The 277,196-nt window shown below is 43.3% G+C and overlaps 5 protein-coding genes across 5 annotated transcripts; 4 read left to right on the top strand and 1 right to left on the bottom strand.

Annotated features, from left to right (window-relative positions):
* The first annotated feature begins 30,854 nt into the window (after window positions 1-30,854).
* Window positions 30,855-74,298, top strand: SNW1 (SNW domain containing 1). Its single transcript, XM_079767831.1, has 14 exons — window positions 30,855-30,911; window positions 38,001-38,154; window positions 42,695-42,856; window positions 58,237-58,332; window positions 58,425-58,531; window positions 59,464-59,568; window positions 60,347-60,416; window positions 61,804-61,869; window positions 62,771-62,887; window positions 64,212-64,353; window positions 69,386-69,482; window positions 71,259-71,376; window positions 73,394-73,557; window positions 73,642-74,298. Exons 1-14 carry the CDS (start codon window positions 30,898-30,900, stop codon window positions 73,838-73,840), a joined length of 1,611 nt encoding a protein of 536 aa, XP_079623957.1. The 5' UTR covers window positions 30,855-30,897; the 3' UTR covers window positions 73,841-74,298.
* A 32-nt stretch (window positions 74,299-74,330) lies between these two features.
* On the bottom strand, window positions 74,331-83,194 carry SLIRP (SRA stem-loop interacting RNA binding protein). Its single transcript, XM_079767833.1, has 4 exons — window positions 83,070-83,194; window positions 77,704-77,762; window positions 75,304-75,411; window positions 74,331-74,468 (listed from the first exon to the last, which is right to left on the bottom strand). Exons 1-4 carry the CDS (start codon window positions 83,164-83,166, stop codon window positions 74,397-74,399), a joined length of 336 nt encoding a protein of 111 aa, XP_079623959.1. The 5' UTR covers window positions 83,167-83,194; the 3' UTR covers window positions 74,331-74,396.
* On the top strand, window positions 83,190-108,872 carry ALKBH1 (alkB homolog 1, histone H2A dioxygenase). The gene is made up of 6 exons (XM_079767832.1): window positions 83,190-83,456; window positions 85,640-85,748; window positions 89,949-90,111; window positions 98,206-98,296; window positions 99,737-99,930; window positions 104,563-108,872. The coding sequence occupies exons 1-6, from the start codon at window positions 83,274-83,276 to the stop codon at window positions 104,990-104,992; spliced, it is 1,170 nt and encodes a 389-aa protein (XP_079623958.1). The 5' UTR covers window positions 83,190-83,273; the 3' UTR covers window positions 104,993-108,872.
* A 35,366-nt stretch (window positions 108,873-144,238) lies between these two features.
* Window positions 144,239-241,438, top strand: SPTLC2 (serine palmitoyltransferase long chain base subunit 2). Its single transcript, XM_079768330.1, has 12 exons — window positions 144,239-144,508; window positions 168,805-168,999; window positions 181,813-181,967; window positions 183,569-183,717; window positions 185,824-185,948; window positions 193,179-193,272; window positions 195,981-196,086; window positions 197,002-197,221; window positions 199,643-199,769; window positions 234,187-234,322; window positions 236,613-236,742; window positions 241,055-241,438. Exons 1-12 carry the CDS (start codon window positions 144,380-144,382, stop codon window positions 241,172-241,174), a joined length of 1,686 nt encoding a protein of 561 aa, XP_079624456.1. The 5' UTR covers window positions 144,239-144,379; the 3' UTR covers window positions 241,175-241,438.
* Window positions 241,439-259,399: 17,961 nt separating this feature from the next.
* On the top strand, window positions 259,400-276,974 carry ISM2 (isthmin 2). The gene is made up of 6 exons (XM_079768706.1): window positions 259,400-259,543; window positions 269,462-269,686; window positions 271,368-271,701; window positions 273,356-273,496; window positions 273,755-273,838; window positions 275,309-276,974. The coding sequence occupies exons 1-6, from the start codon at window positions 259,409-259,411 to the stop codon at window positions 275,824-275,826; spliced, it is 1,437 nt and encodes a 478-aa protein (XP_079624832.1). The 5' UTR covers window positions 259,400-259,408; the 3' UTR covers window positions 275,827-276,974.
* Window positions 276,975-277,196: the final 222 nt, after the last annotated feature.

The following is a 277,196-nucleotide window of genomic DNA, read 5'->3' as shown; positions in this document are numbered from 1 at the left end:
TGGCTCAGTGGATAGAGTGTTGGCCTATAGACTGAAGGGTCCCAGTTCAATTCCGGTCAAGGGCATATGCCCGGGTTACAGGCTCAATCCCCAGTGAGGGGCCTGCAGAAGGCAGCCGATCAATGATCCTCTCTCATCATTCATGTTTCTATCTCTCTCTCCCTCTCCCTTCCTCTCTGAAATATATATATATATTTTACAGGTCAGTGATGGGCATGTGCCTACTGGGTATGTGCCTGCAATATATATATATATATATTTCAGAGAGGAAGGGAGAGGGAGAGAGAGATAGAAACATGAATGATATACATATATATAAACATATATATACGGCAGTAGACACATATAAAAAATAAATAAATAAAAGCATCAAAGGAAACAGCAAGTGCAGCTGGAGGGCAGCCAGGGTCCTGGATGCCAGAGGGAAGCCGGTGCCGGCAGCCGGGGGAAGGAAGGCCTACTCTTGCACAAATTTCATGCATCAGGCCTCTAGTTTATTATAAAACTATAAAAATCAACACAAATGGTATTAGAATAGGAATAGACAGAGTGGGGGGGGGAGGGCGGGGAATGAAACAGCCTAGAGCAGTGATGGCGAACCTATGACACGCATGTCAGCACTGACACGCGTAGCCATTTCTGATGACCCGCGGCCGCTGAGGCGGCCACATGCCGAGGCTGAAACATTTGCTGCTCCTGAGGATGAAACATTTGCGAAATAATGTTTTTTCCTCAAAGTGACACACTACCCGAGTTATGCTCAGTTTTTTGGCGAAGTTTGACACACCAAGCTCAAAAGGTTGCCCATCACTGGCCTAGAGAGTCCAGAAACAGGTCCACTGCCAGGGCCAGGACTTTCCCAAACAGGGTTGTGAGCTCAGTCCCCAATGGGGGCATGCAGGAGGCAGCCAATCAATGAGTCTCTCTCATCATTGATGTTTCTATCTCTCTCTCTCCCTCCCTTCCTCTCTGAAATCAATAAAAATATACTTTTTTAAAAATATATTTAATTGATTTTTTACAGAGAGGAAGGGAGAGGGATAGAAAGTTAGAAACATCGATGAGAGAGAAACATCGATGAGCTGCCTTCTGCACACCCCCCACTGGGGATGTGCCCGCAACCAAGGTACATGCCCTTGACCGGAATTGAACCTGGGACCTTTCAGTCCGCAGGCCGACGCTCTACCCACTGAGCCAAACCAGTTTCGGCAATAGAAATATACTTTTAAAAAAAATAAGAGTAGTCAGGCAAGGCCTCTTTGAGGCTTCTTAACCTGCTGAATGAGGAAGTCAGCCATGGGTAAGATGAGGAAGCATGTTCCAAGCCAAGGAAACAGTAAGTGCAACAGCCCAGAGGTAGGAAAGAGCTTGGCATGTTTGAGAAACATGTTTTAAATTGAGATGGGATATGACCAGAGAAGCTAAATAGAAAATGTACTGGCCGAAACCGGTTTGGCTCAGTGGATAGAGCGTCGGTCTGCGGACTGAAGGGTCCCCGGTTCGATTCCGGTCAAGGGCATGTACATTGGTTGCGGGCACATCCCCGGTGGGGGGTGTGCAGGAGGCAGCTGGTCGCTGTATCTCTCTCATCAATGTTTCTAGCTCTCTATCCCTCTCCCTTTCTCTCTGTGAAAAATCAATAAAATATATTTAAAAAAAAAAAAAGAAAATGTACTGAGCAACCAAATCCATAAAGGGAAGCGACTAACTTACTTCAGAACCTGCCAGAGTCCCAGTTGTGTTACTGGGGCAACAAGGCCTGGGGTTGGTAAACTGAGGTTTTCATGCAGGATGCTGTATATTTTGTACCAAAAGTGGCCCATCTGGGAGAAAGCATCACATAGTAGCCAACCAGAGGAAAAGGAGAAACCAAAGTGCAAGGTTCTTTCTTAAGGCAAGGAGAAAAAGCTCCTGCAGAGGAAATAATAAAGGAACTGTATTCTATGTGGGAGACAAGCCTGAGGCCTGTGGTAAGGGAAGCAGGGAAGCCGAATTTGGTTCCAGCAGGGTCTCAAAGGTGAGAAAAACCCTGCAGAGGTTGCATCCATAGAAGTAGCAGCAGAAGGAAGTATGAACTGGAGACCAGGAAGCTTGTGTTAGCACCTGCTCAGGTCAGAGAATGTCCCAGCAGGACAAAGGCAGTCAACCCCAGACTTCAGGCTGAAGGTCAGAGTTCTGCTATCCCACAGGGCCATTTTCAGCTTTATTGAGCTATTATTGACATACCCTTAAGTTTTCTTAACTGCCATAAGGGAGAGGGGAAAAAATCCTTGTGAAATAGCAGCTGATATCCTATCTAATAAAACAGTAATATGCAAATTGACCGCACCTTCGCTACACCTATAAGCCACGCCCACCAGCCACGCCCACCAGCCAACCAGGAGCAAATATACACGTTAAACTAGCAAAGATGGCCGGGGAAAGGGCAGCACCCATGCCAGTGAGATCCAAGCCATGATGGTGGACTGGGGCAGGCGGTTAGCTCCGGCTGCCCAGGTCCGCCATCACCTATCGCGGACCCGGGCAGGCGGCTGCAGGGGTTAAGGCCCGCAGCCGGCTGCCCGGGTCGCCATCACCGATCGGGACGAGGACCCGGGCAGGCGGCTGCAGGGCCTTAACCCCTGCAGCCGCCTGCCTGGGTCCGCCATCACCAATCGGGGACGAGGACCCGGGTTAAGGCCCTGCAGGGGTTAAGGCCCTGCAGCTGCCTGCCCGGGTCGCCATCACCGGGGACGCGGACCGGGCAGGCGGCTGCAGGGCCTTAACCCCTGCAGCCTCCTGCCCGGTCCGCCATCACCGATCGCGGACGCGGACCCGGGTTAAGGCCCTGCAGGGGGTTAACCCCTGCAGCCGCCTGCCCGGGTCCACCATCACCAATCGCGGACGCGGACCCGGGTTAAGGCCCTGCAGGGGGTTAACCCCTGCAGCCGCCTGCCCGGGTCCGCCATCACCAATCGCGGACGCGGACCCGGGTTAAGGCCCTGCAGGGGTTAAGGCCCTGCAGCCGCCTGCCCGGGTCGCCATCACCGATGGGGGACGCGGACCCGGGCAGGCGGCTGCAGGGCCTTAACCCCTGCAGCCGCCTGCCCGGGTCCGCCATCACCGATCGCGGACCTGGGCAGGCGCCATCACCGATCACGGACCTGGGCAGGCGGCGTGGGTTAAGGCCCGCTGCTGGCTGCCCAGGTCCACGATCATAGATCACGGAGCTGGGCAGGCGGCGTGGGTTAACGCCCGCAGCCGGCTGCCCAGGTCCACGATCTCAGATCACGGACCAAGACAGCTGCCTGCCCAGGTCCATCACTGATCTCAGAGCTGGGCAGGCAGCGTGGGTTAAGGCCTGCAGCCGCCTGCCCAGGTCCACGATCAGGGATCACGGACCAGGGCAGGCGGCGTGGGTTAACGCCCGCAGCCGGCTGCCCAGGTCCACGATCTCAGATCACGGACCAGGACAGCTGCCTGCCCAGGTCCATCACTGATCTCAGAGCTGGGCAGGCTGCGTGGGTTAAGGCCCGCTGCCGGCTGCCCAGGTCCACGATCACCGATCATGGACCAGGGCAGGCGGTGTGGGTTAAGGCCTGCAGCCGCCTGCCCAGGTCCGCCATCACCGATCATGGACCAGGGCTGGCGGTGTGGGTTAAGGCCTGCAGCCACCTGCCCAGGTCCACGATCAGGGATCACGGACCAGGGCAGGCAGCGTGGGTTAACGCCCGCAGCCGGCTGCCCAGGTCCGCCATCACCGATCACGGACCAGGACAGCTGCCTGCCCAGGTCCATCACTGATCTCAGAGCTGGGCGGGCAGTGTGGGTTAACGCCCGCAGCCGGCTGCCCAGGTCCACCATCACCGATCATGGACCAGGGCAGGCGGCGTGGGTTAAGGCCTGCAGCCGCCTGCCCAGGTCCACGATCAGGGATCACGGACCAGGGAAGGCGGCGTGGGTTAGCGCCCGTAGCTGCCTGCCCAGGTCCACCATCACCGATCTCGGACGAGGGCAGGCAGCGTGGGTTAGCGCCCACAGCCGCCTGACCAGGTCCTGGATAAGGGCTTCGAGTCAGCCATCGCCAGTGGCAGCTGACTCAAAGCCCCTATCAGGGATCATGGACCAGGTTAGGCAGCGTGGGTTAAAGCCCACAGCCGGCTGCCCAGGTCCGTGATCATCGATCTCAGAGCAGGGCAGGCGGCGTGGGTTAATGCCTGCAGCAGGCTGCCCAGGTCCACGATCATGGATCACGGACCATGGCAGGCGGCATGGGTTAGCACCCGCAGACGCCTGCCCAGGTCCCGGATCACGGATCCAGGTGGCGTGGGTTAGCACCCACAGCCGCCTGACCAAGTCCCCGATAGGGACTTGGAGTCTAGCATAAGGAAAAGAATAGTCAGCAAAAGCAGGAGACAAGGTTTCATAAGTTCTCCCCCAGGTCACCACTGTTCTCTTATACATTTTAATTATCCCAGACTTTGCCTGATGGGATTTGATTTGAATTATGCCTGATAGAGATTACATGACATGAATTGTAGGCTCATTCTTTCTTTTTGTGGTTGCCTGACTGAGAAAGGCCTTGGAATGAGAGAAGGCACTTTTATTTTCCTTTTTCATTCTTTAGAGGCTGAGGAATTACAGTTATATGAAGAACTTAGTGAGAGAATCAAAGTCTCATGCTGTATTATTCTGTAAGTTTTATCATGTGGACTATCAAAAACTTGGTGGGATCCTTTTCAAGAGGTGTTACAAAAATTATGTTGAAATTAACATTCAAGAGTAAAAGGAGAGAAGTGAGTGGTGGGTAAAGGAAAGAACTTTGTCCTAGAAACCAAATAGAAGCCACATAAACCTTCAGATTCTTACTCATTGTGCTTTGGAGGTATCCTATCTAATAAAAGAGTAATATACAGATTGATCATCACTGCAACACACAATATAGCTGTCCCCATGTGGTCAAAGATCCTGCCCCCATGTGGACACAGATGGCCACCACAAGATGGCCAGCAGGAGAGGGCAGTTGGGAGGCACCCAGCCTGCAAGGGAGGGCAGTTGAGAAGGACTAGGCCTGCAAGGGAGGGCAGTTGGAAGTGATCAACCCTGCAGGAGAGGGCAGTTAGGGGTGACCAGGCCGGCAGAGGAGGGAAGTTGGGGGCAAACAGGCTGGCAGCAGAGTGGTTAGGGGCAATCAGGAAGGCAGGCAGGCAAGCAGTTGGGAGCCAGCAGTCCTGGATTGTGAGAGGGATGTTCGACTGCCCGTTTAGGCCCGATCCCATCGGGCCTAAACGGGCAGTCGGACATCCCTTGAGGGGTCCCATATTGGAGAGGGTACAGGCTGGGCTGAGGGACAACCCCCCTCCGTGCACGAATTTCGTGCACCGGGCCTCTAGTATCTCAATAAGGAATAAAAAGCATATAAATTCATAACCAGAATTCTAAATCAATATATCTATTCTACATACATTTATATGCAAATAAATGCATATGCATGCTATCATTTATCAAGTACTTATTACTTAAATGCTTTAAATATATTTTCTTATATAATCCTCATGAGGTATGACATAGATACCTTTATTATCCCCATTTTATAATTGAGCAAACTGAGGCACAGAGAGTTAAGTAACTTGTCCAAGATCACTCCATAAGGGCAGAGCTGGTATTCTACCCCATGATTCTGACATGGGCATTCTGGACTGGGCAGCCCACTCCGATCATAGATGTATTTAGAGAGGGAATCATTTGAGGCAAGTATCTGGGACCAAAGTAAACTATGCCCTGAGGTCTTTGAGCAATTTCAACAGGAAATCGGCAAGCTGGCTCAGCAGTTATCTTTTATTATCAACCATCTATTGGCCACACCTCTCAAATTAAGAGGTGTAATGGACTGGGAGTTGGGCGAGCTGGGTTCCAATCCTGCCTATGCTACTAAATCCCTCCCTGGACTTCACGATCCTCTTTTGCAAAGTAAAGAGCCTTTGTGGACAGAACTCAAAGGGCCCTTCCAACTCTCATATTCCATGATTCTTTTAGTCTGTAAGCAGTGTCCTACCTCAGATGGACTGACATGGAGTAATCCCCTCTGCTGAATATTCTCTCTATCCTCCCCGAGTGCTCTGCCCTACGCCCCAGGATGCTGACTGGCACTGCTTGCTTCCCCGAGGCTGTCTATGACCAGGAGACAGGGAAGGCGAAGGAGAGAAAAGTCTAGATGTTTGTTCACACAGAGAGAGACACACATATACACACAGACACACACACACACTCCTGCATAATCTGCCCTTCCTATCTTCATTGCAACAGTAGCTGGGTTCCTCTCCTGCCACAGCTCCTATCGGGGTACCTCTGCCCTAGTCACAGTTCTTTTTTCTTTTTATATATTTTATTAATTTTTGACAGAGAGAAAGGGAGAAGGATAGAGAGTTAGAAACATCGACGAGAGAGAAACATCAATCAGCTGCCTCCTGCACACTCCCTACTGGGTATCTGCCTGCAACCAAGGTATATGCCCTTGACCAGAATTGAACCTGGGACCCTTGAGTCCGCAGGCCAATGCTCTATCCACTGAGCCAAACAGATTAGGGCTAGCCCCAGTTCTTGCTGGGCTCAGGAACACACATGGTGCCCCTTTAGGCCTAGGATGGCAATGGCTTCCTGTTAGTGCCCAGCTGCTTCCCCACCCCCTTGTTGTTCCCTTAAATGCCCAAACCTCTTCCACACACTCCATTCATTCAACACTGCATTGAAACCCTACCTATTTCCTGTAGGACCCTGACTGCCATAGCCCCCTAATGGTGAGGTGGCTTTCCTTCCTGTAATTGCTACCATGATATTGAAAATCTCTCCTCCTGTCATGAAACAACATGGGAATCCCAGACCTCCAGCAGAGAACCTAGAAATAGGTACTTTCTGGGTGAGGGAGCAGGATTCCCCAAACCTCCCATAGTGGTAGGAGCATCAACACCAATGTTCTATTGATCAAAGTCTATACAAGCTCTCAAGCTCTCTTGAGAGAGACCACATGGAGTCAGAGAGCCTTGGGTTTTGATCCTGGCTCCAATTCACTGGGTTTAAATCCTAGGTCAGCTACTTACTGGCTGGGAGACCTTTTTGTGCCTTAGATTCCTCATCTGTAAAATGAAGATAATAGTATGTGCCGCTCAGGCTTGCTGCAAGGATTAAGACAACCTAAGTGAGGGCTAGTACATACTAGCCTGGCACATAGTAAATAGATGCTCAGTAAATGTTCATCCCCTCCCTCTTTATTAGACAACTAGGAGGAAGAAAGGGGAAGCCATGAAAACAATTAGGTAAGGTAAATTTTCTCCAGAAATACCATACCACCTCCTTCAGTTTTCCAATGAAAGAGCCAAGGGCTGGAATGGCAATGGACCAAAGCAGAGAAAAAGAAAAAAGAACAACTCATTGGAGTTTTGTTTTGTTTTTTTGTCAAAAAAAAAAAAATGCTCAAACCCAACTGCAGCAAGCAATTAGGGAACAATAGCTAAATACTTTCTATAATTAGAGTGAGAAACCATCCCAAGTGATCAAAGTGCCTTTGTCTGCACTGACCCTTTACACCCAACGGTTCTGGCTCATGTGAGATGGAGAGAGGGGATCTTTGTGTCTTTTTTAGTTTTCTTGATAAATTAAATATCACACCACCCTTCTATTACCAGGAAAGGAGGGCAGAGGAGGCATCAAGCACCCTCTCATCAGAAAAGAAAAGCAATTGGAAGTGTGACTCATGTTAGCAGCTAATTTGATCCTGAAAAAAAAAAGGAAAGGGTCTTATGGTTTCCCCTGAGAGCTACTGACAGACACCCGGGTCCTACTCTGCTTATAGGGCAGGTGTGGGAGAGGGGAAGCATTTCTGTAACAAGAGGCAGCACGCAGTCTTTGTCATCCACCTATCATACCTCTTTTGCTAAAATCTGAAGAGCAAATCCTCATCTTTAACCATGGATATGCTAGCCAAAAGCAAAGGAGAAACGATTCCCACAAACATTAGTGCTAGAGAATTGCTCTCTTGGTCTTCCCAGAAGGACCAAGCTAGCTTCCTGGCCTTGAATCCACTGTGTCTGCCCCGGCACTATTCTTCCAGGGCCCCAGGTTCCAATTTTTTTTAAAATATATTTTATTGATTTTTTACAGAGAGGAAGAAAGAGGGATAGAGAGTTAGAAACATCGATCATCTGCCTCCTGCACACCCCCTACTGGGGATGTGCCTGCAACCAAGGTACATGCCCTTGACCGGAATCGAACCTGGGACCCTTGAGTCCGCAGGCCGACGCTCTATCCACTGAGCCAAACCGGTTTCGGCCCCAGGTTCCAATTTTGGGTCATCCTTTTCATTCTTCTCAGTCCCTCATTGCTAATTAACTCAGCCTATTACACTTGGGTCTATATACCCTTCCCATCTTTCCCTTTCTCCCCATTCCTATCACCACAAACACTGTCAAGCTCCCCAGACATTTGTGCCTAGACTTTTCCACAGACTTCCATCCAGCCCCCTTCCTCCAGAACACACCCCCTCAAATACATCCCACAAAGAGCCACCTAAAACATCACATCCACAATGCCGTTCTCTATATGGTGAGTTTGGTACAAGTGCCCTTGGTGGAACACTGGATACTTTTAGGTGGTGAGGTACACACAGTTAGTGTCCTGCCCCAGTCCCCATTAGCAGGCCAGTACCCCCACCACTCAACGTGAGTGGTGGCTACTGACAGCTCACAGCTGCCCTATTCTCCGGAAAATTGACTGTCTCATCAAGAAATGTCTGGATAGCCATAACCAGTTGGCTCAGTGGATAGAGCATCGGCCTGTGGACTCAAGGGTCCCAGGTTCGATTCCGGTCAAGGGCATGTACCTTGGTTGCGGGCACATCCCCAGTAGGGGGTGTGCCAGAGGCAGCTGATTGATGTTTCTCTCTCGTCGATGTTTCTAACTCTCTCTCCTTCTCCCTTCCTCTCTGTAAAAAATCAATAAAATATATTTTTTTAAAAAAGAAAAGAAATAAATGTCTGGATAGTCACACTCTCCCCCATTCCCACATTATGCTTTCAGGAATATATTCTGTTTCTTGAACACGTGGATGTTACAAACTGTTTCTTTGGGAGAAAACCAGGTCACTCTTGGAAAATTGAGAACACCTGCAATTCAGTTCCATGAGAGGACATGGAGACCTAGTTGTGTCTGTGACTAGAAGAAATAGTTATTGGATGTCTACTATGTTCCAAGTACTGAGCCACTATTGAGCACCAGGCCTTGTTTTGAGGATACTAATACTAGTATAAATAAGAAGATACTCCTGCTCTGCTAAGAAATCCATAGTCTGGTGGTAGACACAGATAATTTTTTTAAGTTTATAATTAATTTTAAAGTGTTATCCTATATAATAAAAGGGTAATATGCAAATTGACCCTAATGGCGGAACGACCGGTCACTATGATGTGCACTGACCACCAGGAGATGACACTTAACGCAGGAGCTGCCCGCTGGTGGTCAGCGCGCTCTCACAGTGGGAGCTCCACTCAGCCGGAAGCTGGGTGCATGGTTGGCAAGCTCAGTGGAATGGCGGGAGCCTCTCCCACCTCCTCCGCAGCACTAAGGATGTCTGATTGCTGCTTAGGCCCGCTCCCTGTGGGCCTAAGTTGGACATCCCCTGAGGGGTCCTGGGTTGCCAGAGGGATGTCTGACTGCCAGCTTAGGCCAGATCCCCCAGGAAGCAGGCCTAAGCTGGCAGGTGGACATCCCCTGAGGGGTCCCGGACTGTGAGAGGACACAGGCCAGGCTAAGCCCCCCGCCCCCAAGTGTGCAAATTTTTGTGAACTGAGCCTCTAGTATAGATATGTGTGTACAGTAATACTGGTGGCGGGGGGGGGGGGGGGGGGTGGAGAATCTCCATAATGAAGTTCATGTTCCAGCAGCTGGGTTCAATGTGGTCTCTCCCACTCACTAGCTGATAGACCCCAGGCAAGTCACTGATGGTATCTGCTGGCAAAGATAGAGAGAGAAAGAGAGAGAAAGAGAGAGAGAGAGAGAGAGAGAGAGAGAGAACAATTGAAATGCCCTTTAGAAGTCTGGAAGGATATCTACACTAATAAAAGAGTGATATGCAAATTAACCATCACTCCGCTACACCCACAGCCAATCAGGGCGCTATGCAAATTACGCCAGCAAAGATGGCAGCCCCCACGCGCTGCCCCGCCCCCATCGCGCGAGTCCCTCCGCCCGCGCCTCCTGCCGGCCCAATTGGTCTCCCCGCGGGACTCACAAGTCCCGCCGCCCGCGCCTCCCGCCGCTCCCATTGGCGGGTGGCCAGAGCCAAGGCCTGGGTCCCCAGTGCTGGAGGAAAACTTGTGCCTGTGGAAAATTGGTGCTGGCAGCCAGGTGAAGGAAGGTCTATTGCACGAATCTTTGTGCAACGGGCCTCTAGTACATCAACATAATGGGCATTGTCTCTGGGTAATAAGATTGCAGGTGGTTTTATTTTGTTCTATTTGCTTTTCTATTTTTTAAAAATTTTCTGCCCTTCCTATTTAAAAAAAAAATGGTTTTTTTTGAAACCAGAAAAAGAGACTCCCTAAATTTTCTTATCTTAATGTGGTGTAATTCTCAGAACTATGCTCCAAGTTCCACTCTTCTGAGGCATATCCCTTCCTCCCCATGCTTTGTCTCTGTATATCTATCTGGCAGTGTACTTCAAAGGGTAGTTGATAGGACCACCTTCTTCAAAATCACTTGGAAGTCTTATTAAAATACAAATTCTGATCCCAAATTCAGACAGTCGGGGTGGGGAGGAGGGGGGAAGAAATCTGTATTTTGACAAGTTCCCTAAATGATTCTTTTCTGTACCATAAGCCTGAGAACCACTGTTAAGGTGAATGGAGCATTCTATTTACATTAATTCTCTAGGTAACTAGGACTTATCTACTTGTATACCCTTTTTTTTTTTTTAATTTTTACACATCTTTGTAAAGTAAGTTTACCGAACAGTGTGTTTTCTTGGTGACTGGAGGTCATGTCCATGATATGGAGTGGGCATTCCTATTGAGTTATATGGAACTATTAGGGGGCCAATGAACGAAATTCGTGCACTGGGAGTGTCTCCTCAGCCCAGCCTGCCCCCTCTCACATACTGGGAGCCCTCAGGGGATGTCCTACTGATGGCTTAGGCCTGCTCCCCATAAGGAGTGGGCCTAAGCCACAATCTGGCCTCCCTTTGTGAGAGACAACCAGGCTGACCAGGGAAAGGCACCAGCCCCATCACCCAGCTGCTGGAGCACTGCAGCCACCAAGGTGTTTTCATCAACATGGACTCCAGTCCCTCCACCAAAAAAAAAATGACAACTTTCTTTAGGCATTTTCAAGATGTGTCTTTCATAGAATATAACATTTCTTTCTTCTTTTTTTTTTTTTTTATCCTCACCTGAGTATATGTTTCCATTGACTTTTAGAGAATGTGAAAGAGAAAGGGAAAGACAGAGAGAAACATCAAAGTGAGAGGAATACTTACATTGGTTGCCTCCTGCATGAGCCCTGACCTGGGCCCCAGCCAGGGAGGAGCCTGCAACTTAGGTACATGCCCTTGATCAGAATCTAACCTGGACTCTGCGGTTGGCAAACCTAGGCATTATCTACTGAGCCAAACCATGTAGGGCAGGTTATGACATTTCTTAGCCCTCCAGCAGCGGACCTTCATTTTTTTTCCCCAGGAGTGTGGTGGAAAAGCCCTAGATCACCTTTTTGGATTCTTATACCTAAGTTACTAAGAATATTACCAGTGGCATACAGGGAGCTTAGCCAATGAGCGGTCAGAAAAGGTATTTCCTCTGTAGTTCACACCTATCTCCTGTGATCTCCGGCTCCGCCCCTGCCAAGGCCTAAAGCCTCCAGCCCTTGGCAGGGGAACCCCAGCTGGCTTGATCGCCAGGCTCTGCCCCTGGCCAAGGCCTCAAGCCTCTGTTTGAAGCTAGGGCCCTGGGCAGGGACCCCCAGCTGGTGCAATCGCCCGGCTCCACCCACAGGCTTGGGCTCTGGACTGGGACCCCCAGCTGTCTCTGATCGCCCGCAGGGGACCCCAGCTTGCTCTTATCACCTGGCTCCGCCACAGCGGCCAAGGCTGCAAGCCTCTGGCCGAGGCTTGGGCCCTGGGCAGGGACCCCCAGCTGGCTCCAATCGCCCGCAGGGGACCCCAGCTGGCTCTATCACCCGGCTCCATCTAAGGCCAAGGACGCAAGCCTCTGGCTGAGGCTTGGGCCCTGGTCAGGGACCCCAGCTGGCTCCAATCACTGCAGGGGATCCCAGCTGGTTCCAATGGCCCAGCTCCGCCCCCAGCCAATGCCACAAGCCTCTGTTTGAGGCTCGGGCCCTGGGCAGGGACCCCCAGCTGGCTCTGATCGCCTGCAGGGGACCCCAGCTGGCTCTGATCTTCCCCTCTGATCTTTGGCTCCAATCGCCCAGTTCCAACCATGGCCGCTCTCTGAGGCCGCAGCCATCTTGGTTGGGTGTATTTGCATATTCGCTTTCTGATTGGCTGGTGGGCGTGGTTGGTGGGCGTGGGTTGTGAGTGTAGCATAGTGATGATTTGCATATTACTGTTTTATTAGATAGGATGTCCTCTAAAAGGATCCTGGACTATGACACTTTTATAGTTTATCTTTTACTTTTATTCACCATCCAGTGTCTGTTATTCGTTTTATTTTATTTTATTTTATTTTATTTCATTTTAATCTTTTTTTCACTGTTCCCCCTGCCCCTGCCTCTTAGAGCGTCTTGCACTCTCTCCCTCTGTGCTCCTCTGCTCCTCTTTCCCCCCCACCACCACTCCACCCAGGTCAGAGAGCACACCCTCCCACACCCTCTGCCACTCAAGGCCCACTACTGTTATTCCTTTTATAAACCATCATTTATTTACTACATCTTAACACACAGGTTGTCCCACTAAAAGAAAATGGGGATATTTAGAAAAATGAGTCATTCCAGCCCTGGCCAGTTTGGCTCAGTGAATAGAGCATTGGCCTGTGGACTCAAGGGTCCTGGGTTCAATTCCAGTCAAGGGCATGTACCTTGGTTGCAGGCACATCCCCAGTGAAGGGTGGACAGGAGGCAGCTGATTGATGTTTCTCTCTCATCGATGTTTCTAACTCTCTCTCCCTCTCCCTTCCTCTCTGTGGAAAATCAATAAAATAAAATAAAATAAAAAAAGAAATGAGTCATTCCAGATCTGAAGATAGAAATGAATATGATGATCCTAGAATATCTTGTTATAAAGGAAGGCATGGACGTTATCAAAGACTATTGGGGTTGAGTCAAAAGGACTCAGAAGTCTACATGTAGAGCCTTTTAGCAAGTGGGACCATTTGTTCATCAATCAGCTAAAAACATCAATGAATTAAAGCACATCAAGTATGTTTAAATCCATGAGTTTATAATTATACTCTGGAAAAAAATTAAGTCACTTCTGAAGAATGCTAGGAAATGACCTAATTATTTTAAAAACTATAATCATTAAAGAGAAAAAATCAGGCATTCATCTCTCTTCGTTGTCTGTCCCAAATAGTAATCAAATAGTTGATGAAGGGAAACTCTCTTTTACAGAAATATTCCAGCTAATAAATGGAAAGGAATGATAGGATATCACCAATTTGTAATTCCTAATAATTTATGAGTGTAGCAATGATCATAAATGCTGCTAACCTCATAAGAAAGACCACTTTGCCCTGGCTGGTTTGGCTCAGTGGATGGAGCGTCGGCCTGCGGACTGGAGGGTCCCAGATTCGATTCTGGTCAAGGGCATGTATCTTGGTTGCGGGCACATCCCCAGTAGGAGGTGTGCAGGAGGCAGCTGGTCGATGTTTCTCTCTCATTGATGTTTCTAACTCTCTATCCTTCTCCCTTCCTCTCTGTAAAAAAGCAATAAAATATATATTTTTTTTAAAAAAAAGAAAGGCCACCAGACTTTGAATCTTTCATAGAAATACCACCATCTCTGAAGTTTCTTTATCCTTCCCATAGCCCACCTCAAAAACAAAGCAAAACAAAACTCTGAATCTGATCAAGTCTCTAGATCTAATGGAGAAAATTACAAGAAATGAAAGAGAAGAAACAACATCACAAAGATAAAATCAAGGCTATGAAAAACTGTACAAGGCAGATGACCTACTTTCTTTAATAAATTATTGCATGAAAAAAAAATAGAAGGAACCTATAAGTAAAGATATATAAGAGACATATCAACCAATCACAATAGATAAAACTTATTTGGATCTCACTTCAAATAAGCCAACTATATTTATGCAAAAAGCAAAACCAAGAACACATAAAACATAAAAATGTTGAGAGAGGAAAATGCCAACACTGATTGGATATGTAATGATATTGTGATATTAAGGAATTATTTTTTAATTTAGGTGTGATAATAGCACTGTGGTTTTTTAAAAGGAGTATTTATTTTTTTAGAGACACATGCAATATGAAATATGATGTTTGAGATTTGTTTCAAAATAATCCGATGGAGAGAATAGGAGAGGGTAAGATGGACAACATTGGCTCAGAGTTGAAAATTGTTAATACTGGTGATGAATTCATTCAGGTTTGTTTTTCTATTCTCTCTACTTTAGAATATGTTTGAAATTTTCATAAATAAAGTATTCTGCAAATTCATGGTTAAAACTTGAAGAATTCAGAAAAGTAAAAGAAGAAAATGTAAATTATCCATAAACCCACCCTGCAGAGATCATCACTATCATTTTACACTACATCTGTCTAGCCTTTTAAATACGTAATAGAAGTCCTGCTGTGGATATTGTTTTGTATCTGCTTTTTTCACTTAAATCATATATTTTTTTCCTTGTCATTAAAAATTCTAAAATATTATTCTAATAGTTGCATTAGTATTTTAGTTCCTAAGATTTATTTAATCAAAACTATTTTTCTTACTAAAAATTTTGCTACTATAAACATCCTTGAAAATATTTTGGGGTACTATTCATTTTTTAAAAGTAGAGTTAGTCATTAAAATAATATGTTTTCAGAATATAAACATTTTATTATATACTGCCAAACTGCTATAAAGGTTATATTCATTTATGTTCCTACTAGTAGTGAGGTAGAATTCCCCTTTTCCCAAAACCTTACTCTTACTCTTTTGGAAGCATTTAATTTTCCCTACTTAATAAAAAATATTAAGCTAAAAAAAATAATTGATAAGTGTGGTGGAATCACAGACCTACTAGTATATCTGAATCCTGTTAGCTGTGTGACAGGATTGTGAGAGTTACTTAACATCTCTGGGTCTGGAAAAAGAACAATATTGGGAGGTCACTACCATTGAATAAGATAATAAATATAATGATATATTATCTGTACATTGCTTAGCACAGTGCATGGCTTAGTAAATATTAGCCACAACCATCATCATTATCATTATTATTACATATTGCCTTCCTATAAAATGAAATTTATAGTTTTGGGGACAGCTGTTTTCCTTTTCATGAAGAGGCCTTTTTACTTGCTTCTGCATTTGAGTCTGTATTTAAGGTGGCGTAAAGATGCTTTTGGTTGCAAGTAACAGAAATTCCAAGTCAAATTGACAGAGCTGCAGCACTCAGAGATAAAAGGAACTCAAAAGACATGGTCTGACTCTGTTCTCAGTGATTCCCTGGGCTCTGTCCTTCTCTGACTTCTGTTTTCAAACTCATACTGATGTCCCCATAATAAGGCAACTTTCAACAGCAACTAAATCTACATTCTTCTTCCTTCACTTCCAGGTGAAAAAGAAAGAGTCCCTACCCACTATCCTTCAATTAGATCCTGACATGTATACTGATTCAGAAAACTATTTATTTACAATTTTTTTTTTGGGGGGGGGGGGGACTTGATAAGCTGATTTTCAAAGTAAAGGGCCAAGACAAAACACATTATTGAATAAAGACAAGGTAGGAGTTGCTGTAAGAGGAACAGAATGAAGAGGCCCCAAACAGATCTACACATATGGACACTTGCTACACAACAGAGGTGGCCTGCAAATCAGTAAGAAAAGAACAAACCTACATAGAAAGGAAGGGGACAGACAATTATCAGTGGGAAGGGGGTCTGAGGGGTGTGGGAAGAGATTGGACAAAAATCCTACACCTATGGATGAAGACAGTGGCGGGGGCTAAGGGCATGGGGTGGGGTGGGGAATCAGGTGGAGGGGAGCTGTGTGGGGGAGGGGGGCGGGGGGAAGAGGAACACCTGTGATAATCTGAACAATAAAGATTTATTTTTATATATATATATATATATATATATATATATATATATATATATATATATATATATATATATTCCTACTAAACACTCGGCATTACAAAACCATCTCATTTTAGTCTGGTATCTCCAAATGGCAAATGGATAGTTTCAAACTTTTGTTTATAAGTCTGGGTGTTTTTTTTTTATTGATTTCAAATAAATAATGGTGTAAGTAGGTTAGAGGATAGGCCCCAAAATCTAATTAATAAAGAATTTGGAAAATTAAAATTAAAAAAAAGAAAAGAACAACTTGTTCATGAATGGTGCTGATAAAATCAAGCATCTATGTAGGAAAATGTTTTCATGTGTCTCTTGGCCTTCCTTCTGTCTTCTTTTGAAAAGATTCTATTTAGGTCCATTGCCCATTTTTTTATTGGATCATTTATCTTCCTTTTATTAAGTTGTATAAGCTGCCTGTAGATGTTGGAGATTAAACCTTTATCTGTGATGCCATTTGCAAATATGTTCTCCCATGCAGTGGGCCTTCTTGTTGTTTTGTTGATAGTTTCTTTTGCTGTAAAAAAGCTTTTTATTTTGATGTAGTCCCATTTGTTTATTTTCTCTTTAGCTTCCATTGCCCTAGGGGCAGTATCAGTGAAGAAGTTCTTTTGGCATATGTCTGAGATTTTGCTGCCTTTGGATTCCTCTAGTATTTTTATGGATTCCCGTCTTATGTTTAAGTCCTGTATCCATTTTGAGTTTATTTTTGTGTATGGCGTAAGTTGGTGATCTAGCTTCATTTTTTTGCATGTATCTGACCAATTTTCCCAACACCATTTATTGAAGAGACTGTCTTTATTCCATTGTATGTTCATGCCTCCTTTGTCAAATATTAATTGAGCATAGTGGTTTGGGTCAATATCTGGATTCTCTATTCTGTTCCATTGATCTATATGTCTGTTCTTGTGCCAGTACCAGGCTGTTTTGAGAATAGTGGCTTTGTAATACAGCTTGAAATCTGGTATTGAGATCCCTCCTACTTTATTCTTCTTTCTCAGGATTGCTGTGGCTATTCGGGGTCTTTTTTTATTCCAGATGAATTTTTGGAGAGTTCTTTCAAGGTCTGTGAATTATGCCGTTGGTATTTTAATGGGGAGTGCATTGAATCTATAGATTGCTTTGGGTAGTATGGACATTTTAATGATGTTGATTCTACCAATCCATGAACATGGTATGTTCTTCCATCTGTTTACGTCTTCCTCTATCTCTTTTTTCAGTGTCCTGTAGTTTTCAGTGTATAGGTCTTTTACCTCCTTAGTTAAGTTTATTCCTAGGTATCTTAATTTTTTTGGTGCGATGGTAAATGGGATTGCCTTTTTAGTCTCTCTGTCTGTAAGTTCACTATTGGTGTATAGAGAGGCCATAGATTTCTTGGCGTTACTTTTGTATCCTGCTACATTGCTGAATTCATTTATTAAGTCTATGAGTTTTTTGACAGAGTCTTTCAGATTTTTTATGTACAATATCATGTCATCTGCAAATAAAGACAGCTTTACTTGTTCTTTTCCAATTTGGATGCCTTTTATTTCTTCTTCTTGTCTAATTGCAATGGCTAATATTTCCAGTACTATGTCAAACAGGAGTGGTGAGAGTGGGCATCCCTGTCTTGTTCCTGTTCTTAGGGGAAATGGTTTTAGTTTTTGTCCATTGAGTATGATGTTTGCTGTGGGTTTATCATATATAGCTTTTATTATGTTGAGGTATGAGCCTTCTATTCCCACCTTGTTGAGAGTTTTTATCAAGAAAGGGTGTTGGATTTTGTCAAATGCTTTTTCTGCATCAATTGATATGACTGTGATTTTTATCTCTCAATTTGTTTATGTGATGTATCACGTTTATTGATTTGCGGATATTGTACCATCCTTGCATTCCTGGGATAAATCCTACTTGGTCATGGTGTATGATCTTTCTGATGTACTGCTGGAGCCGATTTGCTAGAATTTTGTTGAGGATTTTGGCATCTATGTTCATGAGGGATATTGGTCTATAATTCTCTTTCATTGTGTTGTCTTTATCTGGTTTTGGTATTAGGGTGATGCTGGCTTCATAGAAGGAGCTTGGAAGTGTTCCTTCCACTTGAATTTTTTGGAATAGTCTGCGGAGGATAGGTTTTAGTTCTTCCTTGAATGTTTGGTAAAACTCTCCTGTGAAGCCATCAGGCCCCGGGCTTTTGTTTGCCGGAAGCTTTTTGATGACTGCTTCAATTTCTTCCATAGTTATTGGCCTATTGAGCTGTTTAGATTCTTCTTCATTGGTTTTTGGAAGGTTATATTTTTCTAGGAATATGTCCATTTCCTCCAGGTTGTCCAGTTTGTTGGAATAGAGTTGTTCGTAGTATTTTGTAACAATCCTTTGCATCTCAGAGGGGTCTGTTGTTATTTCACCTCTTTCATTTTCTGATTTTGTTTATTTGGGTCCTCTCTCTTTGCTTCTTGGTGAGCCTGGCTAGAGGTCCATCAATCTTGTTTATCTTTTCATGCACGGCGGGGGGTTGTCCCTCAGCCCAGCCTGTACCCTCTCCAATCTGGGACTCCTGGAGGGATGTCCGACTGCCCGTTTAGGCCCGATCCTGGTGGGATCGGGCCTAAACGGGCAGTCGGACATCCCTCTCACAATCCAGGACTGCTGGCTCCCAACTGCTTGCCTGCCTGCCTTCATGATTGCCCCTAACTGCTTCTGCCTGCCAGCCTGATCACCCCCTAACCACTCCGCTGCCAGCCTGGTTGATGCTTAACTGCTCCCCTGCCAGCCTGTTTGCCCCCAACTTCCCTCCTCTGCCAGCCTGGTCACCCCTAACTGCCCTCTCCTGTAGGGTTGATCACCTCCAACTGCCCTCCTCTGCCGGCCTGGTCACCCCTAACTGCCCTCTCCTGCAGGGTTGATCACCTCCAACTGCCCTCCCTTGCAAGCCTGGTCCCTCTCAACTGCCCTCCCTTGCAGGCCGGGTGCCTCCCAGCAGCCCTCCCCTGCTGGTCATCTTGTGGTGCCATCTTGTGTCCACATGGGGGCAGGATCTTTGACCACATGGGGGCAGCTATATGGTGTGTTGCAGTGATGGTCAATCTGCATAGTACTCTTTTATTAGATAAGATAGAGGCCTGGTGCATGGGTGGGGGCCAGCTGGTTTGCCCTGAAGGGCGTCCCGGATCAGGTAGGGGTTCCCTTGGGGCATGGGGCGGCCTGAGCGAGGGGCCTCTGGTGGTTTGCAGGCCGGCCACGCCCCCTGGCAACCCAAGCAGAGGCCCTGGTATCTGGGATTTATTTTCCTTCTACAATTGAAACTTTGTAGCCTGGAGCGGAGCCAAGCCTGCTGCTCCCTCCAGGGCGGGGCGGCAGCCATTTCTGTGGCAGTTAATTCACCTTCTACAATTGAAACTTTGTAGCCTTAAGCGGGTGAGCCCAGCCAGGGTGTGCAGAAAGCTTTGCTTCCCCTGTTGCCGCCAGCAACCCTGGGCTGCTCTCTCAAGCTCCATTCTGCCGCCATTTGTTTAATTTGTTTACCTTCTATAATTGAAACTTTGTAGCTTGAGTGGAGTCTTAGGCCTGCAACAGCTATGGAAAGCTTGGCTTGCTCTGTTACCTGGGAAACCTTGCTCTCTGTGGCTGTAGCCATCTTGGATTGGGGTTAATTTGCATACTCGCCCTGATTGGCTGGTGGGCGTGGCTTGGCTGGTGGGCATGGCTTATGTAGCGGAGTAATGGTTAATTTGCATATTACCATTTTATTAGAGAGGATATTTCCTTTCTTTTTTTAATGTCATGCCTTTTCATCTCTATATATTTTTGAATATGTTTTTTATTAGTTTCAAAGAGAGAAAGGAAGAGAGAGAGATAGCAACATCAATGATGAGACTCATTGATCGGTTGCCTACTGCATGCCCCCCAACTGGGGATCCAGCTTGAAATTCCCAGCCTGTGACCTGACAGGGAATCAAACCATGACCTCCTGGAACATAGGACTACACTCAACCACTGAGCCACACCAGCTGGGCTATTTCTTTTTTTCTTTTCTTTTTTAAAAAATATATATATTTATTGATTTCAGAGAGGAAGGGAGGGGGAGAAAGATATAGAATCATCAATGATAAGAGAGAATCATTGATTGGCTGCCTCCTGCATGCCCCACACTGGGGATGGAGCCCACAACCTGAGCATGTGCCCTGACCGGGATTCAAACTGTGACCTCCTGGTTCATAGGTCGATGCTCAACCACTGAACCATGCTGACCGCCCTGGGCTATTTCTTTTTAATTATTGACAGTATTACAGATGTCCCCCATCTCCCCCACTTTATCCCTTTCGCCCAGCCCCTACCCCACCCCAGGCCTTTACCACACTATTGTCTGTCTGCATGGGTTATGTATACAAGTATTTAAGTTCTTTGGTTTACCTTTTCTCAACACCCCCCTACCTCAAGATTTGTCAGTCTGAGAGAAACAGAACACTTCTGAAGGCCAGGTTCAACCCACAAACCCCAGCTCTACCAATCCCCTGGTCTTTAGGACTCAGGATTTACAGTACTTAATTCTTGAGTCCCCCTAAATTAGCACAGGATCTAGTATAGAAAAAGCACTTGATACAATTTTGATACATTTTTGAAGAATAACAGCTGATATTTATTTGGTACTCATTGTGAACCAAGCACTTTACATTTATTATCTCATATCATCTTCACAGCCTTATGAAATAGGTAGACTTGCTGAAGGTTACAGAGCTAAGAAGCCAGGAAGGCAGATCTGTCTGACTTCAAACTCAGGTCTGACTTCAGATTCCATAGAAAGATAGAATTTCCCACTTGGGAGCCAGTAGGGAATAGTGATTAAGATCATATTGTTGGAGAGTGGGAATTTTTGAGCACTACTGAGGCCGTGGACTATGCCCCAGATAGAGTTGTCAGTGCTGACATCAGGCCAAGCCTTGAGATATGGTCTCATGGCCCCTTCCCAGCACGTAGGCCTTCTTTCATAGAACACTGTCAGCTTTCTGAAGAACAGGATGACCCTGTGAATAACATGGTCGTCATTGGCATGATCCTGACGTTGCTTGGGAAAAACTGTTTTGTCTTGGATTACTTGTTCTGCAAGAACAGGATGTGGTTAATGTGCTTAAAAGCGGTCTTACACAAAGGGTCGCTGCTGCTCTCTGGTCTCCTTGCGTGGAGAATGGCAGAGCAGTCACCGGGTCGCCCGGCCGCCCGGCTATTAAAGGCTCTCTAAATTTTAATTTGGTCTGGGCTCCAGTGGTCATTTACTCATCTTCGCTCCACAACAATATTCCTTAGATTTAAGTTCCAGATTAGTCATTTTCTATTTGTCATCTTGGGAAATTCCATATCTCTAAACCTCCACATGTCAATCTGTAAAATGGGGTTAAAAAGGCTGCTGTAAGGGTGAAATGAGATAAATAGGCACAGAGGAGCTCGTCAACAAACAGTAACTATGCTTATTCTTTTTTTTTTTTTTTAATGCTTATTCTTATTGTCCCAATATTTTCCCCCTTAGGTGCCAGAAACCTATCATTGTCCCACTAATAGAGAGATGTGGACAGGAAATCCGGAAGGCTGGTCAACCTTAATTGCTCTGAAAGGACAGAGCTGATCACCCATTGTTTAGTTGAGACTTTGGTAGCTAAAGCAGCCTCCACCTGTTAGTCTTATGTAAATTCTTGCTGATTGGCTATTATTGGAATTTCCTGCCTAAAGGATATGAGTATATCTCATAACCTTAATAAAAGGGATAGCAAAGCCAGAGGGGGAGGAAGGGTAGTCCTCCCCCTAGAGGTGGACTCCCGCCTGGCCCCCAATATTCCCAAATTAATACTTTTCTAGTCTCTTGCATTTGTGTGCGGTCTTCTCCAGAACCCGAACCCTGAACCTGAACCCTGAACCACGCGGGACGTGAAAGGGGTTCCCACTCTTACGGTTATTAAATCATAGCCATCTACACCCACTGTAGCTCCTTGCTCCACAAATGGGTATATTTTGGTGGACTATCTTGTTACTAGAGAAAAGACACTTCAGGTATCAGATGGCTGCCTTCGGAGCCTGCAGTACATTCGATAAGAATGAAAATGATCAAAACAAACAACAGTGCTCAGGGCAAGGGGCAAATTGTTCCCCTGCCAGGCTGCTTCATAGGAAAAGGGATTGTTACCTTAGGTCTAAAACCTAATCCCCGCTGGAGCCTTGTGATTCAAATCCCCTTAAGGTTAGAGCCAAACTGGCTAGGGCAATATGAAAGATTTTATTTTTTTTAATATATTTTATTGACTTTTTACAGAGATTAATGATAGAGAGTTAGAAACATTGATTAGCTGCCTCTTGCACACCCCCTACTGGGGATGTGCCCACAACCAAGGTACATGCCCTTGACCGGAATCGAACCCGGGACCCTTCAGTCCACAGGCTGATGCTCTATTCACTGAGCCAAACCGGTTTCGGCAGATTTTAATAAGTCAAACCTAAACAGTACTCCTGAGACATAAAATTGTAAAGATATCAGCTTTCTAAGTTAGTTTATGATCAAGTCAATGACAATATTTTTACAGACTTTTAAAAAATAACTCAAAATAATTCTAAAGCTCATTTGGAAAAAAATTAATGAAGGGATACTAGATTATATTTTATTCACTTATTCAATATATTTTGCATCTTACTTGACTTTACCTTTTATATCTTTATTAAGATATATTTCACAGTCCATAAACTTCAACTTTTTAAAGTGGTTTTTAGTATATTCTCAGAGTTGTGCCATGATCAGCACCATATAATTTTCCAACACTCTTAAAAGAAACCCTGTACCCACCTAGCAGTCATTTATCTTTTCCATCCCTCACCCACACCTAACCTAGTCTCAGGCAACTATTAATCTACTTCTTGTCTCTATGGATTTGTCTATTCTGGAAATTTTATATAAATGGAATTATGCAATAGCTGGTCTTTTTTAAAACTTAATTTTTTATTGTTTAAGGCAGTGATGGGCAACCTTTTGAGCTTGGTGTGTCAAACTTGGCCAAAAAACTGAGCATAACTCGGATAGTGTGTCACTTTGAGGAAAAACCAGTAATCCTATCTAATAAAAAAGGAATATACTAATTGACCCTCACACCATCGCAAAGATGGCAGCGCCCACAGCCAATAAGGAGGGAATATGCTAATTGACTGTCACACCCTCAAAGATGGCAGTGCCCACAGCCACAAGATGGTGGCGCCCAGTCCCGGTGGCTGCACTGGGGTGGCAGGCGCTGGCCGAGGCGTAGGCAAGACTTGGATGTCAGCTGCTCAGCCGCCCAGGGACACCCAAGGCTCAGGGAACCAGGGCAGGCCAAGGCTTGCACTGCCGGCAGTGGCAGCAGCAGAGGTGTGATGGGGGCGTCACCTTCCCCTGATCACCGGGTTGCCTCCTGCCCCTGAGAGCTCCCGGACTGTGAGAGGGGGCAGGCTGGGCTGAAGGACCCCCCTCCAGTGCATGAATTTTCATGCATCGGGCCTCTAGTCTTATATAATAAAACGATAATATACAAATGGACCTTCAGGCCCTCACAAGATGGCTGCCTCAGATCAGGTCAGCAGGGGGGATAGTGAGGAACGACCAAACGACTGAACAAGCAGGCTGCGTGGGGAGACCAGGCTGGCAGGGGGGCCGTGAGGGGCGACCAGGCCAGTGGCGGGGGGGCAGTTAGGGGCAACCAGGCAGGCAGGCAGGTGAGCGATTAGGAGCCAACGGTCCAGGATTGTGAGAGGGATGTCCGACTGCTGGTTTAGGCCCGATCTTCAGAGATTATTTTGAAGATTGTAAATAGGTGAAGATACATGTCTAAACCAGGGGTTGGCAAACAGCCTATATAATAAAAGGGTAATATGCAAATTGACCCTCACACCCTCTCAAGATCCGAGGGGTCCCGGATTGGAGAGGGTACAGGCTGGGCTGGGGGGATTCCCCCCGCTCCCCCTGCATGAATTTCATGCACCGGGCCTCTAGTAGAAACAGACATGTTGCTTTCACTTTTTTTTTTTTTAAAGATTGTAAAGGCAAATGAAAGACTTCTAATAAGGAGGAACAGTGAGGTGGATCAGTACCATTTTTCACCAGAGAATAAATTTAAATAAAGCAGCAACCCTGGCTAGTGTAGCTTAATTGATGGAGCATCGTCTATGTTCCAAAAGGTAGCTGGTTCGATTCCCTATCAGGGCACATGCCCAGGTTGTGGGGCTCAATCCCCAAAAGGGAGCTTGCAGGAGGCAGCCAATCGATTGTTTCTTTCTCACATTGATGTTTCTCTCTCTCTTTCTCTAAGATAAATAAAAGCATAATAAATAAATGGGTAATAAATAAATAAAGCAGCAATAACTAAAGCATAATGGCATCAGAGCATAAAATACTGACATTACAATAAATAAAGACATATAATCATACAGGAGAAAAGAATGTTAGTTGGGCCAAAACCGGTTTGGCTCAGTGGATAGAGCGTCAGCCTGTGGACTGAAGGGTCCCAGGTTCGATTCCGGTCAAGGGCATGTACCTTGGTTGTGGGCACATCCCCAGTAGGGGATGTGCAGGAGGCAGCTGATCGATGTTTCTCTCTATCTCTCTCCCTTCCTCTCTCTAAAAAAAATCAATAAAATATATATTTTTAAAATGATACACTGCTGAACAACTAATAAATAAAAAAAGAAACCAAAAGGGAAATTAAAAATATATATATATTAAAAAAATAAAATAAAAAAGAATGTTAGTTGGAAGGTACCCTAGAAATAAAATTGAGTATAATTGCCTTACTTTGCTACAAAATCTGAAGTTCAAGAAGCTTAATAAATGTTGTTAAGGCCAATTAAATTAAGGCCAGAAAATAATTACTTTTTGAATGTTTACTCTATACTGGCTTGTTCTAATCACTTTACATGATTAACTCATTTAATTATCCCAACAACTTTGTGGGACTAGATTATACTTACTTTACCCTTTTTTTTTTTTTTTTTTTTGGCCAGTGAGAAAACTAAGGGAAAAGTTAAGTGACTTGCTCAGGATGCACACTTAGTAGATTAGGGTGCTGGGAAGGGAAGCCAGGAACACTGGCTCTGGAATGTGTGTGTAAAATTACTCCACCCTACTACTACGGTTATAGGCAGTTAGACAGACATAGGCAGAGCAAGGACCATGGGCCAGGTACAGAAACTTACCAGGGCAGAAAGCCCCAGATGCCTAACAAGGGGCAAAACTGGCAAAATAAGCACCTCATCCCAAGGGTAACTTTCCTCCCATTAGCATGTCGCTGGTCATGCAATGTAGACCTCCTGACCTTTTTCTCCCTAAAGATAACATCTAGGCCTCAGTTATATTTCAGCTCCAAACCACAAAAAAAAAGCAGCAAAACCAGACAAGTAACCCATGGCTGCCTTAGGACCAGCTGCATTGACTAATGACCGCCTGCCCTGATGCCAACCAGTCAGTGGAGATCATGACCCTGAAAGAGCACACCCGGAAAGCTGATGAATATTCTATTGAGACCCTCCCCTGACACTCCCCCTCCCCTAAGATTCCCACGCAAAAGAGAGAGATAAATACCCTCAACACAAAGGACCTCAGTCTCCCCCAGGGGAGCATGCATGCGCCCTTTCCTTTTCCCCTTCTTCCCACTAAAGAAGCTCACAAGACTTGCAACCAGGAGAGCAGTGGTCAGTGGCAGCTTGTCCTGGGTTAAACCCCTGAACCTGTCTCCAAAGCCCCTTTTCTCTGACTTCTCAGTGAGCCAAAGCAGCTCCTCCTAGTCTCTCCTGTTGCTTCTTCTATGCCCTTCCTTGTTTCACTGGCCTAAGTGTGTTTTTGCTGCAGCCAATAAATCCTTGCTTGCTTTGTTGCTTTTTGTCTCTTGATTGAAATATTTCCTTCGAGAAGAACAGAGGTCTTGTGCCTCCCAATAACACTACTACTAAAATTCACTTGTGGGTTCAGAGCCACAACTAGTTAGGATTCAAGTTATACCCCAGGCGCTTTGAGGGCAAATTCCACCCTCTTTCTGGATTACTAAAAGTAGAATCAGTAGATTGCTACTTGCAACATGGAGCAGCACCAATTCCGGCCTACACTGGGCTCTCTATTTATGAGCAAGCAGCTGCTAACTGTGGTAATGAGGGATGAATGCTGTAAGGAAGACTCCACCCCCACAAACATGAATAAAGTACTTAGCCTTGGGGTAAAATATCATCTTACTTTTGCAGTAGATTTGCTTTCTTACTTATGTTTTGCTAAGATTGCTATTAAAGTCAGTTGCTATTCTCTATATGCCCCAAGGACAGTGAGGGACCAGGGCTGGTAGAAATGCTTCACATGGATGTGCCTCTGTGAAAAATGAGAGTGGATTTTAAAAGCTCTTCTCCAGCGAGGGAGCAAGAAATTGAGAACCTACTTGAAAAAATAATGACAGATAACTTCCCTTACCTGGTGAAAGAAACAGACAAACGTGTCCAGGAAGCACAGAGAAACACAAACAAGAGGAACACAAAGAGGCCTACATCAAGACACATCATAATTAAAATGCCAAAAGTTAAAGACAAAGAGGGAATCTTAAAACTGCAAGAGAAAGTCAGTTAGTTACCTATAAGGGAGCACCCATATGACTGTCAGCTTATTTCTCAACAGAAAATTTGCAGGCGAGAAGGGAGTGGCAAGAAATATTCAAAGTGATGAAAAACAAGGACCTACAACAAAGATTATTCTGTCCAGAAAAGCTATCAATTTGAATTGAAGATCAGATAAAGAGCTTCACAGACAAAAAAAAGGTAAATGAATTCATCACCACCAAACCAGTATTACATGAAATGTTTAAGGGTGTTCTTGAAGAAGAAGAAGAAGCAGGAGGAGGAGGAGGAGGAGGAGGAGGAGGAGGAGGAGAAGGAGGAGGAGGAGGAGGAGGAGGAGGAGGAGGAGGAGGAGGAGGAGGAGATCAAGAAGAGGAACAATAAAATGGCAATAAATACATATTTATAAACAATTGAATCTAAAAATCAAAATAGACGAACAAGCAAAACAGAAACAGACTCATGGATAAGAGAACATTTTGACAGTTGCCAGATTTTGGGGGGTGGGGGGAGTGGGTAAAAAAAGTGAAGGGGTTTAGAAGCACAAATGAGTAATAGCCCATGGACACAGACAATAGACAGGTGAAGGCCTGGGACGGGGGTAGGGGGAGATGGGTAGAGGGGAGCAAAGTGGGGGAAATAGGAGACATCTGTAATACTCTCAACAATAAAATTAATTTAAAAAATAATAAAAGCTCTGCATATAAGCATAACCATGGACACAAACAGTAGGCGGATGAGGGCATGTGCTGGGAAAGTGGGAATGACTGGGGAGAGATCAATGGGGGGAAAAGGAGACATATGTAATACTTTAAACAATAAAGAATCAAAAATAAATAAAAGCCCGTTTTCACCTTTTTCTTTCAATCCTACATTCCAGGTCTTGGTCTGTATCTGACTGATTTCTCATGTTAATTATTTTAACCTTGTCCTCAGTGGCCTTTTTTGTCTCTCATCACCATAGAAACCCATCTGTCTTAAGAATCATCTTTCATGCCAGTTTCTTAGACCCAGTTAAGTCCTCCTTCAGCTTCAAAATACCTGCTGAATTAAATCTAAGCTCCTTAATCTTGGCTTCTGGGATCTTATCTAATTTGCTCCTCTTTTATTCTCTTTTTAGAAATAATAAGCTCCTGGAGCAGAATTAAGGCAGATCACTGTCAACCATAATATTAACTGTGATAACTAGTATATTTACATAGTATTTTAGAGTTGATTGTCATAATCACGCTATGATATATATATCAAGCAGTTAACAGGATAAGCATTTAGTTTGATAAAATTGAAGCCAAAGAAGTTAAGTGTCTAGTCCCTGATAGCAAAGCTTATTATGAAGCTACTAGAGGCCTGATGCATGAAATTCGTACACAGGGCAGGGCAGGGGCGGGAATCCCTTAGCCCGGCCTGCACCCTCTCAATCCAGGACCCTTCAGACATCCTTCTGTCAATCCTCACTGCTAGCCTGACTGCCTGCCTGATTCCCCAAACTGCTCGCCTGCCTGCCTGATCACCCCTAACTGCCTCTGCTTCGGCCCCCACCACTGTGGCTTCATCCGGAATGACGTCTGGAAGGTTGTTCGGCTGCCAGGTCTAATTAGCATATTATACTTTTATTATTATAGATAGCTTGAATATGTATCTTCAGACTCCCAGATCATGCTTGTTACCCTACACAATGTGATCAACAATTCTGCACTTACCAAAAAAAAAAAAAAAAAGTATATTTTTCCTTTGGTTTATATCCTGTGGCAGGCAGGATTCTAAGATTTCTCCCAAGATCTCTTCCCTCCCCTCCCCACCACCTCCCGTTTATATGTCCTGCACAATTCCTGGGGATGTGAACATGATGGAATATCAGTCCCAAAACTGTGTTTATGTTACAGTAGTCTCCCCTTATCCACGGTTTTACATACACAATTATGCCATTAAATACCAAGATTTTCAGAAGAGATACACATAACATCAAAGTTAAGTAAAATCTGTGTAATCCTGAATCTGCAGTTTGGGAAATATTGGTATGAAAATATGATGCATTTTCTCAAAAAAAAAAAAAAGTGTGTGTGAATTTTTTAGCTCTGTCCACTGAAAAGCCTTACAAACAATAATCAATTCGGTAACATGATGAGTATTTGCAGCATCCAGATTGTTTCCTCTAAATATCACTTTCCCACTTAAAGGAGAACTCTTTGGAGGAGTGACTGATTGCAGGTCTGGGGCAGAAAAAAGTACTAGATGAGCCTAGAACAATCTTGTCACACCAGAAATGGAATCATCCCGGTGGGTATAGAGGAGGTGCTTCTTCTGCTCAGACTAGTGTTTGGTTTGGGAAAATTCAAAGAGCGATACACTTAGAGTGTATGCACCTTTCTATGTGTGCTATACTGCAATTAAAAGTTTGTTTCTATTTCTTATCATAGAAAATTTCAAAAGTATGCAAAAATAGAACACTACAGTTAACATCCATGTCCCCATTATCCAGCTTCAACAGGGATCAAAATTCAAGGCTATTCTCATTTCATCTATACTTCACCCACTTTCCTCTTTCCAATATTTTTGAAGCAGATGCCATTTATCCTATAACTTCATCAAAGATTATGTTTGACCCATAATCTATGTAAAACACTACCTAAAACACATACATTCATACATAAAAACATACATAAATAATACATGAGAGTCAATGGATTGTCATTGGCATCAATTCAACGCCAGCAGGAATCCCTAACTTGGGGTGCAGTGAAAAGGGAAATTATTCAGTGCAAGACAACTCAATTGTGATACAGCACCCCTATGCAACGAGCACAGCTGTGAGGCAGCCCTGGTGTTAGGCCCCTCTCACATTAGACACATCCTTTCTGTTCCTTGTAGGTCTGCTTTGCCCTTTCTCTACTCCCAAGGTGAGCTAGCTTATATGGACAGAAGTCCCTGGATCTGGGCCCTGATTGGTCTGTCCTCATGCAAATGAGTACTCCAAATTCTTGAAGTTTGATTGGTCTGAAAGTCACTGTCCTGATTGGTCAGAATAGAGCCACTCTGGTTGGTCAGAACTGTGCAGCTCTGATTGGATGGGAGAAGCCTCAGATCTATTGGTTGAAATAGAATTCCAGAAACTCCTTTATAAGGGCTATCTCAGGGTCAAAAAACATCTCCCTGAAGTGTACTTTTGTGAGAGCCCCCATGTAGAAATCGAGGCTAAAGTGGTTTCTTTATTTGTTTTTAAATTTGAGCCCAGTTAACCACTGGGAGCCCTTTTTAGTTGGGGTCTTCTTTCTCAGGTTCACAGTTCTAAAGATAACTTAATAAGGATTATACAATACCTCCTCAGGAGAATGGGGCGGGGGGGGGGGGGGGGGTCTTGTGGTAAGGGATAAAATTTAAAGAAAAATTTGAGTGTAAATATTTTCAGAGTGTCCAAGAACTCTCCATTTGTTAGTCTTATGATTTCTACTGTTTTAAAACCCTTCATCCTAGCCAGTTTGTGTGAGTGGTTTCTCTCAGTGGATAGAGCATCAGCCTGCTGACTGAAAGGTCCCTGGTTCAATTCCGGGTTGCAGGCCCTATCCCCAGGAGAGGGTGTGCAGGAGGCAGCTGGTCAATGATTCTCACTCATCGTTGATATTTCTATCTTTCTCTTCTTATCCCTGCCTCTCTGAAATCAATAAAAAAATATATTTAAAAAATAAAAATAAAGCCCTTCATTCTTTAATATTGCTGTCTCAGGAAGGCACTTATATTTGGGACCCCTATAAGAGAAATGAGTAGGGAATAGAATAAAAGTTTGAAAGGACGCCTCTTAGGTAAGCTCTGTCATTTTACAGTAGATGAGTGAAGCATGTGCTTTTACATGAATCGCTTATCCCGTAACAGCTTGGTCTGGATAGAATAGAACCGAATGGTGTTCTTATTTCAAGAACTACAAATCCCATAACACCTTGCGGCTACTGCGCCTGCGTATTACGCGCTCCTTCCTTTTCCTAACTTGTCTTGGGGAAAGACCCGCCCCGCGGTGCTGTCGCGGGCGCTGAAAGCAAGCGGAAGAAGATGGCGCTCACCAGGTAGGTTCACAATTCCGGTCCTCAGTCAATACGGAAGGGTCTGGAAGTACCACTTTTTTCGTTTTTCTGTCCACACTCTCCTAGCGGTGACTGGGCCCAGGGCACAGAACGACGTGGGCCGAGACCTCGGCCTGGCCCTCCGGCCGGCCACCGGGGCGACTAGGCCTCGCCGAAGCTGGGGTCTTTCCTGAGTGGCTTCCCGGGTTGTTTGCCCCCTCGCTAGGGCCGAAAGCAGCGGCGTGATGGATAGTTCTCTGGCCTCAGCTGCCGAGGAGTCGCACTTGTTTTTCGCTTAAGCATTGGGGGGCGGGTGTGGAGAGCTCTCCCTGGAGTGCGCGGCTCGGTGGGCGCGATAGGGGTGCGGAGGGCAGCGGCTTATTTGTTTAGACGGAGTGAAGCGGGCAGGAGGCGACTTGCTGGACGGCCGATTGTCAGCTGAGGTCTCAACGGTCTGTCCCGAAACAAGGATTCCTGAACAGAAAAGGGAAACAAAAGTGGTCGGCATGGGCACTGAGTAGAAAACGTAGCCACCGTAGTGGCCGCTGTCTTACCAATTCGCGCCGCTGCTCCGCACTTTAACTTTGGACCTCAGAGTTTCTTGCGTAGATAGAACCACTTCAGATTTTTGCTGCCCCTGGTTGCCTTGGTAACCGCATGTAAAGTGGCCCCTGCCTTTAAGACAAAGATGGCTTAAGTGGGAGATCCCGAGGAGTTACGTAACTCCTGCTAGTCCGCGACCTTGCTGCCGCCCCATCTAAGTAGAAAAACTTTCCGCGCGAACGTAGTAGGGAAAGTTGAGTGTCAAAGAGATGTTGGAAAGAAATCCCTTTAGGACATCCACTTGAGCTCCTTAAACACACTTCATTCTCCTCACATACATATTTCCTGGCTGATGACAGTTATGAATCCTAAAAATGTTTGAATCGGAAAATTCTTTTAAGAATTAATTTTTGGTGCCTTGCTCCATCTTAGGGCTTATGTGTATGCTGAAGGAAATAGGACAGTCTTTGGTAGCAGGAAAAGATGGTGAACAAGGCGTACAGATATGAAACAAACGAACCCAGAATGCTTATTTGTGTAGTATTAACCTTAAATGCAGAGAGAATTCGATGGAATGAGCTGAATGGACCGGAGAGTTTTCCTTTAGTAGTAAATGTTGTGGGCATCTAACATTTGATTGAGTGCCCTCTAGGTGGAAGGCACTGTAACAAAGATTAGTGGAATAGTGGAGTTATGAGGAAAGGCTTTGTAGTTTTGTGGAAAAGGTGAAATTTGGAAAGGACATGCAGGGGGGAAAAAAACACAGATGAAGTGGGTATTGTGTGCTTAAAATTGCAATGGAGTGCGGTCTTTATTTAGCTTGTCTTAGGGATTACATAGGTTTCTGATTTTGTAGAGTTCGTTCTAACTGATTTGATTTTTAGAGGTGGTCTCAAGTTTCCAGACGAAATGTTATTATTTTCAGAATCTACCAGGGATTAATAGCAGGAATTTACATACTGATGTGTTACAGTTTTGTTGTCACCAGTGATTGTTAAAATCATTTGGGTTTAATTGTCTGAATGCAGATATGTTTAAGATCATGTATATAATTACATGTAATATGCTTTTTTTAGTGAAGGGGAAGGGGTACAAAGGTGTCTCAACAGTGGCACTATCGACATTTGGACTGGATAAGTCATTCTTTTATGGAGTTGTCCTTTTATGTGAGACTAGAGGCCCAGTGCACAAAATTCGTGCATGGGGGGGGCAGTCCCCTCAGCCCGGCCTGTGCCCTCTCGCAGTCCGGGAGGCCTCGGGGGATGTCCGACTCAGGGCTTCTGGCTGAGTGGCTCTCCCCCTATGGGAGCACACTGACCACCAGGGGTTAGCTCCAGCTTTGAACGTCTGCACCCTGGTGGTCAGTGCGCGTCATAGCAACCGGTCGTTCTGCCATTCGGTCAGTTTGCATATTAGCCTTCTATTATATAGGAGGACTAGAGGCCTGATGCACGAATTCGTACATGGGTGGGGTCCCTCTGGGTGGCCTGTAGGGATCGGGCTGAAACCTGCAGTCCAACGCTGCCTGCAGCTCCTACCTGCCACTCCTGCTCATTCCAGCCCCACTGTGCCTGCGGCAGGCTCACGCCCAATCAGTCCCAATCTGGAGAGGCTTGTGCTGCTGCAGCAGTGCTTGCCAGCCATAGTCTTGCGTCTGGCACCCTCCTAAGGAGAGTGGCCTGCAGGATCGTGCTGATACCAGCTCTCAGACATCCCCGAGGGTTCCTGGGTTGCGAGAGGGCACAGGCCAGGCTGAGAGACCCCATCGGTGCATGATCGGGCTGGGGAGGGATCACGGGAGGGCTCCAGGGCGTGTCCGGCCCATCTCGCTCAGTCCTGATCAGCCGGACCCCAGCAGCAAGCTAACCTACTGGTTGGAGCATCTGCCCCCTGGTGGTCAGTGCACATCATAGCAACTGGTCGACTGGTCAACTGTCTGCCCGCTGGTAATCAGTGAACGTCATAGTGAGCGGTTGAGCAGCCTTAGCATATTATTAACATACTAGAGGCCCGGTGCACGAAATTCGTGCACGGAGGAGGGTTGTCCCTCAGCCCAGCCTGTACCCTCTCCAATATGGGACCCCTCGAGGGATGTCCGACTGCCCGTTTAGGCCCGATCCCGGTGGGCAGTCGGATCCCTAAACGGGCAGTCGGACATCCCTCTCACAATCCAGGACTGCTGGCTCCCAACTGCTTGCCTGCCTGCCTTCCTGATTGCCCCTAACCGTTTCTGCCTGCCAGCCTGATCACCCCCTAACCACTCTGCTACCAGCCTGTTTGGACCCAACTTACCTCCTCTGCCGGCCTAGTCACCCCTAACTGCCCTCTCCTGCAGGGTTGATCATCTCCAACTGCCCTCCCTTGCAGGCTTGGTCCCTCTCAACTGCCCTCCCTTGCAGGCCGGGTGCCTCCCAACTGCCCTCTCCTGGTGGCCATCTTGTGGTGGCCATCTTGTGTCCACATGGGGGCAGGATCTTTGACCACATGGGGGCAGCTATATTGTGTGTTGCAGTGATGATCAATCTGCATAGTACTCTTTTATTAGATAGGATAGAGGCCTGGTACAGGGGTGGGGGCCAGCTGGTTTGCCCTGAAGGGTGTCCCTGATCAGGGTGGGGTTCCCTTGGGGTGTGGGGCGGCCTGAGCGAGGGGCCTGTGGTGGTTTGCAGGCCGGCCACGCCCCCTGGCAACCCAAGCGGGGGCCCTGGTATCTGGAATTTATTTTCCTTCTACAATTGAAACTTTGCAGCCTGGAGCGGAGCCAAGCCTGGGGCTCCCTCCGAGGCCGGCAGCCATTGTGTTGGGGTTATAATTGAAACTTTGTTGCCTTAAGCGGGTGGGCCCGGCCAGGGTGTGCGGAAAGCTTTGCTTCTTCCCCTGTTGCCGGTGGCAACCCTGGCCTGCTCTCTCAAGCTCCATTCTGCTGCCATTTGTTTGAATTTGTTTACCTTCTATAATTGAAACTTCGTAGCTTGAGTGGAGGCTTAGGCCTGGCCAAGGGCAGGCGGAAAACTTGGCTTCCTCTGTTACCTGGGAAACCTTGCTCTCTGTGGCTGTAGCCATCTTGGTTTGGGTTAATTTGCATACTCGCTCTGATTGGATGGTGGGTGTAGCTTGTGGGTGTGTCGGAGGTATGGTCAATTTGCATATTTGTCTATTATTAGATAGGATTACGCTTTGGTTGGTTGTTCGGTTCTGCCGTTGGGTCTATTTACATATTACCCTTTTATTATATAGGATAGGACTAGAGGCCCGGTGCATGATATTTGTGAACTTGGGGGTGGGGGAGTTCCCCAGACTGGCCTGTGCCCTCTCACAGTACAGGAGCCCTGCGATCTATCTCACCAAAGAGGTAGGCCCCGCCCACTCATCCAGGGCTCCTCGATGGATTGCCCCAAAAAGGTAGGCAGAGCCGGGGGTCCTGCCTCCACGCCGTGTGGAGCCACAGCACCCGGACCCACCTCTGCACTGCGCATGCAGCGTCAAGTCCCCGCCCACCCGCGTGTGCCCGCTGTGCATGCAGCTCTTGGTGATGGATTGTTATGGCATGAGGGCATCACGGTGTGAGGATGTGACAACCACATAGGCTTTTATTAGTATAGATGTTAAAGCAGCATCTTTGGTCTCTATCCACTAAATGCCAGTGCCACCCCTATCCTCTCTTCACCCTAACTTCAAATCCTGACAAAATTGCCAAATATCTACAATATAGATATTTTGCTCCCAGCTAAGAATCACTGAAACTTTCTGCTTGCATATACATCACTCTGTGTACCACCTCATTTCCCCCTTCTCCTCCCCACACCAGCAGTGTGCTTCTTTGTGAGAATGCCATCCTTTATTGGGAACAGCAAAGTTAAGACCCTCTGAAAGGCTAGAATATGTTCTGACCTTAACCTTCTGATAGGCTAGAATTTGTTTTGACCTTAATCCAGGCCAGTTTACCTGTACACTGGATTGTCCAAACTGTGCTTTGGCAGGCTGCCTGCTTTTTGATCATTTTAGTAACCAATTCTTCTAACAGAAGGCTTCTTTGTAACTGTCTTTGTATCCCTCCTATGTATTAAACATATATGATTTACTGCAAATAAATAATGGTAGAAGCCCAAAACTTTGGACTCATTCATTTATTCTGTTATTTGTTGAAAATATACCATGTGCCAGGCACTGTTACAAGTGAAGGTTTTATAGTATTGAATCAGTCAGGCAAATTTGTCCTCACAGAGTTTACATTCTGGAAGAAACAGACTCTATATGAGTAAATAAATTAATAAGTAATACGTATTAGGAATAAAATAAGGTCTGAGGTGGAGTGCTGTTTTGGACAAGGTGGTCATAAAATAGCTCTAGGGAAGAGTAATTTAGCAGAGACATGAATGCCAAGGTGCTAGCACTAAAAGATCTGGGGAAGCGTTCTCTATAAAAGCACTATAATGTTCTTAGTAAGTAAATAGACTGTTTATGGCAGAGGGAATAGCAAATGCAAATCCCTGAGATGGTTTAAGAAAGACACGAAGGCTCTACTGACATAAAGATGGTTAGTGTGAAGGATAGAGTGAGTTTCTTTCTCCTACAAACATTTAAGTAGCCCCTGCTGTGAGCTAGACAATGCCAGGGGAGTTAGGGATGAAAGAAGCCTAAGGCTCGATTCCTGTCCTCAAGTTGCTTACAGTCTAGTTAGAGGAAAAAAAAAAAAGGTAAATGGAGAGATGATTGTAATACAGTCAGGTAGATGTTATAGTAGTGGTACACAGAGTGTCTTGAGGGAGTACGGATAGGGGGCAACTAATTCCAACCGGGAGAATCAGAGCAGCTCCTCATATCCAAATATTTATGGAACACAGGTTGAATGATATTTAGACACTGCCAAGTTCATGAATTTTCTCATTTAATATTTATAATAACACTGTGATGTACCATTACAGATGAGAAAACTGAGGTTCAGTGGGGTAAGTAGTTTATCCAGGTTAGTAAGTGGCATAGATGGGATTTGAACTCTGATCTCTTAGCCATCACATCCCCACTGGATTAGATTCCTCTGATGTATGCTCAGAGTTCATAGCACTCTGAACTTTTCCTTCATCGTGTAATATAATTTGTAAGTATGGATTTGTATGATTATTGGATTGTTTCTCTTACCTGTAAGACTGTAAGCTGTATATCTCAGTTTATAGTCTCATTGCCTCCCTACCACAGTGCCTGGACTCAAGTGATCAATAAATATTTTTTAATAAATAAGCTCTACTGCTTCTGCAAATATGCTCACTATCCAAGAATTACAAAAACCTTAACTTTTCTTTTTCTTTTTAAAAAAATATATTTTATTGATTTTTTACAGAGAGGAAGGGAGAGGGAGAGAAAGTTAGAAACATTGATGAGAGAGAAACATCGATCAGCTGCCTCCTGCACACCCCCTACTGGGTATGTGCCCGCAACCAAGGTACATGCCCTTGACCGGGATCGAACCTGGGACCCTTGAGTCTGCAGGCCGACGTTCTATCCACTGAGCCAAACCAGTTAGGGCAAGACCTTAACTTTTCCATTAAACATATTCTTTATCTATTGCAGTCCTTTTGTGGTACTTTGGAATATCCTATAATAACATCATACTTAAAAGTTATTAGGAATGGGTTAGTACAGCGATTTGCAACCCATGTGCTGCACAAATTTTTAAAACATCCAATACCTGGCTAGTCAGGGGCACTGGCCTCTTTTTCCCTTAGATTATCAAATAAAAAAATGACAACTGTCAACCCAAAACAGCAATCCAGTGTGAATGAATCAAAATTATACCTTCTTTTTTGTCAGATCAGCAAAACATATATGTGTGTGGGTTTTTTTGGTGTGCTGCAGAAGTTTAGTAATTAGTTTATGTATGCCACAACATGAAAAAGGTTGATAATTACTGATTTTATAGAAGGCTGTTTTGAATAAAGAATGACAAATTACATCTGGCTTTAAATCTTTGACCTCTGAAGTTTTAAATTGCGTTCTAAACTAGATACCTGTGGGAAAGTGCACTTAAATATGCAACTTGTGTTTCTTCCTTTTATCAATCTCTTACATTCAGTTCTAATCTTTGTTCTTTTATAACTATAAAAGAACTATAGTTAAAAGTAAAAAGCATAAGAGTAAAATAGTTAAAAATAAGAAGTGTAAGAATAACAAAGACACTAAGAAAACCATGTATTAGAGAGTTGGCCTCTGGGTAGTTGAGGATGTTTACTTGCTTGTTTCCAGAAAAGAAGTGTGGAAACATAAAATCTCAGTAGTTTGTCTAGTATGTGAAATATCTGTTAATTTTTATTTCTGGGTGCCATTTGCCTGCATTTTAGTCAAATACTAGTACTCTAGGTGTCTGAGTACTTATTTCTTTCCATGTATAATGAAATGACTGATACTGGATACTGCCATAGATTATGAAAAGTTTGCTATTTTGCTCAAAGGAAAAAGTCTTTTAGGAAAATACTCCCTGGTGGCCAAATTGCAATAATCAAATTAATTGTAAGCGTTTTTAAAAATTCTGACTTTTATTATCTTTGCTTATAGCTTTTTACCTGCACCTACTCAGCTATCTCAGGACCAGCTTGAGGCTGAAGAAAAGGCAAGATCCCAGAGATCACGGCAGACCTCACTAGTCTCCTCCCGAAGAGAACCTCCCCCATACGGGTACCGGAAAGGCTGGATACCTCGATTATTAGAGGTAAATATGGACCTTTAGTTTGGATATATTAAATTGTGCTGAAATTTATTATAGTACATTTGTTAAATAAATTTAAACCCTAGAATCTCCACATGTGAATGTCAGTATGATAGAAAATTCTGGTTGTGAGCTCTGAAGGCATATACTTCCCTCAGAAGATGAATCTTTTTCTTGTTTATTATCATCACTGCTTTGTGATAACTGGATAATTATACTAGTTTATATCTCTTCTACGTCAAACTATTAAATATGTACAAAAGAAACTAATATACCTTTTATAAATCTAGGGATTATAACTTATGGAAAATAATGGGAAAGTGAGAGGGGGGGAAATGAAACAATGATTTCATGTTTTGGTACTTTTCCTTCCATCCTCCTCCCTATATGCACAATACAACATTACTCTGCAGAGACAACCTTCCTTCAAGGCAAACACCAGCAGCATTTCTAGTTCTGATTTCTTTCCCATCTATATATATAAAAGCCTAAGTGACCAGCAGACCATTCAACCGGTAGCTGTGATGTGCACTGACCACCAGGGGGCAGATGCTCAATGCACAGTCATGGAAACATGGAATAGACTAATGAATGTCAGAGGGAAGGGGGAAGGGGGGAGGGTGGGAAGAGATTAACCAAAGATCTTATATGCGTACTAGAGGCCTGGTGCCTGGGGTCCCTTGGCCTGGCCTGCAAGGACCGGGCCGAAACTGGCAGTCTGACACCCACCCCCCAGGGGTCCTGGATTGCAAGAGGGCGCAGGCCAGGCCGAGGGACCCCACCGGTGCACGAATCCATGCACCGGGCCTCTGGTTGTGTGTAGTGGAAAGAGCACTGACAAGGAGTTTAAAAAAACAAACTAGTTTTGCATCATAATGTGCTTCTTTGTAATTGTATGACCCTGGGCAAATCCTAACCTCTATTGTTCTCTTTTCTTGTCTTCATTTTGAGAATTATATGTCTAATATTCATATTAGATAAATTTTTAAGAGGTGTAATAGATAGAATTTGATGGTTGATTTTGGAGGCAAGAAGGGGGGAGGAAAGACTCTAATCATCTTTTTAAATCTTTAGCTCTTGCCCAAAGAACAAACTTCTTTGGCAGCACCTGTCCTTCTGATTACTCAGGTTCCTGTAAATCAGTTCAATACATACTCCTTTCCTTAAGTCCAGGGCACACTTTCCCATATTTGACTCTTTCTGATCTAGGAAGAAAAGCAAACATTTGAGGTTTAATTTGTTTTGCCTCCCAAGACCTCTTCTGTACCATCAAGCCTTTTTCTTCTTCCAAAATTCATTCTGACTCCTGCAAATTTTCCTTCTGCATACATGTCCCAAAGAATATACCTGCGCGATTAAAAATCTTTAAATGCCTACATCATTTATTTTTGCACTGAGTTATTTTATCCCTTTGTTTTATTCTGTCATCGGTTATGATCTTTACTGTACAAGTGTGAAGGACTTTTCTTATATGCCTTCAAATTGTGATCATAGTGAATGAACTAAGTAGTCATTGGATTGAAATGTGTTGCTTAGCACCCTGCAAGAAGCCATCTGTATTCTCAGCCTGACCCATGTTTGTCATTCCTACCTACAGAACTCTTTAGAGAGTCTAGAAGATGAACACCCAACTAGATCACGTCTTCTAACATATTCCCTGTATGGGGTTTTTTTCTCAGCTATCCTCTGGTCTTTGTTAATTCCAGGATGTGAAGGCCAATCTTACAACAATTATTAAAGGATTTTTGATGTTGCTTTTGTTTTTGCTGATAGTGTAATTTGTGAGAAGCAAAAAATAAAAAGATCATCAAGGAGGCTTTTCTGGGATAAAATGGTAGTGATTGGCATATCTTATAGAGGACTTGAGGTCTCTTTTGAGGAATTGTAGATATTCTTCATTTGGCCTCAAAGATTACAGGCGGCAGGCATCATTTTACATGCAACAAAAATCTCATCCTTGTTTCTATTTCAGCATTATGACATTCAGGTACTATTAGATTTTTAAAATATTAACTTGATTATCAAAGATTTCATATATCCTGACAGAACAGAACAGTTTATTTGAAAATCATACCAAAATAGCCAGCTAATCTGGAAATACCATGAATGCTTCTTAAGGGGGAGTGAATGTTCTGTAGAAGATAGCATTTTGTTCTAGTTTTCAAAGTAAAAGCTGTGATTTTTCTGGCAAGCTTAATGACCACATAATGCCACATCCACAGTTCTGAAGTGCTTATACAGTTGAAGAACTCCAACAAATATGAGCATCTGACAGATTGATGGTCTGGGTACAAGTAGTACCTTTTTGGGTACTGCTTTAACCATTTCTGCATAATTTATAACAAAATGTCTCCCTTAGCTTTATTGTTTGCTTTAAAAAGTGTCAAGTCTTTATCAATTAAGCATATTGTACCTAGGAAATCATATATTCATGATCTAATGGAATATTTCTTGAAGGGGGATGTCTTATAAAAGTGATTATTTTCATAAATTATGTTTCATCAAACGCCCTCTAAATGATTTATTTTAGTATTTTTAAATCATTTTTAATAGTACTAATTTCCTCTTTTTTAAGCTAAAAGGAAGGTATATCAATTTAATAGGAAATACAAAGATTTTTTTTTTGAGTCAAAAAGATCTGGGTTCAGATCTTGCATATGCTAGCCATGAGACCTTGGGAAAATCCCTTAACTTTACTAAACTTGAATTTTACCCATATGAAAATATGAGGTATTTAAAAATTACAAGAATTAAATGAGATGATGTATGTGTGAATTATATTTTGTAAATTATAATAAGGTACTAAGCAAATATTACTAATTTTAATAAAATTACATTAATGTTCATATGTTTATTTGATGATCTACCTTTTTTTGTAATACTAAACTTCATTGACAGACTTTACTTTGCTTGTTCTACTTTTGATATCTAAGTTCTCCTAAATAATTGTATATAATCCCCATTAGAAATAAGTTACACTCATTTTTGTTTTTTTCCTGTTCTATTTATTTCCTTTGCTTTTTCAAGGAATATGGAATACTAGTATCATATTATTAAAATCAGTTCTAAGAAAAAGATCTTTACATTTCTGCCCTAACTATAGCTTGACCTATTCCTCACTAAGAAAATTATTTATGCTAAAACTAAAAATCTTTTTCTTAGCTTAAACATTTTGCTTAATTTTTTCCGCCTCATGTATAAAAGCCAGATTCCTTGCCATGGTCTGGAAACCCTTCCATGATCTGGTGTTTGTCTATCCATGCAGCCTTATCACCTGTGTGTCTGCCCCTCTGTCCTCAATAAGCTACAGCTCCACTGGACTCTTGTTTCCAAAACATGCTAAGCTTATTCTTGCAGCAGGGCCTTCACACTTGCTATTTGATTTTTCTAGAGGATGCTTCCCTCAGAGCTTCCCATGACTAATTTCTCATCTTTCAGGCTTTAAGTTCACGTTACCTCTTCACAAAGGCAGTCCCAGCCACACTATCGAAAGTAGCCCCTCTTTCCAGTCCCTTTAATACTTTCAAGGCATTTATCACAAGCCACAGGTTATGCTTTTTATATATTTGCTCAGTAGAATGAATATACACTCCACAAGATTAGAGAACCCTACTAGGTGTACCGGTTAATAATGCGGATTTTTTTCAATAGATGAAGTTAGTTACACATAATGTTGATATATATGTGATTTGATATGTATGCTCTTTTGTTGTATTGACAACAAGCTTCAAAACTTCATATGTCGAATTTTCTGAAGGTGTTAACATCATAGATATTTTTACGCTTAAAAATGTCAAATTTCATGTCAAAAAAGAGCATTTGTGGGAAGTTTTAATTCATTATTTTGAAGAAAAGTGCTGCTGAAAGTTATCGTTTACTTTGGGAAGCTTATGGTGAACATGCTCCATCTCAAGATACTTGTGAATGCTGGTTTAAACACTTTAAAAGTGATGATTTCGATGTGAAAGACAAAGAACATCCAGGTCAATTTGAACCACGCTTTGATCATAAAACGACCAGAATGGGCAAAAGACATGGCAAAGTAATTTTGCTTCATGATAACGCACCATCACACACTTCGAAACCAGTTAAAGACACGTTAAAAGATCTTGCCTGGGAAGTATTAACCCACCTGCCGTATTCACCAGACCTTGCTCCTTCAGATTACCACTTGTTCCAATGGATGGCACATGTACTTTCTGAGCAGCACTTCAAAACATACGAAGAAGTGGAAAATTTGGTCTCTGAATGGTTTGCCTCAAAACAAGAAAAGTTCTATTGGGACGGTACCCACAGATTACCTGAAAGATGGGGGAAATGTGTAGCTACCAATGGACGTTACTTTGAATAAAGCACTTTTGATGTTTCTTTTTGAAATTACCGTGTTTTCTTTTATCACAAAATTCACATTATTAACCGGTACACCTAGTATTTATTGCCATAACTAGCTTCTTGCATAAAAGCTTAGTAATTATTTATTGAGTGAATATATCTTGAATCTCAAGTTACTATTAATTAAAAAAAAATTTTTTTTAATATATAGGATTTTGGAGATGGAGGTGCTTTTCCAGAGATCCATGTGGCCCAGTATCCACTGGATATGGGACGAAAGAAAAAAATGTCAAATGCACTGGCCATTCAGGTGGATGCTGAAGGAAAAATTAAATACGATGCAATTGCTCGACAAGGACAGTCAAAAGACAAGGTAATCTTCTCAATGATTTTTTTCCAATGATAATTATTTTGTGAAGAATTTTTTTTCTTTACTTTTTTCCATCACTGTTTATCCCCTGGGAAGAATTTCTTTAACTATGTTGATATAATAAATTTCTGTCCGTTTAGTTTATGTTAGAAGTAGCAGTGGCCTGCCGAAACCAGTTTGGCTCAGTGGATGGAGCTTCGGCCTGCGGACTGAAAGGTCCCAGGTTCGATTCCGGTCAAGGGCATGTACCTTGGTTGCGGGTACATCCCAAGTGGGGGGTGTGCAGGAGGCAGCTGATCGATGTTTCTCTCTCATTGATGTTTCTGTCTCTCTGTCCCTCTCCCTTCCTCTCTGTAAAAAAACAATAAAATATATAAAAAAAAAAAGAAGAAGTAGCAGTGGCCTGGCCGGCTTGTCTCAGTGGTTGAGCATCGACCTATGAACCAGGAGGTCACGGTTCGATTCCTAGTCAGGGCACATACCCAGGTTGCAGCTCTATCTCCATTGTGAGGCCTGCAGGAGGCAACCGATCAGTGATTTCATCATTGACATTTCTCTCTTTCCTTCTCCCTTACTTTCTGAAATCAACAAGAATATATATATTTTAAAAAGTAGTAGTAAAATTTACTTAGCTATGACTTCATAACCATATGAACATTACATTATGACTTCATAACAGCAATGACTTTTTCCTTGGAAATTTCCCAAATTGACGATAGCTTATATATGCTTAGGATTTTTACTTACTTTACATTATTAAAACAATTATTTTATAGTACTAACATTTTTTAAATGCTAGCAAATTTTTAAGACTATAAATCCATATTTAACTCTGAGTATAGTATATTCTAATCCTCCCCCATGTACTTACAGATGCTTAATTATTTTAATAATTCATTTGAATATAATGAATTACACAAACTTCTTTTTTCCTTGATTAAGTATAAATCTGATACTTGCTATCCAGATTAAGGATGGTCCTGCTTATAAAGTCATCCAAAGTGCCAAAACCGGTTTGGCTCAGTGGATAGAGCATCGGTCTTCGGACTGAAGGGTCCCAGGTTCGATTCCGGTCAAGGGCATGTACATTGGTTGCGGGCACATCCCCGGTGGGGGGTGTGCAGGAGGCAGCTGGTTGATGTTTCTCTTTCATCGATGTTTCTAGCTCTCTATCCCTCTCGCTTCCTCTCTGTAAAAAATCAATAAAATATATTTAAAAAAATAAAAAATAAAGTCATCCAAAGACCAAAAATAAAATGTGCTTAAAATAATCTCATCACAGAGTAGCTACACTTGGACCCAGTAAACTGTTTTTTACAGGACCTAGTTTTTTTCCCCTTGTAAATAAATACTCCAAATAGAGGTAAAAGATCTCTTTAGAATTAAAGATGTTGGGGGAAATACTTAAGAGCTTTCTGGATCTGCTTGCTCTCTTTCCCAATTTTATTTTACCCTCTAAAATAGCACTAACGATAACCCATCCTTTGTTCCTAGTCATGGCTGATGAGTTTTTGAGAAAACAATTTTGAAGTCCTGACAGGTGTGGCTCAGTTGATAGAGTGTTGTTCCATGCACCAAGGGGTCACTGGTTCAATTCCCTATCAGGGCATATACCCAGGTTGTAGGTCAGGATACGTGCGAGAGACAACCGATCAATGTTTCTCTCTCCTCTCCCTCTCCCTCCCTCTCTATCTACAATCAAATAAAAAGAAAATAATTATGTAGTCATGCAATTTATCTTAGGTTTAAACTGGGCTTCCTTGGTGTTTCTCCAAGCCTTTTTTTTGAGAGAGAGTACATTTATAAGGAAGGGCTTAGGATAGAAGAAGCAACAGGAGATACCTAGGTGGGGCTGATTTTTCTCTCTAGAAATGTTATAGGAAAGAAGTGAGTCCAGGTGGGGCTGCTTTGGCTTACTAGAAAGTCAGAGAAAAGGAGGCCTTGGAGACAGGTTCACAGGGTCTGCTGCTGCTGCCTATTGCTCCCTGGTTGTAAGTCTCATGGGATTCCTTAGAGTTTAGGAGATGCATGCTTGAGAAGGAAAAAATGTACTGCCGGCCTTCTCCCAGGAGGGAGAGCACAACCTGTGTTCCTCTAAGCTTTAACTCCTATGGCTGTCTATCCACTCTCAGCTTAACAAGGTGACTCCCTATCTGTCCTATCTATTTATATAAAAAGCCGGTGTTCATAATGACCAGAATGACCGGTCGCTATGACGCCCACTGCGGCCAGCAAACTGGCCCGATCAGGGGGTGGGGCCGGCAGCCAACCTCCTGTGGCCCCTCCCCCTGCCCAGCCCCACCCCTGTTCAGACTCTCCCACCCTGATCAATGGCAGGGCAGCCGGCCAACTCCCTGTGGCCCTTCCCGCTGGCCGGCCCCACCCCCGATGGGCCCCCACCATCCAGATTGGCCCACAGCCCCTCCCCCTGGCCAGCTCCGTCCCTGATCACCCCTCCTCCCCCAATACGGGGCGAGGCTGGCTGGCCAACCTCCTGCAGCACCGCCTCCCGCCCGGCCCCACCCCAGATTGGTCCCCCACCCCGATCAGGGGCAGGGCTGGCTGGCCAACCACCCATGGCCCCTCCCCCAGGCTGCTGGCCCCTGATCAGCCTCCCCACCCCATTCTGGGGCAGGGCCCACTGGCCAATCGCCTTAGCCCCTCCCCCCAGCTGGCCTGGCCAACCTCCTGCCATCTCCTCCTCTCAACGGGCCTGGCCCCGATCTGCCCCAATTGGGGCCAGGCTGGCCGGACCCCACCCATACAAGAATTCATGCATTGGGCCTCTAGTATATATATACTAGTATCTATATATATAAAAGCCTAACCAACCGAATTACTGGTTGACCGGTTGCTATGATGCTCAATGACCACCAGGGGGCAGGAGCACCGCTCAGCTGACCGCCGGGCACCAGACGCCGGGCTCATGGCTGGTGAGTGCTGCTGCAGTGGTGCGAGTCTCTCCCACCTCCACGGCAGCGTTACCGAGCAGCGGCAGGTGCAGCAGGGCCGGGATGAGCAGGAGCGGCATGGGTCCCGCCCATTCCAGGCTCAGGCTCAGGCTCCTCCCCAGCCACCTGCTGCTTTGTCCACTACTACATCCCTCAGGGGATGTCAGACTGCCAGTTTCGGCCTGATCCCCACAGGCCAGGCCTGGATTGCAAGAGGGCACAGGCCAGGCTGAGGGAACCCACCAGTGCACAAATGCGTGCACCGGGCCTCTAGTCCTACCTAATAAAAGAGTAATATGCAAATTGACCCTAACTCCGCTACACCCACAAGCCATGCCCACAAGCCAGTCAGGAGCAAATATGCAAATAAACCCCAACCAAGATGGCTGCCGCCACAGAGAGCAGGAGGGAGGCTTGGGTTTCCCCAGCAATAGAGGAAGCCAAGCTTTCCACACACCCTGGCGGGCCCAGGCCTCCACTCAAGAATACAAAGTTTTAATTATAGAAGATAAATCCCAAGAAAAATGGCGGCAGCCACGAAGCTGGAGAGAGCAGGCTAGGGTTGCCCCCGGCGACCGAGGAAGCCAAGCTTTCAACCTGCCCTGGCTGGCCCAGGCCTCCGCTTAAGGTTACAAAGTTCCAATTATAGAAGGTAAACAAATCCAAACAGAAATGGCGGCAGCCACAGAACGAGCAGAAGGCTTGGCTTTGCTCCAGGCTACAAAGTTTCAATTGTAGAAGATAAATATATCCCAGATACCAGGGCCTCCGCTTGGGTCACCAGGGGGCGTGGCCGGCCTGCAAACCAGCACAGGCCCTCTCCCAGGCTGCCCCACGCCCCAAGGGAATCCCCACCCTGATCCAGGACACCCTTCAGGGCAAACCAGCTGGCCCCCACCCATGCACCAGGCCTCTATCCTATCTAATAAAAGAGTAATATACAGATTGACCATCACTCCAACACACAAGATCAAGATAGCTGCCCCCATGTGGTCAAAGATCCTGCCCCCATGTGGACACAAGATGGCCACCACAAGATGGCCAGCAGGGGAGGGCATTTGGGAGGGACCAGGCCTGCAAGGGAGGGCAGTTGTGGGCAATCAAGCCTGCAGGGGAGGGCAGTTAGGGGTGACCAGGTCGGCAGAGGAGGGAAGTTGGGGGCAAACAGGCTGGCAGGGGATCAGTTAGACATCAATCAGGCTGGCAGGGCAGTGGTTAGGGGGTGATCAGGCTGGCAGGCAAAAGTGGTTAGGGGCAATCAGGAAGGCAGGCAGGCGAGCAGTTGGGAGCCAGCAGTCCTGGATTGTGAGAGGGATCCCAGATTGGAGAGGGTGGAGGCTGGGCTGAGGGACATCCCCCCTCCCCCGTGCATGAATTTTGTGCACCAGGCCTCTAGTATATATATATAAAAGCCTAAGCTACCGTTTGACTGGTAGCTATGATGCGCACTGACCACCAGGGGCAGACACTCAATGCACAGCATGGAAACATGGAACAGACTAATGAATCTCAGAGGGAAAGGGGTAGGGGGAAGGGCGGGAAGAGATTACCAAAGACGCATACGAGAGGCCCGGTGCCTCAGCCGGGCCTGAGGGGATCAGGACATGCACCGGTGGGGTCCCTCGGCCTGACCTGTGGGGCTCGGGCCAAAACTGGCCTGGTAGATGGATTTGTGCACAGATTTGCGCACTGGTGTGGTCCCTTGGCCTGGCCTGCAGGGACCGGGCCGAAACCAGCAGTCCGACATCCCCCGAGGGTTCCCAGATTGTGAGGGCACAGGCCAGGCTGAGGGACCCGCCCGGTGCACAAATCCATGCACTGTGCCTCTAGTTTGCATATAAAGAATATAAGAAAATTGTCAGCTTTCTTTATCTTGCACTTGTCTTTTTGTCTTGACTTTTCATCTCTATAAGAAATCTATTCTATGTAAACTTAATCTTGCCACATGTATTTTAATATGCTTGTTTTTCTCATCTTTTGAAAGAAAATTTTTTCTCTGATTATCCTTAAGGCTCCTTCTAGGTACCACCAAATTTCCACCTAATTTTCTTCACTTTTCTTAAAGCTTCTTGCAAGAGCTGTTTTCTGCTCTCACTACTTCACCTCCCTTTCATTTCTTATTTCAGTGCAATATGGCTTCACTTCACCCAGTCTGCTCAGATAGCTCTTCAGTGAAGGTCTCTACAACTTTTTTCTCACAGCACATTCTCTTTGACTAATCTAATTTAGTACCTTGGCTAAAATGTCAGTCATGTGCTGATGACTATCAAATCTGTGTCTCCAGCCCAGCTTTCTCTCCTGGACTCTAGGTCCTTATAAGGGCAGATTTATCTAGATTTCCCCAAGTACTGCCCAATCAAATCTAAAACTAAAGGCATAATTTTTCACTTTATCTACCTTTCTTGTTCTCTAACTCAGTGAGAGTTAGACTATGCTAAAAGCCTGGGAGTCTTGCCTCCCCCGCCCCCCCTTATTTTATTGATTTTTAAAAATACACTAATATATTCTTAAGGTAAAAGATACCAGTACTACATAAATATATACATACAGTCCTGCCTACTTCTCCCACTTTACTTCCCAGAGGTACTACTGTTACTATAATGATACGTATCTTTCCAGACCTTTGTTATGGATTTAGGTATATATGTATATGTATTCCCACTTTACATACATACATATATACACACACAAAAATACAAACATATATATCTTTTTTTTACATGAATAAGATTTTAATACCCATAACTTCCATACACTTGCTTTTTTTACTTAATATATTTTGAAGATGTTTGTTAGTACATATAGGTAGATCTACTTCATTTTTTTTAAAAAGATCTGAAAAATTCCATGGTGTACTCATTCCCTAATTTTTTTTAAAGCATTGGTGGTTTTTAGTTTTACAAACTATTCAAGATCCATAAACAAAACATCTTTTAGCACATGAGTATTTGTATAAAATAAATTGAACTTAGTCTGGCCGCTGTGGCTCAGTGTTTGAATGTCAACCCATGAACCAGGAGATCACGGTTCAATTCCTGGTCAGGGCACATGCCTATGTTGAGGGCTCGATCTCCAGTGGGGGGTATGCAGTAGGCAGCCGATCAGTGATTCTTATCATTGATGTTTCTATCTCTCTCTCCCTCTCACTAAATCAATAAAAACATATTTTTTAAATTTAAAATAAAAAATAAATTAGACTTATTGGGTCAAAGGATATTCAAATAACAAGTGTGATACATATGCCAATATGTTCTCTAAAGAGCTTTTGCTTAACAAGCATTCCATTTTTGTATGTTTTCCTCAGACCTTCCATCTGTTTAGTCACTGTGATCTATCTTATTTTCTTAACACTTCTCAAAGTGCATTCCTTTCTCTGCTACTTAACCCAGGCCCCTGTCATTTCTTGCTAGAATTACTGCAGCAGAATCAGAACCCATCTCCTTGGCATTTGTCTTGCCTGCCTGAAAAAACAAGTTCATCCATGTTTATCTGTTTATCTTTCTCTTCTTGAAATCTTTCCATGGCCGTTAGGGTAAGAACAAGCCAAGCGCCTTATGGCATATTTGACCCCTTGTTTACCTTTCTAGCCTAGCCTCAGCTTTCATGACCAGAATACTGAAATCTAAAAATAAAAAGTCCAGTGTTTAGCCATTCTATTTGTTTTCAATACAAAATAATCACCATTGTAGGTGGTGGCTAGAGAAGAAATAACTCTTGGGCATTCCCTGTAAATGCCACAAGGAACTACTTGCAGTTCTCCTAATATGGTACATTCTCTCTTACCTTGGGAACTTCCCATGGGTAAAGCCCTATGCTGAGAAAAGACCTCCCCCTAATCTTTGTCTAAATCCTATTGCTTCAAATTGCAACTCGTTCCTCACCTTCCAGGATACCCACCCTCATCTTCCCTGGCTAGATTGGGTATCCTTCCTCCCTATTCCCTGTTTACTCTATTGTAGCAGTCATAACCCTTTGTTGTAATTATCTATTCACTAATGATCTATTTCATTGACTACAGCCTCTTAGAGATCAGAGATTATATCTTTATGTTTTTCTCTTAAGCATCTAACTTAGTGCCTGGCAACTTGACACAATGCCATTCACTAGTGTGTGGTTAGAGGAATGATAGCAGTTTTCACTGACTAACAGAAAGCTACTTCTGAAGCCAGTAAAGAAGCATAGTCCACTTGTGCAAAGGAAACTAGGTCCCTGTGCATGCAGGACATGTACTAGAATTTACCCTGTGCCGTGGAGGCCTTCATTTGGCTCCAGCTGCCTTTGTTCTGGTGCATCTTTCCTTCTGTGGAATAATCCCTATCTAATCTAATAATAGACAAATATGCAAATTGACCGCACCTCCGCTATGCCCAAACCACGCCCACCAGCCAAGCCACGCCCACCAACCAATCAGGATGGATATGCAAATTATCCCAACAAAGATGGTGGCTAATTTGCATATCGCGACAGCCTAGAAAGAAGCCAAGAGCTGCAGAAGGGAGCAAAGCTGCAGAGAAGCAAGCAAGCCGGGGGGAGGAGAAGGGAGGAGCGGAGGCGGGGCTGGGGGAGAAGGAAGTTGAGCAGGCGGGGCCGGGGTAGAAGGAAGTTGAGCAGGCGGGGCTGGGGGAGAAGGGGCGGGGCCAGGGGAGAAGGGAGGAGCGGAGGTGGGGCCAGGGGAGAAGGGAGGAGCAGAGGCGGGGCCAGGGGAGAAGGAAGGAGTGGAGGCGGGGCCGGGGGAGAAGGAAGGAGAGTGGAGCGGGCTGGCGGAGAAGGCGGGGCGGGGGAGAAGGGAGGAGCGGAGGCGGGGCCGGGGAAGAAGGAAGGAGAGCGGGCTGGCGGAGAAGGCGGGGCGGGGGAGAAGGGAGGAGCGGAGGCGGGGCCGGGGGAGAAGGGAAAAGCAGGCGGGCTGGCCGAGAAGGCGGGCCGGGGGAGAAGGGAGGAGCGGAGGCAGGGTCAGGGAAGAAGGAAGGAGAGTGGGCTGGCGGAGAAGTTAGAAAAGCAGGGGGGCTGGCGGAGATCGCGGGGCGGGGGACAAGGAAGGAGAGCAGGCAGGGTGGGGTAGAGTGCAGCAGGAAACCCTATTGCAGGATTTTTCCTGCAACGGGAACGCTAGTTTATTGATAATGTGCTGCCCCTCTTCTCTCGTCTGTTAGGATAAAGCAGCCTTTTAAGACAATAATTTGGCATTGGCAGGATGTATAATTTTGAATGAAATAGAGTTTTAGCCCATTTTGCATTATATTTCAAGTTTGGCAACCACAAATTTTATCCGATTTCCAGAGAATGTCTGGAAGTTTTTTTGTTTTCTTTCTAATAACCATGTATATTGGTGATAATCTTGTATTGAAAGTAAAGTAGAAATGTTAAAACTGAACTGTTTTAGATTTCAGTCTCTCAAGTATTGTTCCTTTATACAGTAAAAGCCTTACTTGTTTGTCCATAACACAGGCACCAGAAATGAACCCCAAACTAGTAGTGTACAACTCAGGTTCATAATAATCCTGACCCTAAGAGAGAATCTATGCATGTGTAGGGGAAGAGGGTAGGAATTTCTATCTTTGTTTTAATTTTGCTGTAAACTTTAAACTGCTCTAAGAACATAAAGTCTTAAAAACAATGACAAAAAAAGCACAATAAAGATGGTTTAAAAAAATGAATAGATCATTCAAGGAATTGAGAAGAAAGATACTGAATAGATCGACTACCTGGATGGACTGTTCTAACATTGTTTCTGGTGTATGTATTTCCTTGCTGTACTTTATACTCTGGAGTATACATTTAAATTTCTTATACAAATTTAATCAATATGTACTTTAATTTTTTTAAATAGATGAGTTAACATGGAGTTTTTAAATGCATTTATTAATTCAGCATTAACTGAGCACCCAGTATGCATTGGCATTTGGAGGGGGGGACAATTCTTGATTTTTTGGGACTGTCTTGAGCATTGTATACATTTAATATAACTGGCACTACCTGTTAAATGCCAGTAGTGCCCACCCCATTGATTTAACCAGAAATACCTCTTATATTTACAAAGGCTGAGGAGGGGAGTTGGAGGTGGCAGCAATACCCTGTTTTAAAACTGGTTTTCCTACTTTAGAAGAAGAAATTGGCTACTAAATGTACAAAATGGGTTGTTGTTTTTTTAAATCTTATCAAAGAGACTGATATGCAGAATCCTTGACATAGGATGAAAATAGTTTATTGGATTATTGAATTTGCAATATTTACAAAGATTTCTGATTTATAGCAAAGGGATAGTCTTCAGAAACCAGGGAATTCTCACTGATATATTAATAGTGAAAGAGCAAGAATGGAAAATAGTAGCCCTAGGTGTAAGAGATGAAGAACAAGGAAGGATTCCAAAGGGATACTATTCTAGGGCAAGACTAAGGCCATTGATCTCTCTACATGTAAAGTAAATATTGTGTACAAGATTTATTCGTAATACAAAATTGGTAAGGAAAAGATCTCTTGAAGTAAATTTTGATAGAACTACCAAGATTTTTTCAATTGTGCCTTGAGTGATAAGTCTTAAAAGAAAAAGCCTTGGTGTTTACATTTTTCCTCCTGAAATAGTTCCATAGGAAATGTTACATGGTACTACCTAAAAGAATGCCTTCAACCTCTCCTGCCCCCCCAAATCCAACAACTTTAAATAACCCCAAGATAATTTTTTATGTTATTTATTACCTTGTTCATGTGATTTCACAAACTAGCTAAGCCTAAAGATAGTGTTTTCTTTCTACCCTGAAATGGCGAATATGTTGATATGCTTGTTCTTTTATCAATCCAGTTCTTTGCCAGTTTTCAGTAATAAAAAAAAAAATCTGTTTCATAGATGAGTTATTGCTTTATCTTTTCATAAATATCATTTGTCCTCCTGATATCTTCAAGAATATATTCTATTTTTTAGATATTCCTCCCCAGCTCCTTTGCCTCCTGGAATATACTGAATTTCTTCAGCACATTTGGTTCTCTGGCAATAAAAATTGGGGGTTTTATAGTTAATTACCATGGAGAAATCTTGCTCTTCAGATGTCCTTCACTTAGCTTTGTGAGATTCTAGAATCTTATTGATGCTCATTTAAAGGGTTATTAACTTTGGAATACCCAAGTAAGAAGCAGCAAATGACTCTTGTATGCTAAATTAGTATTGAAACTTTATGTTGAGCATATATGACTACCAGGGAGCCATTTACTTAGAATCTCTTCCTGTAATGATTGCTGTGTAAAAGTAATTAACTCTTCATAGTCTTGGTATTATTTTCTAGAGTATTGTTATATAATTTTAGATTCTTGTCATGTAGATTTTTCCATCCTGAAAAAAGAAAAAAAAAATGAGACTTTTGTAGTCAGTTATCAGCTACATGATCTTAATGCACTGAGTCTCATTCTTCCCACTAGAGTGAGCTTTAGGATCACTTCCAAATGACCTCTGAGAAGATGGTGACACTAGTAGCTCACATATCAATAGTACATGTTTTGTGGTCAGTCATCTGCAGTTTCTTACCTGTTGTTTAATTCCTGAGAAAAACAAACTAGAGATGTCCGTCAATCGCCATGACATAGTTTTTTTTTTGGGAAATCAACAGCTTATAGAGAATGTTCTGCAGGGCCTAAAATATACTCACCTCTAGCATCAAATTAATCATTTCTAAAATTCATATATTCATTCATTTGTACAACAAATATTGACTGAATACCTCCTGTGGACCAAATATTGTTAGAGGCACTGGAGATACTTCATGAATAAGAGATTCCTCATCTCTAATCTATACATATAAAAGCCTAAGTGACCATCCAACTGTTTGACCTTCTGACCAGTAGCTATGATGTGCACTGACCACCAGGGGGCAGATACTCAATGCAGGAGCTGCTGAGCTTTGGTGACTTGGCAGCTGTGGTTCCTGGGTGATGCACCCAGAACCAGAGAGGAAGGAGCCTGATTCCGGAGTGCGTCACCCGAGAACTGCCCCCTCGCAATCGGAGACCCCTTGGGGGATGTTGGAGAGCCAGTTTTGGCCCGATGAACCCCGGGCCTCTAGTCTGTATATATAAAAGCCTAAGTGACCATTTGACCAGTAGCTATGGCGCACAATGACCACCAGGGGGCAGACACTCCAACCAGTACCTATGACGTGCACTGACCACCAGGGGGCAGACGCTCAACGCAGGAGCTGCCGAGCTGCAGTGACTTGGCAGCTGCGGTTCTCGGTGATGCACCCAGAAGAACCAGAAAGGAGGGAGCCTGATTCTGGGGTGTGTCACCCAAGAACCTCCCTCTCACAACCTGGGACCCCACAGGAGATGTTGGAGAGCCGGTTTCGGCTGATCCCCGCAAGCCAGGCCAAGGGACCCCACCTGTGAAGAAATCCATGCACCGGGTCTCTAGTGTAGGTATAATTATTGTGCATACCTCATAGGGTTGATATGGAAGTTAAATTAGTTAATATATATAAAGCAAAGGAACAGAGGCACAAAGTAATTGCTTAATAAATGGTAGCTTTTATTGTTATTATTACTTTAACCTTTTGCACTCGGATGTCGAGTGTGACTCAACACGGTTAGCATTAGAATAAAGGAATCGAGAAAAAAGCAAGCGAGTGCAAAGGGTTAATAGAGAATACAGATAAACAAGTAAAATAGATAAATAATTTTATACTTTGAGCAGTGCTTTGAAGACAGTAAACAGTGCTGTGACATTGAATGATTGGGTGAGGAGTGGTTGCTGTTTTAGTGAGTATAGCCAGGGGATGCCTCACCAGTGCATGCATGACCTGTGAACTGAGACTTAGAGATTGAGCACTCACTTGAAGAACTGGGAACAACACTTTAGAAAGGCTCAAAATTGGGGGAAAGTATATTCTGTTCAAAAAACAGAAGAGCCCATGTGAGTGAAGCATAATGAATTGAGGGCGTAAGAGATACAGGGGGAGGTTGAAGCTGTAGGCAAAGCCCAGTCAGGTCATATAGGCCATAAAGTATTTTTTTGCTCTGTTGTTTGTAGTAAGAAATTAAGACTACCATGCATTTTTTAAAGCAATTTTAAGGAATCCTACGTAATAATAGAGTAATATGCAAATTGACCGTACCTTCACTACACCCACCAGCCACGCCCACCAGCAAACCGTCGCAGGGACGCTGGGGTGCAGCCGAGCCCAAGGCCGGGAAAGCCTCCGCCGGAGGCTTTCCCGGCCTTGGGCACCAGCGGGGAGCCTGCATGGATCGCAGGCAACCACTGGGGGTCGGCTCCTGTGATCCATAGCAGGGACGCTGGGTGCGGCCGAGCGCAAGGCCGGGAAAGCCTTGGGCAGAGGCTTTCCAGGCCTTGGGCACCAGCGGGGAGCCTGCACAGATCGCAGGCAACCACTGGGGGTCGGCTCCTAAGATCTGTAGCAGGGAGGCTGGGGTGCAGCCAAGCCCAAGGCCGCCGCCTGGGGCCAAGCCCCAACCCTGAAAGAAGGCAGAAGGCGGTGGCCACAGCCAAGGCCTGGGTCCCCGGTGCCGGGAGAAAACTGGTGCAGGCAGCCAGGTGAATGAAGGTCTATTGCACGAATCTTCGTGCAAACGGGCTGCTAGTGTTGTAATAGAATACAATTATTGATACAAGACTTTACCTTCTTATGTAGTAAACAGTTTTTTTTCTGCAGAAAATTTTTGAAGATCTCAAGTACCCAGAAATCTGGTTTTCTTTCATATTCATAAGTTGTCCTTTTTATGTATGTCAAAGAATTCCTGGCTTATGCAGCAAAATGTACAATGCTGATTATTTGTTAAATTTCCAGTACCACCTCTTTTTTTCTACAAAATTTGCCATGTAAGTTTTTTTTTTAACATATTTTTTATTGATTGCAGAGAGGAAGGAAGAGGGAGAGAGAAATAGAAACATCAATGATGAGAGAGAATCACTGATTGGCTGCCTCCTACATGCTCCCTACTGGGGTCTGAGCCATAACCTAGGCATGTGCCCTTGACTGGAATCGAATCCAGGAACCTTTAATCCACATGTCGATGCACTGTCCACTGAGCAAAACCAGCTAGGGCCATGTAAGTTTTTATGAAAGTACTAGAGGCCCGGTGCACAAAATTTGTGCACGGGGGAGGAGGGGTGTCCCTCAGCCCAGCCTGCACCCTCTCCAATCTGGGACCCCTCGAGGGATGTCCAACTGCCCTCTCACAATCCAGGACTGCTGGCTCCCAACTGCTCGCCTGCCTGCCTTCCTGATTGCCCCTAACCACTTTTGCCTGCCAGCCTGATCACCCCCTAACCACTGCCCTGCCAGCCTGATTGATGTCTAACTGCTCCCCTGCCAGCCTGTTTGCCCCCAACTTCCCTCCTCTGCCGGCCTGGTCACCCCTAACTGCTCTCCCCTGCAGGGTTGATCGCCTCCAACTGCCCTCCCTTGCAGGCCTGGTGCCTCCCAACTGCCCTCTCCTGCTGGCCATCTTGTGGTGGCCATCTTGTGTCCACATAGGGGCAGGATCTTTGACCTCATGGGGGCAGCCATATTGTGCGTTGGAGTGATGGTCAATCTGCATATCACTCTTTTATTAGATAGGATAGAGACCTGGTGCACAGGTAGAGGCCAGCTGGTTTGCCCTGAAGGGTGTCTGGGATCAGGGTGGGGGTTCCCTTGGGGTGTAGGGTGGCCTGAGTGAGGGGCCTGTGGTGGTTTGCAGGCCAGCCACGCCCCCTGGCGACCCAAGCAGAGGCCCTGGTATCTGGAATTTATTTACCTTCTACAATTGAAACTTTGTAGCCTGGAGCGGAGCCAAGCCTCCTGCTTGCTCCGTGTCCGGCAGCCATTTCTCTTGGGACTTACGTATCTTCTATAATTGAAACTTTGTAGCTTAAGCGGAGGCCTGGGCTGGCCAGGGTGTGCAGAAAGCTTTGCTTCTTCCATTGCCAGGGGCAACCCTAGCCTCCTGCTCTTTCCAGCTCCGTGGCTGCCGCCATTTCTGTTTGGATTTGTTTACCTTCTATAATTGAAACTTTGTAGCTTGAGTGGAGGCTTAGGCCGGCAAGGGCAGGCGGAAAGCTTGGCTTCCTCCATTGCCTGGGAAACCCAAGCCTCCCTCCTGCTCTCTGTGGCTGTAGCCATCTTGGTTGGGTTTATTTGCATACTCGCTCTGATTGGCTGGTGGGCATAGCAGAGTGATGGTTAATTTGCATATTACTCTTTTATTAGGTAGGATTAGAGAAGTATAGATGGGAATGAAAGTAAGTAATATTCTCTTTTTTGTCAGGGGCCTACCACATTAGTGTCAGCCTGATAGAAACCATGTTGAGCCTAGTAGAAGTCAGATAGCAGTCCTGAATTTGGATAATGAGTGTAAAATATGTTGTATAGATAGAATGTATTTTGTTTATTTTTTCATGGAAGAACGTGTTCTGGGATTTATTTTTTTTCATATATATGTGTGTGTGTGTGTGTGTGTGTGTGTGTGTGTGTGTATACATATATATATATGTATATATATATATATATATATATCGATTTCAGAGAGGAAGGGAGAGGGAGAGAGATATAGAAACATCAGTGATGAGAGAGAATCATTGATTGGCTGCCTCCTGCACACCCCTACTGGGGATTGAGCCCAAAACCCGGGCATATGCCCTTGACTGGAATCCAACCCTGGACCCTTCAGTCCGAAGGCTGACACTCTATCCACTGAGCCAAACCAGCTTGGGCATGTTCTGGGATTTTTGAAAGTGGCACATGTTCCTTTTCTTAGTCTATGAATAGAGTTAATGCCAAAAAAAACACAAATATTCTGTGTAGGGTGAGGTCAATGAAATTTTCAGGCCCAATGAATTTGGAAGTTATTTGGTAACCTGACTTAAATTCCGATGAGCTTGTAATCCAAGATAATGGTGCTATGGGAAATTTATATCATCATTAATTTCAAGTCCTAGTGAGCCTCAAAAGTAGGGATCACTGATGCATAAGATTTTGTTGGCACAATGTATTTGGACACTGACTTGATTAGAAGATCTCAAATAATTTAAATGCATGAGGTCAAAGGAAAATTATTAACTTAATAGCCAGGGTAGCAATTTGTGAATATATTAAGCTTTTTTGGTTTTAAAATCTCAAAGACAGAATCTTTGTCCTAATTTATAAGTTTGCTGAGAGGACATGTTGACTTCTGAAATGATTTAATGCAGTTGCTTCTTTTTTTTTTTCTTTTTTTTTAAGGTTTTTCATTGATTTTCAGAGAGAGAGGAGGAAAAGGGAGAGACAGAGAAACATCATGTGAGAGCGAGGCATTGATTAGCTGCCTCCTGTACGCCCCCTACCTGGAATCGAACTGGCAACCTTTCAGTGCATAGGATGACACCCAATCAATTGAGCCACACCGGCCTGCACAGATTGCTTCTTTTCATTCCTTGATTTTCTAAAGTTTGCTTATGCTTAAACATTTTAGGTCATTTATAGCAAGTACACTGACCTGGTTCCTAAGGAGGTCATGAATGCAGATGACCCAGACCTGCAAAGACCTGATGAAGAAGCTATTAAAGAGGTAACTGGGAATTGCTATATAGAATTAATAATGATGTAAAAAGTCATCGAAAATAACTTCCAAACCATTCAATGCCATGTTTCATATTTCAGATAACAGAAAAGACAAGGGTGGCCTTAGAAAAATCTGTATCACAGAAGGTTGCTGCGGCCATGCCAGTTCGAGCGGCTGATAAACTGGCTCCCGCTCAATATATCCGGTAGGAATCATGCCTGGAAGTCTTAGTTTCATGTCAGACTTGATTGGGGTGGAGGATCCTAGTATTCTTTCACAGTTCTACTTAGTCACAATTGTAAATGCAATTTTTAAATAATGACTTAAAGCCTATTGTGCAGACAATTGAAAGCAGAAAAAAACATTTTTAAGGTACCACTTTTAAGATATTAGTTCAAAATATTTTTTTGTTTCTAGAAATTAACAATTACAGTATATGATCCAAACCATAATTATTATTTACAATTTTTCTATTTATATACAATAGGCATTATATATTTATATATTTATGTAATATAAATATTAACATCTTGTAATGTATAATATAATACTTATATAGTAGTATGATAATATATTGCATAATGGTGATAATACTGTATTAATATCCCTTATATAATAATAGACATCTTTATAATACTTCTAAATTTTGAGGTGTTTCACTCAACTAAATTTTTGTGTGGAGGGATAATTCTCAAATAGATATTAAGAGAAAATTAAGAGCTGGTAGGGCTGCTACCATTATTCTTTATTTTACAACCTATAATCAGTCAAAAGCTCTTGACTGTAGTTGCTTGCCTGCAGAGAATGTTATGGGTCGTTTTTTCCTCAAATGCAGACTTACAAAATAGGTACTATTTTCTAGACCTCTTATCTCTGAAATTGAACATTGTGACTTCCATGGTGGAAAATGGACAGAGATGCAAACTAATATGACTTCAGTTTACATTTTGCTTGTAACTCATAATTGCTGTTAGTTCTCTTATCTCTGTTGCTATGTTCTCTAAATATTTTGTAATTTTCAGTTAATACTTTGTGAAAGGAATTGACAACGCAGTTTATCTTAGGATTGTAATAGAAGAAAAATACCTATTGAAAATTTGAACTAGTTACACCTTTAGTTCCATCTGTATTCTTCAGATACACACCATCTCAGCAAGGAGTGGCTTTCAACTCTGGAGCAAAACAGAGGGTTATTCGTATGGTGGAAATGCAGAAAGATCCAATGGAACCTCCAAGGTTCAAGTAAGTAGGTGGCTTCATGAGAATGAACCATTATTCTTTAAAAAGATGTCCCAGGAGAAACGTCCCAAATGTCCATTAACAGGTGAATGGGTAACAAATTGTGGCACATCTATACATTGAATGAGCAATTTTATTGAGCAATAAAAAGGAATAAAATTTTAATAATATGCAATAACATGGATCCATCTCAAAATAATTATGCTGAGTGAAAGAAGCCAGACAAAAACAATTACATACTGTATGACTCTATTTATATAAAACCCTAGAAAATGCAAACCTGTAATGACAGGAAATAGATCAGTGATTGCCTGTGGGGAAGAAGGGGAGGGCGGCAGAGGAGATGTGAACAAGCGGGCACACACAAACTTTGGAGGTGATGGGTATGTTAGCTATTTTTATTGTGATGATGGTTTCACAAATATATACTTGTGTCAAAACTTAATCAAATTGAACCCTTTAAATATGTATTTATAATTAATTGTATGTCAGTTGTACTTAAATAAAGCTGATTTTTAAATAGGAAAAAAGTATATTATTCCATGAAATGATAATATTGTGGAGATGAGTTGGGTAGTGATGATGACAAGTTGGCCATGTTTTAATAATTGATGAAGCTGAGTGACTGTTAAATGAAAAGACGGACATTCATTGTACACTCTGTTTTTGTATGTGTTTGAAGCTTTACATAATAAAAAATAAGGGGGGAGACTTGAGACTTAACTAACTAAAAGGGAAAAAAATGTATCACTATACAGTTGTGCTTTGCTTTATGCTTCAGGATTAATAAGAAAATTCCCCGAGGACCACCTTCTCCTCCTGCACCTGTCATGCATTCTCCTAGCCGAAAGGTAATCTTTGCCATTTGTAAAATATTATTTTGGACTCATGGTTATTAATTTTATAAATAACTTCCCATAGAATAAAGTCTAAATGCCTTTAAACTTATGCATTGTTTTCTTTTTTAATTTGTTTTTCAAGAACAAATAGGGGCCGAGACCGGTTTGGCTCAGTGGATAGAGCGTCGGCCTGCGGACTGAGGGGTCCCGGGTTCGATTCCGGTTGGGGGGGTGTGCCTTGGTCGCGGGCACATCCCCAGTTGGTGGTGTGCAGGAGGCAGCTGATCGATGTGTCTCTCTCATTGATGTTTCTAGCTCTCTGTCCCTCTCCCTTTCTCTCTGTGAAAGGTCAATAAAATATATTAAAAAAAGAAAAAGAACAAATAAGGATCCACTTAAGATTATAATGTGTAGTTGCAGAGTGCTTATGAAAATGTATGTAAAATGTTAGCTATTAGTTTTATTATTAACTTAGCCCCTGTTTTGAATGGATGAGCAGGGTCTGCTATTTGACATGAGGATGTTATCATAGTTATAGGAAGTGACTATCTGGAATTGTTAGGTCTCTGATGGATAATGTGAGTGGCTTTTAAAAATGTTTTATTACCCAACTAAAGAACAAGTATTCATCTGAAAGAAATTCTATCACTTTAAATATGGAAAAGTACTAACCACTATTTATAACTGTCAAAAGTAATTTATAGGTTATTTTCCATTTTTTATGTTAAAGTTATTACTAGACTTCATTGCCAGGGTCTTTCTCCAGCATCTAGAAGGGTTCATGAATCTGGAGAAGGGCTGCATGTAAATTAATAAAGAGACTAGAAATATAATGTAAATTTGTAATCCATGGGGGAACCAGAGGAAGCTTAGCTGTAGTAGCTAAGTTCTCTCTACCTCCAGACCCAGGGCTCTTTTTATTCCCACATTGTGCACTATAGCAAAGTAGATATACATATCAAAGGTAAGTTTGGTATACAGTAGGTATTGTCAGGTTGGAGGAAATGCCTTTGGCTGTTCAGCTGTTTGGCCAGCAGGAGGCAATAACATGTAGATTGAAATGCCCTCAGTTGTCTGATAACAGGCAATAATATATGCGATCTTCAGGTTTGGGGAAATGCTTTCGGCCATTCCAGCAGGTAATAACATGTAGTCAGCCTACTGAATATAGAAGCCCATCAACCTTTTGAGGACTTCTTGCATTTATTATGACATGCTGGAATTAGCCTCCAGCTAATGATGTAGGAACATAGTATATAGTGCTACCAAACAATGGAATTTTAGTCTTTGACTAAATTCATCCATATATTTGTCTGCCTTTGAAGAAAGAGTACACTTGGGTTTTTAGCTAGACCATGAATTTAAAAATGTCTCTTCTTCCACTGTTTTCTCAACTCAGATGACTGTGAAAGAACAACAAGAGTGGAAGATTCCTCCTTGTATTTCAAACTGGAAAAATGCAAAGGTAATTATGTTGTTATACAATCAGTCTTTTAGTATTACAACCTACTGGAAAACACCCAGGGAAGGAGTACTTTAATTTTTAAACTATTAGTTTATGTTCATAACATTGCATGTGTAAGCCATTTAAATCCTACATATCTATTAATTGCCAACGCTTCCAGAAGTCATGAAGAATCTATAAAATGATGTGGAATAAACTTCCTAATCATTATTTCCTTTATTCTCCCAAATCATATTTCATGTTTCTATTTTGGATGGGTGAAAGCCACTTTAACTTATGGATTACATATAAATTATTCCCTAAAGGGAGTTATGGGCTCATCCTCTATTTATTAAAACAAGGTTCCAAGAATCTACCAAGGCATTAAAACAGTACAGCAGATTATACTACCTATAGATACTATTATTTTATGGATTGTTCTACCTTCTTGTGACTGTTAAATTTACTTAGGAACAAGTATTTAGCTATTTGATAGTGATTTCCTCTTAATATAATTCATAATTATTTACATGAGAATCTTATTTTCCCAGAACATGAGCTCTGAAATTACACTGTGTGAATTTAAATCCTAGCTCATCCACTTATTTTACTATATGTCCTTAGGGACATTACACAACCAACCTTTCTATTTTAATATCTTTATCTGTGAAATGATAACAGTAATGTTATCAGCTTTATAGAGTTACTGTGAATGTTAAATGAGATCATAACATGTAAAGTGTTTAAAGAATCCTCCACACAAAGCACTCAGTGTTAGCTGCTGCTGTTGCATAATTATGAAGAAAGATGTAAGGAAAAGAACTTCAACTAAGTGGTTGTCGGAATGGACATATTTAAATCTAATTTTAAAGAATCTATTGTCTCTCCTTTGTGACTGTTTTCTCTGTCTGCTTAAAACTAGGGTTATACAATTCCATTAGACAAACGTCTGGCTGCTGATGGAAGAGGACTGCAGACAGTTCACATCAATGAAAATTTTGCTAAATTGGCTGAAGCCCTTTACATTGCTGATCGAAAGGTTGGTCATTATAATTTAACTAGAGGCCCGATGCATGAAGATTCGTGCAAGAATGGGCCTTCCTTCCCCTGGCTGCTGGCACCACCTTCGCTCTGGCCAGAGCCGCCTTTCTGCTCTGGCCTGAAGCCGCCTTTCCACCTTCCACGCTGCCCAGAGGCCCGGAGCGGCTGGCGTGGTGCAGAACGATGACACAAGCATCCCGCCCCGCCCCTGGCTGCTCAGCGCCTGCATATGCAAATTAACCCTCCATTTTTGTTGGGTTAATTTGCATACTCACTCCTGATTGGTATAGTGCTACCACAGGTGGGCGTTGGCGAAGGTATGATCAATTAGCATGTTACTCTTTTATTAGTGTAGATTATATAATGCTCTTGATAATTTGTAAATACATCCTTGGTTACCTAAGATACTGTTATTTTAGCTACTGTACTGAGTACCTAGAGAGACTCACCTGTGGTGTGAGAGCCAGAGATGGCAGGTGGCTATTTGCAGCTCTGTATCTGGTCTTAGCCTTTACAGACTCATACACAAACCTCACTACTGGAGTTTCCTCAAAATTTCAGAATAATGGTTTACTAGGCTGATCCCATTTTGTGCAGATTGCCAGCTGCTGTTATTAGGTTTCATACTTTTTCTCTATTTTAGATATAGATGTTTCCCAAAAAGTCAGTAGCAGGAAAGGGCAAGTAAACATTTTGATGAGTTGAATGGTATAGAATATGGCATTCATAGTATTGGCTGTCTTAATATTATGGTACTAATATGTGACTTTGAAATTCACATACATCATGGCACATGTTTAGAACATAGAAAAGTATGTCTTTTTTTATATTGGAATTAAAGATTAAATTTTAACTTTGTAATGTGAAAAAAAGAAAAGAAAAGTATGTCTTTTGTATTACAATGAACACCCCTATAAAAATTATTTCTTATAGGTTATCTTGAGGTGACTTGATTGATTTTGAGATCATAATCAGTTCCTGTATGTTATTGATATTAAAAATGACTTTTCTGGAATTTTCTCTGACTTTTTAGTTTGTTTCTAAGAAAGCATTCGTGTAATACGGACTTTCAAATTTTTGGGGGGCGTGGAGGGAGTGTCTCTCTGTAGCTTTAACTACTAAAACATTTCCCAGAGTGAAAAAATCCAAGTTTATGGTGTCTTCCAGTAAAGCTATCTTTTAGTGGACAAGAATCTTTGTTTTAATTAACAATAACAAATCTGAATTCTGTATAGCTGCTTTCTCAAGCCAGGTGTTAGTTAGATGATAGCTATAATCTATCCCCTGATAATGTCTTATTTAACATCCAACTTCACTAACAGGCTCGAGAAGCTGTTGAAATGCGTGCTCAAGTAGAGAGAAAGATGGCTCAAAAAGAAAAAGAGAAACATGAAGAGAAACTGAGAGAAATGGCCCAGAAAGCTAGGGAGAGAAGAGCTGGGATCAAAACCCATGTGGAAAAAGGTATGACATTCTCATTACCAACTTGAATTTACTTTGTAAGATATAGATCTCATCTAGAAAATCCCTATTGATTTTTACTGCATACAAAATTAGTATCCTAATATGTAAAAACCCAGGGTCCATAACTACCAACCGTAGGCTCGACTGAACACTGGAAGTCAGTCCTGCAGTCAGTGCTGGGTTGCCATGGTGACCCAGCACTGACTGCCACTGGTGTGGGCACAGCGACCCAGTACTGACTGGTGAGGGGGCTTCGGATCAGGCCCGGAGAGAGAGACAGGGTCTGATCCACAGGCTCCGTGGTAGCTGTTGATCAGCCGTTGCCTCTCTCTTTCTCTCTGGGCTTCGCCACCAGCCGCGCCTCTGTTTCTGTCCTGGCCTCCGTGGGGGCTGCTGATCAGCCCCGCCTTTCTGATCAGGCCCGTATATAGGCCTGGAGACGCTGACTAACATAGAAACCGACCAACAGAACCAAATCTGGGTGAACTGTGAAAAGCCAGTGGCTGCCTAGGAGGCAGAGCTTTTGACGCTGACTGGCATAAAAACCGACCAATCAGAACCAAATCAGGGTGAACTGTGAGGAGCCAATGGCTGCCTAGGAGGTGGAGCTTTTGACGCAGACTGGCATAGAAACCGACCAATCAAATCCAAATTGGCCGGCAGAGGAGGGCAGTTGGGGGCGAGATCAGGCAGGCAGAGGCAGTTGGGGGTGAGATCAGGTCGGCAGGGGAGGGCATTTGGGGGCAACCAAGCCAGCAGGGGAGGGTAGTTGGGGGCGAGATCAGGCTGACAGGGGAGGACAGTTGGGGGCAACCAGGCCGACAGGGGAGGGTAGTTGGGGGTGAGATCTGGCCGGCAGGGGAGGGCAGTTAGGGGTGATCAGGCAGGCAGAGGCAGATGGAGACGAGATCAGGCTGGTAGGGGAGGGCAGTTAGGGGCGATCAGGCAGGCAGGCAGAGGCAGTTAGGGGCGATCAGGCAGGCAGGCAGGCTGAGCGGTTAGGAGCCAGCCGTCCCAGATTGCGAGAGGAATGTCCGATTGGAGAGGGTACAGTCTGGGCTGAGGACCGCCCCACCCCCCACCCCCACCCCTTGCACGAATTTCATGCACCGGGCCACTAGTATACGTATAAAAAAATATAGCTATTTCAGAAATTGTGTGGCAACTGCCCTCCCTTGCCGGCTTGAAGTTTTTTACGTTCTGAGCCATGTACTTTTAAAACCTGCTTATTAAATATAGGCTTGATTTTTCTCTTGTTCTATTTTTCTTGAAACTTCCAAAGAGAAATGAAGTCTCAAGTGAATAATTAGCTCCTCCATATGGTAAAATAACCCAGTTTTTCTATCTCGTAGGTTAATATACCTATAATCATTAAATCTGTCCATGTTTTTTCTCTTGCTTTGTTTAGTGTTCTGCACTGGTATGTTGATTCAGCTAGAGTGAGGAGAATAATATTAACTCAAGAAAACTGTGAGGATGCTTTTTGTTTCATTAAGAAATCCTTGACTAGTACAATTTTATTCATTCAGTTCTTACTGATGATCTACTACATGCATGCTTGCGGGGCGGGGCGTAGGTATAACAGTGAACATTCTAGGGAATGTAGACAGACCCCAAAAAAATCCTGTAATGTGTTAGAAGGTAATAATCACTATGGGAAAAAGTAAAACAGGGAAGGGGGATAAAAGTGCCAGGAGAGCCCTAGCTGGCTTGGCTCAGTGGGTAGAGCGTCAGCCTGCGGACTGAAGGGTGGCAGATTCGATTCCGGTCAAGGACATGTGCGTGGGTTGTGGGCTCAATCCCCAGTAGGGGGCATGCAAGAGGCAGCCAATCAATGATTCTCTCTCCTCATTGATGTTTCTATCTCTCTCTCCCTCTCCCTTCCTCTCTGAAATCAATAAAAATTTATGTATTTTTTTAAAAAGTGCCAGTGGAGGGTAGTCACAATAGGCCTCACTTCTGAGATGTTAACATTAACCCAAAACTTAAAGGATGTAAGGAAGTGAGCCATGTGGATTTCTGGGAGAAGAGCATCCCAGATAGAAGGAACAGCAAGTGCAAAGGCCCTGAGTTGGGAATATGCCTGGTGTGTTCAAGTAAAGCAGGGAGGCCAGTATGGCTGGATTGGAGTAAGAAAGAGTAGTAGGATATGAGGTGTCAGAGTAATTAGGTCAAATAGAAAGAGTAGTGTTCAAATTATTTTAGCCACTGTTAGGACATGGCTTTTACTTCAAGTAAAAAGGGGAGCAGTTGAAGGGTTTTGAGCAGAGTGACATGATCTGACATATTAGAAGGCTGTTGAATGGGCAGGGAAACGATTGCAGTGTTATTGCAGTAATCCAGATGAGATGATGAGAGGTAGTGAAAACATGGTCAGATATTTGATATATTTTGGAAGTAGAACTGACAAAATATGCTTATGGATTAGGTAGAAATATGAGAGAAAAGGAGGAATCAAAGATGACTTCAAAACTTTTGACTTGAGCAATTGGGAACAATTGAGTTGCTATTTACTTATTGGGAAGACTTCAGGATAAAGAGGTTTGGGAGAGAAAGATTAGGAGTTTAGATATGGACATGTTAAATTTAAAATGTAGGTGTTGAGCAGGCAATTGGTTACAGAAGTCTGGAGTTCAACTCTAAGGAAGTAACCAGGGTTTTAAGTAATGATCCACTTCCTTGAACCAGATATGAATGACTTAATGAGGCAAGGTATAAATACCTGCCTGTTGTACACCTAACCCAGTGATGGGCAACCTTTTGAGCTTGGTGTGTCAAACTTCGCCAAAAAACTGAGCATAACTTGGGTAGTGTGTCACTTTGAGGAAAAAACTAACTCCAAGACTCTAGTCCCAAATGTTTCATCCTCAGGAGCAGCAAATGTTTCATCCTCGGCATGCGGCCGCGTGTCATCAGAAATGGCTACGCGTGTCAGTGCTGACACGCGTGTCATAGGTTCACCATCACTGACACTGAAAGCAATTAGAAGTAAAAACTTCTTGTATCTGAGTTCTCTAAACTGATAAGAAAAAAACACACAGCAGAACTGTTCTTGAGAAGTGAATTAAAATTTTGAAAAGGCTGTTGCCGGATATGAATAAAAACAAACATTTATTGAGTGCTTATTATGGCAGGCACCACTCTGAGCACTTTGCATGGATTGCCTAATATAATACTACAGCAACCAGATGCAGTGGTATTATTATTGCCACTATTTTTATGGAGAAGGAGACTAAGGCTCAGAGTTGTTAAGTAACCCGCACAAGGTTACATTGCCAATCTGTTACAGAAACAGACTTTGAATCTTGACAGGCTGTTTCCAAAGCTCATGCTCTTAACTACATTATACCTTTAGACTGGAGATGATAGAGAAAATGAAGATAGACATAAAAACAGTAGATATAGATCAAGATGCAACCAGCCCCTATGGATCACAAGAAAAGGGTTTTTTATTCAAAGGCAACTGGTCTTTGAATATGTAAGGGTAAACTTGATACTGTTGTAATTAACTAGTTAATAATAGGAAAGAAGAAAAATAAAAGACCAGATATTATAGACATGGCATTTGGGCAGCTTCACCAGAAAGCTAAAACTTTATACGCTCCAGGGGGCCAACAAAGGAGTGATAGAAGCATGCCCATTAAAATTGGGGTGACATGCCGGAACCGGTTTGGCTCATTGGATAGAGCATCGGCCTGCGGACTCAAGGGTCCCAGGTTCGATTCCGGTCAAGGGCATGTACCTTGGTTGCGGGCACATCCCCAGTAGGGAGTGTGCAGGAGGCAACTGATCGATGTTTCTCTCTCATCGATGTTTCTAACTCTCTATCCCTCTCCCTTCCTCTCTGTAAAAAAATCAATAAAATATATTTTTTAAAAATTGGGGTGACATAGGAAACTTGTTTACTGTCTATCACACCTAAGAACAAAGGTCATTGGCCAAAATGAGCATGGCCACGGCAAGGGCGTGAAATTTGGGATATTTAATCCCCTGAACAAAGGAGTTCACTCTTTTGTTTTCAGGACCCTTGGGACTCTCTTCTTGCGTTCTCCTGCTTTTACCCACATGGCCCAGGGCCATGTGGACCCCCACACACATTGAACTAATGGACTGCAACTAGCCTGATACTGTACTGGACCTGTCTTCAACATAGAAAGGAAATTCTGGACAGTGGCTTTGTTTCTAGCTTTACTGAAACCCCAAGCTACTCTTCTATGACTAGACAAAGGGAAATGTGACTTTAGAAATAATGCAAATAAAAATCACTTATTCTCAGAAAATTCTTTTTCTCAAAATATCATAAGGACTCCATCCCCCGCAGTACATAGTGGGGGAAAGAACCCTCCACTTTGATAACAAATGTATACATAATTCTTTTTCCTGATATTTTATTACAAAAATTTTAAAACACATAGAAAAATGGAAAGAATTGTAAAACAAATACTCTTATCTCTACCACCTAGATTCTGTATTAAAATTTCTTTTTTAATAGCCGAAACTGATTTGGCTCAGTGGATAGAGCATCAGCCTTCGGACTGAAAGGTTTCTGGTTCGATTCCGGTCAAGGGCATGTACCTTGGTTGCGGGCACATCCCCAGTAGGGGGTGTGCAGGAGGCAGCTGATGGATGTTTCTAACTCTCTATCTCTCTCCCTTCCTCTCTGTAAAAAATCAATAAAATATATTTAAAAATACAAAATAAATAATTAACATAGCTAAATTTGCTTTCTCACATATATATCCATCTCTTTATCTTTCAGTCCACCTTAATACTTTGATGCATTTTAAAATAAGTCAAAAGCATCAGAACACTTACCCCTAAATACTTAAGCTACATGCGTGATTCTGGAATTCACATTCCCAAAATTAAACCAATACTATTGGATTTAAATTAATTGGCAGTAAAGTTGAAAGGGCTGAATGTGACTACAGTGAAGTTCATGGAATTGTCTAAGGTTAAAGGTTATATTATCTTGTTTAAAATATTAATGGGTAATATAGTGATGAAGTAATTTTCAACTCTGTCCACACAGAGGATGGGGAGGCACGTGAGAGGGATGAAATTCGGCATGACAGGCGGAAAGAGAGGCAGCATGACCGGAATCTTTCCAGGGCAGCGCCTGATAAGAGGTAGGTGCTATTTGAGATAAATATGAATTATGAAGATTGGCCTTTGTGAACCTTTTAGAGAGGTGGTTTAGTCCACTAATACCAATTTTGCTTCTCTTAGTTTGATGACTTAATAAATCAGCACTTATTTTCTTGCACTTAACTACTTACCTTGTCTTAGCAGAATTGACTATCCGTGGAAGTAATCTTTTCTTCCATCGCCTTGTAGAGTCAGCTAGAATTGAGAATGATGGGAATATAGAAAAGGAAATGCAGATCATGTTTGTGAAAAGAAGGTAATGGATAGGACTGTTCTGGTCTGTTCTTTTCCAATTTCAAATGGTGAGACAAATTTATTACGTGCCTGTTCCTTTAGATAGGAAATACACTGCAATACCTTTATTGAGGCCCTTTTACATGCAGAGCACTCTATGAAGTACAGTGGGGGAGAAAAGCAGGTTTTGTAAGAAGTGAAAATCGGCCGCTTCTCGTGAGCAGTTTCACTTAAAATTCAGAAAGGCAGAGCTATTATATAAAATTATGGATAAAAATTTTTTTTAATAAAATGAATTGGGAAAATTGACAAAGCACTTTGTTTAAAATTAAAATATAGTTGACATACAAAGCACTCTTAATAAGTACAGACTTGTATAGAACAAACTTGAAATAAAGTAGGGATTGGTGAAGTTTGTGGTTCACCAAAGGCTTAGAACTGAAAGTGCTGAAAAGTTGAAATGCTGTCATATGGAGGTAAAATTCTGAATGAGAGTTAAATGCAAATATAAAACATCTTATTTCCAAATGAGCAGTTTCAAGGCTCTCATCATCCTATGAGCTGATACAATCCATTTTTTCCATTCATATCTTAAACATGAAAAAGAAGATTCCTGCTGGTGGTGGTGTTTGTTGTTTAATGGCATATTTCATCTCTCTGGATATGTGAAGTCATGGAGAAGCAGAAAATCTGAATTTAGAGTTGTGGTTAAATGTATAGCAAAGAAGAAAGAGGAATGAAGTAGGAAAGAAAGTGTACAGTTAATATGCTTTTGGTCTGAAATTCCTAAGCTACAAAAATCAAAATAGCTCTGTACATAAATTGGACCATTTAAGTGACTGAGAATTGATAGCATAGGAAAGCTGTAAACTTGTGATTTAATGAAATCAGATTGTCTATAGAAGTCATTTTTAAGACCTGAGCTTCTAGCAAAATAAATGACGACAGTTACCATGGTTTCATTGCAATGTAGATTGCATTACACACTGAAACAGCAGGGGAATTAATCTGAATGTCGAAAATCATAATGAGTAATCCAGTCATCGATGTGTTTTCCTCAAAATTCTAATAGGATAAAATTACTAAATGTGGTTATGTGAAAAAAAACTGATTCCAGCTTATTGAAAATGATTCCTGTGATACATTTAATTTGTATCCAGTCCTACCCATCCTCTTTTAATAATAGCAAATATAGACTATAGCAGTTTCATATCTCAGCATGTATTGTAAGGCGCTTGTTTGTATTAAAGACTTCCGTGTCAAGAATGAATCTCTTAGCAATTCCTTCCAGCTAACAGGAGGGTCTAATTATAAAACCCTCCCTCTTCCAGTAATCATCTAGCTGAAATGCTGTAAGGGCTGCCAGCATTATCAGGGAATTATGCATTATCAGGGAATATATGTTTGAGATATTAACAGGACATATACATTTCCTTTGCTTCTGAGATTGCTTGTATTTTTAAAATTGAAATTCAGCTTGTCTGTGAAGAGTTTTCAGTTAGTAACATTGTATTTCGAAACAGGTCGAAACTGCAGAGAAATGAAAATCGAGATATCAGTGAGGTCATTGCTCTTGGTGTGCCCAATCCTCGGACTTCCAATGAAGTTCAATATGACCAAAGGCTGTTCAACCAATCCAAGGTACAATAGAAATAGTTTTACAATGCTCTGGCTGGTGTTGCTCGCTGGTTAGAGCATTGCCTGCACACCAAAGGGTCAAAGGTTTGATTCCTGGCCAAGGGCATGTACCTGGATTGCAGGTTCAATCCCTGGGCCTGGTTGAGGCATGTGCAGGAAGCAAGAAAATGATGTGTCTTTCTCACATCAATGTTTCTCTTTCTCTCTCTTTCCCCCTCCCCCCTTGCCCTCTTCCTCCCTTCTTTCCACTCTCTAAAAATCAATGGAAAAAATATCCTCGGGTAAGAGTTAACACCCACAAAAAACATAGAGTTATCTTAAGTGTTGATATGAATACCAAACCTCTGGGAAAAGAAAATGAACAATTGGATCAACCTAAGGCAGGATGATAGAAAAAAATTGTAAGTTGTATATTGTAACGTAAGAAAGAAGTAACATGAAACAGCTCATTTTTACCTCTTACAATTAGCTAATATTTGAGACACTAGTAGAAAATGAAAAAAAATAGGTTATAAAACTTGGCTCTGGCCCTAGTCAGGTGGCTCAGTTGGTTGGAACATTGTCCCGTACACCAAGAGTTTGCGGGTTTGATCCTCCATCAGGCCCATATCGATGTTTCTCTCTCATTGGTTTCTCTCCCCTCCCTACCCCTACACCTTCCTCTTCTCTATAAAAATCAATAAAAACATATCCTCAAGTGAGGATTAAATAAAAGAAAATTTTAAAACAAGGTAGGTGCCTGCCCTCAAAATATGGGGGTTAGAGGGAGAAAGCTAGATAGGCCTTTGCCCTCAAAGTCTACTGGAAAAGACAAGATTAATCTATGTAAATAAAGACAAGGCAGACTGTAGTAAGAATATAAGAGTATAAAGTTCTACTGGGATATAGGGGGGGGAGTTAATTATGACTGGGGAGTTTTTAAGATTGAAGGTAGCATTTGAGTAAGTTCTTCTAGTTAATAAGTTACTGGGTGCTTCTTACATTGCTAGCATTGTTCTAAGCCTTTTGCTTGTATTATCTTTTTTTTTTTTTTAATATATTTTATTGTCTTTTTACAGAGAGGAAGGGGGAGGGATAGAGAGTTAGAAACATCAGTGAGAGAGAAACATTGATTAGCTGCCTCCTGCATACCTCCTACTGGGGATATGCCCGCAACCAAGGTACATGCCCTTGACCAGAATCGAACCTGGGACACTTCAGTCCGCAGGCCAACACTTTATCAAGCCAAACCGGTTAGGGTTACTTATATTATCTTATTTAATCCTTACAAAAACCCTACGAAGTCACACTATTACCACCTCTATTTGAAGATGAGGAAATTCTGACACATAGAGGTTTAGCTAGTAACTAATCGAACTCAGATTTCATTGATGGGCTGTCTTGATGTCAAAGCTTGTGTTCTTAATTACTATGCAATGGCATCTTACCAGTCTGAGCAAAGGGTGTTAGGCACGAAAGCTCCACGTAAGTAAATATTTGACAGTCACGTTTTACAACTTTAGGCTTAAATCACTTAAATTTTTCTAAATATGTGGAACAAGTTTGTTGATTTTCATTGAGAACCCTGTTATCTCATGCTATAATAGTGATGTTCTCAGGCAGTTAAGGGGGGTATATTATTACTCTGAATGGCATCAGATGTTTTATGGTACTTCCATCTTCTTGCCATCTATAATAATAAAAGCGTAATATGCTAATTAGTCCAGATGGCCGACCTTCCGGATGAAGTGGGGCTGTGAGGGCCTAGCCCCTTGCACAAATTTCGTGCGTTGGGCCTCTAGTTATGTCTATACAGATTGAAATTGTCAAGTAACTGCTTATACTAGTGTCCCCCAGTTTTAATGACTACTTTGCTAGTCAAACTTGTTAATGAGTACCTAATTTAATCTGAGAACCTGAAGGTGATACGAACAAGTGTATGGACTTTTAATGAAGGCTGTTGAAAATGTGAGCTATAAATGAATGTAGTCAGATTCAACTTTTAATAAATTATAACATGTACTTGTAATGTTCTCTACAGGGTATGGACAGTGGTTTTGCAGGTGGAGAAGATGAAATTTACAATGTTTATGATCAAGCCTGGAGAGGTGGTAAAGATATGGCCCAGAATATTTACAGGCCCAGTAAAAATCTGGATAAGGACATGTATGGTGATGATCTAGAAGCCAGAATAAAGACCAACAGGTACCAAGCAAACAGTTCAGTTTCAATGTTTGCACGAGTGTAAGCGAAGTAGTTTATAATTTGGTTCTTTCTCTTTTTCCCTAGATTTGTTCCCGATAAGGAGTTTTCTGGTTCAGATCGTAGGCAAAGAGGTCGAGAAGGACCAGTTCAGTTTGAGGAAGATCCTTTTGGTTTGGACAAGTTTTTGGAAGAAGCCAAACAGCATGGTGGCTCTAAAAGACCCTCAGATAGCAGCCGCCCCAAGGAACATGAGCATGAAGGCAAGAAGAGGAGGAAGGAATAGATACACCTCTTCACAGTGAATGGACTATTACCCATAACCCTTGTAATGTTCTCTACAGGGTATGATGCAAGTCATATGGGTAAACATTTTGTAAATGGGCCAGATAAAAACCAAATCTGGGTGTCAGATCCCAGCACTACTTTTTATTACAGCAGAAAGGTGGGGGGAGGGGGAGGATGGAAAATTCTACTTTGAACTATTTAGTTTTTTTAAAGAGTGGGTTGTGTTTGTGCTTCTCCCACCTTTTGGCATTTATGGAACATACTGCCCCATAAATGAAATTAAGATCACTTCCTTTTATGTGACATTAGTACTTTGGGGTTAATATTTTATGAAAGAATGACTGGTTATGAGTAAAGTTAACCCAACCACAGTGAGTAGAAGGATGTTCACCTATTGGAACTGTCCTGCCAAATGATGTATGCCCCTATTGTGCTCTGTTTTAATTTGGAGTGGGGAAAAGTAAGTGCTTGTTTGGTGCACCTATTTGTTTCAAATAAAAACATTTACACAAAATTTTCAGTTTTGTTCCTTTATTTAATAGGTAGTAATAGTATTAAAAATCTTTCTCTTCATCAGATGTTTGATCCCCTTGCAAAACTTTTGGTCTCTGAGCTTGAACTTGGAGCTGAAAAAAATCAAGTAAGCACTGTAAAGAAAGCCAATGTCCGCAAAAACATTAAAACTGAAAATTAACCCCTTAAGACTGCCTTTTTATTAGGAAGTCAGCACCAATAAGTCAAGAGGATGTTCTTTGTTTGTAAAACTCCCTGAATTTCAATTAAAAATTATAAATCAGCCCGGCCTCAGTTGGTGGTCTGATGCATCAGGCGGTCAACCAGTTCAATTCCCAGTCAGGGCACATGTCCAGGTTGTGGGCTCAGTCCCCAGTAGGGGGCATGCAGGAAGCAGCCAATTGGTGTTTCTATATCTCTCTCCCTCTTCCTTCCTCTCTATGAAATCTATAAAAACATTTAGAAAAAAATTCATTGTAAATCAGTCTGACCCAAGGCCACATAATAAGTGGAAAAGCCAGGATTTCATCCCCTGATAAATAGGCTGCTGTTTCCACTGCTCGGTGCTACATATGCTTGCTATCCATTACCAGGTCTTCTTTTACTTGCCTCTCCAGACCTTTTAGAACTAACTGGGCATTCTACCACCACCGCCATTCTTTAAAACAGGGATCCTCAAACTTTTTAAACGGGGCCAGTTCACTGTCCCTCAGACCGTTGGAGGGCCAGACTATAGTTTTAAAAAAACTATGAACAAATTCCTATGCACACTGCACATATCTTATTTTGAAGTAAAAAAACAAAACGGCAAAAACACCTGCATGTGGCCCACGGGCCGTAGTTTGAGGACGCCTGCTTTAAAAGATTGCCCCAAATGTCTGTCATTTCACACTTCTGACCTACTTAATTGATATACAGTAAGTACATGATATATAGAAAAATACTTACTTTTACTCCATCAATAACATGACTATCATGTTGTAGTGCATTCTGAAGTTCTTCTTCTGAAGAAAAGTGAATCCAACCCATACCTCTGTGAAAGCCAGTCTCTCTGTCCTAAAAATTCGAAATTTAAGAAAATAATCATGAACTTGAGAAAGTTTCTATAAGCTCCAAATCAAACTACCAATGTTTTATTTGCCAAAATGGGATAATAGACATTTTAATGAATGTCAAAAACTTTGCTTTAGCCAGCCCCTGTGGCTCAGTGGTTGAGCATCAACCCAGGAACCAAGAGGTCACTGGTTTGATTTCTGGTCTGGGCACATGTCTGGGTTGCAGGCTCGACCCCCGGTAGGGCGTGTGCAGGAGGCAGCCAATGGATGGTTCTAATCACTGATGTTTCTCTCCCTCTCTGAAATCAATAATAAATAAAAAAATCTTGCTTTAATGCATATTCACTCTCCTAGTTACCCAAAGCTTAATTCCTATGTTAATCTTAACATTCTCTGCTTTTTTGCTACCATTGGAGAAGTAAAATATAAGAATGAGCTTCCTGTACCATTCTAGATACAAACCACAGTAACAGTAATAGTCAAGGGAATTCCATTCACAAAAAGAAGTACACTCCCTGTTTCTAACTTCCTCACTTCTAGAAACGAAATTTAAGCTTCAGAATCTTGGTATATTTCTGGTAATTTCTGAGACTAATCACCCTCATCACCACCACTACCATTATCACCTGCTAAAAAGTTAATTCTAGAAAGCACACAGAAAAATACAGCCCAGAATAAAGTAAAACAAATTAGATTGATTTCTAAACCATCATGAGAAAGCAATGGGAATGTAATAAATATGCAAAGTTTTCTAAAACGCACCCAATTTAATGAGGATAAAAGTTAAAATATTCTCCACCAATTAGTTTTTTGGGTTTTTTTAATATATTTTAGTGATTTTTTACAGAGAGGGATAGAGAGTTGGAAACATCGATCAGCTGCCTCCTGCAACACCCCCTACTGGGGATGTACCCACAACCAAGGTACATGCCCTTTGACCGGAATCGAACCTGGGACCCTTCAGTCCGCAGGCCGTCGCTCTATCCACTGAGCCAAACTGGTTAGGGCTCCACCAATTAGTTTTATGATAAACTATCCTCTACTATCTCATTATCATGATCCTGTAGCAGGCAGAATTCTAAGATGGCCCCATGATCCCCTTGTTACTCCCTGTATAATCCCCTGTGGTGGTGGGGGGGGGAGGGGGATGCGACACAGACCTGTGCTATTCTTCTAATTAAAAGAATACATGGCAAAAGTGATGGGACGCTGCTCCCTTGATCAGGTTATATGCCAACGGTGATGGGGTGTTAATCTGTGACTATAAGACTTATCTTAGCAGACTGAAGAAACTCCCTTGCTGACTTTGAGGAAGCAAGCTGACATCCTGGGAAATAGCCTACAAAGAAGCCAGGAAACAAAAAACTGCAGCTAGTTCCTAGGACAGGCGTCCTCAAACTACGGCCCACGGGCCACATGCGGGTGTTTTTGCCGTTTTGTTTTTTTACTTCAAAATAAGATATGTGCAGTGTGCATAGGAATTTGTTTATAGTTTTTTTTAAACTATAGTCCGGCCCTCCAACGGTCTGAGGGACAGTGAACTGGCCCCCTGTTTAAAAAGTTTGAGGACCCCTGCTCTAGGATCTGAGAGCAGCCTCCAGCTGAAAGCCAACAAGAAAGCAAAAGCTCAGTCCCACAATTGAAAGACGACAACTGCCAAAACCTGTAGGAGCTTGGAAATCAATCTTACCAAGTTGAGCCTCTGATGAGACCAAAGCCCCAGCTGACAGGTTGCAGTTATATAGTCACTCAACAGAGGACTCAGCTAGACTGTGCCCAGAATCCTGATTTACAGAAACCGTTGAGATAATATATGTTCTTTTGAGCCACTAAGTTTGTGGTAATTTGTTCTGCAACAATAAAAAACTAGCACAAATGCCTAGGATATGGTGGGGTTTTTTTCTTTTCACTTTTTAATCAGTATCACCCAAAATTTATCATCAAAGATTAAACAGCTTGCCGAAACCGGTTTGGCTCAGTGGATAGAGCGTCAGCCTGCGGACTGAAGGGTCCCAGGTTTGATTCCGGTCAAGGGCATGAGCCTTGGTTGCCGGCACATCCCCGGTGGGGGGGGTGCGGGAGGCAGCTGATCGATGTTTCTCTCTCATCGATGTTTCTAACTCTATCTCCCTTCCTCTTTGTAAGAAATCAATAAAAAATATATTTTAAAAAAAGATTAAACAGCTTCACTCCATTATACATACAGATAAGTTGACATGCTTTGACAAAAACAAGAAATAAGAATTAAAGGATAACATTATTACTTAAAAACAAAAAACAAAACAAAACTCACAAAAGGTAGATTGCACTTTCGTATATGGCCAAACTGTGCAAAGTGTTCTCTCAGCTCACCTGTATAGGAAGAGAAAACATTAAAAGTAGTTAATGCATTTTGTATCCTCCATCCTAGATTGTAGATAGAAAGCAAAAGGTGTCTTAGAACTCCAAACTTGTTGTGTACAGGAGCTACTGGGCATTTCCTGAAGCCTTAAGATTTAGTAGGCAGGTAAGGTGTTGACTATGAAGATGTAATGTACCAGATTTTCGGAGGTGATGGGGTAGGGACATGGACTGATAAATTGCTGCGGTGACTGTAGTCTTCATCCCCAACAAATACCATCATACCAGACATTGTACTAAGTGCCTGCATTATAATCCCTATGAGAAGATCACATAGAAGACAATTACAACAAAGAGATTTCCAAATAAAATCTCAATTTACTTGCCTTTCATAATTTAAAGTTTATACTAAGTTAAATAGTTGATTTTCTAAAATTTGTTGAGTTGATCCTACTTTCAACCTTCCTGCCTTATTTCCCATTACTGTACAGCAAATGAAATTCTGTGTATGCATCCTGTGACTTCCCATCTTTGCATGTCATTCTTTCTCCTTGACATGTCAGTAATCCTATCTCCTCCTGCCTAAACTGTAATTATCCTTCAAGACCCAGGCCAAATACATTCACTGAATATTATTTTATTGAGCTTCTACTGAAAGACAACATACAGTACCCTATGAGGTGGGTATGAACAGTAGATAATGTTAAAGACCAAAAAACTACATGATCTCTTTCTCTTCTGAACTACAGTGCTTGTACTGTCTGACTTGCATTCTTATTACTTCTTTCCCCTAGTTCCGTGCTCAGCAAACTGCGGCTTGCAAGCCACATGCGGCTCTTTGGCCCCTTGAGTGTGGCTCTTCCACAAAATACCATGGCCTGGGCGAGTCTATTTTGAAGAAGTGGCGTTAGAAGAAGTTTAAGTTTAAAAAATTTGGCTCTCAAAAGAAATTTCAATCGTTGTACTGTTGATACTTGGCTCTGTTGACTAAGGAGTTTGCTGACCGCTGCCCTAGTTCATTTAACCTCATTGGTTCAACAATCACCTACATTTGTTGTTTGTAAGCCTCCTCCCCTCTACCACTACAGTGTAAGCTCCTGAGTCCACTATGTCCACAGTGATTGATACACAGGCGGGCAATATTTGCTAACCCTTCAACAACCCCCAGGGACTAAATTTCTTAAGAGCTCTATAGTTGGTCAAACCAGTTGGCAAGATCAGAATCTCACAGAACCTGTTACTAGAGGATACAAAAAACAGTGTTAATATACATGTTTTAAACCAGGTATTAGTTTTAGAAAACATTCACTTCCAAAATAAACTAGCTCTGGAAGGTAAACCTTTCCCCAAACTATCTACAATTTTTAGGAAAAACAGCTACAAGCACCAGGAACAATGCCTACCAAATAACAGATAATCTTTAAATATTTGATGAATGAATGAGCTGAGAGAGACTTTCAAAACTGAATGTTATACACTCTCTTGGAGATTTTATATATAACTAGAGGCCCGGTGCATGAAATTCATGCACGGGAGAGGGGGGATTCCCTCAGCCCGACCTGTACCCTCTCCAATGTGGGAGCCCAGGGATGGGGCCTAAACTGGCAGTTGGACATCACTCTCACAATCCGGGACCTCTGGCTCCTAACCGCTCACCTGCCTGCCTGTCCTAACCACTCTGCCTGCTGGCCTGATCCCCCTAACTGCCCACACTTGCCAGTCTAGTTACCCCTAACTGCCCTCCCCTGCTGGCCTGGTTGCCCCTATTAACTTTTTTTTTAAAATCGTATCCCCTTCACACACAACTGTATTTGACTTCTTTATTGGCTTCTCCCTCTCACACAATTTTTCTCCTTTCACTTTTTCCTACTGACTGATCATTTACAAACTTTTCTTTCCTCCTTATTTCCTACTTCTGTTCCATCATCCTTCTTCCCATCTTTCTCCTACCCTCACTCCCTCCTCACATTCCTTCTTTCCTTTATCTTTACTCCTACCCTCCCTCCCTACCGTAAATTTTTTTCTTCACTTCCTCCCTCCCCCATTTCTTCCTTCTTCCCATTCTCCTTTTAAGCTCTACTGGCTCCCCTTTAAAACTTTTCTCCCCCCCCCCCCCCCTCTTTCTCTCATCCTACATTTCCCATACATTATTCTCTACTTCCACTGTTTTAATATCTATCTATCTACCTGCCTAATTATTCACTATCACTTTTTTTCTTTTCTGACTCCTACTTTTAAAATCTGTCCCCAGTACACAACTATACTTGATTTTCATTATAGCTCCTACAGTTCTCTCATACATCCTCTTTCCTTCTTTAACTCTATTCTCTACTGACTCCTTTATAAAGTTCTCCCCTCCCTCCTTCTCTTCTTCCCCATCTCCCCCACTCCTCCCTCACTCTTTTACAGGCTAATTAAAAATTCTATGCTTGCCAAAACCGGTTTGGCTCAGTGGATAGAGCGTCGGCCTGCGGACTGAAAGGTCCCAGGTTTGATTCCGGTCAAGGGCACGTACCTTGGTTGTGGGCACATCCCCAGTAGGGGGTGTGCAAGAGGCAGCTGATCGATGTTTCTAACTCTCTCCCTCTGTAAAAAAATCAATAAAATATATTTTAAAAAAAAAATTCTATGCTTTCCATCCTGTCTTAGTACTGACTGCTTTCCTCTCTGGACCTGTAGCCGCCTCTGTTGGGCACTTGGGCCCCTCTTGCACTGGCTTTGAGGGGTCAAGCCTACCGTGGCCCGCAACTCCCCCCTCCGAGTTGGGGGAGGGTCCAGCCGGCATGGGCCAGCATCCATCTTGGGCACCACTGCGTTAAGTGCATTCATGTGCGAGAGGCTTTTCTCCCTCTGAGTGCTGAAGTGAGGGAAGTGGGGGGAAGCTGAGGCCTTTCCGGCCCCGCAGCGTGCCCGCTCCCACGCCTCAAGCAGCTCTCTGTCCACTCCCCTCCAGAATTTGCAGGCAACAGGTGTGCTTGCACAGGCATGGTCAGGGCCTGGCTTGTCCTAGGGCGGGGGGGCGGGGAGGGGAGGTGTGCGCGGTGGGAGGAGGCTTTGAGGTTATGGCTTGGGAGGATGGACGGGTGTCCTGGGCATCGCGGGGCCGCCCTGTGTGTTTGTGGCAGTGGGATCCCCGCGTTGTTTACCAGTGGCTCTTCCAGGTCTGGTGCCTTACCTCCACGTCCACTCTCGTCCACTCTCCGTTGTCGCGCCTGGGCCCTTCCTTCATGTTGGGTCCACACCCTCTCGATTTGCATACGTGCACCCCGCCCCCCACCTTTGGCATCTGCCGACTGCTCCCGAGAACCGGCCTCCTGCAGTGCAGGTGTCGCCCCTCGCCCCCACCACCTCAGGAGGGGGGTTGGTGGCATCCCCGGGCAGAGTGCTCTCTGACAGGGTGTGGTGTCGCGGGGGTGTTTGTCAGGCGCATGCCAACGGGAGAAAAAGAGGACTCTGGCGCTGGGGGCAGGGAAGAGAGCCTCATGCAAGTCCCCCTGCTGGTCTGTCAATATGCAAATTGGTCGTTACTGTGACACCATTAGGACCAATTTGCATATTATCTCTTTCTTTTTTTTGCATATTATCTCTTTATTATATAGATTATTATATAGATTGATTTCAGAGAGAAAAGGAGAGGGAAAGAAACATCAATGATGAGAATCATTGATGGGCTGCCTCCTGCACACCCTACACTGGGGATGGAGCCCGAAACTGGGGCATGTGCCCTGACTGGGAATCCAACTGGGACTTCCTCCTTCATAGGTTGATGCTTAATCAATGAACCATGCCGGCCGGGCTCTTGGAGGGTTTTAAATCCCCCGTTACAGTGTGGAATCTCGCATTTGCAAGATGCTGAAGAAACCCCTGAGCCTTTCTACAGTTTCACAGGGCCTAGGCAAGGCATTCTACTGGGTTTGGTCTTCACCCACAACATATTGAGAAGGAGAGACACAAATTGATCTACTTCCCATCCTACTATCATACTTGGGCCACAAAAATTAAGAGAAGCTACCCCTGTTCTATTGTTTAAGAGAACTGACTCGACACACGGATTATCCACAAAAGTGACTGTAAGCAAATGTAAAATTTTAAATCATAAAAATGTAAATTGTAAAACTGCTTACCAAAATTTTGGTAAGCAAAGGTAAAAACCTTATCTCAAAACAGCAGTCGACGCTGACAAAAAAAAACAATGTTGGTGAGAGAATTCAGTATTGATTACTCCCGACCCTCTATCTCCAGCCGATGCCTTCCCCATGAGCTTCAATTTTAGTAATCATGAAAATAACCACTTACTCAGTCCTTAACTCTATATTTAGCACAAGTTTAAGCAGTTTACATGTAAACTCCTTTACAATGGTATGAGGACGATCCTGACTCCGTTTCATAGGAGATGAAATTGAAGCACCGAGTTGGACCCTTTGCCCAGGCTACACGATTCAATGGCCGGGATGGAAGTCGAGCCCAAGCGGTACGGCTTCAGAGGACCCTTCTCACTCAGCGACACACAGCCTCCTCTGCCCCACACGTTTAAACTTAACTCGTCTCCTTTCGACCTGCTTCTCCTACATTCCAGCCACGAAATTCACCCACGTGAGAACCTGGAAGCCAGTCCTCCTTTTCCCTCAGTAGGTGCTCTACCGCCGATCACGACATCACGAAAAGCTGTCGGTTTTGTTTTGTTAGCATAGATGGATCTGACCTCCCTTCTACCACTCCCCTCGCTCAGCTCCTCCGCTTGGAGCTGAATTACTGAAATTGCCTTTCAGTTCGTCTCCTCGCCTCCAATCTTGCCACTTGGAATTCCTCCCCCACACCGCAATCAAATTAATCCCTTCTAAATGGTAAAGCTTAAAAGTTTCCGCCAAAACCGGTTTGGCTCAGTGGATAGAGCGTCGGCCTGCGGACTGAAGGGTCCCAGGTTCGATTCCGGTCAAGGGCATGTACCTTGGTTGCGGGCACTCCCCGGTGGCGGGTGGGCAGGAGGCAGCAGAATGATGTTTCTAACTTTCTATCTCTCTCCCTTCCTCTCTGTAAAAAAAATCAATAAAATGTATTTAAAAAAAAAAAGTTTCCGAGTAATAGCCTCTCCACCCAATCACCCCGAAAGACAGGAGATCGTGAACACGCGCTCCAAAAGCTCAAGCGGCATTCCTACACGGTTACTTGCAAACGTTTCCTCCTGCTCCTGGGTGAGCACAGAAGCAGACCCGCCTCCTCACGGAGCCACCACGCCGACTCGAGGGCTCCGCTGGAAGCAGAGCTCCTGAGGATCGCTTGGACCTAAACATTCCGCCCCGCTCCGTCTCCATCACTCACTTGAAGAGGCGGTCCAGGGGATTTTCCTGACAAAGGCAACGGGCCGGCTGGTGCTGGCCCGCAGAGCCATAGCGGCCCTCGCTGCCGACGCCGCCATCTTTAGCTGGAGGGACCTCGGCGAGCGGAGGTCGCGACCCCGGAAAAACCTGCCGCGCGTCCAGTGCACGGGATCTGCTTCCGGGGCAGAGGAGGCCGGGCAGCGAGATGGGGAAGATGGCGGCGGCCTTGGGCTCTGTGGCGACGCTCGTGACAGAACCTGGGGAGGACGCCTTTCGGAAGCTTTTCCGCTTCTACCGGCAGAGCCGCCCGGGGACCGCAGACCTGGGAGGGGTCATCGACTTCTCGGCGGCCCAGGCAGCCCGCGGCCCGGGGCCCGGGGCCCACAAGGTACGGAGAGGAGCGGCGCGCGCCTCCCCGACGTCCGGCCTCGCTTCCCGGAGGGTTTTCAATGCCGTCGTCGCTTTTCGCTTCCACACTGGTTGTTATTGAGCGACCCCCGCCCTCCGTGGGCACAGAGTTGAACTGCCCACGAAACGTCCCGCTTTGGCGATGAAGAGCTCTCCGCAGCTGGTTTCTCCACGTGGCCTTTCGTGGCGGTGCCCTCGGTCAAAAAAATGTCTGGGAATTGGTATTTATTCCTTCCATTAACTGGCCACTTGCATTTCTACTTGGATTTGTGTAAAAAACCGTAAACCGTGTTCGTAGACCTTAGGGTAGGGCTCAGCAGTTTTAAAAAAGCCAACTGCCCGAGTAATCCCAGAACTGATTGGGATCGCTGTTGTCCATAAAACTGATAGCGGTCTTGTCTGAGCCTCCTAGAAAGAAGGCATTCAGAGGTAGTTCAGAGATAATCTCTCCAAGTTGAAAGTGAAGGGATAACGAATCTAAGCATCATCCATTATTTCTACCTTTGGGCGGGGCGCAGGGTACACAGGGAGAATCACAACTACAGTGTAATGTATATTTTCTTTTCTTTATTGATTAAGGTATTACATGTGTTCTTATTCCTCCATTGCTGCCCCCCGCCCCCTGTATATTTTCTTTACAGTTACTTTAACACTTGAGGATACCTGATCCCTTAATTTGCCCTTGGTATTGTCCACAGATGGCTGGGTGAGGCATTCTTTCCAAGCCTAGAATAGTTCTTAATAAAATTGGAATGCCATGATACCACCATATTTGTCTGAAACTCGGCTTCATAAGAAGCTTCACTTGTTAGCAGAAGTGGTCTTAGAGTTGTCAGAACAACACAGAAAGTCTGCACCCCTGCAATAATACAGTTGATTCATGGGAGAATCCCTCAGACCCTTATTCAGCTACTTTTGCCCAAAACTTGACCATAATACATACTTTTAGAATTAAGTCACCCGAGAAGGAGACATTATGTGTAGCACATACTTAAAACAGTAAGTACTCAATAAATACACTATTGAGTAATAAAAACTTTGTTATTTAGTTACCCAGCTCAAAACAGATTGAAAGTAGCAACTTAGAGAAGAAAGTTACTGTTAAAAGACACCTAATGAGAGCAGTGGAGGAAGTGATGGCAACAGTTTGGGGGGGGGGGGCAACAGAAAAATTCTTTTTAAAAGCTAAGATTGCGCTAGCCACTTTGGCTCAGTGGATAGAGTGTTGACCTATAGACTGAAGGGTCCTGGGTTCCATTCGGTCAAGGGCACATGCCCAGGTTGCAAACTCAATCCCCAGTAGGGGGCCTGCAAAAGGCAGCCGATCAATGATTCATCATTGATGTTTCTATCTCTTTCACCCTTTCTCTCTCTCTCTGAAATCAATAAAAAATATATTTAAATAAATAAACAAATAAAAGAATACATATTGTACTTTTAACAAACAGGGTTCCTAATGTTTTATTGATGGATTGTATGGTTAGAGTGCTCTCTTTTCATTCTCTCACCGTCCCCAGCCTGGTGTTCTTCATAGCTCTGTTTAAGCACCAACTGTAGCCCTAGCTGGTTTGGCTCAGTGGATAGAGCATCAGCCTGAGGACTGAAGGGTCCCGGGTTAGATTCCAGTCAAGGGCACATGCCTAGGTTGCAGGCTCAATCCCCACCAGGGGGCGTGCAGGAGGCAGCTGATCAGTGATTCTCATCATTGATGTTTATATCTCTCCCTCTTCCTTTCCTCTCTGAAATCAATAAAAATAAACACCAACTGTATACAAATGCCTCAGAAGCATTATTATTAGCCCTAACAGAAGTAAGCAGCGTTGTGACTCGGAGTATTCCAGTACGCCAAACAACAGAGTCCTAAAAGAAATCACAAAGGTATGATATCGAAAAGGTAGAATTTAAGGCAAAAATCAGCCTGCTTCTCATTATTATCTTAATTCTATATAGCTCTCTAGTGGCCAGTATATAGATGAGGAAACTGAGGCTCTAAGAAGTGACTTATCTAAGTCTTACATAAAGTAAGTGATGGGACTAAGTTTAGGATCCCAGACTTATGACTCCCAATTTTGCCCCATACCAGAAATCTCTTTAGAGCTTTGAAGTTCTCAGATTTGATCTGTAAAATAACCTTAGCCCTCTGACGTGTTTCCTTCCTGCCAGGTGGTCAGATCTCAGCTGTGTGTGTCCTCAGTCAGTGACCACGATGCACATAGAGCAGGACTTCAGCCGGTCAGCAATTGGCGAGCTTATGGACTCGAAGGCTATCCTGGTGAGTACAGGTGATCTACAAGGTGAATTCAATCATTTATCTAATTTTAGAAGAGGAGCTAGTAAATAGATAAAGAACAGCAACTACACAGAAATGTTCCACTCTCCAACCCCTCCTAAATTCTGCCTCATCTAAGATTTCCATTTATGTAGCACTCCTAAAGGACAGGAGTCACTACTGCTGCTTATATTGCACAGCGGGTACAAATGAAAAATATGACAGTGACTCCGGGCTCCCTGCCGTATCTCTCTGAACACCCACCTGCTCTGGCAGAAGAACCACTTTGAGTGATAGAATAATTAATAATGGTCACTCCAGACTGGCTGGCATGGCTCTGTGGTTGAGTGTCAACCTATGAACCAGGAGGTCATGGTTCGATTCCCGGTCAGGCCACATGCTGATGTTGCGGGCTGGATCAATAGTGTGGGGTGTGCAGAAGGCAGCCAATCAATGATTCTCTCATCGTTGATGTTTCTCTCTCTTCCTCTCTGAAATGAATAAAAATATATTTTAAAAAATAAAAATGGTCACTCTAGTCACAAAATCCCTGTATTCTCAAATGGCATAACAACAACTTAAAAATTATTGGCATTATCAAGGCCAAACATTTGAAAAAATTACAGTAATGAGATCAGAAGTCCTAAAATTTTAGTGATATTGGGTAGCTCACTTTGCAGATAAAATAATAAGATTAATTATTGTGAACTATTCAGAAGATACGGAAATGCTTTATTTGGCCAAGTAATCTTAACATCTGTCATCTTGTTTCTTTCTAGAGGACATACTCGTAAAGTTAACATTGCACTTGTGATTTCAAATATGGAATAAAAGCAAGTGATACCCCTAAAAAGAAATAGTAATTTTTGTACTAAGGGCCAGGTCTGTATTACAGCTTTTAATATAGTATGACCACTAAAGTATTTGTTAACATGGGAAGGTATAATAGCTTTTTAAAAAATTGGGTGGGTTTTTTTTTTTTTTTTAATGTTTATTGATTTTGAGAGAGAGAGAGACATCTATGTGAAAGAGGAACATTGATCGGTTGCCTCCCTCACATGCCCCAACCAGGAACCCAACCCACAACCTAGGTATGTGCCCTGACCAGGAATCAAACCCACCACATTTCAGTGTACAGGACAATGCTCCAATTGAGCCACACAGGCCAGGGCTGGAAGGTGTACAGCTTTAATACTTCCTATAAAAGGCCTCATGAACTTTAGTTCTGTATTAAAGAACTGAAGATGATCTTATGACTGAAGTCACTGAGGAAACAATCAAATGGCCTTCATATGTGAAAGCATTGCTCCCCATGAGTTTAGATAAATGAGCATGCATCACCATCGGTCTTTTAATCACTTTGTTCTTGAAGGCTGCCCTGTACCTTTCAGACCTAGCTCCTGTATTCAAGGCCATGTTTCTGTAATTGTGCCTTCTTCCCTTAACAAATTGTTCAGGCTGCAAGGTTATCAACCCTTCTTTGGTTTTATTTTCTCCAAATTGGTGTCCTTGGTTTTCTAGGATTTTACACTTAAGCGACATCATTTAAGTTGGTACCTATGGTAAATGTGTCCCTAGAGTCTTTATTCTGATTTCCTAGCCATTATAAGCTGCATTTAATAGAATTATAACGTCCAAAACAGGGGAGATGACAGTCTCTTCTTACTCTGACTTGATTGGAAGGATTGTGTTTACTTGTGGATTCTGTTTATTCTGAAGGAGCCTAGGCGTACCACATCTTGTCCTTATGAGAGTGAGCAGGAAGATGATGGGTCTGAAGACCAGAAACTGAATCTGGGGACGAGTAGACTTGAGGGGGAACATGATAGTATTGAACATTTGAAAAGTTGTGCACAAGAGGGGATGGGAAGTAGTGCATACTAGTGGTTAGGGCCTAGGTTCTGACACCATACTACCTGGGTTCATGTCCTGGCTCTACTATCTACTACTACATAACCTTGGGCAAATTTCTTAATCTCTCTTGGCCTCAGCTTCCTCATATATACAACGTGTAAAAATAGTACCCACTTTAAAAGATTATAGTGAGGATTAAATATGAGTATCCTAGTAAAGTGCTTAGGTCAATGCCTGGCACATAGTAAATAGTCATTAAATGTTAGCTGTAAAGCTTGAAGTATTAATCAAGAAGAATTAAAAGCTAATGTGGGCTTGCTCTGTGTGTCAGAACCTAAGGCCAATTCATGAAAATTTGAAAGGCAAATTTTAACTCAGTGAAAGGATAACAGCAGTTGTCTGAAATGGACTGCCTGAAAAGGTATTAAATTTCCTATCACTCTTCAGGCTTGGACTAGGTCAGGGGTATTCTTCCTTTAATCTCATATTTGCCGGGGTGCGGGGTGAGGGCGGGGGGAGATCGTGGTGGTGGTGGTGGTGGTGCTGTAATCTTTTCTTTTTAAATGGTGATAGCATGTGATAGATTATTGGGGAGTTTCATACCTTTTTTCTTTCAAAATAGTGATAGTCTTATCACTCTCCTAAATTATTTGGATAATTTCACTAGTACATGAAATGCAAAAATAACCTCCACATTTATAAGCAAGTATTCTCATTCCTGTCCTCCAACTTTAGAGAAAGAAGAGTTCCTTCAACTCAGCCAGTCCCTTCACCTCTGACCCCACCTTCTTTTACTTCCTCCTGCTTTCAAGACCTTGCTCTGTTCCTTTCCTCACTTCATTTTTAGCCAGTTTTCTTCAACTGGCTCTTTCCTCACGATCTATAAGCATGCTTCAGTCTTTTTAAACCCTAAAAACCATAAACTCTCCCCTTATTTTTTTATTCTTCTTTGACTACTCCTCAGTCTTTGTTTCTTTTATCAACCAGGCTTTTAAAAGATATTATCTGGTCAGAGGGGAGGGAGGGTTGAGGGGCTCAGTCAAAAAAGTGAAGGGATTAAGCAAAAAAATATATATATATTCATAGACACAGACAACAGTTTGGTGATTTGTGCCGCGCCAGCACAGCCAAGGGTTCGGCGAACCTGAGGGGGGCAGGCGAAGGATGAAGAAAAGACAGACAAAGAGAATAAGCTGGGTCTAGGTGGATCTTCTGTGCCTGGCTGAGACCACAGAACAGATCCAGACTGCAAGCTGATGCTTTATTTTATAGTCAGAGGTAAACAAGGTAGTGGTCACCATAGTTACAATGTTCTTGTGAGTTTCACTTGTTTTGGCAGCACTTGCTGCACCTCCCACAGCCCATTAGCTAACCAGGAAGGATCTAGGGAGCGTCATAAGGTCAAATACAATATACAGATGATATATTGCAGAATTGTACACCTGAAGTCTATATAATTTTATTAACCAATGTCACTCCAATAAATTAAAAATTAAAATTAAAAAATAAATAAGACATTATCTGTATAACTCTCTATTGTCCTATCTCCAGGTATTTCATGAAGGATAAAATTTTTCAACTCTTTATCTCAGTTCTTAAGAAAGTGCACAGTGTGGGTCTGTTGAATGCTTGATGAATTAATCCTTGCCATGCATAGGATTCTAGTTAAACGTTGTTATTGTTCTTTTATAAAGGAGAAAAGTGATGTGAGATTACTTTCAAGGTCATAAGGATCTTTTCAGCATACATGCTGTAGGTATTTGCATCGTACCATACCGAGCAGATGTACATACCATATTCCTTCCCTGCTATATTAGTCAGGAGGCAGAAATCATACCAATTATTATAACCGTGATAATTTATAGACTCAGTAGCCAGAAAATAGAAAATGGAAAGGGCAAAAAGGGCACACTGAAATATCAAAGGTAGTAACTGCAGGAAGCAGCCACCACCTCTGTACATGGTGACACTGGGTGAAAATTTAAGGGAAGACTTTTGGCGGTTTCAATTCTAAAGTTTGCTTTGGGGTAACACAAATAATAATTGTGGAATGTTTGTTTCCCTTGAGAGTAACCCCAAAAGCCAAAGGTATTTGCATAGTGGTAGATGGCTAGTGATCATCAAACTTAACTTTTTACTAACTTGAAGGAATTCCTCTTCCTGTAAAATTGGAGAATAGGAATTAGAACATTTGCTTATTAGCATGGAAGCCACTGGAAGCATGAGTAAAAGAAGATGGAAAGTAAATAGTAAAGTAGAGGGTATAAGGAAGTCAACAGAAGTAAACTATCTGAATAACCGATGCAGAATTTCCTCCTCTCCTTTCTTTCCCACCCATCTTTTATATAGGTTTTATTTTCATCCCAAACCCCTTCCGCCCGGGTTACCAGTGGCACTGGGTGAAGCAGTGCCTTAAGTTATATTCCCAGAAACCTAATGTATGTAACCTGGACAAACACATGACTAAAGAAGAGACCCAAGATGTATGGGAACAGAGCAAAGAGTTTCTCAGGTAGGTTTTATCAATCACAATAAAATGTTAGCATTCAGCTCAAGTCATCACAGATCTTTAAAGGAACCGTTTTATAACAATGCAGTGAAAGTAACTGGCCTGTTTATTTTTCCCTCATTTCTACGCAAATGCAGCAAAATTAAATTCTTCCCTCTGGAACATTTGGGCAGATGCTTTGACAAATATATTAAATTGAGATCCATTTCAAAGATTTGCTAATCATAGCTTAGATATCAAGTTCATCATCAGATAATCCATTTTCATTCACCTTCAGCCCTTTTTTCTACTTAAAGTGAGTTCCTGTGAAGACTGGTATCCTGGCAAACAGTAACACTGAAAGCTCTTTATTTCTGCTCTCCTAGACAAAGTCAATTCTCGCAGCTGTTTTATGGTAGATTAGTTGTTCTTCATGAGAACTAATGTTTATACCTTAATGTTGTTTCAACATTCATTCATTCCACAAATATTTCTTGTGGGTCAGTCATGTACTAGGCATGATGCTGAGCATTGGTGAAACAAAGATAAGTAGGCCACTGTCCCTGTACTCAGGAGTGCATAGTCTGTGGCAGGAACTCAATATGAGCAGGAATAATTATAATAGAGCTCAGCAAAAAAAAATGCTGTGGGGGGCAGAAGAAGAAATAATTCTTTCAACCAGGAAGGAGGTGTAAAAGAATTAAAAAATGATGTTTTTAGTTCATTGTCTTCTTTTTCCCCTCTGTCTATTTGAACTGGGTCTTCAAAAATGACTAGGAGTTTGGCCAGTCAGAAAAACAGTGTTTTGGGTAGAGAAAGCAGCCTTCGAAAAGAGGTAATATTTAAAACTGAGTAAGTTCTATGAGATAGGAGCACAGGATGTGTGCATTTATTCAACAGTTACTGAGTTTCTGCTATGTATCAGATACTGTGTTTAAGTGTTAGAGATTCAAAGACAGATAAGACACTTCCTGCCTTTCAGGAATTTGTAGGTTAGTCAAGGACAGAGACATCTATATATATATAAAAGCCAAGCGACTTGAACGAATGGTTGCTATGACATGCACTGTGGCCAGCCAACCAGCTTGATTGGGGGCAAGGCCAGCAGGCCAACCTCCTGCGGCTCCTCCTCCCAGCCTGCCCAGCCCTATCAGCCCCAATCGGGGCAGGCTGGCTGGACCCCACCCATGCATGAATTCATGCACCAGGCCTCTAGTAACCATATAATGTAATTTGGCAAGTACAGGAATCCTATATAATAAATGGCTAATATGCAAATCACCCGAACGGCAGAATGACCGGTCGTTATGAAGCGCACTGACCACCAGGGGGCAGACGCTCAATGCAGGAGCGTCCCCCTGGGCCTAAGTTGGCAGGCAATCATCCCTCTCGCAATCTGGGGCTCTTATAGTCTGGGACCCTTTGCTCCTTACCACCCGCCTGCAACAGAGGCAGGAGAGGTTCCCGCCACCACCGCTGTGCTCACAAGCCATGAGCCTGGCTTCTGGCTAAACAGCGCTCCCCCTATGGGAGCGCACTGACTGCCAGGGGTCAGCTCCTGCATTGAGCGTCGGCCCCATGGCGGTCAGTGCGCATCATAGCGACCCATCATTCTGACATTCAGTTGATTTGTATATTAGGCTTTTATTACATAGGATTACTAGAGGCTCACCTCTGCTTTCCTCTGCTTGCTGCTGCTCGCTGCCCCACCACAAGCCGCCCTGCCCCGCCCGATCACCGCCGCAGGGAGCCACGAGTAGCCCTGCCTGCCGCCATGAGCTGCTGCTTGCAGGCCGGGGCCAGGGGTGGCGCCGAGAGGTAGTTAATGGACCTCATGGCGACTGGTCGAGCAGTCGTTCCAGTCGTTGTGCTTATGGTCCCTGTCCTTGTATTATATAGGGTTACTAGAGGCCTGGTACACGAAATTTGTGCATGGCGGGGAGGGATTCCCTCAGCCCGGCCTGTACCTTCTCCAGTCAGGGACTTCTCAGGGGATGTCTGACTGTGGGTTTAGGCTCCATCCTGCAGTCGGACATCCTCGCAATCTGGGACTGCTGGCTCCTAACTGCCCCCCTGCCGGGCTGGTTGCCCCCCAACTGCCCTCCTGCTGGCCTAGTCGCCCCCTAACTCCGGGAGATGTCCGGTCACCCTATCTAATTAGTATATTACCCTTTTATTAGTATAGATTGGAATGGTAAGTTAGGAAGCTAGATTGGAGGTAGATTATGGAAAATGCTTCCTGGAAGTCATGAATGGAATTGGCAAGAGGAGAAGCAGAAAGAGAAGGTTAAGACCAGGTTATAACGGGCTTAGTGCTATGTAGAGCACTGGTTCTAGAATCAGATTGCCTAGGTTCAAATCCTGGTTCTGCCATTTAAAGGCTTTGTAAACTTGAGCAAGTTTCTTTTTTGTTTTGTTTTAATAATTCTTTATTTTTGAAAGTATTACATTTGTCCTCCTTTTTCCCCCATTGACCTTCTCCAGCCCACCCTTGCCCCCCTGTCCAGGCCTTCAGCATCTTATTGTCTGTGTACATGGGTTATGCATATATGCATACAAGGTCTTGGTTGATAATCTCCCTCCCCACCCTTCTTTCCCTGCCTTCCCTCTGAGACTCCTCACTCTGTTCCATTGGGCAAGTTTCTTAACTTTTCTGTGCCTCATAGTAATCCTTTCCTCATTTGATAACGTGAGAATTAAGTACGATAGTATGTGAGAAGTCCTAGAACAGCCTCTTAAGACTCTACCATTTTTGTGTGTTCTATATGTAGTTTAATGGTTCTAATGGTGCGGTTAGAGTTTGTTGTTAAACCAGCCTGTGTTTTCAAATAATTGGGGTTTTTTCCTTGTGATAACAAATTCCAGTTGTCATCTTCTAAGGTAGGTCAGATGAATCTCTTTAATAAATCATCCTGTAAACAATAGTGAGATAGTAATTTTGTCTAATAAATTATCAAAAATATAAAATGTTATAGCCATACCTTCTATTGTCAAGGGTGGAAGAAATTGATATGCTCAGACATTGCTGACAGCATTAAAAGTAGATTAGGGCCTGAGTTCTTCCATCACTGCCTGATAATGTGTTTTTTCCTCATCTCGGAAACAAAAGGATTGCACTGGATAAGCCATTCAAGGTGGTAGAATCATGGTCAGTTAGGATACGTGCCAGCTGGACAGTAATGCCAGCTTTCCCCGCGTTCCCAGAGCGCATCAGAAATAGAGAGGGTCTGTGATTTAAAAATGTTCCTCTGTAGATTCTGATTATTTACCATGTCATCTACATGGAGAACCATTGAACTAGGGCACTTCTAAGGATCCTTTCAACTTTTAATTTCAACTTTCTCTGTATAGTCAGGGAAAAAGAAGCTTTTAAATAGAAAATGAATAAGAAATACTTGAACTTAGAAGCAAAAATAAGTCTGTTCACAAAATTAGGGCACCTCAATTCTATGTTTTATTCAAAATTTATTGTCAGGGAATAATGTAACTAGAGATTCTTAACTAAGAGTATAATAGGTATAAACATTTCCATTGCAGCATTGTCTATAAGAGGGAGGAAATGAGAAACAACCTAAGTGTCAGCAGGGGGTCAGATAAATCAGGCATGATATACCCTAGCAGCAGAATGCAGCCACTACAAAATCTTACTTCCAGCCCTCCAGCAAATCTAGTAGGATCTCCAGTTATAATGAATAAAATCATTTCTAAGCATCTCCATCACAACCACCTTAATCTAAGCCACCACCATTTCCCTGTGTTTGTTCCAGTGCCTCTTCAGTCTGTTTTCACAGCGTAGAAACCATGTCACCTCTCACAGCTTCTCATCAGCAGTACCACAATTTAATTCTGATGCAAACCATCAGAGTTAGGGACATCTCAAATTATGGGTCCCCAACCAAACTGTCCTCACTTCAGATACCAGCCACAAGTTTGGGAGATCCCCAAGTTACCCACACTTCTGACCTACTGGTTATAGATTTAGGGGAGTTCCCATTACTCAGGTTCAGTAGCTCTCTTGAACCATTCATGTACCTATGATTACAGTTTTATTATAAAGGTTACAAATCAGGACCACCCAATGAAGGGACACACAGGGCAGTGTCTGGAAGGGTCCTGAATGCAGAGCTTCCATATCCTCTTCCCATGGACTCAGGATGTGTCACCCAGGAAATTCTCCCAGGCCTTATTGTTCAGAGTTTTTATTGGGGTTTTACTCCTTAAGCATGATTGGTTGAATCATTAGTCACATAGTTGAACTCAATTTCTGGCTCTCACCTATCCCCTGAGGTCTGGCTAGTTAATTTCTTTTTTTTTTTAAGTACATATTTTTTATTTTTATTAATATATTTTATTGGTTTTTTACAGAGAGGAAGGGAGAGGGATAGAGAGTTAGAAACATCGATGAGAGAGAAACATCGATCAGCTTCCTCCTGCACACCCCCTACTGGGGATGTGCCTGCAACCAAGGTACATGCCCTTCACTGGAATCGAACCTGGGACCCTTCAGTCCGCAGGCTGACACTCTATCTACTGAGCCAAACCAGTCAGGGCTGGCTAATTAATTTCACTACTCAAAAGGCTCAATCCTCTAATCAGATGGTTGGTCTTTCTAGCATGACAAAACTACATCATGAGTCATTTTGGCATAAACTCAGGTGTGGTCCTAGGACCCAAATGAATAACAGAGACATCCTGTCTCCCTAGGGTTTAAAAGCCTCCCAAATACCAAGGACAAAGGCCAGTCAAAATCTTTGTTATACAATCTCCAAATACTTAGAAAAAAATCAGAAGTCATTACCATAGCCTACAAGGCCTAGATGATCTGGCCCCCAGCCATCTCTCCAATCTCATCCTACCATTCCTTTTTATTTATTCTCCAGCCATACTGGCCTCCATGCCGTTCCTTAAACAAAGCACAGTCTTCTGCCTGGAAAGCTTTTTCTTTAGATAACCAATGGCTTGCTTCCTTCAGGTCTTTGTTCTAATATCCTCTTATGAAAGAACAGTGGCCGGTGCACGAAATTTGTGCATGGAGGGAGGGTCCCTCAGCCTGGCCTGCACCCTCTCCAATCTGGGATCCCTTTCACAATCCAGAACCACTAGCTCCTAAGCACTCGCCTGCCTGATGCCCCTAACTGCTCCCCTGCTGGCCTGATGGTCCTAACTGCTCTCCCCTCCTGGCCTGAACCCCCTAACTGCCTAACTGCTCTCCTCTGCCGGCCTGATCCCCCTAACTGCTCTCCCTTCCTTGTCTGATCCCCCTAACTACCTATCTGCTCTCCCCTCCTGGCCTAAACCCCCTAACTGCCTATGTGCTCTCCCTTCTTCTCCACACCTTCAGACCCCGGTGCAGGAGTGCTGAGAGCTCTCCGCTGAGGCCCCGCCCCGTCCTGATGCCCCCCTCCGGGCCAGGTGGCACCACAGGCCTGTGTGCTTCCACCAGGGGTGCCGCCGTGGCCCGTCCTGACACCCCACTCCGGGCCGGGCGGTGCCGTGGGCCTCTGCACTCTTCCGCGGGGGGGGGGGGGGGGGGGGGGGCGGGTCGCTGCAACCTGTCCTGATGCCGCAGGCCAGCCAGCGTGCGCCTTGGCCAGGGGGTTGCACTCTGCGGCAGCCTCATGTCCCGGTGGCGCAAGTCCCCACCCCCATCCCCGCCCACCAGCTCCTGTGTGTTTGCAGCCTGGTTGTGACTGTGACACTGTTAGGACCAATTAGCATATTACCTCTATTATATAGATGATTTCCTTACTATTCAATTAACAATAGTCCTCTTTTCTCTTCTTTATCCCCTTGCCCTAAGGCTTTATTCTTCAGTGCATGGTAGTTAACAAATATTTATGGAATTAATTAGTTAATAGATATTTTCTTGTACCTTTTGGATTTTGTGAATGTATCATCTAATAAAAAATAACTTTAAAGAATAAGAAAAGAGGAAATATAAACTTAAATAAAGCAACTTTGTTCCATAAGCTTATGAAATGCCTTGTATCCATTTTTTATATGTGAAAGCTTTTTTTTAATTGATATTCTCAATGTGGAAGCAGAACTAATCCTTTCCCTTTTCTACTCCTTGAAGACTGTGTTATGGAGCTATTATAGCATTTGTTATAGTGAATCCAGTCATGGTCCAAGGAAGCATCAGCTCTGGATGAAAAATAATAAATATAAAAAATAAAACCCGCCCTAACCGGTTTGGCTCGGTGGATAGAGTGTCGGCCTGCGGACGCAAGAGTCCCAGGTTCGATTCCGGTCAAGGGCATGTACCTTGGTTGCGGGCACATTCCCAGTAGAAAGTGTGCACGAGGCAGCTGATCGATGTTTCTCTCTCATCGATATTTCTAACTATCCCTCTCCCTTCCTCTCTGTAAAAAATCAATAAAATATATTTTAAAAATAATAAATAAATAAAACCCAAAAACTGTGCTGCAACTAGCCTGATGCTGAACTGGACCCGGCTCCAACATGGAAAGGAAACTCTGGACACTGGCTAATTGTCAAATCCTAGGCCTATGGAGATGGTTGGCTCTTCTCTTAGTCTGGAAACATTTTCCTCTCTTGGCTTCTAACAGCAGAGTTCTAGGGACAAGAGATGGAACTTTGGGACAAAAAGCGGTGGTTATGGAGGGAGATGTTCACATGACTGAAAAAAATACCTGCCATAGGATTTTAAAGGTTTTTTGTTTTGTTTTGTGTGTATATGTTTTAATAAACAACTTTAGACTTTTTATGTCCTGAGCACTTTTGTTTTCACAGTGACTCACTAATGTCCCTTGAGGCAAGAAAGAAAATACCTTCCTTACTGGTTTGGCTCAGTGGATAGAGCATCGTCCTATGGACTGAAGAGTCCCAGGTTCGATTCCAGTCAAGGGCACATGCCTGGGTTGCAGGTTCAGTAGGGGCCTGCAGGAGGCAGCCTGAGGATGATTCTCTCTCATTGATGTTTCTATCTCTCTCTCCTCCCTTCCTCTCTGAAATAATATATATATATGTATGTGTGTGTGTGTGTGTGTGTGTGTGTGTGTGTGTGTATATATATATGTATATGTATGTGTGTATATGTGTGTGTGTGTGTGTGTGTGTATATTTTTTTTTTTTAAAGAAAGAAAATACCAGTGCTTAATTATGACGCCCAAACTAGCCACAGCACAGAGAGTGGACAAGCAGGACAGGAGTTTATTTCTACAGTTAGGGTTTGGCTGAAGCAGTGCTGTGCAACATGATTGCTGAGAGAAATGCCAGCACTTACCTAAAGCACTTACCCATGACAGAAAGTGAGCAAACTGCTGTTTGGGTACATTCACCAGGGAAGAAGGTGACCAGTCCACCCATCCATCATCCTCCTAGTACCTGGAGGAGCAGCCGGGGCAGGGAGTATAGCATGTTTCTGTTGGCAGTACGAACCAATAATTAGGGTCACAACTTGTTTGAAAACATTCTTTTAGATGATTGGATAAAGATTTAAAGTTAGGTTAGATGCCAAAATATTCCCTGCATTCCTATGGGTGGATATGGCAGCTCTGTTGGCACTGAGCCTTCTTGGCCTCCTTGTGTTTTGTTTTGTTTTTTTATGTTTATACTAGAGGTCCGATGCAGAAAATTCGTGCAAGAGTAGGCCTTCCTTTCCCTGGCTGCTGGCACGAGCTTCCCTCTGGCATCCGGGACCCGGGCTTTCCTTGCAGCCCAGCTTCGTCCGGGAGGTCGTCCAGAAGGACATCCAGTCTAATTAGCATATTATGCTTTTATTATTATAGATTGATTTCAGAGAGAGGAAACGAGAGGGAATGGTAGAAACATCAATGATGAAAGAATCAGCTGCTTCCTGCACACCCCCTACTGGGGATGGAGCCCTCAACCTGGGCATGTGCCCTGACTGGGAATCGAACTTAACTTCCTGGTTCATGGGACAGTGCTCAACCATTGAGCCACACTGGCCAGGTGTTTTTTAATATTATATTCTTGGTCAACTCACTTACCTGTTCTAATTTCCCCTATCGAGATCTTGGATAACAGCTTATTCCGTAGAATACCAAATTTAGATTCTAGGGTCCATACAAACAGCTGTTGTTGCCATTTACGATGACTATATCTTAATAAATCCTTTGTGTCTAATTTTTGCAGATATAAAGAAGTGAATAAACGGAGACCCCGAAGCTTACTTGAGAAACTGCGGTGGGTGACCCTAGGCTACCATTATAACTGGGACAGTAAGGTATTTACATTTTCTTGCTAATTCCATTATTTTCCATTTTTATGGTTCTTGGGCACACATAGTGGGCTTTCTTCCTAGCCAAGCTTACAATATCATATTATCTATTTTCAGAAGCATCTCTCTTATTTAGTCCCTCTTAAAATCCCCTTGATACAATATCTCAAGAGACATGGATAATTTATCAAGAGAAAATTTATTTTTCATATACCCTCACATTATGGTATTTTATCAAAGACTATCAGTGTTTTCTCTAAGTAGGTTTCAGGGATATCGTTGTCGTTTTTTTATACTGTACTCAAGAGCAGTTGTCAATTATGATCTTTATTTCCATTGTTTATTGTTTATTGTTGAGCATTTATTTTCTATATAATATCTTCCTGGAATAAAAGCGGGTCCATATACTTCTGGTGTTCTCATCAATTCACAAAAGGACTTTCAGAATCTAAATACCACTGCCTGCTACATAAAGTCTGAGCAGGAGAGAGATGGGAAAGAATGTCCTAAAATTAACGAAGTCTCATGGTTATGTGTTTTTGCTTTGCTATTGAGGTACAGTTTTTTTTTTCCTGACCTCTGTGCTTCAGAGAATGCCTTCTTTATCACTGGCAGTGCAGTTTCTCTCATCTCAATGAGATATTGCCACCAAGTAAAAAGACTAATTCTGAGAGTAAACTGAATAAAATAGAGTGGAATAGACCACCTTGCTTCTAACCAGTTACTTTCTAAAAGCTCTATAGTTTCAGTCAACCCAGCTTATTAAGTATATTAACTGATCAAAATAATGATGTGTTGCCCCAAAATGTTCATGATATAACTCTTATTTTTAGTGATGCCAAGTAATGGAAAACTAGATAACTTTATTTGAGGAAATGGCCATGTGATTTTTTTCAGGTTACACAACCTGGGTTTGAATTATGCCTTCAACAAGGATAATACCTGCCTTGATGGTAGTTGTGATAATTAAATGATTAATGCCTGTGTAGTGATTACAACAGTGCCTGGCTGTTCTAAGCAGTTAAATGCATTAACACAATAAATGCTAGCTGATAGTTTTTTATATTATTTTTATTGTTATCCTCCAAGAGCCTCAAAGTGGGCCTCGTTTACTAAGAAAAACATGGAGGGAAAATTATCAAAAACGGAGTTATCAGAGAAGAAAGAATAGTGCATAGACAGCTTGCAGAAGGTTCAAAGTCCAAAAGAAGTAATTATTTCATTATAGCATAGGTGATGTAGTGCTAGAATAGCATGATTTATTCATATTTTGAGGCATCGAGTAATCTAATAATGAGCCATTCAAAATATGGATGACTGAATCATATTATGCTAATATTACATGTAAACGGGATGATTTTTAAGTGGAAATTAATCTTATAGCACAGTTTTCTACTTTCCTGAGATCATTGTTTATTTTTCTTATTTTCCCTACTTTTATTAAAGAAATACTCAGCAGATCATTATACACCTTTCCCTTCTGACCTGGCTTTCCTCTCAGAGCAAGTAGCTGCTGCCTGTGGATTTCAGGGTTTCCGAGCTGAAGCAGGTATCCTGAATTACTACCGATTAGATTCTACACTGGGAATTCACGTGGACAAGTCTGAGCTAGATCACTCCAAACCCCTGCTGTCATTCAGGTAAGTTAATTCTGGGGATTTGGTATTACGTTTTATCACCTAATTCTATTTTTAAAAGCATTTTGAACTAAAATAAAATAAAAACATCAAACTTAAAAAAAAAAATGCCTGGACTCTATAATCTTTCACTTTTGGGTATTTTAACAATGCATCATAAGTAAAATTAGCCTAATCCTTTAAGAATCATGGCCAAATTACAGTTAATATTTCTGTTTAAGCCCTAAGCAGTTTGGCTCAGTGGATAGAGCATCGGCCTGCGGACTGAAGGGTCCCAGGTTCGATTCCAGTCAAGGGCATGTACCTTAGTTTCGGACACATTCCCAGTAGGGGGTGTGCAGGAGGCAGCTGATCAATGTTTCTCTCTCATCGATGTTTCTAACTCTCTATCCCTCTCCCTTCCTCTCTGTAAGAAATCAATAAAATATATTTTTTAAAAATATTACTGTTTAAGATGCATGGAGTCTGCCTTTTGTAATGACAGGTATTGTAAGTGTCCATGGAATAGGCAAAGGGAAGGCCATACAGCTAAGTCAGCATCTGTTTTGGAAGAGAGAAGAGCAAAGCACCAAAGCCTGAGCAGTTTACTCCTCTTGTCTCCCTAAGCATAACTTTAAGTTTGTGCAAAGTACTGCCTCTGATTCTAAGAAAGTGCCTGAACAGAATTTTTTTTTAATCTTTATTCAGATTATTACACTTGTTCCTCTTTTTTCTCCCCATAGCTCCCCTCCACCCAGTTCCCACCCCACCCCGGTCCTTACCCTCCCCCCCTGCACTGTTCTCATCCATAGGTGTATGATTTTTGTCCAGTCTCTTCCCGCACCCCCCACACCCCCTTCCCCCCGAGAATTGTCAGTCCACTCCCTTTCTATGCCCCTGGTTCTATTATATTCACCAGTTTATTCTGTTCGTCAGAATTTTTATTGACTTGATTTTTAGATATACTTGTTGATAGATATGTATTTGTTGTCACTTTGTTGTTCATAATTTTTATCTTTACCTTTTTCTTCTTCTTCCTCTTCTTAAAGATTACCCTTCAGCATTTCATATAATACTGGTTTGGCGGTGATGAACTCCTTTAGCTTTTTCTTGTCTATGAATCTCTTTATCTGACCTTCAATTCTAAATGATAGCTTTGCTGGGTAGAGTAATCTTGGTTGTAGGTTCTTGCTATTCATCACTTGGTATATTTCTTGCCACTCCCTTCTGGCCTGCATAGTTTCTGTTGAGAAATCAGCTGACAGTCGTATGGGTACTCCCTTGTAGGTAACTAACTTTTTCTCTTGCTGCTTTTAATATTCTCTCTTTGTCTTTTGCCCTTGGCATTTTAATTATGATGTGTCTTGGTGTGGTCTTCTTTGGATTCCTTTTGTTTGGGGTTCTCTGTGCTTCCTGGACTTGTAAGTCTATTTCTTTCACCAGGTAGGGGAAGTTTTCTGTCATTATTTCTTCAAATAGATTTTCAATATCTTGCTCTGTCTTCTTCTGGAACCCCCATAATTTGGATATTGGTACACTTGAAGTTGTCCCAGAGGCTCCTTGCACTATCTTCATATTTTTGGATTCTTTTTTCTTTTTGCTTTTCTGGTTGGGTGTTTTTTGCTTCTTTGTATTTCAAATCTTTGACTTGATTCTTGGGATCCTCTAGTCTACTGTTGAATCTCTGTATATTATTCTCTATTTCAGTCAGAGTATGCTTAATTTCTAATTGGTCCTTTTTCATATGCTTGAGGGTCTCACTATATTTCTCAGAGGTTTCTAGAAGATTCTTGAGTAACCTTACAACTGTGGTTTTGAACTCTATATCCAGTAGTTTGCTTTCCTCCATTTCTTTCATTTGTGACCTGTTTCTTTGTCTCTGCATTTTGGCTGCTTCCTGTGTTGATAGAGTGGCTTTGTGTGCTAGGTGTCCTATAGGGCCCAGTGGCTCAGCCTCCCTAATTACCTGAGGTGGACACTCTTGGTGCACGCCTTTGTGGGCTCTGTGCACAGTCTTGTTGTAGTTAAGCCTTTATTGCTGTTGGTATCACTGGGAGGAATTGACCTCCAGGCCAGTTGGCTATGAGGACCAGTTGTGTCTACAATGGGAGAACTTCTGTGCTGGAGACACCCTTATGGGGCAGGGCTTGCTTCGGTGGGGCTTTGGCGCTCACTGAGACTGCCCCCTGAGTGTGTCTCTTACGGATTTGAAGAGTTGTATTCTGGATGGTCTCACTCTGACCACTGGGTACACATGCTCTTGGATCTCCAAGGAGGTGCAAAGTCAGCCACTGCCCGAGGCCACCCAGCAGGAGCTACAGAGAGATCTGCAGATTCCTCCTCTTTGTTTGGGGTTTGGAGGTGCCCAGATGAGGCCCAGCTGTGAAGCAGTGCAAGCTGCTGTGGAGCCTTGGGTCTTCTTTTGGAAGCTCTGGGGCTCTCTGACCCAGCTGCAGTTTGTTAGATTGCAAAGGGCCAAGCCATTCATATGCAAAAGCCTCTGTGCACAGCTTGGGTGGGGTTGTAAATTGGGTGGGGCGGGGTCTCAGGGAATCACCAGGGCAGAGCAAACAGCAATGGCTGCCTGTCAGCCCCGCCCCAAAGAGGCTCCAGGGTCTCTGTGTCCCCCCAGCACCATGCAGGAACAATGATCGCTGGAAGCACATCTGAGAGAAAGCCCCCTTCACGTTCCAGCCCAATATCAGACAGGCCAGTTTCACTCCGTATGAGGTATAAATCTGGGTCCCCAGAGTCTCGCCCAGAACTGGAGTTCAGAGCAGTTGGGAGCTTGTATCTCACTTCCGATTGAAAAAGACAACAGCATACCCAGTTGCCAGCCCCTTTCACGTGCACCTCCATACCTCCACACTTCCACACCTCTGCACCTCCTACCACTCAATGCGCTTTTCTCTTTCCTTCTAGTTGTAGAATTTCCACTCAGCCAGCCTTCCCATGGTTCTGGATGATATTCATTTTGTCTTTTAGTTGTAGTTTTGATGTGGTTATGTGCAGCAGCAAGTTCAGGTGTTTACCTATGCTGCCATCTTGGTTGTCTGAACAGAATTTTTTATTATTACCTTATCTTTAAAGTGAACAGGAGTGATAAATACTGTAAAGAACTTAAACACAATAGTTCCCTCTTATCCACAGGGAATACATCCTAAGACCCCCAGGGGATACCTGAAACCACATATAATACCAAACCATACATGTGCTTTTTTTCCCTATACATACATACCTATGATAAAGTTTAATTTATAAATTAGACACAGTAAGAGATTAACAACAATAACTTACAAAATAGAATAATTATAACAATATGTTGTAATAAAAGTTATGTGAATGTGGTCACTAGTTTCAGGGGAGCCCTTGTTGAACTCTTTGTATAGGCTCAGTGCTTTTGGGTGCAACACACTGCTCAACAGAACACATTTTCTGTTCATGACTTCCACCCACAAATCTGATGTCTTTTTCATCTTAACTAAGCACTTATCAGGCATTGTGGCAGCAACTTTTGCAGTTTGAGGTGCAACAACAAAACTAGCACAAAAGTCTTATTCCTTCTTCACTAGTTCACAGATAGATTCATTCTGACTGCATATCTTAGCAACAATTCTTTTTCTTTCCTTATTAAGTCAAGACTTTCACCTTTTCACTTAAAGGAAAGCACTGTATGGCTTCTCTTGGTGTATCTGAATTGCCATCATCACTGCTGTTCTTTGGAGCCATTAGTAAAATAAGTTAGAATGGCATGCAATTTAAAACTTATGAATTGTTTATTGAATAGTTTATTTCTGGAATTGTTTATTTCTAGTTAATATTTTTGGACCATGGTCGGCCACAGATAACAAACTGCAGAAAGTGAAACTGGATAAAGGGTGACTACTTTATTTTTATTGAAAGACTTGAATCTTAAAGAATCATCAATAAAACTTATATGGGTAATATTAAAACTAAATTCTTCCCTCCCTGGCTGGTGTGGCTCAGTTGATTGGAGCATTGTTCTGTACACCAAAAGGTGATGGGTTCAATTCCCACTCAGGGCACATACCCAGATTGTGGATTCAATCCCCGGTCGGGAGTGTACTGGAGGCAACTGATCTATGCTTTGTTGTTTTTTTTTCTCTCTCTGTCTGCCTGCCTGTCTCACTCTGTCCCTTTCTCTAAAATCAATTTTAAAAACAAAACAAAAAAATAAATAAAGTCTTCCCAGGCTGATGGGGCTCAGTTTGTTGAAGTGTCCTCCCCTACACTAAAAGGTCTGTTTTGATTCCCAGCCCAGGCACATACCTAGGTTGCAGGGTTTTTCCCCAGTTGGGGAGCGTTTGATATCTCCCCCCCCCCCTCCTTTCATGTCTCTCTAAAAATCAATGAATCTGTCCTCAGATAAGGATTTTTTTTTTTAATCTCATTTTGCTTATTTAACTGCTTCAAATTTTATTTCTCCACAATTCTGTGGGCTATAAGTCTAAGTAGCAGATCATGGGTTGGTCACTTATAGACACAAGCCAAAAGGGAAGGATCATAGCACAGTTTAAAAAGGAAGATTTTACCCCCCCAAAAAAAGAAAGATTTACAATTAATAAGTATCAAGTTGAAATTATGATTAGTGACAGAAACTTACTGACTTGTATTGTTTTACTTATTTTTTTGTAGCTTCGGGCAGTCTGCCATCTTTCTCCTGGGTGGCCTCAAAAGAGATGAAGCCCCCACAGCCATGTTTATGCACAGCGGTGACATCATGGTAATGTCCGGTTTCAGCCGCCTGTTGAACCATGCAGTTCCAAAGGTCCTTCCAAGTTCCAAGGGGGAAAGTCTGCCCTGCTGCCTAGAAACACCTCCCCCCGCTGTCCTCCCCAGGGACTCGGTGGTAGAGTGCTGCTCCATGGAGGACTGGCAGGTGTGTGCCAGCTACTTGAAAACTGCTCGTGTTAACATGACTGTCCGACAGGTACTGGCCACAGACCAGGACTTCCCTTTGGAACCCATGGAGGAGAATAAAAGAGGCGTCACCACAGAAGGTTTCTGCCATCTGGACGACGTGAAGAGCCACGTAAAGCGAGCAAAGTTAAACCCTGACAGCTGAGACTTGGAGGGGCCATTCTTTTTCTTAGGCAGATCTTAGTGTAAATGACCATGCTGTTGTATTGCATTGACTTTAGCACCAAGACCAGCCAAAAACAGAGACAAGGAAGAACTCATCTTGATCACACTGTTGCCTTGGAACCCATTCTGACTAGTAAACTGACTTCACATACATGCCGGCCTAACCAGGACTGGACCAGACAGGTGTTCAGTCCTGCTCAAGCATAATGTATGTGAGAAGTCCAAGGAGGTGTGACATTCCACAACGGCCTTCTCAGCCCCTGCCATTACCTCTGAGGGAGGTAGAAGTGAGTTTCCATGTCCGTGGAGTCTTTAAATATCTCACATTTTATTGATGGGAAACATAATAGCCCTTCTACCACCCCATCTAGTGATTTTATGATAAAATTATGGTTCCATGAATCAACCATTAGTCTCACTTCATTCTTCCAATTAACATCAAATCTTTTGATCTTCCATCTTTTCTGGCCTTCTTGCTGTTGGCTTTTAAATACAATTTTGTTAGATTAAAAAAGTCCAAGGATGACCTGTAACTCTTCTCCATGATTAAACTTACTCAATTTTAAATTAAAGATCTGTATCTGTCTTTGAGGGTTAGTGTATCTGGGATTAGTTTTTTCTATTTCTAATTGCTGTATTATTATTACTGTTGAGGCCCCCTAGCTGTTGAAGCCCTACCAAGCATGCCAAGCTCACGGCTGGTGGGCCACATGCCTCATTTAAGCGTTTGACATGCTTGCACCATCCTGCTCTGCCCTAAGTATTCTATGGGGCTGTCTCAGAGGAAAGAATATTCCTTGGTGTCCCAGTCACTGCTGTCTTTTTTTGATTGCAGACAACTTGGAAAATACATGAAACTGAGTTTTAATCTCTGTACCCTCACCAACTCAACTTACTATACCCTAAGGTAAATTACTGTACATTTCTTTGGAACACAGCATTTTACCAGTGTTTATGTGTGTAGTGTGCACATGCACAGAAAAGGCTAAAAGGTCTTTAATACATAATATATATATTCCAAATTCTCTATAGTGAGCATAAATTACTTTTTTGAAAAAGGCCTTTGTGATTTGTTTTGTTTTGAGGGTTTTTTTAAAAAAAATATGTATTTTTTTATTGATTTTAGAGGGGAAAGGAGAAGGTAAGAGATAGAAACATCAATAATGAGAGGAATCACTGATTGGCCGCCTCCCACACATGTGGATCGGGGATCGAACCCGCAACCCAGGCATGTACCCTGACCGGGACTCAAACTGTGACCTCCTGGTTCATAGGTTGATGCTCAACCACTGAGCCATGCCGCCTGGGCTTTTGTGATGTTTTGAAGTAAGGCACACACTGAGCTCAGCAGCAGCACCTTTGTAAAGTGTCCACCCACCTTTCTAAATGAGCTCTCATCAGTTTTGTTCCTGTCTGAGTCCCTTTCAGTCTCTGATCTTCCAATTGCTTTAAAATATGTCTGGCTAAGATGGATCCTCTCACCCCTCTTGCTTATTATCTCAGAACCTCTTGCCTGTTTCTAGCACCCAACATCTGGTTTTTCCTAGAAGGGTCCCAGGCCCTCAGTGAGACATGGATGTATTGCTGAACAGGACAGGCTTGGCAGGACTTGGTTCGCCATGTTCTAATATTCCCAGTTCCCTTTTCACTAAAATAAGCTGGTCTTACCCTTTTCTCTTTTCTCCTAATCTTAAAAGGTTGTTGATTAGAGTAGGGAAAAAATAAAACCCTAATACCCTAAGTGGATTCGGCTAAGGCAAATTACAATGGTAATGAGGCAGAAAGGAACCGGGGAATGATTATTGATCTCAGCGTGACGGGCGAGATGAGCTAGGCAGGAAAGCCGCCTCACCTGTTTTCTTCTGGTTACAGTGGGGGGAAAAGGTTACAGTGGGGGGAAAAGCAATGCAATTCTATTTTCTTAGCTTAGGTAGTAAATTTTTATTGATATTCCTTTTGATCAACTATCCTATCCAAATCTGAGCCCTCATGGGGCAGAGTTTGTTAGATCTCAATTTGTTTTATTGGTAAAAACAGAGTTCTTAATAAGATAAAATGATACTGTTGATGGAAAGTGAAATAGAGTGTTATCAGGAAAGCTAAGTTTTAATAATACCCCCAATGCTTACCTGTGTACCTGGAATAAGTCACTCAACTGAGGCCCAGGTGACCTTTTCTGAGCCACAATTACCATTTTTAAGACCCAGTTTGCTCGTCTATAAGGAGGTTTTACCAAGTAATCCTGTATTACGTACCAGCTCTGCAATGCTATCATTCTAAAATGAGAAATTAATCTCAAGAGTTTGGATAAACAGCAAACAAAGCTACCTCCTAGGCAAGATTTTTGGTAAGGAAATCAAAGGATAGGAAAGGAAAACAAAATGAACTTTTTAGGAAAACAACACAAATACCCAGTAAACGTGAAAAGATGCTAAACTCACTAGTAGTTAGGGAAATATACATTAAAGTATGAGATATAAATTTGTACCCATTCATTTGGCAAAATTAAACTACAATCTCTCAAAGCCTCTGTCACACCCTGTTTCTATTCGCCTCACTGTTACTGCACTGGCCCAAGCCACTATAATCCCTCAACTACATTATTGCAATGCCCTCCTAACAGACTTCTTCCATGCTTGTCTCCACTGCCTACTCTCATACTTTGTTCTTAACCCAGTAGCCAGAGTGAGGCTGTTAACACCCAAGACAGATCATGTCACTCATGCTCAAAACTTTCTAATGTCACTCCTCAGTCTGAGTTGAAGCCAAAGTCCTTTCAGTTGCTTGCAAGTCCCTACCCAATCTAACCACCCCCACTCCCACCATTTCCTTTTAGTTCTTTCACCAACTCCGTTCAAGCCGCGTTTCCTCCTTGCTGCACCTCTGAACAGGCCCAGCACATTCCTAGCCAAGCCTCTGCACTAGGCTGTTTGTTTCCTTTACCTAGAACACTCCTCGAGATTTGAACTCATGTCCCTCAAGGAAGGCTCAAATATTGACTATTCCACATCTCAGTCCCACTGGCATTCCTAATTTACTTTACCATATTGTATTTTTTTAATAATATTTATGACAAAATTCTACGTAAGCGATAAAATAAGAAAAGAATGCTTTTTTAAAATTTATTAAAATTATTACATATGTCCCCTTAGAAAATTATGCTTTTTAAGAGAATATGATAAATGATAATTAGTGTTTTCTGCCAGGCTATATATAGGTGCCACAAGGGATAGATGTGCCCTAGTTTTCTAGAACAGTGCCTGGCACATAGTAGTTGCTCAATACATATTTGTTTAATGGATGGATGTCCAGTGATGGTGGGATATGTGAAAATGGGCACTCGTTCACTACTGTGAGAATGTAAGTTGATAAAGCTATTTGGAATGTAAATTTATAAAGCTATTATCAGTGTTTATCTAAATTTTGACCCAGGGATTTTAGGTATTTTCCCTATGGAAATGCCTAAACAGGGACACAATGAAATGTTTAAAAAGGTGTTTGTTATCATGTTGTTCATAATAGTGGAAAACTGGAAACAACCCAAATCTTAATCAGTAGAAAAAGTTATTTGAATTATGTTCATACATTCTATGGAGCATTAATACAATGCAGCCCTTTACAAGAATGTACTGACATGAAAAGGGCTCCAAGATGCACTGGTTATTGAAAAACATAAAATGCAAAATTATATGTATAATGTAAAAACTATGTAAAACTATTATGTAAGTAAAAAAAAAACTAATACGCAAAAACTAAACAAGACTATTTTCTGAATATGCACATACATATTTATAAGTACATGGGGGAAGGATACATCCAAATGTAATAGTGGAAGAAGAGCGATTGGGAGGTGGTAGAAAGACTTTTTATTCTTGATGCTTTTGTGTTGTGTGATATTTTTATAAGAACATATTTATGCATTACAGAAATGTTTTAATTATACATAGAAAATCCTATAAAGAATCCTCTCTAATAAAATGGTAATATGCAAATTAACCATCACTCTGCTACATAAGCCACGCCCACCAGCCAATCAGGGTGCGTATGCAAATTAACCCCAATCCAAGATGGCTACAGCCACAGAGAGCAAGGTTTCCCAGGTAACAGAGTAAGCCAAGCTTTCCATAGCCGTTGCAGGCCTAAACCTCCACTCAAGCAATTATAGAAGGTAAACAAATTCAAACAAATGGCAGCAGAATGGAGCTTGAGAGAGCAGGCCAGGGTTGTCGCCGGCAACAGGGGAAGCAAAGCTTTCCGCACACCCTGGCTGGACTCACCCGCTTAAGGCTACAAAGTTTCAATTGTAGAAGGTGAATTAACTGCCACAGAAATGGCTGCCGGAGCCCCAGGCTTGGCTCCGCTCCAGGCTACAAAGTTTCAATTGTAGAAGGAAAATAAATTCCAGATACCAGGGCCTCCCCTTGGGTTGCCAGGGGGCGTGGCCGGCCTGCAAACCACCAGAGGCCCCTCGCTCAGGCCGCCCCACACCCCAAGGGAACCCCCACCCTTATCTGTGACACCCTTCAGGGCAAACCAGCTGGCCCCCACCCATGCACCAGGCCTCTATCCTATCTAATAAAAGAGTAATATACAGATTGATCATCACCGCAACACACAATATAGCTGCCCCCATGTGGTCAAAGATCCTGCCCCCATGTGGACACAAGATGGCCACCACAAGATGGCCAGCAGGAGAGGACAGTTGGGAGGCACCCTGCCTGCAAGGGAGGGCAGTTGTGAGGGACCCGGCCTGCAAGGGAGGGCAGTTGTGAGGGACCAGGCTTGCAAGGGAGGGCAGTTGGAGGTGATCAACCCTGCAGGAGAGGGCAGTTAGGGGTGACCAGGCTGGCAGAGGAGGGAAGTTGGGGGCAAACAGGCTGGCAGGGGAGCAGTTAAGCATCAACCAGGCTGGCAGCGGAGTGGTTAGGGGGTGATCAGGCTGGCAGGCAGAAGCGGTTAGGGGCAATCAGGAAGGCAGGCAGGCAAGCAGTTGGGAGCCAGCAGTCCTGGATTGTGAGAGGGATGTCCGACTGCCCGTTTAGGCCCGATCCCACCAGGATCGGGCCTAAACGGGCAGTCGGACATCCCTCCAGGAGTCCCAGATTGGAGAGGGTACAGGCTGGGCTGAGGGACAACCCCCCGCCGTGCACGAATTTCGTGCACCGGGCTTCTAGTCTTATATAATAAAAGGCTAATATGCAAATAGACTGAATGGTCGAACAACCAGTCACTATGACATGCGCTGACCACTAGGGGCAAGAGCGGAACATGGTGAGCTTCGGCTGCGAGGGAATGGTGAGCCAGGAGGAGTGGGGGGGAGCAGGGCACCAGACCAAGCAGGCTGCCAGTCGCTGTCATCAGGGTGAGCCTCTGGTGGTTACTGAAAATTCTTTGCTCCTGCACACCTCGGTCTTGCCACCCCTGGCGCTCACACCTGCTGCTGGCGCCAGCCCCAATCACTGTGCCATCAGTGGGTGCAAGTGGAGCCCATGCTGTCAGCGCGTGGAAGCATGGCAGACAGGACTGGGGGCTGCAGCGGGAGGGGCCAGGCAGGGGTGCAGAGGATCGGCCGAGACCCGCCCCTGTGCCCACCGCAGCCTCATGACCCACAGTTCCTTTTAAGGTGCACAAATTTGTGCACTGGAACCCTAGTGTAGTAATAAAAAATTAAGGGACTTCATCTTTTAACTATGGAAGTTTCCTGTTGTAGATCAGATCTGATGCTGTGTTAAGTGATGCAGAAAGCAACTTCAGCTGCTGCTACAGAGGCTTTAGTTCTGGTCTCTGGGTTGGATTCTGGGGGTGAGGGGCAAATGGCTAGGGGGGTCCTCTACCTATACAGGCAAGAGGACCAAGCTCCACCGTATTTTTGCATATCCTAAGCTCAGGTAGCTTGCTGTGCCCAGAAACCTTGATCTACCTCTACCATGAAAATATCAGATGTGTGTTTTGGTTACTAGGTCAGCCTTAAGGTGGAACCAATATTTGATGGCCATAGTCCCCTGAAAAGAACCACTATTCCAGGGACATGGCTGGGCAGAAGCGTTGAAGGCCACACAACCCCAAGATTTTTTATTTCTGTGAGTTCTCTGGTGAGAGTAAGAGAAGAGAGGCAAAGCTTGTACATGTCCCTGGTGTTAGGTGGTAACCGTCTGTTCCCCACAGTGAGATGGGGCCTGCGGGTGTGCCCAGCCAGTGGTGGCTGCTTCCCTTTGTTCCCATCAGCAGTGACCAAGCACCAGCTACAGGCCCTACAGACGTTGCCTCTTCCTTTTTAGAGGTGCTCAACATCGAGGCTCCAGTCTCAACAGCTGGGAAGGAGTGAACAAACCATCTCCCCTGGGTTTCTGGCTATGCAAGATTTTTCTTCTCTCTCAGGATAGTCATGCCATGTCCATGTCATTAACCAACTACTCCTGCCTTAGGAAGGGTCGTGTGGTGGAACAATTGCCTATGAGGGTAAAAGAACTATCAGCCTCTGATGTCGGTCAGGCAGCAGCATTCATCCAGCAGCTATTGAGCATCTGTGAAGCCTGAATCACTGTGTTGTATGCCTGTGACGGGCATTGTTTCTCCCCGCAGGGCAGGTCCTACAGTGAGTAGGAAAAACACCCACATAAACATGCGGTAAACTATGCTGCGATGGGCCAAGTACAAGGTGCCATGGAAGGCGCGCTTACCCCACAGTGGGCAGGGAAAGGCTTCCTGCAGGAAGTGGCCTAAAAGCTGACAAGGAAGGAGCCACAGTTAGCTTCTCTCCCTTCTGTCTGGCTAAAGACCACTTATTACCGCCATTATTTCAAGTACTCTTGTGGGAATAAAAATGTCTGGGGACGTGAGGACTTTAATAGTTTATGATTCTGTACGATTCATATTGAGAGATTCATGTATTTTGTTCAAAGCCCTTAGCAATGTCTGCTATTACATCTTTTGTTCACGCTTATTATCTGTATCCTCCAAAGAATAAGCTCCCCAAAGGCAGGCATTTTTCTGTCTTGTTCACTTATATTTTCTGACATCTAAAATACTGCTGTGGCCTGTAGACAAAAGGGTCCCAGATTTGATTCCAGTCAAGGGCACATACCTTGGTTGCAGGCTCCTCTCTGGCCTGGACCATGGTCAGGGCTCATGCAGGAGGTAACCAATCAGTGTGTTTCTCTCAAATCAGTGTTTCTCTCTGTCCCTCTCTCTTCCACTCTCCCTAAAGAAAACAAACAAACAAACAAAAAAAAAAAACAATTGAAATATTTTCGAGTGAAGATTAACAACATAAATAAACAAATGAATAAATAAATAAAATACTGCTGCCTGACCTACGTGGCTCAGCAGTTGAGTGTCAACCTACGAACCAGGAGATCACAGATTGATTCCTGGTCAGGGCACATACCCAGATTGCAGGTTCAATCCCCAGTTGTGGGGGTGCAGGAGGCAGCCAATCAATGATTCTCTCTTATCATTGACTAGAGGCCTGGTGCAAGAAATTTGTGCATGGATGGGGGGCCCTCAGTCAAGCCTGTGCCCTTTCATAGTCCGGGAGCCCTCAGGGGATGTCTGACTACATTTTTAAAAAATCACCCTGTGCTTAATTTTCTTACTAACTCCTCCTTTTTTAAACTCCCCTCACTCTCACATTCTGTTTCTTCTTTTTATTTAACTATCTTCCTGGCCTCACCCCATTTTAACATCCTTCTCTTTCCTGCTTTCCCTCCCTCCCTTTGAACCTCCCACAGCCCCTTTCCCTCCCTCCCTCCTCCCTCCCTCCATTCCCTGTGTCTGTTTCCTTCTTACTCCTCCTACCCTCCCCCCCATTTGCCTTTCCCTTGTGAGCCTGAACCCTGCCTGCCTCCCTCCCTCCTTCCCTATTATTACCCCCCTCCCCCCGACCATGTTCACTGGTTTCTCTTCTAAACCTTCCCCTTTCCTCTCTGGGACCTGCTTCCAGCCCCGCCTAAGTGCACCTTGATATTAAAGCTTCTGTTGGGGGGGGGGGGGGCAGCGTTAACTCCCAGCCCAGGGCCCAGCCCCCGCCAGGCCTTTGCCACCCTCATTTCCCAGGCCTCCCTGCTGCTGTCCTCCTCCCATTCCCTGCCCGGGACGCCCCAACTTCTAGTCAGCAAAGTACACTTAACATGCCACCAACCTAACCCTGGCCAGTGTCTTTGGGGTCCAGCCCTTGGGGATGAAAGAGGTACCCTCCTTAGGGTCCGATTTTGCCCCAGCTAAGCTGTGCCTCCCCTCCCAGCCTGGGACGCCCGGCCCAGCGAGGATGGCCGAGGCCCGCATGGCCCGGGCACTGCTGCCACGGAGCAGAAGCACCTCCTCCCGGAAGGCCTCCGACCATCCACCCCACTGTCCCAACAGCCCGTGCTGGGGGCCACCGCCCTCCTCCCGCATCTGGGCAGGGCTCCCAACTCCACACCTCCTGAGCCCGCCCCCTCACTGGGTACACCTGCTCCGCTCCCCACGGTTGCCACCCCCCTCCCAAGTACAGCCCAGTGTTTCCTTTTCCATTCCTGCATCTTTTTCTTGTTCCTTTTCTGTATTTCTGTTTCTCCTCTCGGCCTGTCTGCATGCAGGCCTGCCTTCCTCTCCCTCTCCTTTCTTACCTCCTCCGATCGTATCCTATCCTACCTACCCAGGCCTTGCAGCTGCCTGAGCAGGGGGCGGAGACGCAGCCTGCTGATTGGTCGTTACATGACGGCATTCCAACCAATTTGCATATTATCCTATTATTAGATAGCTGTTTCTATCTGTCTCTCCCTCTCCCTTCCTCTCTGAAATCAGTAAAAATATTTTTTAAAATAAAATACTGCTGCCCTAACCGGTTTGGCTCAGTGGATTTGGGTTGGCCGGCAGATTGAAAGGTCCCAGTTTCTATTCAAGTCAAGGGTATGTACTTTGGTTGCAGGCACATCCCCAGTAGGAGGTGGGCAGGAGGCAGCTGATCAATGTTTCTCTCTCATCAATGTTTCTAACTCTCTATCCCTCTCCTTCCTCTATGCAAAAAATAAAATAAAAGACTGCTTGGTACATAGTAACTGCTCAATGAAACACTGGATGATTGAAGAAAGTTTTCTTTGTCATACTCTTAATGTGGCATTGCATATCACAAAAGTCCTATGAAAATGCTTGCAGAAAGGTAACAACATCATTTTGTATATACATGTGCCAAGCAGCCTTTTCTGAGAGATCTCTGCTTATCCTAATTGGGAATGTGGCTAGAAAAGACACTTCCAGCATCCAAGTTCTCCTCGTGCCTTAACTAGGGACCATTCCATTACAAGACACACACCTATCAAATTACAAAAAGCGATCGAGGGCTGGAAGTGCGTCCAGCCTCCCCGTGAACTGGAATCAGAGCCGACATCAGGACCACAGCGCCTGCTGCTCCCTCTCCCTCCCTTCCTTTCTGCTATTGGCTTCCTGCTGACTGGATCCTCTGTTTGTCTTCCTGCTGACTGGATCCTCTTTGCTGATTTCTCTTACACCTGGCTGCCCCCTTGTGACATCTTCAGTCCCCGACCTCCCTGATTGGTTGCGTGCAGATAATTAACCCAAATCCAATTTGCTGGAGGAAAGCCAGCTTGGTATTCTTCAGGTCAGCTGTCTGCCCCCAGACCAGTCAGCTGTGAGCAGGGAGGCAGGGATACTTTCCTCTTCAAAACCAAAGGAAGGCCCGGTGGGTGTGGCTCAGTGGTTGAGCATCTACTTGTGAACCAGGAGTTCGCAGTTCGACTCCGGTCAGGGTACATGCCCGGGTTGCGGGCCCCAGTAGGGGAGGTGCAGGAGGAAGCAGATCAATGATTCTCTCTCATCATTGATGCTTCTGTCTCTCTCTCCCTCTCCCTTCCTCTCTGAAATCAATAAAAATATATATTTTTAAAAAACAACAAAGGAAGGAGAGGAAATGATTAGTTGAAGAAACTATTAGTATCCCTATTGACATTTATTGCACAGTTTTCCTTCTAGAATGAAGTGCTGGAGAATGTTAACTCCAGATCACTGGACCAGGAAAAAATAAAGGTGGGGCCTGCCCATGGCTCTCCCCAATCCCCTTCACCAGAGCCTACTCCCAGACGCTCCCCCAAACAAAATTCATCAGCGTCCCAGCGACATCTCCCCCTCTTATCACCTCTTGGGCATTGTTGAAAGGTTGGAGATGAGGGTGAGGCATCTGGAGCCCCCACAGTCCCATTGCTTCGGAGACCAGAGGCAATCGAGGCGCTTTCAGCCAGAAAAATATAATTTAAGGGCTTGGCATCTGGCTGGGAGCAGAGAGCTGTGTTGCCATGGCAATGCCTCGCTTCATTTAACAGCAGCACATACCTGAGTTTGGTCACATCCACAGTCAGGCACGCAAAGCACCCTGTCAGCAGCCCCACAGCATGCACACGTACCTCTGGCAGAAACCCTCTGCAGGAGCAAAGGTCACTCTCTGCCCTCCTACCCAACACAGACACCACACCCATACCCTTTCCTGCAGCACCTCGGCCAATCACAGAGACACCAAGAGCACCTCAGCACTCCAGGGAGCTGAGGGTGCTATTTGAGTGCAAACCTGTGACAGGCCCGCACAGAAGCCTGCTGGGGTCCATATGCTTTTCCAATGTTCTGTTCCTCACACTCAGTGTATCTTCATGTTCCTTTATGAATCTCCTTTGTATGTCATCTCCAAGTTTAATAACTCCCAGGAGGATGTGGGGAGGAGAGGGAGAGCAGTGGTGGCCCTGTGCACAGATAGATGCTTCTCTGTTTTCTCGAGAGGACAGAGGTTTGGTCAACACCCTACAGGTACTTACCCAGAGGCCTCAAGCACCCAGTGATGGTGTTTCTGCCCCTCCCTTAACTCGGGCCGTGGTGGACAGGATGGATTAGAGCAGGAAGGCATGAAGACACAAGGATATTTATTGCAACGTTATCTGTAACTAAAAAATCTGAAATAGCCTAGATGTCCATTCACAAGGAATAGGTAAATAAATGGCGCCATATTCACAAGGGAGAATTCTAGGTATGTAATCTTTATATATCCACATGAAAATGGGCCAGGATATAAAGTGTGAACCACTTAGGTGTTTTACTTTTGTGTAGTTACATGCACATGGATTTTTATAATGTGTGGGGAAAGGTCTGAGAAGAGTGGGCTCAAGAGAAGGATGAGGACCCCTAGCCGGTTTGGCTTAGTGGATAGAGTGTTGGCCTGTGGACTGAGGGGTCCCTGGTTAAATTCCTGTCAAGGGCCCTACCTTGCTTGCAGGCCCTGGTCAGGGAGTGACCCTGGTCAGGGAGCATGCAGGAGGCAACCAATTGATGTCTCTCTCACATCAATGTTTCTCTTTCTCTGTCTCTCCCCCTCCCTTCCACTCTGGAAAGCCCTAACTGGTTTGGTTCAGTGGATAGAACGTCGGCACGCAGACTAAAGGGTCCCAGGTTCGATTCCAGTCAAGGGCATGTACTGGTACCTTGGTTGTGGGCCTGGATCCCTAGTAGGAGGTGTGCAGGAGGCAGCTGATGGATGTTTCTAACTCTCTATCCCTCTCCCTTCCTCTCTGGAAAGTCAATAAAAAATATATTAAAAAAATAAAAATCACTGGAAAAGTATCCTCGGGTAAGGATTAACAAGAGAGGAATGAGGAGAGCCCTTTCAGTTATCCTTTGCTGCGTAACCAACCACCCTAAACCTAGTGACTTAAAATGACAGTATTATTTTTCCAGATTCTGTGGGTTGACTAGGTTAATGCCTGTGTTGGGTTCCCCTGAGCTCACTGACATGGCTGTACTCAGCTGGCGATGGCTGCCAGCCGGGCTCCTCAGTCTACATGACCTCCTACTGCAGTGGGCTAGCCCGGCTTCCTTAGTGGTGTCCCGGCAACATTCCCAGGTGATGAAAACAGAGGCAGCACGACCTCTGAGGGCCCAGACCACACCGCACCTGCACATTCTTTTGGTCAGAGCACATCAGAGGTCAGCCCAGTCTCGAGGAGTGAGGAAACAGACTACCTCTTGATGAGATGAATTGCAAAAGGCCTATATATTGGGGTGGGAAGCATTTGTAGCCTTTAGACAAATGACCATGGGCACCTTTCAGTCTTTATATAATCGTGTACTTTGTGTTCATGTGCCACTCTAGTAAATATTTAAAATAAATGAATGGGTGAATCTAAAAGGCATGAAAGAGTGATGAGGATTCTGTTGACACCTAATTCAGTCGAAGATGACATTAAGGTTACAATCTGGAATACTAAATTGTGGCAAGCTTTTTTTTTTTTTAAATCAACTGTAAGGAAATGTAAATTGGGATGTCCAAGGCTGGAGATGTGACAATGTTAACTGGTGATATTGTGGGCAAGTAGCATGACATCTGAAATAGACGGACATGTTATTACTGAGCTGTGAAAATGGATGACAGGATTTTGCATTCTCTTCTGGCTCTCTGCCATCGTTTGAGGATCATTAAGTAATTTGTAACCACATCCCCACCCATAAAATGGAATGAATCTTTATGGTATGGTCTTTGTGAAAGAGGAGTAGTGATTTCACATTTATATGCTAGTCTTGTAAAGATGGTTGGATCCATCAGCATTGGTGATTTAACAAAACAGTACCTGCCCAAAGGCTAGGGGAAAAAAAGACCAGCTAAAGAGAAAATAAAACCTCAGTTTCAAAATGCCGTGGGCGAAGCATCTCGATTTTCATTCTGTCCTGAGGAGAGAGGGAGGGCCTGGCCTGTGCAGAGCACTGTGCAAAGTACCAAGTTAACAGAGTTCCCGGGACACACAAGGAGGGGCAGAAGACTAAGACTACTGGGAAGACGCCAACCCCACAGGGAAGACAGAGGTGATGTGTCATGTACGGGATAGGACCACAGAGGCCATCACTTACATTTTATTCTTTAGAAGCAAGAAAGTCCAGCCTGGCCGGGTAGCTCAGTTGGTTGGAGCATCATCCCGATACACCAGGGTTGTAGGTTCAGTCCCCAGCCAGAGCACACACAAGAATCAACCAATGAATGCATAAGTAAATAGAACAAGTCAATGTTCCCCCGCCCCTCTTTCTCTGTCTTCCTCCCTTCCTCTCTCTAAAATCAATTTTAAAAAAGAAGAAGCAGCCCTGACCGGTTTGGCTCAGTGGATAGAGCGTCAGCCTGCGGACTGAAGGGTCCCAGGTTCGATTCCGGTCAAGGGCATGTACCTTGGTTGCGGGCACATCCCCCAGTAGGGGGTGTGCAGGAGGCAGCTGATCGATGTTTCTAACTCTCTATCCCTCTCCCTTCCTCTTTGTAAACAATCAATAAAATATATATTTTTAAAAAATTTAAAAAAAACCCACAAAACTACAGAGCCCTCACCTCCCTGGTGTGGCTCAGTGGTTGAGCATTGACCTATTGTTGTGGGGTCGAACCTTGGAGGCTGCTAATTGATTAAAAAAGCAGGCAAGGATTTATTGAGCTGGCCAGGATGGCCGCGAGAGTACCACACGCAGGTGGAGTCCACCCTCACGACCGAGCCGTTTCAGGTGTAGGCAGTCCTTTTAAAGGTCTAAACCACAAGAATTTTCCTTTGTTCTAAATTCTAAATTCTAAATGCTGGGAACAACCCGCAGGGGGGTTCCCAGCCACATCCTGCTGGACATTGGAATGTGGCCCTATCTTGCGAAAGCAGGTTTTTACAGAAGCAGAACCAAGCGGAGTTAGTGATCTCTAAAGGTTATCTACAGTTTCTACTCCTGGAGCTACTGAGTCAGTGGGACTCAGTCTCCTGTAGTCCTGGTCCACAGGCACAGGAAAATTACCTCTGTGAGTTTCCAGGTCTCAGTCTGGAAGCTGAGGTAACTACCCTATTGTTTAAGCAAATAAGTGCATGCAGAAGCCAGAATAGCAGGGTTAAAATCCAAACAGCAGTTTTTACCTAAGTATGGTTGCTACCATACTTCTCTATGAACCAGGAAGCCACAGTTCGATTCCCAGTCGGGGCACATGCCCAGGATGTGGGCTTGATCCCCAGTGTGGAGTGTGCAGGAGGCAACCGATCAGTGGTTCTCATCATTGATGTTTCTATCTCCCTCTCTATGCTTCTCTGAAATCAATAAAAATGTATTTTAAAAATAAATAAATAAAATAAACGCAGAGCTCTCAACAAAGGAAAGTGACTGGGCTCTGCCACACACGCCCGTTAAGAGTTGAAGAAGAACTCATTTGTCCAAGTAGCTTTTGTTAAAAGCCCACTAATTGCTAGGCACCATGCTGGGCACATTGTGTGCAAGATCCTTTCCTGCAGGGTCTGTCCTTTAACCATGCCCCTCCCTTGGAGGCGATTCGTCCACAGGCCTGAGGGAAGTGCCTACCCAGAGCCCTCAACCCCTTGTATTCTGTGCTCTGGGCACCCAGGATTCTCTTCCCAAATGGCCCAGCCTGCTCCCTGGGCCGGTGGAGTCCTCACCGTTCATCTTCCCACCAGTGTATGTGCACCCCTAGGTCCACAGCAGCTGCTTGTGGGCGTGAGGAGAAAACTTGGCCCCAGAGGCTGGGGTGTCCATACACCTGATATGGTCCAGCCGCAGGGACAGAAAGAAAAGGAGGATGTGCTGGGAGGGTGAAAAGAGGTCAGTTGTCAGATGCATGGAGGTCAAGGTTCCCACAGCACATCAGGGCGTTTCTTCCTAACTTGCCAGTGCCCTTGTCCATAATCCAGCAAATCTGCCTGAGGCTGTGTGAGGGACTGATGGGAGCTGGGATTTGGCTGCCCCTGGGGCGCCCCTACTCGGAGGTCAGGGACCAGCAGCCCCTCAACAATATGCAGTGGGGCACCACTTCTGAGCCCAGGCCTCCCTCTAGTGACCAGTCCGGGGACAACAGCCAGAAGCTCTTGGCCACTCTCCCAAACGGACACCTCTTCCAGAACCTATTCTCCAGGACACATAGCGGATCCTGTTGTTCTTTGCTTAGAAACCTCAAAAGCAAAGCCAGCCGACATTTCCAGGGCCACTCAGAGCCAGCTTCTGCCACATCCTCCCCACCCTCCACACACACACACACACACACACACACACACACACACACACGGCCACCACCTCCTCTCACCACCTCTGCTTCCCTACAGAACACCCACCTGTGCTTAAGTCCTTGCTCTTCACCAACACCATACCTACATTTTGTGCCTCTGTTCTTTTGTTGGTGACAAACTGCCCACATTTCCCACTCTTACTCCTCCATAACAACCCACTTCATGCTCCTTTGTGGCTTTCCCTGGCCCCCTGTGGGTTCCCCTCACCACATTTGTGCAGAGTAATAGCAACACAGATGGTGCACTGAATGCCAGCCCCTCAGCTGAGGATTCGAGAAGCATTATCTCATTTCATCCTCGCAATAACCCTAAAAGCCAGGAGCTTATCAGCCCCCATTTTAGATGAGGAAACAGAGGAGACGGGTTAGTCACGTGCTCACCGTCACATGGACAGCAAGTGAAAGAGCACTGTGGTCACAAGTGCTCTCTCTGGACCTCAAGCCACCTCCTCAACGGCGGCTCTTGTTTCCTGCCTTAGAGGATGTCCCCGGAGAATCCTGTGCTCTTGTCTCTGAATCCCCAGCGTGGAACACAAGACCCCGAGCCTGGTGTCTGGACAGCTCTCAATCTGTCGCCTGAACAATGGCTGGCAGGAAGGTTGGCTTTGTGTGCTACACTTTTCCTCAGGTCCTTTGGGCCTGGTCCCTGATTCTAAATCCGCCCCCCTCCCCTTAGGCTAAAAGTCTTGCTCCTGACTATAGCCAGCCATACATTCTTTTTAAAAAAATATATATTTTATTGATTTTTACAGAGAAGAAGGGAGAGGGATAGAGTTAGAAACATCGATGAGAGAAATGAGAGAGAATTATCGATCAGCTGCCTCCTGCACACCCCCTACTGGGGATGTGCCCGCAACCAAGGTACATGCCCTTGACCGGAATCGAACCTGGGACCCTTCAGTCCGCAGGCCGACGCTCTATCCACTGAGCCAAACCGGTTAGGGCCAGTCACACATTCTTGACACGTGAGGACAGAAGCTGTGGGCATGCTTTGCAGTGTAAAGATTCACTGAGAGTAAGAAACGGGGTGTAGCTTTGTGCTGGTGGCCAACACACCTGGTACCCAATTCCCCCATCTCTAAATGAACTCACTCCAAACTGGCCAGGACCCCGGGGTTTGTGCTGACACACCCAGCTGCTCCCTCAGAACTGCCTGGCGCCAGAGGGCTGCTTCCCCAACCCAGGCCCGCAGTCCTTCTGTCCTTCCTCCCTGGTGGGACCAGCCGCCAGCCCGTCTCCCTCCATCCTTCCTCCCTGCTGTCCTGCCTTCCTCCTTGACTCGCTTTTCTCTAGTTTAGGCAACAAAACATTAAATAACTCCTTTTTTGTCCGTCTGGAGTGTGCAGACTACTAGGCTTCATTCATTTCTTCCTTTTTTTTCTTCAAAATGGAAATACAGAATGTTATTTTTTCTTCCTGATTATAAACGAATATGTTCTTTTGTAAAAAAAAAAAATAAATAAATAAATGCAGTCCTGGCTGGTTTTGCTCAGTGGATAGAGCATCGGCCTGCGACTGAAGGGTCCTGGGTTTGGTTCCGGTCAGTGGTCTTGATCTCCAATGGGGGGCATGCAGGAGACAGCTGATCGGTGATTCTCTCTCATCGTTAATGTTTCTGTCTCTCTCTCCCCTACCCCTTCCTCTCTGAAATCAATAAAAATATATTTCAAAAAAAATGCAAACACATAAATGTTTAAAATAGGAAGTGAAAGTTACCAGTCACACCACAAGATAACCACTGCTATCAATTTGGGGTATAGCATGCCACGTGTGTGTGTGTGTGTGTGTGTGTGTGTGTGTGTGTGTGTGAGAGAGAGAGAGAGAGAGAGAGAGAGAGAGAGAGAGAGAGAAGGAGAGAGAGAGAGAGAGAGAGAGAGAGAGAGAGAGAGAGAATGAGAGAGCAAGAAAGAAAGAAATTTCAATGCAAAAAAGTGTACTACAAAGAGAGCACAAATCTGACTCCAGAAGAACTCATGCTGAAAGTCCATTTTCCTAAAGGTTTTCTGAAAAGAAGAATGAAGAGGTCACAGATCACAAAACTTTCTCAATATCCCATCTGTGTCTTTTCCCTCAGGTCCCTCTCCCTCCAGCAGCCGTCCACACCCCTTTCCTCCCCCACCTCTGACCCATCCCACGGCCCTTCTTTCCGGATTCCTCTTCTAGGCCTTTAGGCCTTCCAGATTTTTCCTTCCTCTTCCAAGATCTTTCCCACAGTTACTGATCTCAGGGTTTACAGACTGATAACCCCAAACACAACCTACAAAAATGTCTCACTTGGCCCACACTGTATTTCAGAATTTTGAATTAGTACCAGTATTTTAAACCCAGCAGATTTCACATACAAATTTGATTTGCAACTCTTAAAATTAAATTTATTGGGGCAACAATGGTTGATAAAGATCACATAGGTTTCAACTGTACGTTTCCATGATACATGCTCTGTCTATTGCCTTGTGTGCCCACCACCCAAAAGTCACATCAGCTTTCATCACCATATATTTGGCCCCCTTTACCCTTTACTACCTCTCAGTCCCTTCCCTCTGGTAACCACCAAACTGTTGTCTGTGTCTATGAGCTTTATATCCCACATATGAGTGAAATCACATGGTTCTTAGCTTTTTCTGACTCATTTTGCTTAGCGTGATATTCCTAAGGCCCAGCCACATTGTCACAAATGGCAATATTTCATCTTTTCTTTTGATTGAATAGCATTCCGTAATATATATGTACCACATCTTCTTTATCCAATTCTCTATTGAAGGACACTGGTTGTCTTCAGGTCTTGGCCACCATGAATAATGCCGCAATGAACATAGGTGCATAAATCTTTGCCAATAAATGTTTTTGAGTTTTCCAGGTAGATAAACTGGGTCATATTCTTAAATTTTCCCCCAATTTTTAAAAAATATTTTATTGACTTTTTACAGAGAGGAAGGGAGAGGGATAGAGAGTTAGAAACATCGATGAGAGAGAAACATCAATCAGCTGCCTCCTACACACCTCCCACTGGGGATGTGCCCGCAACCAAGGTATATGCCCCTGACCGGAATCGAACCTGGGACCCTTCAGTCCACAGTCTGACTCTCTAGACACTGAGCCAAACCAGTTAGGGCCATATTCTTAATTTTGTGAGGAGCCTCTATACTGTTTTCCATAGTGGCTGTACCAGTTTACAAACCCATCAGCAGTGGGTTCCTTTTTCTGCACAACCTCTCCAACCCTTGTGATTTCCTGTGTTGCTGATAGCAGCCATTCTGACAAGGGTGAGGTGGTATCTCATAAGGCTTTTTTCTACATAGCAACAGCTGGACAGCATCTGCTCCTTTTACAAGTGCTGCAGATTCTTTACATTTATCTGTCTCCTCCCTTCCCTACAGCCTGCTGACCATGAATCTGAGGGTCAATTGCTCTTTGTTATCATTTTTACCGCTTAACTTATTGGCCTGACGCTTCCAGGTATTGGGATTTCCAAACCCTCTCTATTTTTGTATTTGGACATGATAACTAGCCAGCCAGGCTTTAGAACAGTCCTTGGGGTGAATTTTCCTGCCGTGATTTTCTCGACTGATGAGGAAGGCTGTACCTCTGCACTGGTTCTTATTGAAAATCCCAGGCCTGGTACCTTATCCAAGTGGGTTCTCCCCTAAAGCACGTGCCCTCTGCATTCAATTGAATGCAGGAGCCAAGGTCAGGTGTATCTTCTAGAAACACATTCTTATCACAGGGTAAGAGTCAGTTGGACAATAAAAAGTGAATGCTTAACACATCACATGGTGATAATGACATAGGAAATGTAATGCTTATTCTAAGGTGGGTGCAGCTAGTCTGACTTTTATATTTATGATAAGTAATAAGCTCAGTGCTTGGTGATTCAACTTTGAAACAAGCTTTCTCATTTTTATTGCAAGCTTGGGGGTTCATTTAATTAGAGTCCTTGAGATTGCCAGGTGAGCTTTTATCATTCCTCCAGATCTTTCTGCTAACCCAGAGTTCTGCAGTGTTTTGCTGTGGCAGGCTGCATTGTTGTGTGTGAGGACTCTCTGCCTCTCCCTTGGATAGGATCCTATTTCCTTGCCTTGTTGACATGGAGCTTGACCATGTGATCTGACAATAAACTGTGAGTGGCAATGATGTTAGTGAGAAATTAACCTTTGTAACATGCCACTGAAATGTTGGGATCATTTGTTATGGCAGCATAGCCTAACCTATTTTGGCAGCATAGCCTAACCTATTCTGACCAAGACATATGCAAACAAACCAAAAATACTAACTCTGATAGCACAATAGATTGCAATCATTTCATTCTCTCTTTGATTGTAATGTAAATACCATCAATTTAAACTTATAAAATAATTATATACTAATAAAATGCTCTCTATAATATGATACATAAAATTATGGACATATATAATAATAATTGTTATCATATATATGTATATCATATCACCCTCTCAGGACAAAATTTAGATGGAAACTGTCAATGTGTGCTTTTTTGCATCTCCTTTTTTACACTCCGATTGCTGACCAACCCCTTTCCAACAGACATTTTATTTCTTGAGATAGATCAATGGCTTCAATCAGACTACTGGGTCAAACTCTGGAAACCTAGAAGGCATTCTGCCTCTTTAAGATGGTTGTGTAAGTCTTGGCTCAAAACCATTATGAGTGAAATATTTTTAAATTATTGCAGTAATAGATGTATCTGGCTCCCCGAAAAGTGTATACCTGAGTATAATATGACAAGTCAATTCTACCTCCCTTCCCCAACCCCCACAGAAATGATTACTCCACAGCAGTAACCATGTTAGGAGTTTCTTATCAGGCCCAGCTTCATAGGTGTACTACCTCTGCAGTCGCCAGGCCCATGCTTAGAAGGACTGGGCACTTGGTTTAATGCTCTGCCATTGCCACCTGGAAATTCTTAATAATTTTTGAGAGAGACCTAGAATGATCATTTTGCGCTTGGCTCCCAAATTCTGCAGCTGGTCCTACTTCTTATGTATCCTTTCAGGAGCATTTGTATGTGTATACCAGTACTAGCATAAGTTTGCTTATTTTTTTTTTAACACAGTGGCTCTGTGCTCACCAACCCCGTTTCTTCTTCCTGGGCCTTTAGAGATTACATTTCCCAGCCTCTCTTGCGACTAAGCTGGAAATCTGTGACATGGGCTCCAGTGGCAAAGTGGTGTATTCCACTTCCAGAATAATCCCCTCATGCCACCTGCCCAGTCTTCTGCACAGGCCTCTACTGTTTTTGTGGCTTTCTATGTTCTCATGGAAACTCTGAGACAGTATGGCCACATGACGGGAGGATCCTAGATCCCTGAGTCACCCTTTGGAGGGGAACCACTTGGGAGAATCCCTAACCCATGTTAGACTGTTATGTTAGTAGAAAAGAATCTGCTGCCGAAGCCGGTTTGGCTCAGTGGATGGAGCGTCGGCCTGCAGACTCAAGGGTCCCAGGTTCGATTCCGGTCGGGGGCATGTGCCTTGGTTGCGGGCGCATCCCCGGTGGGGGGTGTGCAAGAGGCAGCTGATCGATGTTTCTAGCTCTCTATCCCTCTCTCTTCCTCTCTGTGAAAAATCAATAAAATATATTTAAAAAAAAAAAAAAGAAAGAAAAGAATCTGCTAACCTGTCAGGCTATGGAGACTTCGGGGTTTATTACAACAGCTAGTGTAAGTTACTGTAAGACACACACAAATGGGATCATACTATATATGCCTTTGGCACCTTTAAAAAAGAAACAGAGTTCAGAAATGTTTTAATCAGACGTATTGAATTTATAGTTTAATTCAGCGGTCCCCAACCTTTCAGACCTCACAGACCACCAGTGGCCCACGGACCATCGGTTGGCGACCACTGGTTTAATTCATTGTGCATTCTTGGTAGGCCACTCAGCACAGCCCTTGAGTAATGACAACCTAAGCTATGTGTGTCAAGCATAGTATGGGAAAATGTCTGTGAAACTTTCGGGGCCAGTCCAAGCCCCCAGATCTATTTTCCTTCTTCCCTTGCTCTGTGTCAAAGTGGAACTGACTCCTATAGACTGCATTTCCCAGGATTTCCTGAGTTAGCTGGCTCCTGCTGCCTGAGGGGATTCTCCTGGAAGATAGGAGATCAGAAGCTGGGAGAAGAGGAAAGCCTTGAGTATGTTCCCCTTCTCTCTCTGCCTTGGGCAGCATCTTCAATGGCTGCTGTATCTTCTCTATGCTCTAGCTCCTCCTGGGTAGGCCCATCACAGTTCTATTTAAACCAATGGACCTCCATCTCTGGGCTCCATAGCACAGCATCCCTTCTTTACCCTTCATTATGGACTCAATGTTTGTGTCCTCGCCAAATTCATATGTTGAAGCCCTAACCCTTAATGTGACTTTGGAGATAGGGCCTTTATGGAGGTAATTACGGTTAAATGAGGTCATTAGGATGGAGTCCTGATCCAATAGGATTAGTGCCCTTATCAGAAGAGACACCAGAGAGCTCACTTGCTCTCTCACTCATGCACAAAGAAGAGGTCATGTGAGATGGCAGCCACTTCAGCCAAGAAAAGAGACCTCAGAATGAAACCTACCTTCGCAGCACCTTGATATTGGACTTCCCAGCCTCCAGAACTGTGAGAAATAAATTTCTGCTGTTTGAGCCAACCAGTCTGTGGTATTTTGTTATGGCAGCCCGAGCAGACTAAGTTCTCTGAATTAAGATCCCTCTGTTTCAGATATTCAGGATGATTTCCCTTTTACTGACAAGATCCTTACTGATTCACTGTGTCATTCTTAGGGACATTACATGGACTAGGATATATCCTTCTCCAGTCTCTGGAGATACAGTGTGCTGCTTAAGAAATACACTATCGCCCTAGCTGGTTTGGCTCGATGGATAGAGCATCCACCTGTGAACCTAAGGGTCTGAGGTTTGATACTGGTCAAGGGGCACATGCCCAAGTGTGGGCTCGATCCCCAGTAGGGGGTGTGCAGGAGGCAGCCGATCAATGATTCTCTCTCATCATTGATGTTTCTATCTCTCTCTCTCTCTCCCTCTCGGAAACCAATAAAAATAAAAATAAATTTTTTAAATAAAGAAATACACTATCAAATTATGCTGACCTGAGTTTGAATCCTGACCTCACCCACTTCCTTGTTCCGTCATTAATAGTGTGACATTAGTCTCCCTAAGCCTCAGTTTCTGTAAAATGGGGATAAAAATCCTAAAGCCTCTTCTATAGAGGAAATAATGCTTGAGAGGTATTTAGCATAGGTATTTAGCACAGAGAAAGTGTGTAGTACTAGCTACTATAATGGCGGAAGGACAGGGCATGGTGAGAAGCTGGCATTGTCAGCTATAATTACCAAAGTGCTCTTATAATTTACCCACCACAGTAAATGAATAGGTGTGGCTGTGTACCAATAAAACTTTATGGATACCAACATTTGAATTTCGTATAATTTTCACTGGTCACAAAATATTATGCCTCTTTTGATTTTTTAAAAACCATTACACGTGTTAAAAAAAACAAAGACAACATTGTTAGCCCTCAGTCTGTGCAGAAACAGGCAACAGGCAGAATTTGGCCTGCAGGCCATACTTTTCTCAAGTTCCATTTACTCAAGCTCCTGTGCTTTTTCAGTTGTTGTTGCCTTCTTTCTTTCCTTCTATGCTGTGTGACACTGAGTCAGTCACTTAGCCTCTCTGGGCCTCAGGGTTTTTCTCTAATTAAATAATTAATTTGTTTTTCAGTTTTATGGACATGCAATTGACATGCAACACTGTATAAGTTTAAGGTGTACAGTACAATGACCAGACATACATACGTTGTGAAATGATTACCATAGTCATTTCAGTTAGCACCCACCCAACCTGGGCCTCGGTTCTTTATTGGTAATCCTGGAGTAGCAGGTGAGTGTTTTTGAAAACCAGTCCTTCAGTGAGGATGGGGCAGGAGAGCACTGCTGGTTTGTGTTGTTACCCTTTTTCATCTCTTTTATTTGTTTAGGCTTCCAGGTAAAATTTCATTTAAACGGAAAGTCCCCCTCCTACAATTTAGTTTGGGAAATTACTCATTGGTCCAATGGTTCCAAGTCTTTTTTTCCTGCCTCCTTAGCCTTTACCGGCACAAAATAAATCCAACAGTAACGAGCCAAAGGGAGAGCTGAAATGTCGTAAAAGTGTCTTTCCTCCCTGAGTACTCCCTTATTCAACAAGCAATGCATTTGTTTATGCCTTGGGTCCTTTCTTCCAATTACAAATTTCTGTTCACTTATTAAAATAATATTTGTTAAGCACCTCCTATGTGCAGAGCAAGGTACCGGATGTTTTGTAGTGAACAAAACAGACGTGGTCCCTACAGGAGGAGCCGTGGCAAGTGCGTGTGCAGGGGCCAAGGGCTGTGGGGATGAACTATGTGGAATGCAGAGAAAGAGGCAGGGAGAGTTGGAGTCAAATCAAGCCCAGCTTCTGTGTTCCCAGAATTGTCCGACAGTTACTCCAAAGTTCCTGCTATCCTGCCTCCCTGACTTCCTTCCCGTGTTTTCTCTAAGCACATCCTTTAGTTTCTGGGCCTAGTGCCTGTGCCAGCTCATCCTTTTCACCCCTGACCCTTCCCAGCACACAAGGGAGAGGGGATTGAGCTTGGGTATCACACCCTTCTCCCCAGCATGTCCCCAGCTCGCCTCCACCCCCCCCTTCCTGCTCTCCCTTCTCAGAATTGCTCCCTGCCCCACCCCTAGCCTCCCTCTGACCACTTCCCTTACAGGGTAGGCGCTGTGGGAACCTGGCCACCTCAGGGCGATGTGCCGGCCTCCACAGCGTCCTTATCTCTGTGGGGAAACCCTGTTCAGGCTGACCCCAGTCTGTTTCCGTGAACTTTTCTAAAGAGAAAAGTTGCTGCCAGCAATTGTCAGGAAATACTCACAAATTATAAGAACGCACCCTCTGTGGGAGGTCAGCCTCAAATAACCAGAACTTCTGGCTTTCACTTTCTTTTCTTTTGTCACAGTGTTAGGAAGGTTAGAATGACAACTAATTCTACCCTCTATTTTCTCAGTGACAACTTATTTTCTCTAGGGCCACTCCTTTCCTTCATTGTTATTTCTCTACCCACTTCTTTTCCACACAAATTCAAGAAAAGTCCTTAGGAGATTGCATTTTTACTTCTTTTCTAAGGAATTTCTCAGCTACTCCCTGGAAGAGCTTTTACCTCTCAGCTTTTCCACCTGTTGCTGGAACCTGGTCATCTCTCTCAGGCTGGATGGCCCCTTCCCACCCACTCACTCCCTCCCCACCCACTCACTCCCTTCCCACCCACTCATTCCCTTCCCACCCACTCACTCCCTTCCCACCACTCATTCCCTTCCCACCCTCTCACTCCCTTCCCACCCACTCACTCCCTTCCCACCCACTCATTCCCTTCCCACCCACTCACTCCCTTCCCACCACTCATTCCCTTCCCACCCTCTCACTCCCTTCCCACCCACTCACTCCCTTCCCACCCACTCACTCCCTCCCCACCCACTCACTCCCTTCCCACCCACTCATTCCCTTCCCACCCACTCACTCCCTTCCCACCCACTCACTCCCTCCCCACCCACTCACTCCCTTCCCACCCACTCACTCCCTCCCCACCCACTCACTCCCTTCCCACCCACTCATTCCCTTCCCACCCACTCACTCCCTTCCCACCACTCATTCCCTTCCCACCACTCATTCCCTTCCCACCCACTCACTCCCTTCCCACCCACTCACTCCCTTCCAACCCACTCACTCCCTTCCCACCCACTCACTCCCTTCCCACCCACTCATTCCCTTCCCACCACTCACTCCCTTCCCACCACTCATTCCCTTCCCACCCACTCACTCCCTTCCCACCCACTCACTCCCTTCCCACCCACTCACTCCCTTCCCACCCACTCACTCCCTTCCCACCCACTCACTCCCTTCCCACCCACTCATTCCCTTCCCACCACTCATTCCCTTCCCACCCACTCACTCCCTTCCCACCCACTCATTCCCTTCCCACCCACTCACTCCCTTCCCACCACTCATTCCCTTCCCACCCACTCACTCCCTTCCCACCCACTCATTCCCTTCCCACCACTCACTCCCTTCCCACCCACTCACTCCCTTCCCACCCACTCATTCCCTTCCCACCCACTCATTCCCTTCCCACCCACTCACTCCCTTCCCACCCACTCATTCCCTTCCCACCCACTCACTCCCTTCCCACCCACTCACTCCCTTCCCACCCACTCATTCCCTTCCCACCCACTCACTCCCTTCCCACCCACTCACTCCCTTCCCACCCACTCACTCCCTTCCCACCCACTCATTCCCTTCCCACCACTCATTCCCTTCCCACCCACTCATTCCCTTCCCACCACTCACTCCCTCCCCACCCTCTCACTCCCTTCCCACCCACTCACTCCCTTCCCACCCACTCATTCCCTTCCCACCCACTCACTCCCTTCCCACCCACTCATTCCCTTCCCACCCACTCACTCCCTTCCCACCACTCATTCCCTTCCCACCACTCATTCCCTTCCCACCCACTCATTCCCTTCCCACCACTCCCTCCCTCCCCACCCTCTCACTCCCTTCCCACCCACTCACTCCCTTCCCACCCACTCATTCCCTTCCCACCCACTCACTCCCTTCCCACCCACTCACTCCCTTCCCACCCACTCATTCCCTTCCCACCACTCACTCCCTCCCCACCCTCTCACTCCCTTCCCACCCACTCACTCCCTTCCCACCACTCATTCCCTTCCCACCCACTCACTCCCTTCCCACCCACTCACTCCCTTCCCACCCACTCATTCCCTTCCCACCACTCACTCCCTTCCCACCCACTCACTCCCTTCCCACCCACTCATTCCCTTCCCACCACTCACTCCCTTCCCACCCACTCATTCCCTAACATACTTAACCTGACTTTTTATCGCTTCCCTTCTTCCTCACCCAATATGGTAGACACTTAGGGGTATCTTTTTAACCGACGTGTATTCTCTCTCTCTCTCTCTCTCTCTCTCTCTCTCTGTCTCTCTCTCTCTGTCTCTCTCTCTCTGTCTCTTGCTCTCTTTCTCACTCTCTTTCTCACTCTCTCTCTCTCTCTCTCTCTCTCTCTCTCTCTCTCTCACACACACACACACACACACACACTGGATGGGCCCTCAGCAACCTTGTTTGAGCATGTGACCTTTCCTCCATGGTGTTAATTGGACCAGGGATGTACAAACTAACAACTGGATCAAGCCTATTTTCTCTTCTAGACTTTGGAGATATTAGTTGCAGCCCGAGCTGGTCTCTTAGATGCAGGAAATGCAAACAGGAGGGCTTTGCCATATAAATATTGAATCAGTGAAACTGGTCTGTTGAGGCTGGACAGAGAATAATTGCCTAGGGATATGACAGCTTTTCAGTTCCTGCTTCCTGGGCTTTGAGGTAACTGCCCTCAGTTAGGTTCCTTGGTGTTATATGAATGTAGTATAAAGTCTGTATGAGTTAGGATGTATTTGACTGCAAGTAAGAGATAACTTAAATGATAGGGACTTAAATCATTAGAATATGTTATTTCCTTAAGGAGCCTGGAGGCAGGCAGAAGCCAGGGTGTGTTCAATTCAGCTGTGTCATCAAAGACCCAGGCTCTTTCCATCTTTTGGCTCTGCCTGTCAGCATGTTGACTTTTCATTCTGTGCTTGTTGGTTCATGGTCTCAATATGGCTATCATGGCTCCAGACATCATGTCCTCACATCATACTAGCAAGTAAGAAGGAAGGAAGCAGATGGAAAAGAAGTTTAATTTTTGTTAATAAAGAAAAATCCCCCTTTCTCAGTCTTCACAGTAGACTTCCTCTTATATCTTATTGACTAGAACTGTGTCACATATGTACTCTACCTGCAAGAGAGTTTGAAAAAGTGAGTGCCTAGCAAAAGGGAATTGAATGGCCATGATTACCTTAGACCAATTATGCCCCCATCCCTTGAATTGTCTGGGTATTCTTGTGGAAAATCAATTGATCATAAATATTAGGGTTTATTTCTGGATACTAAATTCTATGCTATTGATCTATATGCCTACTCTTATTCTAGCACACTGTCTTGACTACTGTAACTATATAGTAAGTTTTGAAATCAGGAAGTGTGAGTCCTCTAACTTTGTTCTTCTTCATCAATATTGTTTTAACTACTCTGGGTTCCTTGCATTTCCATATAAATGTTAGGATTAGTTTGCTAATGTCTTTTAAAAAGCAGAAGAGATTTGGGTAGAGATTACATGAATCTGTAGATCAATTTGGGAAGCATTGCCATCTTGACAATATTAAGTGTTTCAACCCCTGAATGTGGCGTATTTTTCCATCATTTGCATCATAATATTTTTCAACAATATGTGTTGAAAAATATTACACCTCTGTTGTTAATTTTCCCCAAAAATTTTAGTCTTTTTGCTGCTAATGTTAATGAAATTGTTTTCATGAATTCATTTTCAGAATGTTTATTGCTAGAATATAGAAATACAATTGATTTTTCAATATTAATATTGTGTCCTGCAACCTACTTAACTTGTTTACTGGTTCTAATAATTTGTTAGTGGATTCCTTGGGATTCTGTATGTATAAGATCATGTCATCTTCAAATAGAGATTATTTTACTTTTTTTCTTTCTAATCTGGATGCTTTTTATTTCATTTTCTTGCTTAATTGCCCTGGCTAGAAGTTCCAGTACAATGTTGAATAGAACTGGTAGAAGTGGACATCCTTGTCTTGTTCCTGGTCTTAAAAAGAAAGCAGTTTTACCATTTAGAATGATGTTAATGATGTTAACTGTAGGGTTTTTTTGTAAGTGCCCTTTATCAGGTTGAAGAAGTTCTGTTCTATTTCTGGTTTATTATTCCTGTTCTATTCTTAGTGCTTTTATCATGAAATGTTAGATTTTGTCAAATGCTTTTTCCCCCATATATTAAAATGACCATGTGGTTTTTGTCCTTTATTCTATTAAAATGGTGTATTAACCCTTTGCACTCGCTTGCTTTTTTCTCAATTCCTTTATTCTACTCGGGATTTAATTTTTTAAATACCCCAGATTTTACAAAGCGCGGCAGTAGAATAAAAAACTGGAGTTTCTTTTCATACAAACTTATTTATTTGGATTTTTTTATATTTCAAATTATTGATACATTCAAAGAGTAATTTTAATCTCGACATCCGAGTGCAAAAGGTTAAGTCAGTTTTTTTGGATGTTAAACAACATTATAGTTCCACTTTGTCATTAGATTTTTATTATCATAATTATAAATAGATTCACTATTTTTAAAACTGAAAAGTAGGAAGACACTGAGTTATCTAGAATTCTTGGATCTGTTCTTTGGGATACAAATACATGAACAAACAAGATGCATAAATAGTCCCACAAACTAACCAAGCATGTTTCACTAGTTCCCATTTAGTGGATGAGAAAACAAACACACATGGGTACACAAATACCTTGGATATAAAATGGCACATATTGATGCTCTATTTCATTATGGGATTACTCCTCTAGGACTCTGCTCCAGAGATAACAAGTAGCTGTGCTGTCTACCCACACTCTGCTTTGTATCTTATGATTGCTCATGCTGTTCATTTTGCCCAAAATTTTCTTCCCTTCTTTCACTACTTTTTTTCCTATTTATCATTCCTGAAAGGACATATGTAAAAATATATTATTTGTGGTTTTCATTTGGGACAACATGGGTAGACCTAGAGGGTATTATGCTAAGTAAAATAAGTCAGACAGAGAAAGACAAATACTTTTGTCACATATGGAATCTAAAAACCAAAATAAATGAACAAATGAAACAGAAACAGACTCATAGATACAGAGAATAAACTGATGATTGCCTGTTGGGATGGATATTGGAGAGCTGGGTGGAAAAGGTGAAGGGATTAAGAAACTCAAAATAGTCACAGGAATATAAAGTACAGCATAGGGAATATAGCCAATAATCCTATCTAATAAAGAAGGAATATGCTAATTGACCCTCATGCCATTGCAAAGATGGCAGCGCCCACAGCCAATAAGGAGGGAATATGCTAATTGACTGCCCCACCCTCAAAGATGGCAGCGTCCATAGTCACAAGATGGCGGCGCCCAGTCCCCTCAGCCCTGCTGGGGTGGCAGGCACGCGGCAAGGCCAGGCCCGCCCCCAGGCAGGTCCGGCTGCTTTGTGTGCCTGCCTCTGGAGTCCCCCAGTCCCCTCACCACCCCCAGCTGCCCAGGGCCTGCCTGAGGCACAGGCAAGCCTCAGATGGTGACTACCCAGCTGCCTAGGGCCACCCAAGGCTCAGGTAACCAGGGCCGGCTGAGGCTTGCGCTGCTGGCAGTGGCATCAGCAGAGGTGTGATGGGGCATTGCCTTCCCCTGATCACTGGGTCGCCTCCTGACCCTGAGGGCTCCTGAACTGTGAGAGGGGTCAGGCTGGGATGAGGGAACCCCCCCCTCCAGTGCGTGAATTTTTATGCACCGGGCCTCTAGTATTGTAATAACTATGTATGGTGTCAGGTGGGTATTAGACTTATTGGGGTGATCACTTTGTAAATTATATGAATGTCTAACCACTACACTGTACACCTGAAATTAACATAATATTGAATGTCAACAGTAATTGAAAAATTTTAAAAATACTTTAAAAAAGATATATTAGTAATGTTTTTTTAAAATACTTTTTTATTGATTTCAAAGAGGAAGTGAGAGGGAAAGAGAGCTAGAAACATCAATGATGAGAGAGAATCATTGATTGGCTGCTTCCTGCATGCTCCCTATTGGGGATCGAGCCCATGACCCAGGCATGTGCTCTGACTGGGAACCATAACCTCCTGGTTCATAGGTCAACACTCAACCACTGAGCCACACTGGCCAGGCTATAGTAGTAGTTTTAATTTCTTCCATTTAGGGCCTATATCATATTCTAAGTTAACTATATTTAAATACATGTTGCTTTTGTAATAGAAAAAAAATTAATTAAAAAAATAGACTCTACTTGGGGGCCCACTGGAGCTGTACCTGGAGTGGCCAACAAGCTAGGTGCCGGAATACAAGAAGCAGAGCCTGTGACTCAAGAGAAATCGTGGGCTGAAGGCCCTCAGGTATTGGTGGCCCCTCCTTTGTACACTTCCATTGTCTTGGACGATAGCTCAGGGTTTCTGTTGAAATGGCTGACTACCTTCCAAATGGTTCCTGTGCCACACTCCTCAGAGGTATTTTCTCATTCTTTACAATATGGATAGGCAGAGGATTTTTCAAATCTTGAAGTTCTGCTTCCTTTTTCATTAACAATTCCATTTTAAAATCATTTCTTCCTTCATTTTTCTATAAATAGTCAAGAGGAACCAGGCCCACTCCTTCAACTCTTGGCTTAGATAGTTCCTCAGGCAAATACCTAATTGCATCACTCACAAGTTTTACCACCCACAAAACACTAGGACATGAACACAATTCAGCCAAGTTCTTTGCACTTTATAACAAGAATGGCCTTTCCTCCCCTGTCCAATATCACGTTACTCATTTCCGTTTTAGACCTCATCAGAGCGGTCCATATTTCTACCTACATTCCGTTCAAGATGCCTCGCATATTCCCTATGAAGACTGAGGCTTTCTCTGCAGCTCTCCTGAACCTCTCAAAGCAGGTACAAGAAGGTTCCTTTTCCCTGTCAACTGTTCGGGCACCCCTGTTGCATCCCCACTGCCTGTTCTAATTCCTCTGATTTTCAGGACTTCTTTGAGAGAATTTGTCATGTGGCTTTTACTAGTAAGATACCTTGTGAGCATAAACGATAGAATAGCACTCACAGGTTTAAATGGCTTTCCTAGACACTGGGCACCAGAAATTGTTGGTTTTGGGGTTGGTACAAGATAGGAAAAAAATATGAGAAAACATTCAGAAATATTGAGGGCAGGGGAAGAGCTCCAAAAGGCCACTGTAAAGGAAGTTATTTTGTCCAAGAATATGTAGCATTACCAAATAAACGTCTAGAGAGTGATGGGGAAGAATGCAAAAGGGTTTTATAATGAAGTGGAAAAGAAATGGCAGCCTCACTTAAACCTATTCCGTTTAAATATGCAAATCCCCTCACTCCATAGAATGCATATACTACATTGCCTAGGAACCAATTAACCTTATTTGTCATTTTTTAAAATATATTTTATTGATTTTTTACAGAGAGGAAGAGAGAGGGATAGAGAGTTAGAAACATCGATGAGAGAGAAACATCGATCAGCTGCCTCTTGCACACCCCCTACTGGGGATGTGCCCGCAACCAAGGTACATGCCCTTGACCGGAATCGAACCCAGGACCTTTGAGTCCTCAGGCCAACGCTCTATCCACTGAGCCAAACCGGTTTCGGCCTTATTTGTCATTTTTAAAAACTACTTTTTATTGAGGTAAATTTTAAATATAGTACAATTCAATTTATGTAATTTAAAACTGACAATAAATAACATATTCAGAGCTCGTGTGGTTGTCTATGAGATCTTTGTCATCATTAATGCTCTCTTAAAGAGTAAATTCTCAGTCTGTTGAGATGACCTTTCTATTTTATTATACAACTAACTAAACAGAGGATGTTTATGAATCGCTTTGGGATGATGATTTGCTGAAGATGAAGATAAGATATCAATCACTCTAATTAGTTTAAGTAAACATAAATTTGGGGTAAATTTTGGAAGTTGGATATGAAAAAGAGGGAGAGTCTTAAACTAGTATTTCTTATAACATCTAAAAATGTTGAGAATCTCCTAGGCATTCCTACCTCCTGCTTCTTGTTATCATTATAATATTCAACACCAACAGTATAATGCACGTTTGTTGTTTATTCTTGGCTAGCACCTCTTTTTCTGGTTACAGAACCCATCTCTTGCATTTGGGAAATCATTGGTTTTCCATTCTCAGAGCCTGTGGCTCAGAACTGGAGGGAGTGGGTGGGCATAAGATTCAGTTCTGGCCAATCAATTCAGCATTCACCTGAGGCATGTGACCCAACCTGGGCCAATGGAAGCTTAGCTAGGAATCTCACTGGGACTCTAAAAAGGAGGCATTCTGCCCTAACTGTTTTGGCTCAGTGAATAGAGCGTCAGCCTGCGGACGCAAGGGTCCCAGGTTGGATTCTGGTCAAGGGCATGTACCTTGGTTGTGGGCATATACCCAGTAGGGAGTGTGCAGGAGGCAGCTGATTGACATTTCTCTCTCATCGATGTTACTCTCTCTCCCTCTCCCTTCCTCTCTGTAAAAAATCAATAAAATATATATATTAAAAAAAGAGGCACTCTTCCTCAGCTGAGGTTTTAAAGCTGGTTGACTGCAAACTTGCCAGCCATAAGCCATCTTTACTATCAATGGTGACCTCCTATCTGGTAATGAAGCAAATTTATTGGGACACCAAACCAAGGATGGGGACAGATTTTTTTTGTTGTTGTTTTTTCTTTGGGGACAGATTTTTTTAAAAATATATTTTATCGATTTTTCACAGAGAGGAGAGGAGAGGGATAGAGAGTTAGAAACATCGATGAGAGAGAAACATCGATCAGCTGCCTCCTGAGGATGTGCCAAGGTACATGCCCTTGACCGGAATTGAACCTAGGACCCTTCAGTCCGTAGGCCGACGCTCTATCCACTGAGTAAACCGGTTAGGGCAGGGACAGATTTTTTGATGGCCTGGTTTGAGCACCTAGATTCAGTCAGATCTACCTAGTGTTACCATAAACAAACCATTGAAACCTGTAAAGAATTTTTGTGAGTTTATTTGAGCCAAACTGTCGACATGTGCTGGGAAGAAGAACCTCAACGAATTGAGATAATGCTCCAGAGAATGGCAGATTACATTTGTATTTATACATTGCATTCAAAGGAGGGACGTAGGTGGGTTACATGAAATTCAATGGTGATAGATTAAGGAGGTGGGATAAAGCAAAGCAGGGGACACCCCTGGGATTGGATAAAAAGTAAAATGATGGACACATACTTAGGTGGGTGCAGGAACAATTAACATGATAATGAAGGAATTTGTGGCATCTGTCCTGGTACCCAGCATATTTGGTTGTATCCCAGGGGCTCCAGAAAAAGGGAAGCTACATGTTACTCAGACATTTCAAGGGTATGTTATAATAGATGCAAAAAGTCAGATAGGCTTAGTTAAGGTAAAGGTTGACCTTGTCAGTGAAGATACCGGCCTAGCTGCTTTTAGTTAAAGTTTAATTTCAGACCATTTTTTGTGGTTACTTTAGGTCTCTGAGTTTGCAAGACTGCCATGCAGGCCTCCTCTGAGCTTGTCAGGTCAGCATGTGGCCCCTTTCGTCCACACTAGTCTTTTTGGTTGTATAAGCCAACAAATCTCTATGCTTAATCCAATTTGAATTTAGTTTCAAAACTGAAAGTCTTAACTAATACCATCACCATCGTAATTGTTATCTGCAGCACCACCTCTTCTCCTCCTTCCTGGCACCAGAAGTAAAAGTCCACTTCCTGAAGCAGAGCCTCAGATGATTGCAACACTCAGTCGAATGTGTACCCACAGGAAGTCCAGGGTGGCAGTGTGGGGCATGGCAGTTGAGTAGGAGGCTCTGAGGTGCTTCTAGGGCAGAGAAAACACAACGGCAGAGACCTACCATTGAGAGACAGGCTCTTGCTGCCTGTTCCTGGAATGCTCATCTATTTTATCTCCAAGCTCCAATTACAAAAGCCTTGTTAGACACAGATTAAAATCACTCTAGTGGATGTTCAACAGGCACCTCGAGCCAATCAGAAACCATCATTTTCTCTTAAAGCTTCTTATTTGCATGCATCATTCCTTTAAACAGCTCAAGCCTAGCAATGATACTGCAATTCTAAACTGGTCCTGAAGCTGACTCAGTTTTTGTAGATGCAAATATTATCACTGAAAATGGTCCAAAAATGTGAGCTAAGATTTTCCAGCAAGTGTAGGGCCAGAAACCCAGGGGAAGAAGTAAATTCTTCATTCATTGTATCCTACATAATAAAATGGTAATATGTAAATTACCATCACTCCGCTACGCCCACGATTGGGCCAGCAGGAGGCGCAGGGGGCGGGACTCAGGGTGGCCGGGGTAGCTGATTGGGCCAGCAGGACGCTGAGCTCGCGGCGCCACTGGCGCCGCGAGCTCAGCATCTGTGCCATGGCTGCCGGAGGCTTTCGGAAGGCCTGGGGCACCCGCGGACAGCCGGCCGGGTCCCCCGCGATCAAAGGCCAAAGCGGGGGACCCGGCCGGCTGTCTGCTCCGGCGCAAGGCCTTTCGAAAGCCTCCGCAGTGCCGGAGGCTTTCGGAAGGCCTGGGGCACCCGCGGACAGCCGGCCGGGTCCCCCGCGATCAAAGGCCAAAGCGGGGGACCCGGCCGGCTGTCTGCTCCAGCGCAAGGCCTTTCGAAAGCCTCCGCAGCGCTGGAGGCTTTCGGAAGGCCTGGGGCACCCGCGGACAGCCAGCCTGCTGGTGCACCAGGTGCATGATTAAATCATGCACTGGGCCTCTAGTTATATTAGAAGTAATAAAAAGGGCAATAGCAGGTCCATTTCTTGTAAACCAAGATGGCAGCTCCATGAAAGCAGAGACCATGTTGTTTATTTGGTTCGTTGGTTATCATTGTATTTGTAGTATCCAGCATGATGCCCAGAATGAATGAAGTCCGAAAGATTTGGAAAAGGAAGACCAAATGATGCTCTCAGTCAGGATCAGATAATATCCCTGAGTTGTCCAGCCCTGGGTTTTGTACAGAAGTAGATTGCCTCTAAATCTGCTATCTTAACAGATATTGTGCACCTTGGTCATTTTTGCCTGTCCAACATCTATTCCCTTTTTCTAGGAGGTCCCCAACATCTATTCCCTTTTTCTAGGAGGTCCCCAATTTCCTTTTGGGAACATCCTCTCCTCATTTTGTGTCCTCTTTTTGGGAGGGTGAATCCTGGTAAGCACCTCCCACACGAAAGGTGAAGAAAGCACATCCTTCTTTTGTTTGCGCCACCCTCCCCTTTGGACCAATGTGACCTAAAGTCACTCAATCTGATGATCTCTCCCAGGACTTGGACTCTCGGACAAGAGGTCAAGGATGGAAGAGCTGGTTGGAGCTCATTTATTTGGGTGGTTCGTTCTCCAGACAGTTTCTGCCACAAAACCTTGCTGAGGTCCTTGCTGCCTAGCCCACTGGAGCTCCTTGCTTTGTCTAAGCCTGGTCTCTCAGCCTCCAGCCAGGTCTCTGAGCTGCTAATGACCTTCCAATGAATTCCCTTTTGTGTAAGTAGGCCTAGATTGAGCCTTAACTTGCACTGCACACAACCAAGACCTTTATCTGATAGTGCAGGTGGGCTTGGGCTGCTTCTCCGGCTCAACGGTCTGGTTTCTCTCACTTCATTTCTTTTCCTAGGCTGCAGTTCTGCTCGTCCCTTTAAAAAATGCAGTCCTGGAAGCTTCCTCTTTTAATATCTGTTCCAAGCAATGGTTATTTGACCTTTCCATTCCCATTCCTGTAATGGACAGTGATAAGGTTGTTCCTTCTCTGCAGCAAATCATCCTTTTCTGTAACCAATTCCTCACCTCCAGCAGCTTGACTTTGTGCTTTGGCCATCACTGATTGATTGGTCAAGCATTAGACATCTTACCCTTAACCTGGGACAATCCGATTTCTCTTTTCTGGTAGTTTATGTTTGACCTAGGGAATGTGAACGTTGTAGGTTGCTGCGAGCTGAGCCTCAGAAGTAACTTGATGCTAAGAGGAAGGTCTGTAATTTTCATTGCTGAGGTTTCAGATTTTTTTCTGGGCCCTAACACCTTTTTTTTTTTTTTAAAAAAGAAATTTCTTTTTCTTTTTTTTTTTAAAAAAAATATATTTTATTGATTTTTTTACAGAGAGGAAGGGAGAGAGATAGAGAGTTAGAAACATCGATCAGCTGCCTCCTGCACACCCCCTACTGGGGATGTGCCCGCAACCAAGGTACATGCCCTTGACTGGAATTGAACCTGAGACCTTTCAGTCTGCAGGCTGACGCTCTATCCACTGAGCCAAACCGGTTTCGGCAACACTTACGTATCTTGAGGAGAGTTCCAATAAATTGGCCTTTCTTGATTAAGTTTTCTATTATTGGCGTATGTTATCTGCAACCAAACAAATCTTAATTAACAGTCTCCATGTGATAAAAGCCTTTTTAGAGATAGTGGCATATTTTCATTCATTCATCCACTTATTCATTCATCATTTATTGGGCACTTACTATGTGCCAGGCACTGTGCTAGGTGCTATGAACCTAAAAATGAATTTGGCAATTCCCTGAACTCAAGGAGCCTGCTCTCTGTCTAGTTGGGGTATAAATGTATTCAATCATTCATTCATTCATTTAATAAATATTTCATTCATTCAACTAATAATCACCAGTACTTATTAAATATTATGTAACAGGCCCTGATACTAAATGCTTTCCTATTAGGTATGTCCCATTTTACAGATGAAGGAACTGAGTCACAGAGAGGTTAGGCAACTTTGCCAAAGTCACAAGGCGTCTAAGTGCTAGAGATGGATCTCCAATCCTCTCTAACCACAGAACTCTGGCTTCTCACCACTGTGTAACCTCCCTTTCAAAATAGAATCCCAAAGCAATGTCCCACATGCTTACACAAGTGTGTGGAGGTTGGAGGTCAACAAAGGTTTTACAGTTGAAGTGGTTTGAGCAATCTTGGAGGAAGAGAAGAGTTGTAACCCTGGTGCCTAACACAGAATTTTGCATATGAACTCAGTAAAATGATGATGAGGCTGCTTATGCATCTGGGAGGAGTTGTTTTTCTGCTTACATGGAGCCTGGGGTGTTTCCTACTGCCGTCTGAGGCATCCTTTTTGTGATTTAGCAATGGCGTGCAAGGTCATCATTTGTATAGTGTATCATTGATGCTCACAAAAGGCTTCTGAGGTAGTAGTATTAACTTCCTAAGATGGGTGAAGAAACCAAGGCTGATGTTGCATGACTTGTCCAAGACCACACATAGTGAATAAGTGGCAGAACTAGACAAGGACCTGGTATTCTGCCCTCCGGAGGGAGAGATTGGCTAACAGGATACCTCTAATCCAGTCAGGCTTCTTTACTCGGAGTCTCCAATTTAAGGCTTTGCTCTTTACAGCCTTTACATCTGAGCTTCTAAAGGTTCCCTCTCCCAGATACACCCTCTCATTCTTTCTCATTTCCAACTTTCTAAATCCTGATCCTCCTTAAGATTAAGCTCATCCCACATCATCCTCTTAAGTGGTCTCCAAATTCATTCAGCCCACTACCTAAATGTCAATTAAAATCCCTTAGCCATGTTTCCAACCAGATTCTTGCCCTGAAAGTGTCTTATTTATAAAGTCTAGACCAGTGGTCGGCAAACTGCGGCTCACGAGCCACATACGTCTCTTTGGCCCCTTGAGTGTGGGTGGCTCTTCCACAAAATACCACGGGCGGGTGCGCACGTACAGTGCGATTGAAACTTCGTGGCTCATGCACAGAAGTCGGTTTTCGGCTCTCAAAAGAAATTTCAAACGTTGTACTGTTGATATTTGGCTCTGTTGACCAATGAGTTTGCCGACCACTGGTCTAGACTCATCACTGTCATCCAGCATTCCTCATCAAAACTCCTGTTGCCTAATCTCTCCAGCCTTCAGTCGGCCTTTTATGGTTGTTTACTATGTGTACATCTTATCTTTCACTAGAATGTGAGGCACAAACCACATGCTTCTTGTTTAGCTTCATACATCTATCGCAACTTGGGTTCTTTGGGATCATGTTGTTTGTTAGTTCAAAGAGGATATGTGCTCTGCCCACCTGCTGTTAGATTGTTTAGCTCCTAAATCATGCAAAACTGCTAACTTGTCAGACCCCTTTCTAAAGCTCCTGGAGGGTGGGAGAAGAATGTAGGGGCTCTCACAGGCAAATTCAGCAATTAATAATAACCAACACTTAATAATGTTTACTAATTGCCAGGTCCTGTACAAAACACATTACATGTATTAACTCATTAAATCCTCAGGATGGCTATTACCCCTCTGAACAGATGAAGATGTATAGAGGTCACTCTGCTCATAAGTGATGCAGCCAGGATTCAAACGCAGCCTGAGTTGAGTCCATACTTTTAACTCTGACGCTAAATTCTTTATGGGTAACCAAAAGTCTCTTGGTATAATATACATCCATTTCCTTTCTTTCTAACCTGTGTTGGAAGAGAGGATTAAAGGGGTGAGAAAATAATACAGGATTTATTATACTTCTAGTGTGAGCCAGGTATTATGATAGGTGCACAATGCTTTATTAAAATAATTCTTGCAATGAGTCTATGAAGCAGGAAGTATTAACTCCATTTTAAAGAATGTAGCTCCTAAAGTTGTTAAGTATTCAAGATTTAGCTTCCCGTTATTGGCAGAGTTGGAAGGAGACCAGGTTTCCTGACTTTCAAGGAAGTGCTCTTTAAAGGAAATTGAAAACAAAACATTGATAGTGTGAAGGGCAAAGAGACATTTGAATGATTACTTAAGAAATATGTTAATGCAGTGTAACGTATATGATTGTTTAACCACTACACTGTACACCTGAAACTAATACAAATTAATATCGAATTTAAACTGTAATTGAAAAATAAGGTTTAAAAATAGAAAAAAAATGTTGGCAGGTGGGGAAAAAAAGATATGTGTTAATGTAAACTGAATAATGGTGAGATAATGTAAAAAATGCTATTCTAAGAACCCCCATAGAGGAATTCAGTAAATAAAGGAGCCCTGTCTTGGCCTGGAATTAAACCCGAGAATTTACCCGGAGGCAAGAGAGAGGGGGCGCCAGCTGTCCAGGAGAACTAGGGAACCCGCTCCAGAGACGGGCTCGGCCCCCTTTTTTACCCTCACACTCTAATTGGCTAATTTTCCTAGGCCCCTCCTCCTCGTCAGGGTGGACCATTAAACATAAGCCAAGCCAATCGAGTGCCAGGTCCACGAGTCCCTCCTAAAGGCCCCTGGACAAGGCGACCAGCTTTACTCTCGCCTATGATTGGCCAGGCGGCAGCATGGGGTCCGCCTCCTCCTCCTCCAGATTGGTCAGCGGTCCGTAATCCCCTGACCCTCCTTCCAGCCCCCGCCCGGACTTCCCGCGGGCGGCGGGGCCTCCGCGGGAGTGGGCCCCGCCCCCTTGTGACAGCCGGGAATTGGCGGCAGCGTGCAGCCATTTCCGGTTTCGGGGAGGTGGGTGGGGTGCGGAGCGGGACTTGGAGCTGCCGCCGCCTCGGCCACCGCCTACAGAGTCTGTCTTGCGCCTGGTGCTGCCTGGACCATGCGGCCGGAGCCAGGAGGCTGCTGCTGCCGTCGCCCGCTGCGGGCGAACGGCTGCGTGGCGAACGGGGAGGTGCGGAACGGGTACGTGAGGAGCAGCGCCGCTGCCGCCGCTGCCGCAGCCAGCAAGGTACGGTGGGAGCGGGCGGCCGGGCCGGGGCTGTGGGCCGGCACCCCGCGCGAGCTGGCACCTGCACGGAGCCGGCGGAGGCGGCGGCCGGGCGGGGCGAGGTCGCGATGACCGTCCGCCGGGTGCGCGTCCGGCGCGGCTCAGGTGTGTGTGCTCGCGGCGGTTCCTGGCGCTAGCCGGGCCTGTCGCGAGCTGGAGCCTCAAGGGCAGCACGGGGGCTCCCCCGTCTCTCCTTGTTCGAGGTACTCCTCTCCGGTGCCTGGAGGTTTGGGGTGTGCTCCAAGTCCGGGTACTTTCCTCTCTCCGATTGGGCCAGAAATGCGGGCCGCCGTGCAGCGGGGGCAGGGGGTGACTCCTCGGACCCTGGAGGAACCGCTTAGGTGCTCTTGATTCTCCCGAGGCGCCTTCCTCATGCCCTCGAGATGGTTGCTTCCTCTGGGAGCCCTGAAGCCCTCCTAGGAAAACCATCCTGGGGTTCTCGGGAGGCAAAGAAAGTTAAGAGGTGGTACTAGGCGGAAACGAAATTAGTCACTTCCTACCACACACCCTACCCCTTCTGCAAGCCAGACATTGGACCTCCCACCTGGAAGTAAACCCCGTCCGGTGCCTCGAGAGCGTTAAGCTCTTAGCCCGTGGTGAGACCTCCTCCCAGGCTCCGGGTTGAGGGAGGTGGTCCCCTGGGCCCTTTGAGCAGCAGTTCTGTCACCCAAGGGGATTGTTTAACCTGGCGGTGACTTGTGATGACTCTTTACTAATTAACCGGGGCTGAATCACCAAGCAAATCCAGGCTGTTCTGAAATATTTTGAAAAGTTCTCAATTCAAGACTATGTACTAACCTTCCAATTCTCTGGAGTGGTATAGTCTGCTGAAATGTGCTTTTAAAGACACACTGGTTAAAAGGATGCAAGATCAGTGTTGCTGGTCGAGAGTGCTGTGATATTTGCAATTGTCTCTCATACTTTTATAAATCTTGTTCAGATATTCAAACTTTCCCCCCACCCCCAAAAGTAATCTGTTCCCTGTATTAGGCTTGTGACTGTGATTTAATTTGGCTTTAACATAAATATCTGGCAGGCTCCTCCTCCTATATGTAGATATTCTAGATAGGCCTGTTGCTGTTTGGTGTGAAACAAAATAAAACATTTCTCCAGGTCATGTTGAGAGAAGAAGACTTATAAGAGTTGGGGAGAGGAAATATGTATAAGAGACTTGACCTCCCCAGAATTTGTAAGGCGTAAGGCAGTATAATACTAAATTCAAAAGATTTGTTTTCATTTTTTAAATAAATAATTGTGTGAGAGAGGAAATGATAAGAATGGGCTCATTATAAGCAGTGGAAGTAATTGTTTTCCTAGTCATGTAAATGGCTAATAAGACAAAATTATGGTATAGAATGTAACAGGGAAACCTAACAGGAGGAGTCAGAAAATACATTGCAGGTGAATGCGTGGATTATTTATTTATTTATTTATTTATTTATCGATTAGTTTGTTGTTCCATCTATTTATGCATTCATTGGTTGATTCTTGTATGTGCCCTAACTGGGGCTTGAACCCGAAACCTTGGTGTATCAGAACGATGCTCTAACCAACTGAGCTACCCGGCCAGGGCCCAGTGGGTTATTTAAAAGGGAAAAGGAAATTGAGAGAAAGGTATTCACATTTTCGAGGTGTTTTGTGTTTAAGTGCTCTTTTCACTTATCATAGGAGTTATGTTCTGATTTAGTAGTAAATTAAACTTCTCCCTCCCATAATTCCTAACAATTGAGCATTAGTAAGCATAATGTTTCTTCAGCATTGCCGACCAATATGATGAAGAAATATCAAGTTGTTAAAATGAAACTTAAAAATCTGCCTGACTTTTCCTAATATATTTTAGGGGAAAATTCCTCTCAAAGCAGTATGATGGTATTTGGAAGAATGCTCTAATGGAATACCCTAAAGAATGTTTAGGGCTGCTTCTAGGAAGTCTTTCAGAAGTCTTTTTAAAACAAAGAATTTAAGTATATTGCTTTGTACACTAACATGAGAATATTGTGTGAGTTTGTTTTTTTCTTTCCTTTTAAGCAAAAGAGAGATTTTTGGTAACTTCATGAGAACAAGAACATCTTAAAGATACATTTTATCCCGGCCGGTGTGGCTCAATGGTTGAGTGTCAACCTATGAACCAGGAGGTCACTGTTTGATTCCTGGTCAGGGCACATGACCAGGTTGTGGGCTCAACCCCCAGTGGGGGACTTGCAGGAGGCAGCCGATCAATGATTCTCATCATTGATGTTTTTCTCTCTCTCTCTCCCTCTCCCTTCCTCTCTGAAATAAAAAAATATATATATATATATATTAAAAATATATATTTATTTTAGTTAATCCTCACCTGAGGATATTTTCCCATTGATTTTTTTTTTTTTTTTTTTAGAGAGAGTGGAAGGGAGGGGGAGAGACAGAGAGAGAAACATCAATGTGAGAGAGACACATCAATTGGTTACCTACCACAGGTGCCCCGACCAGGGCCAGGGACTAAGCCTGCAATGGAAGTATGTGCCCTTGACTGGAATCGAACCCGGGACCCTTCAGTACACAGTTTGATACTCTTGTCTACTGAGCCAAACCAGGTGGGGCCTTAAAAATATTTTTTAAAGTTAGTTTTGTTTTACTTAAAGTGATATGCTACTGCTCTAACTCCGATCTGCAGTTTCTGTGGGATATGTGTGCCATAAAAATACATATAAGATGTTAAATGCTGGGGACATCTGTAATACTTTCAACAATAAAGATAAATTTTTAAAAAAGATGTTAAATGCACAGATGTGCATCATGCTCTTACTATAAATTTATAGTATATAACATGTTTTTAAACCCAAGATGTAAGTTCATTTCCTCACATTTGTCTTTTATGAACAGGAGAGAAGTTAGAAACTTCTAAGATCTCTTTACATTCTCCAGAGTCTATGTTTCTGTGTTTGAAGGGATGAATGTGTAACTGGAACCCAAGGTGGGCTGCCTGCTGCCACAAAAACCAAACTCATTAGACAGATGCTGGTGAAAAAGAGGTTTTATTCAAGTGCCAGTCGCCTGAGGAGATAGGGGACTCTTGTTGCAAAGCCCATCTCAACATCTCAGTGCAGGCAAAATTTTTATAAGGAGGGAGAGGCACAGCAGGACAAAGAAATCAAGGGAAGGGGGTTGAAAAATTCTCTATGTGCAGTCCAGCACAGTCCATTCTAATAAGACCTTCAAAACTGCTCAAGTGATAATCTAGTGTGGATCATCCTGGTTCTCTGCCATCCTGGTTCTGCATTTGAAGGTCAGCAAATCTCCTGGAACTGGGATGACTGAAGGTCGGAGTTTATAACTTCTGAAATTAGTTCCTAGGATTATTATACATATGTACTGTTTATTTACAAGCTGCATATTAGTCAGAATCAGCATTTACAGGAACAATGTCAGAAAAATAGTGGGGTGGGTTACAAATGTACAGATGGTCAACTTACGATGGGGTCACATTTTCTGTTTTTGTTTTTTTTTTCTTTGGTGATAGCTGTGAGATAATAGGAAATACAGGGTGTGACAAAAATGTCTACACACTTTGAATATAATTATAAAGGCAGTGTTATTAACATGCATTTCATTTTCATTTAACAACTATTAGCTGTTAAAGTGTGTATACATTTCTTGGGACACCATATATATTCTATATAATAAAAGCCCAGTGACCGAATGGTGGAACGACCTGGTCGACCAGTTGCTATGACGTGCACTGACCACCAGGGGGCAGATGCTCAACGCAGGAGTTGCGCCCCCCCACCCCCCCGCCGCCCCCGTGGTCAGTGCACTACCACAGTGGGAGTGCTGCTTGGCTGACCAGGATGAGCGGCTGCTCCCACTGCAAAGCCTGGACCAATGGGCAGGAACCCAGGCTGCAATCATCGCTTCCTTGCCCCAGGCTCCTCCTCCTAGCTCCCTGCCACCTCCTCTGGATGCCCACAGGCCGCGCAGTGCTGCTGCTTGGCTCGCAGAGCTGACCCTGGAGGTTGGGAGGCAGGTTTGTGGCTACTGTGGGACTGAGGCCTACTCTACCACCTCTCAGTGCTATTGTCCCTGGGCCCGACCCCTGGAGAGGCGATTGCTCCTGCTCCCTTGAAGATGCCGGACCAGGGAGCAGCCACTCAGAGGGCAGGTCCACTGCAGCTTGGCCGACCGGGATGAGCAGCACTCCCACAGCGGGCCGATCCCCGCAGGTCACGCTCCCCACCAGTGCACAAATCCTGTGCACCAGGCCTCTAGAGTGTGTGTGTGTGTGTGTGTGTGTGTGTGTGTGTGTATCTCCACTGTTTCTGGCACAGAACTCCTAAAACCTGTGTGATTTCCTAAGTGAGAAGTGTATTAAGAGCATGTCTTGTTCTAATATTTGATCTTTGACCCTGATTCCTAACCACAGAGTACCTAAATCTCTTGGAGTGTTCTGGGTGACCATGGTGTCTTTTGTTCTGACCATGGTGTCCTTTGTTCTGACTCTGGGTGGGCTCCTGGATGGGGGCTGGTCACCAGAAGGACCAAGCCATGATTAGAAGCTTGGAATGCTCAGCCCTACCTTCTATTTTCCAGAGAGGAAGGAGGGGCTGGAAATGGAGTTAATGATTGATCATGCCTGTATACTGAAGCCTCCTCCATAAAAATTCCCAGAAGTCCGGGGTTCAGAGAGCTTCTGAGTTGCTGAACACATGGAGGTGCTGGGAGAGGGGCATACCCCTTCCCACACACCTTGCCTTCTCTTCAAACTAGATGCTCACTCGTATCTTTTATATCTTTTTATAATAAACTAGTAAACAGTAAATAAACAATTTTCCTGAGTTCTGTGCACTGCTCTAGCAAATTAAACTGGAGGAGGGGATGGTGGATACCTCCAATTTATAGTTGATCTTGAGAAGCACAGGTGACAATCTAGATTTGTCATTGGCATCTGAAGTTGGGGGATGGGAGAGTTTTATGGGACTGAGCCCTTAACCAGTGGGTTGTGACGATATCTCCAGGTGAATAGCATTAGGATTGAGTTAATTGTAAGACACTGAATTGTTGTCCAAGTGTTTCTTGCTGATGTGGAAACACACACGCTTATTGCCCCCCATTCTGGTGTCAGAAGTGTTGTGAGTGTGGTAACACATTAGTGGGAATAAATGAGAAACATCACAGGAGTGCTGGTGTTAGTTTTTTTCTTTACAGTAGCCATCCTCATGGGTGTAGACATTACTGTTTTGTTTTTTAAATGTTTTTATTCTTAGAGAGAGAGGAAGGGAGAGGGACAGAAGAAGAGAGAAAACGTCGATGTAAGAGAGAAACATTGACCCGCTGCCTCCTGCATGCCCCCCACCAGGGACTGAGCCCAAAACCGGTGACCTTTTGGTGCACAGGATGGCACTCAGCTAACTGAGCCACATGGCCCAGGACGATATTACTGTATCACTGTTTTTTAATGATGACAGTAGACAGAGTTCACAAGGAAGCATAGCAATAAAGCAGTAATTTTTCCTCCCTGCCATTCAGAGGAATGAGAGGAGGGTCATCAGCCTTTATTGGAGGTAAAGAGTTCAATTAGCATTAGGGAAACTTTGAAAGAGTATTGGAAGCTTTGGCAGAATTAGAGCTGGAAGGAACCTTTAGGAGGTTATGTAGTTCAGTCCCTTTATCTCTTTGTAGGACTTTATTAAAACTAATCTTAATAGATGATTCCATCCTATTTTTAAAGACCTCTGGAGGATTTGCAGGAAATTTTCTCATCAGCATGTTACAGTATTCAGTGATCTTAATTTCCAAGAGTTGGGTGTGTGTTTTTTTAAAGCTCCTTGTTAATGGCACTTTTTTTTTTTAAAAGATCTTTAATTTCTTTATAGAACCTTGTGAGATGTTCCTTAATTAGTTAATAAGTATAGAAGGAAAAAAATTATCTGCTTTTGAGTCAGTTTTGAACCTAACTTTCTTTTCTTTAGTAGTAATTTTAATGAGATATTAGGAGGATGATAGCCTTTTAGCCACCAAAATAAATAAGATTCTAAAGGAGGAATTAGGGTACAAGTTATGTTCTTATTTAAATAATAAGCCAGGAGAAATAGGAAGAACAAAGTGCTGGTCCTGCTTCTTTTTTTTTTTTTTTTAATGGTCCTGCTTCTTAGAAGGTTCTTAGAAGGCTGCAAATGAATAACTAATGAAGGGTGGTTTACTAAATAGCTACTAGCTTTTGTTTCCACTTAATAGAAACCGTAACTCTGAAAATAAGTTATGAGACAAGAACAGGAGGAGTAGCTAGAATGTCCAGTATACCTGTTCAGGTTTCCCAGGGCCTGATGAGACACTGGAAGACCTCAAGGCTTTGCAAAAATGTTGTAACTGTTTACAACTTGTGGGACTGAATTATTGTTTCAAATGTTTTTGTTCCAACAGGAAGAGCATTTCTATCTGGAGCTGAAAGATTCCAGAGTCATTTGAGGTACTCAGGAATTCTCTAATAAAAATTCTTTTTTTAAAAAAATATATTTTACTGATTTTTTACAGAGAGGAAGGGAGAGAGAGAGTTAGAAACATCGATGAGAGAGAAACATTGATCAGCTGCCCCCTGCACACCCCCCCACTGGGGATGTGCCCGCAACCAAGGTACATGCCCTTGACCAGAATCGAACCTGGGACCTTTTAGTCCGCAGGCTGACGCTCTATCCACTGAGCCAAACTGGTTTTGGCAATAATAAAAATTCTTGAGAAATGAGACCAGTAGTACTTTAGAACTTGGATATTCAGGGAAGGCACACTTGCCCGCTTTTGAAGGTTGGCCTAGTTGCCCTAGGAACTTCCTAGTGCTCTGAGCAAGATAGTTAATTGGTTGAGATTCAATTAGATTCAATTTTTGAAAGAAAGAAGCAGTGTTTATTGGCAGAATAGGCAATTGAGAGGAATGGGTAGAGGCTGTGTTTGCATTCTGAGTGGGTGTGCCTTCTTTGATTAAATACATGGTTTGTGGCCTCAAAAGTCAGTTGGCTTCTGAATAGCTTCTAAGAAGGCTTCAATAATGTAGTTTGTGTTTTGTGACTGATTAAGCAAATACGCCTTTTGCTCTTGACCCATTTAATTTCAGAAAATTTAGCTTATTTTTATTGTCTTTAAGATTACCTTCAAGACCCATTATGGATGTTAAAGTGGGTATTTTTTCCTTGTATTTTAAAATAATTTTTACTTCTGACTGTAGAAATAATGCACGTGTACCATAGGGCCCTAAATATTGGGATACCCCTGTGTTGGGGGTTCATTTTTAAATATGGTTAGTTGTAAATCAGTCTGCTTTCTGAAATAAGCATGCAATTCAGTAGAAAATGGGCAAAAGATAGGAATTGGCAATTCGCAGGGGAAAAAGACTTGATTGAAAAATAAATATATGAATATGTTCATTCTCACTAGTTCTTGAGTTACTGTAAGTTAAAACAGTGAGATAATGTTTTCATCTTTTCCAATTTGAAAGCTATTAAAATATGACAGTATTAAATGTTGACAAAATTTTAGCAATGGAAATGTGTATGTGGGTGCTCTTACTATAAAATGGTACAGTTGCTTTGGAGAACAGTTTCTAGAAAAGTTGAGATATGCATATTTATAATGATTGTCCTACTAAGTCTCTATTAGATATATATGATAGCAGAGGTTTTCAAATCTTTTTATTTCAACCCACACCAAGAAATAACATTTTTATATCACAACCCAGTGTACCCATAATGTATGTATATTTCATGCGCTTTACATATTTCATGTCTACATACATATATAACTGAAACAAGGTTTCACAAATCAGTGTTTATCCATGCAACACTGATCATCTGATCGTCTTTATTCTGTACTACTCAATGAAAGTTTTGAACTGAAAGTTTAAAATACGCTGATCACAAACCAGTAAATTGACATCATGAATCACTGATTTGCTGTAACCCACAGTTTGAACACTACTAGGGCTGCTATAACAAAGTACCACAGAATAGGTGGCTTAAACAACAAAAATGTGTTTTCTCATAGTTGTGGAGACTATCTGAGAGAAGGTTTGGGCAAGGTTGGTTTCTTCTAATGCCTCTCTCCTTGATTTGTAGGTGAGCCTCTTCTCCCTGTATCCTTACATGGTCTTCCCTCAGTGTCCCAATTTCTTCTTATAAGGACACTAGTCATTGGATTAGGACCTACCCTAATGACCTCGTTTTAATGTAATTATCTCTTTAAAAACCTTATCTCCAAATATAGTCACATTTTGATGTATTGGGGTTAGAACTTTAATGTACCAATTTTGGGGGGTCAGTTCAGCCCATAAGACAATGTTTTCCCAACAGATTCTGCTCATGGCCACAGGAGACATATTTAAGAATGTTTACTGTAAAAATATTTTAAAAATCAACAAGCCCAACTGGTGTGTCTCAGTGATAGAGCATTGACCTATGAACCAGGAGTCAGGGCACTTGCTGGGTTTCGGGCTTGATCTCCAGTGTGGGGCATGCAGGAGGCAGCCCATCGATGATTCTCATCATTGATGTTTCTCTCCCTCTCTCTTCCTCTCTGAAATCAATAAAAATATTTTTAAATACATTTTTTAATTGATTTCAGAGAGGAAGGAAGAGGGAGATAGAAACATCAATGATGAGAGAGAATCATCGCCCCACCCTGGAGATCAAGCCTGCAACCCAAGCATGTGCCCTTGACCAGAATCAAATCTGGGACCCTTCAGTCCTCAGGCCAACACTCTATCCACTGAGCCAAACCGGTTAGGGCAATAAAAATATTTTTTTAAAAAATCAACAAAGACAGTGTATGGCATAGTCATACAATGCAATACTAGATAGCAGTGAAAAGATGAATCACTCTCTATATTATGAACTTGGGTAAATCTCAGGTACATACTGTTAAAAGTTGCAGAGAGGTACATACAGAATAATGTGATTTTAAGGACTAAAAACATGCAGGACTCTATGGCTATGTATTTATATAGGAAAGGTATTTTTAAAATTAATGGGAATGGTAAACACCAAATTAAGGGTCGTTTTTATACTTACAGCGAAGAAGTGAAATAACACTTCCCCAGGGCAAATTTCTTAAAAGGACAAATTTCATGTGGCTCTCCCATACCTCCCTGACTTCATATCCTGCCAGGTCACTCCAGCAAGCTGGCCTTTCTGCTCTTTCCTGAACACATCAAGCATGCCTGCCTCAAGGCTTTTGCCGTTTTTACTTTGACCTGAAAAATACTTTTTCCTTAGTTCATTTCTGCAATCCATGTAGGTCTCTGCTTACCTCTCACGTCCTTCAGACAACTTGTCCCTGTCTAAAATGTTTTCCTCTTATTACTGTATTTTTCTAGTTATAGCATTTATAATTGCCTGATATTAAATTATGTATCTTTTTGCTTATTTATTGTTTGCCTCTCTCACCAGAATGTATGCATTTTAGTGCTCAGATAATGACTCGCTTATAATAGGGCCTCAATGAGTATTAATGGAGTAAATGAATGAGTGAAAGAATGAATGGTAACTTCGGTGTTTTATTTAAAGGAAAAATAAGATCTAAATCATATAAGCTAGTTGTTAAATTTTGATAAATATGTGTTGAGTATGTTTTTATCTCTATTTAAAAAAATTAATTATAGTGTCGTATTTCATATGTGCTTGCTTGGTGATGAAAACCAGTTTCCCAAAATAATGTTATAAACATACTAGAGGCCCGATGCATGAAATTTGTGCAAGAGGCTCGGCCCTTGCAGCCCCGGCTCCATCCGGCAGGTCATTTGGCTGTCTGGTCTAATTAGCATATTACACTTTTATTATTATACTAGTAGATAAGAGAAATAGGTTGTGCCAGTAAAGAAACTCATAGCATAATTTTTAGTGTTCCAGGTTTACAGGTGGTTAAAATAATAGGGGCTTACTGAAGGTTCTTACTAGGAAGGGTGACTGCTCATGAGGAAGAGTGGGAAGTGGCCAGTGACATTCCTAATAGTCTGGAAATGGCACGGACACACTTCAGTATATTTAATCACCTTTCTGTTAGCTCTTCTAAGGAGCAGCATGGCCAGTAATCACTTCTGCAGCACCCTTTCCAATAGTCTTACAAGGGGTGTAAGCTGTGAGATGCTGGTTGGTGCTTCAAAGGAAAGGAAACCTGTCAGCTTTGACTTTCTTTCTGCCTTGCCACCCTCTCTCACCTTGACTTGGAATGCCAAGAAGCTGGGCTGAGAAACCTGGCCTGTGATCACTGATTAGACTGTAATAGAACTACCTGTGGAGACTCCAGCTGTATGTGCTAAAGGTAATTAATACCTTTATCACCTCCTACATAAGCATGGCTTGTATATAGGCAAAGGAAGCAGGTTATTTCCAGTACATCTAAATTAGTTCTGGTTCCTAAAAAGGTATCTTTTTTTTTAACAGAGGAAATTCATATAACATCATTTATCTTCATTCTAGGATAGCTAGTAATATGAATAGCAAAAACTGCTAATTATATGAATAGAAAAATAAGCATGAAGGGTGAGTTTAAAGTGAAATTGTAATATTAAGCCACTGATGATTTTAAAACAATCAGATTAAGTTGTAATATCTCTGATATAATCAAGAGAAAATTTGATTCATAGAAAATCTCAGGAATATGATTAAGAAATGCCAATAAATGGGAAAGGTAAAGACTTGGATTCTAGTCCCAACTTTGAATTTAACTTTTTTGTGACTAGACAAATTGCTTATTCTCCTTTCCTTGATTTTGCCATTTCATCCTATATAATAAAGAGGCAATATGCAAATTGACCATCACTCCAACACACAAGATGGCCACCCCCATGTGGACACAAGATGGCTACCACAAGATGGCCAGCAGGGGAGGGCAGTTGTGGGCGATCAGGCCAGTAGGGGAGGGCAGTTGGGGGCGACCAGGCCTGCAGGGGAGGGCAGTTGGGGGAGACCAGGCTGGCAAGGGAGGGCAGTTAGGGGTGACCGGGCCAGCAGGGGAGGGCAGTTAGGGGCAATTGGGCCGACAGGGCAGCAGTTAGGTATCAATAAGGCTGGCAGGGGAGTGGTTAGGGGGTGATCAGGCTGGCAGGCAGAAGTGGTTAGGGCCAATCAGGCAGGCAAGCAGGTGAGCAGTTGGGAGCCAGCAGTCCTGGATTGTGAGAGGGATCCCAGATTGGAGAGGGTGCAGGCTGGGCTGAGGGACACACGCACCCCCACCCGCCCCCGTGCACTAATTTCGTGCACCAATTTCGTGCACTGGGCCTCTAGTTTAAATATAAATCCCTTTAATCAGTATTCTTTAAAATAGTTTTTGTTATTCTCTTATCTCAAAAATCATGTATGCATATTTGAAAGTAGTTAGAAAAATGGATCTTGAAAGTTCTCATCATAAGAAAAAAAATGTAACTATGTATGTATGATGTTATATGGACATTTTGGTAATCATTTTGCAATACAGCATGCAAATATATCAAATCATGTGTTATACACCTGAAACTAATATGTTGTTATATGTCAATTATACCTCATTAAAAAATACCCCACAAAAATGTTGATCTTTGCATCGTTTTGCCCTCTTAAAAAAATCTGCAGATTTCTTGAAGGCAAGAATTATCTTTTACTCATATTAACTACAGAGAAATGAAATATTTTTGAATGAGTGAAAAAGAAAGATAATTATGATGATTTTGAGCTCCTTGGTAGAATGGGACTCTGGGTTCTTAGGAGAGACTTTGATGTATGAAAATTATTTTTGCAGTTTTGGAAATGTCAAAAAATTAAATGGGAGGAATCTCCACTTCTCAGCATGTGAAGTTAAAGGGAGGAAGGGAAGATCAAGTTGAGAGAGATTTCCCAAGGCTAGCAGTGCTGAAATAATGAGAGGTGAATGTGTAGACTACTGTACACTGTGCCTTCTCTCTTTTTCAGTCATATTCATAGTCCCTCCCTGCCTACTAGGAAAGCAGAAGCTTTTGATTGCTGGACAGTATGAATAAAAGACCTGCAGAGACTAAAGTCGGGGTTTTTTGTGTTGTTTTTTTTTCCAGCTTTTGCCCTCTGAGGTAGATACAGTAAGGGGCTAAGCACTGCCATCTAACCAGAGATTGAACAGGGTGGGGCTGGGCTGAAGGTTTGGTTAGATTCATCCACTCTAGTGAGCACAGTGCCTCAAGGGTGGGATCCATTGTGTTTGTTGGGAGCCCTCCCTGTAGTGTATATGACTTTATCTCCTAAGCATTGTGAAATTGTGGTTAGTTTCAAGTCACCTTTCTAGAGGTGGTTAGTTTCAAGTCACCTCTAGCTTCTCTAGAACTTGGTAAATGTCCTGTGCAGAAAATTGGCCATGTGTTTGGTGTTCATCTAGCATTCAGTCATACCAACCTGTGCAGCTACCATAAGCTCCGCTGGTTTTTATTCCTCTTTGTAGAGTGTTTCTGCCTATGGCAAGCCCAATTGTGAAAAGTTCATGCTCAAACCCTGCAAATACCACTAGGAAAGAAAATGGCTAGCAATTTCAACTTACCAAGGAAAGGCTCTTCCACCTCTGGAATTTTAGTTCATCCTGTGCTCTTTGCTTTGCATTGAAGACAACTCTACAGTGTCATTAAAATTGTTTCTTTTTCTGCCCTGCTGGTGTTGCTCAGTGGTTGACTGGCAAGCCATGAACTTGGTCACCAGTTTGATTCCCAGTCAGGGCACAGGCCCTGATTCTGGCTCAATCCCCAGTAGGGAGTGTGTAGGAGGCAGCTGATCATCGATGTTTCTCTCTCATCAATGTTTCCATCTCTCTATCCCTTTCCCTTCCTCTCTCTAAAATAAATAACAACCTATTTTTAAAAAATGTTTCTTGTTTTGAATAATCTGTAGTTTTATCTAGTTTTATGTAAATGATGGCTTGCCTCTAACTTTTAACTCCAACCTGGAAGCAGATGTCTCAATATTGGTTTTTGATTTTTTTTTTGTTTTTTTTTATATAAGTGGCATAAAAATAAAGTTGCCAAAACAAACTGATATTTACAGAGAACAAACTGATGGTTGCCAGATGGAAGGGGTATTAGGATGAGCAAAAAAGGTGAAAGGGATTAAGTATAAATTGCCAGTTGTAAAGAAAAGTACAGCATAGGGAATATAGTTAATAATATTGTGATATATATATGATTTCAGAAGGTTACTAGATTTATCAGGTGATCACTTCATAAGGTATATAAATACCTAATCGCAATATTATATACCTGAACCTAATATATTATATATCCATTGTAATTGAAAATAAATTTTTTAAAGAAAATAAAAACATCTTCCTTTTGGAAGAAAATTAAGTTGTTTATCAATATATAAATTATTATTGTAGAGTCTGGAGGTAGATAAGTAGTCCTAGGTAGGTAGGTTATGAGGTATGTTCTGTTATTCTGCATTATTTTAGCATTTTGTCTTCATTGACATCTGATTCTTCAGCCACATCTATATTCCAGGCCATAGGCAGAGGGAAGGAAAAGTGGAGGGAAAGCAATTTCTTTCTTAAAGGATGTAATCCATTACTGGTATCCATCACCATGTTCACTTCCTGTTGGCCAGAATTTCATAACATGGCTACTTCTAGCTGCAAGAGAGACTGGGAATTAAGCTTAAAGCTGGGTGGCCATGTACTCAGCTAAAACAGATTCCATTACTAAAGGGAAGATAGGGAGAATCTATACGGGGGCAGTTAATGGTCTCTGCCACAATATGGCATGAGAAGTTCTAACTAGAGTTATTTTTTCAAATAATAAATTTTCCTAAAGTCTTGTATTAAATAATCGAATACTTCCCTTTTTGTTTGTGATTGTTCTTGCCATGAAAGAGTTAATCTTGTTTAATGGTTATGAACATGTTCTCTGTAGTTGGACACTGTCTAAATTAATGTTATGAGCATGTTCTCTGTAGTTAGACACTTTAAATTTTGATTTGTGGTCTTCTGTTGCCCTTTTTCAATACTAGCTCTGAATTTATATTTTTGGTTTGTCTTCATGTGTATGAATGATAATCTGAGAAGTAATTGGTTATAGCAGGCAGTTAGATTCTGATGTTCATCAATATATATATAAAAAGCCAGAGGAACGCCAGAACGACTGGTCGCGCACTGACCACCAAGGGGTAGACGCTCAATGCAGTCACTAGGAGGTGCATTGACCACCTCTCAGTCCCTCCCCCCAGCCTGCAGGCTCCCATCGATGGATGGCCAACGGGGAACCATGGGAACCGGGCTGGGTAGCAGCGGAGCGGGACTGGGGACTGGACTTCCAAGGCAGCAGCAGTGTCGCAAAGGGTCGCGGGGTAGTGGCAGCATCACGGAGTGTCCCAGGGAAGCAGCTTCATGGGGTGGTGGCAGTGTTGCGGACCGTCGTGGGTCGGTGGCAGTGTCATGGAGCGTCCCAGGGTGGCAGCAGGCAGCTTTGTGGGGCGGTGGCAGCGTGCGGAGCGTCCCAGGGCGATGGAGAGCCGCTTCGTGGAGCGTCACAGGGCAGCGGACATGGCCCTGATCGCAAGCCTAGGGACCCTACATGCGCACGATTTCATGTGCTGGGCCTCTAGTTATGTATAATGAAGTGCCTACTAATAATTTTGAACCAGCCATCCCTTATCCTAGAGAAGATAGTAAGCAGTGTCCAAATATACAACATTGACCAGGTTGGGAACCACTGAAAAAAAAAAAAATTAATCCCTAAAAGTTTCAGGCAATCTTTTTTTTTTTTTTTTAATATTTTATTGATTTTCACAGGGAGGAAGGGAGAGGGATAGAGAGCTAGAAACGTCGATGAGAGAGAAACATCGACCAGCTGCCTCCCGCACACCCCCCACTGGGGATGTGCCCGCAACCAAGGTACATGCCCTTGACCGGAATCGAACCCGGGACCTTCCAGTCTGCAGGCCGACGCTCACCACTGAGCCAAACCGGTTTCGGCAGTTTCAGGCAATCTTAACATATAAATATACAGGTATGCCCTGACTGGTTTGGCTCAGTGGATAGAGCGTCGGCCTGTGGACTGAAGGGTCCCAGGTTCGATTCCGGTCAGGGGCATGTACCTTGGTTGCGGGCACATCCCCAGTAGGAGGTGTGCAGGAGGCAGCTGATAGATGTTTCTCTTTCATCGATGTTTCTAACTCTCCCTCTCCCTTCCTCTCTGTAAAAATGCAATAAAATATATTAAATATATATATATATATATATGTATATATATATATATATACATATATATATATATATATATATACATATATATATATAGATATCGTAGCTAGTTTGGCTCAGTGGATAGAGCATTGGCCTGTAGACCAAAGGGTCCTGGGTTCAATTCTGGCCAAGGGCACATACCTCGTTAGGCTCCTTCCTCGGCCTGGGCCCTGGTCAGGGCTCGTGCAGGAGGCAACCAGTTGATGTGTTTCTCTCAATTTATATTTCTCTCTGTTTTTCTCTCTCTCACTCTCTATAAAAATCAATGGAAAAATATCTTCAGGTGAGGATTATAAACAAACAAACAAACAAACAAACAGTAAGGGTAGAAAAGAAGTTCCAGGAGATTTTAATGTAGAATCTGTATCAGATTTCTGTCAGTTGATAACAGCAGAAACTGACTCTAGCTAAACAAAAGGTGATTTATTTTGAGGATGATAGATATGCAAAAAACCAAACAAACCAAAAAACAGGATGGGGAGGACTTGATGAACAATTAAGTCTTAGAAAGTCAAGAAGTGCAAGAAATGGCACAGCGATTGGGACGTCAGTGGCAGGAGTTTATGGACCTTTTCCTCCAGGGTGTTGGGACAGTGCCTTCAGGCTCTTTCCCCATTGAAATTTCCGATCCCAATGAGAGGGTGTGCTGGGTTTATTTTGGCTTACCCTTTGTCAGTCAGTTATGACCCAGGAAATACAGTCATATTGCACAGATGTGACCACCAGGGGACCACCCCTGTGTATCAGGGCATATTTCCAGAGAAGGAAAATTGATGCCAACCGGGTTGTCTCCACAACTGGTGTTCTTTACAAAACCTCTGTGGAGTGTGTGGAGGGCATGGTGCTATAGGCCCAGAACATATTAGAGGCAGAAGAGAGCGCCGATGGATGCAGAATTGCAGCAGAGCTGCACTGGTACTCATTTCCTAACTATTACATTGTTTGTTATACCATGATGCTTATCTAGGGGTAGGAAAGTGCTACAGAGGAGATGTGGGTGGCAAGTGAAAGTGGTCACACCCATGCACGGTACACAGGATGCCACTAAACTGAAATGTCCCAGTGCACATGTACTTTGAGGCCTCCATTTTTGGGTCTTCAATAGGAAAATAGTCAAAATATGAATTTGTTTATAGATAGCTTTGAAAGAACTTTTTCTTTTTTAATATTTTTATTGATTTCAGAGAAGCATGGAGAGGGAGAGAGAGATAGAAACATCAGTGATGAGAGAGAATCACTGATCGGCTGCCTCCTGCACACCCCCTATTGAGGATTGAGCCTGCAACCCAGGCATGTGCCCTGATCAGGAATTGAACCGTGATCTCCTGGTTCATAGGTTGATGCTCAACCACTGAGCACACCAGCTGGGCAATTTTGGAAGCACTTTTTAGTGCATTCTATCTGAGATACTTATTGACAAAATTAGGGAGTTTATCCAGTTTGCAAGAAAAAAAATGTGTGCTCCCTACTTTTCAAAATTTGCCTGCTCAAAAAAGAAGACTCTTCTGAAACTACTGGAGGCCCGATGCACAAAATTCGTGCAGGAGTAGGCCTTCCTTCCCCTGGCTGCCGGGACCGGGCTTTCCTCGCAGCCCTGGCTTCGTCCAGAAGGATGTCTGGTCTAATTAGCATATTTTGCTTTTATTATTATAGATATGTTCAGAACATGGAATAGCTTGTGTGACAAGCACAAAGCTCCAAACTATTTTCTCTAGTATGTATGGTATGCAGTAGAGAGAGACTAAAACATTGCAGTAAAATTCCAAGAAAAGATCATTTCAGCAAAATTTCTAAGGAATAGCAGGCTATACCACTGGGAATGAATAGGGTTTATTTACTGGAAAATGCATAGTAACAGCCCTTTGATTGTTGAAGAATAATGGATATTTCATATTGGACATTTAACTTTTTTTATGTTTTGTTTTTAATATATTTTATTGATTTTTAACAGAGAGGAAGGGAGAGAGGGATAGAGAGCTAGAAACATCAATGAGAGAGAAACATCGACCAGCTGCCTCCTGCACACCCCCCACTGGGGATGTGCCCACAACCAATGTACATGCCCCTGACCGGAATCGAACCTGGGACCCTTCAGTCCACAGACCAATGCTCTATCCACTGAGCCAAACCGGTTTCGGCAACTTTTTTTATATAATGTTCCAAATTGTACATCAGATGGGCAGTGTCTGTGGTGATGGGGCAGGCTCAGTCATCCTCCTGCCACATTTAGTAGGAATGTTTATTTGCTTTAAACAAAGATACTTATGTGGTTTTTGTATTCATATCAGAAATTTATGCTCTGTTTCCCAATAATTACTTCCACATTGTTGTATAATTACATAGTTACTCTGTTCGTTTCATGGGATTCTTTTTTTTTTCCTCTGATTTCAGAGAGGAAGGGAGGAGGAGAGAGAGAGATAGAAACATCAACGATGAGAGAGAATCATTGATCAGCTGCCTCCTGCATGCAGCCCCCTCCCCCCCCCCCCCCCCCCCCCGCACTGGGGATTGAGCCCGCAACTCGGTCATGTGCCCCTGACCAGAATCAAACCCAGGACCCTTCAGTCCTCAGGCCAATGCTCCATCCACTGAGCCAAACCAGCTAGGGCCTTTCATGGGATTCTTGAAACCTCTGCTCAGGATCGTTCAGTTCAAGTCAGTTTACAGTATAGTCAAAACATTTTTCTTTTCTGAAACTAAAGAGACAGAATGCAACACATGATCTAGGACTTTCTTTTTTTCTATTAGCTTTTTATTTTAAAAATTTTATTTATTGATTTTTGAGAGGGGGAGAGAGAGAGAGAGAGAGAGAGAGAGAGACTGACTAAGACTTGTTCCACCCATCCCATACATTCACTGGTTGACTCTTGTATGTGCCCTGACCCGGTGTATGGGGATGACACTCCAACCAATTGAGCTACCCAGCCAGGGTGATCTAGGACTTTCTTTTGTTGTAAAGGACATCATTAGGACAATTAAGAATGTGAACTAGTTATTAGTATTCTATCAATTTTCTGATTTTGATAATTGTTCTATAGTTATGTAATAGAATGTCTGTTTTGCAAACATGCACACTGAAGTATTAAAAGGTACTGGTATATTTACACAATGGAATACTGTATGGCTGTAAAAAAGAAGGATCTCTTACTCTTTGAGACAGCATGGAGGGACCTGGAGAGTATTATGCTAAGTGAAATAAGCCTGTCAGAGAAAGAAAAGTATCACATAATCTCACTTATATGTGGAATTTAATGAACAAAATAAACTGACAAGCAAAATAGATCCAGAGACATTGAAGCAGCAACAGACTGACATATTTCAGAGGGGGCGGGTGGGAAGAGTTTAACCAAAGAACTTACATGCATATATGCATAACCCATGGAGACAGACAATAATATGGTGAATGCCTGGGGAGGGGGGTGGGTGTGGGATGGAGGGAGTCAATGGGGGAAAAAGGGAAGCACATTTTTAATACTTTCAACAATAAAAATAAATTTAAAATAAATAAGCCATTGCTAATGTGGTTCAGTGGTTAGAGTGTTGGCCTGCACACCAGAAGGTCTTGGGTTCAATTCCCTGGTCAGGGTGACTAGAGGGCAGCCAGTCAATGTGTCTCTTGTGTCAGTGTTTCCCTGTCTGTCTCTCTCTCCCTCCCTCCCTTCCTTCTACTCTCGAAAAACAACAACAACAACAATGTAAAAGATATCCTCAGGTGAGGATTAACTGAAAATAAAAACAAAATAAAATAAATAAATGGTAAAGATACATACCCTGGCTGGTGTGGTTCAACCTAGGTGGACACTAACCAGAGTGTCCACCTGCTCACTGGAGGGTCTTGGGTTCGATTCCCTGTCAAGGGCATCTACTTGGGTTGCAGGTTTGATCCTCTCCTCCTGTTGGGCTTCGGTGGGTGCGGGAGGCAACCAATCCATGTGCCTCTTCCACATTGATGTTTCTCTCTTCTCTCTCCCCCTCCCCCCACCCTTCCATTCTCTTTCAAAAAATCAGTGGAAAAAATATCCTCACTCCCTGGGTGAGGCTTAAAACTAATAATAAAAAAAAGTAAAGGTACATTATAACTGCAACTGACTCACAAATGGTCCGTGAAGAAAATTCTCCATCTTTCTCTTTACACATGTGCTCATGCACAAACATGATTATTTTATCCTAAACCAATTGAGAGTGCGTTGTATGCATTATGTCTGTTTCTTCAGGCTGCCAGAACCAAAATACCAAAGACTGGCTGGCTTAAACAACAGACATTTATTTCTTCTGGTTCTGGAGGCCAGGAAGTCCAAGAATCAAGACTTGATTCTTGGTGAGGGTCCTCTTCTTGGCTTGTAGAGGTCCTCTCATAGCGTGCTCACATGGAATTTCCTCAGCGGAGATCTCTGCTTGTTCTTCTTAAAGGGCCTTAATCATATCATGACATAATTTGAACCTAATCTAAACCTAATTATCTCCCAAGGGCCTCACCTTCAAATATCACATTTGGTGGAGGAGACACAAACATTCATCCTATAACATTTTGCCCATGGGTTCCCCCAAATCATGTCCTTGCATGCAAAATAGATTAATTTCATCCCAACAGCACCACAAGTCTTAACTCATTCCAGCATCATCTCTGAAGTCGAAGTCCAGAGACTCGAGGTAATTCATGCTGAGACAGAATTCCTTTCCAGCTGTGAACCTGTGAAACATACAAGTTATGTGCTCTCAAAATACTATGGTCGGATAGGCAGAAGATAGGCATTTTTGTTCCAAAAAGGAGAAATTAGAGGGGGAAAAAAAGGAGTCACAGCTTCCAACAAGTCCGAAATTTAGCAAGGTAAATTTCATGAGATCTTAAGGCTCAGGAATAATCCTTTTAGGTCCAGTGCTCAATGCTCTGCCCTCTGGACCTATTGAAGTATGGAGGTCATGTGTTGTCCCCAGACTTCTCAATTCCCCATGCTCCAGGCTGTCACTCTGAGTCTCTGAACTGTTGAATCTGAGGTGAATTCCCTCTAGAACCCAGTTATCTCTGAATCACCTTTACAGCCATTTTTGTTGTTGTTATTGTTAATTTTTACCTGAGGATATTTTTACCATTGACTTTTTTTAGAGAGTGGTAGGGAGGGAGAGGGAGAGAGAGAGATTGATGTGAGAGAGACCAAGTGATCAGTTGCCGCCCCTGTGCACCCCAACTGGGGCAGGGGATCAAATCTGTCACCTCAGTATGTGCCCTTGACCAGGATAGGAACCCATGACTCTTCGGTACATGGGTTGACGCTCTATCCAGTGAGTAACACTGGCCAGGGCTGGAGTCATTATTTCCTTGTCTTGAAAATAGTGCACATTCACAGCCAAAATAGCTCTATGGTCCAGTGCTGTAGGACCTAAGAATTCCTAGCAACCCCTTACCTATAGTACTTGGTATGGAGCATCGGACAGTTCCACAAGGCTTGTTTTAAGATATACAACAGTCTTCTGCTCTCTTCTACCATATTCTTCATCTTCAGAGATAACTAATTTATATTTTAGCAGATTCTTTTGAAGTTTACCTCCATAATCTAACATGCTTATATTACTGCTTCTTGACTTTCCAGTATTGAACACTAGTCATTGACTTATCACTGTTAGAAGATTTTCACTCCTCATGGGGGAGGATTCTTTTTGGAAAGACTGTGGCAAGAAGTTTAGTGTGACTGAAAGGATAATTGAGTGCGGGGAGGGTATTGAAGTAGCTCATTGAAGGAGGAGGTATTGAGGTTTTGTTTTGAAATTGAAGAGTAACATACATTCAGTTAAGTACATGATATGTGCTAGCTGTACAACTCCATGATTTTTTTTACCTGTATGTATACTGTGTCTCCAATACTTCCCTCAAGATGTAGGACATTCCCAGTCTCTTTAAAATTCCTTGGTGCCCCACAAGAAAGTTTTGAATTAAGGCATGAAAATTCATTACTAGTTCTAGGTGGAAGCCAGAAGATAAGGTGGAGCTAAAGATGACTCCAAACTTGGGAGACTGGGTTGACTGGATGGTGATTCTGTCAACTAGGTAGGTAATACAGGAGAGAGGAGGTCAGGTTTGAATTGAGGGAGGAGTTAAGATGGTGAGATAAATTCAACTTCAGACTTGCTGATTTTGGAACATCCAAGTGGAGCTAGATAGGAGGCAGGTGGAAATTTAGATTTTTTGGGGGGGGAGGGGAGTTGCGTATTGAAATGTAGATTTGCAATTATTCATTAGCATGTCAAGTCCTTTTGAGTTCTAACAAGTAGATGAGAATTCTCTAGAGTTTGTAGACTGTGAGCTGACCTGAAGTTAGGATGAGAAGTGTATGTTGCTTTTATTAACAACGTTTTAGTCCAAATAGTGAATAAAATCAGTGAAAAAATTTAGTTTAAACATTTAAAAAATAAAACGATAAACAAAAATTCAATAATATATAGGCTTAGTTAGAAATGAAAAGTAAATTGGTTCAGAGGGTTATAAGTAGGAAGTATGTTTCCTTCCCCCATTCTACTCCCCATTCCAGTTTCTTGTATCTCCTTCCAGATGATTTTAATGCATATATATTAAGTTTATGGTTTTATCTTTTGATTATACAGCACCCCATTATTGCTTTGGTTGGTAGTGTCTTCCCAGTGACTTAAAAGTATGGTTGGTAGCTTATAGGCATGTGACCAAAATGGAAGCTAGCAATCTACCAGATACAGAGTTTAAAACACTGGTTATAGGGATGCTCAATGAACTTAGGGAAAGAGTAGATGAACTCAGAGAGAACTTACACACAGAGAGAAACCATAAACAACAACAGTCAGAAATGAAGGATATAATAATTGAAATGAAGACTACTTAGGTGAATCAGCAGCAGATTCAGTGACGCAGAAGAGTGACCCGTGTTTTTGACTGAGGCCACATTCCAAAAGTTCCTTCAGAGTTCCTTCAAATGCATTCCATTTTAAAAGGGGCTGCGATAGAATCACATGGTATTTAAAAGCAAACTAATGGTTTAACTTCCTCCTTCCTAGACAGTCCAACCAACTGTTTGCATTTACTTGGTCCTGCTGGTTTGGGTGTGTCTCAAATCCAGGCGGATATCTTTTAAAGAGATCTAACCACAGCATTCCTGACATAAATTTGTCACACATTTTTTTAGACTTAGGAGCTCTGAAAATTGTCTCACATTTTACTTTTCTGTTCAATTGAGAGAAAATAGTTGAAACAATTTTAGAGTTAAGGAGAGTTGGGTACTGGTATGACAAAATATTTTTAAATGTAGTTTTTTTAAAGAGATGATCAGAATGTTATTTTTCTTGTGTTTTGATTGCTTTTGATTTTGTTTTGTTTAGCTTAATAGCTTATGTGTTATATTGTTAATTTTTAAATAATTTTCTATCTTCAGATATTGCTCATTGCTAGCTATTCTCTTCTAAACATATTACAACCTTCTGCATAGAAAGTTTCAGTATTAAATATTGACACAAATTTACGTATTAAATATTGACACAATCTCTTGGAGACGAGATTGATGAAGACTTAAATCAGTTTTACGAATAGTTTTCCTAAGTTCTTGGGCAGTCAAATTGAATCAGTACCAATAGATCCCATGTATTATGCCTATCTTAATGTCTTTTCTTTGTCAAATAGAGCTGTTTTTCCCCAAACTGTTCTAACTTGCAGCATTCAAGTAACTTTCTCAAACTAACATTATCAGGATACAATATTCTAAACCATATTTAGCCCAGGGGTATGTATATATTAGTTTCTGTAGTTTTTTTTTTTTTTTTTAGTTTCTGTAGTTTTGTAAATTTTTATTAATTTGTTCTTATTAGTTTACATCAGATCTCTGATCAGGTTACCTGAGAGGGCAAAATCTTTTCTTCCTTTGGCACTTTTCATAACTCTAGTACATAGCTCACTTGAAAAATATGCTCCTGCTTGGTGGTGTGCCTCAGTGATTGAGCGTCAGCCTATGAACCAGGAGGTCAGGGCTCGATTCTTGGTCAGGGCACATGCCCAGGTTGTGGGCTTGATCCCCAGTGTGGGGCGTGCAGGAGGCAGCCGATCAATGAATCTCTCTCATCATTGATGTCTCTCTCCCTCTCTTCCTCTCTTCCTCCCTTTCCTCCTCCCTCCCTCCTTTCCTCTCTGTAATCAATTAAAAAATGCTCTAGTGGATTTTTTCTGTAAAATAAGATTTCCATTAAAATTGACCAAAAAGTAAAAAGCTTTAAGTTATGATATCAAAAGTACGGTGGCTTGGTATCTGTATATTAAAATTCAGGTCCCCCAAAGAATGAATGAAACCAGGGATAATCTTATAGCATTTGAATGGACACTTAGATGGAGGGGCAGAATGATTTCATGACAGTTACTGATTACTGTATCCCTTGCATTGGATTTCACTTTCTCCTTTTATACATTGCTGGACCACTCACAAAAGTAAGCATTGTGTGTGTTTTCACAGGGGCCTAATGCTGATGTTTGGAATACTATGATTGAGTCTTTAAGGACATAGAGCAGTAAAACATTTATAAATATTTTATTCTAAAACTGAATTTACTTTTGATCACTTTGTTAGCTAATATACTATTTTTCAGGATAGGCTTTCTCTGTTGATTTATATTTTTGTTTGCTTTTTTTTTTATCAATTATGGTTTACATTCAATATTATTTTATATTAGTTTCAGGCATAGTAGTTAGACAATCACATACTTTACAAAGTGTTCTCCCCGATATTTCTTGTTTTCTTTATTAGAACAAAGGAAATTATGTATTCTCCAACCATAGTATTTTAGGATCTATTTTATGAAATCAAATAACGAGAGAAAAGAGTCAGGCATTGTTCTTAGGCAGTCCCTCTCCCTCTGTTTTTTTGTTTGCTGTTCATCTCAATTATGTGTAACTTACTTCTATTGAAAAAAAAATGATGCCCTGTTTAGATCTTAGTGGGTTTTTTAAACTATTACTTAGAGAATTCCAAAGGTATAGTTATACAAATTTGTGAAGACTACTTAGATTTTTAAATAGAAATCTTTCTTAGTGTTATTGAAGTAAACATTTTAAATCTCTTTTTCAGGTCCATCATGTTACACAAAATGGAGGACTGTATAAAAGACCCTTTAACGAAGCTTTTGAAGAAACACCAATGCTGGTTGCTGTGCTTACTTATGTGGGGTATGGTGTACTCACCCTCTTTGGATACCTTCGAGATTTCTTGAGGTATTGGAGAATTGAAAAGTGTCACTATGCAACAGAAAGAGAAGAACAAAAGGTAATTGTTAGAGAATCTTTAATTCTGTGAATTTTATAAAAGTCTTGGTATTTTCACTCAGTTTTTTCGTTAGATATTTTGGTACACATTAAAATAAAAATATTCCAGATGCAGTTAAACTTTCCACAAAGAAAGTTGAAAAAAGGTTAAAGGCATGGAGAAACTAAAGAACTTAACTTTTCTTGCCCTAGCTGGTTTGGCTCAGTGGATGGAGCATTGGTCAAAGGCACATGCCCGGGTTGTGGGCTCGAATCCCCAGTAGGGGGTGTGCAGGAGGCAGCTGATCAGTGATTCTCTCTCACCATTGATGTTTCTATCTCTCTCTCCCTCTCCTTTCCTCTCTGAAATCAATAAAAAAAAATAAATATATATATATATATATATATATATATATATATATATATATATATATATATATAAAAAGTACTTAACTTTTTTTTCAGTCCTCATTGAGGATATGTTTTTTTCATTGATGAGAGAGAGAGAGAGAGAGAGAGAGAGAGAAAGAAAGAAACATTGAGCCTTTGCCTCCGATACACATCACGACTTGGGATCAAACCTGAAACCCGGATATGTGCCCAAGTTAAGTAATGTTTCTTAAGATGCTTAGTTTCAGAACTGGTATGCAGACACAGATTGGTGAAGAGCCGAAACCCATGTTCTTTCTGTTCACAATACCATATTGTATCCCAAGTTGTGTCCACAGTCATCTGAAAAGATTTTGTTCTTTAGAACTCAGGATGTGTTCTCTCATAGACACATTATATATAAATGTCTGGTTCACAAATCAGGTCCTGTCCCCAAACAAATAAGCACTAAAGCAGAATGGCTGAACTACTCTGTTTATAGTAGAAACCACCTTATGTTAGTAATGGTAAACAGAAGTGATAATGTCTCTGGGGAGGAGGACCTAGTTCACTTCCCTTTTCTCTGTATACTACTTTGCCCCTCTAGAGTTTTGTACAAAACACATGTTACTTATTCTCAAAAAGAAATAAAGTTAGAGTGAAATGCCTGATTTTACAAAAAAGAAAATTGTTCTTGGCCTGTGAGGTATGGGGAGGTTGTCCTGCAGCCCAGGGCGTGTACTAGATTAGAGAAGGGAATCAAAAGTTACTCTTGTGGGTGTTAGAGGAGAGAGGCAGATGTAAGTGGCAGCAAGGTCACCACTGAGAGAGGAGCCAGGAAACACTAGGAATATATTGTGATCACGTGAGGGTATTCGGAAGCATGGGAGAGGAAAAGGACCTCTCTGGAACTAGGAAGCCAAAGCCAATCAGGATATAGATTGAAGATTCTGGCCCTGGGAAAACTCAGGGCCCAGCATTTTTCTTTGTCATCTCAACCATTCTGCATCCTTCCCAGCTCAAGCACCATAAGTTGGCCATCTTACTCTTTGCCCTGAAAGCCCTACAAGTTAATTTCATTAAAAAGGTATTTTTTAAATACCTAATGCAAACAAAGCCCTGCATTCAGAACTTGATCCAGTTGGCCAAACTAATTTTCATCATTGAAAACCAGAACAAATTAAAATTTTCTTTACCATTTTTTTGACCCCTGTGTGTCCTGAATAGACTTAAAAAATATATATATATATATATATATATATATTCGATTTTTTTTTTTACTGAGAGGAAGGGAGAGAGATAGAGAGTTAGAAACATCTATCAGCTGCCTCCTGCACACTCCCTACTGGGTATATGCCCGCAACCAAGGTACATGCCCTTGACTGGAATCGAACCTGGGACCCTTGAATCCGCAGGCCGACACTCTATCCACTGAGCCAAACCGGTTAGGGCCTGAATAGACTTTTTAGCTAGCATGCATCCATAGTATGTTAATTTTTTTTTTTTTTTTTACATCCCTCAGGTATGGCTTACTTACCATAAGTTACAGCTTACTATACACTTACTTTATTGTGTGGTATTGCAATTACTTTTTTTACAAGCAATCTTTTCCTACTAGACTGAGTTGATGGCAGTTATGACTGATGGGAGCTAAAGTTTTATCACATATTCAAACTAGAAAATCTTTATCTACAGGGACTTCTCATAGTGTCAACATACTGTAGAGACCTAATAAATAACAGGTAGAGGTGGAGGTGGGGATGAGCTGATTGTGGTATAGAGAGGATAGTGTGGGTAAAGACATGAGCAGTGTTTGGTGTATGAAAAATTGTGTTTTGAATGTAAACTAAGAAATTTGGTAGGCACCGAGGAGTCCTGGGCAGTTTTTGAGTAGGAGAATGACCATAGAGTTTGCACAGCTGGTGCTCTGCCAAGTGTGATGGAGGGGATTCATCTGAATTACTTGGTGAATAAGTATAGTATCTTTGGAACTTGTTTCATGTTTTAGGGTAAATTGTTTAAGTATTGGGGCTATCTATGTGTGCCTAACTCTATGTGAAAGAATTGGAACACATAGATTTTATTCTTTCAGTTTCTAATTTTGTTGAAGAAACATTAACACTTGGAATTTATGGGCCTTTGCAAAGCTTCCTATAGGTAAATAGTCCTTGAATTGTATGCAGATTTAGAACAAAAAAGTAAACTGAGTAGCATAGGATTAGTCAGGAAATAATTCTTGGAGGAAGTAATAATAAATATTACTTATTTATTTATTTTTTATTAATCTTCACCTGAGAATATTTTCCATTGATTTTTTTTTTTTTTAGAGAGAGTGAAAGGGAAGGGGAGAGACAGAAAGAGAAACATCGATGTGAGAGAAATGCATCAATTGATTGCCTCCCTCAGGCTCCCCAACAGGGCCAAGGATTGAGCCTGCAACTGAGGTACATGTCCATGACTGGAATTGAACCAGGGACCCTTTGGTCTGCCGGTTGACACTCTATCCACTGAGCCAAACCGGCTAGGGCTATTTATTTATTTTATTGTTGACAGTATTACAGATGTCCCCCATCCTCTCATCCCGTTCCTCCCCTCCACCCGGACCCCGCCCCAGGTCTTCACCACATTATTGTCTGTGTCCATGGGCCTTGCATATATGCATATAATTCTTTGATTACTTTTAGAGGGAAAGAAAGAATAATTCAGCCTTATGTAGAGCTTGTTTTTTGATGCTGGATTAGATGTAGTCCAGGGATAAGCAAATTTTAGTGTTAACATTGAAAAGAGGTGAGGGAAAGTGCTTGCTTGGGATCATAAAATGCAAATATAAGGTTGCCACTTCCTCATTTCACCCAATGAGTGGTATTCATAACCACAGTCTTATTTTCTTCCTCATTCCATTACAAAGGAGAGCCCATTTTAACTATTTATGCTAATTCTTAGTATGTTACTTTGGGTAGAACTGAATTACACATTTCTAATATAATAAAAGGCTAATATGCAAATCGACTGAACAGCAGAACGACTGGTAGGTTGCTATGATGCACACTGACCACCAGGCAGATGCTCAACACAGGAGCTGCCCCTGGTGGTCAGTGCACTCCCACGGGGAGTGCCACTCAGCCGACACACCGCTGGTGAGCGCAGTAGCAGTGGCGGGAGCCTCTCCTGCCTCCTCTGCAAGCGGGCAGTAAGGAGTGAGGGGTCCTGGACTGTGAGAGCCCCAGACTGCGAGAAGGATGTCTGCCTGCCGGCTTAGGTCTAGGGGGATCGGGCCTAAGTCGGCAGGCAGACATCCCTCGAGGGGTCCAGGACTGCAAGAGGGCACAGGCTGGGCTGAGGGGGGACCCCCCCCCCAGTGCACAAATGTTGTGCACCGGGCCTCTAGTTTCTAAAAAAGATGAGTTAACATGAGTTTGTTATATTTTATATACATTGCATAAAATTTTTGGAATTCCCTGCTGCTTTATCCTCTATTAACAGTCCTCTTTTGGATGAGAATGTTGTTTCTACTAGTCTGTGGTTTATTTCTGTTTTATGTGAGATGAAGCTAGTAATCAAGAAACATGAATGTGATAGGTAAAGCAAAAGCTTGAATTAATGAAAATGTTCTAGTGGTCAGATAGGAAATACCTAGAAGTCTAAGGAGCAAATTGTGATAAGAAGTTGCTACACACTTACTAAATTTTAAACTAACATTTTGCCTCTATAATTTGTTCATGATCAAAAATGGAAGGGATAAGATAGTTTACATCCTGATATGTTTGCTTTTCAAAATACAAAAGAAGGAACTTGATTGAAATATATTCAAAGGGTCTTACTTTTTATCTCCTTCAAAAAGTAGCTTACTACGAATATTTTGACAGTTGTCATTTTAGCAGTAATTTTGGAAACTTTTAATGTAGTATAGTTGCCTGATGTAGTAAGCTAGGGATTATCACTTGGTTTATCTTTTTAGTTCCATGGATTTAAAAAGAGCAGTACTTTCCATTGTTTTGTGGTATGTGTGGAGCCCAGGCCAGTAGCCAACAGCTTTATTGAGATATAATATATTAGTACATGCTATAAAGATCACCTATTTACAGTGTACAATTCAGTGACTTTTATAGAGTTGTGCAGCCGGCACCAAATCCTTGTTTGATTTTTATAAAATTTTTATCATCTGAAAAAGAAACCCTGTACCAATTAGTAGACATTCCTTCCTTGTCCTCCCTATCACTAAGCTACTTTCTGTCTCTAGACATTTATATAAATGGGACATACAACGTGAGATCTTTTGTGTCTGGCTTTTTTCACTTGGCATAGTATTATTGAGGTTAATCCATGTTATATATTTAAGTAATTCATTCCTTTTAATTGATGAATCATATTCCATTGTATAATGGAATATGATTCCATTCTATACTGACTAACTCATTGAACTCTAGACCTTATATGTCTAACTTGACCTTATATGCCCACTTAACATCTTCACATAGGAATCTCAGTTTTACATATCTAAAACTGACCTGACATGCCCCCTAACCAATTAGCTGTCTTCTCAGTCTCTATGAATGACAGTTCTCATCTGCCAGTTGCTTAAGCTAAAAACCTTGGAGTTACCCTTGATTCTTCTTTCCATCACATGCCATGTGTGGTCCATCAGCAAATCCAAATCAGCTACTTCTTATCAGCCTCATTATCACCCAGACCTCATCTCTGACTGCTTAGCCCCTCACTCATCTGCTCCAGTCACACTGGCCTTTGCAGTTTCTTGAACACACCAAGTACACTTCTGCCTCACTGCCATTGTGCTTGCTGTTTGCCTGCCAGGAAAGCTCTTCCTCCAGATAGTATCAAGGATAGTTCTCCTGCTTCCTTTTCCTTCTTTATTCTACCCTTGCCACCTAAGCTAAATTTTAGCATGACTTCAGCATTTTACATTCTCCTTCCTTGTTTGATTTCTGTTTCTATTAGCATTTTTCACTAACATACTTTACATTTTATACATTTTTCTTGTTTAGCATCTATTGTTATCTTTTTATTTACTACTTTCTATCTAGTGCCCAGAAGAGTGCTTGGCACATATTATCCATTCAGTAAATGTTTGAGATTGGAATGGTATGGTGATTGGTGGTAATAGTAAAAAGTTTTGAGTCTTTTGAAGGTGTGTGTGTATATATAATACATATGCACAAATAAAACACATAGATGATTCAGTTTTAGATCTAGGGAAAACAAGTATTTTTAATCTTGAAATCGCATTTTATGCCTTGATGGACAGCATAGAAACAGCAAGGAAGTAGCTTTCTGTCTGTAGCATTAAAAACAGGAAAGAACAAATAATAGTATGACTTATATGACTAGTAGGGAAAGCTCTTAGTTGTGGTTCACAGAGTTTAGTCACCAGTCTAATAACCTTTTACAGGTTATTTCACCTACTTTTCTTCATTAAATAGAGGTAAAGACAACATTGTTGGTTTATAAAATAAATACTCCTCGCTGTATAATGCTTTTTAACCATAGGATGACTCCAATTTTAACACTTCAGGTGGAAATTATTTGGGATTTAAAAATTCTCTTAGTTGAAGTTTTGAAACAATTTTGTCATGTTATAACCATATCTCTATATATCTTATGGAGTTATTTCCTTCTCTAGCAAAGATGTTAACAGAAATTAAAACACTATGGAATTTTTCACTAGCCTGTCTTTGGTGTACAGTACTATGTTTTTTATTATCATCAAATGTCTTGAAATATTTCAGCAATATTTAGCTTTTCAGAGAAAGCTTCCTTGTCTTAGGAGCCATAGTCCTTTTGTATAATAGACTGTGGAGTTTATCTGGAGACATTGGGAAATTCTAGATTTGCAATCATAACTTATCCTCACACCACAAGTCATGTAAAGCACATTCAGCTTTTACTCCTCTACCCCTACTGTGGCACTTATTTAGTGTCCAATAAACTGTGATGGGCAGAGCCTTGTGTTAATTTTGTGTGTTTCTATTTGTGTTTTTAAATTGGCCAAAACATTAAATGTAAGATTTTCACTAATGAATTTTGTTGTGGAGAAAGATTATTTATTATTATTAACTAGATGCCTGGTGCACGAAATTCGTGCACGGGGGCTGGGGTTCTCCCAGCCCGGCCTGCACCCTCTCCAATCGGGACCCTTCAGGGGATGTCTGACTGCTGGTTTAGGCCTGATCCCAGCAGTCGAACATTCCTTTTGCAATCTGGGACTGCTGGCTCCTAACTGCTCACCTGCGTGCCTGCCTGATCGCCCCTAACCCCTCTGCTTGCCTGCCTGATTGCACCTATCTGCCTCTGCCTCGACCCCTGCCTCCGTGGCTTTGTCTAGAAGGAGGACCAGACGACCAGAAGATGTCTGGTCGACCGGGTCTAATTAGCATATTACCCTTTTATTAGTATAGATACTGTTCCATTGTATGGGTATACCACATTTTGTTTATCCATCCATCCATTGATGGATTGTTACCAACTTTTGGCTGTTGTGAATAGTGCTGCTATATACATTTGTGTACTTGTTTAAATATCTATTTTCAGTTCTTTTGGAATATACCTAGAAATAGTTACTGTGTCATATGGAAATACATGTTTACCCTTTTGAGAAACCACCAAACTGTTTTCCACTGTGACTGCACCACTTTACATTGACAGCAATGTATGAAGATTTTTCTAAAGACTTTATAGTTGCATAGTTTACACTTAAGACTTTGATTCATTTCAAATTAATTTCTCTATGGGATGTAAGGTTTAGATCAAAGCCCCCCCCCCCTTTTTTTTTTTTTTTTGCCTTATGGCTATCCAATTCCCTCAGTGAGAATGTTGTTTTTTAAAATAAGTATGCCATTTAAAAGGATGTTTGGTAAAAGGTATTTGAATGAATGAGTGAAAAGAGAAGTCCTCTCGGTTACCTCTAGTCTTAGAATATTTCAAGTATTTTTGGAAACAGATATTCCTCTTGCACAGAACTGGAATCCCAAATAGCTATCCCTTTCTGTCCCCTTTATCATTTCATTGCTAGGCCAAATAGCTATCCCCTTCTGTCTCCTTTCTTAGTTCATTGCTAGGCTGCAGGGAGTTTGGTTAGCCACCCTTCAGCTCTCTCTACCTAACTTTAACTGCAGTTACTAGTAAAGCTGCTACCCTGGAACTTAGCTAAGGGAATCCTCTCTTCTGCCTTCTGCCCCAACTGCTTTTGGTCTGTAACATTCCTCGGAGTGACAACATCACTCTGCAAGTCTATTTTCTTCTGTCATTTAACAAATGGGAGCGGTGGAGCTTCCTGACCTTGGCAGTCTCAGTTTAGGAGATTGGAACCCACCCTATCCTCCTAACCACATACAACTCTGCCACTGGTTACCCAAAGCTCTGCCACACTCTAGCTTGCAGCTCTCTTTCTGTCTTGGAGTTTGATAACGTTAATGGTAGATAAGTCCAGACTCTTACGTTTTTTCCTGATGATTACATTGTAAAAACAAAAAATACTGCTTTCCCTCGCTAATAAAAATTTGTCTGTGATGGAGTATTTTCTCAAGTATTTGAGTTAATACCTTTAACATTAATGTGCAATGTTTAGAAAGGTTATAAAGAAATTAGATCAAGAAGAGTTAGGACAGCCTTAGCTGGTTTGGCTCAATGGCTGGAGCACTGGCCTGCGAACTGAAGGGTCCTAGGTTTGATTCCAGTCAAGGCCGCATGCCCAAGTTACCAGCTCAATCCCCATTGGGGGGTGTGCAGGAGGCAGATGATCAATGATTCTCCCTCATCATTGATGTTTCTATCTCTCTCCCCCTCTCTCTTCCTCTCTGAAATCAATAAAAAAAAAATTTTTTTTTAAAAAAGAAGTTAGCACTGTTTACCCTGTTGAAACAGTGCTAAGTGTTGGAGACATTTTTGTGTTTTCCTTTGGAAGATAAATGCATGGCAAATAATAGTTAAAGGAAAGTCCTTAATTAGAATTTGGATGACTCCATTCCAATTTTTATTCATCTTATTATTATTACTAGTGGCCCAGTGTAAGAAATTCATGCACGGGGTGGGGGTGTTCCTCAGCCCGGCCTGCACCCTCTCCAATCTGGGACCCCTTGAAGGATGTCCTACTGCCGGTTTACAGGGATCGGGCCTAAACTGGCAGTTGGACATCCCTCTCACAATCCGAGACAGCTGGCTCCAGCCGCTCACCTGCCTGCCTGCCTGCCTGATTGCCCCTAACCACTCTGCCTGCCAGCCTGCTCGCCCCCAAATGCCCCCCCCCCGCCAGCCAGATCACCCCCAACTGCCCCCGTGCCAGCCTGCTCACCCCCAACTGCCCCCCTGCTGGCCTGTTCGCCTCCACCTTCCCTCCCCACTGGCCTGCTCACCCCCAACTGCCCTCCTGCTAGCCTGCTCACTCCAAACTGCCCCCCCTCACTGTTCTGATCACCTCCAACTGACCCCAACTGATGGCCTGCTCACCCACAACTGGCCCCCCTGTTGGTCTGCTTACCTCCAACGGCCCCTGCGGTCCCATCCTGGCCTGATCACCCCCAGGCGACCCAAGGTCCCAACCCCTCCTTTTTTTCTTTTTCTTTTTTTTTTTTCAGCGCCTCCTTGAGCGGAGGCCAGTGCCGGCTGGAAGCAAGTATCTAGGATTTATTTATCTTCTATAATTGAAACTTTGTAACCTTGAGCGGAGGCCAGGGCCGGCCAGGGTAGGCAGGAAGCTTGGCTTCCTCCATTGCTGGGGCAACCCAAGCCTCCTGCTTGCTCCAGCTCTGTGGCCGGCCAACATCTTGGTTGGGTTAATTTGCTCCTGATTGGCTGGTGGGCGTGGCTTGTGGGTGTAGCGGAGGTACGGTCAATTTGCATGTTTCTCTTTTATTAGTGTAGATTATTATTATTATTATTAGTAGTAGTAGTAGTAGTAGTAGTAACAGAAATTTACTTTCTCATAGTTCTGGAGGCTGGAAGTCCCAGATCAAGTGCCAGCAGAGTTGGTTTCTGATGAGGCCTCTGTTTCTAGATGGTGCCTTCTCACTGTGTTCTTCCAGGTGTCTCCTTTTTCTTATGAGGTTGCCAGTTCATTGGACTAGGGCCTCACCCTTATGATCTCATTTAATATAACTACCTCTATAAAGGCCCACTCTCCAAATACAGTCACATTGGGGGGTTAGACCTTCAACATATGAACTTAGGGGGAAGGGGCACACACAATTCAGTCCATACCATATATGAGATATGGCAATCTGGACATTTTGATGTTGTCTGTGACTTAATAAAAGTTGAGAAAGAAATAGGAATATCTTAAAATAGAGGGGATATGCAGTTATTTATCATTCGCTGTGAGGTTGATACTTTTCTGTGCAGACAGTTCATCAGTGATTGTTCCCCATTGCAGGTGTAGCCTAAAGCGCTGATTTGAGGACAGCAGTTTTTCCTTACATGGGACATGGGAAACCTTTCTCATTTTAGACTATAGCTCCCATGGTGGAGCTAGCCATCTGATTTCATGTCTGCAGGCAGCCTTCTTCCCTACTCCTCCTTGTGTATTTCACACATTGTCCACTGTCCTGGTGCACCTTGCTCCAACCCCATCCCTGACCAGAATTCCCTTTTCTCCAGCAAATCTGTGCATCTGACAGTCTTGACTCTCACCATCAGTCTCTCCTGCAACTGAGGATCAAAGACCAGTTCCCCTCTGGATTTCATTTCCTTCTTCCTTCGCAGCCACCTGGGCTTATCACTTCTCCTTTACATCTTCCACTCTTCTTTTCTTCTAGATTGTTCTGTCAGCATTGCTCTAGTCTTGCATTTTTATTTATTTTTTTAATAATTTTTTTATTTTTCAACAGTGACATCATGGCTTCTTCTGTATATCATTTAGTTATAGAACTTTTGGTCAGCTAGATTTCAGGCAGTTTTCAGTGATGTAGTTTAGTTGTAATTTTGATGTGGTCATAGAAAGATGCTAGTATCGCATTTACCCACTTCGTCATCTTAACCAGAAGACTCATTCATCATATTCTTGTTGGAAGAGGAGACTATCAAAAAGCACATACTATTTAAGTAATAAATTTCCAATTGTGATAAACATATCATTTATAGATATTTTTCTCTTAAATAAATGTAAATGTTAGAACCAGTTGCAAGACAGATGGTATCGGGTACTGCAAATACCTAAGACTCCTTTCTGACTCTGCTGGACTTTTGTAAAGAAATTTCACCTACTGTGAGGCTTATTTAGTGGGCACTTTAGAGTCCAATATTATAGAAGGTTATTGATTTCAAAGTTTCACATAGAGTCTTCTTAACAATGAAAATCTTTTATAAAATAAAACTTAAACTTTAGCCCCGGTGCACAAAATTTGTACATGGGGGGGGGGGTCCCCCTCAGCCCGGCCTGCACCCTCTTGCAATCCGGGACCCCTCAGGGGATGTCCGACTGATCAGGCCTAAACTGGCAGTCGGACATCCCTCTCGCAATCCGGGACCGCTGTCTCCTAACCACTGGCTCGCCTGCTTGATCACCCCTAACCACTTGCCTGCCTGCCTGATCACCCCTAACTGCTCGTCTGCCTGCTTGATCGCCCCTAACCACTTCTGCCTTGGCCCCTGCCGCCGTGGCTTCGTCCGGAAGGACATCTGGAAGGTCGTTCGACTGTCCGGTCTAATTAGCATATTACCCTTTTATTGTTTGGCACCAAACCCAGACCTGAGACCTCAAAGCTCAGTGGTTTTCTGACTAGTAAAACTGTAATACAGTTTTGTTTGTTTATGTGTTTTACCCTTTACCTTCAGGATTTAAGTAGACTCTATGTGGCCTAGTCATGTGTATTCTGAGCAGTGGTCAAACCACATGGGACACAGCATATTCATTCATTTTAGCTCCACTGTGACTTTATTTTTTACAGGCTTAATTTTAGTATAACTTAATTTCAGTGATGAAAAAAGGGTGTTAAGTCCTTGAGCGTGGAAATTCATTTTGAGAATCTTTTTATATATGTATTTTAAAAAATATTTTTTATTATTAGTAATTTATTTTTAGTCCTCACCCAAGGATATTTTTCCATTGATTTTTAGAGAGAATGGAAGAGAGAGGGAAAGACAGAATCATTGATGTGAGAGAAACACATCAATTGGTTACCTCCTACATGAGCCCTGACCAGGGCCTGGGCCAGGGAGGAGCCTGCAACCGAGGTACATGCCTTTGCCGGAATTGAACCCTGGACCCACTCTTTGGTCCGCAGGCCGATGCTTTATCCACTGAGCCAAACCGGGTAGGGCTGTTTTTTAATTTTTATTAAAAACTCCCATTTAAGGAAAGAAACCACATGTAGGGATCTTTCTATAAGCTACTTCTTAAGAGTTTCTTGCTTTTATCATTTTTCTTTGAATTAATTTCATTTTGATCCTTGAAAATGTGCCAAGAATGGAATCTTAATTTTGAAATTATTTTTCTTGTTAGAAACTGAAATGATAGGAGTTTTTATGGCATCTCCCCCAGTCAGTATTTTACTTGGGATAAGGGGCAGAAGACTAGTCTTTTGGATTTTATTAGGAAGGAAAACCTTTAATGACAGAAATGTACAACTAAGTTTATTTTTGGAGGCCTGCTTTATTCAATTCTTTGGCTCTGCATTCAACCATTTCTTATAGATCAACCATCAAAGCTACATGACTTTTACCTGATTAAGAATTGCTTTTAAAAAAACAGAATTTCTGCCTTTCAAAATGTTTTCTGTGTCAGTTAACTCAGTAGAATTTTGTTTAATCTTTTTAAAAATTATATTTCTACTAGAGGCCCGGTGCACAAAATTTTGTGCACTGGGTGGGGTCCCTCAGCCCAGCCTGCGCCCTTTCACAGTCCGGGAGCCCTCGGGGGGATATCTGACTGCGGCTTAGGCCTGTGAGGAGTGGGTCTAAGCCACAGTTGGACATCCTTAGCGCTGCCACGGAGGCAGGAGAGGCTCCCGCCACCACCGCTGCGCTTGCCAGCTGTCAGCCCGGCTTGTAGCTGAGCAGAGCTCCCCCTGTGGGAGCACACTGACCACCAGGGGGCAGTTCCTGTGTTGAGAGTCTGCCCCCTGGTGGTCAGTGCACATCATAGCAACCGGTTATTCCAGCAACTGGCGTTCTGCCGTTCGGTCAATTTGCATATTACCCTTTTATTATATAGGATTGATTTTAGGGAGAGGAAAGGAAAGGGATAGAGAGATAGAAACATCAATGAGAGAGAAATATCGATCAGCTGCCTCCTGTATGCCCCCTATTAGGGATCAAACCCACAACCCAGGCATGTGTCCTGACCAGGAATTGAATCTCAACCTCTGTTTCATGGGCCAACCACAGAGCCATGCTGGCTGGGCTAACTCAGTATAATTGACCTCTCATTCTCAAGTGCTATTGCAATATGAAAAGGGAAGTTGTAAATTTTAAAAAAGTAACTCAGTTAAATTTATGGTATTTCACCATTTGTTGGTAGGACTTTGTGCCGTTGTATCAGGATTTCGAAAACTTCTATACAAGGAACCTCTACATGAGGATTAGAGACAACTGGAATCGACCAATCTGTAGTGTGCCTGGAGCCAGGATGGACATCATGGAGAGACAGTCTCGTGATTACAACTGGTCGTTCAGGTAAGTCTTCTTTGGGAAATTATTTCCTAACAACAGAAAAAAGGAATTTTTTGACTTTTAAAAATATTCTATTGCAAATTTGGCAGTATTTTGTCAAAACAGCAGTGGAAGCTGAAAATACAGTACAACATGATTAGTTTCCTTGCATATTATTCATTGTTATTGGGATGTTTAAAATACATTTTTTTATTAGTTTGATACTGTGTTGGATTATAGTTGAAAGCAAAATTTGACCTATTAAAACAAAATAAGCCTTAGCCGGTTTTGCTCAGTGGATAGAGCGTCGGCCTGTGGACTGAAGGATCCCGGGTTTGATTCCGGTCAAGGGCACATGCTTGGGTTTCCCCATTAGGGGGCATGCTGGAGGCAGCCAATCAATGATTCTCTCTCATTGATGTTTCTATTTCTCCCTTTCCCTTCCTCTCTGAAATCAATAAAAATATATTAAAAACAAAAACAAAACAACAAAACCACACAAAGAAAAACTGTCCTTTCTATTATACTACTTATCAGAATCAAGTATCTGAATTTATTTCTGGATATTTTGATTTCTCAAATGATTCAAGGATATGTAGGGTTTTTACTTAAATGGATTCAGTAGTTTAGAAAACTTTATAAAACTTAATTTTGTTGTTTAGATTGCTCAAGTATTACATGATTGCATTGCTATTAAACAAAAAGACAAGCATTAAAGATAAATTGAAAGTTTCCCATGAGAACTAACCACTATACCTTTCCAAATCCACTGCCCTACTAATCCTCACTCCCCAGAGGTAACCGTTGTTATCAATTTGTAGTGTGTTATTCTGCCAGATGTTTTCTGTGGGATATGTATATGATGTATCTATTAGGGTTACACACAGTTTTTGATTTACAAAAATGGTATCATACTGTAGAAGTGATATTGCATCTTGTTTTTTACTTGCTAACATATCAGTAACATCTTTGTGTATATTCACAGCAAGCTCATTGTTTGTAGTGGCTACTTAGTATTCTACAAATTGATGTATATAGTGTACACATGCAGGTTGGGCTGCATCATCCTGTGTTAAAAACTCCAAAGTCTCAAGTTAAAAGATCGGCAATTTATTTCTTGTTCACACTTAATGTCTATCTTAAGTTAATGGGCCTCTGAACCATGTCATCTGCACTTGAGGGGTCAGACAGTCTGAGCTTCCACAATTAGGAATGTCACTGGTTTGTGTGCCTGGGAAAGGGACATGGTCAATTGTATAGTGACTCTTTTTTTTCCTTTGGTTAATCCTCACTGGAGGATATCGTTTCATGGATAAGTACTGCCAAACTGCCTTCCCCCAAAAAAGTACTCTGATATTCTTATCTACAGTGTATGAAATAGTCCTGGCCAGTGCTGGCTATGGTCAGTTTTTAAATCTTTATCATCATTATTGATAAGCAAAAATTGGTATTTTAACTTTCATTTCACTTATTGGTAGTGAGTTGAGCTATTTTTCATTTAGACCATATTCTCTCTATTTCCTATATATGTTGCTTCCTTTGGTATTACCAATACATTTATTATCATATGTAAGTATTTGACCTTGTTCATGGGTTTCATGAACTTTCATCCTATTGAAATACAGGTACACAGGGAATACAATTAAAGGTGTTATAAACATGGGTTCCTACAACTATCTTGGATTTGCACGGAATACTGGATCATGTCAGGAGGCAGCTGCCAAAGTCCTAGAGGAGTATGGAGTTGGTGTGTGCAGTACTCGGCAGGAAATTGGTGAGTGTAGGCTGTTTGGCTAGCTGATGTTCTTAACTTTTTTACTCAGGAGGGAGTAATATGGGTAGAGTATGTGTCCAAATACATACTTTGCCATGTAGTTTAGATCAGATAAAGAATGCTTTATTTTTCTGAATTGATGGATGATTTTAATGCTTTCAACACATTTTGAGACGTATTTATCTTTTCCATTATGTTATACATACAGAGTATGTTTAATACTATTGTTTTATTTATAACTTTAGTGTTGACTTTATTGATTTTTGCAAATGACAGTTCATTAAAGAGCACCACTTCATATCTGAGCCTGTGGGCATATGAAGGTTAATCTATTTCTGTATTGGTAATTTGGGGCTAATAATAATTCCTACCTTATAGGACTGTTATAAGAAGCTAATTCATGTAAAGTGCTTGTAACATGGTAAATACTCATTAAGTGCTAATTCTTTTTATGAGTAGTACAAGTCTATAAAATGTAAAAGATAACAAATTTATGTAAAGAGATTTATTTAGTTAAAAGGAAAATTTCAAATTTTTCCATTTTGTTCCAGCGACTGATAACCATAGAAGTTATAAGGCATCGTCCTGGATATTTATTACTGTGAAGCACATCAAAACTTAGTGGATTAAAACAATTCAGCACGGCCAGTGTTGCTCAGTGGTTGAGCATGGGCCCATGAACCAGGAGGTCATGGTTTGATTCCCAGTCAGGGCACATACCCAGGTTGTGGGCTCAATCCCCAGTAGGGGGCATGCAGGAGGCAGCCAATCAATGATTCTCTCTCATCATTGATGTATCTATCTTTCCCTTTCTCTTCCTCTCTCTGAAGTAATAAAAAATAAAAAACGATTCATTGTTTTCTCATGGAATTGGCAAGTACAGCTGGGTTGTTTTCATTTAGGGTCCCTAATGATGTGGTTAAGGGAGCATTAACAACATATAGAAATCACACATCTTTATGGCAGTTTAAATTTTATAAAGTGCTTGATCATAAAGTGCAGGCCAAGGTCAACTGCTGCCTGTCTTCTGCCTGGGGACACCCAGCATGAGCTACAAAGCAATCTGCAGATGGCTGCTACTTATGGCTTGGGGTGCCCCAGTAAGGCCAAGCTGCAAACCAAGGCTGGCTGCTGCTAGTGCTGGGCCTGGGGCCACTTTGTGAGAACAACAGGGCATGCTGAGACCAGATGCTGCTTGTTTGAGAGATTTTAGGAAAATCTGAAGCACAAGCCAAAACAGGCTATTTCGTTTGGGAAAGCAACTGGAAACAGGTTGGGTGGACCCTCAGTTGGGTGGGATGGGAGTCTCAGGGAATCACCAGGGCCAGGAGAATAATGTTAGCCAGGTTGATGGAGACTCAAATATGGTGCACACCTACCAGTTCTGTGGGTGGGGAATGGGGAGGGTCTCAAAAAAGGAACAATGGCCTCTGCCAGCACTTCTGTCTGGGAGAAAGCTGCCCCTCCAGCTCTTACCCTGATGCCAGACAGTTCAGTTCCTCCTTTTGTTTCCCTGGTGCCATTTGAGCTGCTGCCCCAGTGCTGGAACCCAGAGTGTATGAATCAGAGCTTGTCTATGCATGGACCCTTTATGAGGAACTGCCTGGGATTCCAGCAGCCCTCCATCTCACTCAGCCACGGTCAATACTGGTTTTTACCCCCCAGAAGTTATGGGGACTTCTCTTCCTGGCACTGGAACCCTGGGCTGGGAAGCCGGGTTGAGGGCTGGGGCCCCTCACTTCTCAGAGGGGACCTCCACAGTTGAGATATCACTCCTGATTTTTTAAAAAATTGTTTATTGTTTAAAGTATTACATATGTCTCCTTTTCCCCCCATTGACCTCTCCCCGGCTGTTCCCACTCCCTAGCACATGACCTCAGCCCCCTACTCTCTGTGTCCATGAGTTATGCTTATACTAGTATGCATGCATACAAGTCCTTTGGTTGCTCTCTTACCTCTCCCCTCTCCAACCAGTCTCACTGTGGCTTTTTAAAAAATATTATTAGTTGTAGGTCTTTCCTTCAGCTAGATTTCAGGCAGTAAAGTAATGAATGATTCTTAAATTTTGGGTTTGGTGATATTGACTTCATTAACTTCTTCACACAGGAAATCTGGACAAGCATGAAGAACTAGAAAAGCTTGTGGCAAGTTTCTTGGGAGTAGAAGCTGCTATGGCATATGGCATGGGATTTGCAACAAATTCAATGAACATTCCTGCTCTTGTTAGCAAAGTAAGACTTAGTCTGTCATTGATGAAGACTCCCTTGTATGTATCATATTTGGTTTTATAAAATATTCAGAGTAAGCCAGGAACTGTTGTAAATTTAGGTTAAATATAGTCTGCCCAAAGATACTTCTATCACAAACTTTGGTAAGTATATACCATGGAGACTTACATCAATTGAAGCTTTCTTATTACAACCCATGATCCCTTCCTCTCCCATTAGGTGACTCTTGCCTTCTCCATTTCATATACTTTTAAAGGGATTCTAATAAATAAAACCTTATAAATGGCTAAAATTATGGAAGAAAAGATGTTTAGTTTGGAAAGTTATTTAACAGGTAGTTTTCCCAAATTGAAAAATTTGAAAATATATACTTGTTCTCACTGTAATGTATATTACTGAAAGACATATGAGCAAATTATATGTGTGTCTATATATATGTTAGTAATAATGTACGTTAATAATGTGGGTAGAGCTTCTGTGAGGGGACAGTTAAGAAGAGAAGAGATGAGACATTGTAAATCACATTTTAGCAGATTAACACTTTCAGTTTGAGCAGTTCCTCAAAGGTTATTTATTCTCATTTTAACAGTGGTATCTGTGAATGATATATTGAAAAAATCATCAGTGCTGGGTGACTCAGTTGGAACCTCATCCTGTACAACAAAAAGTGGCAGGTTTCAGTCCTAGTCAGGGCACATACCCAGGTTGTGGGTTCAATCCCCGGTTGGGGTGCGTGCAGGAGGCAACTGATCAGTTTCTCACATTGGTGTTTCTCTTCCTCTCTCTTCCTATCTAAAAATCAATAAAAAGTAAAGGAAAAACAAAAAAAAAATGATAGAACTAGTATGAAAATCTAAGGAGATAGAACATTTGAAAAACACAATTAACCAACTTAACATTTTTGAAACACTTCAACCAACAACAGCAAAACATTTACCAAGAGACCATTTTCTGGGCCATTAAACCAACCTTAACAAATTTAAAAGAATTGAAATTATTCAAAATATGTTCTCTAACCATAATGGAATTAAATTAGAAATCAGTAACATAAAGAAAGATATCTAAAAAAATCTTCAAACAATTGAAAAGTAAACAACACACTTTTAAATAACCCAGACTCAAAGAAAGGCAAAATCGAAAATACTTGAACTAACTGGAAATGTAATATAATTTGTGGGAGGAAGCTAAAGCCATGCTCAGATGGAAATATATAGCATTAAATGCCTGTATAAGGGGGGAAAAAAAAGAGTTTCGAATCAGCCATCTAAATTTCCACCACACGAAATTAGGAAAAGAGCAAATTAAACCCAAAGATTTCAGAGGAAGAATACAATAAAGGTAAACGCAGAAATCAATGAATTAGAAAATAGATAATAAGTGAAACCAAATCTGATTCTTTGAGAAAATGAATACAGTTGATAGATCTCTAGCCAGACTGGTCAGGATAAAAAGAGAGAAGATAAAAATTACTAGTAGTAGGCATGAAAGAGGCTACTTTACTACATATCCTATGGACGTTAAAAAGATATAAGGAAATATTAAGAACAACTTCATGCTGGTAACTTCAACAACTTAGCTACAATGGACAAATTTCTTTTTAAATATATTTTATTGATTTTAGAGGAAGGGAAAGGGAGAGAGAGAGAAAAACATGAATGATGAGAGAGAATCATTGATTGGCTGCCTCCTGCACACCCCCCTACTGGGGATCAAGCCCGCAACCCAGGCATGTGCCCTTGACCGGACTCGAACCTGGGAACCTTCAGTCCGCAGTCAAACACTCTATCCATTGAGCCAAACCAGCTAGGGCAATGGACAAATTTCTTGAGAAAAAAATAAATGTATGATTCTTTGATTATAGTACATTTTGGCATCATAAACGTGATATTCTTATTTGGAATTTCATAGAATTTTTTACACTAAAGGGTTAAAATAATTTCATTTTGCTTCTCCTGTGTGCTCACAAACTAATAATCACTATGTAGAATTAGATGTCTTTCTTTCTTGTGTTTTTTTTTTAGAATTAGATGTCTTATATACAGACATGGAAGATACTTCCTTAAATATTTATTGTGCAAATCAAATATAGTTGAAATGTTATGAAATATATTTTAATCTATTCAAGGCAACAACTACTCCAGTTTTTTTTTAAATAAATCTTTATTGTTCAGATTATTACAGTAGTTCCTCTCCCCCCCCCCCCCCCAATAGATCCCCTCCACCCGGTTCCCACCCCACCCCATGCCCTTACCCCTTCTCCCCCACTGTCCTCATCCATAGGTATATGATTTTTATCCAGTCTCTTCCCGCACCCCCCACATCCCTTTCCCCCCGAGGATTGTCAGTCCACTCCCTTTCTATGCCCCTGATTCTATTATATTCACCAGTTTATTCTGTACATCAGATTTTTTATTCACTTGATTTTTAGATTCACTTGTTGATAGATATGTATTTGTTGTTCATAATTTTTATCTTTACCTTTTTCTTCTTCTTCCTCTTCTTAAAGAATACCTTTCAGCATTTCATATAATACTGGTTTGGTGGTGATGAATTCCTTTAGCTTTTTCTTATCTGTGAAGCTCTTTAGCTGACCTTCAATTCTGACTGATAGCTTTGCTGGTGGTTGTAGGTTCTTGCTGTTCATCACTTTGAATATTTCTTGCCACTGCCGGCTGGCCTGCATAGTTTCTGTTGAGAAATCAGCTGACAATCGTACGGGCCCGCCCTTGTAGGTAACTAACTGTTTTTCTCTTGCTTCTTTTAATATTCTCTCTTTGTCTTTGGCTCTTGGCATTTTAATTATGATGTGTCTTGGTGTGGTCCTCTTTGGATTCCTTTTGTTTGGGGTTCTCTGCGCTTCCTGGACTTGTAAGTCTATTTCTTTCACCAGGTAGGGGAAGTTTTCGGTCATTATTTCTTCAAATAGGTTTTCAATATCTTGCTCTCTCTCTTCTTCTGGCACCCCCATAATTTGGATGTTGGTATGCTTGAAGTTGTCCCAGAGGCTCCTTACACTATCTTCATATTTTTGGATTCTTTTTGCTTTTTGCTTTTCTGGTTGGGTGTTTTTTGCTTCTTTGTATTTCAAATCTTTGGCTTGATTCTTGCGATCCTCTAGTCTGCTATTCGATCTCTGCATATTATTCTTTATTTCAGTCAGTGTATGCTTAATTTCTAATAGGTCCTTTTTCATATCCTCAAGGCTCTCACTAAATTTATCGGCCTTTTCTAGAAAATTCTTGAAAAACCTTATAACCATGGTTTTGAACTCTATATCCTCCATTTCTTTCATTTGTGACCTGTTTCTTTGTCTCTGCATTTTGGCTGCTTCCCTGTGTTGATAGAGTGGCTTTGTGTGCTAGGTGTCCTATAGTGCCCAGTGGCTCAGCCTCCCTAATTACCTGAGGTGGACACTCTTGGTGCACCCCTTTGTGGGCTGTGTGCACAGTCTTGTTGAAGTTAACCCTTTGCACTCGGATGTCGAGTGTGACTTAACACGGTTAGCAGTAGAATAAAGGAATCGAAAAAAGCAAGTGAGTGCAAAGGGTTAAGCCTTGATTGTTGTTGGTATCACTGGGAGGAATTGACCTCCAGGCCAATTGGTTGTGAGGATTAGCTGTGTCTATGATGGGAGAACTTCTGTGCTGGAGACACCCTTATGAGGCAAAACTTGCTTCAGTGGGGCTTTGGTGCTCACTGAGTCTGCCCCCTGAGTGTGTCCCTTATGGATCTAAGGAGTTGTAATCTGCATGGTCCCACTCTGACCACTGGGTACACTGGCTCTTGGATCTCCAAGGAGGTGCTAATTTAGCCTCTGCCTGAGGCCATCCAGCAGGAGCTATGGAGAGATCTGCAGATTCCTCTTCTTTGTTTGGGGTTTGGTGGTGCCCAGATGAGGCCCAGCTGTGAAGCAATGCAAGCTGCTGTGGGGCCTTGGGCCTTCTTTTGGATGTTCTGGGTCTCTCTGTCTCAGCTGCAGTTTGTTAGGTAATTTTAGATTTCAAAGGACCAGGCCATTTATATGCAAAAGCCTCTGTGCACAGGTTGGGTGGGGCGGGGTATCAGGGCGGAGCAAACAGCAATGGCTTCCTGTCAGCCCTGCCCTAAGAGGCCCCTGGGTCTCAGTGTCCTGTGATAATCGCTGCAAGCACCTCTGAGAGAAAGCCGCCCTCGAGTTCCACCCGATGCCAGACAGTCCATTTTCTCCCCGTATGAATCTGGGTCCCCAGAGTCTCGCCCAGAACTGGAGTTCAGAGCATTCGGGAGCTCGTGTCTCCCTCTGGACTGAAAAAGACAGCCACGTACTCAGCTGCCAGCCCTTTCCGCGCGCGCGCCTCCATATCTCTGCACTTTATTTCCGCAGCTCCTTTGAGTCTCAGTGTGCTTTTCTCTTTCCTTCTAGTTGTAGAATTTCCACTCAGCCAGCCTTCCTGTGGTTCTGGATGATGTCCGTTTTGTCTTTTAGTTGTAGTTTTGAAGTGGTTGTGCAAGGCAGCAAGTTCAGGTGTTTATCTATGCTGCCATCCTGGTTTCTTTCTCACAACTACTCAAGTTTTACTCTTTCGTTAAGACTTATATTACATTTCTATGGGAGGTGATCAGTTATTCAGCTTAAAGTCAGAGGCAGACAGTATATTAACTAAGAGCATGTATTCTAAAAGCAGAAGCTTTGTATGAGACACTTAAATGCTATGACCTTGGGCAAGATTGTAACTCCTTAGTTTCCATATATGTAAAGTGGGCATAATAATAATAGTTCTTATCTCACAGATTGTTGTGAAGATTAAAAGTAACAATGTGTTTACAACCCTTAACATAGTGCCTGAAACCATATTAAGCATTTAGATGTTAACTGCTGGCATTTAATTTTTATTTTTGCACAAATGACATAATGGACCCTCATAGTATATTAGAAGGGAAAATAGGTTGATACACAGAAATGGTGAATTAGGCTGTCTAAAGAGGAGATGACAATAAGAACATAATTATATTGCCAATTTTGAAAAAAAATTAGATGGAAAAAGAAAATTGCATCCTTTTTAAGGTCCAGTGGAATGCCAAGAGTGGTTAAGGAAAGGATTTAAAGACTCACAGAAGAGGAATTCAGCCTCTCCATTTTTTTCCCCAGTTTTTCTCATTTTTTTTCAATTTTAACACTTTTTTTCAAAGATAAATTTAGATTTACAGAAGAGTTGCAAGAGAGTATAGAGAGTTCCTGGGTACCTTTCATTCAGCCTCCCTATATGTTAATATCTTACATAACAGTGGAACATTTACCAAACCTAAAAAACTAACCTTGATTCAATACTACTAACTAAAGAATAGAACTTATTTCAGTTTCACCAGTTTTCCCACTGATAACCATTTTCCTGTTCCAGTATCCAATTGAGTATCTTCATTGCATTGAGTTCTTGTCTTTCCTGACCTTGACTCTTCTGAAGGAAGTGTTGTTGCTTCTCTCCTATTTATTTATATCAGTAATAGAGGCCCGGTGCATGAAATTCATGCACTCGGAGTGTGTGTGTGGGGTTCCCCAGCCTGACTTGTGCCCTCTCAGTGTGGGAGCCCTGTGATTGATGGCCCCAAAGAGGTAGGCCGGAGCCAGGGGTTCCACCTCCGTGGCGGGTGCGGGGTCACAGGAACCCCGTCTCTACTGTGCGTACAGCCATTTTGTGACAGCGTGAGGGCATCACGGCATGATGGTGTGAGGACCACCTAGGCTTTTATTAGTAAGATGGGTTCATAAATATTTTATTATTTGGGTTCAACATGATTACTTTTAATTTTTTGGCTCAAGTTGATCCAGTTTTGGCCGTTAGGAGATCTTTCAGGTGGGCTCCTGTGCCCTTTGAATAAGCCCCATTTTTTTTTCTAAAGCACTTTCTTTGTAACATAACAAGATGCCCCAGGCTCTTTTTACCTATCCTAACCTTGGGGTCAACCACTAAGTTCTTCATTGAGCCCTGATACCTTTTATTGGAGGATTGTATTTAGAAACCAAGATTTGGTGTGTTTATTGCTACTGGGGTATCTGCCTCTCAGTGGATAGAGTTAGAAAAATAAAAACATGTATACTAACTCACGCATAAACATATCGATTAGTGTGCATGTGTATATTTATAAACTTTAAAAACTATTAGTCCATATGGATATTTCCAACCCTACTTCTCTTTATTTTTAATCTCCACATTTTTAATGAGGGAGCTTTTTAAAATCTTAATAATGAAAACTTTACATACAGTAAAAATTTCAGACAGACAACTGCTATTGCAAGTTCTTAAGTATCCAGCCAGGAATACTTTTCCTTTTATTCTGGGAGCACGCTGACACTTTCTCCTCCTTACTTTTTTCATCTAATCAGATATTTTGAAGGCCATTGTTGACAGAGAAAAACCTGTTTCTGAGTTCAGACTTTATAGGTTGGAATCTGCATGAGATGTGAAAGAGTAAGAACTAGGGAAGAAATAAAAATTCTGAGAGCTTCAGATGTTTCTTGTTGCCTTAATAGAAACCCATGTTTACATGGATTTAAAGAAAAACTTGTTCAGAGATTTTAAGGGCAAAACTAAGCCTACACTCCATGTCATTTTGGGAATCCTATATAATATGCTAATTAGACTGAACAGCAGAACACCATCTGAACGACTTTCAGGACGAAGCCGGGGCTGTGAGGGCTGAGGCAGCAGCCGGGGTGACTGCGAGGGCCTACCCTTGCTTGAATTTCGTGCATCGAGCCTCTAGTAGATTAATAAGTGAGATTGTCATTGAACTCTGGATGGTTAGGAGTGGGAAGAAGAATGCACTGTTTCCACAAGCATTACTCCCTCGGCTGCCTTCTCCCCACACACTTTTCTATGAGTAAAATAGTGCATCATACCAACTCATGAAATGATATCAGACCAACATAACTGAAACTATGAAGACTATCTGGTATATCAGATTTTAGGTATAAATAAAAAACCTATTGCTATATATCTGGATATTTCTGTCCATCTCAGGAATGAAGAAATTAAATTAAAAGGCTAGAATTTTGCATCTACTTCTAAATTAATTTTGTAAAAAAACCCAACTATACTTTTTTTTTTCTTATTGAATTTGATAGTTTGCTGTTTTACAAGCTTTCCTTAATAGGATATAATTATTATTAATGATTTTAGCATTTGGTCTTTTGTGTAATGAAACCTCCCCCGCCTCCACCCCAGCTTCTTACTTGCTGTGCTTGTGGTTTTGCAGGGTTGCTTGATTCTGAGTGATGAACTGAACCATGCATCACTGGTTCTGGGAGCCCGACTGTCAGGAGCAACCATTCGAGTCTTCAAACACAACAGTGAGTTTGTTGTGGAGGCCTTAATGTTTGGTATTCTTTGGATTAGTGGCAGTGGTTATATTAATAATAGAAAATATAAATGAAGATAGCAACATTTAAAATGTTTTTTTCTGAGCCCTGGCCGGATAGCTTAGTTGGTTAGAGTGTCATTCCGATACACCAAGGTTGTGGGTTTGATTCTCCAGTCAGGGCACATACAAGAATCAACCAATGAATGGGTAAATAAGTGGAGCAACAAATCTCTCTCCCTCCCGTCCTCCCTTCTCCCTTCGAAAGCCATAACTTCCTAAATGGAAATATCTTTATGTATTATTACAATATTTATTTGCAATAAAAATGCATAACTTTTGTAGTTAAAACATGTAGAGAAGAAAGATTACCAAACTGTATTTTTAATATCATCTTTTACCAAAGTGAGTACGCGTACAAACAAGTCTAGAAGAATATACACCAAAATAGTAGGTCTGTGCTCCTGGTTGGAAGGTTAGAGATGGTAATAACTTCCTGCATTTTGTCTTTGTCTTATCTAAAATGTTTTACAATAAGAATGATGCAAGTAGCATTTTGTTTTATGTAAATGGGACTTATTAAACACCACTGTGGAACCTGCTCTTTTCTTACAACACATCGTGAACTTTGGTAATACATGTGACTCTCCTCCTCCCCTGATGTCAGGGTGGCAGGCAGTGTCTGGAAGTGCCCTTATTCAGACTGTCTCTCAGTTTGGACATCGAGGTTGTTTCTAAAATTTTCTACTAGAAACGGTACTACCTGTTACCCACATTTTTGCTCAATGATGTGATTAGTGCCTTAGGATGAATTCCTAGCAGTCTTAGAATGCCTGGTTAAAAGGGCACAAATATTTTTGTACTTTTCCAAATTGCCTCCAAGCAGACTTTTACTCAGCAACATGACAGTGACTCACATGCCAACTTAGGCCATTATGAAACATTTTAAAACTTCCCTTCTCCAATAATCAACAACATGTTAACTTTATTTCTTTAATTACTAGGTGTCAAGCAACTTTGTATACAGTATTGTGTTTGGATTTCTTTGTAAATTGGCCATTTCCAAATGGTTTCTCTTTTTTACTGATTATAAGAGCCCTTCCTATTTTCTTCGATGTTACATTATTTTTTATGTTACTTTTAACTTTGTTTTTAGTTTCTTGCTCTGCAGACTTATTAAAATGCTTATGTTGTCACATTTATTGTCTTACAACTTGCATTTTGTGTTAATGCCATCCATATTCTAAGATAATAGGGTTATTCTCTTATTTTCTTCTGGTAGTTTTGTGGTATGTTTTTCATTTACATCTTTATTCTTACATGGGATTTGTGAAGTATAATATAAGAGAGATACTGGATTCCCCCCCCCCCCCCCAAGTTGGTAATATGGTTAAGCATTCTACTACAGATACTTCCTTTCATCTAAAATTTTGAATCAGTATTTATTTTTCTCCTCTTTTCTGTATGTAAACAGAGGAAACTAAAACAATGACTACATTTTTACTGGCTCTTGCTGATTGCCAGATGCTGCCCTCTGCAGCAGGACTAGCCGCTTCAACACTTCCGGGACAGCATCTCCTGTCTCTGGGTCAGGTAGCAGACAGATTGTGTTCTTATGAATAACTGAAGGTGTCAACACAATCACAATCTATGGCCATCTTATCTGTGTTCGTGGTGTTTTCATTATTTCTCTTTTCTACTGAAGTCCTTTCTATGAAAAGAGCAAAATCATGTAACTTTGTAATGCCCTCCTTCAGGGAGGAGCAATAAAGACTATAAAATCAGATTTTATGATGGCATGCCTCCCACCCTTGTTAAATATACTGCAGTTTTTTTGAGGTTTTTTTGGAGCGGGATTTCTTTAGGGCAGTGTTTCAGGGAAACTAATTTAAATATGAAGTCGATAGTGGCAGCAAAAATGGTCTTCAGAACATTTATCTTTAACAGGAAAATTATGACCCTCATTAGTGGTAGTACTAGCCATGTTGTTTTCTAGACCTGTTAACCATCTTAAGAACCAACAGAGCCACAAGAACTTGGTTGTGTACAGATAGCAGATCAAATCAAACAGAAACAATCTCAACGGATTGCCAAGCTTGCTTAACACAGATTCATACATTTAGGAATTTATTCTATAGCGTTAATCAGACTACTGTATTTTTAACCCACTACTAAGATAAAGTTATTTAACAAGCATTTATCAAGTATATCTTCTGTGAAAGGAAATGGGCATGTACTTTGAAGTTTTCCCCCATATTTGATTATTAGGAGGTGTATATATTTATAGTGGTTTTCATAGTCTTGCTCAGTCTTCTTTATGCATTATTTCTGAATGACTCACTAGGATTAAAGATACAGTTGATTGTATAAATATAAAAAAAGCTAACTGAATGGCCAGGTATTTAACATGAAACATTGGTCATTTCATAAGCCTGCTAACCACCTGACTCACCTGTGCCACAGTCATTTGTTGAGTTTCTGTGACTTTGAACATTTGTTGCATTTCAGATGAGATTTTAATTAAAGATAGTAGTAGCTCACTCATTTTGCTCCATCTTTTTCTGCCCTGTTCTGACTTTGTTAATGTCCTTTGCTGTCCAAGACGCTCTTCCTAAGTAAGAAATGTTTATTTGCATTTCTGGAATAAAGTTAGGAAAGAGGAAGGTACTTTATGCTGACATCTTTTTGTGTGTGCTATAGACATGCAGAGCCTAGAGAAGCTATTGAAAGATGCCATTGTCTGTGGTCAGCCTCGGACACGAAGGCCCTGGAAGAAGATTCTAATCCTTGTGGAGGGAATATATAGGTAATCCTGCTTTATGATTCTAATCTTTCTGATTTGGCTCCATGAAGTCTTAGAATTTTTCAGCCTCACTTCATTATCAAGGAACACTAATTAGACCACTCTGGAAACTAAGGAGACAGTGTTTTTGACTTGTTAAATTACCTGGAAGCAGAGTTAGCTCTAGGACAAAAGTCTTTTTGTCTGGCTTTTAATCTTTCCATCATGTTACATGGTCCTCAAATATCCCTTCTATTTGGATCCTTTATTTTTCTGTTTGTAGAGGGAATTTGTATATAGGTCAATAATTAAAATATGTTTTCTAATATGTCAAAACAAGTTACACACATTTTAATGTTAAGAAATTTTTATTTTGCTGAAACCGGTTTGGCTCAGTGGATAGAGCGTCGGTCTGCGGACTGAAAGGTCCCAGGTTCGATTCCGGTCAAGGGCATGTACATTGGTTGCGGGCACATCTCCAGTGGGGGGTGTGCAGGAGGCAGGTCAATGTATCTCTCTCATCGATGTTTCTAGCTCTCTATCCCTCTCCCTTTCTCTCTGTGAAAAATCAATAAAATATATTTTTTTAAAAAAGAAATTTTTATTTTATCTATTTGCAGCCCTTCCACTTATTTTCTTACCTCCTAATGTTTTTTAATTCTTTCTGTAGAATTTCAATTGCATACCTATGTGATGCAGAGTCTAATGTTGTCTATAATTACAAGCTTTAGAAGAATCTGCTGTGACTTTTATTCCTCTGTAGTGAATTAAGATTAATTGTGTTCTTGGCATCATTTGATTTTGCCAGTTTAAAACCACAGACAGAGTTGTTAGACTATTTCAAAAAGCAGTAAAATCAGAAATTAATAAAGTGGCCGGCTCCTAATTTTGAGAGTTAAGAAGTCTCAGTGCATATATTGTTTTACTCTGTTTTGCCAGCATGGAGGGATCCATTGTTCGCCTTCCTGAGGTGATTGCCCTTAAGAAGAAATACAAGGCATACCTGTATCTTGATGAAGCCCACAGCATCGGGGCTCTGGGCCCTGCAGGGCGAGGTGTGGTAGATTACTTTGGCCTGGATCCTGAGGATGTGGACGTTATGATGGGAACATTTACCAAGAGCTTTGGTGCTTCTGGAGGATACATTGGAGGGAAGAAGGTAAATGGGCTGTGATTATTGAGCAGTTAAGAATAAAGGCACTGACTTCTATGTTTGGTAAGTCACGACTAATAGCTTCCAAACTGGGTGCGGAGATCCTGAATTTGTGGCTTAGGCTCATGGTGCCAGCGAGTTCACACTTCAGCTGCCTGGTGAGTGACTGAGGCATTGAAGGCTGGTTCTGTTCATTGTTTGTTGTTTTCTTCTTTGAGCTTCGTTCTAAACTACATGCTGGTTTGAGATATAGAATACCCTCTTGTATGAAAGAACACACAGTGGTGCTGCCTGTTCGCCACACTCATGCTGGGTTTGAGTTGTGCTCGCAGTTTCAAAGTAGTGGGGTTGTCATGGGAGCCGATGGGAGTAAAAGACCAAGTTCCCTGCCCTTAGACTTAAATGCATCTCGGGTGAACAAAAAGACAGGAAGAAAAAAAGATTATTTTGTTAGTTCTGGTGTATTATAAGGCTTTGTTTTTTATTTTGTGGGTTTTTCTTTTTGTGTGTGTGTATGTGTTTTGTGTTTTGTTTTTTCAATTTAAAAATCATATACTGACCTCTAAGGCATTCGAGGTGTGTGGCATGGTAGAAATGTTTGAACCATGGAGACAGAGGCCTGGGTTTGATTATTTCTTTAACTTTGTGAGACCTTGGTCAAAGCATTTAACTTTTCAGTTTCCTTATCAGTAAGACAGAGATAAATTGCTGGCTTATAAGATTGTAGTAAGGGTTTAAGAAATAATAATGTATGTCCATGCTGCAATGTGGATGGACCTTGAAAGCTTTATGTTAAGTTAAAGAAGGAAGTCACAAAAGGTCACACGTTATATTATTTCTTCAATATGCTTCATCCAGAATAGGCAGATCATAGAGATAGAAAGTAAGTTGGTGGTTGCCAGGGGTTGAGGAGCTGAGGGAAGTGGAAAGTGACTGCTAATGGGTGTGAGGTTTCTTTTTGAGGTAATGAAAATGTTCTAAAATTAGGTAGTGATGAAAGTTGTATAGTTCTGTGAATATACTAAAAAACACTGAGTTGTACACTTTGAAAACGTGAATACTATCGTATGTGAATTACATCTCATTAAAACTTACTTTGCCCTAGCCAGTTTGGCTCAGTGGACATAGTGTTGGCCTGCAGACTGAAGGGTCCCAGGTTTGATTCCGGTCAAGGGCACATACCTAGGTTGCAAGTTTGATCCCCCCGGCATGATCGGAGCTCCTTTGAGCAGCATCCAATTGATATGTCTCTCTCACATCAGATTTTCTCTCTCTGTCTCTCCCCTTCCCTTCCACTCTCTTTAAAAATCAATGGACAAATATCCTCAGGTAAGGATTAACAAAAAACAAACAAACAAACAAAAACCATGTTATTTTAAAAAACAGCAGTTTTAGGAAAAAAACCAGTGTGTGTTAAGTATTTGTATGTGGCATATACTAGTAGTAGGCAATCGTAAATTTCTTTAATTCCTCTTTAATACTTTGGAAATCTTAAAGTGTGGACTTTCTCTTAATAATTGATTGCCCTTTAGAGAAAATCCATTATCGGCGGTTTTAGTCAAGTTTGGTAGATTTTTTACCTTGAATTTTGTTAATGGGACCAGGCTACTTTGGAGAGTTGATTGCCTTTTGATAAGATTTATTGCTAAATCAAAGGACAGAATACTCTGGGAAATATTTTAGGTACGTTATATTTATGTTATTGTGGGTTTTACACAATTTTGCATATTTTTGAAGTGATACACTGTAAAAAAGCCACATTATGTGTCTTCTTGATTCTGGTACATAGCTTTTTTGTGTGAATGTTTAAAGACTTAGTGAAGTTAGAAGGCATCAGAGATTGGGGATAGACAACTGATTGCTTTGAAAACCTTGTATCTGACAGACAAGGTTTTTCTTTATTCTTTATTGCAGGCTTTAGTGTTCTGTGAAAGACCCAGTGAATTTCTGCCACATATAATTTTATAAATATCTGTGTGGAGGATATTGAATGCCTTTAAAATTGATTTAGAGAGTTGCCTTTCTCTGATTTAGGAGTGTAAGGAGGGCTTTGCAGATATGGGGTAAGATGCAGATGATACTTTCTGTAATACTTACAAGTAAACCACTTGTCCAAAAGGAATATAAACACTTGTTCAATTCTGCATTGTAGATCTATTTATATCATTAAATGATAACGCTTTCCAAATTTAGAGGGCTTCTTTAAAACTAGTTTCTCATTCTGTGTGGCAGGTTGAAAATATAAAACAAAGCGTAAGGACGTTGCCCTGTGTCCAACCCAGTTGGTTGCCCTTGCCTCTCAGATTAGTGTCCATATTCCAGTGTGCTGAAGGGAGGAGGAGCCTGCTTTCTCCTGGAAGGTAGTCAGTGACATTGCCGGTGAAGTCAAACATTGCCTCTGATGCCTTGCTTCTGTGAACTCCCCAGGAGCTGATAGACTACCTGCGAACACATTCTCATAGTGCAGTGTATGCCACGTCACTGTCACCACCTGTTGTGCAGCAGATCATCACCTCGATGGAGTGCATCATGGGGAAGGATGGCACCACCCTTGGTAAGTTGTTCTTTCCTTGGAAAATGCACTGGGCTCCGTAAATACTTAGCAACCAAACATAGGTTTGTTCTAGAGCTTTTTTCCTAAAATGAGGAGCCAGGTACCCTAATCAGCAAGCTGGCAGGTCTGTGAGGCCTTGGTTTCTATGGACACTTCAGTGTTTGATACACATGCCATGAGAACTAGTCTGGCTTGCTTCCTGTTGAATTTTATTCTCTGTTGGTGGTGAGACTTCAGTCTAACAATCCTCCCTACCCTTCTAAATCACAGGTAATAAGCCTTTAGGATCTTTCTTGAATTGCACAATTTTATGTGGAAATAGAATTCACTATCTAGTGATATTTCATTCCCATGGTGTTTAAAAGCTGCTGTTTTCATGAGTTAGTGTCCTTGATTTGGTGCCTTGAAAAGAGTTTATAATTTAACATACAGTAGCTAATATAGGTCATCCTGAATTTGTTTATTCTGTCTTTGGTGGAATTTGTAGATTAGGTGCTCTAACTTAAAATACTAAAATGAACAATCAGGTGTGACGTTTGCTTTCTTTCTTTTTTTTTAATATATATATTTTATTGATTTTTTACAGAGAGAAAGAGAGAGGGATAGAGAGTTAGAAACATCGATGAGAGAGAACGATCAGCTGCCTCTTGCACACCCCCTACTAGGGATGTGCCCGCAACCAAGGTACATGCCCTTGACCGGAATCGAACCTGGGACCCTTGAGTCCGCAGGCCTACGCTCTATCCACTGAGCCAAACCGGTTTTGGCCGTTTGCTTTCAATAGTTCACTTTTATTCTGCATCACTAGGGGGCAGTGTTAACTGCAGAAAAGTTACAGTGAAAGGGGAGCAGGTGGATTTTTTTTTTTTTTTTTTTCACTTTTAAAAGTATTTTCATTGAAGAACCATACATTAATTGTACGTTTTTTTAATGCTTCTAAAATCATTTCTACTATCATAAAAGATCTCACATTCTCAGCCTTGAGCTCTAGACTTTTTAGTTTAATAACATTGTGGTAAGATTAATTTGCTTTGCATTGAAAAACAAGAAAGAAGTGATATGTCCGATTTTGATTGATTTAAACCTGTTTTCTTAAGTCAGAATTTTACCTTAATATTACTTCTGATCTGTGATACATCCTTGTTATCTCTAGTGAGAGTTTTTGGAAATATATTTTTGAAGTGTTGATCATTTTCAATTTCATGAATTGATTCCTGGAGAAAAAACATTTCATTAATGTTGTGAACACAGTATGGAGCCTTGAGTGTAGCTCCCTCTTAACAGTCATAATATTATCTTCTCTTCTTCCCACATGGTGTTATTGAAATAGTGTGCTTTGATCTGAGATATACCTAGGTATCTATCTATATAGCTAGCACACATAGGTGCATCAACCTTATTGATTCAGCAGACAGCTTTAGTTAACTGAAAAAATGGGTGGCTAACAGCTATCAAAGTTAACTTTGGATAATTTATTTGCCCTACCCCAGAGCGTGAATTTGTGTGATGCATGACCTCTGGATAAGGATAAGTGATTATCTGTACTAAATAATGAAATCTAGGTGGTAAGAAAATGAAATATGGTAACTAGATATAGGCTTTGGGTTAGCATTTGTTTTCCAGTTTATCTATTGCCTCTCTAACCCCCCCTAAGCTTAGTGGCGTGAAACAACAGCCACCTTATTATGCTCACAGATTCTGCAGGTCAGGAATTCAGTCAGAACACAGCAGGGATGGCTTGTCTTTGCTCCTCAATATCTGGGGCTTAAGCTTGAGTCTAACCTGGGCTGGAGTGATTAGAAGGCTGGGCCCAGCTGAGGCTCTTGACCAGAACACTTCACATGTCCTCACCATGTGGCATGGGTTCATAGCATGATGAGTAAGGTATCTAGAGAGGATGCTTCAGCAAGCAAGTGATCCAAGGAACCTGCTGCAACCTCGTGACCTTTTCTGATCTGTTGTTATGGGCAGGTGACTAAGGCCAGCCCAGATTGCAGGACATGGGAAATAACACTCCATCTCAAATGGGAGGTGGGTCAAAGAATTTATGACCATTTAAAAAAGTTGCCACTACTAGCTTTTAAATAATATATTTTTAAAATCACTCCCTAAAGCTTTTCTTCATTGTTGACACTGTTACAGATGTCCCCTGTTAACCCCCCTTTACCCTCCTTCACCCAGCTCCCACCCTCCTCACTAAAATTTTAAATTAGTATGACAAACTTCTGTTGCCTACATTGTTTCTCTGCCAAAATAGAGGATAATAAAAATCTAACCAAAAGTAGACTTAGATACCATTTTTCATAAAGACTTTTAACTGATCTTAATTAATTTGGACTGATTTATTTTAGATTTGAGTGCATTAAGGTAATGCTTATTTTTATGGCACCACTGAAAGCATCTTTTTATTGTCCTTGTAGAAAAAGAGCTGTGAACCATGCAAGAACCTCTTTACTATGTCTTAAGGTGGCCTTGAAAAGAGACATCTCCAATTAATTACCTGAGTGTGATTTTATAATAGAATGGCCTGCTTTAAGAGAAAGTTAATCTCTGGTGTTCAGGACATGGCATTTCATCAATCTCACAAATGCTGAGTATCTCACTACATGTTAGACTGTGTGAATCAGAATCCACAGGAAATAGGCATATAAGGAGATCATTTAAGTGAAGTATATATGTGGGGAGTATTGGGGATGCAGGGGATAGTGGGTTATTGTATTAGTCCCAGACACTAGTGCTGCATAGAAAAATTGAAGTTTTATTAATCATAACATATGCTGTGTGTTAGCAAGTGGTAAGTACTCTGGGGAAAAGGTAAGCCAGGAAGACGGGCGATCAGGGGTTCTGGGGACCCAGTTTGCAATTTTAAATAAGGTGGTCATTGAAAAGGTAGGATTTTAGCAAGGACTTGAAGGAGGTGAAGCTTTAGCCCTGAAAATCCAGGGATAGAAGGCCCTCAGATGGAGGCAACTCTGTTTCCTGTACTTTGATGCTTTTACTCTGTATTCAGGAATAGCAAGGAGGCCACTATAGCCAGAGCATAATAGTACAGGTAGAATGAATGAATGGGTGAGTTGAGTGAGTGAGGTGAGGATAGAGGTTGTGCAGAGTGTAGAAGTTCCAGCAGGGGGCAGTCTTATCTTGTAAAAGTATTAGGTTGATACAAAAACAGACACATTTTTGGTAATACAAGGATGAGTGTAATAAAATATTAGAATAATGCTGTTATAGAAAGATGGAGACTTCACCAAAAATGAGCTTTCAGTTAATAGGCAATATTATTGGGCAGAAACTCTAAAAGCCCACTGGTCGGTCAGAGTAGATAGGCTAGGGATTTCATTGTGTAATGTATGAAAGTATGAGTTATACCAAAGATGAATGTATGAAAGTTGACTAAAACTTCACTAAATTTTTTCCAAGTATACGTCATCTCCCCTATCAGATTATAAATTCTTTGAGGGCAGGGTTGCATGTCTTGCTCCTTCTTTGCATCTTTTCTTTCTTCTTTTTTTTTGGTTTATCCTCAACAGAGGATATTCTTTCCATTGATTTTTTTTTTTTTTGAGAGAGAGAGTGGAAGGGAGAGGAGAGACAGAGAGAGAAACATCGATTTGAGAGAGACACACAGATTGGTTCTCTCCCACACTCACTCTGACCTGAGCTAGAGATCCAGCCTCCTGAGGTTTATGCACTTGATTGGAATCAAAACCAGAACCCTTCAATCCACAGACCAACACTCTATCCACTGAGCCAAACTGGCCAGGGCTCCTTTGTATCTTAAATAGTGCTTATTTCAAGACCTTAGAGCAGGCGTCCTCAAACTACGGCCCGCGGGCCACATGCGGGTGTTTTTGCCGTTTTGTTTTTTCACTTCAAAATAAGATATGTGCAGTGTGCATAGGAATTTGTTCATAGTTTTTTTTAAAACTATAGTCCGGCCCTCCAACGTTCTGAAGGACAGTGAACTGGCCCCCTGTTTAAAAAGTTTGAGGACCCCTGCCTTAGAGTCAATAATGGTTTGACTTCATTGTTCTCAAAATTATTATCTCTCTTCCCCAAGTAGAATGAAAACAGGGGGTTTTGGCCACCTTTGGTTTCTTCTGTTTAGAGCTGTGTTTGGCACATAGTAGGCATGCAGTAAATACTTGGTGAATAATTAAATGAATAATCTTTTGGTGCCTTGAAGAGAGGCAATTATGACTTAGTTACCTATGATTTAGTCCTTTATTATATTCTTAAACTCTGAGAAGTTAAGAACTCTGTACACCTAAAGAGGATAACATTAATCATTTACTCTTTCAGGATTATTTCTGAATTGAAGCCTCATGTATACTGACCAATGTGACTTAGGAAAAAATATACAGTAGATTTATGGTTAATAATTTGGTTTTTTAATATAAATGCAATATTTGACTTGATGCTGTTACAGATTTTCTCTTAGTGAGAAAATCTTCATACTTTTATGATACAGTTGGTTTGGCCTTTACTATCTTAGCCAGGTCCTCTTGTAACCAGAAGCAACCATTTATAAGTTAGGTTTCAGAGCCAGGGAAGCATTTGCTCCATTTTAACTTGTGGATTCTGTATCTCATTAATGATACAGATATGGAAACTAACTCTTGGAAGAACATTAAAAATCAAATTAGGATAGAGAAGCTAAACTTAGTTTTTTTATAAAAGGACTTACAGGTAACTACAAAGCAGGTTAGACTTCAATTAAAATTAAATACTTGTCATTAAATACTTCAGTTGATTTTAGGGTTGTCTATTAATATCTATTTTATTCCAAGCAAAGACATGACCTGTGTCAGATTGTAGAATTTATGGCACTATATGTCCTTCACATTTAGTGGCTGTTATTCTCTCTCTGTGGGCTTCATATGATTTTTATCTTTTTGCCCCACCAACCAGAGTTAGTGGATCTGAAATAGTTGTTTTGTAAGGATAATACTTAATGAGCTATGAAATATGAAACAACTCTTTCATTTAAGATGAAGTCAAAACTAAAATATGAATTGAGTTCTAGGGTGCTAAAAAAGGAGAAAACACTTAGTCTTGACACTTGAGAAATTTTCTTTGGTTTAACACAAATGTAGTGAAATAATATTGTTTTTAATTAGTTTCTAGTGTTTAGGGCCAGTTATAGCTAAGCATTCAAGGTTTAGCTATGGTTATAAACCAGATATAAAATAAAAAATCTTGACAATATGAAAGTAGCCACAAGAAGGCTGGAGATGTAGAAAGTAGGGAGAGGAAGGTGAGGGCATGCAAGTGTGTCAGTTTCTGTCATCATACTTGTTGGAAAGTCAGTATGTGAGAATAAGCAAGTCATCTTTTCTGTCAAAGAACAGTTTAGACAGCCGCCATTTTGGACTGTGTGACTTGGCAGCCGCCATGTTGGCCAAATGGCTTACAGCTCCCCTGGGGGCCGCCATCTTGAAGCAGCAAAGGCCAACCCCTCCCTTTGAATTAGCCAATCGCGAAAGACTGTGCGCCTGAGCTCCAATCAAGAGCAAAGGACAGATCACGTGTGTCAGGGATTATAAAGCCGAGCAGACGACCTGCTCGGTGTGCGTGTGCATCCACACCATGTGTGCGCACCCTTCTACGTAAAGGTAAAGATGTTTGCCTTGCTGCTTGGCTCCCGAGTATGTTTTGTGTTCTACCAGGACCCCTGACTTGGGGGGCTCGCCTTAATTCTAACAATTAGATACTAAATCAAGTTTATAAATAACATGTTTTGAAGTTAAGAAATAGTCTTTAAATTTATGAAGTTATGTAATCAGCCATGAGAAGACTTAAAAATAGTAATATTACAAAATTGGTTGTGATTAGTGGAGCCAACATGGAAAGTAATAGAAGTACAAACGCATACCATGTAGGTGGAACAGGACGCAGAGATGTAGGTGTATTGCTCAGCATTGTGGTACTAGCTACCTAAAAGCCAGAAACCGAACCTGGAGCCACTTCCTGGTCAGAGGGGGAGACTTCTATTTTTTAGTTAATACTCTATACTACTAGAATTTTATCATGTAGTTAAAACTGTTCTATTTTTAGATTCCAGAGTACATTTATAACATGGAAATAAATCATGCTTACAAGGTTGAAAGTAAGGCCTAAACACATACACAAATAGTATATAGTTGATTATTAATAAATGTTTTCATCTTTTTTGTGGGAAGACATGTTACTCTTTGGGGACTAGAGTGGAGCCTTCAGAAAAGCTGCAGCTTACCAATACAAGGGTTGAGATCTGTTCCCTATCTACTTTGTAAATTCTCCTTTCTCCTTCCTCCCTACCTTTCCCACATTTGCTCTCCAGTTCCTGTCCTTTTCCCAAAGAAGAGAGAGACATGTGACTAGGAACCAAAATAGGTTGACAATGGGTGGAGATTGTCCTGTTCATGTGCTTGTATCTTGAGTGGGTATATTGAGTTAGATCAGGCAGGTGGAGAGGAAAAAAATGAAGCCTAGGAAATTCTGACAAATTCCTTTAGACATTTGAAGTTCTAGCTTTTACTTCTCACATTACTAATCCAAGTCCAGTAATGGAAATGTAGCTGTAAGATCTATTTATGAATCAAGGCAAATTGTCTGACTAAAGCAACTAAAATTGTGCTTGTCCATTTTTCAGAGCTTTGCTTTGATGTGTTTTATTTCTGGCTAAAGACATAGTTAATAAAATGTGCCCAGCTTAGTGTCTGACATTTAGTATAAGCCTTTCAGTAATTTTGCTGAATGAATGAGTGCACACGTGATCCAGAGATAACTAGAAAATGAGTGGGTTCTTGTATAGTGGAATGTTAAGCCAGAATGGCGAAATCATGGAATGAAGTAAGCTAGATAGAAACCTTTTTCTAGATAAATGATGACAAATAACTTTTAGTAAACTAGAAAACTACTTTTAGTACTTCATTTTGAAAGGAATTGGGCCCATTCAGCAATGTTGGTATGGGCAGATTGAGGTGTAATTAAAATTAGGTTTGCCTCATTTGCCTTAATTCCTGTAATAGACTTGTTAATGAGGTGTTAAATGATCACCTTGAGAAGCCCAGGAACTGTCAAAAATAAATTTAAGAGAACTGGAAAACTTAAAAAACAAAAAACAAACAAACAAAAAAACAGCCTTCCAGGATTCCCATGCTGAGGGGCAGAACTGTTCAAGAAAACAGTGTTTTGGGGGTGGGTGTTATAAAGAGAATTTCCTGCTTCTCCGCAGGAGGCTAACAGCTCCTAACATTCACTTGTTATGCTTGGCAGGCGGAATTTTCCTTTGGCTGGGCCTGGGTACTCCCCTCTCTAAACCCTGTGCTTTCTGAGCCCAGGAATGTTTGGGTTTCACTTTTTCTTTATTATATTTTTCTGTTTTACGTAATTTGTTCATGTTACTATTAGAAATTCATCTAAATAAAAGTCAAGTTTTCTAGTGAACACAGTTTTATGCTTAGCCATGGTATGTTTAGTAGTGTACCTGAGGGTCAGACTAGATCCCTCCTGTCTTATAACTTACTACCTAGAACACCGTTAAAAAAATATTCAATTTCACATGAATCAGACATTAATTAAACCTACTCTCTGTCCTGTAGTGGGTATGCTCTTTAGGAGTGTGGAGTTGAACAGTGCATGCTTCTTGTCTAGTCTAGTGGTAGGGGTTGGATTCCAAGGAAGGACTGATCTCAGAGCCATAGATAAATTCTTCCTTCGTTCAGCTTCCTCTTTTCTCAGTTTCCTCCTTCTCACTCACCCACCCACCCCCCAAAACCTTAAACTTCCTTAACACCAGCTAATTATTTGAAGCAAACTCAAATCTTCTGTTTATCAACCTTTCTATGTGGATTTTTTTCTTAGGCAATTTCACTGTACTAAATTACTAGCAATCAAAGAAAAATAAAGATTTTTCTTTTGTAAAGTAGCCTCATTATCATCTAGCTTATAGGGCTTTTTAACCATTGGCTTAAGCTTTCTGACATCAGCAAGCAATATGAACACTACAGGTGAAGAAACTTGAGCTTACAAATGCACCAAGTTTTCTTAATATCTTGTCTCTGAGTAGAATGTACTTGCCTGAACTCCATCCACTTCTACTTCTAAAATTGCATTAATGATATTTAACATTTTATTAAAACAGGCTATTTTACAACCTATTTCTGATTTTGTGATCTCTGGTCTGCTGCTTTTCGAAAAGGCAGCCAAGTTGAGTTGTGAGTGATCAGCCCCCCAAATGAAAGCCCTTTGGGGCCTCTGCCTACCTGTTTCCTCTCTGAGGATTAGTAATCCCTTTCACCTCCCTCTCTGCTCCAGAAATCTATTCTGAGTATTCATGAGCTTTTATATCATGGTCTGTCTATTTCTTCTTCCACTCCCATCTCTTTCTTCCAAATCCAAATGCTAATAAAAGTTTCCTGCCACAAGAGTGGTCTCTCCTTTTTTGTCTTGTTTCAGAGTTTGTTTGAAGCTGGCTATTAAGATGCCCACAGGCAGCAGGCTGAAAGCTAACCTTTGAACAAATGTAGACTTGTTCATTTAGTAAAATATCGTTCTTAATTCAAAACATAAATAAGGAGTTTGAGTTCCTCTGGGACAGGAAAGGAGCCCTGAACTAGATGTTCCTCCCTTAGTAGATGGCGTAAGATGATATAAAGGAACTAAACTCTTAATTGAAGTATGGTACTGTGAGTCAGACTGTTTTTTTTGCAAGATTGAAGTGGGGGAATTACTGTAGTTTTTTTCATAATAAAATATCTTAAATTTTCCCCCATAGCCTTAGCTGGTTTGGCTCAGTGGATAGAGCATCAGCCTGCAGACTGAAGGGTCCCGGGTTCGATTCCGGTCAAGGGCACATGCCTGGGTTGCAGGCTGGATCCCCAGTAGGGGGTGTGCAGGAGGCAGCTGATCAGTGATTCTCTGTCATCATTGATGTTTCTGTTTCTCCCTCTCCTTCCTCTCTGGAATTAATAAAAATATTAAAAAAACCTTTTTTAGTCACAATTTTATATATTCAGATACTGTTTAGCTGAGACATGTAATCATTACTTCAGCCTGTTCTTCTCATCACTTCTGATTTGTTAACTTTATAGCCCAGCCTCTGTTTTGTTTGTTGAAGAATAACTTTCTAAATCTTAACACGGTTCGAGTTGCATTTCTTCCCTCTCCCCCCGCCCCCCCAATTATTTCTGAGGACTTTATCCGGGAGACTTGAGCCTAGCTTTTCATCAGCTTTATTGTTGTTCATTGCTATAAGAATACTTAATACATATAAACAAGTGACAAGTTAGATGGCCTCTGTTCTCCTTTAAGAACTGTTACGATGATGGCTTGCCAGATTTGAGAGCTTTCTGAAGAGGAGTTGATTTATTTTTTAATGGTCACCTATGGTTTTTCTAATTATCTAAATATTTGTATCTTCCTGCCATGTACTTGACAGTGAAGTGAGGTTCAGAAGGTCTGCACATTAAGGTGTTCTCTTTCAAGCCCGTTCTCAAACTTTGTCCATGGACATTTGCATCAGAGGTACTTTTAATATGGTGGTTCCTAACATTGCTCACACATACGAAAGCTTAAAATTTAGTAATAATGCTGATGTCAGGGTGATATCAGGCCCCTTGCAGAATGAGGGTGAGACCCTGGCAGGGTGTTATTTAAAAGCACCCCACATGATTTTACTGCTGGAGAGCTTGTCCACTCTACCAGTCCACCTTGGTGGTCAAGGCCCTGATATACGCATTTTAAAGAAAACCTCAGTTAATAATCAAACTAACTTTTAAGAGATTTAAGAATTGCCCTATAGCCCAGCTGGCATAGCTCAGTGGTTGAGCGTCAACCTATGAACCAGGAGGTCTCCATTCAATTACCGGTCAGGGCACATGCCTGGGTTGTAGGCTTGATCCCAATATGGGGGTGTGCAGGAGGCAGCTGATCAATGATTCTCTCTCATCATTGATGTTTCTATCTCTCTCTCTCTCTCTCTCCCTTCCTCTCTGAAATCAATAAAAAATATACATTATTTACAAAAAGAGGGATAAGGACACATATGTAATACCTTAATCAATAAAGAAAAAAAAAAAAAGAATTGCCCTGTTTTATGACTTGCTTGCATCAAAGAGAACCAAAAAGAACTCTACTGATTGATGGTAATTGGGGAAAGGAAAGGAAATCTGAAGGCAAGATGTACGATCTCTTTTTAAAAAATAAGGGAAATGTTGACTTCTGGAGCAGGACTTTGGTGGTAAAGCTAAGTTGCTAATTTTCATTGTTTTTGGAAATCTAAATGCCTCGATGCTTCCTTCTGATGATTCTTGCTGAATGAATCGGTGGCATACATGAAGTTCAAAACCAATTAGGGGAGGGAAAAAAGAAAGCTAAGGATTCAGAGATCTATGGTCAGGCATCTTAAGGCTGGTTGGAATTACCTTTTGTTTTACTTTTTTTATAGAGTATTAGTTATCCAGAATCTCAAATTTTCTAGTACATAACCTACAAATGGCCTTGCCCACTATAAACTTTAAAAAAATTTTCAATACTAATCATTTTGTGAAACTCTTTATTGCCTTGCCTTCTACCTCTAAAACTATTGGTTGCATTCCAAGCCTAGCCTTTATTGCCTTATTTGTTAATAGCCTTCTTCATCTGAAGGTGGATGCTTGACCACAGTACACATATGTCCTCATCCTTTTAGTTCTGTCTAAAAGTGTCCTGTGATATTTTCCAGCCCTGAAGGGGGATGGTAGGATCATCTTTGGACAAACTAAGACTTTCTGTCCTGCTTGAGAGCTGGTAGTGTTTAAAATTCAGTGCCTTAATTTTTCAAAGGTACTTGGCCTCCTTTCTTCCTTTGTTTAAGAACCTCTGTTTTTGGCTGTTCATTGGCAACCATTCTTTTAAACTCTTGATTATATTGAATCAACAACTTTAAGCCTTGGCCCCTGCTGCTTGTCGCACATCCTGCGGCTGTCCTCAGGAAATCCTATTTTTTGGCATTGAAACTAATTAAAGGATTAAGCTACTACTAGGGAGGGGGTGATAGACTGTGCTTGTCAGAGAAATTTACTGTGCAGGGCTTGGTGCTAACAAAGGCTGCTCTGGTTGCAGATGAGAGAAATAGCAATAGTAATATGGGAAAGTAGGTTAAAATAGTTGGACACATTGTTGTTCAGAAGTAAAAAACAAACAAACCCAAGGGCTGCTTTAAAACAGTATCTCTAGGGTAGGGAGAGGAGTCTGATTTGATGCTCATCAGCTTGACAATTGCCCACGCTGAACACTTTCATAGTTGTCCCCAGTCTAGCCATATAAGAGCTGTCTCTAAGAGATGGTAAACCTAGTTCCCATTCATTTTGCTTCAGTGTTATAAAGGTACTGAACTCTTGCTGCCTAGAAGTTGCTTATAAATAACGCTTTTACGAGACTGTTCACTGAATCATGAACATTTCCAGTGCTGTTTAGCTGGTACGTAGGGGAAGGAAAGGTTACCCTGGGGTGAGCTCCTTGTTTTCCCAGTTTTGCCTATTGTGCCGGGCTTTCCACCTTGGTGACCTGTACCTGGCCCATCGTCCTTGCTCTCTGCTCATGTCTAGCTAAGTGCCTATCATACAAATATGGGATTTTTAATACCACATTTAAATTGCTCATTTACTCATTCATACTTATTTTGTTCATAAAAGCAGTACATACACCTTTTCAAAAACCCAAATATTACAGATACATATCACAGAAAGAAACAGTTCTCTGTGATCTCACTAACCAGTGTCAGTTGTTTGGCATATAGTCTACAGATTTCTTCGTGTGTGTGTACTTATATACAAATGATTTTTATTACTGCTGTTACTTTTTATTTTTTTAAATATATTTTTATTGATCTTAGAGAGGAAGGGAGAGGGATAAGAGATATAGAAACATCAATGATGAGAGAGAATCACTGATCGGCTGCCTCCTGCATGCCCCCCACTGGGGGATCGAGCCCACAACCTAGGCATGTGCCCCTGGCCAGAATCGAACCTGGGATCCTTCATTCCCAGGCCGACGCTCTTATCCACTGAGCCAAACCAGCTAGGGCAACTGCTGTTACTTTTTAGCAATAGCTTTTAATCAAGCCACTTGTTTAGGAGAGTTTGATAGTCGGTTTTTATGGGAGGGAGGGATGAGAATATTTATTGCCTTTTCAGCAGTTATTGGGGATTTTTTTCATAATAGGGTTGTTAGAATTTCCTCCATAATTTTGGCAAGAACAAAAATAGATGAGTTCTATTTGAGCACCCCACTTCCCCCAGTGTTTAATAGCACTTATGAATAACAAAAGAGAAGGAAATCACATTGTGAGAGGACCCTCAGTTTGTAAATTCTCCATAAGTGGGGTGCTAACAATGCCTAAATAAGTGATAAATATCTAAGTTGACTCTTGTCATTATGGTAAGTGAAGTGTCCCATATTGTTCCTGCATTTTATGTGCATACCTCCATCTGCTAGCACCCCATATAAGGCTGATGTGTTTCCACATTAAATCTGTCTGAAATACTTTTCTTTTAAAATTTTTTTTTCTTTTTATTCCTTCCCCCTCTTGTTTTAAGAGCAAATCAGTATTAAATCTAATCAGTTGCGCCCCCCACCCCCACCCCAGTCTTTGACCAATGAGAATTGCCCTTACAGAACACAGACACTCTTGGGCAGGAGGCTCTTTCTCTATTCCTCCTTAAGCATTGATAGTGTACTCCATGCTGTCTTCTCTTTCTGTGTGTATTTTATGTTCTGACAGACAGTTTTGTCATATGTGCAAATAATAAAGTTATGCCTGGTGTTCAGGTGCCCATTTTATCCACTGAGCCAAACCGGTTAGGGCCAGGTGCACATTTTATGACTTCTGGAGGTTTCTTCAAGGAAGGACATAACTAGTAATGAGCAAGAAACAGGATTATTTAGTAAAGACCTTTGATGTTGTATAAAGCATCATCGATGTCACTGCAGCCTGGGTGTATTAAGCAGTAATTTTAAGAATAGTAGTGAGAGGAAATACTGGCATTGCCAGAAGTGTTTCTGAGACCTCAGTGTTCTGATTCTGTCTGCCTGCATGGACTGGCCCAAATAAATTCACAAGCAGGAGTCTGCAGTATAGAAAGGTAAATAGTTTAATATTGAATTGGCCAATCCGTTGACGGGGAGCTAATGCTTGAGACCTGACTCCTTGATGGCGTATAGATTACAGATTACTATATAAGGCAAAATTATAAGACAATGTGGGCTTTGGGGGGTTCGGATTTTGCTGTTTGCTGATTGGTTAGATGTGAACTGGGTACTAAATCATTTCTTCAGGTCTTGAGGTCTTTTACCCGAGTGCCTCTGTCAGGTTTCATGTAGCCAGAGGGTTATTCCACCTGGGACTTTAGGAGCAGAAACATCATTTAGATGAAGATGTTATCTTTAGCCTGCCATTGGTGCAGACTGTGTGACCATTAGTCACGTTCAGGCTACTGTCTTCTGCTGCCCTGGGTGTTGCTGATTATCAGAGGAAAGGCTAGTTCTGCAAGGGGCAAAGATATAGAAAGAAGGATATTATTTCTAGAGCTAGAATTTAAAACTAAATCTCATCAAAGTCATAAAGACCTTTGGTTTCAGAAGCATGCCCATGGCTACATGGGATTCTGTATGTTTAAAATTATTGCAAACATACATGCTTAGTACTGTTACATTTTTGCTTATTCTTGGATTTTGCATGCAACACACATTTTTGGGGCTATGAGCAGATTGTGTGGTACATTCGTAATCATAATCTACCTCAAGCAGCTAAATATGTACATCAGTCGTTTCCCCCTCAGTGGAACTGGCATATATGTACTTATGCCAAAATTAGATGTTAGCACTCAAATAAGTCTTTGTTTAAAATAACAAAATATACTTAAAATTTAAATGGCACTTTTTTTTCCCCCCCAATATATTTTATTGATTTTTCACAGAGAGGAAGGGAGAGGGATGAGAGAGAGACATCGACCAGCTGCCTCCTGCACACCCCCCACCGGGGGATGTGCCCACAACCAATGTACATGCCCCCGACCGGAATCGAACCTGGGACCCTCCAGTCCGCAGACCGACGCTCTATCCACTGAGCCAAACCGGTTTCGGCGGCACTTTTCTTAATTATCTGGGTATCATCGCTGCTATTCTTCCCTTCCCCCATCTTCACAGTTAATTGAGAATATGTTGTTAAATTTATTTTATTAGCAGACTAGAGGCCCGGTGCATGAAATTCGTGCACTGGGGAGGGGGTCCCTCAGCCCGGCCTGCACCCTCTCCAATCCAGGACCCCTCGGGGGATTTCTGAGTGCAGGTTTAGGCCCGATCCCTACAGTCAGATATCCCTCTTGCAGTCCGGGGCCACGGGCTCTTAACTGCTCGCCTGCCTGCCTGCCTGATTGCCCCTAGCCTTCTCTGCCTGCTGGCCTGATTGCCTCTAACTGCCTTCCCCTGCCAGCCTGATCGCCCCCAACTGCCCTCCCCTGCTGGCCTGATTGCCCCCTAACTGCCCTCACCTGCCAGCCTGATCGCCCCCTAACTGTCCTTCCCTGCTGCAGCCTGATCGCCCCTAACTGCCTCTGCCTCAGCCCCTGCCACCGTGGCTTTGTACGGAAGATGTCCGGTCTAATTAGCATATTACCCTTTTATTAGTATAGATAAGAGCTGTGACTATTACATTTTTATATTTTTTGGCTTTCCAAAGTATATTATTTTATTTGATATCTGATCTTTAAAACACCTAGCATCTCCTGTGTTTTGTTTGGCCTATTTATTAATTTCAGTTATGTTGAGGCAGAAAAAATTTTTTTCTTTTATCCTTCTAAGTTATTTGGCTGGTCTAAGAATTAAATAGAGAAATTAAAAGGAGAAAATCAAATTTCATTACATACATATATGGGGAATACATGCGAACATGACAGATTCCAAAGGCAGTCAGGTAAAATGAGGCTGATAGGCCATTTTGAGCTAAGGAAAAAGGGGTAGTGATTTGGGACTTCAAAGGGAAGGAAGGCAATTCACAGGAAGATGAAAAGAGCAAATGTTTGGTAAAAAATGTTTGCTGGGCCATCCAGGAAACACTGAGACACTGGGAGGAATTTTAACAAACAGACTTTGCTGGGTTCCTCCCTGTCTACCACACCTAGTTTATATTATACTACTAGAGGCCTGGTGCACGAAATTCATGCGCAGGCACAGTCCCTAGGCCTGGCCAGTGATCGAAGTGCAAGCATCTGACATGGAAGGGCAGATCCCAGCTGACCTCTGGGGCCTGGGCAGCATCTGGGTCCCTGGGTCTCCACATGCTCCCCTCCGCCTCAGTCTTTGGGCCACCACCACTGATCACTGTCTACGGGGCGATTGGCGGGGCGAACAGGCTCCCACCCGGCTCCCTCAGCACCTGGGAGCCAGGTAGCGGCCCCGCCCCCCGCTGCCACTGCTGGTCACCTTTTGCAGGGCAATCGGCCAGGCAATGGGGTGGGCCCCACTTGCACCTGCCTTGGCTTGGCGCCACCTGCTCACCTGCTCCACCATCCCACCGCGGTCCCGTTCTCATCAGGGCCCATTGGGCCAGCAGCACCTCCGTTGCCACCTGCTGCCAGCGCCAAGTTGCCCACCATGTTCTGCGCTGGCCCCTGGTGATCAGTGCACGTCATGGCGAGTAGTCGAACTCCCAGTTGAGGGGACAATTTGCATATTAGGCTTTTATTATATAGGATACAGTTGACCCATGAACAATGCAGGGATTAGGGACTATACCCCATGCAGTCAAAAATTCACATATGAAACTTGACTCCCCAAAAACTACCGATAACATAAATAGTCATGAGCATATACGTATTTTGTATGTCATCTATTATATACTCTACTAGAGGCCCGGTACACAAAATTAGTACACTGGTGGGGAGTGTCCCTCAGCCTAGCCTGCACCCTCTACAATCTGGGATCCGTCTCACAATCCAGGACTGCTGGCTCCTAACCGCTCTCCTGCCTGCCTTCCTGATTGCCCCTAACCGCTTCTGCCTGCCAGCCTGATCACCCTCTAACCGCTCCCCTGCTGGCCTGATTGATGCCTAACTGCTCCCCTGCTGGCCCGATAACCCCCAACTGCCCTCCCTTGCCGGTCTGATCTCCCCCAACTGCCCTCCCTGCCAGCCTGATGGCCCCCAACTGCCCTCTTCTGCCAGCCTGGTCACCCCCAACTGCCCTCCCTTGCCGGCCTGGTTGCCCCTAACTGCCCTCCCCTGCAGGTCTGGTCACCCCCTACTGCCCTCCCCTGCTGGCCATCTTGTGGTAGCCATCTTGTGACGACGTGGGGGCGGCCATCTTGTGATGACACGAGGGCGAGACGCCACCTAGGCTTTTATTAGTATAGATTATTACAATAAAGTATGCTAGAGAAAAGAAAATGTTATTAAGAAAATCATGAGAAAAAGAAAATTCATTTACAGTATTGTGCATATTTATTGAAAAAGATCCTCATATAAGTGGACCCACACAGTTTAAACCCGGGTTGTTCGTGAGTCAACTGTAGTTCTCTATGATGATGGCTCCCTTTCTGGAGCAGGCCCTCTATCTAAATTCTTTTCCACACTAGGGGGAAGAGCAGAGGTTCTTCATGAATCTTTTGTTTCCTAAAAAAGTCCTCATGCCAATGAGACACATCTCGAGGTGGCAAATTTTGCCCCATCACAGGCACAATAAGAATTTAATTCATTCAGCAGTCATTTTTTTTTTACTATTTACTGTGCTCCACCCCTGAAAAATGACGTAGTATCTTCAGCAGCTTCTTAAGGCAAAGTATTCTGTTTTATGAATTCTCAAAATAACATGACCTTAGTATTTCTAAATACCTCTTAACCCTTTCTGTGTTTTATTAATTTTATTCTCTGCTTTCTTGGTGTCTGATTAGGTCTTAGAGTTAGAAAAATCAGTTGGCATGCTTTTTCTCTTTTTACTCAAGATCTTTAACATCTCCTTAGAAAACAAAGTATATGTATTCATCTATGCCTGGCTTTTTCCAATTTGAAGACAGAAGGATAATACCTTAAAGTATTATAAGTAAAATAATAAAAATAATATAAATCATCTTAGATATGTAAATGAAAAAGAGTTTTTTAAACACCATGTATCAGGTATTTTCATTAAACACTTTACATGCATTATCTCATTTAATCCTTAAAACAACCTTATGAAGTAGATGTAATCATAATCATCATTACTATTTTGCAGATGAGGAAACTGGGGCTTAGGTTAACTGTCTTGGCCAAAGCCATCCATACTGCTAGTAGATGATGGAACCACAATACAAACCCAGATGGTCTAACTTAAGAAATATTTATACCACCGAGTCAAACTAAACAAGTTATCAGTGAAATTTAGGAAGATAGTGGAATTATTTGTTCCTCTTTTTCTCAGACCTGCTTTTACTGCTTTCATATATTACATCCAAATAGCTGTTTGATGGTTTCACGTTTTATGTCTCTTCCAGATCATTAGGTGAGAGAATCAGTTTAGCCCAGGCAGAGACCAGGTTCTATCCCTGTTATTGTAAGGAATGGTTTCAAAGTGTACATACATTTTTTGGGGACACCCTGTATATCAAGCATGTTTATAAATTGTAACTCAGAGAGTTGGAGAATGTCAGCTGTGTCCTGAGTTGTCGACTAAGAGTGTAATTTCAGAGAGGAAGGGAGAGGGAGAGAGAGATAGAAACATCAGTGATGAGAGAGAATCATTGATCAGCTGCCTCCTCCATGCTCCATACTGGGGATCGAGCCCGGGAATTGAACTGTGACCTCTTGGTTCATAGGTTGATGCCCAACCACTGAGCCATGCCAGCTGGACTGAATGGCATAATTTTAAGGGAAAAATATACGCATGAAAAGAAACAAAATAGTGGACATTTATTGTATTTACTATCCACTGAGCATGGTTCTAAGTGCTTTTCATTAAATTCCCAGAAAAAAAATGTTAGACATACTTCTCCATACTTTACAAAGTGAAGCCCCTGAGAGATACCCAAGGCCATGATTTGAACCTGGGTGTCCAGTGCCAGAATGCTTTTTGTGTATGAGATATTTAATTATTAATTGCCTTAATGTAATGAACATAGGTAATTCCGCTGTGGAATTTAAATTAGTTTGAACACATAAAAGGGTTTTCATTTTCTCAGAATATTTCAACTTGAATGTCTGCTGTGTATTCTTGGGAGAGGTAGGGGGGCGGAAGGGAGACAGTATTTGCCCTCAGCGTTTGGAGTTGGTTTTGAGGGCACAAGACCACACATGAAAGGCATAAGAACAGAAACAGGAACTTATAAACAAGAGCAAATTAATGAAGTACAAAGTAAAAGGCATGTCTTAAAATGTGCCAGGAATTTTTCCATACCCAGTGTTTTTTACTTCTAGCCATCTTCTTTCACAGTGCTCTTGGTTCTTTTGGAGTATCTAAAGATTAGAAATACATACATATTAGTAGAAAATAACAAAAACAAAATGAAAATGAAAAGATAAATTGCTCATATTTACTGATTTGTGTGATTTTCATCTAAATTGCAGAAAAATTGTCCATAGGAATTTTCATTAGTAGAGTTTTATCTTGACCACCCAAGTAATGGTAGAGAAAGATTTAAGAGTTTAAAGAGAGTTGTGGATTTTTTTTCCTCAGAAGTTATCCCATAGGCTTATGTTTATGTAGAAAAAAAGTAATTGTAGGATAAAATATATTACATTAAACCTAACACAGGGTGGAAAGATTGGGGATTATTTGCTAATGGGACCTTATTTTTTGGGAGGGGTGACGAAAATGTTCTAAAATTAATTATTGTGATGGTTGCACAACTCTGTAAATATACTAAGAAACTTTGAATTGTGTACTTTAAATGGGGTAACTTGCATAGTATGTGAATTATATCTCAATTTAAAAAACAACTTGTAATGAGTGAACGTTGTGGTAAAATATACATAAAATTTATAATTTTAGCCAATTTTTGGTCCACAATTCATTGGCATTAAGTACATTTTACAATGTTGTGCAACCATCACTATTATCCATTTCCAGAATCTTTTCATCATCCTAGTAATTAACTTTCAATATACAATCCAAATTCAGAAGCAGTAGCTTGACCTACTTAATTTTAAGCCTTTAGACTCTACAAATACTTGCTTATAAAAATTGAGTTTTGTTTCTATAAAGTTTTCTTGCCTTTTCCATTTGTTTTCTCTCAAACCTGCTTTTTCTTTTGTGTTCTCCATCTCAGATAGTGACATCACTATTCATGAAGTGGTCAAAACAAGGAATCCCTATTATTGTATTTTCTGTCCTTCTTTATTCCCTGTGTATTTAATCACCAGAGCTTGTGGATTGTTCCTACTTAAACTTATCATGATTCCTGTCTCCTTTCACCTGGATTTAATAGTCAGACATAGCAGATGGATCAGTCAAGCAAAAATGACTTGGAAGAATGAAGATAAATAAACAGGGCTGAAAATTAGAAGACAATCTATGCAGAGTTCCAGTAAAATATTTTGACTCCTTGATGCCTTTCCTGACTCTGGTTGGTCTGTCCCTCCTAGACAAGATTCATTTCAGTCTACTTTTGAGATATACTAGTAGTTGTCCCTCGGTTTCTGCAGGATACTGTTTCTAGGACCCCGTGAATACCAAGATCTTTGATGCTCAAGTCCCTCATGTCAAATGATGTAGAACAGCCCTGGCCAGGTGGCTCAGTTGATTGGAGCGTCGTCCCGTACATCAAAAGGTTTCAAATTCAATTCCCAGTCAGGGTACATTTTAGGTTGGGGGTTCAAACCCCCAGTCGGGGTGTGAGGTAGCCAATTGGTGTTTCTCTCTCGGGTCTTTCTCTCATCGATGTTTTTTTCTCCTCTCTCTCTCTTCCTCCTTCTCTCTCTAAAATCAATTAAAACATATCCTCTGGTGAGGATTTTTTAAAATCCTATCTAATAAAAGAGTAATATGCAAATTGATCATCACTCCAACACACAAGATGGCTGCCCCCATGTGGACACAAGATGACTGCCACAAGATGGCCTGCAGGGGAGGGCAGTTGTGGGCAATCAGGCCAGCAGAGGAGGGCAATTGGGGGAGACCAGGCCTGCAAGGGAGGGCAGCTGGGGGGGAGGGACCAAGGCCTGCAGGGAGAACAGTTGGGGGGGAGACCCAGGCCTGCAGGGGAGGGCAGTTGGGGGGGGGACCCAGGCATGCAGGAGAGGACAGTTTGGGGAGACCCAGGCATGCAGGGGAGGACAGTTGGGGGGGGGGGGGGACCAGGCCTGCAGGGGAGGGCAATTGGGGGAGACCAGGCCTGCAGGGGTGGGCAGTTGAGGGGACCAGGCCTGCAGGTGAGGGCAGTTAGGGACAATCGGGCTGGCAGAGGAGCAGTTAGGTGTCGATCAGGCTGGCAGGGGAGTGGTTAGGGGGTGATCAGGCTGGAAGGCAGAAGCAATTAGGGGCAATCAGGCAGGCAGACAGGCGAGCGGTTGGGAGTCAGCAGTCCTGGATTGTGAGAGGGATGTCCGACTGCCTGTTTAGGCCCGACCCTGGTGGGATCAGGCCTAAACAGGCAGTCAGACATCCCTCAAGGAGTCCCACATTGGAGAGGGTGCAGGCTGTGCTGAGGGACAAACCTCCCCCACCCCCCGTGCATGAATTTTATGCACAGGGCCTCTGGTAAATAAATAAAATGGCGTAGTACAATGCATACAGTCAGCCCTCCACATCTGCAGTAATCCAAGGATGTGAAACCCAGGGTTACGAAGGGTCAAATGTATATTTATTGAAAATAATCTACATGTAAGTGGACCTGCACAATTCAAACCCATGTTGTTCAAGGTTCAATTGTATACTCTCCATCCACTTTCATATCCATTGCTATTGCCATAGTCCAAGCCATCATCTTTCCCGTGTTCTCTCTGCTTCTGTCTTTGAATCTATTCTAAATATAGCACTTGGGATAATCTGGTTGAAATGTAGGATATCATAGGAATCCTCTGTTGAAGAACCCTTCCAGGGGGTTCCTTATACTTCTTTAACTCATATAGTGAAGACTTGTGAGGCCCTTGTGATCAGGCCCTTTGTTGACCTCATCTATTCCACCCCATCCCCTCCCTCCCTCAACTCCATTCACACTGGCTTACCTGGCCCTTAAAAATGCCAGTCATGCACCCAGCCAGCATGGTTCAGTGGTTGAGCGTCAACCTGTGAACCAGGAGATCACGGTTCAATTCCCAGTCAGGGCATATGCCCGGGTTGTGGGCTCGATCCCCAATGTGGGGTGTGCAGGAGGCAGCCAATCAATGATTCTCTCTTATCATTGATGTTTCTATCTCTCTCCCCCTCTCCCTCTCTAAAATATATAAAAATATGTTTCAAAATGCCAGTCATGCTTTTGCTTCCAGCCTTGGTGCTTTATGGAGATAGCACCCAGCTCATTCAGGTCCTTTCTCAAGTGCACTTGGATGAGGCATTTATCTTTTTGTTGTCCATCTCCCACACTGGAAAGTAAGCTCCATGCAGGCAGGAGTTTTTTCTCTTTCATTCTATACAAAATAACTAAGGTCCAAAACAGTATCTGGCACACAGAGGGTAGATCTCAGGATATATTTAGCGTCTGCTTGTCTAGCACAGGATACATTCTCCCCTTTCTATGTAGTCTTCCTGGTGAGATTTTTGCCTTTGGTGTAATGGTCTCTATACCACTTTTATATCTCCTACTAGAGGCCCAGTGCACAAATTCGTGCACGGGTGGGGTCCGCCAACCCGCCCCTGATGGTAGGGGGCCAATTAGGGGGGCGGCCAGGAGAGGTTGGCTGACTGCCCGCCCCCCCGGCCAACCCTCCCCTCGATCGGCAGGGGCGGCAGGCAGTTGGTATATGTCCCACCGGTCCCCCAAGATCAGGAACTGCACAGGCGCCCCTAGAGCACCAGCACAACGCATTCTTTCGCACGCTCCCTCAGTCTTCCTCCACGAGCTTCAGGGCCACAGGAGGTGTGGTGCTTCCTGGGAGTTGTAGTGTGCTTCCTCCACAAAGGGCCCTCCTGTTTCAGAGAACTACGCCTCCTGGCATACCCCGCGCGAGGGCACCAGGCGCTTGCCCAGGTCAGCCTTATCCGTCAGTGCAGAGTGGAGGGAAGCCTTCTGAGGCGGGAGGAGGGAATGCACGTGCGTGCTGGGCCAATCTGTCCTGTTCATCCCAATCATTGTAAACAGGCGAGGCAGGGCGGGGCGAGAAAGGGGCGCCCGAGGCCAAGCAGGGGCGCAGTGCAGGAGGAGGCTTAGGTGGCTGCAGCAGCAGTGTGAGTGCGAGGGGGCAGTTGCGCGGCAATGGGCACAGGTTAGTGACGGGCAGCGGTGGCATGCAGGGTTGCAGTGCTCCCCCCTCGCATGCCCAGGAGCCCTCTCCGCAGTAGCATCTGTCAGGCAGCCTGCGGGCTGGGCTGGAGTTGGGGGTGAGGAGCGTGGCTGCTCCTAGTGGAGGTTCTTCTAGGCAGGCTTTTCCTCAGTTCTCACCCTCTTTGCTGTGTGTTCCTCACACTTCCTGGCCAGGCCTCCCTTGTGGCAACCTTATTTGTAATTTGGTGCTCTCAAGGTCTGGAGGAGCACAGCCAGGAACTAAGCCCCTCCCCCCTGGGGCTCCAGGCCTCAGGGCAGCTCTTGGGCACCTCGAAATGGGAGAGGGGGGCCGATCAGGGATAGGGCCGACTGGGAAGAGGGGCCGTGGGAGTTTGGGGGGGCCCAGTAGGGCTGGTTGGCCGCCCCAGTGTGCGTCGTAGCAACCAGTCACTCCAGTCATTCTGGTTGTTCTGCTGTTCGGTCGCTGGGCTTCTACATATATATACTAGAGGCCTGGTGCATGAAATTAGTGCATTTGTGGGGGGGTTGTCCCTCAGCCCAGCCTGCACCCTCTCCAATCTGGGGTCCCTCTCACAATCTGGGACTGCTGGCTCCTAACCGCTCATCTGCCTGTCTGCCTGATTGCCCCTAACCGCTTCTGCCTGCCAGCCTGATCACCCCCTATCCGCTCCCCTGCTGGCCTGGTTGCCCACAACTGCTGCCCCCGCTGTCCTGGTCGCCCCTCACTGCCCCCCACTGCTGTCCTGGTCGCCCCTCACTGCCCCCTCCCTGCTGGCCTGGTCGCCCCTCACTGCCCCCCCCCTTCTGGCCGGGTCGCCCCACGCAGCCTGCTGGTCAGTCGTTTGGTTGTTTCTCACTAACCCCCTGCTGGCCTGGTCGCCCCACTCAGCCTGCTCGTCAGTCATTTGGTCATCCCTTGCTAACCCTTACCCTGCCAGCCTGGTCGCCCCACTCAGCCTGCTAGTCAGTCGTTTGGTCGTTCCTCGTTAACCCCCCTGCCAGCCTTGTCGCCCCATGAAGCCCGCTGTTCGGTTGTTACTGTGAGGGCGTCGTGACCAATTTACATATTACCCTTTTATTAGTATAGATATACTAGAAGCCCAGCGCGCGATTTAAAATCTACCCTCGAGTCGCCAGTCCAGCCCTGTCTCCCTCCCCAGGCCCTGCAGCAGCCGTGGCTGCTTCCAGTCCGGCCCTGCCTCGCTCTCTGGGCCTGCAACAGCCACGGCCGCTGCCAGTTCGGCCCTGTCTCTCACTCCGGCCCTTGAAGCAGCCGCAGCCACTGCTGATCAGGCCCTCTTCCAGCGCAGGCACGCAGAGGCCCCTGCCCCCCTGCCCCCCTGCCCCGACGCTGCACGCGCAACCTCCTCCTGTCCGGTCGACCCGTTACAGTGTCCCGGTTAATTAGCAAATTTCTCTATTAGATAGGTAGGTAGGTAGGTAGGTAGGTAGGTAGGTAGGTAGGTAGATATCACTAGCAAATATATAAGAAATAAGTGAAATCTTTATTATTTAATTATTTTTATATACTAGATCAGGCGTCCTCAAACTATGGCCCGCGGGCCACATGCGGGTGTTTTTGCTGTTTTGTTTTTTTACTTCAAAATAAGATATGTGCAGTGTGCATAGGAATTTGTTCATAGTTTTTTTTAAACTATAGTCCGGCCCTCCAGCGGTCTGAGGGACAGTGAACTGGCCCCCTGTTTAAAAAGTTTGAGGACCCCTGTACTAGATTAGTGAGGTTTTTTTAAGAAGTAGTTTTATATCTTAATGATAGGCTTCCCTGAGGTTTCAAAAATGTTAGTAGCCTCCAAGCTCTACTTTAGTATTGTGTGTGTGTGTGTTTTGTGTTTGTTTGTTTTTTTAATCCTTACCCAAGGATATTTTCCCATTGATTTTTAGAGAGAGTGGAAGGGAGGTGGGGAGAAAGAGAGAAACATCAGTGTGAAAGAGACACATCAATTGATTGCCTCCCACACTTAGGATCGATCCTACAACTGAGGTACATGCCCTTGACTGGAATTGAACCCGAGACCCTTCATCAGGGGAGCCAATGCTCTGTCCGCTGAACTAAACTGGCTAGGGCTAGTATTTGTTTTTAAGTTTCTCTAAGAAACTCTATAGCCTGTAGAAACTGTATGTGCAAAGTTTCTTTTAACTCTTACTTGAGGAACTTATTAACACAAATATGTCATCTTTTTCTGTAATTGACAATATTAAATTTGATGAAATAGTTCATTAATATGGAATAAACTAGAGGCCCGGTGCACGGATTCATGCACCGGTGGGGTCCCTCGGCCTGGCCTGCAGGGATCAGGCTGAAACCAGCTCTCCGACATCCCCAAGGGGTCCTGGATTGTGAGAGAGTGGTTCTCGGGTGATGCACCCTGGAATCAGGCTCCCTCCTCTCTGGTTCATGCACTGGTAGGTTCCCTAGTGGCTGACAGCTGCAGGCCGGGTACTCCCTCCCTTCCCCCAGCCTCCTGCTGCCCCTGCTGCCGCCAGCTGGGGCCTCCCTCCCTTCCCCTGGCCTGCCCCGCCCCCTGATCGAACTCCTGGACGAACTCCTGGTCGAGGGGACAATTTGCCTACTATTCTTTTATTATATAGGATAATATGGAATAACCTCTGGGCTCCTAAAAACCCCAGAGACCTCAGAAATTTTTTTATTACAATTAGTAAATATCAATTCTAAATGTTCACTTGTCAACCCTACTTCCCCTTTCTTAAAAGAAGTAAAAGTTATTTGTGTAACTGATTTCCTGATTAAGTGGAATCAGGAATCCCAGCAATTCTCACTATTAAAGGATATGCTTGCACATGTAAGGAATGTTCTGTTTACCTAAGGTCTGTTTAGTTTAAGAACATCTTAAGCCCTGGTACAGTCCGGCCTTCCTTAAACTCTCTGTGTATACTCATTCTGCTCAGTTTCCCCTCTTTTAAAATGGAACTCAAGCCCTCTACTTTCCAAACAAACCCATCCCTCTTTTCTAATTCAGCAAAAGTGTTAGTTCTAAGAAAATTATTACTTATTGTCAGTGTTATATTTGACCTTCAGAATTTCAGTTTCCAGTCTTCCTAGAAAACACTCCCCCCTCTCCCCCCCACAGTTTCAGGAGAACTTTTGTTATACGTTGATACTATGCTCACCCAGAGATGTTTAAGCTTTTTAAATTCCAAATTGACATTTTCCGTGAGCATGACGCATTGGTCCATGCTTTAGTACTACTGTGATGTCATTTAAACTTTTTCTTTGCTGAATAGTTCTGTACTCCATTGCATCCTAAGTTTCCGTTATAATGTGCCATAGCACTACTAAAAGGCAGTCTTCCAGTAGGCAGCCTGAACACGATTAGCTGCCAATACTGTGCCAGGCTTCCATCAACCTCTCCCTCTTAGCTGAATATGTACAAGAAACACCTAGTACTAAAACATCTAGGGGGAAAGGTGACTTTATGGGAATGAAAGTAGATGCAGAGATAGAAAATAAATGGCCAACATTGTCAGATTTGTGCATTTATTCATATGATTATTTTAAAAGGGAAAGGAGGAAAGAGTAAGGCCCAGGTCCTTTATCCTTTCGTTTCCTGCCTTTAACTCTGAAGTGCTGTTTTCATAACACTTCCCCTGTCTTAATTCCTGGAACACCCAACATCAAATATTTTGATTTTTTTTTTTTTCTAATTCAACTGAAACAACAAAGGCAAAGCGAATTCCTGAGTCTACCACTGTAAAATCTATATAGTTCTGTTTTGGGCTTGGTTTTTTTGTTTGCATGGTAAAACAGTGATTGTTAAATTGTAGTTGGATATATTTAAGATTATGAATTGAGATACCAGAAGTTTAACCTCATTCTAGTTTTTTTTAACATTTTTATTGATTTCAGAGAGGAAGGGAGAGGGAGAGAGAGAGAGAAACATCAATTATGAGAGAGAATCATTGATTGGCTGTTTCCTGCATGCCCCCCCACTGGGGACCGAGCCCGCAACCCGGGCATGTGCCCTTGACCAGAATCGAACCTGGGACCCTTCAGTCCACAGGCTGACACTCTATCCACTGAGCCAAACCAGCTAGGGCTCATTTCCAGATTTTTAACTGCAGTTGGTTTTCCAAGTATTTAAATTTTTATTTTTATTTAAGTGTTTACATTCATACAGTGAAGTGCACAAATCTTAGGCATTCAATTCAATGAATAAAAACACACCCATCTAACCACCACCTGATCACGGAATAGAATATTTCTAGTATCCCAGAAGACTGTCTTGTGCTTCTTCTAGTCCATTCCTCTTTGCCAAAAATAAACCAATATTTTCACTCTGTATATTAGTCTTGCCCATTCTTGAAATTCATATAAATGGAATCTTACATACAATCTTTTTTTTTTAAATATATTTTTTATTGATTTCAGAGAGGAAGGGAGAGGGAGAGATAGAAACTTCAGTGATGAGAAAGAATCGTTGATTGGCTGCCTCCTGCACTCCCCACACTGGGGATCGAGTCCACAACCCAGGCATGTGCCCCCAACTGGGAATCAAACTGTGACCTCCTGGTTCATATGTCGATGATTAACTACTGAGCCATGCCTGCCGGGCTTACGTACAGTCTTTATATATAATCCTTCTTTTGAATCTGGCATATTATATTAATCAGTATATCTTTGAGATTCGCCCATATGGTGAGTTGGAATAAATATTTATTGCTACCTAGTTTCCCATTGTTTGACTCTCTTACAGTTTATCCATTGTGCTGATGGACATTTGGGTTGTGTATTGATTTTGGCTGTTATCAAGAGTGACATTCTTGTACCTGTTTTACCTGTTTTTTTGGTACACAATTCTGATGGGTATATGTACCTAGAAATGGAATTGTTGGGTCATAGAGTAGGCATACTAGTATGTTCAGGTTTAGTATATCTTTGGTTTTTTATTTTTATTTTAATTGATTGATTTTAGAGAGAGAGAAAGATAGAGAGACAGAAACATTGATTGGTTGTTCCACTTATTTATGCATTTATTGTTTGATTCCTCTATGTGCCTTGACCAGGAATCAAACCCTCAACCTTGATGTATCGAGATGACACTCTAACCAACTGAGCTACCCATCTAGGGCCTCAATATGTCTTTCTTTTTTAATGCTATTTTTTAATTGATTTTTTTTTTTTGAGAGAGAGAGAGGAAGGGAGAGGGATAGAGAGGTAAAAACATCGAGAGAGAAACATCATTGATTGGCTGTCTCCTGAATGCTCCATACTAGGGATTGAGCCCGCAACCCAGGCATGTACCCTGACAAGGAATCAAACCTGTAACCTCTTCATTCATGGGTTGATGCTCAACCACTGGGCAACACGGGTCAGACTCAGTGTATCTTTCTTATCAGGAGGTAAGGTGGGTTAGTAGTTGACCTGGTAATATTTAGAGATATAATAACTGAAGCAAAATATAATTTTCTTATGGTTAGAAATTACTTTCCTGGAAAAGGGGGAGGGAAAAAAGCACTTATCGAACCTGGCATTGTGCTTACTATATTACATATTTTCTTTGCCTTAAAAGTAGTCTGTACTAAAAGCTTCCATAATTACTATGGGACTAGCCTTTGAAAACATAGTTTGCATGTGATTTGATTTATCTGATACTGTAAACACTTGTATAGGAGGTCTTTAAGATATAAACTCCAGTTTTAGATTACCAGTGGAGACATATTCTTAATATAGGCAAAGTAAACACTGAGGCTATCTGGGCTTATTCTGTTTTTCATCAGTGTGTGTGCGTTTTAATTTTTAGTTTTTTATTTTAGAGAGGGAGAGGAGGAGAGAGAGAAATGTCGATTTGTTATTCCACTTATTTATGCATTCATTAGTTGATTCTTGTATGTGCCCTGACCAGGGCTCGAACCCGAAACCTTGGTATATTGGGACAATCCTGTAACCAACTGAGCTACCTAGCTAAGGCTGTGTTTTTTTTAAATGCTTTTGAAGGGAAAAACCACAGGAGTCAAACATGTTCCTTTCTACTCTGCAGTATAATTCAACCAAAGTAATATATATTAGAAAAAAAACCCTAATTTTCCAAATAGTAAAACAAGACCTTGGACAGATGGTTAAAGTAAATGATTGATAGTTAATACTTTATTAGACATAAAATATTAAATTAAAGAGATAAAAACTATCCACAATGAAATGTTTTTGATAGTATAAATTAGAACATGGCGGTGGGTAGAATTTTTCCATATTTTATCCAACCTCAAGTGCCTTGACTAACTGAAACCATTTTGGGGGCTATCTGTTTTATTTGGGGGGACCCTAAATTTAGACATCCCTTATCTGCTTTGAGATTGTGACCTTTAAGAAGAACAGGAGGAGGGGAAAAGAAGTGCTTTGATTTCAGATTTTTCCAGCCCATTATAATTAACTGGAAAGTATAAGTCTGAAGAGTAGCAGTAATTTTATTTTATTTTCCCCAGGAAGGCAGATTATATCAGCATATCCAGGAAATCTAAGAAGATTAGGAGCTGTGAGTTAGGAGAGCAACTCTGGCTGAACATCATTTATATTTCTGTCCTTTATTTTGAAAAAGTTCAGTTAACACCATAAATGTTATTTTTGAAGTTTCAGACTCAAACACATTTTGTTGATTATGTCATGTTATATAAAAGTTCATCAGCTAAATTGAAAATTATACTACTATTTAAGCAGGTGAGTACATGCTATATATTCTTTGAAACATAAATTCTGTGTAAATAGCACTAATTCCATACTTTCTTTGCCTTAAGACAAAATGAGTAATAATAGAGTAGTTCTTTCAGACCTTAAGGTTACATGGCTGAGAATTTTGAGAATTCTGGATTAAGACTTGATTAAAATATTTCTTTTGAAAATGGCTGAAATACAAGTGGTACAACTTCACAATCTATTTGGCAGTGGATAATAAATATAGTTGTCTAAATCTAATTCTGTTTTGTAAAAGTGACTTAAAGTTATCACTATACCATGTTTATCAATAGGTAGATAATTGTGATGCTTCTTCCATCTCTGTCCTAAAAAGGCTTCCTGTTTCTTTAAAGGAATTAAATCTAGTAATTCCATCACCACCTATTGATAATTTCAAATTAATGACTTCCTTCCTGAGCATAAAGTTTATTAAAGATATATGCTGAGAAATAAATGACACACATTTACTTTTTCATGCCAAGCTGTGGATTTTTATAAAAGAGGTTCTAAAAATGGTTTCATTCTAACAAACCATATTGATGCAGTCTTAAAGGACCACCACAGAGTGAGGTTCAGTTGTAAAGTTCAGAAGAAATTAGTAGAGGTGTTCTCCAAATTGCTCTTAAGCTTTTTATTGCACTTAAAAATAAAGATTTATGTTTGAAAACTAGAGAAGAATGCTGACTTCTTATGTAACCATCTGTGCTCTTGGGCAAGGATAAAGACCTTTTAAGAGTTATATTTTTTTCAACAAAGCTAAACATTCTAAAATTAATTTATTTTTTTATTAAGGTAACATTGCTTAAATAGCAAATTTCAGGTATGCAAAAGTCTAGTTTCTCTCCATTACCATATATTTGACCTCCTTTACCCATTTCATCTTCCCACATTCCTTTCCCCACCTTTCTGTTTATATCTATGGGTTTGTTTTTGTTTTGTTATGTTTATTAATTTGTTACTTTTTTGTTTTATATTCCACATGAATGAAATCATACAGGCTTTGTTCTTTTCTGTCTGATTTATTTCACTTAGCATAATATCCTCAACATCCATCCATGTTATCACAAATGGTAATTTTTCATCTTTTTTATGACTGAGACTGTGTGTGCGCATGCACAGGCATGCACATACCATATCTTCTTTATTCACTCATTCATTGATGGACACTTAGGTTGTTTCTGTATCTTGGTTATTGTAAATAATGCTGCAGTGAATATAGGGGAACATATATCTTTTTGAATTAGTGACCTTATAAGTAGAGAATTGTTTTTCATCTGAATTTATAGCTGCCAAAATGTAGGTTGATAATCTCAAGTCTGATATTCATTAACATATGAAGGATAAATAAATTCTGGTATACCTTTACTAAGGAATACTATTCAGCAATATAAAGGATATATAAGTTGGGAATTTTAAATGCCTATTCCCAATATCTTCGGGTTGTGTATACATGTGTTAATTTAGATGTATTTTCTTTGGGGACTCTTATTGTCAGGGAACAGATGATGAATGGTGAGAGTGAGATTTCCACTTCTTTCATTTAAAAAAACAGCTGAAACCAGTTTGGCTCAGTGGATAGAGCGTCGGCCTGCGGACTCAAGGGTCCCAGGTTTGATTCCGGTCAAGGGCATGTACCTTGGTTGCAGGCACATCCCCAGTAGGGGGTGTGCAGGAGGCAGCTGATCGATGTTTCTCTCTCATTGATGTTTCTAACTCTCTATCCCTCTCTCTTCCTCTTCTGTAAAAAATCAATAAAATATATATTTAAAAAAAAAACATTTAAAATGATATAGCAATTAGTGGAAAAGTTAAGGTCTAAATCTCTTAACATTTCTTTATTGATAATTTTTCTTGATATTCTTGGAATATATTTCTTGGGACTTTTAAATAAAATGTTTTTAGTGTATGATAAGAAAATAGCAAGTTGCAAAATGATAAAGTAAGCATGAGAAAAATTAATGTACACTATTATGCAAATGTTCACTCAATTTTTTAGAAATCATCTTTAATGAGATATCATTTACATACAATGAAATTCACCAATTTTAAGTGTATAATTCCATGAGTTTTGACAGCTGTATAGTCATGTAACCATACTACAATGAAGGGATAGAGTATTTTTGTCACCTCAAAAGTTTCCTCATATCCCTTTGCTGCCAATCCTTCCTCCATTCCTTTGCAACCACAGATCTGTTTCCTGTCGCTGTAATTGTCTCTTTAAATTTTTTTATAAATTAATTCATACAGTGTACCAGTATATAGTCTTTTGTGACTGGCTTATTTAACATAATACTTATGAGATTCATCAGCATAGTTGTAGCAATTGTTTCTTTTTATATGTTTTCTTTATCTCTTTGTCTTGTTTCCTCTACCTTTCTAAATGTAGAAGCATTTTTTAAAATGTATTTTTATTTCAGAGAGAGGAAGGGAGAGGGGGAGAGAGGGATAGAAACATCACTGATGAAAGAGAATGATTGATCAGCTGCCTCTTTCATGCCCCTTACTGGGGATTGAACCCACAACCCAGGCATGTGCCCTGACTGGGAATTGAACCCAGGACTTCCTGGTTCATGGGTGAACGCTCAACCAATGAGCCACACTGGCCAGGCTAGGAGCATATTTTAATAGCATTACTCTGTTATTTCTGGCTTTTTCTGTTGATTGAATTTTCTCCTAGTGGTAGGTCATATTTTCCCATTTCTATGAATGCGTGGATTGTTTTTATTATATGTCAGATATATTTCCATTATTGGGTGTTGCATTTTGTTGTATTTCTTTTGATAATTTTGGATTTTGTTCTTGAAATCAATTGGATCCTTTTGAGACTCACTTTTAAGGTTTGTTAGAGTGAGCCCAGCACAACTTTTAGTCTCAGGCTAATTTAGCTCTATTACTAATGTGATTCCCTTCTGAGGTCTTTCCATGTGGGTGAGAGAAAATAAAAACTATTCCCAACTCAGTTGGCTGCATTCTGGTGTATCCTTCCCCGGCCCCTGATGGTTTCTTCTCATACTTATGAAGGTCAGCACTCTGCCAGAGGCTCTCAAGGGGCCCTTCCATAGATCCCCATATCCTCTCCTATACACTGCCCAACAAATTCTAGCCTCCTTAGCCTCTCCAACTCCCATCTCTGGTGTCCTCATCTGACAAGACTAAGTTCCCCGTCCTATGCAACAGATTGGGACCTGCTCTTAGTAGCACGGGGACAATCCAAAGGCTCACCTCCTGTTAACGTTCTCAGTCCACTGCCTGTGACCCAGTGCCTGGAAACCATTGTTTTATATACTTCATCCAGTTTTGTATTGTTTATAGCGGGAAGATAATCTGGTCACTGGTATGCTATCATGGCCAGAGTGGAATTCTCTTTCTTTAAATAAGAGTAAGCATATATTGCTATTTCTAGAGTACATGACTCATCATTCCTTAACAAACTTAAATATAACACACTTTAATGTCTGCTTTATTATTTGTAAGAGTTATATTATAATTTTAGTGATGTTCATTAGAGTTCATACTAAGCTAATCTATGTTTGAGTGTTATATTTTGGTCAACTTGAAATTATTTACATAGAGAGTATTAAATTCGGATTATTTGTTAATCCTCACCCAAGGATATTTTTCTACTGATTTTTAGGAAGAGTAGAAGAGAGAGAGGGAAAGACAAAGAGGAACATAAATGTGAGAGAGACACATCAATTGATTGCCTCCTGCATGAGCCCTGACCAGGGCCTGGGGCAGGGAGAAGCCTGCATGCCCTTGGCTGGAATCGAACCCCAGGACCTTTGGTCCACAGGCCGACACTCTAGCCACCTGAGCCAAACTGGCTAGGGCAATTTGGGGTTATTTGTAGCAAATATATCTAACGTAGCTTCCCATCAATGATGGATATAGTAGTATTCTAATTCTAAGGAAATATATTAACCATCTGTATTTATGGTTGATTGATTTATCTTTTGAACTGTATGATGTTTGTTTTTTTAATAATAATTTTCTGGCTTCCTAATATATATGAGAAAATGACTGCAAACCTTTTTTTCTTATTGGATTTATTGGGATGACATTGGTTAATAAAAGTATATAAGTTCCAGGTGTACAATTCTGTAATACATTGTATTGTGTATTCAACACTCCAAGTCAAGTCTCCTTCAAGCATCTCCATTTATCTTCCTTCACCCTCTCTGATCTCCCCCAACCCCGTCAGCAAACTTTTTCTTACTTGGGTATATTTGTAATTAAGACCATCTTTTGAATTCATGGCTTGCTTTCTATTACAGAACAGTTGTTGGGACATCTATTCATAGATTGACCTACCATAATGTCAAAAACAGGCCAAACATTTAGTCACTTAGCAGTTAGAGAAATGTATGTTTCCATCCATTGGTGTTATAGGGAAGATGGACAAAGTGGGATTAAAAATATGGTTTTATATTATTACTAGAGGCCCAGGGCACGGATTTGTGCACTGGTGGGGTCCCTTAGCCTGGCCTGCGCCCTCTCACAATCCGGGACCACTCGGGGGATGTCAGAGAGCCAGTTTTGACCCGATCCCCACGGGCCAGGCCAAGGGACCCCACCGGTACTAGGCCTCTAGTATGCATATAAGATCTTTGGTTAATCTCTTCCCACTCTCCCCCCTCCCATCTTCCCTCTGAGATTCATCAGTCTGTTCCATGTTTCGATGCCTGTGGCTTCTGCTCCTGCGTTGAACTTCTGCCCCATGGTGGTCAGTCATAGCTACCAGTCAGCTGGTTGCTTAGGCTTTTATATATGTAAATGGATATGCTGTTGCTGTCTGGTAGGAGTTTTAGGGAAATGGTAACATAAGATCAAACTCTTAAGAGGAAAATTTGGGTCTCTACATGGCTCTATCTCTGGTCTTATGTGTAAAATTATTCACAGCACCGTTAGGTGGAATGAATATTAAAGTTGAGAGACCTAGATTCTAGTCTCAGCTGTACCACTTATTATCATGTGACTACCAGCCAATCACCACCTTTGTGAGAGTCTCCTGATCTATAAAATGAAGATGAAAATAAATATCCTACCTACTGCAAAGGGATGGTAGGCTGTTAAATGAGATGACAATGTTTGAGGGCGCTAATGTGCAATGGAAATATTAGTTGTTAAACTTTGTGCATTACTATAAAATCTGTTGTCAACACCTAGTATGACAGAATACAAAGCAAGATATATTTATATTTCATACAGCTTGCTGTGCAAAAATATTTTATGTTGGAAAGGAAGAAATAAATCATAGGACTGATAGAATGGAGATGGAGGCGATTGCTATCTTTTTTACTTAGTATTATTTTATTTCTCTTCCAATGATTTTCCAGGCAAAGAGTGTATACAGCAATTAGCTGAAAATACCAGGTATTTCAGGAGACGTTTGAAAGAGATGGGCTTCATCATCTATGGAAATGAAGATTCTCCAGTGGTGCCTTTGATGCTTTACATGCCAGCCAAAATTGGGTACGTTTTATTGCACAATACAAACTGGTCTCTCTAGACTTAAGGTTTCTGTGATGTGAGACTCAGGATTAGGTATTTTGTCAGGGAAAATTGTCTTGGCTTCTTCATGTTAACATGTATTTGCTAGATATGCCATTAGTAGATTCCAATTTGTAAAATATGTTAATTTGTTAGTCTTTCATTAAACATACATTTGAGTTTAATGCACTCTTCTGGGGGGTTGAGATAGATCAGCAAACAAAACACAAAAGTAAAAATCCCTCTCCCGTGGAGCTTACGTTCTAGTGGGGTGACAGTCAGACAAACATAATAGATAAGCAAATTATGTCACATGTGAGAAGGTGTTTAGGAGCTATGGGAAATACAGAGCATATATGGGGCATTAAGCGTGCCCTGTGGGCGGGCAGTTTACAGCATTAAATGGGGTGGTCAGGGTGAGCCTTAGTGGGAAGGGAAGATGACATTGGAGCTTAAAGGAGCAGAGAGAGTTAGCCACTTGGAGAAAGAAGCTTTTGTGCAAAGGCCGTAAGGCAGGAACATGCTTAGCCAAGGGAAGAATAGCACGGAGGTGAGTGGAGCTGAAGTGCAGTGCCCATGAGGGCGAGTGGTGAGCTATGTGGTCAGGCCGTGTGATTGCATAATTATCCGAAGTGCAGATTGCACCAGCTTCTTTGGCTTGTACAGGGTATGTATAATAGGAAGCCTTGTCCTAGAATGGCTTCCAATGTATAACAAAACCAGAAGACATTTGAAAAGCAAATATGAAATGAACCAATATAATTATTTGCAAAGTAATTACATGCAAAATTGTTCCAGAGATGGAAAATAATTCAGATTTGTGAGTTTTGACTGATTCTTAAATATAAAATTGGATAAGGTTTAATTGAATTCATTAAAGGAGCAAATATTTTATTCATCTTTGAATCCCCAGGTACCAACCATAGGCCCTGGCATTCAGAGGCCACTCAGTAATGTTTATTAAGTGAGTAGGAGGGAAAATTCAATCAGGGAACCTGGAAATATGGTGATTCCTACGATGATAATGAGGGGGAAATTGGGCAGAGGTACTCACTAAGGCAAAAAGAGGAGTTCAGTTTTCAACAGGAAGTCATATGGGCAGTTGGCCTTGTGGCCTTCAGAAGCAGGGGTGGAAATGAGCCAGGCAGAGGTTTAGAATTTTCCTCATTCTTGAAATGGAATTATCATGAATAAACTGGAAGAGTTATTCGGTCTGGAAGACTGACTGAATCTAGAACCCTTTCTTTAGAGAGGACTGTGTCTATTTTGCCCCAGTGAAGCTGACTGTGTACATCATAATTAAGACTTAGAGAGAGTGAAGCAGAATGGGAATAAGTCACTAGACAGTTTGGGAACATGAGCTGAAGATGCAGGCACTTGGGCCCTTGCTGCCACAAAGGAAGTACATCGAAGACTGTACTGGTACTCGAGGGAGTGGGGACTGGCTGGCGCTAATGTAATTAGTTGCTAATGTAATTAAAATGTGTGGGTTCTTTTTATTTTCAAACAAACACTTTAAACAACTAAGGGGAAATTTTTTTAAAAAAAGGATTAAAATAAGTCAAAAAGAGGAAAAGACAAAGAACATAATTTAGTAAATATAACAGAATTTACATGAGAGAGAATTACGTTATTTAGACAAGTTACAGAAGTGGAGCAAGGTCACATGCCACCAGGTTGCCTTGGGGTGGGGGGATAATGAGCGCTGGGTTCTCACGTAGCTGGAGCCTGGGGATGTGCTGGCCTCACCAACACCAAAGGAAACCCTGAATTCCAGAGGCAGATTGATGCCCACCTCAGTCAAAGAAATGCCTGCTATTGGGGGGTTAGTGCTACTCGGCCATTCTAACCAGCCGAAATCCACGGTACAACAGATCCTTTGCATCCTTAAGAGTCTTTTAAACTGCCGAGCCTAACACTTCAAGAGCCATGTTTTAAACACTAGTTCATTTTGAAGCCTCTGAACCACTGTTACATATCTGGGACACTTTAAGGCCAAAATTGCAAATTACTTCAGACAAGCCCTATTAAAAATTGGTTTTTGCCAACTATCTTCTTCACCTTTGTGAAGAAAACCATTTGGGAGACAACCACTTTTGGACTGAGTAAAAAAAGTCTTTGTGAACTGTCCATGTTAACTTGAAGAGGAAATTCCTCATAGAAGTCTCCAGCTCCTGTCACTCAGGAGTTTAACTCATTCAGCCCTGCAGGACCTCTGTACTGTATGCTTTATGACTCTTCCTGGTTTCTTTTCCTTGCTTTCCCTGTGCAGCGCCTTTGGACGGGAGATGCTGAAGCGGAACATCGGAGTAGTTGTGGTGGGATTTCCTGCCACCCCTATTATTGAGTCCAGAGCCAGGTTTTGCCTGTCAGCAGCTCATACCAAAGAAATTCTTGATACTGTAAGTAGACACTTTAACCTTGGTATAAAATACCTTATACTAAGAGGGCCTGATTATCAGGTGAAATTAATTATTTGTTGTTGATCATGATGTTCATTGAGCACCTAAGATATTTACCAGTAAAATAGAGGAGGGAATATACAATGCTACTTAAAATATTGCTGTTTACCAAAAAAGAACAAACAAAAACCATTAGCATCACCCACCAGACCCTGTGTGATCATTGGGACTCTGGGGAATTTTCTGGTTTCATCTTGTTCCACGCCCTCCCTCGTTCTAACTATACAGTTCTCTTTCTACTCTATATTTCTACTCTAAACGATCTTGTATGGCTTTTTGTCTGTAGGATTTTCTCTCTTGAGCCTTCTCTTATCTTTTCCCTGCTAATTCCTACTCATTCTTCATATCTCCACTTAAAGGAAACTTGCTCAAGGCTATTCCCAAACCCTCTTGCTTAATGTTTCCTTGGAATCTTAATATTTTTCCTTAGGGCCCTAGCCAGTTTCGCTCAGTGGATAGAGCATCAGCCTGCGGACTGAAGGGCTCCAGATTCAATTCCAGCAAAGGGCACATGCCCGGGTTGCTTGCTCAATCCCCAGTAGGGGGTGTGCAAGAGGCAGCCGATCAATGATTCTCATCATTGATGTTTCTCTCTCTCTCTCTCCCTCTTCCTCTCTGAAATCAATAAAGAAATATATATTTTTTTAAAAAAGATTTCTTCTTAGGGAATTATTCACACCTTTCATTGTTTATGAAAATACTCCCCATTAGAGAAGTCTTGAGGATAGGAGCTAAGTCTGGTTTGCCCATTCTCCATCCCAAGACCTAACACAGTGCCAGGCACATTTATGATAGCATTCAAACATTGCTGAAAGAAGATTTAAGTAAATGGAAAGACATCCTGAGTTTGTGGATTGGAAGATTTAATATTGTTAAGATGGCAGGCAGTACAGCAAGATCCAAAATCCAATGCGCAATCCCTATCAAAATCCCAATGGCTTTCTTTGCAGAAAATTTAAAGCGGAACTTCAAATTCATATGGAACTATAGGGTCCCCAGATAGCCAAAACAGTATTTAAAAAGAAAATTGATGTTGGAGGACTCAAAGTTCCTGATTTCAAAACTTACTACAAAGGTAGAATAATTCAAAACAGTGGGATTCTAGCATACAGATATACCTATAGGCCAATGGAATAGCATTGAGAGAAATAAACCCAAGCATCTGGCTAATTAATTTTCAACAAGGGAACCAAAGCTAGACAATGGGGAAAGACTAGTCTCTTCAACAGATGGTGCTGGGCAATTGGATAACCTCATGCAAAATGATAAAGTCAGAACCCTACAGCATGGGTGAACTTAGAAAGCATTATGTTAAGTGAAAGAAGCCAGACACGAGACCACGTTTACACAAAACGTCCTGTATAGGCAAATTCCTAGGGTCAGAAAATAGATTGGTGCCCCTGGCTAGGTGACTCAGTTTTGAGCGTTATCCCGTACACCAAAAAAAAAAAAGTTGCAGATTCAATTCCCGGTCAGGGCACATACCTAGGTTGCAGGTTCAAATTCCTGATCAGGGCATGTATGGGAGGCAACTGAACAGTGTTTCTCTCTCTCTCTCTCTCTCTCCCTCCCTCCCTCCCTCTCTCCCTTTCCTCTCTCTAAAATTAATAAACATATTGAGGATTTTTTAAAATTACTCTTTAAAACTAAGAAAGAAAATCGATTGGTAGTTATCAGGGCTAGTGGCGAGGGAGGAATGAGGATTGATTGATAGGAGTATGAGGTTTCTTTTTTGAGGTGATATGCTTTACAATTAGTGATGAAAGTTGTACAACTCTGAATATATTAAAAGCATTGACTTGTACACTTGCTTTTTTTTAAATTTCTTTATTGATTAAGGTGTCACATATTTGTCCTCATCCCCCCATTCCCATCCCACACCCCTCCCCACGGATGCCCCCACCCCCCTGTTGTCCTTAACCATTGGTTAGGCTTGTATGCATGCACACAAGTCCTTTGGTTGATCTCTCCCCCCTCCCCTACCCTCCCTCTGAGGCCCAACAGTCCGATCGATGCCTCCTTGTTTCTGGGTCTGTTCTTGTTCATCAGCCTATGTTGTTCATCATTTCCCCTAGATGAGTGAGATCATGTGTTACTAGAAATATACTTATAAGAACCGAATGTGAGACGAGCAGTAATAGTTATGCTGACAGGCAAATGAATCAGACTTGTACACTTTCAAAAGGTGAATTTGTGGCATGTGAATTGTATCTCATTAAAGTGTTATTTTTAAAAATAAGAAGGGCAGTGCTATTGCCTCAGGAGCCCAGCTGTTCTAAAATACTCTTATTAAAGGACCACACTCAGCCCTATAATTAACACTTTTTAAACTAAGAATCCATCTTACCCTGTGATCCAGAGGTCTGGTATAGACGATTTGTTAACAAATGGTGGTCCTTGTAATGGTTCTTTATTTCTAATCTAACCAGGTAGCCCCACATAATAGCAGGCAGTTTCTAGTTACAGTTTTACCTTTTATAAATAAAACTTGCTCATCTGAAATATTTGGTTTGGGATCAGAAGAAATTTTGTTATCTAGATCCCTTTGGGCTACTGTGGGTTTATTCCTGTCTCTATTCATTTTCTTTTTTAAATTGATGAAAAAACATTAAGTTCTTCTGAAGTTTGAGTTCATAAATGTCCTTTACTCTGTGATCATGGTAAGTCATGTGTTGTTTTAAATTTAAAAATTCTATATCAAAGGTCAGGAGCATAAATGGCTAATGGGTTATCCCAGCTGAAATTCAACCTTAAATTGTTTCCATATGGAGCTTTCAATTAAGACTCTTCTCAAAGGTACCACTGTTCTGATAGCACATTGAAATCCAGCTCTTACTTGCTTTTTGTATCTTTCACATTTGGAGTGAAGAATGTTTTATCTTATGCTGGAATAAATAAGGAATACTATTAGTGGGCTTTTCCTCTCTACAAACACTGATTTTTTAAAAGTTAAACTTAAGAATCGGTAAATGTGTCTTTTTACTAATAATGAACTGATTCCCTCTTCTGAAGTAGAAGGTGTACATTTTTACTTGTTATAACCATAAGAGTGGACAGATGTAGATGGTATGATGGAATGCAGAGAGTTACAGGGCTTCTACTGCCCACCTTACTGTTTCTTAATCTAATGAGATGGTGCCATAGATAGAGCCATTGTCTCCGAAGCCAGGCGCATTCACCCCAGGCTTGTTATTAGACCCACTAGGTAACGTCCACGGGTCTGGGGAGTGAGTAACAGGGCTGCAGAGCTACCGTGAATTGAAAACTGCATTCTTTGACCTGTGCCAGGTTCTTTTATTAGAAAATCTTAGAATCTAGGATTTGAAACATTTTTCTGAGATATACATGGGGCTTAGAGTTCCCCTATCCTTGCAGTAAATTTTTGAGAAATTCTGAACACATCCCTTTCTTATATTGGAATCCTCTATTTCGACTGTGTGTGCTGCTTTTTGGAAACATTAACTCTGTGAACTCTGATTCATATGTTGCTGTATGTATGTCATACTTCAAGAGCTTTTTTTCTTCAATACACGCAAGAGACCATACATACATGAATTACCGCTACCAGGTGTAGCAATCAAGAAGACTTTGCATTTCATAGCTTGCCTTACTGTTTGAATTTTTTTATACGCAACCTATTTTCTTTGAAAAATAAAGGGCTAATTTTACAGGAAAGAACATTATACTGGGACAGAGTTTTGATGGGAAGATAAGCTAATCTCCCAAGATTGGGGTTCTGGAGCTCAAATCGAGCTCTGTCCTTTCCCTGCTCCTCCCTCACCTGCAGCCCATTCCTCACCCACACGTCTCCTCTTCACCTTCCCACTTGTTCTTACTGAGTCAGGGCAGCAGTCCACTTTGGGGACTTTCTCCATCTTGCATCTGGGAGGCATCTCAGCGCAGACTTCTCGTAGTTTTCTAGAGCATGATACCGGAAAGAGTAAGCACTGAAGTATAAAAGGAGAGAGAACACATTGTGGCCGGCCTGGCAAGTCCAGGGCACATGTTCCTTTTCCTGCCAAGCATAACATACTGTGGTGAATTATGCCCTTTATCCTGAATACCTGCTATTCACAACCCATTATTCAGTCAGCCCCATGTTCTTGCTCAGAAAGCAGCTCTTTGCACAGCTGCACTGTGGTCCGGCCCAAGTAAATGCACTGGATGCAAACATTCCCGCCAGAGGATGGGTAGCACTGGCCACGCCTGCAGCCCCTGGCTCTGACCACCTCTGCTCTGTCTTATGTTTCAGGCTCTCAAGGAGATAGATGAAGTTGGGGACCTACTACAGCTGAAGTATTCCCGTCACCGGTTGGTGCCGCTGCTGGACAGGCCCTTTGATGAGACCACATATGAAGAAACAGAAGACTGAGCCTTTTTGGTGCTCCCTTACGGAAACTTTCCCTCACCCAGGACAGTGTGTGGCCTTTCTGAGCCAGTTCCAGGAACCACACTTCTGTGGCCGTCTCACGTGAAAGACATTTTCTCAACTACTGATGGCGGCCACCTCCACTCCAAATGGCATTTTGTAAATAGGAAAAACTGCTCCACGTCTTCCTTTGCTGCATTTCACCTTTTAAAAAAGGTGACTCACTTTGCTTTTTTGTCCATTAAAAAATGTTTTATTTTATAACTATCCTATTTGTGAAATCACGCTGACCCTAGCCTGTCTCTGCTAACCACGCAGGCTGTTGCCCTCTCCCAGCCGCCTCACAGCTTTGGGCCCATCCAAAGCTGCCAGCCTGGCCTCACAGCCTCGAGACTCACCTGCCCCCCGCCCCCCCCCCCCCCCCCCCTCGGGAGCAAGTGCCTTCCTTCCACTTACTTCCACTCCAGATCCCGGAGGTTGCCAACCTGGGAATCCTTATTCCACCAGTCAAGTAATCAACCAAAGTGTTCTGCTTTTAGTCTTAAGTTTAGCCTTTTAAGAAAAACAGAAAATGTTAACACTGCTGAAATTCTCCCTTGTTGTGTAACCCCCTGGTCAAGAGCCTCCCAAGGCGTGGTCTTATTCCATTTACTGGAATGGAACAAGGATTTCTTCATTCACCATCAAATATTTCTTCATGATGGTCACTGTCTGGGGGTCTGTCCAATTTCTGGATTCTTCCCAAGCTCTAACTTAGTGCCCCCACCCTGATCAGACCTCCGTGGTGAAGCTGACTCACACTTCACAATTCTGTGTTGCTGCTCTGTGGAGTGATGTGCAGTCCTGCTGGGTGAGGGGCAGGGCAGCTGGAAGAATTAATTACTACTTGCAGAACCAGACTGACCGTGGTTTGCTCCTTAATGCTATCTGCTTTTCAAAATTATGATGGCCTCTGCCTGGGTCTGGGTCCAGGTTAGGATTTAAACTGATAAAGGGAAATGTTGGTAAATCCTCTGCTCAGAAGTCATTTGTCATGTTCCTGTAAGGATTAAAGTTATTAACTTGCCTTTTTAGAAGTTGGCCCATTTAAATATCACTCTTCTGAGTGCTGGTTCTCTTTATTCTTGATGTCTAAGACAATTCTAACCTGACATCAAGGGTTTTAGTCTCCCTTGCCTTCCATTACCTTCTCTTCTTTTAAAGAAATTCTGAACACATATCTCTATTGACTCTTTTCATATCAGGTAAGGGGACTTCTTTCAGAGAGTTTTATGCTGCTTGACCAAAGAACACATCTGAAAATCACCTTGTTAAAGTTCTTTTTTCTTTTTTTTTCTGTTAACCAAAGCTTCAGTGAAAAGAACTTTTGACTATTCTGCCGAAGATCAGCTTGTCTTTTAGTAGCCATCAGGTATGATAGGGAAAGAATGAGAACCAAATGGAAAAGAATCCTGTGAAAGTATTTTTGCACATCTCTAATTGTGAAACCACTCCTTGTATTGGTAAGAATTCTCAGTCCAGATTCTCTCGGGCATCTTATCATCAGCTGTGGTATGTTTGTGCTAATACGTGTAGTGGAGGGTGTATGCAGTATTATTGTTTGTGAAGTTTTGTTTTCATGTCTCAAGTTGTCTTTGGTCACTCTCAGCATCTGAGAGCCTTAAGCCCTTGAAATGTTCCAAGGTTTCATTTTACTTTTTTTTTCTTTTCATTTTTTTATTAAGGTATTATATGTGTACATATCTTACATTTTACTTTTTTAAACAATAGCAAGGGGTGAATAAAAGAACCATGTGGATATGCGGGGACTATACTTAGCATGTACAAGCTGCAGTAAGAAAGAAATTGTGGTGACCAAGTAACTCGTCCTGTAAAATAAAGTGCATTGCTACCCTTTCCTGCACATCTAGTGTCTCACCCTAGAACCCCATAGAGTACCAGATGGCTTTTGCACTGCAGTTACTATGTAGTGGTGTAGGGTTTGCAAAAGTCACAAACTTTAAGCAATGAACTTACCTGCTAGTCTTTATTTTGGCTTGCATGAAGTCAGTGCAATATAAAATATCAGTTAGTATGGGCATTTAAAAATATATATCACTTTGCTGGCGTAAAATTATTTCAGTATAAAAGTAGTTAAATTACAAGTTTATTTTGAAGAAACAAAAGTCCTATGATCTATTCAGGACCTCTGCTTTCCAGAGGACAAAACATTATACATGCTGGTTGTCTCTTCTTGAAACTGTAATATAAATCTAGGATCCAGTCATATAGCATATAGCAAGTATCATTCTTGAGCCAAGCCCTTGGGGAAATACAAGTGTATATAAATACAGTCCTTGAGAACAAGTCGAAATCTGGGACATGTAAGTATTGTTTAGTACATGGTTTAACAGGGCCAGATTTGAGAATCTGATGGGATTCAAACAGGCATCAGACTACCAAAGTTGATTATCTGAGTTAATCAGTGCAAGTGTGGCTCAGCCTTATCACATTTCCCCATCTCTCTATTTAGCATTCTTGATCCATTTTTGGTTTAGGAGACTTTCCTGCAGATTACATCAAAACCCAGGAAATCTATAATGAGGGGACATCAAAATCACACACAAAGAATGGAGCAGATAGCAGATCATCCTCCCACCTTTGCCCTAGAATGTGATGTGCATTCTAAAGCAAGGAACTATGGGAAATACTCAGGGGCTTGAAGCACTTTTTCAACTTTTTGCTTTGCTATGGAAAATTTCTTCTCTATTTAAAACATCCTAGTTTCCAGAACCCCAAAGTCTCTATCTTAAACTTTGATGATAGGCTGAGAATTTCAGATGGTCAAAACATGCTCCTTCCTCATGTAGTCACGTAAGGTGGACAGAATATCCTTCCTAACTACTGAGGACTGTGTGCCTAATGCCCTTTCAGAGGCCAAGAATTGGATATTCTTCCCATGGTTTGTCTCTATACTCCCTCCCTCCTGTATTTGGCTTTTCTTTCTTTCTGTTCTTGATTTTTAGAATTCCACAGGCAGTGAAGAAAAAGAATTTGGGGGGATTCTTGTTTTATTAGACTTCATAGGGATGTTGCAAAACCTGTCACCTGTTTCTCTTGTGCAAAGAATTGCTGTGTCCTAACTCCCAGGGTGCCTCCTGGTGGTCTGGGTAAGCCAAAATGGATTCTAATCTCTACTTGCTAAAACCCGTGTGGTTAGGCAGTAGGGAGAGTAGTGGTTTTCCTTCTGTCTACCTTCATGAAGATCCAGAACTGGAGCATTTCACACGGGTAAAATCAGCGTATCCCAAAGGGATTGTGAAGGTTATAAAAGTCAAAAGATTCTTCTAGCTGTTGAGCAGCTGTTTGCTTAAATGCAGCCCCAGAACCTATAGATGTGCTGCTACCTGTTTATCATGGAAGCTCAGTGCCCAGCAGGCATCTTAATCCATTAAGCCAGTTAATCAAAACACTTCCATGTGGAGGAACGCATGTCCATTCTCTCCTCAGCTTTATCCTCATGAAATGTAGTGTCCAGGCTCCTAGTCAATTGCTGTGTGCCCAGATAGCCAAATTAGAAGGCTGGCTTCCTGCTTATCATACTGAAGAAATGCTAGGACTAGCCAGTGATCCATTTGCTTTAGTTGTATGGAAAATACTCTTGCCCCTTTTGTTGTTTCCAGTGACCTGTATTCCAAGCATCTTTTGCTATGGAGTGAGTCTTTTCTAGGGAGGAAACCAAAGGGATTAGCTGGAGCCCCTATTGAAAATGTTTATTCAAGTCTCCTGTGGTGAGTCTGCAGGTATCACATTCCCAGTCCACTCTTGGGAGTGGCTTGGTTGGGGAGCTGTGGGCAAGGTCTTGCTTACTGCATAGTACACATGAAAAATGGCCTTAAACTGTGATTCTTTGTGGTATGATGAGATATAATAAACTGACCCTAAAGAATGCAATGGCTCTTAAACTGCAGTTACTGTGTTTTTAATGAAGCAATTCCCAAAGCTCTGTTCTTCTGGAGCAGTGGTGGGGAGGTTAAATGAAAGGTAAAACAAGAGCAGTACCTTGATGGGCTAAGTGTCCTGTCTTGCTGCCATCTGCATGGATAAGTGGATCCCTCCATGTACGTGGAGCCTTGAGCCAAGTCACAGTCTGCTTTTTCCAACACAATTCCCAAGCTTCTTGTGCAAAAGCTTGGTCCCTTGGTTCCAAGGGAGTGTGGGACATGTCATGGACTAGGGTGGAATGGTAACTTGTCTGCACCCTAAACATTAGGTCTTACTTCTGTGATGTTAAACCAATGGTTGGAATGACAAAAGTCATCCTTGATGGTTCTTCACAGGATACTGGTGAAATCATGCTCACAGTCTCGATGATCCCTCTCTGTATAAAAGTAGCTAACATTAAGAGAAGGGGAAAGAGAAAATAATAATAGAAAAATAGCTTATGGGGAGCTGAGATCTTACTTTGTTGGCCCATATTTTTCCACTGACCAATTTGCCTGTAACGTGGAATTTGCAAGAGGTGCTGTGATAATCCCTCTCCGTTGCTGCAATGCTCATATAATCTGACAAAGTGAGAGAAGGGGAAATTCAATAAAAATGTAAGTGATGTTAAAATGTCCCTCTTTCTTTCTCCCTTACCCCTGTCTCACTTTTTTGCCAAGTGATTTTTTTTTTTTACTTTGTTGAATGACTGGGAAGCTATAAAGAGTGGGTTGGGATAGGTGTATGAGCTTTAAGAGTGCGTGTTAAGAACTTAAGGGTACCAGAGGGGAGGGGGGTTGCAGGGCTGGGTGAAAAAAGGTGAAGGGATTAAGCAAAAAAACAAAAAACTCATAAACACAGACAGTGTGGGGATTACCAGAGGGAAAGGAGGGTGGGGACAGGCAGAATCCAGTAAAGGGAATAAATGGTGAGGGAAGGAGACTTGACTTTGGGTGGTGAACACAATACAATATACAGGTGGTGTATTATATAACTGTATGCTTGAAACCTACATAATTTTATTAACCAATGTCGCCCCCAAAATTCAATAATTTTAAAAACTGAAGAGGAACTACTTGAGATAACTTCAGCGGTCGCCAACCTGTGGTCCATGAGGTCCAAAAGGTTGGCGACCGCTGCTTAAGAGTCATCTCATACAAATATTGGTTTGCCCCAATAAAATATTTAGAAAGCTACATCTGCCTTTATTCATCAACCAATAAACATTAGGTGCTATTTGCATGCCAGGCGTTGCACTGAGCATTACCAATAACAGCAGAAACAACTAGATATGGTTCCTACTTTCTAGTAAACAAATAAGCACATGAACATATATATCTTTTTACAAACTGCTGAGTACCATGAAGGAAAAGTAAAAAGCACGGTAAACGATTGTCACCAGGGTCTGGTTTAGACAGTGCTGAGACAGAAAACGTCTCTGGGGAATGGAGGACTTGAACGATAGTATGGTTGGTGCTCCCTGAGCAAAGGGGAGATGATGAGGTCGGCTGGGAAGGAGGTGGTGCCAGCCTGCTGCACTGGGCTGTCCTGTGCACTGGGGAACACTAGTGAAAAGTTTAAAGCATTGGAAAAGATAAGCACTCGATTTGTGTGTGTGTTTTTTTTAACCCTCACCCAAGGATATTTTCCCCTTGATTTTTAGGGAGAGTGGAAGAGAGAGGGAAAGACAGAAACATTGATGTGAGAGAAACACATCGATTGCTTGCCTCAAGCATGAGCCCTGACCAGGGCTCGGGTGGGGAGGAGCCTACAACCAAGGTACGTGCCCTTGATCGGAATCGAACCCAGGACCCTTTGGTCCACAGGCTGGCACTCTATCCACTGAGCCAAACTGGCTAGAGCACCATTTTTTTTTTTTTGTAGGCGTTGATAAGATTTATATGGAAATGTAAAGGACCTAGAATAGCCAAAACAAAATTTTGAAAAAGAAATTACACTACCTGATTTCAAAACTCTCTACAAAGCTGCAGTAACTAAGACTACAGTTGGCATTAGGATAGCTGGGTGGAACGATAAAACAGACTAAAGTTCAGAAATAGACCCACTTATATATGGTTAATTGATTTTTGACAAGTGTCAAGCTAATTTAATGGGGAAAGTACAGTAGGTCAACGAATGGTGTTGCAACAGCTAAAAATCTAGGGGAAATGACCTTTGTTGACGTCTGTATAAAAGTAGCTAACATTAAAAGAAGGGGGAAAGAGAGAATAAGAATAGAAAAATAGCTTACAGGGAGTTGAGATCCAAACCTGTAGAGAATTTTTTCGAGTTTATTTGAGCCAAACTGATGACAATTGCCAGGAAACAAAATCTCAACGAATTGAGAAAATGCTCTGGAGACTGGCAGTTCTGCAGTTTATTTTATACATTTGAATTATGACATCAGGAGGGTTAAAAATTCACTGGTGGTAGAATAGGGAGCAGGAAAAGTAAAGTGGGGAAATCTCTGGGATTGGATAAAAGGTAAAACGGATAGACACATACTTTTACAGGATAGGAAATGAGTAACATTTACAGCACTTAGAGATGGTATTCCGGGAATAAATTAACAATGAGGGGTTCTGTGGTCTCATGTTCTGCTGGAATGTTGTGCCCTGAAGGGTCTGTAAAAAAGATTACTCTGACATTTCAAAGGTATGTTATCTTAGATGCAAAAAGACAATAGACAAGCTCACATAGGCAAGCACTTTCCTCAAGGAAGCTATTGGCTGTGACTGGTGACTCACCATGATCAATTTTAGCTCGGAATTTTTATGTTCAGACCATCCTAGGTGGTACCTTGTAGGGCCCACAAGGCTGGCCTCCCCTGAGCTTGTGAAGTTTAGTATGTGGCCCCTTTTTTGTCCACAGCTTCAACTCTTACATCTATAAAAGAATTAACTCAAAATAAATCATAGATCTGAACATGAAAAGTAAAATATAAAACTTCTAGGAGAAAATACTAAAGGAAATCTGTGACTTTGGGGTAAGCAACGATTTCTTAGGACACAAAAAGCATGACAAAAAAGTTGATAAACTTGACTTCATCAAAATGAAAACTTCAAAAGATGAACTCCCAGGTCCCCACAGTAGGGACGATCTAAATTGGTAACAGATTGGTGACTACAAAGAGACATTTGCTTCCAGGCTCCCAGACACCTGAGCCTAGATAGCTACCAGCCAGAAATGGCCTTGCTTTGCCCTACGCTCTCTGCCTCTGGGACCAGGAGCCTCCGAGACTGAAACATTAAGTCTGAACGTCTTCTCGCCATCAACGGTGAGCGCCTAGGGAAGACCCCTGAAAGGCTGAAGGAGGATGCTTGTTGGGCTGTGCCAGGGGATGCCCGGCAGGAGGTCAATACTTATGCCCCAGGCAAGATCCTCCTTGGAGAGGATCCAAAAAGGGTGAGAGAGGAGCTATACGGGCACTAAGAGTCTGGACAGCAGGGAGGAGGGAACAGGAGGGAGGGACCTCAACTGGTTCTTCTGTTTCATGTTTTACGTCTGTCCTGTCTTATCTGATTGATTGCTCTCAGTGGGTTTTTGCTGCATCTTGCAGGCACTTAAGAGCCGGTAGTGCCCGGCCGGCATGGCTCAGTGGTTGAGCATTGACCTATGAACCTGGAGATCACAGTTTTGATTCTGGGTCAGAGCACATGCCTGTGTTGTGGGCTCAATCATTGATGTTTCTATCCCACCCTCTTCCTCTCTGAAAGCAATAAAAACATATTTTTGAAAAAAGAGGCGGTAGGGCACTGGCCCCTAGACCAGCGGTCGCCAACCTTTCGGACCTCACAGATCACCAGTGGTCCATGGACCACCTGTTGGCAACCGCTGCCCTAGAGGATAAGGAAAGGATAAGTCGGTCCCAGAACAGGGTCGATTGGCACTTGGCCCCCTGCTAACATGAAGCAAGTGTCTGTGTAACCAGGAACACTAAAATCACTCACTGTCCCCCTCCCTGTAGGAAGACTATTTTTAGGCTTTAAATATGCAAAGTGAACTTTAAGTTAATACTGTATGTCATTTGTCTCTCACTGTCAGTCTAAACCATCCAGCTGGCCCTGACGGGTTTGGCTCAGTAGATAGTGTCGGCCTGTGGACTGGAGGGTCCCAGGTTTGATTTCGGTCAAGGGCATGTACCTTGGTTGCCTGCACATCCCCAGTGCGGGGTGTGCAGGAGGCAGCTGACTGATGTTTTTCTCTCATCAATGTTTCTAGCTCTCTATCCCCCTCCCTTCCTCTCTGTAAAAAATCAATTAAAAAAAAATATATATATATATGTGTGTGTGTGTGTGTGTGTGCTTGCCTATGTGAGCTTGTCTATTGTCTTTTTGCATCTAAGATAAAATAAAATAAACCATCCAGCTGTGGGATACTCTTTATCAAAGAGGCAAGTTGTACAGCAAATGTGCATAGATACAGCCAAAGGGAGAAAGAGGCCTTTCTGGAACCAAGGGGAAGATTCTGAGTCGATTAGGAGCCCCTGGGCCCTGGGATCAGAAACTACTTAAGACTGGATAAGTCTTTGAGCACCAAGGGTCTCAAGGACCCTTGTCCAGGCCCTTTTTGAATGTACTTCTCCTGCAGCAGGAGAAAGCCTTCTGGCTAGTTTTAGCTGACTCCTAACCCCACTCCCATCCCCACTCCTTCTCTGAGTGCAGTCTCTTAGATAGGAGAAGCTTAACCATACTATACCTCTAGGCCACCCCACTAGACTGGGAAAGGGTCTAGGCAGATGGGAATAGGGACCTATTGTCTTGGGCCCTGTTGGAAAGTATCTACATACCTGCATACCCAGTGGAGAACTGGGTATTCAACCAAAGGGAAAGGATGAGTCATTTGGTCTGGGCCCACTCTGTGGGATTTGTGTATCTACCAACCATAAGAGACGCCCCCCTGGGAGGGTGGCAGCAAGTAAGGGATAAAACTTCAAGGATATGGGGAACCAGAAAAATCCCCCTTGGGGTACTTATTACAGAATTGGGAGTCACTCAGTATCACCCCTTAACTGAAAAGCTTATTTTCCTTTGTAAAACCACTTGGCCTGATATGAACTGGGGGACTGAGAGGGGATGGTGGTGGAGAATCAGAGCCAGTAAACAGGTCTCTAAATTATAACACAATTTTCCAAAATGGTATAAAATCCCTTATGTTCAATTTTTCATGGCCATGCACCAGAATAAGGGATGACAAAATAAAATAAATAAAAACATAGGACTACATCCTGAAGAGGGACCCCAGCAAACCAAACCAGTTTTGCCAATTCTAAATTCAAGACCAGAAGACCTTGACTTATTCCCTCCCCAAGGCCAAGTGCTCCCCTGATGCCACCTAGTCCTAATGACCAGCCCTCCCCTGGACAGGATGTTACACCCCCTTCTGATAATCCTTCAAGCCCCTCACCTCTTCCCTCACCACCTCCCTCATCCCCTCAACCCTACACCTCATCCACACTCAGGCCTCAGCCTGGCCAGTACTCATAGTGAGATAAGTTACCAACCTGGGGGACAGGAAGGTTGTTCCCCTCAGAGAAATTCCCAGTGGAGAAAGAGATAACCTAATGACTGTGTATGTACCCTTGCCTTGTCAGATCTGTATAATTGGAAGGCACATTCTAAAGGATTAAGAGAAGACCCAGAGGGCTTCCTTAACCTGGGGGAATATTCCAGACCCACTACCCGACTTGGGCAGACATCCAGACCCTCTTTTTAAAAAAAAAAAAAAAAAAATTTTATTGTTTCAGAGAGGAAGGGAGAGGGAGAGAGGACATCAATAATGAGAGAGAATCATTGATTAGCTGCCTCCTGCACGCCCTCTACTGGGGATCAAGCTGGGCATGTGTCCTTGACCAGGATCTAATCCTGTACCTTTCAGCCCGCAGGCTGACACTCTATCCACTGAACCAAACTGGCTAGGGCCAGACCTTCTTAAATATCTAGTAACAGGGGAAGAGAAAGCCCTAGTCTTTACAAAGGCTAGAGAAGAAGCAAACAAAATTAATAGGGATAATGCAGGTCATCAGATCTACCAGGAGCACAAGCCATCCCCAAGAGGGATCCTAATTAGGACTTTAGGGACAATATAGGAGAAGGTCGATTTAGCCATTTTAGATATATGATCCTTAAGGGAATACAGGCAGTTGGCAGAAACCTATTAATTGGAATGAGATCCAGGAAATTACCCAGGAGCCTAAAGAGAATCCCTCTGCTTTCTTAGAAAGACTTAGGGAATGTCTGTGCATCTTCACCAATATATACCCAGAATCTATAGAAGGAAATGCAGTAATCCGGTCCCACTTTATATCACCAACTGCTCCAGACAGTAGGAGAGAACCGCAAAAATTAGAGATAGAACCTACCACCTGACCTCCGATTGGTGGAATTGGCCTTCCAAGTGTTCAGCAACAAAGACCTCAAGGCAGAAACCAAGGAAGGCCAAAAGAATAGCCAACATTTTGGCCTTGGCGGTTTAAGGTCAACCAAGCTCCTGGAGACGATGAGACCCACCCTAGGGGCCCTATAATACCAGTGAGTCACTAGGGTCCCTAGACAGGGGCACCCAGTGGCCCTAGAGACGTGGGCCCAACCAGTGCGCCATATGCAAAGAGAAGGGCCATTGGAGAGGATAATACTCCAAACATTTCATAAAGAAACTAAAGGGGCTGAAGGTCTCCCCACAGGTCCTGAAAGTTACCAAGGCTGACCCTGACCATAGGGGATAAAAATGGTTGACTTCTAAATCGACAGTGGGGTCACCTACTTGGTCTTGAACACTGGACAGGGTAATATGATCAAGGAGAATTACAAAATGATGGAGGTAAAAAGAAAGCCAAAAGATATAACCATCATCCAACCTCTAAAATGTGACCTAAATAAAAATAAAATAAGACAAACGAAGTCAGCCCATCCCATATTCATTAAGCTGATACCTTCACCCTTTAGTTTATTACTTTTACTTTTCTCTTACAGGAGGACTCCTCCTTGAGAAATATTAGCTCATAACACAAGCCCTAAAACTATGAACATCCAGGTCCAAACCTTCCTCCTCACCTTCTTTTCAGTCATTATCCCCAAATTCCTTCTCACAACCAATTTTAAAAACCATAGGCCCTGGTCATCCAAAAGGTAGCACAGATAGGCAACCTATCAAACTGTTAGATATGCACCAAAATAAATCATTCTGGTGAAGACCCTCAACTCAAAGCTATACCTCTAAATTTAATCTCTCTAATACACAGCAGTGGGTCATGTGCAGGATTTGACTACATTCTACACACCAGGATGGCGAATGATGGGATTGGAGGCAAACTGCACTTAGTGGGTTAAAAAGGAAGAGGCAGCTACATACTGTGAGGTTGTCAGGCAGACACATTAGTAAAAAGCTCATCTCTGTGCATTAGAAATCAATTTGACTCAGGTCTATTTTTAGGAGAAATTTTCCCCTGTCTATGTAATAATACAATATCACCGATCATAGCCTCACCCCGTATGTAACAATACTAGCTATGAAGTCAAATCCATTAATAACTCAATTCATTGGGGGAATAAATTACTAAATGACACTGCCACTGGGAGGCAGATGTCCTACCATTAAAAGATGAATTTGGCAGTGAAACATATGGTCCCAACTAACTATTGGGGGTACCCTGGAAACTAGATAGTAATGGCAGTTTAGCCCACAATCTTACCCTCCAAGCCATTAAAAACTTTTGGCTTACCTTTTTCTTTTTCTTTTTTTTTTTATTATATATTTTTAAATTTTATATATTTTTCCATCACCATTTATCCCTTCTGTGCTCTCTTCCACCTCCACCCACTCCTCTCCCTGCCTTGCAATCACCACACTTGTCCATGTCCATGAGTTCTCTCTCTCTTTCTTTTTTTTGCTCAATCCCTCCATCTCCCCAATTCCCTCCCCCACCAGAGCTGTCTGCCTGCTCTCTGAGTCTGTCTCTATTTTGCTTGGTAGTTCAGTTTCTTCATTAAATTCCACATATGAGTGAAATCATACAATACTTGTCTTTCTCTGACTGGCTTATTTCACTTAGCATAATGTCCTCCAGGTCCATCCATGCTGTTGCAAAGGGTAAAAAAAAATTTTCCTTTTTTTTGGTGGAGTAGTATTCCATTGTGTAAATGTACCATAGCTTTTCTATCCACTCATCTACTGATGGACAGACGTTTGGGCTGCTTCCAAATCTTGACTATTGTAAATAATGCTGCAATGAACATAGGGGTATATATATTCTTTCGAATGAGTTTCAGATTTCTTCGGATAAATTCCCAGAAGTGGAATCGCTGGGTCATAAGGCAGTTCCATATTTTATTTTTTTGAGGTAACGCCATACTGCTTTCCACAGTGGCCGCACCAATCTGCATTCCCAACCAACAGTGCTCGAGGGCTCCCCTTCCTCCACATCCTCGCCAACACCTGTTGTTTGTTGATTTATCCATGATAGCCATTCTGACAGGTGTGAGATGATATCTCATTGTGGTTTCAATTTGCAGTCTCTGATGATTAGTGATGTTGAGCATCCTTTCACATGTCTATTGGCCATCTGTGTGTCCTCATTGGAGAAGTGTCTGTTCAGGTCTTTTGCCCATTTTTAAATTGGTTTGTTTATTTATTTTTTATGTTGAGTTTTATAAGTTCTTTATAAATTTTGGAAATTAACCCCTTATCAGATGTATCATTGGCATATACACTGAGTGGCCAGATTATTATGATCTCTGAACGCATAATAATCTGGCCACTCAGTGTATGTGTGTGTGTGTGTGAGTGTGTATGTGTGTGTATATATATATTAGAGGCTTGGTGCATGAATTCGTGCATGGGTGGGGTCTGGCCAGCCTAGCCAGGGGAAGGGGACATGGGCGGTCGGCCGGCCTGCCTGCCGGTCGATCTCCTGGTCAAGGGGATAATTTGCATATTAGCCTTTTATTATATAGGATATACACTGAGTAGCCAGCCAGATTATTATGCGTTTAGAGATCATAATAATCTGACCACTCAGTGTATGTTCTCCCATTCAGTGGGTTGTCTTTTCTTTTTGTTGATGGTTTCCTTTGCTATGCAAAACTCTTTGGTTTGATGTAGTCCCATTTATTTATTTTTTTCTTTTCTTTCCCTTACCCAAGGGTATATATCAGAAAAAAATATTGCTATGAGAAATGTCTAAGATTTTACTGCCTATGTTTTCTTCTAGGATTTTTATGGCTTCAACTCTAACATTTAAGTCTTTAATCCATTTATAGTTTACTCTTTTGTGCAGTGTCAGAAGGTGGTCTAGTTTCATTTTTTGTATATAACTGTCCACTTTTCCCAATATTATTTATTGAATACACTACCTTTAGTCCATTGTATGTTTTTGCCTCCTTTGTCAAATACTAATTGACTGTAAAGGTGTGGATTTATTTTTGGGCTCTCTGTTCTGTTCCATTAATCTATATGTCTGTTTTTATGCCAGTACTATGCTGTTTTGATTATTATGGTCTGTAGTATAGTTTGATATCAGGTAGAGTGATTCATCCAACTTTGTTCTTCTTTCTCAAGATCATTCACCAGGTTAGGGAAGTTTTCAGACATTATTTTTTCAAATAGGTTCTCGATCCCTTGCTCTCTCTCCTTCTTCTGGTGCCCCTCTTATGCGGATGTTGTTATGCTTCATGTTGTCCCAAAGGTCCCTTAAACTATCCTCATTTTTAAAAGTCTTTTTTCTTTTTGCTGCTCTGATTGTGTGTGTTTTTATACCTTGTCTTCCAAATCAGATTCCATCCTCTGCTTCATCTAGCCTGCTGCTTATTCCTCCCAGTGTATTCTTTATTTCAGATATGGTAGTCTTCATTTCTGACAAGTACTTTTTTATGGTTTCTTTATCCTTTTTTCATGCTGTTGAGCATCCTTATAATAATTACTCTGAACTGTGTATCTGATAAATTAGTTACCTCTACTTCATTTAGCTCTTCTTCTGGAGAATTATCTTGTTCCTTCATTTGGTGCCTGTTCCTTTGTTTCTTCATTTTGGTTGCCTGTTTGTGTTTGTTTCTATATATTAGATAGATCTGCTATGATTCCCAGTCTTGCAAGGGTGGCCTTATGTAGTAGGTGAGCTGTGGGACCCAGTAAGGCAATCTCCCTGATCACCAGAACTGGGTGCTCTAAGAATGTCCCTTGTGCACATTGTGTGGGCCCTCCTATTGTAATTGAGTTTTGATTGCTATTGACTCATTAATGCATGGGCTCAACACTCAGGCTGGCTGACAGTGAAGCTCAACCCGCAACACAGTGTGCAGGCTGCTATGCAGGTGCTGATCACACGAAATGGGATTTGTCTCAGCAGGTTCTGGTGCCTGCCAATATTTCCCTGTGGATATGCTGCTTGTGAAGCTTATTGGATCCTGCTCTGCTGTTGCCTGCAGCTGGCCACTAGGTGTGTTGGTCTGGGCCTCTTTGGAGGGACTCTGGTGCAGGACAATGTCAGATACTCTCTGTTACTGGCCCTGGGGCCACCTGTTTGGAGCTATCAGCAATCCACAGCTTATGGCGCCCTCTACTGGGCCTGGCTACATGTGAAAAGGACCAAGCTACTGGCCAAGGTTTGCTTTTACTAGTCCCAGGCCCAGGAGCTGGGGAGGCAGATTCAAAGCACCCCTAGATCCGCCTCTGCCTGTAGACTGTTGGGTAGTCTAAGTCACTTAATGAGTCTCTGGCTATAGCCCTCAGAAGGGCATAAGCTCCACAGGGTGGAGTGAGAGGGATTCCAACAGGTAGGGCTATTGCTTCCCCCAGGCTAATGCTGCATGATGGGAAAGATCTGCCTGAGAAAGATGCCCTCTGCAGTATGGGGGAATGACTCAGCATAGGGATCCAGGCGGCTGTCTTCTCAGCTCTCACCCCAGAGCCACGAACCTGGGACTCCTCACACAGCTCTCGTCCACTCTGCCCTTCCTCTGCTGGAGCCCAAGGTGAATGGCTACAAACAAAATTTGTGCATTGGCCCTTTAAGAGGGTGCCTGCATTTCTAGCCGTCTCTCCCTGGCAGACAGCAACCTGCTTCTTTTCCCAGCCAGATGTTATGTGGGCACCTTTCCTAGTTCTGGTGCTCTGGGCTGGGGAGCCTGGTTTGAGGTTTAGACCTCAGACTTCCTACAGGGAACCCCTGAGATGTCCCTGCCGGAACTTCAGCTGCTGCTTGTGGGACCCCAGCCAGCCCTCTCACGCCTCCGCACTTCCAACCAGTCGCTATGTGGTCTCCTCTTTCAGTCCTGGGTTGTAAGGCTTCTCTCCGGCTAATCTTCAGTTGGCTATTCAGGATGATTTTTCAATATTTTAGTTGTAATTCCAGTTTGGTCCTGGGAGAAGATCAGTGTGGCTCCCAACTAATCCACTGCCATATTGGACTCCCCCCTGGGCTCACCTTATTAATATTCAGAAACCTAAGATGCCAATTTAATCACTCATATAACCTTGACCAACAACTACCTAATGACCACCCCTTTTGCTTTCTGGAAATATGCCTGGTAGAGTTTGGTCCATGGAAACCATGGGACCCTTCACTTAAGGGCACAGGACATTTCTGGCTATGTGATACTAATCCTATCCTCACCCGACCCAATGGTGGCAAGAGATCTGTACTGTCATTAGGATAGTCCCTGAATTATATAACTTAACCCATCTAGGATCCTCACCAATCTCACCTCCTTTCTGTCCACTATATTAAAAGAAAAGAGGAAAGGAAAGAAAAAAAAAAAAAAAACCTGGAGAGAGAAAAAACCTGTGCCCTTAAGAGAGGTACACATGAATACATAAAACCATTATTATTTCTTTAATAAATATTTTTATTGATTTTTAGAGAGAGAGGAAGGGAGAGGGAGAGAGAAAGAGAAAGAGAAAAATCAATGTGAGAGTGGAACATGGATCGGCTGCCTCCTGCACACCCTCCACCCGGGATCAAGTCCGCAACCTGGGCATGTCCCTGACCAGGAATGGAACCAGCAACCTTTTGGTGCCTGGGCCGTGGCCCAACCAACTGAACCATATGGGCCAGGGCACCCATTATTTTCAAACTCCGAGTTTGGTGCAAAAGTTTGATGGAAAGACAAAATATATGGTTGGATTCAAAAACAGTTTTATCAAAAGAGAAAAAAAACAAAGTGGCCTCCCATTTAATCTAGTAAAAGCAATACCGTGTAGCAGGTGCTCAAATGCTAGGTGTCTTTTGGCTAACAGTGTTTACACATGTCACAGGCATCTGATTAGATTGCATCATATGAAATTGCAGTATTTGACCTTTTTAACTAACAAGTGGCAACTTTATATGGTTCATCCTAATACAACTTTTTTCACATACATTCTTAGTTCATTCTCACACCTGTGAAGTAGGTACCCTTCTCCCTCCACCTACCCCCCCCCCACACACACACACACACACGTTTACAGATGACAAAAGCACGGAGAGGTCAAAGAACTCGTCCAATAATATCAACTGCTTAGTAAATGGTAGAAGCCGGATTCAAACCTGTGGCCCACTCCAGACCCAGGATGTAATCTCGGTGATGCACTATTCAAAGCACTGCAGAGTGCTGGGCTGTGCTATTGGGGATAGAAGCCGTTTCTCAGAAATAAGCCGGTCCCCTAAGAGGTTCACTGTGGCTAAGCCCAGATCCCAGGTTTCAGCCCTGTGTCAGGCTTCCTGGCCGTCCTCCCCAGCACCTCCAGAGAGCTTCCCTCCCTACCTTGAAACAGGCAGACTGTGCTCCCTCCTGTCCTAACAACCTGTCCAAATGCTCCTACTAACCTGTCCAAACCCCATCCACCCTCGCTTGCCCTGTGTCACCGAGCTCACATCCCCTAACAGCCCCTCTCTGAGCCACTAAAATTGTCACCGCCCCTTCGAGTTCCTGATGTTTACCATAAAATTGAGGTGTTATTCCATGAGGATCCCTGCACTGGGGAGAGTGGCAGACCCACTGTCAGATCCGGAATAAAACGAGGTGACACCAGCAGCAGGGCAGGCTCTACTGGCCACTCCCTCAAATATGGTTAGCAGCTGTCTTTCTGGGGCTTTCACTTGTAGGGGCTAAAAAAATATTAATACTTCTCCTCCCACTCGCTAAGTTCTAGGTGGGCTAATAATCAAATGAACAGAGACAGATGAATAGGAGAAAATAAAAAAATTCAATAACATGTGTATGGGGAATTCACATAAGCATGAAATCCAGAGACAGTGAAGCAACACTGGGTATATAAGACATTTTGGACAATGGGGAAAAGGGGTGGGCGGGGGGGACAGGGGTCTTAGATTTCAGAAGGGAGACTAGGTGGTTTACAGGTAGTTGAGGAAGAGTGGGACACGTGTACCTAAGAAGCCGCTGGCTGTCCGAAGCCCTCTCTTTCCTATACCTAAATCAAATTACGCTAAGGCAGCATCCTAAGATCTCCTTCCTAAAACAGGTTTTTCTGTCTGAATCTCTTGGGCAGAAGACGGGGAGACATAAAGGTTCTGAGTCTTGCTTCTTAATAAACAGCTTAAAATCAAGATCCCAAAAGGCAGCTTCGGGGTAGCAAAACTTCGGTTCCCTTCAACCCTCCATCCGAGTCTCAGCGCACGCCTGGCTTTAAAGTGTTCTGAGGACAGACAGCCTGGGAAAACGGGGTGCAGGACGGCAGGTGTTTCTCTGGTCTCCACGCCCCGCAGGGGAGCTGGAAGTCTGGGGGTTACTTCCAGGCCTCCCTCCCCACGCAGACCTACCTGGAGTCATAAACATTTTGCCCATAATCGGAGGGGTCCCGCGTGGGGCCGCGGCGAATCCCTTAAGCAAGCGCTAGGCCCTGGCTATCCTCGCGCCCCAGGGTCGCCGTGGGAGTGGGAGCGCCGGAGGGGAGAGCGACCTCGCGGGAGTCCTCGCCCCGGGCTGGAGAGCGCCTGCCGGAGGGCTGCAAACTCCCCGTTACAAGAATTTGCTTGGGGCTGCGATGGCGACAGCGGCGGGGAGGGGGCCAGATCAAAGGAAGCGCGGAGGAGCCAGCCCTCCGGAGAGGGCGGGGGACCCCGGGGCGCTGACCCCGAGAGCCGTGAGCGCTCAGTGCCTGGGTCTCAGGCAGGAGAGGGCGGCGCGCCGCTCGCCCCCGCCCCGCGCGCCCCCGCGCCCCCGCGGCCAGGCTGAGCCGTCGCCCCCGGGCTCCCCGCCCCTGGAGGCCGGGAGCCTACAAACTCGCCGGAGCGCACCGAGTGGCGCGGAGGCACCGGAGGAGCGGCTTTGGAGAGCGACGATGCCTCGGCTCCGCAGCAGAGCAGGGCTGTTCCTCGGTGTGGTGCTGCTGGCAGCGCTGCTGGCGGCGGGATGGGGACTCCCCACGAAGAAGCCGAGGGGTTCCCGGCTCCAGAGCCAAGCGAGGCTGGCGGAGGTGAGTGGTGGGCGCAGGGCTACGCGCTCGGTCCCCCTCCCGGCACGTCCGCTCTGGCCGCTCGGGGAACGCGAACCGGACCGAGCAGCGGCCGCCCCGCGCGAAGGCTGGGCCGAGCCAGGGCCAGGTGCGCAGGGCCTCAGGAGCCCCCCTCCCCGGGCTGTGTGGCGCGCAAGCCTGGGGAGCAGCTTCCCTTCTGTGCCCAGTGAGGAGCGTAGACGCCCCGGAAAGGCCCGGCGTCCGCTCGTCGCCCGGCCCTGAGCGCCCATCTCCTGCGGCCGCGCTGGCCAGGTGCGCCCTCCGAGGGTGCGAGAGTGGGAGAGGAGTTGCTGAGGTTCAAACGGTCAAGGTGCAGCTTAAATCTGCAAAGGGTTTGGGCCCCTTTGGGCATGAATTGAGACAAGGTGAGGTAGTAAGTGGGGTCCTCCAACTTGCTGGGTGTTAGTAGTCCGCCAGGGACCTTTATATTATTATGAACTTGGAAAAGCAGAAGAGATCACCCAGATGTCAGGGAGCACTTTCTGGGTGGCCTGAGAGTGGGGCCCAGGGGTGGGTGTAGGACAGGGGTGAGACCTTAAAGAGCGATGTTAGTCGTGGGGAGAAACCATAGTCTGTTTGAAACCTGTGTCTGCTGTCACCCGGGATCAACAGTCCAGCTGTTCCTTCCTGGACTGGAGTGGACATTCATCCCCATAAAGACAAAACCTGCTGGACTCGTTCCAAGGTATGCAGGAGTGGGCCTGCGTGGGAGGGGGTCCTGGCCCCTCCTCTGCCCTGAGCTGCTCTTGGAGGAGGTCAGAGCAGTTCTTCCCATTTTCCGGATGAGGACACTGAGGGGCCCAGACAGATGTGCTGGAGATTGGAGAGTGCCCAGGCTGCTGAGACCCTCCGGAGGCAGTGGGACCAAAGGGTCCCCAGCCTGCACTTTAGGGGGATCTGTGTGGACCAGGGTCTGTCCATCTTTTTTCACTACTGCCCCCCCCCCCCAGGAGCCTTTTATTTTATTTATTTTTAAAATGTGTTTTTATTGATTTCAGAAAGGGAGAGAGGGAGGGAGAGAGGGGGAGGGAGGGAGGGAGGGAGGGAGGGAGGGAGGGAGGGAGGGAGGGAGGGAGGGAGGGAGGGAGATCATGAGAGAGAATCATTGATCAGGAATCAGACTGTGACCTCCTGGTTCATAGGTAGATGCTCAAACACTGAGTCACACTGGCCAGGCTAAGGAGCCTTTTAGGCATTTTTTTTTCTCCAAGTGCTCCCCCACCATGAAAAGTTTAATAACACAGATAAACTGTGTTATTGGAGTGGTACAAACCATTGTAACATCTAAGATTTTTTTTTTTTTTGGCCCCTGAGATCCAGTTTTCCCCCTGTTGAGATGCACTACTGTTGTTTGGTTATATGATGCTTTGTTGTGCATTGTAGGATGTTTAGCAGCATCCCAAGCCTATTAGATGCCTGTTGCATCCCCTCCCCGACAGAGCCAGACTTTGCTAAATGTTCCCTGAGGGACACCATCGGCTGAGAACCCACTGGTTAAGAACCACCGTGGTCCAGAGCAACTAACAGCCTCTGGCTAGTCCCACCTCCTAATTAGAGATGACAGTGGTCATAAATTAATTACATCGCAGTTTTTCTACTCATTTGGCTAAATACTCTCTATTTTAGTCTTACTGCTTTGTATTGTAATTATTTTTAGTAGTTTTGCCAGATCTTCCTCCAGCGGAGAGGATGAGTTATTTCAGAGCCAAAGTCATATCCCCAGCCCCAATAGGGCCTGGACGAGCCCTCAACATGTTAAAGCAAATTAGTGCCATGAAGGAAAAAACAGAGCTTGGAGCCCAGGGCCTGGGGTTCTGGTCCCAGGGGGTCATTAACTCCTGTGTGAGTCACCTTTGGGCAATTTCCTGACATTTAAAATGAAGGGGCAGGCCCTAGCTGGTTTGGCTCAGTGGATAGAGCGTCGGCCTGCAAACTGAAGGGTCCTGGGTTTGATTCCAGTCAAAGGCACATGTCCAGGTTTCCGGCTTGATCCCCAATAGAGGGCATGCAGGAGGCAGACGATCAATGATTCTCATAATTGATGTTTCTATCTCTCTCTCCCTCTCCCTTCCTCTTTGAAATCAATAATTTTTTTTTTTTTTTTTTTTAATGAGGGAGCTAAGTTGCCCTTCGCTGCATGGGTCAGTGGGTAGAGTGTTCTACCCCTTCCCCCACCCCCAACGCCCCAAAGATCCAGGGTTTGGTTCCCGCTCAAGGGCACATACCTGAATTGCGGGTTCCCCGCCCTGGTCAGGCACATGCAGGAGGCAACTAATCGATGTGTCTCTCTCACATCCATGTTTCTCTCTCTCTCTTTCCCTCCCTTTCCATCTCTCCCTCCATCCCTTACATTCACTCTAAAAATCAATGGGAAAAATATCCCCAGGTGAGGATTAATAACAACAACAAAAATGAGGGGCTAAGTCATCTCCTACACATCAAAGGTGTTAGTTAAGGAATTGCTGAGAGGATGCAGACTGCTATTGTAAGGGCCTTGGGTGATAGGTCAGAAATGACCAACTCAAAGACCTTTCTGAAGAAATGGAAGAACATAAACCCATCAGATCTAACGGTGTAGGATGACTCGGGGAGTGAGCATTCCCTGGGCCCTGCAGAGTTGGTACAAAGGCTTTAGCGATGTTATTCCATTGTCACACCATTCTGCCTTGGGCATTATTCCCCTTTCCCAGATGAGAAAATCGAGGTGCAGAGATGTTCAACCCAGCTGGGACTGGGAGCCAGGTCTGTCATTTCAAGAGCTACACTGAAGACCTTTTGGCTTATCTGTGCATGCCATGCCCCAGCCCACTCGTTCAGTTTGAAATCATTAGCATCGTGAGCAAAATGTGCCACCCCCTCTCTGGGCAGGCCTGGTGCTGAGACCCAGTTTACTCCTCCAGTCCCATGGGATGGCATGCTTGGTGTGAAAACACAGTGCACATACATGGGTGGCACCGTCGATGCCAGGGGCTGGGGCCGGGCAGTTTGCTACAAGGATGCTGGACAGGCAAAGAAGAGCACAGCTCTGCGCATTGGGTGTCTTCTGTTCTGGTGAAGGTCAGAATAGCACCCAACAGCCACTGTGCCTAGCATTTTGCGTTTCTTGTCTTGCTATCCTCATTTTAGGATCGAGGAAACTGACAGTGGATCCAATAACTAACCTACAGTCACACAGCTGGTAAGTGGTAAGCCAGGATGCAGACCCAGCTTTGCTTAATTCTGCAGCCCTGGGCTGTAGTCTGGCGCGCACCACCTCCCAGGCAGGCAAGGACAAACCTTGGGGTAGCGGGGAAGGGTGTTGGGGACTTTGGGCATAGCTTGGGCCATGCTATTAGTATGTGATAGAGCGGCGGTCGCCAACCGGTGATCCGTGGACCACTAGTGGTCCGTGAGGTCCGAAAGGTTGGCGGCCGCTGTGAGAGAGGGTGATGAAGATTAGAATGGGCAAGAGAAGAACTGAGAGGTCCTCTCTTCCAGGCTGCAAGGACTGTCCTGCCTGAGGGGGTCCCCTGTGGGGCAGAGCCGGGGAGATTCCTGCAGCAGCAGCAGAATGAGTCGCCACTTTGTGCTCTGGCCAGTGTGGCTCCGAGGGTTGGGCGTCATTCCGTGCACTAAAAGGTTGCTGGTTCCATTTCTGGTCCCAGCACATGCCCAGGTTGTAGGCTCAATCCCCAGTAGGGGGCGCGCAGGAGGCAGCCAACCCGATAAATGTTTCTCCCTCTCCCTCTCTCTCTCTTTTTAAAAAAATATATTTTATTGATTTTTTACAGAGAGGAAGGGAGAGGGATAGAGAGTTAGTAACATCAATGAGAGAGAAACATCGATCAGCTGCCTCCTGCACACCCCCTACTGGGGATGTGCCCGCAACCAAGGTACATGCCCTTGACCGGAATAGAACCTGGGACCCTTCAGTCTGCATGCCGACGCTCTATCCACTGAGCCAACCGGTCAGGGCCTCTCTCTTTAAGCTATAAAAAAATGAAGAGCTAAGCTCAGAGGAAGGAGCCTCCAAGCCTGGGGCCGTCATGCACGGGATAGGCGTGTTTATTAGCACCTCAGTCCTGGTCCATTGTCCAGCCAGTTGCCTGGCGCAGGGGCTGGATTGCAGGAGGGGCTTTGTGGGGTGAAAGGTCTCACCCGCCAGGTGGGTGACTCTGAGAAGCAGGTATTTTCCTGCAGCTTGGCCTCTGACACTCAGAGGGGAACCGGGTCTCCGTGATGCCGAGCCTGTGGCCTTGCCTCATTCTTCCTCTAGACCAGGCGTCCTCAAACTACGGCCCGCGGGCCACATGCGGATGTTTCTGCCGTTTTGTTTTTTTACTTCAAAATAAGATATGTGTAGTGTGCATAGGAATTTGTTCATAGTTTTTTTTAAAACTATAGTCCGGCCCTCCAACGGTCTGAGGGACAGTGAACTGGCCCCCTGTTTAAAAAGTTTGAGGACCCCTGCTCCAGACCATTCTTCTTGCTCTTAGAGTTCGGGACCCCTGGAAAGCTGGTTGTGGGAGAGAGGGAAGGACAGGAACGGGCAGGCCCCTAGAGGCTTGGCTGCTCGTGGTCCCAGGCAAGTCCCCAACCTCACTGACTCTCAGTCTCCTAACCTCCTCCTCCCTTTGGCTCCTCACTGGCTTGTTAGGAAGATCAAAGGGAAATGGATGTGAAAAGCAGAACATCCTGTTCTAGTGTTTGGTTCATCACCACACTCGGCCCCCAGAGTGGCAGGCAGTGAGCCAGAGGTGCAGCCCCTGCCTGGAGATGGCAGAGCATGAGTCCAGCCAGACCACCTGCCTCAAATCCTGCTCTGCCAGCCCCCTCTGACCCCAACCACGTAACTGTAACTTCACCTCCGATCCTTGACTGCCTCGTCTCTTAAGGGGGGAGGATGCTAGTGCCTGCCCCAGGAGGGTTGGAGTCGATACATACAGGGAGCCCGGCCCGACCTGCTGCGTAGTCTGTGGGGCTCATTGCGGAATGAGAGTGTGGGCCTCCGAGCATTTCTCAATGGCAGCAGCAGAGCGTAAACCAGGGGCTGGGCCTTGGGCAGGTACATGGGTCACACAAGCCCTGGTGCTGGGAGGGTGCCTCTTATTACAGGGAGGAGCCAGGGTGGGCTGGGCGAGGCTGGTGTGGACCAGCGAGGAGAGTGAAGTCCAGCCCCCTCCCTCTGCCCGGGGTCCTCTAGCTTGGCCCAAGAGACAATTACTGTTGAATGCTGGGTGACTGTGCGCAGCCTGGCTCTGTGCGGATGGGCTCGGGCCTCAGCAGCTGGGGCTGCGGGGAGGGGAGGTGCTGGCCTGCACCTGGCAACTGGATTTCATTATCCGAACAAGTTCCCGACCCCGAGGCAGAGAGGAGCAAGGAGAATGGGGGAACTGGGAGGGGCTGAAACAGGTTAGCAGGCAGGCCGTGCAATGCAGGAAGGCTTTGTGGGGATGAGGGCTCTTGTGTTAACTGGGAACACATGGGTCAGGGCTGCTGGCCAAGCCTGGGAGGGCACATGTAGGGGTGTGTGTGTGTGTGTGTGTGTGTGTGTGTGTGTGAGAGAGAGAGAGAGAGAGAGAGAGAGAGAGAGAGAGAGAGAATGGAGATATATCTCGGTACAGGCATGTCCCCCTTTTCTTAAGTTCATATTACGCCTCTTCACTTTTACAGAACTCACATCAGTACCTGCTTTTGCTAACTGAAAAAAATCTGAGAGGATTTTTGCTTTTATGAAAAAAGGGGGAACATATAGCAGCAATAAAAATATGGTAGGAAATATATTTTTTTTAAAGGTGGAGGGGAGGAAGCAAAAATAGCATTGCAGTTTTGTTTTGCCGCAAGCCGATACAGGGGCGGTGCGCTCCCAAGCAGCGAGAGAGCCGCTGCTTTTATCATGTTAGCGTTAGTTTCGGTTTGGGGGGTCTGGGAAGGCTGAAGACTTTTTCCATGTAAACGAATGGTCATTGCTTCTTCACCTTATACCAGTGGTCGGCAAACTCATTAGTCAACAGAGCCAAATATCAACAATACGACGACTGAAATTTCTTTTGAGAGCCAAATTTTTTAAACTTAAACTATATAGGTAGGTACATTGTTATTAACTTAATTAGGGTACTCCTAAGCTGGCCTTTGCTAAAAACTCAAGGGGCCAGAGAGCCGCATGTGGCTCGAGAGCCTCAGTTTGCCGACCACTGCATACCATTTCTCCTGGTGAAAGGTTTTGTAGGAAAGCCCTACTTTCAGATAGTGGGGAGAACCGGTGTAAATTCTCTATCTCAGGACTCTCTGGGTAATGACTCCAGCTCCCCCCCGCCCCCCGCCCGCCAAAGAATGGAGTTACATATTTGAGCCTGTGTGAAACTCCACGTGCAAGCTTAACAGGTGGGGGCAGTGTCCTGGGGGCACGACAGGTGTTCTTACACAGGCAGGCGGAGCCTCAGAATTAATTCACTTCAGAACGTTGGGGAATATACCTGCCCAGGTCCTCCATCAGCGGTGGCAGGTGGAGGGTCTTCAGACCAATCCAGATGTGCAGAGCTAACACAGTGCCTGGGGAAAGAGGCACCTCCTCTCTCTCCCCTCTGAGAACATCCGTCATCACCTCTCGGTAACATTCACCAGTTAACTGCCACGATACTTGGAATTTAATTGAAAAAGGTCCGCCGCCTGCGTCTATAGACCCTTATGGTGTGCAAATGGTTCATTGCATGCTTGCCACATATGAGGCACCTCATGAGACAGGGACGGCTTTTCCTAATTTACACAGGGAGAAACTTGGGCAGGTGAAGTAAGCTGCCCCAGGCCACACAGCCTGTTACCACCGAGTTCAGCTGCCAGACAAGGTGATGATAGTGGGTGTGCTTTGTAAATGCAGACGTGGTTGCACCGATGCATGGAGTTGAGATCAGGCAGAGCTGAGTTTGAACCCAAGCTCTGCTATTGTAACCTTAGAGACTTTACGTAAATCCCTTACCCTCTCTGGGCCTCCAGAGCCTCATCGTTCACGTAGTCCCACTCATTCCTCAGGACGCTGGCATTCATTTAATCCCTCAGCAGTGATTTATTGAGCTCCTACAAGACACCAGCCACCGTGCTAGGCACAGGATACAGCGTGAACAAAGCAGACAGAAACTCCCACTTTCACGGAGCTTACACTCTATTTGGAGTGGGTGACAGAAGGCACGTAAAAGGCCTGGCCTGTATGGAAGATGTGGTTAGACAGGGGTCACAGGTCATGGCTCTGCGGCTCAGCCCATATGCCCTCAGGCCTCCCAGGTGCCAGTGTCCAGCTGCCTGAGGGTGTTCACCTGCACTAGGGACTGCTCTGAGCTGTAACACGACAAGCCCGACGTACCTGCCTGGAGAGCAAGCTCTCTCCCCCACCCCAGCAGCCCTTCGCCAATGACTGGCGGAGTGGGTAGGTAGACAGCCCAGCTCCCCTCCTCTGGGGATAACTGAAGTGTCCAGGGGGATTGAGCTCCAGTTGCCCACTGTGGTCACCAGCCAGATGGAGAATTCTTAAAAAAAAATTTTTTTTTTTATTGATTTCAACAGAGGGAAGAGGGAGAAAGAAAACATCAGTGAGGAGAGAGCATCATTGATTGGCTGCCTCCTGCACGCCCCCAACTGGGGATCGAGCCTACAACCCAGGCATATGCCCTGACCGGGAATCGAACTGTGACCTCCTGGTTCATAGGTTGATGCTCAACCACTGAGCCACACTGGCCGGGCATGATGGAACGTTCTTTATTAGCTGCCTCCCTTCCCTGATTTGCTCTCTCCTCCGCCCTCCCACTCCCACCAGTGTCTCCTGGGAGCAGATCACCTGCCACTTGCCCTGGAATCCTTGTGTCTGGTTCAGCTTCTGAAGGAACCTAAACTAAGACCGGATGTCGTCCCCCCACCACTCCCTGGTCCACACCCCAGAACCCCCGGGGGCTGGTGCACCGAGCAGGAGGCTCCACAAAAAGGGTGGCTGGGATGTGCAGCCAGGGCTTTCTATGGCTTTTCTTCATCACCTGGTCCAGCCGGGCACCAGGGAGAGCGGGAACTGAACATCCTCAGCACCTGCTGGATTCCAGCTCTCGCCCATCACCTTTCCCATTTTATAGAGAAGGACACTCACAGAGGTGATGTGCCCCGCCAGGGTCCCACAGGCCAGATGCCAGCCACCGTCAGGATTCAGACCCAGGCAGCCTGACCCTAGAGCAAGAGAGACTCCAGGGCCAGGCTGAGATGGGGTCACAGCTGCCCTGGGACCAAGTGATTTGGGCAGGAGCCTTGGAGCCAGGCATCTGCGTACCACAGAAGGGGAAGTCAAAGGGGAGAGACGTTTCCAACCCAAGAAAAGAGAGTGAGAAACAAGCCTGAGTAAGCCCCTGGTCTGTGAAGCGGACGCTCAGTGCTCCCGCCTATAGGGTTAGAGCGTAATGGTTCAAATGCTGCCTCTACCACTAGATGTCTGTGTGCCCTCAGGCAAGTTACTTGCCCTCTCTGTGCTTTAGTCTCCATTGTCCAAACGGGAATGGCAGGAGCACCTACCCCTGAGGGGTGCCAGAAGGATGAAATGAACGATTAAGTGTTTAGAATAGTGGTTGGCACACAGGAGATGCTGTGGAAGTGTTGGATAAATAAAATTCTGACTCCAAGAGACTCTGGTAGGAATTATCCTAACTTTACAGAGCAAATCGAATGAGCTAGTGAGAGGCAGAGCTTGGATTTAAACCCAAGCTGGTCTGACTCTCCAGAACCCATGTTTCTCAGCCTTACCACACTGCCCCAGGTAAGATGGGAGGCGGGCTCCAGGCTGTGGCAGGGTTCAGAGTAGGCTCACGGCGCCTGAGGCTTACAAGGGTAGCTCTGAACAGTGCTCTTTCTGCTCGGCATGAAGACCTGGGCAATGGCTGCAGCCTGGAGGTAGGTGGACGGCCCAGTGTCCCACTGTCTGAGCAGATGGGCCCTGGAGCAGGCGTCAGAGACAACTAGGATCTACCTTTCACCTACCACCTGTGCTGCAGCAAGGATGGTGCGGTGTGGCCCCCGGGGGCACAGGCTGGTGGAGGGAATTAGCTGGCAGCCAGCCAGCCATAGGAGCAGCCTGGAATAGGAAAAGGGACCAGACCCAGGTGGGCAGGCAGAGACAGGCAGCTGTGGTCAGAGATGCTAGGGAATCCAGCCCCCACATGGGCCGCTCGGGAAGGCCAGGCAGTGGGGAGCTCTGAGGGAAGGGCTCAGGCCTGCTGCCACCCAGAGGCCTCCCTGGGGCTTCCTTCTCTGACTTGTGCGGCGGGGGCTGCTCTCCGATGACCACAGCCTGGGGGATTCTCAGGCAGGGGGCCTGCACACTGCACTTTGGAACCACTGCCTTCCCTCTCTGGGCCTCAGTTTCTTCCTCTGTAAAATGAGGAGGATGGACTTTTCTTCCACGTGCAGAAACCTGATTTCAACCCTCCCCTCCTGCCTCACATTGGCTCTTTGTCCAAGTGCTTTGTGGAAACAGCCCCACTTACCCTCTGAGGCCTTAAAGCTCTCATGTTTGGCTATACCAGTGGTCGGCAAACCGCGGCTTGCGAGCCACATGCAGCTCTTTGGCCCTTTAAGTGTGGCTCTTCCACAAAATACCACGGCCTGGGTAAGTCTATTTTGAAGAAGTGGCGTTAGAAGAAGTTTAAGTTTAAAAATTTGGCTCTCAAAAGAAATTTCAATCGTTGTACTGTTGCTATTTGGCTCTGTTGACTAATGAGTTTGCCAACCACTGGGCTATATAGTCACAGCGAGTCTGTGATCTGGTCACACCCCAGGGCTCCTGAATTCCCCGTCCCCCCCTAGTCTTTTTTGGGTCCACATGGGGCGATCCCTGATCTCAGTCACCTCTCCCACCCCCGCTCTCCCCCTCAGGTTTCAGCCTCCCCAGATCCCAGCTCTCCTAGGGAAGAGGAGGAGACCCCACTCCAGGCAGGGCCACAAGGACGCAGGCACTGGGCCGTCACTGAGCCAGCAGCTCTGACCCCAGAAGACACAGCCCCTCCTGGGACCCAGGAGGACACCCCCTTGCTGCTGGAGCTGCAGACGCTGCCAGGATTGGCCAACACGGACTTGAGTACCCCAAACCCCGACATCCAGGTGAGAGCTGCAGGAGGGCCATGGGCCAGTGGGCACCAGGAGAGGAGCTGGGCTCAGGGGCTCAGCTCTGAGGTCGGGCGTCCTGTCCTGCCTTCCGTGGAGGTGCGGGTGCTGTGTGGGGTTGGGGCTGTCCCCATGGCGTTGTGGGGAAGCTCTGCTTCTCTGCTTTTAAGCTGCAGACCATGGGACTCCTAGTCCATAGCAAGGGACAAACAGCGCCAACCTGGCTGCGCTGTCATGGAGACCACATGAGCGGAGAATGCTTCTTGAGCTGCAGGGGACTCTGGAAACTCGGGGGTGGCCTTGTGGAAAAGCCTGAAGGTCTGATCCCCACCCAGGCCCAACCCCTTATGAAGTCCCCTGAGGGGTTGAGTACGGTGGGTGGGGGACCGACATACCCCACTGCCAGTCCTGAATCCCTAATGGTAATAATTCTGCATTTTTGTGCAGCATCTACAGTTAGAAAACACTTTCACTGGAAGAGAAAAGTGTAGAGCAGAATGTTGTATCGCAAATCAGCGAGCTGGACAAGATGCCTTAATGAGCCAATTAGTTAGGAGTCATCTTTATTGCGTGCAGGTTCAGAGCAGATTACCTCTGTCAAATTCTGAACACCCAAAGGAGGAAGCATTCTCTTTTTATATCTTTTCAGGTCCTTGTGTAAGTTATTTTACAGACTGTTTGTAACCTTGAGTATATATCATATCTAACAAACACCTGTCATATCTATACAGACAACTTGTAACCTTTAGTACATATCCTATCTATACAGACATCTGTAACCTTGGGTACATATCTATACAGACACCTGGCATCAGTATCAGCATATCAGTCCCTAGCTTGCAAGGTCAGACAATTAAGTTTATATTTTCTATTATTCAGACTAAAACAGTTATTTTACAGAATAAGAGACTATCTAAAAATAACAGAGTTGACCTACAGAATAAGAGACTGCCTAAGAATAACAGAGTAGTTCAAACAGCAGTTTTCCAAAGGAGGGATTACTATGCTTCATTAACTATAAAATTGTTTAAAAGTATATGTGTGTACGCATGTGTATATATATGTAAAACCAGAACGTTAATCACCAAAATGTTCTCCGTCGGTGACGGAATATGGGCAACGTTCACTGCTTCTTTAGATTTTGCTGTTTTCCCCCCAAAATTTTGTTCAGTGACCTCAGATTAATTTAAAATAACCCAAAATGATGTTTTTAAGGTTCACTTTTACATAAATGATTTCATGTTTCGTTTCCCCCCTCCACAATGTGGTGAAACAGAGCCCCTGCTCGCCCCCCAGGGGCTGCTCTGGGGATGTGCTGTCTCTGCTCTCATTTTCTGGTTCTACAGGGAAGAAATGGAGGCTGTGCAGCCTGCAAGCCGGCGAGGCCCGAATTCAAAGCCAGCTTCTCTGACATTAGTGGGTCTCTGCCCTGGCACATGCTAGAGCCCCCGTGCTTGGCCCCACCTAAGACCAGTTACACTCATGTCTGAGGTAGTGTTGGGGAGTCTAGAACCTTCAGGGGATTCTGACGCACAGCCAGCTCGTTAGCTGTGACCCCATGTGCCTGGGGAGGCCAAGAAGGTTGGGCCTCTTCCTCCTGCTCTTGTCATATTCCCTCTCCTTGGTGTCCAGCTCTGAGCCTCCCTCACTGACCGGCCTGGAGTCTGTCTCCCTGCAGGTGACCATCGAGGTGGGGGAGGACCCCCAGGCCAAGGTGGAGAAGGACGTGCTGGCCAAGCCAAGCAATGTCTGGCCCTTCGGCTGGCTGTCTGCTGCCATGGAGACCTCCAGGGCCCTCCTCCGGGACTACTTGAGGGGTGAGGAGTCGGGGTCCAGTCTCAAGGACAGAGCCCCAAGAGAAGAGGAGGAAGCAGAGGAGGAGGAAGCAGAGGAGGAGGAGGAGGACTACCTTATAGACTATGAGTACAGTGAGAGCGAGGACCAGGAGGACAATGATGAGGAAGATGACGACAAGGAGCAAGGCTGGCTGTACCCCTTCAGGGACTTCTATGGTGAGCACCTCCATCTTGGCATCCCTGGTTGCTGCCCTTCAGGTCCAGAGTGGAAATGGGGGTAGAGAGAGGGCTGAGAGCTTCCTGGGCAGGGGCAGCTGGGGGACTAGGAGCTTAGGCCTATACAAACACCATCATCTGCTAAATGGTAACATCACCCATAGCTTGCCAAGTTTTTGCCCAAAAAAACACTTGACCCTCACAAGAGCTCTGAGATCCCCTAAGCAAAACAGACATATTAATATTATGTATATATATATTCATATCTATCAGTTTCCAACAAATTGCAAAATATTATAAATCCCACCACTCGCAACTGACCTCATTTTCAGACTATGTGGGTTTGAACCCCGACTCTGCCTCTTACCAGCTGAGTGACATGAGGCAAGTTACTAAACCTCTCTGTGCCTCAGTTCTTTCTTCTATAAAATGGAGAATAGCACAACTACATAGGATTGGGTATCGAGGGTATTAAGTCAGTTAATATATTTAAAGTGCCTGCATATAGTAAACACAGTATCTGCTATTTTGATTAGAAAACAATATGATATAGTCTCTTCTGAAAATCACCTAGAGCCTGCCAACCCTCCAGGCAGCCATTTTTATTTTTGCACATTGTAGTTCAGGATTTCCTGGGTGCAGACCATCTCGCACATATTTGCAGCCACTCTCCCTAGAGCCTAGTTGTTTCTCCATTGGATGGAGGTACCTATGATGAAGACTAAGTTATAATAGCCTGTTCCCAGTTTTACCAAAATAATATACACTAACAGGCAGAATTTTCATGACTTTCAGCTTTTCTTCCATTTATTATCCTTAAACCCTTGGTGCCAGCCTGCTCAGGCCTGCCAGGAAGTGAGGAGAGCACTGCTGTGTCATTACTTTGGGAGGTTTCCCCAGAGAGCCCTGCGCCCTGCACAGCCAGAGGGCTGTGGGTGCTCAAGGGTGTCTCAAGTCTCTCAGCAGGACCAGGCCCCTAACATGGGCAGCAGGGACATTCATATATATAGCATATATATATATATATATATATATATATATATATATATATATGTTTTATTTCAGAGAGGAAGGGAGAGAGAGAGAGAGAGAGATAGAAACATCAATAATGAGAGAGAATCATTGATCAGCTGCCTCCTGCACACCCCCTATTTGGGATCAAGCCCGCAATCCAGGCATGTGCCCTTGACTGTAATCAAACCTTGGACCCTTCAGTCTGCAGGCCAATGCTCTATCCACTGAGCCAAACCAGCTAGGGCAGGGACATTCTTTAATACCCCCAGGAGAGTATTGTCATCCTGGGTTTTGATTGACATAAAAACTACAGCTCAGAGATAGAGGGGGACTTGCTCAGGTCACCCTGACAATGGCCAGATGGCCTCCAGCCCAGATACCGTTTCCTCTTTGTTGCTGTGTTGGCATAGAGTATGTGCTGGGCGTTGTGCTGTCTCTGTAGGGCCACCTCCTGCATTTGCACAGGTGTTCACTGCACAAGGGGTCTGAGAGGGGCTGAAATCTAGCCCCTGCTCCGTGCACTAGGCTTGGGGCCCTGCCGGGGGTTGCATCCTCCTGAGAAATTCAGCAAAAGGCGAATATTCTCCAGTGCAGCCTGTGGGCTGTGCTCACTCACCCCCGGCTCCTTGCCTTGACACAGATGACGAGCCTCCAGAGGAGTGGGGCCCCTGGTCTCCTTGCAGTGGGAGCTGCGGCAACAGCACCCAGCAGAGGACCCGGTCCTGTGGCTTCGCCTGCACTGTCACCCAGACCAAGGACTGCGACCTGCCCCACTGTCCTGGTGAGAGGAGCCACAGCTCCTGCACAGGGAGTGGCTGACACACTGCGCTTGGTCCCCTGGGAATGTGGGCATGTGAGCCTTGTACCAGGGTGGTCTTGGGAGAGGGGATGCGGGAGCTCACAAACATGGTGGTCCTGCCTCATCCAGGCCTGTCCCGGATGCTGTGGGCACCAAGAGCCTAGTGAGGGCTGGGCTTCCCCATCCGGAGCACAGAGGTGCCTTGTGACGCCACCAGCCTGACCTCCTCTCTTCCCAAAGGCGCCAAGGACAAGGACCCCTTGGACTTACCCAGTGAGGAGTGGCCACTCCTGGCCCCCAATGCTACGGATATTCTGGACCCAGGTCAGTGGAGGGCTAGGCCCTGCCCCTGGGGCGTGAGGGAAAACCTCTCTCTCTCTCTCTCTCTCTCTCTCTCTCTCTCTCTCTCTCTCTCAGCATTTCATGGGCAGGAATCTCACTTCCATCCATTGAGGCAGAGAGTACATCTTCCAACAGGAAGGTTAGCCTCCCCAGCAAGGACGCCCTAGCGTGTCTGACCCCCCTGGACAGGCCCATTGGCCTCCCCAGCTTTATATTCCTGCTGGGAAGGTCTGCATGGGAGCTGAAGAGCTTGGAGACCATCCCGTGGGGCATATTCTCCCTGGCAGCAGGATGGGACGGGGACATTCTGGCTACTCCCGAGTCACCCTTGAAGACTCCTGGGCGGGCTTTGTCTGGGAAAGGGGGGTGCTGCCAGAAGTGGACCGGGGTCCAGAACTCTGGGACTCCTCCCTCCAGCAGCTCGGAGTAGGCCATGCCTTCACCAGCATGCCCAGCGTCTGGGTCCCTCGGTCTCTCCTGCCCCCTGCAAGGAGCCAGGAGGCTGTGGACACCACCTCCCCCCCACCTCTTCCCGCCTGTGCAGAGGCGGCCCCTGCTCAGTGCCACAGCAGCTCATGGTTTCAAGGGTCGGAAGCCACATTTCCCAAGGTAGAGAGATGGGGGAGGGCAGCCACTGGGGGCCCAGAGTGGCAGAGTGACTCACCCCAGGTCATATGGCCTGAGAAAGGCAGAGATAAAAACAAGAATGGGCCAGTGCATAAAATCAGGGTGGGGCAAACGTAGGTTTCCAGTTGTGAGTACCCAAAACGGTTTATTTTTGTAGTTATTTATTAATTACTGTATTATTTTCCATACGAACAAGTGCAAACCTACTTGTGCCCCACCCTGTATTGAAACATTTTCTTACCCATTGGTTTAACGCCGTGGTCGGCAAACTGCGGCTCGCGAGCCACATGCTGCTCTTTGGCCCCTTGAGTGTGGCTCTTCCACAAAATACCACGGCCCGGGCGAGTCTATTTTGAAGAAGTGGCGTTAGAAGAAGTTTAAGTTTAAAAAATTTGGCTCTCAAAAGAAATTTCAATCATTGTACTGTTGATATTTGGCTCTGTTGATTGAGTTTGCCGACCACTGGTTTAACCATTCTCTCTGCTCTCACCACCCAGCTCCTTCCCAGGACCTTTCCTACCACCCAGCGTTTAAAGGAACAGCACCTTAGCAGAGCAGAGGCCATCTGGGCCCCTCCTCCAGCCCCGGGGCCTGCATCTGTTTTAAACCAGGGCCTCTTGCTTCAGGTTGCCTGGTGCTGTGTGGGAGCCCCTGTCTGTCAGCAGTGGAGGCCAGGTCGGGGTGCTCCCAGTTCTGGCCCCTAAGGCCTTACTTACCTGGCCACATTTTTGCACCAGCTGGGGCTCTGGCCTCCTCTCCACCCATTGGCTCCACCCCCACACCAAGGAGCTGACCCAACTTCCCCCACTTCCCTGCCCTCTGCAGGTGTGGACCACTGTGAGAAGTGGCTGAACTGCAAGAGCGACTTCCTGGACAAGTACCTGAGCCAGGTGCTGCAGGACCTGCCCAGTTGCCCATGCACATACCCACGGGAGGCTGCGCACAAGATCATGAGCTTGCAGGACAAGCATACCGGCCGCAGCGTCCAGTGGAGGGACGCCAGTGGCCCGGGAGAGCGCCTGGACATCTACAAGCCCACGGCAAGCTACTGCCTGCGCTCCCTGCTGTCCCAGGACAGCAAAACGCTGGCCGCCCAGCACTGCTGCTACGACTCCAGCTACCGGCTGCTGACCCGGGGCAAGGGCGCTGGCGCACCTCACCTCATCAGCAGGGAAGTCTCCCCTGAACTGCACTTCAGGTTGGACAAGATGCCCTGGATCATGTGTAAGGGGGACTGGAGCCGCTACCACTCTGTGCGGCCCCCCAACAATGGCTGGGCCTGCCCCGCCAACCCTCCTGAGCCCGAGTATCTGGCCCAGCTGCAGGAGGCCAAGGAGTACTAAGGAGAGGGCTGCTGTGCTGAGCGCTTCCCTGGCAGGCCCCTGCCCCTGCCCCTGCCCCTGCCCAGGCTGGGGGAGTGCAAGGGCTTAGCCTGTGAGGCCTGTGAACCCCAGGCTGGTCAGCACCCGAGTGTTGGGTGGGGTTGGGGAGATGGTTGAAGGGTGTACAGGCTCAGTCAGGGTGAGGGGAGGAGCTCAGCCCCAAGGTCCCTGGGGGTGCAGCGGAAAGCTAAGAGGTGCTGTCCCACCCTGGCCGCTCGTTTCCCTCCCCCTCCCTGGGAGCTGGGCTCTCCTGCCCTGGTTCTGCACACAGGTGCGCGCCAGGCTCTCCACTCTCCACAGCCTGGTCCCCAGGACCTGCGGTGAAGCACTCAGACCCCCCAGCCCCGAGGGCCAGTCCTTTCATCTCAGCCCCCACAGCTGCCCTTGGTCAGCCCTGGGTGACCAACCCTCATTACCTCTGAGTGGCTGCACGTGGCCCTCTGGCCTGCTGGGAGCCACTGAGCAAAAGGGTTTTATCCTCAGCTCCGAGCTGCCTTTCGGTGGACGCCACTTCAGTCCGGGGCCGAAGCTCTCAGTGGACAGACAGGCTGAGGCGGCCAAGCCAGGGCAGGCTCCAGGCAGGGACAGGATCACCAGGTCAGGTCCCCTTGGTCCAGCCCACTTGTGTTCTGTCCGGGTGGTGGGAGATGGCACTGCCCCACGTGGGGGAGTGGCAGCTTGTCACAGCAGCCAGGCTTGGGGTGGACTCCGAAGCAGCTCAGGAGGTGCGGCATGCTCCTGGTGCCCTGGTAAACCAGTTCTCCGGGCAGAGAGTCGGGGAATCCTTGAATGTAGCATTTGGGCAATTTCTGTGGTGTAAATACTCTCACCATGGCCCATTCCAGGCTCCCATGGAGACATCATTGAATGCACTGAGCTCAGAGTTGGGGAGACAAGCACAGTCTGCTCTCCCCATACACCTTGTGCCTCTTCCTACCTCCCCTCACCCCCAGCCACACTGCCATGCCTTCCATGGGGCTGAAATGCTGAAATCCCAGCCGTCCCTGCTCACAAAAGCCTCCGCAGGGTAGGGGATTTCACTGCTAGCCCCTAGACAGCGGCCTTGAAGCTCTCTGGGATCCTCAGCAATAAAGCACTTTACTTTCCAATTCTGTCTGTCTGATGAGTTTGTGGCCCAGCAGAGTAGCGTGGGTTGGAAGCCTTTGCTTACAGTCCACGCTGGATCCCAGCTCCCACGGGTTTCGTGTTTCGTTTGTGACTGTCTTACCCAGCTGGGCAGGCGGAGCTCCTGGGTGCAGGGATTTGACCAAACTCACACTTGCAAAGGGCTGCCTGGGAGGCACGTTCACTCTTAAGTTTTTTGGTCAAAG

This window comes from Cnephaeus nilssonii (assembly GCF_951640355.1).
Source record: "Cnephaeus nilssonii genome assembly, chromosome: 4".
Taxonomy (NCBI): Eukaryota; Metazoa; Chordata; class Mammalia; order Chiroptera; family Vespertilionidae; genus Cnephaeus; species Cnephaeus nilssonii.
The sequence above is the reverse complement of the archived record's forward strand: the minus strand, read 5'-3'. Positions and strand labels throughout refer to the sequence as shown.

Bases quoted from the DNA above. Each gene is read 5' to 3' on its own strand.
- ISM2 (XM_079768706.1), top strand. From the start codon at position 259,409: ATGCCTCGGCTCCGCAGCAGAGCAGGGCTGTTCCTCGGTGTGGTGCTG. The intron at 273,497-273,754 runs GTGAGAGGAGCC...CTCTTCCCAAAG, and splicing joins CGACCTGCCCCACTGTCCTG to GCGCCAAGGACAAGGACCCC. The intron at 273,839-275,308 runs GTCAGTGGAGGG...TGCCCTCTGCAG, and splicing joins TACGGATATTCTGGACCCAG to GTGTGGACCACTGTGAGAAG.
- SLIRP (XM_079767833.1), bottom strand. From the start codon at position 83,166: ATGGCGGCGTCGGCAGCGAGGGCCGCTATGGCTCTGCGGGCCAGCACC. The intron at 75,412-77,703 runs GTGAGTTTTGTT...TCGAATTTTTAG, and splicing joins GAAAGTGCAATCTACCTTTT to GACAGAGAGACTGGCTTTCA. The intron at 74,469-75,303 runs GTAAGTATTTTT...GATTTTTTTCAG, and splicing joins ATGTTATTGATGGAGTAAAA to CTCCAAGTTCAAGCTCAGAG.
- SNW1 (XM_079767831.1), top strand. The intron at 38,155-42,694 runs GTAAATATGGAC...TTTAATATATAG, and splicing joins GGATACCTCGATTATTAGAG to GATTTTGGAGATGGAGGTGC. The intron at 73,558-73,641 runs GTACCAAGCAAA...CTTTTTCCCTAG, and splicing joins GCCAGAATAAAGACCAACAG to ATTTGTTCCCGATAAGGAGT.
- SPTLC2 (XM_079768330.1), top strand. From the start codon at position 144,380: ATGCGGCCGGAGCCAGGAGGCTGCTGCTGCCGTCGCCCGCTGCGGGCG. The intron at 144,509-168,804 runs GTACGGTGGGAG...TCTCTTTTTCAG, and splicing joins CCGCTGCCGCAGCCAGCAAG to GTCCATCATGTTACACAAAA. The intron at 197,222-199,642 runs GTAAATGGGCTG...TGAACTCCCCAG, and splicing joins GATACATTGGAGGGAAGAAG to GAGCTGATAGACTACCTGCG.
- ALKBH1 (XM_079767832.1), top strand. From the start codon at position 83,274: ATGGGGAAGATGGCGGCGGCCTTGGGCTCTGTGGCGACGCTCGTGACA. The intron at 83,457-85,639 runs GTACGGAGAGGA...CCTTCCTGCCAG, and splicing joins CGGGGCCCGGGGCCCACAAG to GTGGTCAGATCTCAGCTGTG. The intron at 98,297-99,736 runs GTATTTACATTT...CTTTTATTAAAG, and splicing joins ATTATAACTGGGACAGTAAG to AAATACTCAGCAGATCATTA.